General features: G+C 42.8%; 10 protein-coding genes across 28 annotated transcripts; 2 read left to right on the top strand and 8 right to left on the bottom strand.

The window, feature by feature from the left end:
• Positions 1-14,324: 14,324 nt before the first annotated feature.
• On the bottom strand, positions 14,325-32,000 carry socs5b (suppressor of cytokine signaling 5b). The gene is made up of 2 exons (XM_010904888.4): positions 31,531-32,000; positions 14,325-21,972 (listed from the first exon to the last, which is right to left on the bottom strand). Exon 2 carries the CDS (start codon positions 21,953-21,955, stop codon positions 20,252-20,254), a length of 1,704 nt encoding a protein of 567 aa, XP_010903190.1. The 5' UTR covers positions 21,956-21,972; positions 31,531-32,000; the 3' UTR covers positions 14,325-20,251.
• Positions 32,001-41,461: 9,461 nt separating this feature from the next.
• On the bottom strand, positions 41,462-48,754 carry LOC117594595 (extensin-like). Its single transcript, XM_034292836.1, has 5 exons — positions 48,571-48,754; positions 48,322-48,443; positions 46,202-46,211; positions 45,932-46,012; positions 41,462-44,531 (listed from the first exon to the last, which is right to left on the bottom strand). Exons 1-5 carry the CDS (start codon positions 48,752-48,754, stop codon positions 43,903-43,905), a joined length of 1,026 nt encoding a protein of 341 aa, XP_034148727.1. The 3' UTR covers positions 41,462-43,902.
• A 52-nt stretch (positions 48,755-48,806) lies between these two features.
• On the bottom strand, positions 48,807-121,394 carry usp54a (ubiquitin specific peptidase 54a). Of its 10 annotated transcripts, none has more exons than XM_034292702.1 (20): positions 121,294-121,394; positions 110,171-110,263; positions 87,790-88,100; positions 87,327-87,551; positions 71,958-72,050; positions 69,451-69,585; positions 68,190-68,303; positions 67,920-68,002; positions 65,042-65,147; positions 63,303-63,449; positions 62,564-62,713; positions 60,538-60,706; positions 60,081-60,260; positions 59,056-59,232; positions 58,085-58,679; positions 57,672-57,799; positions 56,891-57,052; positions 56,004-56,123; positions 50,582-50,783; positions 48,807-49,521 (listed from the first exon to the last, which is right to left on the bottom strand). In XM_034292702.1, the coding sequence occupies exons 4-20, from the start codon at positions 87,471-87,473 to the stop codon at positions 48,903-48,905; spliced, it is 3,327 nt and encodes a 1,108-aa protein (XP_034148593.1). In that variant the 5' UTR covers positions 87,474-87,551; positions 87,790-88,100; positions 110,171-110,263; positions 121,294-121,394; the 3' UTR covers positions 48,807-48,902. The 10 variants fall into 10 exon arrangements, with proteins under 10 accessions (XP_034148593.1, XP_034148594.1, XP_034148589.1 ...); XM_034292703.1 differs by having other exon boundaries at positions 87,327-87,527; XM_034292698.1 differs by having other exon boundaries at positions 87,327-88,100.
• A 197-nt stretch (positions 121,395-121,591) lies between these two features.
• On the bottom strand, positions 121,592-129,826 carry myoz1a (myozenin 1a). Its single transcript, XM_013134268.4, has 6 exons — positions 129,665-129,826; positions 126,579-126,672; positions 124,299-124,486; positions 123,733-123,940; positions 122,843-123,023; positions 121,592-122,640 (listed from the first exon to the last, which is right to left on the bottom strand). Exons 2-6 carry the CDS (start codon positions 126,661-126,663, stop codon positions 122,403-122,405), a joined length of 900 nt encoding a protein of 299 aa, XP_012989722.2. The 5' UTR covers positions 126,664-126,672; positions 129,665-129,826; the 3' UTR covers positions 121,592-122,402.
• A 5,075-nt stretch (positions 129,827-134,901) lies between these two features.
• Positions 134,902-146,013, bottom strand: synpo2la (synaptopodin 2-like a). Its single transcript, XM_010863909.5, has 4 exons — positions 145,690-146,013; positions 142,859-143,010; positions 141,329-142,071; positions 134,902-139,702 (listed from the first exon to the last, which is right to left on the bottom strand). Exons 1-4 carry the CDS (start codon positions 145,789-145,791, stop codon positions 137,166-137,168), a joined length of 3,534 nt encoding a protein of 1,177 aa, XP_010862211.2. The 5' UTR covers positions 145,792-146,013; the 3' UTR covers positions 134,902-137,165.
• Positions 146,014-149,422: 3,409 nt separating this feature from the next.
• zgc:153169 (uncharacterized protein LOC767799 homolog) lies at positions 149,423-155,323 on the top strand. Of its 4 annotated transcripts, none has more exons than XM_010863912.3 (11): positions 149,423-149,476; positions 150,385-150,521; positions 150,608-150,746; positions 150,857-151,013; positions 151,428-151,473; positions 153,312-153,350; positions 153,546-153,634; positions 154,141-154,156; positions 154,245-154,312; positions 154,508-154,612; positions 154,748-155,323. In XM_010863912.3, exons 2-11 carry the CDS (start codon positions 150,413-150,415, stop codon positions 154,883-154,885), a joined length of 906 nt encoding a protein of 301 aa, XP_010862214.2. In that variant the 5' UTR covers positions 149,423-149,476; positions 150,385-150,412; the 3' UTR covers positions 154,886-155,323. The 4 variants fall into 4 exon arrangements, with proteins under 4 accessions (XP_010862214.2, XP_010862213.2, XP_019902936.2 ...); XM_010863911.3 differs by having other exon boundaries at positions 149,431-149,599; XM_020047377.2 differs by lacking the exon at positions 149,423-149,476 and adding an exon at positions 149,607-149,717.
• A 107-nt stretch (positions 155,324-155,430) lies between these two features.
• rab1ab (RAB1A, member RAS oncogene family b) lies at positions 155,431-171,347 on the top strand. The gene is made up of 6 exons (XM_010863913.5): positions 155,431-155,872; positions 167,037-167,109; positions 167,715-167,810; positions 169,015-169,110; positions 169,747-169,878; positions 170,107-171,347. Exons 1-6 carry the CDS (start codon positions 155,859-155,861, stop codon positions 170,302-170,304), a joined length of 609 nt encoding a protein of 202 aa, XP_010862215.1. The 5' UTR covers positions 155,431-155,858; the 3' UTR covers positions 170,305-171,347.
• A 319-nt stretch (positions 171,348-171,666) lies between these two features.
• On the bottom strand, positions 171,667-183,116 carry cep68 (centrosomal protein 68). Of its 6 annotated transcripts, none has more exons than XM_034292947.1 (9): positions 180,636-181,149; positions 177,302-177,651; positions 176,659-177,033; positions 175,704-176,568; positions 175,410-175,606; positions 174,442-174,564; positions 174,162-174,258; positions 173,193-173,402; positions 171,667-173,107 (listed from the first exon to the last, which is right to left on the bottom strand). In XM_034292947.1, the coding sequence occupies exons 2-9, from the start codon at positions 177,602-177,604 to the stop codon at positions 173,049-173,051; spliced, it is 2,229 nt and encodes a 742-aa protein (XP_034148838.1). In that variant the 5' UTR covers positions 177,605-177,651; positions 180,636-181,149; the 3' UTR covers positions 171,667-173,048. The 6 variants fall into 6 exon arrangements, with proteins under 6 accessions (XP_034148838.1, XP_034148839.1, XP_034148837.1 ...); XM_034292948.1 differs by having other exon boundaries at positions 175,704-176,526; positions 180,636-181,148; XM_034292946.1 differs by lacking the exon at positions 180,636-181,149 and adding an exon at positions 183,029-183,116 and having other exon boundaries at positions 175,704-177,033.
• On the bottom strand, positions 182,563-187,083 carry sdhaf4 (succinate dehydrogenase complex assembly factor 4). The gene is made up of 3 exons (XM_010863922.5): positions 186,879-187,083; positions 184,167-184,280; positions 182,563-184,056 (listed from the first exon to the last, which is right to left on the bottom strand). Exons 1-3 carry the CDS (start codon positions 186,955-186,957, stop codon positions 183,947-183,949), a joined length of 303 nt encoding a protein of 100 aa, XP_010862224.1. The 5' UTR covers positions 186,958-187,083; the 3' UTR covers positions 182,563-183,946.
• A 9,096-nt stretch (positions 187,084-196,179) lies between these two features.
• Positions 196,180-200,141, bottom strand: tlx1 (T cell leukemia homeobox 1). 2 transcript variants are annotated; one of them, XM_010863919.5, is made up of 3 exons: positions 199,378-200,141; positions 198,417-198,654; positions 196,180-197,355 (listed from the first exon to the last, which is right to left on the bottom strand). In XM_010863919.5, the coding sequence occupies exons 1-3, from the start codon at positions 199,808-199,810 to the stop codon at positions 197,145-197,147; spliced, it is 882 nt and encodes a 293-aa protein (XP_010862221.1). In that variant the 5' UTR covers positions 199,811-200,141; the 3' UTR covers positions 196,180-197,144. The 2 variants fall into 2 exon arrangements, with proteins under 2 accessions (XP_010862221.1, XP_010862222.1); XM_010863920.5 differs by having other exon boundaries at positions 198,417-198,618; positions 199,378-200,126.
• Positions 200,142-224,485: the final 24,344 nt, after the last annotated feature.

Raw genomic sequence — 224,485 nt, 5'->3', positions numbered from 1 at the left:
ATTTTGTACCCTTCTCCTGACTGATATCTTTCAACAATTTCAACTAAGAAAATGTCAGGAAAATCCTACTAGAACAGCTGAACTTTATTTGTGATTAATCAGAGTCACTTTAAATGATGGCAGGTGTGTCTATTTAACATGAGTTTGAATGTGATTGGTTCATTCTGAATACAGCCACATCCCCAGTTATAAGAGGTTATTGCACTTATGCAATCAGGTTATTGTGAGGTTTTTATTTTTCATTTTTACCCCTCGAAGATTTCAGTTTGTTTTTCAATTGAATTGTTCACATTATAGGTCACATTAAAAGTGGAAAAGGTTCTGACGTGATTAATCTTTGTCTCATTCTTTTACATCACAAAAACCTGGCATTTTCACAGGGGTATGTAGACTTTATATATCCACTGTACATGAGATATTTTCATTTTCAAATATTTGTCACATATTCCTAAAAATGTGTTTTGCTTAGTCATTATGGGGTATTTTGCTGGAAATTGCATTCCTTCCTCTTACAGAAGCAACAAAGATTCGGAAAAACAGATCTATCAACCTTTCAGAAACTAGCAACAAGGTCTAAATGCTAAGCTACCTGCCACCCTTTCCAGGTAGGCCCTCGACATTTTGAAGCTCATTAACAACTCTTTACATTGCCATTTGTTACACCATATAATTTAAAAACATGAAATGGGACCACGGCTGGGCATTCAACTCCTAGAACATGAAAGGTTTGAACCAGCCAATCAATATACTCATAGCAAATAGCAAATCTCAAAGCATTGTTCTCATACATTACTTTCTGACTCGAAACCCATCAGAAAAAATATTTTTTGCTCTCCACTTGTTGGTGTAGACGGATTCGGTCAGGTATATTCAAGCTTTTTCCGCTAAGGCGAGAGGCATGGTGATCCTCACACAGAAGGGTTTTCCCTTTCAACACAAAATGAGTATTTCAGACAGATGGAACAAACAATAACCCACCAGGTCCTTGCCCTGACAGGGGATACCTCCAAAGTAAATCTGATCACTGGAGAGAATCTTAACTGGACACTGGATCTATTTAGTGCATTTCAATCAGTCAACCTGCTGTCCACAGAATCTTTCAATGCTTAATGGGAGATGGAAATGTGCTCTTAAATACATACTGTTGTGCTCAAAAGTTTGCCTACCCTTGGAGAATTGATAATATATGTTCCATATGTTATGAAGACATGAGTGAGCGGGCAAAACACATGTCTTTTATTTCTTATGGGATTCACATTCAACTCTATGTCATAACAGAATGGCACATTTATAAAACAAAACATGGCAACAAAAAAATTAACTGAACCCTGTTCAAAAGTCTGCATACCCTTAGTTCTTAATACTGTGTATTGCCCCCTTTAGCATCAATGATAGCATGCAGTCTTTTATAATAGTTGTCTATGAGGCCCTGAATTCTTGCAGGTACTATAGCTGCTCATTTGTCTTGGCAAAATGCCTCCAGGTCATGTTTGTGACCATAAAGCTCTATTTTGGTCTCATCACTCCAAATTACAGTGTGTCAGAAGCTGTGAGATGTGTCCAGGTGTTGTTGGGCATATTGTAACTGGTGTTTTTTGTGGCATTAGTGCAGTAAAGGCTTCTTTCTGGAAACTCGACCATGCAGCAATTTTTTGTTCAAGTATCGTCGTATTGTGCTCCTTGAAACAACCACACCATGTTTTTCCAGAGCAGCCTGTATTTCTCCTGAGGTTACCAGTTATTTTCTGCTCCCCATGGCTCAGTTTTTAGCCTGCTCAGTGCATCCACGTGAGAGCTAACAAACTCATTGACTATTATACACAGACACTACTTGCAATTTAAAAGCCACAGGTGTGGGAAATTCACCTTTAATTGCCATTTTCACCTGTGTGTGTCACTTTGTGTGTCTGTAACAAGGCCAAACATTCAAGGGTATGTAAACATTTGATCAGGGACATTTGGATTTCTGTTATCATTATGATTTAAAAAGGAGCCAAACAACTATGTGATAATAAAAGGCTTCATATGATCACTATCCTTAATTTCTTTTTTTTTTGCATGATCATATTTTCAAAATCAGTGCCAAAAGTTTACAACTTCTGCCAGGGTATGCAAACTTATGAGCACAACTGTCAGATTTGAAAGAATGCATTTATACATGCTTAATCAACTGTAGACACTAATACAATTCAAGATCTTACATAAACTATACTACCCTAAGATTAACAAGGTTTAGTTTTTATTATATGTTTTGTCTCTTTACTGAAAATCTGCAGAGCTGAGATGTTTGTATATATAGCGTTCCAAAAATGTGCATAACAATTTAAATTGAAAAGTTCTGAATCCATCATTGTTTTGTGTGGAAATTCCCTTTCCCAGTATGAATGGCTCTTTAGGTAAAAATGCCTAATTTGGTTTCTTGTGATACGCTGTCTCTGTGGGAATAGTTCTAGTTTAGCCTCTTCTCAGCATCATGTCTGTCTCTGCCAACTCCTCTAGAGATCGCGCTTTCATTTCTCCTGTTCCCAATCACCGGGCTAAATCACAGATTCAGACAGAAATCCAGGCACACTGGTATTGTTTTTCAACCTTTTTTTCAATCTGGCTGTGCGAGTGTGCATGTGCACATGTCTGTCTGCCTGTCTTACAACCTGCCTGCCTGACCAAATGCCTGCCTGTCTCTCTCCCTGCCTGCCTGTCTTACCACATCTGCCTACCTGACCGGCTGCCTGACTTTTGGTCGGCCAGCCCGCCCATCTGTTTGTCCGTCTGTTTGTATAGCAATGTAGTGGCAGAGGATGGAATGTATCTCTTTATTTGCGTGGGGATTAAGTCGTTTATCTAACCAGGCTCAGAGATATAGAGTCCCCAGGAGAGACATTGATGCCAAAACACTGCCGAGTCTATCTGGACACCTTAGGCTGGAGAAGGACTCTGCAGATGAATCTAACACACTGTATGTAACAGAAAATAGAGGGAATTGCTGAAATGTGGAGATGGGTGTAAAAAGTGTAAAGTATAGGACACGTTTTTATTTTAATCACATTCTAGCACTTCCAATGTTTTTTGCTGTCTAAAACAGTTATGGTCAAACTAACATCTAGGCAGATGTAGTATTTTTGTAACATAATCTATTTTCTGTCTCTGTTTGATCCCTGTTTACTGATTGTGAGGTTGTCTTGATCAATCATCACATCTAGGGTTGTGACTGGGTGAACAGGTCAGCTGATGTGATGCAGGATTATTTCTGGGGCCTCTCTAGGTCTGGCCAGCTGAATTACCTTCACTAAGAGTGCAAAGTGTTCCCAATTCCCCAAGGAACTCTGGGAATTTCCAATAACTTATGGAATCTTGAGTTGGACCCAATTACCACTGATATGGAGTTGAAACTCTGGACCAAACCCACAAGACCTTGTATGGCTGGGGTCAAATACACACATGCAAAAAACACAAACATGCTTAGTTCACATGCTAAAACAAACATACACTGTCTGGCACACTTTTTGACACAGCAGACACACATGCATGCGCACGAACATACACAGCCAGGCTGTTCTGTTGCTGATGTCCAGTATGGACTCACAGAGGAAATTCTTCCCAGTTTCCTGGGACTGAACTGGGAGTGACCTGGCGGGCAGAATCATAGCCCCAATGGAAGGAATGCAACCCGACCCCCCCCCCCGTCCAGCATACTGTGTGTGTCTGAGTGTTTGTGTGTGTGTCTGTGAGTTTGTGTGTGCGCGCATGTGCATGTGTGTGTGCGTGCGCGACCATAAGTGAGACGAAAGAGCAGTTGATATAATAGTTAAAAGGCCTCTCTTTTCTCACTCATGGTCATGGTGTCATTAGGGATTCAATGTCTTCTGGGGCTCAGTCAAGTATTAGAGGGGACATTCTTACCCAGGGGAGGTTTAAAACCAGGCCTAACCAGGAGATACCATGGGTATGAGTCCTGTAGTAGTGCACCTTCAGTCAGGTGTTAGAGGGGACATTCTTACCCGGGTTATCCAGGGGTGGCTTAAAACCAGGCCTAACCAGGAGATACCATGGGTATGAGCTCCTGTAGTAGTGCACCCTCAGTCAAGTTTGCATGAATATTTGATATGGTGTGGGACAATGTGATACGCATGGCCCAGTTAAAATGACCGGCCGGTGCAGAACATATGACTATTATTGGGCTGTCTGGGTTAATGGCGTTTCACTCCTATGTAACATTTACAGACAGATATAGCCCTACATAACGGCCTGGCCCAGATTCATCGCACATCCCCTATCCCCAAGGCACATCAGCATCTGAAATGATTGATTAGGCGTGTGCAATATGAAATCAGAAGCCAGGTGTGGTAAAAAGCTATTGCTGGACTGTCCGCCCTATAGGTTAACTGCAGTCCAATCTGTTCGGATTGCAGGGCGATGTGAGGGGCATCAGAGTGACTTCAATGAGTGAGTGGGAGGAACGCAGGTGGGGCCTGGGAGCCAATAAAGCGGGCTGCAGAAAGAGGACACCGCCAGGGGAGTCTGGACCAAAGAGGCATCCAGACAACAGCTCTGTAGCCCTCTCCTGGTAGGCTGCCAACAGCCGCGTCCCAGAACCCCAGCACCAACACGCCCCCACATGCCGCTCTCACCCAGCACCTTTGGTTTCCTTTTTTTTTTATTCGTCCTCTTTTCTAATTTCCCACGAATTCGCCAACACCGTTTCATTTTCACGAAAGGGAGGTTTCATTCACGCGTGGCAGAAAACAATGTGAACCGGGTAGTTCTTTGAAGAGCTCAGAGCGTGTCAACACCTCATCACCAGTAGCCATGGTTACCAAACCCCTTCAAACAGTCTAGAGCAGCGTTCCCATTCCCCGTCTCAAAACATCCAATGGCCGCCAAGCATCTTGGGCATCGGTGCTATGTCCAGATCACTCACCACGGTGTGGCTATATGGCGGGTCTGAAAAGAAACCCTGTTTCTCTGAGATGAACATCACGTACAGTGTACTCAAACATGCATCACAACTCATATAACATTTAACAAACATTACAGTGCAGATTATACACTGGCTTATACACCAAGGGCAAACTGCTGTCATCAACAGAGGGACAATTCCACCTGTTATTTTGTGAATATCAATTGACCTGTTAGAATTAAATGTTTTAACAAAGAACAGAGAAGGACTAAGATATGGTAAAGAGTGAAGATTCATGGATTTCAATCAACAGTGAAAATTGTTTCACATAAGTCCAGCCAATACTGTATGTACTTTCTGCAAGTTCCTGTACTAAATTGTAAAGATTTCTGGGTTTGGTTGTTGCGGTTAAATAAAGTCTCTCAACAAAAATAGACCATATATCTTCCTTAATAGCTGACGCATTGGGATCTACAGTATAATTTAGTTATTACTTTAAGAATGTAGCCTAAAGCATGTCTGATGTTCATCCCAGGCAGAAGATCAGTTCACACACAACCAAGGGTTGGAAGAGGTTCAGGAACACATCTGAAAACCGGAAAATAACCAGATTTTTGCAGGCAACAGAAAAAAAAGGGAAATAAAAGTGATCTCTAGTGCTCGGGAGCAGAATTGTTATTGCAATAGCATGCAAACTGGTAATAATGTTATATTAAGTTCTGTGAATTGTTTTCCATTTTATCTGTCAATCCAGCATGTAAATAACTTACTAGCTTGCCCATTATATTACAAGTTCCTCTTTCCACATTCACTGGAAAAATGTATTGAGTTAAATGTAAAAAACATGACAATTTGAAAGACATTAACAAAGGAACAACATTAAGCTTTACTTTTTTGTGTTCAGTACCGAACACGCAAAGTCTTGCTGAGAATTGGTAAGAAGACCAGAGAGTGCAGTCTGTAACCACAACGATGAACTACACCTCCCAACTGTGCATTTCATTACAGATGTTTGATTACTTTAACTGCAAAACACCAATAATGAGTGAAAGTGTGTGTGTGTGTGCGTGCGTGCAAGCACATACTTGCACGCATGAACCGGAATCCATCTGCAGCCAGCATCTCCTCATGCGGCCTCTTGTCAGTCAGTCGATTAATGAGCGAACGCTAGTTTGTGGAGATTTCCCACCATGCCAACCACCACGCCCAAACAGCTGGACTGGGGACAAGAACTCATGGCTGGGAGGGGAAGTGGAGAGCGTCAACACAGCTTAACACCACAGACACAACGCAGTGACCAGAGAACATAAAAACTGAAATAAATTCAAATGAATAGGCCTACAGTTTTTGCCCCGCGGTACAAATTGTATGTGAATCGAGTTTGACGGCAGATTTTGTGTGCATGTTATGGGTATTCCAAGGGGTCATGGTAAAAGGAAAAGCTGTTCTGTATGTGATTTGGAACAATGAAGACATTTATAGAATGAATGCAACCGCCTGGAACAAGACAAGGACCCTTAACATACTGGCCATGTGACCCATTTCAGCTCAGAAAAGCAGCTGCCCTGTCATACGCAGATGACCAGAGGGATCAGACTATAAGCACATCTCCATATCTTACACTTGGTGAACCTTTTTCAGTGTACTCTTACACACAATGACCGGCAAAAATATTCACTCCTTTGGACTTTTTTTTTTGTCAGAACATGAAATCAAAATGAATTTAATTAGGATAGTTTTGCCACTGATCAACAGAAACAAAGTCCATAATTTCAAATAAAAATGTAAAATTATTCTAAATTAATTATAAATACAAAAACTATTAACGGCATATGTATTCACTCTCTTTGCAATGACCCACCTGAATGAGCTGCGGTATGACAAATTATTCAATGAATTGAGTCCCCATGCCTGCAATGAAGGTGTCTCACACGATTTCAGGTTAAATACACCTCTCTCTGAGAGGTCCCACAGCTGGTTAGTACAATTTCTAATAAAAACTACATTGAGAAGACGAAGGAACATTAATAGCAAATCCGGAAAAAGGTTCTTCAAAAGTGCCAATCAGGGGTAGGATCTAATAACATTTCCATGGCATTGAATATCCCATTGGGGAGCAAACTTAAGTCCACAATTAAGAACTGGAGAGAATACAGTATGGCACAACTGTGAATCTACCTAGAACAGGTTGTCTTCAAAAACCGAGCATCCAGGCGAGAAGGGCACTAGTCATGGAGGCCACCAAGAGGTCTATGGCAACTGTAAAGTAGTTAAAGTCTCCCATGGGTGACTTTGAGACACAGCATGCTGCAACAATAGCCTGCATGCTTCACAAAAGCCTTCCTGGGCCAGTGAAAATCTATTGCTGAAAAAAAAAAAAAAAAAGTTTTCCTGAAGGCAAATGTAAGACTCTGACACCAAGTGGAAGTAGATTCTGTGGTCTGGTAAGACTTTCATCGTTGTATTTGGCCATGAAGAATGGTGGTGGGAGCATCATGCTATAAGGACTCTTCTAAGTGCCAGGGACTGGGAGACTGGTCAGGATTGATGGAAGGAGCAAAATTCAAATGTGTCCTTGAAGAAAACCTGATTCAAGAGTGTGTAGAACAACAGACTGGGGTGAAGGTTTTTCCTTACCCAGCCACGACAATACTGGAGTGGCTTTGGGACAAGTCTGTCAGACCTCAGTCCAGTTGAGAATGTGTGGAAATAGTTGAAAATTGGTGTTCACCGAAAGTCCGCATCCAACTTGATGGAGCTTGAGCTATTTTTCAAAGAATGGGTGAAAATTGCTGTGTCCAGATATATTATATATTATACTAAATATTGACTAAAAGGGATGATTTTTTTTTTTCAGCTGACAGATCATTGTCTTCAATTGAGCTCATTCCATTCTTATTTAATGCCTTATCGTGTTAAGCTTGTCTGTCCCTCTCCTCTCCCCTCCTTTTCCTTCTTTCTCTTAACTGATTGGTGAAATAGTCAATATCTCTGTGTCAATTAATACCGTGAAATTGCATTCTATTAGACCCTCTAAAAGTATTCACCAGATCCCTTAAGATATGCTGTCGGTTACTGTTGATTTGAAATGAATAATGAAATAATTCATAATGAATAAATAATGAATGTAGTCAGGTTTGTCTTCGAACCCCCTGCAGTGCAAACCATCCCTGTCTTCCTCTGACTTCCAGGTGACCCTGGTACTGCAGGTCTAGAGCCAGGCCGCTGAGGGCCACACTGTGGCCATGATGTCACCCCAAATGGAGAACAGGCAGTGCTGGAAAAGCAACGTGAATAAACACAGTCCAGTGGAATAATTATATGAGAGAGGGAGTGAATCAGGCAATAGCTTTGGGTTTGGGAAACTCAGCAAGAGCGGGAGATCTGCCATATGCTAAATGAAAACAGGATTAGAAAGAAACACAGAGAAAAAGGTTCTTTTAGGGATTAGAAACCTATATTTCTTTAAGGATTATTTGCAGGGGAACCAATGGTCAAGAAGGAGAGTGTCCTTCTCTTTGCTTCCCCTTTAACATCTACATCCCCTTTTCATCAAGCACCTCTTACCTCTTCACTCTCTGTTTCTGTGAGTGCAGTTGACTGGCAGGCTCACAGCTCTTTCCTCACACTTTTTAATGGGTATCTTCCCAATCAGGTTTTTATTGCAGGAAATTTCAGCACACCACATTGCGTGAGCCGGAGGAGAGCGCCATTCTTAGCTCCACGCCGTTGAGTGCCAGGGTGCCGTTGAGTGCCAGGGGGGAAGAGGGCGGAGGAGAACTAGGAGGAGGTGGGGTTGTTAGATTAGTGCCAACATTACGGTTCGGGAGGATTTTTTCTTCTTACTTTTTTTTTTTAACAATACTGAAATCATTAAAGTAAAACAAAAACGGCAGTCACATTAAGACAGATGGATCAAGTATTGTTTTTTCCCTGTCAGATGATAGGTAATCTCTCGTGGAAAGACATATTTTACATATACAAGCCATAGACTGGATTGCCATGACTAACAAGGAACTTTGTTCCAGTGCTGAGATTTTTCTTAACTGATTATTTGGATAAATCACTGTTTTGTGGGTGTTAGCATCTTTGTAAATTTAAAAGGGGAGGGAACTTTAGAAAATCAGTAGCAGCATGGCCTGCTTTAATGGAATTCCTCACTACTGCTCCCCCACTTACTAGTGTTTTCCAATCCATCTTCTATGTGAGGGCTTTCTACTCACCTCCTCTTTTTTTCTCTTTCCTTTTCAGCAACTTCTCAAGCAAGCCTTTTCTTTAAAATAAGTAGTAGGTCTGTGGTTTAATTGCAATAATATTTGCATTACTATGCAACCTCCTCAGTCCTATTCTCCCTTAACAACAGACATTATTTTTAGCTTCTGCACAGACTTCTGTAATTTCCTGTTGGAGGGTTAGGCCCTGCACACTTGGTTTAGCCCACAAGTAGACACACCGCCTCTGAGCTGAGCCTTTGGCGCTGACGCCATTCTCAACACCAAACATTATTCTTTGCCAACCAGAAATGCCCTCTCGGCCCTTCATTCTTGACCCTTCGCTACCCACAATCCATTGTGAAATTATTAGCAAGACACCACCTCTCTCATTGCATGGCATTTGCAATGAACCATCATTCATGGAGAGCTAAGAGAAAAGCACAGGGAGTGCCTCTTTTCTATCTGTCTCTTCTTTCAGAGTTCCAGGAGCAGCGATATCTGTACAGACACTGCATCAGAGGTCTAGAGTGGCAAAGAAAGTCTGAGCTGGGCAGTAATTCCTCAACTTCTGGCTCTATTCCTAGAATTCTATTTTCCTCAGCAAGGCTGCATGTAAAGCACATAACACCAAACCCCTGTGTGATAAATTACATATATAACGACAGTACGACACATGTAGTAGCGTTTTAGAACAGCTTCTTTAGTACTACAAAAAGAGCAGGGAGCCTAATATAAGACTATTTCCACAAGGCAAGCTGACATGGAGCGTGACATCCTTATGAATGTTTAAGTGATTAGGGTGAGGGCATGTTCACTTTGCTTACACATATGTTTTTATGTCCTAATTTACGGGTGGAGGATGTCCTTATCGCAATGAAACCAACACATTTCACAGACATTTCACAGACAGTAACATTAAACTCCCATGAAATGTGTTGAAATTCTGACCAGCCCTGTAGTGACAGCACTGTGAGTCACAGGACTCCCCTGGGAGGTCGGTTGGGAAGAGGAGAGATGTGGTAAGGCCGTGACCCACCCCTCGCTGCTCTGGGCTGAACAACAGAAGATGAAAAGGCTTAAGACCATAGTGTGGTTTTCCTCTCTGATTCATCCTTCTGGGAACAGACATTGGGAAAGAAAACCGCAGAGACCCTTTTCTCTATCTACCTAGTCTCATCCAGACACTACCTGGTATCCGGTCAGCCAGTAAGGACTGGACAAGCGCTCAGGGCTTCATCTCCTGGTTCCCATTGTTCTATTGAAATGAACTTTGAGTAAGTAAGTTCACAGTCAATCGTCAAACCCACGTACCGCCCCATACTCCCCCACCCCATGCTTCTCCACCTCACAGCCCCATGCTGCGCCATCCCAAAGCCCCATGCTGCGCCATCCCAAAGCCCCATGCTGCGCCATCCCAAAGCCCCATGCTACGCCATCCCAAAGCCCCATGCTGCGCCATCCCAAAGCCCCATGCTGCGCCATCCCAAAGCCCCATGCTGCGCCATCCCAAAGCCCCATGCTGCGCCATCCCAAAGCCCCATGCTGTGCCATCCCAAAGCCCCATACTGCGCCATCCCAAAGCCCCATGCTGCTCCACCGCACAGCCCCATGCTGCTCCACCGCACAGCCCCACGCTGCTCCACCACAGGGCCCTTGCTTTCTTGAGAGAGAGAGATTAAATATAATGCTGGCATGTAAAGCCTGCAACCCAAGCGAGGGAACGAGGAGGAAGGAATTTGTCCATAAACACATATATAGAGTGAGATCCCGATGCCAGCAATCTAAGTGAGCAGAATTTTCCGGAGCCTTCAAGAGGCAGGGAGGCTGGGGGTGAGAGTTAGCAGAGATCCTGAGCTTAGAGTTTATAGGAAGGCCAGCCAAGCAACAATGATACAGTAGGCTACACTTGGAGAGAGGGGGGTAGAAAAAATAAAGCATGAACAAGAGATGGATAGACGCAGCCATCGCTAGGAGCTGGACCCTGAATTAATATGCATTATATTCACATTATATCTTACTGTATTGTGTCCGTAACGGGGGGCTAGTGGACAGCAAGCAGTTAAGGAGAGATACGAAGGTCCAGCAAAGATAGAGGAAGGAAATGCCCGCTAAAGTTTTCCAGTGTTTCTGCCAGGGGGGGAAAAAAGTCCAGATGCTCTCTGTTAACATATGGTCCATTTTTGGAGGGATAAGACACTGGGAGTGGGAGGGGTGTTAATGATGAAGATGTTAGCTGGATATGGGATAGGTGAGGAAGGAGCTGGGTGCTAATTGACTTCAACAGGGCGAGAAAGGGGAGAAAATCCGTTTTGGGCTCCCAGCTGTTGGATAGGTATGAGAGGGAAAGGGGACAATCAAGTTATGAAAGACAGTAGCTCCATTTACTAAAGCAAGGTTGAAAAGATGAAGATCCTTAGGACTCAATAAAGGGGAGAACTGATATATACTAATGACGGTACAAGTCTATGAACCAAAGAAACACCAAGATGTTGAAAATCTTTCACCACACTTTGAAATGAAAGGTGGATGGGTATACTACCATGCAGTCCCTTACACGTCTTCCTTCTTCAGACGGTGCAATTCGATAGGCCTGTTGTTCTTGGCTCAGGCCTCTGGCTTCAGGTTGGCTCAGAGTAGAGGGGCTGCTGGCCCTGCCTTCTCATCCCAGCCACTGGGACGAGGTGATATCTGGAGCGGTGTAAAATACTGTCTGGGGATGTATTTCTGGTATGAAATATGGATGGGAGCCTGTGTGTGCGCGCATGTGTGTGTGTGAGAGAACGAGTGGATGAGGTGAGCGGGAGGTCAAGGCTTGCTTTGCTACCGCAGACTTGGCTATGGTCCACTGCTGGAGACACTGCAACGGTGCTGTCCCTCTTCTCCTTACCGTCCTCTCCTTCCCGGTACTGCAGGTCAGGGTGACTGTAGGCGACACAAGGGTGGCCATGTGGTGTGACTCCGTGTTGAGCACAGGACTTAGCACTGTGCGCGGGGAGAAATGCAGAGCTATGAGGCTGATAAGTGAAGGATGTCAAGCCCATAAGTGGTTCAGGAGCATGTGTGGAGTCGGAGCGCGTTCGATGACGGGAGCACAGTTCATCTCTCAGAATCAGTGACCCCAGTCCCAAAATTTTTTTTAAACACGACTCATAATCATTTGTTTGGCAATGACACCGAGAACAAAGAGTGAAATGGTAAACCGACTAACCAGGAAATACCCATAGTTTAAATAGCCTAGCAGGGATTTCCAACCTATTTGGGATTTTTCTTGGTGTATATAAGCTTAACATAACAGGGCCTATTACAGTACCATTCAAATGTTTGGACCCCCTTACTCAGAATGGGTAAGAGTCAAACCTTTTGACTGGTATTGTATATATACAGCTCCGGGGAAAATTAAGAGACCACTGCACCTTTTTCTTTCCTTTCCAAAAAAGTTGAAAAGGAAGGTTTTGAGTGAGGAACAAAAGCGTTGCATTTAAGAGACCACTGCAAATTGAACGCATTAATTAACATATCTAATTTCTGAATGGTTGTTAATTCAGCTAAGCTAGCACCAGTCTTATTCTTGCAAAGAACTCATAAACACATTTAATAATTAGAATAATGTATTGATTGATTATCTAAAGGAACTAAATACTGAATTAAACAGAAATGGGTGACAATGAAGAAATGAAGGGTTGACTTAACTCCAAGTCAACAAGAGGACAGTTATAACACAGACCTGGTCAATCTCCTGTTGAATTTAGCACATGATTTAACATGAGGTGTCATCGCAGGTTTGGCCTGAGTGCACGGGTGACATCTTTACGACTAGCAATGGGTGTTCTTTATGACTTTGTCTTGGTGCCATGGAACTGACTGACCTAAAATCAGCACATAGAAAAAGAGTAAAATAATATTTTACAACACATTTTGAATTTGTTCAAATACTTTCAGTTTCCTGTAATGGTAGAGGACAACATGTACAGAAAGTGTTCCACCATTAAGGGGCAGAAATACCACCAAATTAAATCAGTCTAAAACTTAACCATCAAATCATTGTATTACTTTAAAACCAAAGTGCTAAAACTGACAAAATAATTTATGTTACTGTAGAAACTTGCGGCTTTCACCATGTCTGCTGTGGAGGCTAATACTCAGAGTTTCAGGATGAGCCGAGGCAAAGCCAAGCAGGTAGACATTTTGTTGGTTTGGGCCCAGAACACAGAACTAGAACCTTCTTTATCTCAACTTCATTCCAGTAGTCTTGGCCCAGCTAAGGATCTTAGCTTATTGAAAATTCCCAGAGTGCTTTGAGATTTTTTTGGCTGAAGGCTAAAGCTTAAAGGCCTGAGGTAAGGTTTACAACTACAAGTGAACTTGATATTGGCATTGGTTGTGTTGCAAAAGCAGAGCTTGAGTCTCAGAAGCACATTAGATAGGGATCTGCCGACAGGTGCTGCCCAGAACAATTGATCTAAAATTCACCTGACTTGCCAAACACCACTCATTATATGATCAACATTAGCAAATCTGTGCAGCATCTTGCACAAGTGAATCCCCTCAAACATGCGGTTGGAGAGGGATTGTGAAAGCTTTGAGCATGTTCAGGTATTACTCATTAAGCTCTGCGGTTTTTCCAACAGGTTCTCGTTTTAAGTCACACCTCGCAAGCCTACAAAGCGCTTCCGTGCCTGCTTGCTTACCCTGCCACTCTCCCTGGATGGGCTTCAATCATTTATAAGGCTCGGGTAGCTAACTTGAAACCGATAACCCACATGCTATTTATACTTTATTTCAAGGAACAAATACTAAAATGTCAGGCCGTGCCTTCGTCTCCAGCCAGCTACTGGTACACCCTAGTGGGGAGGGGCATTCAGGATGGCCCTCAGTGGGCCAGACAAGAGCAGAGCAGCAGCCAGGCCCAACCCTGAGGAAGGGGTGGGATCAGGGAGGGAATGTGGAGGGGTGATACATATGGGCCGGCTCCAAATACTCGCTTCGGATCCAGTACTGACCCAGTGTCCCCAGTTAGCTAGATTAACTCAATTACAACAGTCAAGACTACAAAACCAAATCCTGCGTATTACTTAAACTGTTTTGAAACATTCATCTTGAAATTTGAGTGATTTCTCTCTTTTAGGGAGCGAGAACACCTACTGGTAACAAAATTGGTCACCGTGAGAGATAGAAGAACAACAGGAGTAAAATCAAAAACGGCTGAGGGAGTATTACACTTAACAGTTTTATTTGGAATATTAAGACAATGAAGCATAAGCCAAGCACCAAGAGTGACAGCTACAAGTGTCGCATCATACGGCTCTTTTAAAATGAACAGGTTATACTGGAAAGAAACAACTGTCTGAATGGTGAAGCAGACACACAGAACAAAGACTGAAATGTGAACATGATAACATCATCTACACTCTCCAAATCCTTCCTGACAGCAATAAAAAAAGAAAAGACAGAAAAACAGAAAAGGAGAAAAGAAAACGGTGAAAAATATAACGGCAATATTCGTCTGACCATAGTTTGGAAAGGCCTGGTAACGGCCACGGCCCTAGATTTTAGACTGCTCTTCTGATTGGTCACAACGAATAAGGCAGTCTGGGAACAACATGGTGCTGTAGAATGACAACCATTAGTCCCAATCATTGTCAAGTCCTGTTGCCACGGCACCCACATCCACACAGCAACCAATGTGCACATACAGCATTAAAGTGACAGGATTGTAACCATTGTTACAGTACACTCCATTGCATATTAGGGAGAAGAATTCAAAATTATAATTCCTTAAGTCATTCATGTTTATTTTTTTACTGTTTGCATATAGCATTTAACCCATCTTTCCAAAAAAATAAAATAAAATTGGGGAAAGATGAGAATAAAAGTAATCAATCCTCTAAGAGCTGAAACCTTTGAGCCGTACCAGGGACATCCAGTACTAGATTCAGGCAGGGGTCATGATGTGGTCGAACATGGACGGCTGGTGATATGACCTGCCTGTCTCAGATTAACAACAAGACCCAATGGTTTCTCTCCACTAATGAGGCTTTCATAGTGCAGCTAATAGTGTCTCTACCACTGATATAGTTTTTCAAAATAGTAAGTTCACGGCATCTTCAATCTTTTTTGTACAGAAGTTTTTTTGTTAATTATTATTTATTAATTTCTTACATACATAATATACATGTAAACACCGTTGCTTGTTTTGCCTTTCTGATGGCAGATAGGTGGTGCTGGCAAAATGTGGTCCTTCTTTACACATCCCTAGTCTTGAGCAAGTGTCCGTTTCAACACGGGACTGTGTGTGGATGAGTGCACGATGTGTTCCAGACATTCTATGCACCACAGATTCAAAAGAATCTCTTCAATTCATCCTAACTCAGGCAACAGGGTCCTTTCTACAGGTCAGATGCCAAATGGGCTAGTAGAGTAACGGTCACATATTTCCCATGGGGAAAACTGGGGTGGAGAAAAGGTCCTGGAACATGATGGCAGGCCTGCCTGAGAATAGCGGGACACGAGGCATTGTTCATAGGGCGGCACCCCTCACAGTGGACTCCTCATCCCTTTCTCCGGAACCTTCTACGAGGCTCCACACACACCCCAAGTCCAGCAACACCGCTAACGGTTTGAATGCAAATGAAATACCCCAGGACGACTTTCATCCCGACACAAATTCATATTCACTCATTACCATCCTCAACAAATAACACACCTTTGTTTATATCTTTATGGAGACCTAACCATGACCCAAAAATCCATGTTCCTTATTTATTAGGCCTGAACCTTATCCTAAACGGTCTAATGCCTAAACCTGAAAGAATCCCCAATTCTAAGTGTCCCCAGTTATGTCTGCCCCTAAACCTAACCCCTGAGCTGGATTTCATTTTCCCTATTGGGGACTGGCCAAAAACCTTATGGGAACCCATTTGTCGATCTTTCTGGGGACATCTGGTCCCCACAAGTGCACTGGATTACACACACACACACCTGAAGTGCCGTTACTTCCAAATCCCTAGACCTCCTCCCGGCGCCCACAGCAGGAAACGGGCGTTCAATGGTACACTGTGTGACAGAGGCGCTGCTCTTTTAATGCTAACTTTAGCCTAGCTCCCAAACAGGGCTGGGCTGCAGCAGCATGTGGAGGGGAAGTGGACTGCAGCACAAACAACAGGCCCTAAGTCTCCTCCACGTATCCCTGAAGCATCAGCAGAGGGATGTCGAGGATGTGGTCAGAGGAAGAGAGGCAGGGGAGAAACTCTCCCTCACTAAGAGTCACACTGCACCCATTAGAAACACACAGTGGGCCTTTTAGTGCCTGGTAAATTTAGAACCCCGGCAAAGTAAATTTAGCCAGTGATTAGCGCCCGCGGGTGGGGTGGGGCAGGGCCAGTAGGCCATGGCATGACCGACAGGTGGCTATGAGCTAGGTGTGTGTGTGTGTGTGTGTGTGTGTGTGTGTGGTAGTGTGACTTCTACACCGATATCCTGTACAACATGTCAGTGTTTGAGACACGGACGCCGATATAGAACATAAGTGCACATGCAAGTGACTCATCTTCTTCCATGTATGTGGACCACAGCCATCCTGTAAGGGTCAGAGGTCACGCAGATGGGCCAGGTTCACATGAAGTCTTTGAACTTTCTGAAAACAAAGTGCAGGGAAGCAGTGTTGCTGACTCACCGTAGTACGTTCCAGGAGCCGAGAGCGGGGGCGGATAGGGAGATGTCGTATAAAAGAAATAATGACTTAGTTGATTAAACCATTACACCATCCATCCGTGACAATGAAACACATCCCTGCCCTTCCGCAGTCAAACCAGAACACGACCACACACCACATTAACCTTCAGTAGTGATGGCGACGGCAGCACAATAGGCTTGGCAATGGCCAGAGGGAAGTTAGCCATCAAAAGCTGTTCCAAGATAGAGGTGAGGCGATGGGGGCTGATCTGTATTTACCTAGTAACATCATCCGGGGGGACTGTCCCGAGCTTCGTTTAGCTTCTGTTGAAATGTTTGTTCAGTTTTGAAACACAAATTCAGTATCGTCATCTTAAAAAGAGCCTTAGAGACATAGGCCTAGTGACAAGCAATACTACTAAAACAATACAGGTTGTGTGCAATACTGCTGAATAACACAGATTTGGTCACAGACACTCAGATGCTTACGACAAAGCTAAACATACACATTTTCATTCATGATTCTCTCTCAGATACCCCTCGGAAAGCAAGCACACACATGCGCACACACACCTGGGTGTGATATTACACTCATCATGTGTTAGAGCTATATTAGTAGATACTAGTATTTCCATATACAGGTTAGCTGTAGGCTCATATTTAGTATCTTTTTCAAAGGTTTCCATAGATTTTATAGACTCAAGCCTTTATAGTGTATAGTGCATCTCAACAGCTCAAAAACATGTTCCGTGTCAAAGCCCTCCAGGACCTGACGCCGGCTTACCCCAGCCGTCTATACAACCCAACAGGTTTCAGAAACAAAGAACATTGTTCTTGACAGTGAAGGGGCGTATTCACTGATAGCTAGCTAATAAACAATATGATTCAATGAAAATTGAAATTAAATTGAAAAATATATATTTGAATCTATCAAACATTAGAGGACAAGTTCGGAGATCAAGCATCATCCCCCTGTTTTTCCATCCTTCTTCAACTCATTTAAAGAGCCGCGTGAACGGGAAGTACTGCTGGAGTATTCCATGCACCAGACTCAAGAGGTTCAACGCAGGTTTTACCCTAAAAAGTACTGGATTCAAACTGGAGGCTCTAGGAAAGGCACATAGGTTAGACTTTGTGGTTGTAGTTTTCCTGGTGCAAGCACTCACAATACGCCAGGTTACTATGGGGAAATGGCTAGTAGTGACAATGCGAGTACATAATGTCAAATGGAGCTCCTTTAGGTACTGATAATATGAAGCAGGCCCATGACAGTAATGTTATGAATGATAGTGACCCTGAGAAGCATGGATGCCACACAGAGAAGGAGAGGTGACACCACGAAGGCAGCACGCATGTTGAGGGAAAAACAAGACCCGTGGACATTTAACCAGGGGGAGGGAGGGGGTACGTGTATTCGCCTGCACTACAGTTAAAGTGCCTGTTCTGATGCCCATCTGACCTGGTGCACAGGGCCAACATCACAATTCAGCCATGATTTCAAAGTCACAGACTGAGGGGAACTCCTAAGAACGCTCGACTTAGACCGGGACGTCTGGACGCACAGTGTGAGCAGGTCAATGAGTTACCAATGACAGATTTTTGCGTTTCAACTGGATAGGCCAACACTTTTCTGACGTGTCACATTTTGATCATCACCAGTGTAGTTCGAGGGGGGTCTAAGAGGCGGCCGGTCAAGGATTACTTAGGGCTATACACTGACAAGAATCTTTTTGTTTGTTGTTGTTGTTGTTTTTTTTACATGGAGCACATTGGCATGCAAGCGTAGGTGCATAGAAATAAATCTATGTGCACAAATCCTTAATTAGTCCAAAAAGATTTAGGTGCATTTCAGTAAAACGCAGGGCAGAGCATTGATACTGCCAATAGCCAATGAGCACTCAGCAGTCAGAATGTGAGACCAAAACAATTATCAAATAATATTTTTTTGTTTTACAACAACGCAGGTCAGAATCATCTAGGTAACCATGGTGTAATGTGAGCACCCACGTCCTTGGGTTATGGATGGGCAGAATGAAACATTTGGGAAATTGTCAGCTGAACATGTAGATCAGTTAACAAAAAGATCTCACCATGTTGAATTGAGAAATTGTGAACATCAGCAATGACTTCACTCGGATAAGAACGGTGAATGGAAAAGTGCTAACTGATGGCGTTCTTTTTGACACAAAATACCATACAATTATTGCCTAATGATCTTCCTTGATGTTTTTCTGAACTTCCCAAACCGTATTTCATTCAGATTACAATACAATTACAAACAGCAAAATAAAATGGGAAAGTCTGCCATAGAGCCAATTTAAAACATTTGGTTGTTGATTACACTACCTTTTTTTTTTTTTTACAAGGGGGAGGTAAAAACATTTTCATATAAAAATGAGTTCACAGGCAAAATCATTTTTGGGAACTCCTGACATAGACCATGGCAAATACTGAAAATGTTCCGCCCTATGGCAAGATGTGTAGCGATGAGAGGGAATTAGCTTTAAAAGTGAAATTTTTGTCTCTGTATGCCTCATGGCAAAATGTGTACAATTGCAGGTAATTAGCTTTAAAACTGCAAAAAATAAATCTCAGCCACGTGGCAAAAACTATAGAATTGCAGGAAATGTGCTTTAAATTAGCTCTCGTTAATGCAGCCAACAGAAAGGCCTGTAAAAACGTTCGGTTGGCGACAGCACCATTGGCCACGACCACCACCTGAACCTCATATTTATCCAGGAAAAACCCTCCTTGTGGATGTCGTAGCAGCACCTTTGGAAATGGCCCCGTTCCGCAACCGCCCTTGGACAAAGACCTACTGGATAGCACCCATAAACAGCACCTTTTTTTTTCCTCCAGACGCAGGCCTACTCAACGATGCATGACGACAGCTGGGTGTGTTTGCACGACAATGTCCACCAAACAAGCCCTACCCACCCGCGGTACTCAACCGCACACCTCCAGCCTCACAGGGTCCGCCAGGCAGTCTTCTAGTCGAGCGAAGGGGGACAGGGGTAAAAAGCACGAATGAACTGTACAACGTAGCTAGCTAACCATGTGGACCGAAATCGAGACGTGGGGAGCGGCATGCGGGCAGCTCATGCTGTGGGATCAGGCAGACACTTGACAGAACCAAAAGGGGACTGAGGGGGCGAGGCGAAGCCTGGAGCCTTGTATCCTCCAGTTCAGATCCTTTTTAACACTAAGAACATGTGCTTGCCAGACAGCGTTATACTGAATATAATCATACGTATTCCATGTGATGTAAGTAATAACTAAAAACGATAAAGAGATTAGAATGAATCGTGGATCGCTCACTTCACCCTGACCCCAGCCCTCTCGTCAACCCCTCCCCGCCTGACTGAGCAGTACCATTTTCAGTATGGCCTCTCCTGATTGGCTGGGAGTTTCCGTATTTTTTTCTCCTGACTCCGCCCCTGGCGCACACAGGCCACCGGAGCCACGCCCTCTATTTGACCTTGAGTGGCGGCTCCCTCTCCAGCCAGCGCACACGCACTTTCTGTTTGTAGTGATACTCCTTAAGGAAGTCCTGCAGGGCTGGGGGCAGTGGGAGGGCGCCGATGCCGTCGTACGTCGTTTGGCGGCAGATGGCAGCACGGGCCAGGTGCTGCAGGCCGAATGGGAAGGTCCGGTGGAGCGGCGCCGTGAGGAGCGGCTCAAAGAACATGCAAGCGCTGGGGTCCTTGTAGTGTTCTAGCAGGCCGGTGACCGTGGATGAGTGGAACACGCACGGGTCGTGGGCGTCGAAGCTGAAGTTGTGGTTCCACTGCTCGATGCGGGCATGCAGCGAGCGGTTGTAGCGCCGGAAGCTGACCGAGAACAGGTAGTCCTCCTGGGCCGAGTCGCGGAGCAGGAACGTGCCCTCCGGCCGGCCATCCAGCAGTGATTCTGCCTCGTAGCGGTCCATCACGCCCCAGTAACAGGGCAGCGCCGTGATGTGCAGCAGATCCGGCACCAGGCAGTGGATGTAGTCGATCTGGGTGTGCACCTTCCAGGGCCCGGGCTGGCTCCGGCTCAGGTGGCCGTCTCCGGATGTGTGGCGCTGCTTGGGCCTCCGGGCCTGCAGGCAGAGGGTGGTGGAGTCCTCCTCCGAGTCACAGTCGGCCACCTGGGCCGTCGCCCCGCTGAGCAGCTGCATGGACGACACCGACGAACCGGCCGCAGTTCCTGAGCAGCCAGCCACCGTGCCCCGGGCCTCCCCGGAACCCTCTGTAGCGCCCGGGGCCATCTTTGGTCCCAGTTTGTACAGAGAGCAGCCCTGGGCCAAGGCCTCCAGGGTGTGGATCTGGGCGTTGGGTGGAGGGTCCACCCCCTCCTCGATGCTGAGCCGCCGGCGTTCACGCAGGCGCTCCTCCTCGTCCTCGGGGGACGGGTGGGCCGGGTCGAAGGCGTCCAGCAGGGCCGTGGAGGAATGCGGGCTGACCGGCGCAGTGTGCTGCTTGATCAGGTGCCACTTGTTGGCCAGGTCCGAGCCCTGGGGGAACGGACATGTCTCCAGCATCAGCTCCGTCAGGTGGATCTTTCGCTTGGAGATGGTCGGGGTCTTGGTGGAGATGGAGCGCTGGCGCCGCGGTAGTGGGAGACACAGGCCCACCGTGTCGCTGAGTCGCTGCTGCAGGGAGCGGGCGCTAACGCTACGCCCACCGCTTCCAGAGTCCCCCGTCTCCTGGACGGAGCTGACTCCATAACGGCGCTCCCTCCGGCCGGCTGGGAGGCGCGTACGCCCTGACCGCCTGTCTGTGTCCATGGAGCTCTGGGTCTTGGTAGAACACGAGTGTTTCTTCTTTCCCCCCCAAGGCGCGTGCCGCGTGTACGAGTCTCTCCGGCCCATAGGAACCCCCCCGGGACCCCCCCTGGTGTCCTCACTGTCCTTGCTGTCAATGGTGATCTCCACGATCTGGGGGATGTTGGACACGCAGTTGTGACGTCGCCCCCCGGTAACCATGGGGAGCGGTAAGAGGCTACGAGACGCGCCAGAGGCCCGAGAAGCCTGGGGCTCGCGGGAGGTGCCTCCCCGTCCCGGGTCCACTGCACAGTGCATACGGTCCACCTCCACCGGGCCGTTCTCTGTACTGGGTCCTGCACTGTCGCTGTGGAACAGGGTCTGGCATCGGCTCCTCAGGTTGCTCCACATCTTGGCCACTTTCTCCATGGACAGGAGACCAAGACCTGCCAGACAGAGACACATCAGATTAGCCCAATTAGTGGTCAGGAAGCTCATCTATGACCTTGCTGTCCTTATTAACACAATAGCAGAATACAATATATTTTTAAAAACATTAAGTAGCTGGATCATTCCATGCTATTCATTACAGAACGTTTCCCAATCTATGGTTCTCCTATTTTGAGAATGGGATTGCAAAATAAACTGAAAAACAACGCTTTGTAAACAGAACTGAGGTTACACCAGTAATGTCCAGTAGCAGTGGAATGCAGTTGTAATAACAAAGAGCAGTTCATTTATACTTCCTACAAATGTGGCTTATGACCAAAATGCTGATAAAAAGACAGTTTACAATCATAGGCCACATCTTCTGTACCCTTCAAAACCCCAAAGAATGGAGTGGACAGGACCAGCCGGCACATCAGACCAGGGGAGAAGACACTACCAGTATTATTTTCTGCCTGATGATCTATCTAGAACAATTTCAAACCTTACTTCCCTCAGACTGAAATAAAACTATTTAACAGGCTAGCAGAGCTCCAATTAAGAGTCAAAATACATCACTTGGGAGTCAAATGCATCACTTTTTAAACAGAAAGTGAAAACTGATATAAAAACGGGGTTACATGCCAAAGAAGTTTGGGAACCACGGTCCTAGACACAAAAGGGGAAATTTGGTGGTTCTTGCATGTGTGTGTTTAAGAGAAGAGGTTGGAGCTGTAAGTGAGGAGTTGCCAGGCAGACGTGCAGGGACACAAGGCCATAGCTATAAATGAACCCAGAGATCTGCTGGTATGTACTGTATTACAGAACCAGTCTGGACCTGACCAAGACTTTCACTCATCACAGCAGGGTAGACTAGCAGACAGCCCATACACACACATGCACTAACTAATCGTAACTGGGCTATACTCAGGGCAGGGACCCCAAACTGCCAACAAAAAGGTTAGCCTCTCTGAGACATCACGCCTGATGGAATCTCTTAACCAATGACAACTACGGCGGGCAGTCCTGTTCCCTCCACACGACAGGTATCTTAACAGCGGTTCCTTTCAACTGAACCCAGGGGGTCTTCTGTCAGCCTGCCGTGGTGTACCCCTTCTCCTCCCCTCCCACCACGCTGACAGGCAGAGATAACCGAGCTGCCCCAGTTAGAAGACGAGCAGAGCATGCGCTACCCTGCTGTCACTAAGCAGCCTTCACCAAGCCATGTGAAACACACACACAGAAGAAGCTTGGGTTCGATAGATAGGGGGATTTTGCAGTCGGCTGCAGAGTTAAGATGCCCCGGGCATCAGGCCTAGACTCAAGCACATGACTGATTACGTTGATTCACCAAGGCCTGTCCTCCTTTGGCCTTAAGCAGGTTGTGACTATGTGTAACGCAACTCGTGACTTCCAAACAGAAAAAGAGGATTTCATTTTATTAAACATCAAGCATCTCTTATTTTAAAAAAAGTTTATCTTGGCAAGTCAATGGAAATACATTACATTGCACAATAACCTAGACCAAGCACAACTCGAACAAAAAGGGAATGTTCATACATTCAAGTCTGGCTGCGCTCCTAAGTCGTGATGCACAAGCGATATGCGCTGAAGTAACGGCATCCAAAACAGCACAACGTCGCTATACCCTCTCATACTCTTACATTTATATTGCATTCAACAAATCAAAAACATTTAAGGGCAGACAGAAATGTCCCCTGCTACAGAACTACATACACATAAGCAGGTCGTAGACTGCACTGTGGGCTCTGTCCCACCTCACAGAGTCAAGTGTGTTTCCCTATACGCTCACAGGCCAAACACATGAGGCAAGCAAAACAGTGAGAGGGAGGAGGGTGAGTTCCTAACAGGACGTTCCTCCTCAAACTGTGGCTGTAAACAGTTAAGACTGGAGCGGGCCGGGCCTGACATCACCCACTAGAATCCATCCAGTGTTCCAGTCAGTCAGTCTCCCGTCACACCAGGTCATGGATGAGTGCGAGAGGGTGTATTCTGTGTCGAGTTGGAGGCGTTTCCTCTGTTCTCAAGGGGTGGTACCGCTTCCCCTCTGTCCAAAAGAACGTTCTGAAGTTACAGAGTCCCAGCATTCCATCCTTTTAGACCCATACAACCTCAAAAAGCCCAACTTAGCAGCCAAGGGTTTTAGTTATGATCATATGCATTACAGGAACCTATCCATCATCACTTCACAGGGCTAACTGGAAACCCCGCAGTAGCCTAAATAAACAGTGTAGGAGTCCAGCGTTGACACACTTAAAATGAGAATTTAGGCCAATCTAATTCAAACAGCAAGTCCATTCACATAAGCTACAGGACAGGTTCTGATGTACACTGAAATTCCCTAACAGTAATATCAGACAGGGATGGCCTCTATTGCTGTCACTATAACAGCACAACAACCCAAAACAGCAACTTTAACCTCACTCAACGCAAGACAAACTATTTACATGTATATGTAGAACGTCAGGAGGCTAGTTCAGACCGTCACTGGGAACTTTTGTTTATTTTTAGATTAGACCTTTTAAACACAAGCAATGTGGTGGAAAGAACATAACATCAGCCCACTGGCCAACAGCTTAAAATCCAGAAAATGCCATTAACAGGAGAAAAACAGTATTCGGTACCCTGCTCTTGTCTTTTGCTCCAGATGGACAACAACGTAAAAGAATATCAGAACCATCTAAGCGAGGCCATGTTTTTCCATGTGGGTTGGCAGATTTTATCCTTGCGCACGCTAATCACATCCACAAAAACAAACAAAGAAAAGTGACCATTTACAAGACAAGAGGCATTTGAGGATTCCAAAAACATCTTTCAATTGTGCCCAAGAATAGCTAACTCATGTGGTGTTTTACAAATAAATAAATGTTGTGATTGTGCAACTTTAACAGTGGTTATGCTGGTCTGGTGACAAATCGGAAATTTGCGGAGGGCCTGCACGCAATGCCGGCAACGTTTTCTAAGCTGCATTTTCCAAAACATCCGTAGATGAGGGGCCCGTCCATTCATGCAACATGGCAGAGCAATTCCAGAATAAAACAGATGCTGAGATTTGTCCATTTTACTCAGTGTCAAATAAATACATATGATTGCAAAGTTAAACAACCAATGAATCTATATGCACGGAATACTTGATAAATTTTCCAAAGGAACATTTGACTAAGAAAGCATTGATATAAAACTGTACATGCAGAGTGGGGAAACAGAATGACTGCCTGTGCTTTGGTTGCATTCAGTCTCTTCCCCAAACACAACTGCATCCTAAATGTGTTTTGCACACATTTTCCGTGGAAATTGCTGAATCGCCCTGCATAGGCGAGTCGCGTGTTTGTTTACCTTAGCAAACCTTAGTTTTTGTTTGGCATATATTTAAAGTGAAAAAGTGTCTTTAGTGTGGAACTGCCCACCACCATACCACTGCCAGTCATGAGATGTATAAGGGTGTTTCAAAACCATATGTGCTAAGTAACAACTAGGAAATGGGATGTAGCCAAAGATATGCACTTTCACCATACAATAAGGTTGTAGAAGAGAAGAGAAACAGGGCTCTCGCCTAGACAACTTACTGTGCCTAGGGAACCTATAAGCTGTGGTTAGGCTTATACTGAAGGAGTGGACGAGAATCAACGCAGAGCACGGCAAGTGTATGCTACGGGGTCAGTTTGCTACTCTACACCCTTAATAGCATGATTCAATTCTGAGCCCACTGAACTAAACACCCAAAACAATGGTGCAGAGGTGTGGCTGGAGTAAGTCAAAGACCAACAATAGATTCCCAGTGCAACATCTCAGAGCATTAAACGCAAAGCAAGATACAATGTAGGCATAGCCTAAGTGAAAGAGAGTGGGGGGAAAAGGGAAGAGAAAACCAACCAACACCACAAAAAATGATTTAACAACTAAAATTGCAGGCACCTGCGACTCCAACTATGCCAAAGGACATTGATGATTCCAATCGCACATAATACATGCCAACTGCCCTAACGGTCGTGACGCTTTAGATCACTAAGCAGGCAATTGCCGGCAAATCGGTATCCAGGAAAAGAACCAGAACTACCCACTGAATACCCTAACAATATATTCTAGTAAAATCGCTGACTCATGTTCAACAGCACATCAGTTAACTTAGGCTACTGAATAAATAAATGAGGCAAAAAACAACAACAGTCAAAAAGTGCCTCTAGTAAGTGGGGCCTACTAGACTCCTCAGAGCACTATGCCACTTTTGGCTTTTTACTACAATTCACTAAAGGTGTAATCAACTAGCCTCTACTGACAATGACTGCAACTCTGGCCTATAGAAAACCACGGCTGTGTTGAAAGAGAACTGGGTTACTTCAGCTACTCAACAGCCTAACACACCCATCCTCTGGGGACCCCAGTGATCTAAGAGAGGGTTGGAGAGCAGACCAGACCAGATTAAGCGAGGAAGTCTTCTCTCTGGCCAGACCAGAGTAAATGAGATATTTGTGGTGTCTCGCTTTTAAAAAGATGTGCGGCATGGCCAAGAGCCACGAGAGGATCTGTTCAGTTCAAGGCACAAAAGGTTTCCATCACTTCTATCTATCCAGACAAGAGGATTATAATACAAAGGCAAGTAAGGCCTACTTCTTTCCAGAGTTGTGATAAAGGCTTAAAATCAGACATCCATAGTGGGCGCTGGGCATCCTATGTGGGCAGTTGAACTGTTCATTCATGATGCCATAAGACCATGTTGGCCACCCATCCTGGGCCCACAACAGCTTACTGGGCTTTTGTTCAGACCCAGCTAAAACAGCTTAACCGACACTACCCTCACGCCAAACAGCACAACAACTCCACCTGCACTGATCCTTCGGTTATCTCCCAAAGGGTTATGGGATAGCGCAAAATGTGCACATGCCTAAGTTGTGATGACCAGTATGGCACAGTACCCTGTTCACCAGCACAATATAAATGCTCACTGGTCTTTAATAAGAGCATTACACGACCGGCCTGAAAAACAATTACCATTTTACATTGTTCTTAGCAATGATATAGGAATATATATGACTTGGTCAATAGTTCTATGGCAGGAATATTCAAATCTTACTCTACAAGTAAATGCTGGATTCCTGCTTTAGAAGTAAATGCTGGAGTCCTGGATTAGAGGGTTGAAATTAGTATTACAAAAATGGAGGGGAACGGGCTTCGAGGTCCAAACAACCATCAACAAAAGCAATCTTATACATTAGGGGTATTTTGACTGTTTTTTGGGGGCGAACCTTGTTGGTATCCATCAGGTACTCTTTTTCAAACCAGCAGTCCCAAGCCTGAGAAGTAAGGCGGGGTCTGCCTTTCCATACACGGCGAGTGTGCAAGATATAACTATCGGCATCGTAGTTAATCACTGTGTTATGAATTATAAGTAATAGTGTAATGACAATATTAAAAATATATATAGATATATTTACATATTACATTAAATAACGCATGCAGTAATATTTGAGTCCTCATTGGTTTATAACAGTATTTGTTCCCTACCCCCAAAACACAAATCATTAAATTACTTTCACTTAGGGGAATGCCGAGGGTTCATTAAGTTACTTTCTCACCATAATTCAGGGTTCAGTTAGTAAAATCTAAAAACTGCATAGAAACGCCTCATTGATATACAATCTACTAAGTTTAACACCCTACCATTTTATAACACTTAGAACAATTCCCTGCACTCCAGATTGCCAAATATGCCAGTTGATGGAAAGGGAATACTTAAATAGAACTTGACCATTTAGATATATTGTCATAATAATAAAGTAAATATTTTGTATAGATTTACTCAAAAGCATAAAGTATAGAAAGTTCATACTTTTGCCCAACAGGTAAAAACATAGTGTGTGTTTTTTTCCTCGCTCATAGAACTGGGCTACTCTCCTCGCTCAAAAGAATTGGGCTACTTCAGAAATTTTGCACGTGTATTGAGTGGTCGTTTTGCTAGAAATATCAGAAAAATCTGACAACCATGCCCCGCCTTCAGACGAACACTGAACGTTGCCAGAGCTACCAGTAAAAACTCAGAATTGAGATAAAAATCTGTCTAGAGAGCATTGTGGTGTAAGTTTGGGTGGATTACCCCTTTATGTAAATTTTATGAGAAATGTAATTAAATTACCGTAACCTCCTAAGACCTGAGCTTTGATAATGTATGCATTTGTAATTTCTCTTAGCTATGTGGGATTAGCAGGAACTGATAAGTATAATATCTAAGCATTGTCTTTGAAGTACTTTTCAGAAAAAATTATGTCCTCATATGACAATATTGGGTTTATTTTACTGAAACATTGTCTTCAAATGTGGACACAGTCTCAGGAGGTTAAAGGAGAACAACAGTGAATATCTACAATTTGTCTACATTTATAAATCTCTAAGTAATTGTCAGACTCTCTCTATGCACAGAAGTCTCTAATTTAGGGAGAACAGGCTCAAGCTAGCGTGAGTGCAGCATCATCTGGCTGCATTCCTCTCCCCCCACTAACACGATTTCATAGAACTTAGTGAAATAACGATTATCAGTACAAACAAAAACACAACAATGGGAAAGCACAATGATTTGTGGTACATGCCATAACATTTTATTTGATAAATGCCATGGACCATTTTTCTAACATCAATCAAATGTATTTGATAAAGCCCTTTTCACAATAGCAGTTGTCACAAAAGGCTTGAGCACAAGCCAATGAGCCATCTTTGGAGTAGCTGTTACATAAGTACTTTAAAACATAAAATGTATATTGCATGTATCACAATGGATTAGGTTTCCTCAATTTTGTGTTTCCTCCATAACAAAACATCTGTTTGTTTTTATACATAGATTTCACAAAGTTCTATCAAATCCCTTGGTGGGAGAGCAATATGCACTTGAGCTAGCTCGACCCTGCTCTCTCTGATTGAGATTTGCATGCAGACAGTCTAACGGTTACTTCAAGCAATGTTTGAACATTGACAGTGTTCATCATTATCCCCTTTTAAGATACTCATATTTTAAAAACAAATGTGTATTTAAATGAGTTATTTTCCCAAGCGTTGCTTCAAGAAGCATTTACATCCCTTCCCTTCCTCCACATTTTCTTGTGCTATAAACTGAATTTATAATTGATTACTTGTCTTCTTTTGCTATCAATCTACACACCATGCCCAGTAATTAAAAGTTTGTTGTTTTTTTTATCTAGAAATGTGTGACAATTTACCGAAATAGTAAATCTCACATACTTAGGCATTCAGGCCCTTTATTCAGTACTTTGCAGAAGCACTTTTGGCAACAATCACAGCTTTGAGTCTTCTTGGGTAAGCATCTACCAGCTGTGCACATTTGGATTTGGGCTATTTTTCCTTGTAGATCTTCTCAGTCAGATTCGATGGGGGGCATCAGTGAACTCCAACATTCCGGGCTCCTCACAGATGAGTTCTGTGCTTACCTTGAAGCCACTCCAGCATGGTCTTTGCTATGTTTCAGGTCACAGTCGTGCTGAAAAATGAACATTTACCCCAGTCTGAGGTCCTCCATGCCCTTAATCAGTTTTCGGTTTATGGCTCTGTTCATTCGTCGCTCATTCCGGACTAGTCTCACAGGCCCTGCCACTGAGAAGCATCCCCATAGCACGATGCTCCCACCACCAGGCTTCCCGTTGGGATAGGATTAACCAGGTGATGTGTGAAATCTTGTTTTTGCCAGACGTAGTGCTCGGCATTCAAGGCTAATAGATAATTTTTGGTGTCAATAGACAAGATAATCTTTTTCCTAAACCTCGGAGTAATTTAGGAATATCATGTCTTTTATTCAGCAGGGGCTTCCATATAGCCACACTAACATAAAGGTCTGATTGAGGGAGAACTGTCCTTCTCGCAGTTTCTCCCATTTCTGCAGAGAAACTTTAATGGACACCGGGTTCCCTCTTTCCCAGTTACTAAGTTTGGCCGGATACTTGCCAGCTAAAAGAGTCCTGGTGGCCCCAAATTCCATTTTACAATGATAGGAACTTTCAATCTTTTAACAATTTTTTCCATACCCTTCACAAGATTAATTCCTCAACACAAATCTAGGGTAAAAGAGTTTGTTGGACTTGGCATAGTTTTTGCGCTGACAAGCGCTGTTAAATTAGGGAACTTTAGACACATTAAACTTTCTAAATCACGTTCAATCAACTGAATTTGCCACAGGTGTACTCCAATAACAAACTGAATTTGAAGTGACATGGCAAAGGATCTGAAAAACTACGTGCTTGAGATTTCTATTTATTTTTAATAAACTGGCACATTTTTTTTTTTACTTTTTTGCAATTTCATTGAGTTACTGTGACTGTTGGCTAAAAAATCATCAATTCTAAATTCAGTCTATAAAACAACAAATTTTAACATAGGCCAAAGACAACGTAAATATTTTTGTAGTGTTCTGTGATCATTAGATTTTTAGGGATCTCATGGTCGTTTCAACATTGTGACATTTAAATCGTCAAACCTCATGCCACAAATAAATGCAGCCAGCTTTGAACAATTTGTGAATAAGCAAAGCTCAGACACAAGTTCAACACCTAAAGAAAGTCTTTGGCTCTTCGGCAGTGAAAATCCTTAAAACGAGTCAGACAGATATGTAGAACCTTTTCTGTAAAATACTGCAAGCCACGGCGCCAAAGACATTGCAAATGTATTTTAAATAATATGAACAGACTATTGCTCTCTCACACTTCAGGTAGCTGCATGACAATGAACACGTTGAACTACACTAATTGGCACTAATTATTATATTAGCATGACGTAAATACTTAATGACAGCACGCATTATGATACAGATCGTTTGCACAGAACGACACCCGTTACATCGTTCAGGTGGCCAGTAACGATTGCAGCTAGTTTACTAGAATTTGGACCATTGACTTGCACTGAAATCGGTGAATTCACGTCAGGCAAACTAGATTAACAATATAACTGAGAATATAGCTAAGAACAGACTATTAGCTTGATAAGTATTAATAATCTGTATATTAAGTAAATCTTAAATAAACATTTGAACATTGCAGACGAGAAAGGATGTAACTAAGCTAGCTAACGTATTAGCTAGTGTATCTAGTAGTACTGACAAATCAAGGCCTATTCTTGCTAGTTAGAGTACTGCTATAGCTACTATACTGTCCCGCTGGCAATGAATAGACAATTGTGTCAGTGTAATTACAATTACCTGTAAGGACCTGACTCACACAAAATGTTTAAAACATGATGTATGATAATATACCTCGGTAGATCGATTGTGTAACAGTACAGTACACAAAAACTTAAGCGACAGTTAGTTCAACCCCCTCATCCAAATTTCGCAAATAGCAGTGGCTAGCTAACTGGCATGATGCTAATGTAAGTTAGCCGACTAGCTGCAATGCTACAACATCGAGTCAGTCCGCTAACGTTAGCATGCTAGCTAATTAGTTAGCTAGCATGAAAAAAAATCTAATACGGAATTACGGACGTATACAATACTGGGATCTACCAACACAAACAAGCGAAATAACATGTTCTGCAATAAACCGTGGTTATTAATATTATTAACTTACCCGGTAGTCTTTAATAACCACTACTCAACAGCTCTCTTTGTCTGCAAAAAATGGCTATCAAGAGAAGTCAGGCACATATTTCCCTGGAGATCCACGGTGTCGAACGAAACACGAAAACGGAGGTATAGCAGGGTCGGTTTTCAAATTCATTCCGAATGGTCTTTATAATACATACGATGATGTATATGTTAATTAAACATGCTATTTAAAAGTAGCCATAAAGGTCAGAAAACCCTGTTCTTTCTCTTGGCCGACACTTCTCCTTTGCCGTGGTGGTCGTTCCTGTTCCTGACAGCAAATATGACCGTCGCTAAGCAAAGCCGAGAAAAGAAAGAGGCGTTCAGTGGATTGCAGGCGGGTCGTGAACGGCAACATGGAACTCCAATGAGGAAAGCAGGATGGGAACGAGTTCCGGTGGTGAGTACGGATAGGGGAAGTCTATTCCAGTGGCACTGTGATCGCCAATGACAGCACCAGGCACTGTGAATCGCCAATGACAGCAGAGTAGACAAGTGGCCTATTGGCAACTACTTGGAAACGTGGAGCGGCAGTGATGGGTGCCTCGGTTGATTCGAATCAATTTTTAAAAAAAATGAATCAAACAAATTAGCTAGTTTAGAGGCCCGAAAAGTTATCCTATTTCTAATTACCTGGGCTTGCGAACCAAGAAAATGTGACATTCTCATATGACCCTGTCCTTGTACTGATAAATACATAAATACATTACACTTTAAAACGGCAAACTATCAGCCTGAATGCAAAATGTGTACTTTTGCAAGACATTGGTGTAAAACAGCAGTATTTTCTCTGAGCCCTATGGCATAATGTGAACAATAACTCTGCCACATGGCATTATCTTAAGAACTGCATCAATTGCAATCAAAATAGCAATCAACTAGCAATATTTTCTCTTGCAGAATAACATCATGAATCTGTAACATTTTCTCTCTTCATGACAAAATAGGTTGAAATGCTGGAACTGCCTATGGACCCTAAATAATACTGTGAGGCACTGAATGTGCACTGATACAGTATTTGTGGTATTTTTGGTTCTGAGGGAAAGAAAGTGGAAGACAGTTGTTGCAGGCCTCATTCACCACTGACTTGCAAAAGCAGAGCAATTGCACCAGTCACCACACTTTTAATGTTCCATTAAATATTTTTATTTAAAGGGGCCATATGTAAGATTTTTACTAAACTACAAGCATAAATACATGCATACATGACCAGAAGATGTTAAACGTTAATGTTTCAAATATGTATTTTTTTACAAAGATTGTTCAGAGTGCCTTATAGACATCTGGTATCATTCAGTAAGGACGACTAGAAGACAAGTCATGTTATTGTTTAAAATCAGTTATGTAAACATAAGATGAAGAACAGTGCCCCTTTAACACTATATACATGGCAAAATTGATATATAACATATGTGATGTAATCATGGAATTGATTTGAGCTGGTGTTGTTTATGGTATCGCGGGCAATGGTAACAACACATTGTAGATGACAGTCGTCCTTGTGTTCAAAGGATTTTCGGTGTGGTCGGAGTGAAATGGTCACACTATACCACCATTCAAATAACACAACACCAAACTAAAACTGAAATGGTTTTTAAATAACCCATCTGTATTTTTTGTGTGCGCTGTATACCCTAATGTATTTCTTACTAAAATGTTTTTACTAAGTGTAACTCAAAGAGAAATGTTCCAAATGATTTAAAACCTTTATGTTATACTGACTTTTACTACATTTTTATAAGTTTAAAATGAACATTTCCCCAGCGTGCTCTGCTTCAGGTTGATATTTTGGAATGTTTTTATTATCCTATTTTTGCAAGTACATTGACTGATTAATTGATTTTAGCTGTACAAACATCAAACACATACATTTGTCTAAAGTAATCCAATCATGTAGTAAAACATAGTTTGCACCCGCTACGGAAATTATTGTAACAATTACATAAATTGTTTTCCTGTCAAAACATCAGCTGGAATCTTCACAAGCCAATGCTTTGAGGTCTAAAGAAAAAGAAGACGCTGTTCTGAAAAGCATTAGTGTACTATACAGTAAAGGTCACAACTCGCATCATCTGCTAAAGATGGATGCAGTGGATCAGTTTGGGACAAATGAAAGCCTCTGGGTGAACACAATGAGTTTTGATCAACTATTGGATTGGAGCATGTTTATTGATGAATCACAATGTGAGATTAAGACGAGCCCAGGGTCAGCTATCAGTAGGAATTGATACATCCCATGTTTCTCAAAAGAAGAACCCAAATGAAAAATAAATCTCCATCATCCCAGTCTCAGACACACATGGAGTCCCAAAGATAGAAGGTGGATGTAAAAATATAGCAGATCTCAAAGTAAAGGTGCTGCCTTCTCCAGTCCTGGTCCACGAGCAGTCTGAAGAATGCTCCATTCAGCCAGTAAAAAAAGAGGAAGATAGCATAATTGAAGTGGAGAAGGAAGAGAATGAAGACTGGCTGAACACTGATAATGAGGATGTTGTGAAAGTGACAGTGCCATCATTATGCTCTGATAAAGCATACACTCTGATGGAAAGTGACAATATGCAGGATTGTAAAAACCATGAGGGTGAGATTGAAGATTGCAACATAACATCAGTGGAACCAGAGAAAGCTGCATATACAGATAGGAAAGCTAGTGCTGTTAATAAAAGTAACTCTAAGGGTCGTGGCCTGCAATGAAAATCAGGCAGACAGACATTGAAGCCTTCAGTTACTGTTCAGTTGGACACTAGAATGGGCAAAACGAGTATCCTAAGTGATTTTGAGCGTGGGATGATTATCGGTGCAAGGTATGCCGGTTCCAGCATCTCTGAAGTGGCTGCCCATTTAGGATTTTCATGCACAACAGTGTCTAAGGTTTACAAAGAATGTATTAATGCATCAAAGAAGTCCTAGAAAATAACTCCTGTAAAGGTGCAGACTGTTTGGGGATCTACAGCATTTTTAATTCACTCAGAAAATGTAATGAAAGACGACAGAAAGAATTCCGAAGACAAAACCATTTGGACAAAAATAAATCCATACAAATGCTCTGGGTGTTAAAAAGATACTGAAGACTAGATCATATAATAAATGACCCACTCTGAAGAGAAGATTTTAATGTGACAGCATAATGTATAACTATGTCTCTGTCATTTACAAATAGAGTAATGGGTGGTAACCCTAGAGTTCACTTGAACGGGCAATGCATATTGGGAAATTATATTGTAGTTGTGACTTAGTATATTACTCAATTCCTTTAAGCAAATACAGCTCACATTTGAAACCCTGTTTAAGTTGTTTCAACTGAAAATATTTGTGTGTGCTTTCACAATAATTTCAGTAAAATGGAACGAAAATATAAATGTTTAAATAACCCTAAACATATACGTTCTGCAAACTATTAGTAACTTAAAATTATTGTGGCAACTGAGTGCCTTGATTTTCTTGAGTTCTGGGAACTTATTGATGTTTACAGTGTGAGTAGTACTAATTTATTTTGAGGCAATCAGTTGCCACAAAACATTTAAGTTTAGAAAGTTAGTTAAATCATAACTTTTTAGTTTTATATTAGTTGTCATTACTTCAATTATTTTATTTCTTCTAAATTACAGTACAACATATTGACTTAATTTTATTAAGTAAACTTTATTCAATGAGAATATTTATTTCCGTTTTAAGTTTCAGTAAGGTTTTGTTGCATCAATGTCATGGCCTTCAGCTGCTTTTGTAGTTGGCTATCTCTATAAACACTCATCAGTATTTTTGTCTATTGTTCTAGCCCTTCTTTCTTACATGCCTATCTTGCTAAAAAGGTAAAAGTTATATGATGACTAGGGTTGCCAAAGTTAACACATTAACGAGTGTGATTTACTTAAAATGCTTAACACTATAAATTATTGTGTTGCCAGTAACACATGTTTCTTTTTTGAGCATTATATCCATAGTCAATGAAGAGCTGTCACTGACTGTGTTTTTATTTGCATAAGGCCAACATATAACTTTATTTGACGCTTGACTTGTCCAGAACGCTTCACAAGTCTATGAACCTGCATAACAGCATGTTAAAACACAGGAAGTGCTGTTCCAAGTCATCAGAAATGGTAATATCTCTCCTTACGCCCCACATCCCTGTGTACCTAAAAAAATAAACACTGAACAAGGAGGCCATCGGCCCCGCCTCTGAACCTCTTCTTCAACTGATTCCAAATAGTGATCTGTGAATCAAGAACAATTCATTATTTTTTAAAACTGGGTGTACTGAATCACTGAAGTAGATGATTAATTCAAGTGAATCACTTTTACGCCAGAGAAAATCCCAGAGATGAAGTCTGCTGTGATGTCAGAACAATAACTCTTTGATCACAAACCCTTAACAGTTGTCAGATGTCACAATGTCCTGAAGAATTTCTAAAATAATTGTGGAAGCAAATATTTATGCATCCTCTCAGTTTTTATTATGTTTTTAAAGCATTTAGCTAGATTATGTTAATGATGAAATATTTAGAACAAATAGTTGCTATCATCTTTAAATTATTATTATTTTTTAAATTGCTCTTATTCAAGCATAACTAATGAGCGTAAAACGTGAAGTTCGTAAAAATCTTCTATTTACTTTCAGAAAGCATCTGAGTAAATATTTGTAAGTAAATATAATTAAACATAATTCTGGGTATGACTTAGGTCTATATCAGCACAGTCATTATTTACACTTAGTGAAAACATTTAATTCAGTCAGTGTGTAGATGGCAAGAGAAGTGTCAGTTAAATAAACAGCAAAATTAGTGAACGGCGACAAAGGAACAATAATAGTTGGACCACCTTTGCAAAAATAAATTTAAATATTGTAAAATGTACAAAATTCTGTCAACCTATGGAGGATCAACTAATCTCCACTAACATTTGAGGTCCAAACACTCAACTGTGTGAAGTGGGGGTGACACAACAGATGATAATGATGCTAGGCCTAATTCAGCTCCAGTCACCACTGCATCCTCACTCACATCCACGACCCCAACCACAGCTACAAAAACAACAACCTCAGTAACAGCTTTGACCACAGCTACAACAACAACCTCAGTAACAGCTTTACCACAGCTACAACAACAACCTCAGTAACAGCTTTACCACAGCTACAACAACAACCTCAGTAACAGCTTTACCACAGCTACAAAAACAACAACCTCAGTAACAGCTTTGACCACAGCTACAACAACAACAACCTCAGTAATAGCTTTACCACAGCTACAACAACAACAACCTCAGTAACAGCTTTACCACAGCTACAACAACAACCTCAGTAACAGCTTTGACCACAGCTACAACAACAACAACCTCAGTAACAGCTTTACCACAGCTACAACAACAACAACCTCAGTAACAGCTTCGACCACAGCTACAACAACAACAACCTCAGTAACAGCTTCAACCACAGCTACAACAACAACATAATGCATGGCTTTTTAAACATAATTTTTTTTATTTAGGGCCAAATCTGAAGATCTAAAATTTAATACAGAAGATTACCCATTGATTGTAATAAATTATTTTAATTGTTTCACAGCACTAGTGATTACAAAAACGTTTTGCCATGTTAGTGGGCCCAGCCACCAATCATCTGCCATGTTTATGGGCCTGGTCAATCATCTGCCATGTCTATAGGCCTGGCCAATTCTTTTCCATGTTTATGGGCCTGGCCAATTATCTGCAATGTTAACGGGCCTTGCCAATCAACTCCCATTTTATCAGGAACAGCTCCTTGTCCTGTTAAAAGGCCTGGCCAATCAACTGCCATAACATGGGCTATTATCTTCAATGTTATTTGGCCTGGCCCATTGTCTTCCATTTAAATTTCCTCTGCAGTCATCTGCCATTATAACAGGCATTGTCCATTGACTACTGTGTACTATCAGAGTGACCTTTTTACAGATTTGCAACCATTTTGGAGAATTCTGCTGTTTTAAAATCATCCTTTGGCCATGGAGCCCTGGTTTAGGGAGGGGATGTCATTTAGAAGGATCTCTGACCTTCTTTGCTGTAGTGTGGAGCACATCAAATTTAAAATATTTTTGTCAAAATTGTTAATTGCTAGGTAGAAATCTGTTTTCGACTTCCAATCTGGGTTCATGCTATATCCTTGTCCAAGGATATGGTTTAATTTCTTGCTCTTTTGTTTAATATGGAGTAAGTTAATTGATATTTAGAGATGTTGACTAGTGCAGCATATGTTGAACTGGGTTATGTTTCAGAGTTATCCTGTTACAGTGGATATATTTTTAGCCTCAGCTAGTAAGAGGGTGGTCCTACTTTTTTTGTGAAGTCAGATTTGGGAGAAATTCGATTTTATTGTTGACTTGCTGCTGCACGGAATGGATTTGGGGGAAGATATTGCTCACAATACCTCTACCAACCTCTGGTGGTTGAACTGAGTAAGCACAACTGCTTTTTGCATTTCATATTCATTCATACTGATAAAGCTACTGAGGGAAGCAACATGAACTGGAAACTTCAGCCAAACTTCAGATACCCCTCAAAACCAAGTTCACCATGCAACCAATATTTCTAACAACCAGTGACATATACTATTAAATAAAACAGAACAAGTAGTGGTATTTCCACCAAATGTTGGCCTAAATACACCAATGAGAGTCGTTGATGGTAACTCAATCTGTTGCATCTAAAAAAAATAAACTATTCAGGCCATGTACCAATGTTACCAGTTACAAATAACCCTTCACTGATTAACCTACCTATGTTTTATCAGTTTATTATCATATAATTTCAATAGGAGACTAACTTAAATTGTATATAAAAAGCCTGTCTTCTGTCCTTACTGGGCAGACATTCTGGGGATTATGTCATCATCGAAATATTGGAAGGATATGTTATGTGTAGTGGACAAAATCATTGGCCTAAGTAAAACATTTTTTTAGGATTTCAGGGTGAATTGAGTTATTTCAGATGGAATAACTCACAGAGTAGGTATTTCCTATTTGGGTTAAACATAGAATCAGAATTGTCTGTAAGATCATTTACATATACCCAAAATGTAATTGTGCAGCATTGCTGCTAGTGGTAAACAACATGTAAAGTACATACTGTCAGTTTAAATTAGAGGGTAGTTTCATCCATATCAGATTAACCACTTAGGAAATTACAGCACTCTATTGCAGAACTTTGGATTTGAAATAACACATTGAAGATAGTGTTAACGTGTAGACTGCCAGGTTCAATTTAAGTGAATTTTCATCTGTATGAGATAAACGACTATTTAGACAGATAAATACCAGGGCCTTTTTGCCTCCAGTCTTGTTTTCAGCAAGTAAACATGCCCAATTGGATACAGATTGGGTGATTGACTTAACCAGGCAAGAATGTTTCAGTTTCATGCCTATGAAGACAAGTTAGGTAGTTCCACACTGCAAAAACTTTCTTTAAAAAAAGTAAGAAAATGTAACTATTTTTGAGGAGATATTTGCAAAGACAAATTATTTGATAAAACCAAGCAGCATTGTCTAATACAACTTTAGCTTGTCTAGAAAATGTACCTTATTTTAGGGATGGTTAGATTTTCAACATGAAAAAGATAAATACAGCTCCGGAAAAAATGAAGAGACCACTGCACCTTTTTCTTTGTTCAATTTGTAGTGGTATTTTAATTTTAACCCTTCTTTTCCTCACTCAAAACCTTCCTTTTCAACCTTTTTGGAAAGGAAAGAGAAAGATGCAGTGGTCTCTTAATCTTTTCCGGAGCTCTATACTTGATAAGTCATTTTTTGCAGTGCAGTGGCAGCCATACATGCTCAAAACAGAAAGCACCCTTTCCAAGTATTTAGATTAGATTCAACTTAAGTAATTGAACAGTATGAGTACAGTACAACGAAATGCAGTTAGCATCTAACCAGAGGTGCAAACAGAAGATGGCAGGATATTAAGTATTAAGTACAGTGTACCTTACAAGCAGAACGTATAAATGTGCAATGAAGGCAAATAGGGGAGGCCAGAAAATTAAGTATTATGTATGTAGCCTACAAGTGGGGAATGAATAGTTGTGCGATGAAGCGAATGCATGTACAAATGACAATTCTGGTCACAGAGTTCAGCAAGGTTACGGTAGATGGAAGAAACTGTTCCTGAGCCTGCTGATGTGGGAAAGAAGAGACCTGTACCGCCTGCCTGATGGTAGGAGGGTCAACAGTTGGTGGCATGGATGTGAAGGGTCCCTGGTGATGCCATGTGCCCCCCGCGTGGCACTGCTTGCACTGGAGGTCTACGATGGCTGGGAGCTGGGCACCAGTGATGTGCTGGAGGTCTACGATGGCTGGGAGCTGGGCACCAGTGTTGTGCTGGGCGGTTTTCACCACCCATTGCAGGGCCTATGTGCTATGCCAGTTATTTTTCTCTAGACTTTCCCTTTGCCATAAATTTGGTATATGTCTATATTTGTCTCATCTGTCCACAATACCCTTTTCCAGAGATCTGGAAAATCTCTTTTACGCCACCCTGTTTGCAAGCATCGAAACCTAGTGATTTTGTAGCTTGCAGTCCAGCCTCTGTCGTTCTGCTGGTGAAGTGTTCTCTTTATGGTGAGCATTCTTTGGTCATACACTGCAGAGGCCTACCAAGTAATTTGACATTGCTGAGCACATCATTGCTTCTTAATGTATCAAAATGTTGGTTTTGGCTTGCCAAATGTTTGGGGTATGTCCCTGATTGATTTATCTGCCTCATGTTGGCCAACTTGACTTACATAGACACTTTGGTCCTAATGTTGTCAGACACCAGCAACAGACTCCAAATCCTCAGATCAAGACTGGTCATTTAACAGCTTTCATGTAAATGGACTCACAATGCAAATAAACCAGTCAAATGAAATACAGCCGTGACAAAACCCCTATTTTTCGCAGTTTGTGCACTAATTTGTTTACGTATCGGTTAGTGAGCATTTGTCCTTTGCCAAGATAATTTATCCACCTGACAGGTGTGACATCAAGAAGCTGATTAAACAGCATGATTATTACACAGGTGCACCTTGTGCTAGGGACAATAAAAGGCCACTCTACAATGTGCAGTTTTGACATGCCTCACAATCCCACAGATGTCTCAAGTTCTGTCCGGAGTGTGCAATGGGCCTGCAGACCTAATTAGTGTCCACCAGAATTGTTGCCTAAAAATAAGGTTGTCTCAGTTTAGCTGATCGGCCGCCTTAGTGATCAAGTTAAGGTCCGTTGGGTTCAGCATAACTCCTGCCTATCATCAAAGTGTGTTTGTATCACATTTTGTCCTCATCTGTCCTCTAATCTCATAAATACATCAGCATATAACCAGATTTCAATAAAAGTTAATTCAATTCAAAGCTTATACTCCCATAAAAAGCATTCCCCTGGCTAGATGTCCAAATAGCAGTTTGTGTCTAATTGCAGTTTGAGGCACGATGACCCTAAGGTTCCACAAACTTGGAAAAAACTGTGATCCTGGTAGAATTGTTTTATTTATCTCTTGATAGTGAGAAACTACTTTTTATAGTCATCGTCTGACTTACAAATGTAAACAAGATTGTGTCTCATTTCATGTGTGTTCTCTGAAATTCCCCATGTTGATGGTTGACTAATGGAGACACAGATGACCACTTCAAACTTCCTAATAGTTAAAACTTGCCACTTTCATGTTGAGGTACATTAGAGATTTTTTTTCAAAGGAATAGAGCAGGGTGGAGATGTACAGTAATACTTTCCTTTACTGCGTTTTCTTTAAAACAAGCAGAAGCTACAAATATCTACACTGACCAAGCCTGTAAAGCGCAGCCCAGAGTGCTGTGTGATTTACCTGGTCAAAATCCGGAACAATTAGATTGATTAAGTGCAAGAAATTACAGAAATATTGCTTAGTTACATAGAAAAGACAGTATTTATACTCTGCTCTTATTTGGAGCACTTTGTAAAGACTTTATTGCAAAAATACAAGTTACATCTGCTAGCACAGCATTTACAAACAAAGTCCAAAATGGAAATCTGTCAACCCTTCCTTTATATTACCAAGCCATCCTCTTAACATTTAAGTTTGAAGGCTCTCTGTACACACATTTACACTATTCAGCAGTTGCAGTATCTGTTTATTAGCATGACTTGTGTAAAAGAAAGAAGGAAAAAAATAACTGACACACCCGCTGTTTTACTGTCAAACCACAAGGGGGCAGGGCTGCATAATTTATACACAAATTAAGGATTATTCCTTCCTATTAAATCAGAATTACTCTCACTAGTGGCACTCTTTGGTTAAATGTTTAACATCTGCAACAATCCAGATACATTTTAGTTTTAAAAACTGATTAGGCGGACAACAACCCTCTGCCTGGTAAACTGCCCAGAAGTGTTGTGCATCCTATGCTTTGTGTAGTCGTTAACTAAGAATTTAGCAGGACATACCTTAAGACACTCAGAAACGTGACTCCATTCTATTCATATTCCCTTAGTCATATCTACAGTGTAAAAAAATAAGTGTAAAAATATTCCAAAACAAAATCTGAAATAGTGTTGAAAGCAACGAAACATTTCTTTAATATCTTTCATTTTGAATAGTAAATAACATAAGTGTATTTTCTAAGGCTGTAACTTGATTTTCCTCCAAAGTGAAAAAACTGTAATTGGGATTAATTATCAATAAGTTTACATCATCATGTCTAAAGTCTGCCTCAAAAACGAGGCAATGTTGGCTTTTGTTGTATTCCAGCGCTATAAATCAACATCTTAGTAATATCTCTCTGGGTTGAGATTTCAATTAAGAACATTAAACTAATTTGCCATTTCCAGTGTTAGCGCATCACAAAGATAGAATATTAAGAAAAATGACTAGCATTTAAGATTCAACTAGTAAGATTTGTTAAAAGCCATTAAACTGACAGCTTAATGGTTTCAATCTAGTTAATACATATAATTCAGCCATTAATTTCTCTCTTAGAGTGAACCTCTGTCCATCCTTAAGTCAGGATCACCATCCTTCACTAGTCTTTAAAGTACAAAAATAAGCTAACATTGAGCCTCTCCCGTAACAATGGGAGACATATCAATATAATTAAAACAGCAACAGATAAAACTATCTTAACACTTCTGAAGTGCACTAAACTGTTAACGCAGTTAGGTAAATTCACTGCACTAAGAAAATGTCATATATACTTATTATATGGAAGTTTAGTGATTCTCTCAGTCGTAGGTCTGCTGAGCAACCATGCATAGCTGCAGGGCTGTGAAAAGCCTGAGGAGAAATGTTCAAGGTTGTTGGCCCTGCCTCTCAGATGTTGGCCCATTTTACAAGAGGGCTCCAGTCACCAAACAGTGCTAGCTAGAATGCAAAGTACAGCAGGTCTATGGCATATACTACAGTATACAGGTTAGGCCAATAGATTAGTTTGTTAAGTCATAAACTACTTTCACAGGGCTCCCGTAGCACAGTAAGTAAATAGAATCGGAGCGCTCAGAGGGTCCAGTTTTAGTGACGTCATCCAATGAGTGGAGAGGTTGCTGTGACGCATCCATTTACGGCCATGGAAATGTCAGTGAGACGACAGGGAAAGCGGGGAACGCGGTGAGATGGCGGTGAGTCACCTTCGACGGAGCGCCACCAGTGCTGCTAGCCAACCCCTGGAGGACCAGGCAATCACCCAGTTAACCACGTACACTCTACCTTTACGAAGCCCTGTGGTTCCCTCCTGACCGTCACCCTGTCGGACGCTTTCACAACTACAAATACACATTCCACACCAGCTGAAAACTATTTTGTTTTTAATGGATTTTAGTTTGAATTGTTCAAGCGCTTTGGAGACCCTTTCTGTAACAAAAAGCACTATAGAAGTTGAATAAACTATTGTTGGTCAAACCTGTTGAAAACCTGTAAAAAAAAAAAAAATCTCTTATACAAAATCTCTCACTGTGCTTTGTCCTCAGACCGACTATGTAACTCAACTATCATCTGTAAAAGGCTTCCTCAGGTCAACCTGGCTAAAACACTAAATTCAGGCTGTTCTGGTGGTGACAGGGGAATTATCCTCCCAGAACCACAGTGCCTCCTGCCATCCAATTCAGGGGACCCTTGGTGAGAATAGGGCAAACAAAGGGCCACGTCTACACTGGCTGGACTCTATGACCTTCCAACATCGCGGGCTTCACTCTGGATCCCATCCTCTTTAAATAACATCATACAACAGTGAAAGCTGCCAAACATGAACTCAACACAATTCGACCAGGTTAAGCTATTGGCGGGCCTGTCTGGCTCAAGTGGGTCGGGCTTGGGGATATAGTACAGATATTAACTGATGGGAAGCAAACGGGCCACATTCTGAGTGTGCTGTGTGGGGGTGGGTTGGGCATCAGCTGGCCGGGCGGAAACGGGCCATGTAGGCTCCGCAGGACTGGCAGTAGTGTCGGGAGGGCTCCGTGGGCAGCTGTTGACACAGGGAACAGAGATGGGCCGTAGCGGGGCCCCGGGATGAAGCCCTCATATGGGGATGGTCCTGCCTGTGGGTGGGCTGATGGAGGGGGCGGGCATCCCGCATGGGCGCGGGTGGTGGTACCATCCTGTAGTCAGGGGTCCTCCAGTCAACATCTGGGGGTACGTCTAGGCGGAGAGGCTGGGTCGAGGTCTCGATGGGCAGCCGCTGGTGGGCTGGGTGACGTTGGGGCGGTAGGCATGTGGCTGGGGCTCGGCCTGATGGAGAGGGCTGCTTGTAGCCGTTGGTTGCACCGCTAGGGGTGGCCGAGCGGCGCGGGCGGGAGAGGGTGGCGTAGCTCGCGTCCGGGTGGCTGTAGTACCCGGAGCCGAGGCTGGGGCCGGGCGCTTCCCTGGGCCGGGGTAGGGAGGAGGACCCGGACGGAGGCGCCCTGCGAGGTGCCCGCGGCAGCGTGCCGTAGCTCAGTGCAACACTGTTGTAGCTGTCCCGGGAGAAAGCTTCACCCCGGTCAAACACAGCCAGAAACTCGTCTCCCTTCTGGTGAACTCCTGCGGAGCAGAAAATACGTCAGAACACTGGCACGGAACCTGGACAATTCAAGAGTTCTGCTCATCTCTTCCTGTCACACTGTGGCATATTCTACACCGTTTTATCCCTAAGCGAAAACATCTTCAAATATTATACCACAGTAGGATCCAGACTTTGAGACCATGAAAGGGATAGCAGACAGTGAGTGTAAACTCCAAGCCACTGTGGCCTGGCTGATACGGCCAGTCAGGTGCTCCGGTCTGTTGACTGGAGTCGGTGGAGGCGGAGGGGGCTGATGGTTACCTGAGCGTCCCAGGTAGGGCCCCGCTGAGGGGGGTCTCGCTGCCTGCTGAGGGGGGTGCTGGGGCAATGCTGGGGGGCTGGAGTGGTGGTGGTTGTGAAGGTGTTGGGGTTCGGGTGGACAGAGGTGGGTGGAGGAGGGAGGGTGGTGCTGGGAGGACGTGCTAGGGTGACGTGCGGAGACTCGGGGGTCCGCATGCTTTGGCATCCTGGTAACTGGGGGCTCCTTTTTTCAGCGGAGAGAAAGAAGGAAGTTCAGGGTGGGAGAGACAAGAGAGAGAGAGATCCACCGCAAGGTGATGATACCCAGCGGTTTGAGGAAGGAAGGAGGGAAGGATGAGAGGAGAGGAAGACAGATGAGCAAAAGTAAAACAGTCAGGATTTTAATGGCATCACTAAGGTCACCATCTATTCATATAATGCATCAGTGCCATGTCTAGTTCAGCTATTTGGATCTGTCACCATTCACTAGGATATATGAATAAGCAATATTAGTTAGGTACAAATCAAGCATTTACAGATGTAAGCATCTTTATAATTTCGGAAGGTGAGGAGACGTTTAGCCCAAAAAGTAGCCTGTGAATTACAACACAGGCTACGTTCCTGCTCCAATCCTCAACGAATCTCATCTCTTCAGAACCTACTCCCCCAGTGGACCACCCGATCAATTGAATGAGATTTGAGTTCTGAGTTTTCCCTGGATTGTTCTTCAGGCGAAGAATGTAAGCTTAACATGGTTAAAAGCTTAATGGATTAACAAAATGATTTATTAATCATGTATAGAATTTGCCTCTGGCATTTTAGTGTGGGAGGTTTGTGCCACTAGGGGCTCCATTGCATCTCAGCATGGCAGTTGCATTATGTGAACACCAGATGGCAGTACAACAGCATGAAACAGACCCGTCCGTTGGGGGGGGGGGGGGGGGGGGGCGTGGTGGAGGGTACACAGACAATACGTGATGACGTAACCATGTGCTCACCTAACATAACACAGAAAGCGCTGAGTGGGAGTGACAGCTGTGGCCTTTCCAAGAATGGAGGCTCCGTCTGAGCGGATGATGTGTGCGATCCGTGCGCGCGCGCGCGTGTGTGTGTGTGTGTGTGTGTGTGTGTGACTCACGAAGCTGCGGGAGGGCGCAAGGTGTTCGGGTCGTCCCCCTATGACGGTGCCACTCAGGCTGCGGGCGATGCGGCGAAGGTTCTCAGCGCTGTAGTTCTGGTCGTCTCCCAGCCGTCGATCACACGACATAGGCTACCGGGTAAAGAACGGAGCGTGAGACCAACACACTGCTGACACAAACGCATGCTAGACCACACGCAAGTCAGTTGGATACAGCCCTCGCATATCTGCACCAAATCACACGCAGCCTGAACATGCTTCAACCCTTACGGCCCGGAACCTAAAGAACACATGCAAACACACGAATACACACACACACACACACACACACACACGAATACACACACACACACACACAAAGAGACACACACACACAAAGAGACACACACACACACACACAAAGAGACGCACACACACACACACAAAGAGACGCACACACACACATACACACACACGAACATACACACATGAACATACACACATGAACATACACACATGAACATACACACACACGAAGAGACACACACACACACAAAGAGACACACACACACACAAAGAGACACACACACACACACAAAGAGACACACACACACACAAAGAGACAAACACACACACACACACAGAGACAAACACACACACACACACACAGAGACAAACACACACACACACACACACACACACACACAAAGAGACACACACACACACACACACACACAAAGAGACACACACACACAAAGAGACACACACACACAAAGAGACACACACACACACACACACACACACACAAAGAGACACACACACACACACACACACACACACACACACACACACAAAGAGACACACACACACACAGAGACAAACACACACACACACACACACACACACAAAGAGACACACACACACACACACACACACACACACACACACACACACACACAAAGAGACACACACACACAAAGAGACACACACACACACACACACACACACACACACACAAAGAGACACACACACACAAAGAGACACACACACACACAAAGAGACACACACACACACACACACAAAGAGACACACACACACACACACACACAAAGGGACACACACACACACACACACACAAAGAGACACACACACACAAAGAGACAAACACACACACACACACACACACACACACACACACACACAAAGAGACAAACACACACACACACACACACAGAGACAAACACAAACACACACACACACAAAGAGATACACACACACACACACACAAAGAGACACACACACACAAAGAGACACACACACACACACAGAGACACACACACACACACAGAGACACACACACACAAAGAGACACACACACACAAAGAGACACACACACACACACACACACACACACAAAGGGACACACACACACACACACACACACACAAAGAGACACACACACACACAAAGAGACACACACACACACACAAAGAGACACACACACACAAAGAGACACGCACGCACACACAAAGAGACACGCACACACACACAAAGAGACACGCACACACACACACACAAAGAGACACACGCACGAACATACACACACACACACACACACGCACGAACATACACACACACACACACACGAACATACACACACACACACACACGAACATACACACACACACACACACGAACATACACACACACACACACACGAACATACACACACACACACACACGAACATACACACACACACACACACGAACATACACACACACACACACACGAACATACACACACACACACACACGAACATACACACACACACACACACGAACATACACACACGAACATACACACACACACACGGACATACACACACGAACATACACACACGAACATACACACACGAACATACACACACACACACACACACACGAACATACACACACACACACGGACATACACACACACGGACATACACACACACGGACATACACGGACATACACACACACGGACACACACACACACACGGACATACACACACATGGACACACACACACACGGACATACACACACACACACGGACATACACACACACACACACGGACACACACACACACGGACATACACACACACGGACACACACACACACACGGACATACACACACACACGGACATACACACACACACACGGACATACACACACACACACGGACATACACACACACACACACGGACATACACACGGACATACACACACACACACGGACATACACACACACACGGACATACACACACACACACGGACATACACACACACACACGGACATACACACACACACACGGACATACACACACACACACACACACACGGACATACACACACCGCCTTGGGATGCCAACCTTGGGGTGTTGGATTGGGCTGCTGGTGTAGCCTGGAGTTCTGTAAGCATGTCTCTCAATCTCTGCGGTGGGGGTCTTGGAGCGGCCAGGCGAGGCCAGGTCAGACAGCAGCTTCCTAGCCGCTGTGCGTAGAACACGAAGACACAGCATTAGTCGCGGACTGCTCTCATCCACCCATTCCTCACTTATAAACACTTCAGCATTATGGTTTGTTCTTTTTTCTTTTCACAGGGCGCCGACTGAACTTACGCTGTTTATTGGCACCGGGCTGAGGGCTGATGCCTCGCGTGGCCCGGGGTAGGCTGGCAGCCTGCAGGCTCGCCTGGTACAGAGAGTCCAGCTCTGACAGCTCCTCGCAAGGTGAGCCCACCCCAGGGGCAGGCTGGGAGTTGTAGTAGCGGCTCACATTCTCCGCCCAGCGCTCCACAGGCATGGAGGCACTCGGCCTGTAGTCCCCAGACGCCGGCGAGGGCGTCCGCCCCGGTCTGCTGGGGGCGGGTCGCAGATCGCGGGGGCCCGTCGGCGGGGCGTATAAGGGCGAGTCGACAGCATCAGGTCGGTCCGGGCTCCAGCCAGACCAGTTACGGCTTGGAGGGGGGGGGAGGAGGGCCGAGCCTGGAGGAGGTATTGGAGGGGATAGTGACGGGGGAGGAGCAGTTTTGGCGGGCAGGAGGGGGCTGAGAGGGGCCAGAGGACCTCTGTCTGGGGTGGACCTCCTCCATTTGGCCCCTTTCCTCAGAGGCGTGTCTGACGGGGGAGGGTGTCCTAGAGTGGGGATGTGCGGCGGACAGGGCCGCGGGGTTAGCCTTCCGATGTGGGGGCGCAGCTGGCTGGCGGTGGGGCGGGGCTGGGGACGGATCGCGGCCTCCATTGGGTAGGCTCTCTTCCCAGCCGTCCACACACAGGGCGGGCAGGGACACGGTGGCGTGCTTGACGAGAGGTCTCACGCCGGGGCGGGACTTCTCTAGCACGCCTGACATCTCCGGTCCATCCCAGCGCCCCCTCGCGGGTGACCCAATGTGAGGGCTAGGGGGCAGATTGACAGAGGGGTGGCCCGGGGGCTCAGGGAGGGAGTTTGTACTGGAGAAAAGGGGCTCAACGTGGACAGGAGAAGACGTGCTTCTAGTGGCTTCTGTGGTACATGGTGGTTGGTCCTCCTGGGTGTCTGTCAACAGTATTTGGATCGGGATAGGCTGTTCACTAGGAAGGAGGAGGAAAGAGTGTTACGTTATATGTTAGGTGGATCACGGTCAGGCTTCTCTCACGTTTTGTATTGTTCACTATTGTGTGTCTTATTCTATTGACAAATAAAGTCTTTAAGGTTCTGGCACAGGAGAGCCCAGGGGATGCTGAGGGTTCCTCAGTACCTGTCCTCTGGGAGAGACTTTTCCCAAAACGCTAAGCAGTACCAACCCAGACACTAGCTTCACCGTCGTTCAATACGAGGTGGCATTAACAAATATTTTCAAACATGAGGTAAATGGTGTGTTAGGAACAAATAATAAACGTATCAATGGGTAAGTAACAGCGTAATGTTAAAACTACACAGTGAATACACCTACGCAGAAATCTTCCACACAAACTGCAGGCTTTTTGCATGTTAAAAGAATCAACCAGGACTGTGTTCCCTTGTTCCACACCTTCCCAGAGCCATACGAGCTCAGCCAGGGATGTGGCCTGAAAGAGGCAGGTCTGGGGGGCGGAGGGTTACAGGAGTTAGTGCTGGTACCTGGGATGGGGGGGGGGTACACTCAACTGTGCGGTTACCAGGTGGGTGGGGCCTTAGGGAGGGGAGACTGTGCTGGTACCAGGGAGGTGGGGGGGTACTGGGCACATGAGACAGTGCTGGTAACTGGGAGGTGTGGGGGGGCCTGGGTACAGGAGACAGTGCTGGTACCTGGGAGGTGTGGGGGGGCCTGGGTACAGGAGACAGTGCTGGTACCTGGGAGGTGTGGGGGGGCCTGGGTAAAGGAGACAGTGCTGGTACCTGGGAGGTGTGGGGGGGCCTGGGTACAGGAGACAGTGCTGGTACCTGGGAGGTGATGGGGGGGCCTGGGTACAGGAGACAGTGCTGGTACCTGGGAGGTGTGGGGGGGCCTGGGTACAGGAGACAGTGCTGGTACCTGGGAGGTGTGGGGGGGCCTGGGTACAGGAGACAGTGCTGGTACCTGGGAGGTGATGGGGGGGCCTGGGTACAGGAGACAGTGCTGGTACCTGGGAGGTGATGGGGGGGCCTGGGTACAGGAGACAGTGCTGGTACCTGGGGGGGCCCTGGGGACAGGGACAGGGCTGATCCTGCTCCTCTGTCTGCTCCTGTTGCTGGGTTCTGTCTTCCTGCTGCTGCTGTTGCATGCGCTGCTGCAGACCCCGCGCTCTCCTCATGCACTTTTGCAGCCGGGCCTCAGCCACTGTCCTGCTATGGGTGTTAGCGCCGCCCTCATGCATGGGAAGCCTGAGTTTAGCTACAGTACGAAAAAAAAATAAAACAGGGAAGGAAAGCAGAAAAGAATAGGAAAAAATAAAAAGAAAGAAAATGCAGAAAATAAACAGCCGAGTTATGGGAATGCATGCAAAAACACTTGGCAAGAAATTAAATCATAGGATTAGACTGTTGAAATAATGGGGATGCATTGGGGTCAGGGAGAACGTAAACACTTGGGTACATGGATGTTGTGCGTGTTGCATATGAAAATGGACAAGCTGATGGTATTCACTGAGGAAATTAGATTCTCACAGTGACCCAAAACAAAAGATTGTTCATACGGCAAAATAGTTAAATGATATGAAGTTAAACTAATCAAAGTCAAATTATGGTAAGCCAAAATAAAATGTATGGTTTTAGGCTGAGGCTGAATCACCGACCACCCTTATTCTGCGCCATTCTTCAGTATCTCAGCAAGCTAATGATCTGCTCCTTCTCGAATGATACTGACAATTTAAGCTTATTTTAATAATAGTAGATCAATAGGAATATAATTTATGTAATGGATACTGCTTTTTCGTTTGTTACTTCAAAAGGTGGAATCGATTTCCATGCGCCCAGTTAGCTAGCTGATAGGTGCTTACCATGTGTAACCATAGAAAACTTCATTTAACTAGCTAGATGAAACAGTGATGCAGCTTTGGAACCGTAGCTGGTTGGAGGACACCAGGAGAGATGTGTTAGCCTCTAAACAATTCCAAAATCGATACGACCTACAAATGGTATGTGCAATGACCTAGATATTGATAGTGTTGTAAAGGCACTGTTGTGTATACAAATGTAATCTCTATGTAAGTGCTTGTTGGCATGAAATGTTTGCATGAAAGGTTTGCATATACGCCCTAGGATAACATATTGAGTAGAATATTAAGCTATTGAGTTGCATAAAAAAAAGAGAGAACGGAGTCATAAGTGACTGGGTGACTGACAGCATAGGAAGTGTTACATCACTTCCTATGCTTAAACGTCACACTCATTCAAGAACTACTTTTATCAGTCAGTCCTCTACCAACAGGATTCTCTCTATATAGGTTCAGGGCTCAATAAAAAAATATGCCTATTGGGTGATTTAGTAAGATGCCATCCATGGCATACACGGTTTTCCACAACTTTATGCAGCATAGTCCTTTTCATTCTAAATTATAATGTGAAATACTATAAAAATATCAACATAATGATACTATCCTGTTTGAGGTTGCTTGACTTAATGGCGCTTATTAGACAATCAAGCTCCATCTTGTTCTATTTTCCAATTGCAGTGGTCTCTCTGTCTGTGGAAAGACCCCCACCATTTTAGTCTCATTCTTATGAGCAAGTTAATAAACTCATAGCCAACCGAGCGTTTTCACACTCCGTTGGCTATGAGTCAAAACTTGGGTCAAAACTTTGTCGCATAGTACATAAACTCAGGTGTTCAGCTATCCCAAAAAAATGCGTCGGCTAAATGCCCAGTGCTGGGATTTTATATCAATTGCTTGCCTATGGCCGATGTCTGCACCAATGAGATTCTAGGGAATTCAGCATATGACAAACAGCAGTGTTAATGAACCAATTTGGGGGACTGAAATGAATGACCGGGTTTCTACATATTCATGAAGGTAGCTCGCTGTATCAGGTATAACCTAGATGGCGCCAAAGAGCAAACAATATAGTCACTCAGCCACTATTATCATGATGATACCACAGGTTAGAAAACAAAGATTTCACAAGATTAACAGTACATCTTCATCAAACAAGCTGCAACATCAAAGTACAGAAGAATGAGGAAAGCAATATGCTCATTACTAAAATGGAAGAAAGCATGGCTGTGTGGCTGGACACTTCAGGAATACTTTGCAAAGCTAACTATTAGCAAAGCTATTAGCTATAGCTAACATAGTATACAGCTAGACTGGGCTGGCCAATAATTGATGAAACAAATTGTCTACCATGATCTGGTGATTAGAGAACCAGGACTGTTTTGGGATTTTGGACTTTGTAGTTTGGACAGTAAAATCAATGAAAGACCACTTGAAGTGTAAGCTGGACGGATGTCTTGCCATAATACAATGTAATAACTACTAAGCTAACCCAATTTAGAACGTTCAAAGTGGTTAAAAACATACCGTGTCTTACAGCCTATTTTGACGAGTTGTGTGTGTTTTATGTACTGCAGTCACAATGCAAGAACTTTAGAAATTCCTGTTTCTTGTCTGACCACATGTTTCAACAACAGTATAGTATACATTATAGTAGCCTCATCTGGTGATCAGTTAAAGTAGTTTACTTATACACTGAACAAAATTATAAACGCAGCACTTTTGTTTTTGCCCCCATTTATCATGAGCCGAACTCAAAGATCTAAGACTTTCTCTATGTACACAAAAGGCCTATTTCTCTCAAATATTGTTCACAAATCTGTCTAAATTTGTGTTAGTAAGCACTTCTCCTTTGCTGAGATAGTCCATCCACCTCACAGGTGTGGCATATCAAGATGTTGATTAGACAGCATGATTATTGCACAGGTGTGCCTTAGGCTGGCCACAATAAAAGGCCACTTTAAAATGTGCAGTTCCATCACACAGCACAATGCCACAGATGTCGCAGATTTTGAGGGAGAGTGCAATTGGCATGCTGACTGCAGGAATGTCCACCAGAGCTGTTGCCCGTGAATTGAATGTTCATTTCTCCACCATAAGCCATCTCTGAAGGCGTTTCCAAGAATTTGGCAGTACATCCAACCGGCCTCACAACTGTAAGACCACGTGTAACCACACCAGCCCAGGACCTCCACATCCAGCCACCCGGACAGCTCCTGCAACAATGGGTTTCCGTAACCAAAGAATTTCTGCACAAACTGTCAAAACCGTCTCAGGGAAGCTCATCTGCATGCTCGTCGTCCTCATCAGGGTCTCAACCTGACTGCAGTTCGTTGTCGAAACCGATTTGAGTGGGCAAATGCTCACATTTGATGGCGTCTGGCACTTTGGAGAGGTGTTCTCTTCACGGATGAATCCCAGTATTCACTGTACAGGGCAGATGGCAGACAGCGTGTATGGCGTCGTGTGGGTGAGCGGTTTGCTGATGTCAATATTGTGGATCTAGTGGCCCATGGTGGCAGTGGGGTTATGGAATGGACAGGTGTGTGTTATGGACAACAAACACAGGAGCATTTTATTGATGGCATTTTGAATGCACAGAGATACCGTGTCGAGATCCTGAGGCCCATTGTTGTGCCATTCATCCACGACCATCACCTCATGTTGCAGCATTATAATGCACAACCCCATGTTGCAAGGATCTGTACACAATTCCTGGAAGCTGAAAACATCCCAGTTCTTGCATGGCCAGCATACTCACCGGACATGTCACCTATTGAGCATGTTTGGGATGCTCTGGATCAGCATATATGACTGCGTGTTCCAGGTCCTGCCAATATCCAGAAACTGCGCAAAGCCATTGAAGGCCACAATCAACAACCTGATCAACTCTATACGAAGGAGATGTGTTGCACTGAGTGAGGCAAATGGTGGTCACACTAGCTACTTGTTCAGTGTATTTATCCCAGCTATCAGGCTTCCATTGCCACACCGCCAAACCAGATTTTTGCTAACGGCTTCAAACTATTTTGAGAAATATGAATCACTTTGTTGACGTTACTAGTCACAGCTGAAATGACATCCTGTTTGTAGCTAACTAACAAGACTACTTCGGCAACAATGTTGAACAGGGGATTGTTGGATTATTCCTTTAATCACCTTGTTCTGCATGTTAACAGAGCAAGATATTATTCAGCAGATGCCACTTGGTGCTCCGTTTCTGAAACCGGAAGCGCTGGTTGGAAGAAGAGGATCTATGTAAAACAACCAATCATTATTAGCTGAATCTCCAACTAGTGTGGGGTCCTGTCTTCACGCCTGCCCCTACATAAAAACTTTTGGAGCTGGTAAATCAAAGAACCATTTCCAGATTCTAGTCAACAGGAAAGCTTGTGACTGCCAGAATATTATTTGGGTACCTGGCAAGGAAAAACAGTGGGTGGGTGTGTGCATGTGTGATCGAAAGAGTTGGTTCTGTGTGTGAGCATTCTTCCATGGACAAATCAGTAGTTTCAAACACACACTCAATATCCAAGACACTCACGACAGTGACTCACGTTAATACGAAGAGACACCAGGAAACAAGGAGAAACAGAGGCACACTTTACACTACCAACAGACTCACCGCCATGTTGACATAACAGATTCGGGCCACATTGTCCTAAATTAGCTTTGGGAATGGGTGGCAGGAAGCATAGCAGTTAGAGCACTGGACAAGTATCTGAAAGGTTGGCGGTTGAAATCTTAGAGAAGACAAGGTGACGTGATCCCTTTCCCTTTAGCAAGGCACTTATCCCTAATCGCTCCAGGTTGCTGGCAATAAGGAGTCATTTCTGGCTGTGACCTCAGTCTTTGACGATGGCTAAAAACACATTTCCGTAACATCAACATATGCGTAAACGTGTGTGGAAAGAGACAAATATAACCACCCCATATTTAGCATACTTGATTTGCAAGACTTTGTTGTCATAGCGCTGGGTTGACCCCCCCTTCACCCCCTCCCCCTCCCCCTCTACATTGTCAGGCCTGCAGACTAGTAACCACGGTGATGAGTAAACTCCCTGGTGACTCGCCTCATTTCATTAGCGTCAGACAGACTGTTGTGGACCATGAAGTAGAGGGCTGCTGACCTTATCAGCTCTTCTAATCTTGTGTTTACACACTCCAAATTGCCCCTTCCCCTTGATGACATGTCAAGTTTGACTGGACAGATAAGACACATTTTCCAAATGTTGCTAAAACAACAGCAACAGCTGAGCCACACAGGGTTCCGTGACAAAGTCCCTTCTAAGAGACGATCACATGCACTGCTGCATATATTCCGTCAATATAGTGGAGCAACCTAACTTCTTCTCATATAGCGCCTCACATAACTGGTTAGCAACAAAGTAACGTGGCATAGAAGTAGGTGTTTGTCCTGAAGGAGGCTCCATTTCATGCGGAAGGTCAAATGTAGCATGGATGTCTGTCTTACAATAATGGTAAGGGCTGGAGGTGAAACCAACAGGGGGACACAGACAGATGCACAAACACAGACGGGTAGGTGGTGTTGGTACGGTGTTACAGCTGTGTGACCGGGCTGACAGGGGGCACGGGGCACGGGGGGGGTTACAGCTACTTACACACAGCTTTGTTGACCACAGACAGAGCGGCAGCCACTTCACCAGCCTGCTCCAGCCTCAGAGACTGGTCTAACAGCAGCTCAGCGTCCGACACACACCGCTCAAAGCCATCCCCTTTGCCTAAGGAACACAGACACACACATGCACGCACACACCAAAAGCAAAGCTCTGTAAACGTCTTTGCCAGCCAGGGTTTGAATGTTTTACTTTGAATCGCAGCAAGCTAGCATTACTTAGCTACATCATGGAATAATACTACAAGCCTCACAAGTTTGTCCAGCAACTAATGCAGCAAACAGTCGACATGCTTCCACCCCCTCTATTCACAGGGTGGATGGGCCACACATTCTAACCCCCTCTATTCACAGGGTGGATGGGCCACACATTCTAACCCTCTATATTCACAGGGTGGATGGGCCACACATTCTAACCCTCTATATTCACAGGGTGGATGGGCCACACATTCTAACCCTCTATATTCGCAGGGTGGATGGGCCACACATTCTAACCCTCTATATTCACAGGGTGGATGGGCCACACATTCTAACCCTCTATATTCACAGGGTGGATGGGCCACACATTCTAACCCTCTATATTCACAGGGTGGATGGGCCACACATTCTAACCCTCTATATTCACAGGGTGGATGGGCCACACATTCTAACCCTCTGAATGAGGAAACTTCCTATTGTTTGGGGGAACAATGCTCTTTTCTGTTGGACTACAACATTCCCATCAGGCAGCCCACTCGGGGCGCTTCAAACATGGAGACTTCAGAGACACCTGCTCCGTCAAGAGCACAGACCCAAGCCCAGGGTGGGACAGAGCCTCCTCCCACAGAACCACTCCTAAAGCTCCCTGTTCTGGAGGCTGGGTTGTGGCCTTACCCTGGTTTTGTAGCTCATCCAGGTCCATGAACTTGCTGGGTCTTGGGTTAAAGCCCATGGCGGCCTCCTTCTCCTTGTCCTTCCTCCTCTGCAACTCTTGCTCCTTTGCTCGCCTGGCCACCTCCTCCTGTAACTCATCCAGCTCACTGTGGCCTTCTCCTTCTGTGCCACACACACACACACACACACACACACACACACACACACACACACACACACACACACACACACACACACACACACACACACACACACACGTTTGTATGGCTATCCTCATGGGGACCAGAAAATAGAAATTACATGCTCCCTTGTCCAAACCCTAAACCTAACCCTTACCCTAACCCTAATCCAACCCTAACCTCAATAAAGTAACATTAATGCCTAAACTTTTCCTAGATGTAATGCCTAACCTTAACCGTAAACTTAACCAACAACACCTGGACCTTAAAGAACCCCCATTCTAACTCTAAAATGAATTGTACATTTGACCATAAACGTAAACCCTGAGCCTGAAATTGACTTTAGCCTCATGGGGACCGGTAAAAGGTCCCCATGAGTCCAATTATTTCTGGTTTTACTACATTTGGTCCCCATAAGTATAGTTAGACCTAAAACACACACACACAATAGCTTGTAGCTTTCTAGAACATTCCCCATTCTATATCATTACCAGACAAAGCGGGAGGGGGACAGTGTGTATAATTCATCAAACAGTGAATACACAGACACGGAAGTTATCACCGACCTGTTCTTTGGGAAACACACACAGATTCAGACCTACCCAGGCTTATGTGGCTGTTTCTCCTGCATGAAGCCTTGACGTCCTGCAGGAGAGCACTGCTGCTCTTTGACTTGGGCACGCAGCGCCACGATGGGCCGGATCCAGAGGACGTCTTCACGACAGAGTCCCTGAGAGCCACGGACAGAGAACAGTGTAATGTCACAGACAGTTCCTTATGTAGCCGTCAGTCTATAAGATATACCCCAGTGATCAAAAATAAACTTTCCCAGGGAAATCGCAATGCCCTTGATTACCCTGTTTTCTGGATAATACAGTCAAACTACCATTACGTTTTTTTGGGGAAAAAACAAAAACAGTTAAAGTTAGTTCAAAGTGCCACATGAACCTATGTATGAGTCCATGTATTCTATGCATTGTGCACAGTAGTGTGTGCTGTATATTCTCCACTGTACCTGTGCGCACTGGCAGCACTGGCTCCCTCGCTGAGAGGCATGTCTAGACTGACAGGACTGTTACTGTTCCTCTCGCTGCTCTCGTAGCCACTCTCCATCCTCTGGATGAGCCTAGGAGGCTGCTGATCCATGGTATGACTTCTGGTGGTTGGCAGAGTCCAGGAGGAGGCCATATTACCAAAAGGCCCGTGGCCCTGCTCGGTGACTGATCCTGTGGGGCCCTCGGCTGGGGCCCCACTGTCTTCAGGCAGGGTGGCCCCAAGTGGACTGTACCCAGCCTGTCTTCGTCGCTCCCTGCTGAAGATACTGTCTATATTGAGGGCCTCTCTTCTGGGCCTCCAGGCTGGCCTGTAGCGTCCCCCAGAGGAGCTGGACTTGGACTCACTGCTGGTGCTGTCAGCCTCCCAGTCTCTGGCCTTAGTGGTGGCCCCTGGTTCGGCCCCTAGACCCCCAAGCACCCCAGAGCCCGAACAGGAGGCAGAGAGGGGCCGGCTGTGGATTATGTTGCTCATGGTTTCCTTGAAGTCCCTCAGTCGACTGGAGGAGAAGGACTTGGGCGCCGTGCGAGGGGCTTGCTTCTCCTTCAGAGTCTCACCTAGGACCCGGGGAGAGAGGAGAGCGAGGAGAGAACGTGGAGAGAGTTAAACACAGCGGCGTGATGTCATGTGTTGAGGAGACGGGGGAGAAAGAAAACAGGAAAATGATAGGTGAAAGTGAACTATGAATGGAGACTTGATGGGACCTGCTAACCAGACGATGCAATAGAAGACTACAAGACCTCCACCTGGAACTGTCCCTCAACTGGATCTTCTGGTTACATGTGTAATACTTTGAACTACCGGTGAACTACTCAAGGCACTGATTCTGATGAAGTCTGACTTAGATACAGCATTATGCTCTTTTGAGTCATCATGCCCTGCTGTCTCCCATCTCTTTCCCCTGGCTCTGCCATGTGATTGGTTCCTGCGTACCCTCGCTGTGGTAACCTGCTGATGAGGCCTCGTCAGCCTTAGAGCCCCGACTCCTCTCCTCAAGTCGTCGTGGACGACTAGAGCTCCGTCTCCTGTCACTGGCCCCGCCCTTCCTGTCCACTGTCCCGCCTTTTCTCAGAGAGTTGCACTGCGCTGGCCCAATGTCCATCACTTTGCCTTAGCAACAACAAGAAGCGGGGAGGACATTTTCAATGACTGTTTACATGGTTACAACATGCGAGACAAGATGACATAATCCATGGTCAATAATGGCTGTGGCTTTAACCCTCTGAACAGTTCCAACCAATAGGCCTGAGTAAGTCGGGTTGAGCATCAGATATTTTATTCTAATTAGCTGTATGTGTACATGCAACATGATCTACATACGTTTGTGAATCAGTCGCACAATGTTAATTAGTTTTTTCAACTTAATAAATAAAATATAATTGCATAAATATTCAAACCCTTTACATATGCACATTAAGAATGGCATTGGTATGGAAACAATGCAAGTTAATAACTACGCTGCAGATGCATTGAGGCTCCCAGGCAAATCAAAGATACAATCGAGCCATCTGACAACAAGGAAACTGCCCGAGGATGTCACATAGAAGCCACTGGTGATTTAAATACAGCTACAGAATTTGTTTTGATGGGGAAAAAGCTAAAGACAGATTAACAACAATAATGACCTGCATGACAGTGAACATAAAATAAATATGCAGAATGCTCCAATACATGCAACCAGGCATTAATGTCTGAAAAGACAAACATGAAAAGCTCAGAGATTCACAGGTGTAATGGCTACCAAACGTGTTTCTAATTCATCTGATTAAGGTATACTACTGTTTTATTTTTTAATGAATACATAAAAAAATACATATCTTCCATGTAGATATTATAGAATATTTTTGTATAGAAAAAAGGCAGATGAATAAAGATTATACTGACGATATACAATATATCTACCCTGAGTACGTGTGCATACGTGTGTGCGTACGCCACTCCTGAGTTCCTCCTCATACCTGTGGTGTCCAGGCTGCTGCGAGAGGCCGCGTCGTTGTCTGGGTTACCGATGACGGTTCCCTGGGAGTCGGAGGAGAAGTGGCTGGCCATGGACTCATGGTGGTAGTGGGAGTGCTTGTGGGAGTAGCTGTCTGTGGATGAGTCAGTGCGCGTGTCACTGGATATGGACGGTTCCCGGCCTGATGACCACATGCAAAAACAGAAGAACATCAGCAGGAAACGGTGGACAACCCACCCTGAAACCTAATCAGTCCGGCGGGGTTAGCAGAGGACAACTGGAAAATATAAATCGCACCGATTATTTTATTTCAGCTCTCTGGAAAATTTACAGGGTTTGCACTTTTGGGATTATTCCATTAGTCCCATTTCAAAAATAAGGAATTTCCATTGTGCCCAGGTGTGGTGCGTCACAGCTGCCCTCCGCGGGTATTACAGCGGAAGCGAGGCGTCTCGTACCAGAGTCCTCGCTGTCGTAGTAGGCCTTGTTGAAGTGGTGTAGGTCCAAGCGGGAGGGCACGTCCTGCACTGACACGGGTGTCCCCCGGGGGTCAGCGTAGAGCAGCAGCAGCGGCTGGTAGTGGCCCTTGATGCACCGCGACACCACGTCCTTCCACTTGGGCCCGATCTACCAGCAACAGGAAACTTTGTTACAACTTTCCAGGGAACTCGAACGATGAGAAACATCAACAGATCGACACATACATTGAAGCGAGTGAGCTCCAATAACAGTGAGTTAGTCAAAACCACATCTACAGTACAAAAGCGGACAATAACAGACTCTTTAAGTGCCATAGGGGCAATAATAAAAATACTTTTAGGGACGCTCTCAGGCTAAGTCCTTCCCGCTGTTTTCCAATCCCCATCTTACCCCAACCTGGTTTTTCCAATTGCCCGTTGAGCGATCTGCCCTGGCTCAGCACAGGAATGTGTGGCGGGACATCCCGATAGCTGTACGGTGTCAGTGAAGTGCGTAGGTGTGTTTCTATGGCTGTGTGTGTGTGCTGTGTGTGTGCGCCCGGCTAGGAAAAGGCAAACATGTGTGGTGTGTGTGTGTCTACAGAGGTGGCCGCTGTGCTCTAACCACGCCCTCCCATCCAGCTGGCCAGATAAACAATGGAGGGATATCCTTGTTTTCAGAGCACTTTTGTCCATACCCTAACAAGCTCACGTGCTGGCTTTACAGAGACAGAGAGAAAAAAGCTGCTTTGTTCGCAACTGTCTAGCGGGGAATGTACATGACAACTATTGAGGCAAAAGCCATGTTGGGAGAGACGAGGGAGAGGGCAATGGAACAGAATGAGGGTAAGGATGGGAGAAGATCGAAGATATGGGGACTGTACATTTTAAAAAGTTGGGAGCCAAATCAGCAGTGCAGAGAGACAGACCAGGGGAGAGAGACAGGAGGGAGAAAGAGAGACAGACTGGAAGAGAGATAGGTAATAGGTAGAGAGAGGAGGGAGAATGAGGGAGACAGCCTGGGAGAGGGAGGGAGAGACAGACCAGTGGGAACAGAGGGAGGCGGGCCCAGATCTATGTGTCATCCCCACAGGAGAGAGGCTGAGAGACACACCACAGCTGAGTCAGCAGGCCAGACAAGTAGAACGAACCACTCACACGCCTCGTCACGACCTGAGCTGGAACTGCATAAGCCAATCAGAACCCTTCACTGGTCAGTACACCGCCTGAGTGTGAACCACCAATCAGAGTTCTTGCAGATGACCTCATGTCATGTGACAAGCTTTGGGGTCCTCAAAAACTTGTCATTGTTGTCCATGATGAAGACTGTGGCCGTCCAGTATGTACACTGTTTTTGTGTGTGTGTCGTGGCGTGAGAGTCCCCCGGGGAAAAATGAAGTTTGACTAAACTATTTCTATGACAACCATCCTTGGGCTGTCATGACAACACAGTCTTTGTCGGTTTAAAAATGGAGCAAAAACACCCCCAGCTTGTTAGTGAGTCAACATGCGGGTGAATGAAGTCAACTAACGGTTCTTGGGTAAAATTAGCAACGAATGAATAGACAGGGGGCTTAGTATACAGCCGGCCGACCAGGCAGATGTTCAGCAACTAGATAAAACATCAGCTAATAGATTCATATATCCTCTAGACACAGCCACGAGAGAGACACAATGAAATGAGCCAAGATTCATATCCAAGTGGATTTCAAAAAACTTGAACGGTCTAATTTACAGCCTAACATACGATATTTTGCAAGATTTAAATCAATCCTATAAGGAGAGAACCCCCCCCCCCCCGCCCGCCACCCCCTCCACCCCAAGAAAAGACACTTCAAAGACAAATACACTCACACAAAAGAACTGACCTGAACCACTTATCCAAGGTCAGATCTGTTTTTAATTACATTAACGCTTTTGGTCAGGATGACAGGGGAAGTCATCCCAACGCTGACCTGTGGAGAAGTGTGACTCCGGGAGATATTCACCCAGATTCATTCCATTTGTAACTTTTTATTTTCTTCACCTCTTTGACGTGTGCGTCGTCAAAGTACATCCACTTGCGTATTTTGGTCTGGAAGAAGAAGGTGGAGTAGTGCTTGCCGTAGTAACACACCATGCCCACCAGGTAGAGCTCCGCCCCCTTCGCCTTGTCATCTGTCACTCTGTAGAAGAGCTGTGCAGGATGGGGGAGAGAGTGAGGGAGAGAGTGAGGGAGGACCAGCGCTCTCATGTTCAGCTCCAAAAACAAATCTAAACTACACTGGACTGCAAAGCTGTAACTAAACATTGTTTTCCTGGTCAAATCACAAGGTGAGGAATCATTCCCTAGCAAACATACCGTGTAAATCAAAACATCATACCTTGAGGTCAACCCGAAGCCCAGGACAAACATCAGAAATATTGATAATTTGTTTTTTTATGTCAATAAATAATATTGACAGACTGAAAACACAGCCCTCAATCAGCCCCAACTCTCCATAGTATCACAACATAACCAGCACAAGGTCCGGGAAGGCTCCGGAGGATTCTGAAGGTCAGCTGAGAGAATGATGGGAGATGGCATTGTCTCCCAGTTTACCCCCCATTCAGAGTGGAGACATCACACCGCCTGCCTCATCCACACCAGAGATGGCTACCACAAACACTTCAACATGTGCCTCAACCTGGATAGCCTATCTTTGTAGCAATTCATCTTGAAAAAAACTGCCTGTGTGCACGCGCACGTGCGTGCGTGCGTGCAGGCAGGCAGGAATGTGTCTTACATCCCCGAGGCGTAGGCAGGTTCCCAGGCTGTGGATGACATCCTCCGCCAGGTCCGAGTGGTCAGAGTCCCAGACCAGCCCGATGGTAATGATCTCCGGAGAGTTCATCAGCACCCGCCGGATACGCAGCTTCTCCCCGCAGTTACTCTGACGGAGGGGAGGGCATAATGGAAGGTCAGAGAGATGCGGCGGGGGGGGGGGGGGGGGGGGGGGCAGGTGGTCAATCGGAGAGGTCAGCTGAGAGTAATAAACCACAGATAAATGCACATCGATCCTCATAAACAGTTGTGTGACTCATTAAGTACTGAGATGTCACAGTGATCCTCATCCGTTTATCCAGTTCACTGTTGGCTGTGGTTGGTTGGGGAGCCGCCCCTCAGTAAGCGTTGTCTGAAAAGGTCAGCTGGCTTCAGGCCAAGTCGTGACAATGACATCGCCCAATACAAGTGTCACTTCTATGCCTGTCACGGAGCCAGTCTTCCGTTAAACGCACACACACGCCCCCTACTCACACACACCCTCTACTCACACACGCCCTCTACTCACACACGCCCTCTACTCACACACGCCCTCTACTCACACACGCCCCCTACTCACACATGCCCCATACTCACACACGCCCCATACTCACACACGCCCCCTACTCACACGTTCTGGGGATCCTTAAGGGGGTTGCCACTGGACACATTCCATACAACTGATTTTGGCCAGAAATGTGCACATGTGCGCTTGTGCCCGCACTGTGTGTTTATCGGCGCTGTGTGTATGTATCAGCGTTGTGTGTCTGCGTGGAAGACCGAGGCGTGTCACAGCATGCACCTGCCATCTTGACCCGTTTTGCTGGAAAGAGGCAGAAATCCAGCCCCTCTTTTGTGCATTTCCCAGAAGTGGGGTTGGAAACAGGCGGCAGCAGACCCCCTGAAGGGCAGCAATTGTGTTTGAGCCAAATTTCTCATAAACAGAAGAGACTTTTCACAGCAAAGGCAAGCGCTGGGGTTGCTCACACACAGACCAGCAGGGGGAACGTTCAAAGTCAGCCAATACATAACCAACGCAGTCCCGAAAAACGCCTGTAATTGTATGACACTGGAGAGTGTGTCATAATTATTTAGACTCATGAGATTCTCTTTGGAGACTTTATAAGCTTTAACATTTGATAAGATAAAGCTGGGAGTACCCGAGGTTTAAATGTTCAAAGCTAATACTTTGAGCAGCTCATGTTGAGCCACTCTGGTCCTTTCTGTTCAGAGATATAACAGTGGAAGCTCTGAGGATGACTGGGGAGCTTCACTGGTTGACCTTACAATGTTGTTTACTGCTAAGCTAGAGTCCCGCTGTATCTGTGGCCCTACTCAATACACGCCTTACAGTTCTACTGTGTGTGTGTGTGTGTGTGTGTGTGTTTTTGCATGTGAGTGTGTATGTTTAGAGGAGTGCGAGTCATTTTATATAAATTCTAACCTAAGAATCCTGTTACAACATTCATTTGACCTTGTGCCACCCATGAAAATAACTAAGACTATTTCTGGGATCAGTGTAAAAAAGAAGTTGCACTAAATCTCACCAGCTTGTTTCTAGACAAAACTGTTTCATGTGTGTGTGTTGTTACAGATTGGTAAGACACCTCAAATTGCATCTTTAAAAAAGCCTTTAAATCAAGACAGGTCTCGCTCCAAATTCAGGGCACATCCCCCAGGTTGGGAACCCTGAGCCCATTGATCTGAGGTGCTGGTACTCACAGGACAGTTGCGCAGGTCTCCCATTGTGCTGGCGTTGCGGAGCAGCTCTCCAAACATGTCTGGCGTGGGCTTGTCCTTGCACTCCAGCATCCTCACAGCCTGGTTACTGTAGCACAGAGACACACAGCCGCAGTGTGAAACGACGCTCAGTCGACTATTCGGCACAACACTGGGCCACATACGCAGACGCCGCTAAACGTACTTGACTTTTAGATTAAACGTCCTTCTCTAAAGAGAACTCCACAGCCTTAGCACTGGGGACACTCGTCATGTGACTGCAGGGCACCAGACCAGTCTTTTGTCTCCGAATGTGACTGGTGGCCATTTTCTCCAGGTCCCTGCAGATTTCAGTCTGCCGAGAGAGGTGCACACCTCCAAGACGCCCGAGGACACGCAGAAGCGTCTTCGCTCTAGTAAATGCAAGGTGACTTGGTCTCAGGAGACTGACTGTTATTGTTAGCAAAGAAAGCGTTGTCAGGATGCGAAATGCTCCTCTGAGGGGTTACACGAAACAATAGGATATTGATTCACTGTGCAATGGTAGGCCAACCATAACACTGTGCCGCCTTACTGTGCCAAAAACTGATAATTAAAAATGTTTCTGTTCTTTTCTATTTCTTACAGCGTAGGAGTGCGCGCATGTGTCTCCAAGACAGACGCTGGCTGGTGTTTGGCAATGTCAGGGTCATATTTGGGCCAGAACAGCACTGAAGAATCAAATAGAGCCCACGGAGAACACAGACTCATCTCATGGAATATTCATGAAGACATTTCATCAGTTCTGCATAAGAAATGTGCTCACGACATAATAAGCACTCTGGACTAACTGGCTGCTATGGCAGCAGCAGCTGTACAACCAACGGACTGCGATGGCGCCCGTCTCCCCTCAGGGCTTCAGTGCAGACATCACCACAGCTGGAGACCAAGGGAGGCAGGCCCTGGTTCACTACAGCCAGCCGGCATGAAGGAGGGGATGCAGATGATTCATCCCCTCCTCCCGCTCCTTCTCCCACAGCCCAGAGAGGTGTTGCTGACAGCTCATAACCCAATGATGAAGAGAGCTATTACCAGTTCCTAGGCGACCGGATATCTAACCTAGCGGGTTACCTCTCTTTAGCGGAGAGCGAAAGCATGTTTGGTCACCAAGGTGTCATTTACAGTCACTGGGCCAAGAGAGAGAGCGTTCTTTTTTGGATTTCTCTGCTCAACAGAAAAGAGACCAGAGAGGCTTTTCCGTATTTTTGAATGGAGCATATTTCAATTCTAGAATTCCCATAAATTAAGTAATTTTGAATCAGTGTCACCTGTTTTGGTGCAAATGAAAGTGACAACAGGTGCACTGGAGTGGCACGAGCAAGACAACCCAGAAAAAGGGAATGGTTTTGCAGATAGTGGCCACAGACAATTGCGCTCTCCTTATCCTTCCTGACTGATTATTCTCTAGTAGTGCGTTTTTCTAGCTTCACTACTGGTAGCATGAGTCTGTACCTGCAGCCCATTCAGGTTGCACAGGTAGTCCAGCTCCTCCAGGATGGCACATCCATACGTGCCGTCACAGGAAGGTTTGCTGTATCTCCCAGTACAGTCTCAAGAGCATGGAGGAGATACCAGAACACAGGCCATTACACAAGGAGAGCTGGACAGGGCCGTAAAAGGGCATCAACCCAGCAACAGGTCCATTATCTGCTCCTTTGTGCGAGGAGGAATAGGAGGAGCACTGCCAGAGCCCTACAAAATGACCTCCAGTGGGCTATTGGGGTGCATGTTTCTGACCAACTGTCAGAAACAGACTCCATGAGGGTCGCATGAGGGCTAGATGTCCTTTAGTGGGACCTGCGCTCACAGCTCAGCGCCGTGGAGCTCGATTGGCATTATGAGTTGCCATGATGAAAGTCAAGAAAGTTGGAACAGCCTGTGATTTCAATTGTTTACTTAGATATTCGGTGTGAGTTTGAATCCAGCCCTCAACTGGTTGGTGATTTTGGTTTCCATTGACCGTGGTTATGTCATTTTGTTCTCAAAGAATTACAAAATGTTAAGATTTTAATCTTTAATATATTTCTTCGAGACCTGATGTGTGATTTAAGTATTCCCTTCATTTTTTTGAGCAGTGTAGTTAAACTAAATTTTTTTACATTTTTTTTTTATTCTAGACAATAAGTTACATTGCATGGTTTAATGATTTGCCAGGTAATGTTTGGCAATATAAATGCATAAAAATGCAGGAACTGATCGTAATCAGTAGAAAGTGCTTAACTTGGGCTGGAGCTGTCCGGAGCAGAGGTCTGGGACTTCTAATGTTGGACAATTAATACTCTGGTTTCAGAGCAAAATTGCCCACACTTTTTACACCAATTAGCCAGTAACCTGACAACATTCACACACTGTGGCAAACATTTTGGCAAAGACAGAATAAAATGTGATTTGGATATAAAAGAAAAAAGACATCAGACATTCATATGTCATTCTGATTTGTTCCATGTTTTGGCGGCATAGAATTTGTGGCAATAGAGGTGCAATCAGATTTACACATATCAGCAAAAAGGTTTGATGAAAGCAGAATCAAAGTGGGTTCTGCAATAAATACTGGAGCAATGGAGAGACATTCGTGTGCCAAGATTAGGTTTTGCTGTTCCTCTTAACTGGTGGGTTGTTGACCAAGGAGTGCAAGAGACAAGACTACAATATCAGGTAGGACACCACCATGTAACATAACTGTAGAAAACAGACAACACATTCCTAACACTCAACTTAAGCAATCAAGCACTGCCAGTGGGACCCAGTCGGAGCTCTAGTCAAAAGTGGTCAGGTAGTCGCGGTCAGATCACGGTCAGAGCAGTGGGTCCAATGGGGTTTCCCCAGTCTGAGGGGAACTCACCATAGGGAGGTGGTGGAGATGTAGTGCACCATCTGAATGAAGGGCAGTGGGTCAGACGACGCCCCGCAGCTGCTGCACACACACTAAACACACACACACACACACACACACACACACACACACACACACACAGGCGCGCACACACACAGAGATAAACACACAGTTAATTGACTAAGAGCTGGAAGCTGGCGTTATTAACCATGGAATGTATGGACAGGTCAGTCCTGACATTCATTGAAGGAAGTTACCTGGGCTTGTGTTTGAGCTCACCTGTTCAAAGAGTGTCATGGCAAACTTCTGGTGTGGAATGCAGTGCTTGGCTGTGCAGATGTCCTCTTTGGTCTCGTCTGAGATGTGGAAGTGGATCCGCATTAGAATGTTCTCCTGCAGGAGCAGGAGGTAGAGGTTATCGCCTCCTGTGTTTGCCAACTTACACATGTTTTAAAGTCAAACCACTACTCAAAGACAAAGAAAATGCCCTTTTCAGAAAATCTTGTGTTTTTTTGCAAAGCAAGATTGTAACAAGACCTTTGTAACGTGAGCTTCAGCAAAAAAGAATGTTTTACAGAATGGACAGATCCACTGTGGTTAGATCAAAGCAGAGGTATGAGCATCAGCCCAGTCTACACTTAGCACTTGCCCCAGCCCACCACCTCCAGGCTGGAGCCCCAGCCCACCACCTCCAGGCTGGAGCCCCAGCCCACCACCTCCAGGCTGGAGCCCCAGCCCACCACCTCCAGGCTGGAGCCCCAGCCCACCACCTCCAGGCTGGAGCCCCAGCCCACCACCTCCAGGCTGGAGCCCCAGCCCACCACCTCCAGGCTGGAGCCCCAGCCCACCACCTCCAGGCTGGAGCCCAAGGCAAACACCTTGAATAATACTAATAAAAAACAACCTACGGTGCAGTTTCTGTTTGTTCACGGTTGTCAGCAGAACATAAGGGCCGCAACACAGGCAGAAACGGGAGAGAGGAAAGAGAATGGAGACGTGGAGAGGGAGGTAAGTCAATATGGGAGCGGAAGGAGAGGCTAGAGAGGGAAGGGAGGACGAGACGAGGAGAGGTAAGTGAAGAGGGGAGAGGGCATGGGGAGATTAGGCCTGGTGAGGGAGAGAGGAGAAGGGAAGGAGAGACAAGAGAGGAGAGAACAGGCCTGAAGAAACACACAGGATAAGGAACTATTCCCTGGCTGGCAGCCCAGCAAGGCTGCTTTTAAAATGAGCCAGTCAGGGGGAAATAAATGACTTAACAAACCCAGCTCAACTCAGCCGGGCTGTTCCTATGTGATAGCGTGGCAGAGGCTGGATGGACAGCTTCCTGTCAGGTCTACCAGGGGCCTGTAGGAGGTTAACGGACTGCAGTCTGGGTTTCGACATAAGAGTACATTGCTGAACTCTTAGCTCGCTGCTTTTAGCCAAACATGTGGGCTTACGAGAAGAGAGAACGCAGGTGTCAAAAAAACAGACGAGGGGAGGAAGGGCAGGAAAAGCAAGACGGCGGAAGAGGAAGAAGCGAAGGGTGGTTGTCTCTTACGAAGCACTCTGCAGCGTCGTCCATGATGCCAAGCTGGAAACGTTGTTCGTCCTGGAAGGTCTTAGCCAGGGCGCTGCGCAGGGCATCAGACGGCAGAACCTTCTCACTGCTGTACTGGAACTGAGCAAAGATACTCTGGAAACCATCAGAGACACATCAGGATTCAATACAGCATAACACTCTGGAATAACAGGAATGGAGTAAACAGAAAATACCAAGCAATAGTACAAAGAAATTCTATCCAGAATATTTCTTATCAAGTAAACACACATTTATAGGGTAACTTCCTCAACTACCGATTATATATAAACTGTTAATTCGTGTATACATTGTTATCTTGGCAACCTGGGATGCCTCGGTGATGGTATGAAGGGAGGAAATAACACCTGCATCTCCAAGACAACACATTCTCCCGTGGTTCACCTTCCAACCCAAACACCTCACAACAGCCACAACGTTAAAAATAACAGCCCATTACGGCCTACATACAAGGTAACAAACATGGGAGACAACAGCAGATTTTACACGGACTCAGCGGCCAGTTATTCACTAGGGCCTGATGCCTTCAGTCGAAAGTCGAAATAACCCTTGTAACATCTTTCAATCTCCTCGATTTAAATACACCCGCGATAAGGTGTGTTTCTGGGGCAAATGGAGGTCTGCAGTCACACAGTCTGATTCTGCCACTGCAACCCATCTCTCCTATGGAGAGAGGGAGAGAGACAAGGAGAGAGTGAAGGGATGGAAGAGAAGCAGTGAGCGAAAGGGTGCGAGAGAACAGCAAAAAGAAACAGATTTGGAGATGGAGAGCGAAAAGGAAAGAGTGAAGGAGAGAGAGCGAGAGAAGGGCGCAGCAAATGTACACACCTACCTATTCTGAGGTAGACACGAGTGTGAAATCAGCGGGACTGATCAGACCTGCGTTAGTCACTCAGCAATTGAAAGGTTGGCCTGGCTGAACCCGGAGTGCTCTTACACTGTCCCAGTCCTGCCAGCTGGCCAGATCCAGCCGCACTAAGCCAAGCCCCTCTCCCTGCCTCTCGGACACGTAGGCCGCGTGTGAAACAGAGGAATCAGGCATGCCTTCAAATCAAACCTCTCTGACGGGCTGAACAGACATCAGTCAGTTTCCCGTAAGCCTGTTAAATCTGCATTCGGGGGTACAAATCCCATAAGGCTGAGTGTGGGGAGAGACATACCGCAGCCAGTCAAGTGGCATGTATGAATGCTCAACTAGGGCTGACCCCATTGAATCCAACGGTAGGGCTGACCCCATTGAATCCAACGGTAGGGCTGACCCCATTGAGTCCAACGGTAGGGCTGACCCCATTGAATCCAACGGTAGGGCTGACCCCATTGAATCCAACGGTAGGGCTGACCCCATTGAATCCAACGGTAGGACTGACCCCATTGAGTCCAACGGTAGGGCTAACCCCATTGAGTCCAACGGTAGGGCTGACCCCATTGAATCCAACGGTAGGGCTGACCCCATTGAATCCAACGGTAGGGCTGACCCCATTGAATCCAACGGTAGGGCTGACCCCATTGAATCCAACGGTAGGGCTGAAACATTGTGTCCACTGGTCCATTGTTTGGTCATTAAGGTTCTTCGTCGACTGAGATTTTCATAGTCAAGCAGTTTGATAGTCAACACATTTCCCTTTGCAGAAACCTTTCTGATTCCTGTGTATATCACTGAACTATTCAGTGAGGAGGCATGTCTGTCATGGTCTACCACTCTAGGGCACTGGTTATCAAAGTGGGGGCATTTTAAATCTGATTGAAAAAATCTTTATCTTAAATCAGTCACTCAGAAGTCATTGAAAACATTTAAATTGGCTTGTTCATATTACATGTATAAAATTGATTATACATCTGGCCAATAGGAGCAGTTTGTGTTATAATGGAAGCATGGCTCTGGCTAGCAGCTGTATCTCTGTCAACCAAACTGAGACATGCATTTGGAATGCCAGAGAGACTCAGGAACAGTTCTGAGACAGTAGAACCTTAATAGCACACAGATGGATCAGACAAGCAGTCAGTCTGCAGGTACAGGGGAAAGCTCTCTTTCAACTGAGTTATTGCACTTTTGATGAGAGTGCCAGCGGCCTCCTTCACATTAGATGGAATGTAATAATAAAAGAAACTGCAATGAGAGAGAGAGAGAGATCTTCATCCAGCAGTCTGTCCAGATCAAAGAGAGCTCCACAGTACATCATCCATTACCTATGCCTAGACAACCACTACCTTTCAAATATCATTCAAAATGGATAGCAGGGGGCCCAACAATGCCTAAAAACAAAATCCACTGAGATCAGTCCATAACTAAAGATTTACTGTTGAAAATAAACGCAAGTGATATAAAAAAAATAAAAGTTAAAACAAAAAAAAGGAATCGTCCATCTACATTCTTTGGTAGGCATTACCGGAAGGGATTCGTAAGTCTGCTCCCTCCCTCCCTCCCTCCCTCCCAAGGCCCCTCTCTACTCACAGGTCTAGCTTCTTACCTTCAGGGCACAGAAGATACACGAGTCCTCCATGCACTTGTGTGTGGTCAGCTGCCGGAAGCTCCGGCGAAAGATGTCTAGGTGCCACAGGACCTTAGGGAAATGAGAGAGTGTGAGACAAAACAACACAGAAATGCTTCTCCGCCCTTCTAAATGGAGTCAACGACAAAAAGGTGCCATGTGACCGAGTGTCCATGGAGCCCCCGAGAGACCCAGCCGACCGTCCGCCGCTGGTTGGTCCTCCGCTGCAGACGCCACCCCTCAAATGGACAACATGTTTTCAGAGTTACAAACACTCGCCCCTCCGCTTCGCCTGCTGCCGACTTTCCCACCCCCTGTAAGTGCTGGTGCTTTGCTCCAAATGTCGAAGCTTTTCACAGATCAAAAGCCCTTCGAGAGAGCATGGAATGTCTCCCTGAGGTAATCTAACCCTGAAACCAGTGAAAATCCCTGGCTAACTCGTACCTGATGCTAAGGGATGTTTCACTCTGGTTCTGGGGTCGGACACACACGCACACACACAGTAACCCACTGTTGCCTTGTCCAATCACCTGATGGCTCCATATGCCCACCACGGCGGCCCGTGCCCATCCAATAAGAACAAAGCCCCCCAGGCTTTTAATCCCCACAGCATTGGAGGAATACTGCCTCACCCAGAGTTATGGGGAGATGGAGGAGGAAAGAAACAGGGGGTGCGAGACGGATGGAGTGAGAGAAAGATCGGACGTGCTAGACCGTGGGAGTAGGGGAAAGAAAGTGGAAGGGCGAGAGATTGTGGAGAAAGACAGACTACGTGTGTGTGTCTGTCCTGAGTGTGTGCGCGCAATAGAGCATTAGGCCCCCTCTCAAGCCAATCAGTTTGAGGAATTCGTGCTTGCCCCGGCCGGAGTGAGATGTGGGGTGTCAGCGGAAACCACCGCGGCCATGACCCCATCCTCCCCGGCAAACCCTCTCCCGTCTGGCCCACTGTCTGAGCAGCCCCGGGGGGACAGTGCCCGCGCCCCGGGGCTCTACGCTGGCATTTGTTTTTACAAGGACCTCATGTCACACAATTTGCTGAAAACACACTATATATAAACGTCCATTGCCGGTATGAATGCGTTGAATTAGGCACATTCTTCACTCCCATGCAACATTTCTGTATACACCATTGAATCCAATGGATTAATAAACCAGTCTAAAGGGGGACCTATAAAATCTGTTAGGTTTGTCTCAGAAACCCTATTTAACATTGCTCCAAATTCAGTTTTCTTACTTGTATTTTTTTCTGGTTTAGGATTAGTTTTTAGGATTCTTATCTAACAATATTACAAATGCACAGAGGAGAGAAAAAACAAGTGGAATGTGCGGTCTTTGATTAATTTAGCCCAACGCTGCCGATAGTTAATACGAAGAATAAATACATCAAACTAAGGTTTTAACTACATTTTTATGCTGTAGCAGGCTACACTGAGGTAACATTTAGGGATGGTCAACACTGCACCCACCTGTCCGGTGCCCCTGACCCCACAGCGCCCAGGCTGCCACGTCAACACACCACTGAGCTGAATTATAGAGAGGCCTGTCAGTCTCTGTTAAATTCCAGCGCCCCAAATCTTCCTTCTGCTACCCCTCTGCTCCTCCTGTCCTAGACATCGCCCCCACAATCTTATGCTGTTGCCTGAACGGGTCCACTCACTATCCCAGGAAATGTCAATGCTTGACATTTATCCACAACAACCATGATCCACTGCGAACAGCCGCTAATTATTGTACAGCACGTCAATACTTACTGTTCAGTGGTGGAAAAAACTGAATGTTTCCATTAGAATCCAAACAAACAATCAACTGGAAAATCACCAAGATTTACCACTGTGTGACAACTGCGACCTCTGCTGGTTCACCTCCCCCTGCAGTGGGCGGGCCCCAGCGGTCGACGTCACCGGCCTTCTGACACCACCGTCTCATAATACATTTCACCTGTGTCTCGTTTAGTGCACCTGTTCCTCATCATCGCTGTTTCCCCCGGTATATATGTTCCCTCTGCTCCCCCTGTCTTTGTGTGTGATTGTCTCTACCTGTGTGTAGAGCTGTGCTACGCTTTGTTCAGCTTACGCTGTATATGTTCGAGTGGATACGATTAAATATCCTTCCACCACGCCTTCTCCTGCTCCTCCTTGCTCCTCAAACCCCGAAGCCGTGACAGAATCACACACCCAAGAAAGACAGCAAGGATATGGAGCCTACAGGAGCCACAGGCAAGGTCGGTGTTGCGGAGGCGGTCCGAGTACATTCAACAATGCTGGCCAGCCTAGGCGCGGCAATGGACAACATCTTGAAAGCGGTACAGCGCCTAGAGCTGAGCCAGCAGACCCCCGCAGCACCGGCCGTTTCTCCGCCTGCCCTTTCCTCGCCGCCTAGCATGGGGGCACTGCATCTCCCCTTGCCCAGGGACTTCGACGGGGCGGCGGACCGCTGCCAGGGATTCCTCCTACAACTGGACATCGCGCTCCAGGCGATGCACCCTGCGCCGACCGAGGCTCAGAAGATCACCTCGCTCGTCTCCTGCCTATCCGGAAAAGCCCTGGAGTGGGCCACCGCCGTCTGGAACACCGAGCAGCCCACCCAGGGCAGCTACGCCGATTTCACCCGCCGCTTCCGAACCGTGTTCGACCATCCACACGAAGGGAGAGAGGCGGGTGAACGACTGTTCCACCTACGGCAGGAGACGAGATCGGCGCAGGAATTCGCTCTGGAGTTCCGGACCCTGGCAGCGGGATCGGGGTGGAACGAGCGGGCTCAGATCGACCACTACCGGTGTAGCCTTCGCGAGGACGTCCGGAGGGAGCTGGCTTGTCGAGACGTGTCCCTCTCCTTTGACCAACTGGCGGACATGTCCATCCGTCTCGACAACCTGCTAGCTGCCCGAGGACGTCCCGGAAGAGGCCCGCCCGTTCCACCCTGCCAACCAGACGCCGCCGTCCCCATGGCCCTGGGGGCGGCTGCGCTGTCGGGCAGGTGTAGGGGAGGAGAGGTGCGGAGTGCCTCCAAGAGGAAACGAGGCCGTACAACCGCGCCGCACCGCACCTCCCTCCCCGAGTCAAGAGGTGACAGGCAGGGCACTTCCGCATCACCCCAGGTAGCACATGCACATTCACCACTAACCTCTTCCCTCTCTATGTGCACTGTCCCTGTTAGGTTCCCCGGCTTTCCGCGGCTCTCCCGGTGTAAGGCGCTGGTAGACTCAGGCGCAGCCGGAAATTTCATGGATAAGTCTTTTGCCCTGCGGTCACGCATACCCCTCCAGGCCCTCGACACCCCCCTGCCCGTGAGAGCTCTAGACAGCCGGCCACTAGGGTCAGGTCTGGTCACGAGTTGCACTGTTCCCCTCCTCCTGGTTACCGACAACCGACACAGTGAAACCATATCCTTTCACATAATCGACTCACCCACATTCCCAATAGTTTTAGGTTTCCCCTGGTTATCCCTACACGACCCCGTCATCTCCTGGTCTAGTCGACGTCTGTCGGGGTGGTCGCGGAAGTGCCAGGGTAGGTGTTTGGGTGTTTCCGTTGGCTCGACCTCGGTGGAGAGTCCAGACAGTGCGTCCGCCGTGCCCATTCCCCCCGAATACAGGGACTTGGCTACGGTTTTCTCCAAAGCCAAGGCTGCTGTGTTGCCACCACACCGGCTGGGGGATTGTGCGATAGACCTCGTTGACGGAGCCGCACTCCCGAAGGGTCACGTGTATCCACTGTCTCGCACCGAAACGGAGACTATGAACGCCTACGTTACGGAAGCGTTGGAACAGGGATACATTAGGCCCTCCAAGTCACAGGTCTCCTCGAGTTTCTTTTTTGTGAAAAAGAAGGACGGTGGTTTGCGCCCGTGCATCGATTACCGGGCGCTGAACAAGATCACCATTCCGTTCCGCTACCCTCTCCCTTTGATCTCTGCGGAGGTGGAGAGGATGCACGGGGCCCGCTTTTTCACTAAATTAGACCTCAGGAGTGCCTATAACCTGGTGCGTATCCGGGAAGGAGACGAGTGGAAAACCGCTTTTAGTACCACATCTGGCCATTACGAGTATTTAGTGATGCCGTACGGGTTGATGAATGCTCCTTCAGTCTTCCAGTCCTTCGTCAACGACGTATTCCGGGACTTGTTGTGCGAAGGAGTGGTAGTGTATATTGATGACATCTTGATATTCACTGCTACCCGCGCCAAACATGTCTCGTTAGTGCGCAGAGTGCTGGCTCGACTGCTGGAGCATGACCTGTACGTGAAAGCCGAGAAGTGTCTGTTTTTCCAGTCGTCTGTGTCCTTCCTGGGATATCGCTTTTCCAGCACAGGTGTGGCTATGGAGGAGCCTCACATTGACGCCGTGCGTAATTGGCCGACCCCAACCACGGTCAAGGACGTGCAACGTTTCTTAGGCTTCTCTAATTACTACAGGAGGTTTATCCGGGGCTTTAGCCAGGTCGCGGCTCCGATCACCTCCCTTCTGAAGGGGGGGGCGACCCGGTTGAGGTGGACCGTGGACGCGGAGCGGGCGTTTGTGGAACTGAAACACCGTTTCACCACCGCTCCGGTCCTGGCCCATCCCGACCCGTCGCTCCAGTTCATCGTGGAGGTGGACGCGTCCGATTGTGGGCTCGGTGCCATCCTCTCCCAGCGGACGGGGTGTCGTAACACGCTCCGTCCCTGTGCCTTCTTCTCCCAGAAGCTCAGTGCGGCGGAGCGGAACTACGACATTGGTGATCGTGAGCTGCTGGCCGTGGTTCGAGCTCTGTCGGCGTGGAGGCACTGGTTAGAGGGGGCTAAACACCCTTTCCTCGTCTGGACTGACCACCGGAACCTGGAGTACATGCGGGCAGCGAGGAGGCTGACCCCTCGCCAGGCAAGGTGGGCTATGTTCTTCACCCGGTTTGTGTTCACTCTCACTTACAGGCCGGGGAGTAAGAACGTCGGGGCTGACGCGCTGTCCCGCCAGCATGACACGGAGGAGAGGCCTGTGGATGATGCTCCCGTGCTCCCGGAGTCATGCATCGTGGCACCGGTGGTATGGGAACTGGACGCGGACATCGCCCGAGCGCAGCGCGACGAGCCCTCTCCGCCCACATGCCCTGAGGGCCGTACGTATGTGCCGGCGTCTGTCCGCGACCGCCTCATCTACTGGGCGCATACATCTCCCTCCTCCGGTCATCCTGGCATCGGGCCAACAGTGCGCGCCCTGGCCGGTAAGTACTGGTGGCCCACTTTAGCCAAGGACGTGAGGGTATACGTCTCTTCCTGCTCGGTGTGCGCCCAGAGTAAGGCACCCCGGCACCTACCGGTGGGCAAGTTGCACCCCTTGCCCATTCCACAACGACCATGGTCCCACCTTTCTGTTGATTTTTTGACTGATCTCCCCCCTTCCCAGGGCCATACCACCATCCTGGTCGTTGTGGATCGGTTCTCGAAGTCCTGCCGCCTCTTGCCCCTGCCCGGCCTTCCTACTGCCCTACAGACCGCGGAGGCCCTGTTTACACACGTCTTCCGGCACTATGGGGTGCCCGAGGACATTGTGTCTGACCGGGGTCCCCAATTCACGTCTAGGGTGTGGAAGGCATTTATGCAGCACCTGGGGATCTCGGTCAGCCTGACCTCGGGCTACCATCCCCAGTCCAACGGGCAGGTGGAACGGGTCAATCAAGAAGTGGGTAGGTTCCTCCGGTCCTACTGCCAGGACCGGCCGGGGGAGTGGGCAGAGTTTCTGCCGTGGGCGGAATACGCACTGAATTCTCTGCACCACTCCTCCACGGGAGTGACGCCTTTCCAGTGCGTCCTGGGCTACCAGCCGGTCCTGGCGCCGTGGACGCCGAGCCAGACCGGTACCCCTGCGGTGGACGACTGGTTCCGGCGGGCAGCGGGCACATGGGAGGCAGTACAATCCCGCCTCCGGCTCGCTGTCCGCCGTCAAAAGACCTCTGCAGACCGCCACCGCGGGGAGGCCCCGGTGTATCGGCCGGGCGACCGGGTCTGGCTCTCGTCCAGGGACCTGCCCCTCCGCCTGCCCTGCCGGAAGCTGGCCCCGCGGTTTGTGGGGCCTTTTAAAGTCCTGAGGAGAGTCAACGAGGTAACATATCGGTTACGCCTTCCCCCCGACTACCGTATTAACCCCTCGTTTCATGTGTCTCTCCTCAGGCCGGTGGTGGATGGTCCCCTCCAGGGGTGTGAGGTGCGGGAGGTGCCCCCTCCCCCTCTGGACATCGAGGGGGCCCCGGCGTACTCTGTCCGCTCCATCGTCGACTCGAGGCGCCGGGCGGGGGGCCTCCAGTACCTCGTGGAGTGGGAGGGGTACGGCCCGGAGGAGCGGAGCTGGGTTCCGGTGAAGGACGTCCTGGCTCCCGTCCTTGTCCGCGACTTCCATCAGCGTCGGCCGGACCGCCCTGCTCCGCGCCCCCCGGGTCGGCCCCGAGGCCGGCGTCGTCGCGCGGCTGGGGCCGCGCGTCAGGGGGGGGGTACTGTGACAACTGCGACCTCTGCTGGTTCACCTCCCCCTGCAGTGGGCGGGCCCCAGCGGTCGACGTCACCGGCCTTCTGACACCACCGTCTCATAATACATTTCACCTGTGTCTCGTTTAGTGCACCTGTTCCTCATCATCGCTGTTTCCCCCGGTATATATGTTCCCTCTGCTCCCCCTGTCTTTGTGTGTGATTGTCTCTACCTGTGTGTAGAGCTGTGCTACGCTTTGTTCAGCTTACGCTGTATATGTTCGAGTGGATACGATTAAATATCCTTCCACCACGCCTTCTCCTGCTCCTCCTTGCTCCTCAAACCCCGAAGCCGTGACACACTGCCACCTTTTCCTGTTTGCCAATACATGTCTGCTCTTGTAAAAAAAAAAAAAGAAAAAGAAAAGCCTATCCAAACATTCCTCAAAATGACTGCAATTAAAATAGCTTAGTGTAATTTTAAAAATCTAACAATATTTGGGGAGAAACAGTGAGTCAAGCATGAGTGTTAAGTGTTGCCTGGGTGTCTAGTGTTGCCTCAGAGACCAGCGGGTATGCATCATCTGTTGGCCTTCAACATGGTCAGAACCCAGTGGAGCAGGTTAATAGCAATAGACAGTATTGATCATGACAGACCTCCAAATGTCAATACAGCTGACCTCCAGTGGCCTCTAACAGTTTCAGCAAGGTAAGGGACTCCTCCAGGACAATTCCAGCCCAGTGAGACCAAATAGATCTTTCCAGTGCATGTTGCTTTGATCTTAAATTCAATCATCTTGAACTATAATGCTTTGATTTAGATTCGTTGTTTTAATGACTTACAGTTGTAGAAGGTGCACACTTGTAATGTTCCATTACCCAAATTGGTGTATAAGATGTTTGTCTGGAGCAGTGTTAAATAGAGCTGAGGTGGCTGGAAGACAATGATTCTGCTGACACCAGTTGGGAGAAGAAGCAAAAAAGTGATGTTAAACTATAGAACAAATTAGTGTTCCTTGATTCTCAATAACCAACAAGCATAACCGGGCGGACATTTAATTTAAGCTGTAAAAAGCCATTGTGTCATATTCAATGATTTAAGTGGCCAATAACTTATTTTGCATTTGCTATTAGTTCAAATTGAAAAGTAGGCTATATTTCCAAAATGACAACCTTCCAGAGCTTTGTGGTTACAGACAGAAAAACATTTTGTTTTGTTGGCAAATCCTTCCCTTGTGTAAGTATGTAATTCCAGCAATTTTGACCCTGGGCTGCAAGTTGATTACACATTGAGAACAAAACATCCCAAAGAGAGGGATGAGAGTTGAGATCTTCAGAAACATCTTAAGATGAGAAGTTTCTGTTAATGCTCCTTATGACATTTGTAAGAAGGATGTCAGCCACACGCACAAATTAAAACCTCTAAAAGAGAAAGAAGCCAGGAGGTTTCATAACCAAACAGAACACCACGACAATCTGCACTGAAGCAACTCCAGAGGAACACGACCTGCTTCAACACGTGGAAGAGGCCGAAAAGCTGTAAGTTGGGGTTCAGAGCCAGACGAAGCACATAACCTGGCTTTTATTTTGTCCAAATGACAAAAAGCATACCAGAATATTACTTTGACTCCAAACAATCCACCAACAGGAAACCTAGTTGTTACTGTGTCTGAGAAATTCCTCAGGTCATTAGTGACTTTTCCCAAAGTGAGTAAAGACATTGGGAAATTCCTCTCATACATTGACTGTGGAATTCTTCCATGCCACTATGATCAGTTTGGTTTAAGAGACCTCTCTGCTATGGTGTCACTGATTAGGCCTGTAATGTGCCAATCACACCACCCATCACTTGTGATAAAAAGGGTTTCAGGGAACTGATCCAAGAGCTGAGGGCAGAAAAAAAAGCATGATGAAAGGCAGAGAAAAGCTCACTGGAAGAGATGCAAATCGATGATATAACAAAAAGAGCACAATTCCAGCCTTAACGCTGCTGTGACGACAACACTCAAGGCAGGGTTAGCGGATTAACTTTAAGCAGAGGAAGGGCGGCAGCGGCGGTGGAGGGAAAAAAATAAACGGACACAACTTCTAACCCCACCAGCATGGAGAGGCACGCAAGCACCACCCACACAGCAAACCCACATCCTCACGTCATTAAACGGACTGCGTCCTCGCCACTTTGACCATCTCTAACCTCTCCTCCACATTGCAGGGCTACTGTAGCCAGCCCCCGGATCCAGCCTGCATCCATGCAGCACTCTGCAATCAATTACACCCCGAGGACTGAAGAATGCTGACTGATTTGCTCTACCAATCAGAGAGTGGAAAGTGCCGCAACACCCAGGGAACCATGTCATTCCGGGCCCACCCTTCAGCCAGGATTTAGGACAGAACATGCGGTTCGACAGCTTTGGTACTGAAGGTGGTGTGATGTAAAAACAAAAGAATTGCCCTTAATGGAGATAACATAATTAGTAACAAATATAAAACAAAAAACAGTTGATTTCGTACGTATGCGTATTCACCCCCTTCAATCAATATTTGGCAAAGGAACCTTTGGCAGCAATTACAATCATGATTCTATTTGGATGAATATCTAACAGCTTTGCACAACTGGACAGAGCAATTTCTTCCCATTTCTTCTTCGCAAAATTGTTCAAGCTCCATGAAGTTGAATGGGGACCTTTGCTGAACAACAATTTTCAGCTCTTTACACATATTCTCAGTTGGAATGTGCTTAACTGGGCTATTCCAGGACATTGACCTTTTTGGTTTTAAGCCATTCCAGCGTGGATTTGGCTACATATTTGGGGTCATTGTGCTGTTGGAAGATTAATCTTCTCCCAGGTCTCTTGCAGGTTTCCTTCCTGGATGTCTCTGTACTTTGCATTGATTTTGCCCTATATCTTCACAAGCTTTCCAGGCACTGACACAGAGAAGCATCCCAATAACATGATGCTGCCACCACCATGCTTCACAGCAGGGATGTTGTTCTCAGGATGATGTGTGGTGTTAAATGCGCGCCAAACAGCATTTAGTTTTAATGCCAAAAAGCTCTATTTTGGTCTCATCAGACCATAAAACCTCTCTGAGACTGTCATCTGCAATCTTGCAAAATCTCTATATCCTACCCCACTTTTGAAGAAGCTTAGTCTGGATATGCTTTGAAAGAAAAACACTGATTGCACACAGATGGACTTCATTCAACTTATTACGTGTCTTCTGAAGACAACTGACCACAACTCATTCAGGTGTGTCATAGCTGTTAAATATGTGTATTTCAACACTAGGAAGAGATACAATCAATTATTTATTGAAAATTGCAGCACAGTGGAGATAATCTAAACAAAGATGTTCTCTTGTCATTAACTTATCTAGATGAACTTAATTGAAATTAAACATACAATGAGAATACTACATAGCAAAGAGGGTGAATAGTTATGCAAACAAATACCTTGTTTTATATTTGTAATTTTTTTTTACAGCAGATTTTTAACATTTACATTACTGACATTTTTGTGTTGATCAGTGGCAGACAATTTAATCCCTTTTGATTTCATGCTGTTACACATTTAAATGTGAGAAAGTCCAAAGTGAATACTTTTGAGAGCCATTATAGCATTTCTAATTAGTGAGCAATTGCTTCAGAAACAATCTGCAACTTCCATTTAACTTCACACTCCATGAGGTAATCAGGCTGAATGAGTAGAAAAAAAACAACAACTAATGAATTAAGAATATTTAACAATCACACTTACAACTGCATAACTAGATTCCTGTGTGCATTATTGCAAAATCAGCACAATTCCTGATTTGTGTTTTCCTTCCTGTCCTGTGCCCCCCACCAGCTCCAATATGTTACTTGTTCTCCCGCTGCGTTGCACAGACCGAGACCATGGCATTCGCCCGACAATACAGACACATCGTTTCCAGGTGTATGAACCTTTCTCACTTTGTGGAGGTCAGGTGGTTTTAGAGACAGCTGTCCAGGATGGAACCAGCATCCAGTACAGCTGTGGTCTATTGCACTAAGCGGAAAAGGAAGGTACCGCTCATTTCAAATTGTTCACATGTTAATCATTTAGCATTGGTTCGTATCCAGAACTACTTAGTGAATTCATCTTAACACAGCAACATGGGACAACCATCCAACTCGGAAGCAGTAAGTACGCTCCTCAGTGAAGTAGCAATAACAAAGTTGATACAAGAAGATAGGTAAAAAGACAAGTAATAATACAAATTGGAAAAACTGGTTCAAAAAAGGCACTTTAAATGGGTAAGGTTTCAGAGGTTTATAAAAATGGGCCTGGAATCTGCTGTTCTAGCTTCAAAGGAAAGCTGGTTCCACCTTTGGGGTGCCAGTATGGAAGAGCTTGAACCGGGCTGAGCAAAAGCTGCTCTGCCGTAGGGGTGGGACAACGAAGAGACCGGATTGATAGGAGGGTCAAATGAAGACAGCTGTCTCTCTCTACAGCAACATGGGACACAGCTGCTTGTTATCGTGATGTTTCAGTCCTGTCCCTCATCCAGATCACATCGGAAAACCAGAAAAACACCAATTTAAGCCCAGGTCCAACTACAACAATTCAGAATTGTGACTTTTATGTTGGCCCTGAGGTATTTCCAGCATAAAATATCAATCACTTTGGTCACAATTGTAGAACAAATTGCACACAATCATAAGTCAGGCCAGTGAATCTCATGCTCAACACATTGGTTGCTAGATTTTCATGTCCTTGTTGGACTGCAGAGCGTAGAGGAAAGGATTGTTAAGGAGACGCAAGACACAGATGCTGCTATCCTGTTGGCCTTTGAGGCATTTCCTGGGCCTGTTTCTGTACATGAAATGAGAGAGGCAGAAGGGCATGACAAAGTAATCCTGACTGGACTCTCTGGAGGAAAGTGATAGCCAAGCAGAAAAAAGAGCCATCGTCGACCAGTTTTGTTGTATCATGAAGTACATGAGAATAAGAGAGGGCAGGAAAGAGAGAGGAACTGATGGAAGGAAAGAAGGATGGTGGAGGGAGTATGGGCTCTGTTGATCCGGGACATCTGTTTCCAGAGATGGGATGTCAGGTATTACTCATGCTTTCCTAACACTCCGCTAAATCAGAACTATGGATTTGATCCATCGTTAAAAAAAAGTGAGATATTCAAAGCAATTTTAGAAAAAAAAAAACATTTAGCTGGAAACATGACTGAATCAGTGTACCCATAACACGCAAGTAATTTCTGTAATCAAAACAAACACCACAGGGCAATTCTCAACAGCAGACATGCTCAACTCAAGCTGTTAAATCAAGTCTTTAGGGTTGATTAGGACTCAGGATGTACTGAGACGCCACCAGGAAATAGGCATGCTTTGCTAGTTCCAGTCATGTGTCCTGAGGGGAAAAGGGTTAAGTAATAGTTGTGTTTCCCTTTCGACCATCTCCAGTCCTAGAACCCGTGAAGGACAGACACTCAAATACCAGAGACACAGAAACACTACATTGGACTGATTTCCATGAGACAAGGTTTTTAAACTAGCAAAATCTGTCTTTGGGCTTCTTTTCTGACATGGAATACCAATTAGTATTGTGGAGCTGTCCTATTTGAAATTTAACTGTGTCCTTCAGCACTAAATTGGACAGCTTATAAAAGAGTGGCACGATTTCCCCTTAGGATTTATAGGACAGTAAATTAACCACTCAATGCAGAGTGACTTACATGCTCCATGCTCCTTTCTTTTCCCAAAATGGCTTTAATAGGAACCGCTCAATGGCTTCATATATTAAAAACAGATATGTGCAAACAGTCACAGCACACACCATTTATAATAATGTTAGGTGGAAAGCCAGGGAGAAGAACACAGAAAACTGAGGGGCAAATCTTTCTGCAGAATGATTGTTCTTCTGTAAGAATCCATTATTAAAATGAATAAATAAATTATTGAGAACCGCAGTCCTATCTGTACATAGTTGGCTGTGAATTAAATGGATGCTCAGTGCATGGTAATAGGAAATCAAAATAAGACACCGGAATACAGCTGCCAATGTAAAGACACCTTATGCATGTTACAATTCATTATTTATAAAGATCCTTTTTTATACATATATTCTTTTTTAGAGGCTTGGGCCCCTGGCAGGCACAGAGGTAAGGCCTTTGCAGTGGTGACATCCTGGTACAAGTTTTTATCCCGGCTGTGACATACCGACCGCGCCAGAGTCTCCCACAAAGGACGATGCACAGGGTGGTTGGACCAGGTTGCCTTCCCATGTCCTACTCTAGCGACTCCTTTGTGTTGGGTCTTGCACCTGCATGCTTAACCATGGCCGTTAGCCAGAGGAGTGGTTTCTTCCACACTCGTTTTGGCCTTTTCCTAGTGTGATAAGGAGCAAATGGTTATCTGGGATGTGGTCTGGGGGACACATGCCAATCTTAAATCTCTTCCAAGCCGTGAGTTGCTGATATGCAACAAGGCCATAATCATAATCAGACACCACAAAACAGGGGTGATGAATGGGAATATAACAGGGAAATAAATGATTGAAAATCTTGCGGTCTTGACATTCCTTTTAGATGCCTTTCAGATGACAGTAATACTTAAGAAAAACACTAGAAGGCTATAATCTTAGACTGGGTCATGGGTGTGAGCTACTCTTAGATAGGTGTTTACAATAACATTGGCTGTCTAGACACTACATTTCTGTTACCCCCATGTTCACGTCTCCCCATTACCTGTAACTCGTCTGGTTCTTATAATGCTCCTTGTTAGGAAGGTCTCACCTTCAAACATCAGAGTGCGATATGGCCTTTTGTGTAAAGAGTCCCTAAGACACTCAAACGACCATGAGGAGATAAAACTGGTGATGTTAAAGAGGGGTAAATAGAACTTTTGTTGCCAGGCAGGTATTAACGTTGCCAAAATAAAAAAATAAAATATATATATATATATAGTACCACCTCTTTATCTAGAGAGTATATGGGTCTCACAGAGCTTCTAAGAGATGGAGAACAGGAAACACCACTCATACAACTTAAAGCCATTACAACAGACCCTCTCCATTAAGGCAATATGGGTGATACCTCAGACCCACTCCAAGGCAGTAAGTTAGGCAGACACTTCCACCCAGGGTTTTACATTAAGCCAAGTTTAGATCTGAGGATAACAGGTTCTGGATATCAAAGTATTTTGAGATGTATTGAAATATCACTACAAAGTCTTATATATACAAAGTATAAATTAAATCATACAAATCAACCAAAATAGCTTGGTAATATGCATATTGCTGATTAACCATTAAAATTCAAAGTGGGTGGCACTTCAGTATATATTCCCATATTCAAACATTCCAAAATAATTACTTTTTCAACTAAGTTAATCTTGTTAAGTCATACGCAGGGGAAAAAAGGTACAATACCAGAGAAGCGCTTAATGAAGCCAAGTTAATACACACCATTTAATTTCAGACATAAAATGACTGTTTTCGCCCCCAGGCTCTCGATGTGCTGTCTCGCCATATTGTTATGGCTCCCAGCAGCAGACAATACATTATCAGGTCCCCTCTGTCTTCTGACTCATAACTGACACTAATTTGTAGCTTTGGATGTATTATCAGCCGGCTAAGCCCCTGTTTGACTGATTATATGGTTATCCAAAAACAGAGTGAAAACGAATGACAGGTTGGTTGCCGGGGTAATTACGGTTCATGGCAGCATCCATCTGACAGTTGTTTATGGGGACTAGAAGCTTGGCTAAAGTCACAGGCAACTGCCTGGCAGGCACCATATTAAGTTACGGAAACGCTTTTCCAATTTTCCCTCAAGTACATTGTGATTGGGTCGTCCCAGTCAAGCTGGCGATGCCTGGGCAGCTGTCCCGTGGAAGGCTGTGGAACTAGTGTAATGAGCCACTTGTATGGTTGTTCATTTTGAGTCCTTCTGGATGAAAAAGTAGACAAGTCTTCCACCCACCATGTCAAATATGCAGACTAGGAGCAAACTAATGAGGCTTGTTATGAAGTCCTTAAAGGATGACTTGGAGACTTGTTGGAGACTTGTTGAGGTGACTAGCAGCGGTTGAATTTTAGAACAAATTCATTGCCTTGCTGTTGTGGATTAAGATTGTATGCTGCTGAACGAGAATCTTTATTTACTGAGAATACATTATTGTATCAGCAAAATGATTAATCTGGAACAAAGGCTGATTATAATGAGTTCAAGATATGATAGTTTCATAACACATTACTGACAGCTTAAAATAATTGACAATAACTCCCAAACCACCCTGAGAACATGGGTTTGGAAAGCCAAAAATATGGTAGGCATGCAGACTGCAAGTCGAAACCATTACCATACTGAAATATTTTAAGCTCCACTTGGAGCATGTTCTAAGGACAGGCTGGTTGTGGGCATCATGCTAAATTAAAAAATATTGCTCCCCTGTCTTTATCAGGTCAAATGAGGACACTAAAAACACTGTTAAGGAGTTTTCTACTTAGACTCAAAATTCCAATAAGTTGTTTTCCACTCAAAATCCCAAGAACATCCAAAAACCCCTCCACCTTTGTTTCCAGAAATCCCTGTTGAAAGAATCCTAGAATCAGGATTAAATAAGACTTCCAGAATCTTCCAACTAGGTGCAGAACAAAATCAAACAGGGAATGTTAAACTATATATTTTTTGCAAACCGAACTCCACAGTAGTTTCCTGAGAGTACCACACATGACGCATCTAATAACCATGGATTTTTCTGATCACTGTTCCATGCCTGTCATCTCCTAGAATTCTGTGGCTGGTCAGACGGGATGAGGTCAGCCTCACCACTGCATTCCTGAGGTCAACAGACACATCGCACCCTGCATCCCACAGAACAACACAAAACACTTGGGGAAAACATGAAGGAGAAAATAGAAGTACGCATGTCCCTACCTGTAGCGCACTGTTGAGGAAGCAGCTGTTCTGGCCTGGCTCGTTGCTGAGTCCTTTACTGGGGGCGATGGATGTCATGGTGCGTGGAGTCAAGATCCCCTGCAGCCCACTGCTTCCGGATGCAAAGTAGTTCCTCTTCCAAGACATAATCCAGGCTTGTGAGTCACTTCTCTCCTGGGATCAACACTCAACAGTCCGCCACTGTGACAAAATACACAGGGACATCTTTGCAGAGTGACAGAAAAAACAGTGAAAACCAGTGGGTGTTTAAAAAGGGGTAGATGCACAAAAAGAATGAATACAATGCTGGTTAGCTTTTCCAATGTTTCTGTTTTGTCTGACGGAGTCCAGATACTTGAATGTTCCAATTGCAAAATCAGGCAGAGTGTGTCCTGTCTAGTTCAGTCTTCAGAGAGAGAGAGAGTGAGTGGAATATTGTCAGGGTTTAACACTCATCCTCTACCTTTCACATGCCCTCTCAGTTTCCCTCCAAGACTCCCCCTCAGTTTTGTTGGACTTGTTTGTGGAATCTCACAGGCGTCTGAAACTCTGTGACGGCAGTTGTTTTTGCTGCTGTGGCTAGTGAAGGCGTGTCGACGTTCGCTGGTTGTCCCACACAGCCAAGCACAGCAGGCTTAGCTCCTCAATGGCAGGGGGTCAAGAGAACTCAGTTGAAGTGGAAAGCAGTGAAATATCAGGGCTCAGTAAACGTTCCTTCCTGTTCCTCAGAATGGGTGAATGTTGCGGTGCATCCCAGTTCACACTTAAGCGGATCTGCAGAGGGACAAGAACATAGACATATATAAGCAGGCTTCCCCCACCGCTATTCCCCCCGACACAAGTGACATAGGGAGATGCCGTAACGATCAAGACCCTTTCCTGGTCATGGCCCTATTTGTTCTCCTCTCTTCAGCGCTGCCCTTGGCCCAACTCCTTCATCCTCTCCATTCCAAACACACACAGGGTGTGCAGATGTCTCTACTAACACCAAGGTGAAAGACTTGCTGGCAGTGAGAATAAATGTAGTTCTGTCAAAGCCCACCCCCCACCAGGTCTCCGCACATTCTAATCAGACTGCCACAGACAGGCTAAATAAGGCAGTGGGCTGTCTGTATGGTGGGCAGCCACATGTCAAGGTGTCTGTGAGGATGAGGAGAACTATGTAGGACACACTATCAAACACTTCGGCACACCGCATTAAGAAAAACACTGAAAATGAATAGAAAATGTTATGATAAAGGGATTAAAACTATTCAGCATATCATTGTGAGAACATTTTTTTTTTAATGAAACCCCTAATGCATATTGTAGCCCTCATCGTGCCATGTAACTTTTGATGTTTGTCGGACCACATTTGCCATCTGTGTTTTTATATAGTAGGCTTGATTTTAACAGATCTATATCGATCATTGTCAAATTGTGTTTTTAATAGTCCACCTTGAGGGCAGAGGAGTTTATCTTAATGCCCTTGAGCAAGGCACTTAAGCCAAATTGCTTATGGAAATTGCTCTGGATAAGAGCATCTGAAAAATGACAAGAAAATAGGGGAGGGGCGGGTGAATGAGATAAAATGGACACAGTTGTGTTCATATAGTGGATCAATTCTAATAGAAAACTGATGACAATAAAAAAATATTTTGATATTCACATACTATGTACTTTTTTGGTTCACAGTTGAACCGAACCCAAAACATCAATCATTTACTAAATCTTACCAAAAACCTTTTCATAAAGTAATACTAAAATATTATTCACACCTTCTAGAAGTTGTTTGAAATAATTAGATTTCAAACATGCAATTGTCCTTCGCTTTGGAATTTAACGCATCTGTGGTCAGTTGTACGTGCCTGCCATACAAAAGTCACTGTTTGACTAGAGAAACGGATTCTGTTTTGTTTCAATGTGCACCTCAAAGAGGAGACCTTAATGGTCCTTAATGTTCTTTTCTCAAAGATGGTTAAAAGAAATAAAACCAGAGATTTTAGAAGCAGGTTTACAGTCAAGCATGGACAATCTCAAAGCTATCACCAGAAGCCTTGATATTCCTGTTCCCACTGTACGTATAGTCAATCAAGAAATGTATGGCACTGCAGCCAACCTTTTTGGAGGTGGCCGCAAAAGAAAACTTGATGTAACACGTAGATTGAAACACAGATACAAAGATGCCATACACCCTTCAAAAAGCACCCAGAAAGGGTTAAAGAAAAACAATGGACTGTTCTGAAGTTGCCAGCAGTAAGTCCAGATATAGATCAAAGTGACTGTGGAGAGACCTGAAAACAGCAGTAAGGAGATGACACCCTTCAAATCTGAGAGAAAAAGAGCAGTTTGCACAGGACGAAAGGGCCAAACTACCATAACAGTACAGAAAGATCATCCATGGCAATAAGAATTATCATTGGCCAAAAATAATTACAGATTTTCGGCCAAAGACTGTGGTACCAAATATCTGAGTCTAGGGTGTCAATACTTTTGACAATGACATTTTGACTTTCATCAATTTCAACTTGTGACAATTTTGAGTTATTTGAAGTGCAAGGGCACCAATATTTTAGGGAATGACTGAAAATATAACAAACTCCTCCTCTTTCACTCCTTCCATCCTATTCTTAGAGAGTTTACCTAGCGCTGATGTCATCAGGCTACACCTGTTTACTTTTCACAACCCAGACCCAAGGCACCAAATGACAGGATCAACTGGCCCATGGTGTCCAGTGTGCAGGTGCATTCGTGTTGGCATCAACATTTATGAATTAGTTATTAATTGACCACCATTGGAAAATGTAAGAAGGAAATACTCCTTTTACACGCTTTACAATATTAATTAACATAGAACAAATATTTGAATTGAGCGACATGAGCTCAAGTCAACATAGTCGCCAATGCTTATACAAGAGGACAGAGTCTTGGTGAACCTGAGGCTACCCAGAGGGCAAGACTAAGGCACGCATCTTTTCTCTACACATGCATGTCTGCATGAGAAGTGCTTGTTTACTACAAGGATGATCAACAGCCATCCTGTCCTCTCAATCCCAAGAGTCCCAAACAGCAACTCAGCCAGACCAAAACAACACTTACAGTGCTTACAGTAGTACGAGTAAGTGAAGGCCTTAGCTGAAGGTCAGACAGACACACTCTCTCCACACTGGAACTAAATGGCCGGGCTGAGGGGCATGTGTGGGTGTTCCTATAACTGGGCTGTTGTGCACTGGAGCAGAAAGGAGAGGATTTAAAGAGGGGCTTAGCCGTTTCCTGTAATGAGGTGGCTTATTATCACATGTGCCGGGGGAAGGCACATGTCCTACAGGTAGAGAGTTGTGTTGCCATCTTCCTGTCTGGGTTGCCCACCAGGAGAAGGGTTAAGGTGTTGCGTAGCATGGGCGTTCCTGATACACAGCGAACTAGCGGTTTGTTGTGGTCCGTAGTGTGGGTGGCGGAGGGTCACGCGGGCGGATTAGCCTGATCAGACGCTGCCTAGGATTAGTCTGCCTTGATGCTCAGGGGATCTGTCTGGACCTGGGAAGGAGGCGGACCTGACTAGCTAAGCTACAACATGAATGTATTACCACAGACCTGATTAGCCTAGCCGCTATGCTGCGACAGGAAGCCTCTATTACCACAAATAAAAACCTGACTAGCCACTACACAACACCATGAATCCTGTTACGCCACTAGGCTATGACGTCAGGCCTGATTATTACCACCTGACAAGCCTAGGCGCTATGATATGAAGTTTCTATTAGCTGTACTACAGACACAGACCTCTGTCGGACCGCTGTAGGATGTTCCCTCACTGTGGCCCAGGGCTACTGTGCACTTGCAGTCATAAACAACACCAAATGGCCAGAGACAGCTGCAGGGTGCCAGGAAAGATGCTGATAGTTTAAGACACTCATGGAGATAGGAGAGAGTTGGTATTGTCTTAGCATGTACTCCTCTTGGGGTCCAAAAAAATACATTACATAATATAAAAGTGCCTTTGGGTCTACATTCCTATTGTGGTGTTCGGTAGTGTTACCTGTTTTTTTATCAGATTGTATATTGCTAACCTAAGTTTTCATGGAAGATAGTTCCCATTAGTCAAGGCTGTATTTAATTCTGTGCATCTCCCAGCCTGTCCTGGACTTGGGTACTATGAAGAGATCTCTGGCATGTTTTGCAGGGTATTTATGGGTGTCTGAGCTGCGTTAACTGTTTGAAGACAGTTCATTACTTTACATATGTGCCTAGTAATTTGTCAAAAGACAATTTGTGATTTTAGTCAATCTCTCTTTTGCCTTCCCAAGCCTTATACTTAGTGTATTATTATGGAAACACTTATGTCCAACTTCCAGATACAAAATAGTATTAAAATACTAGTTAAGTACTATTTAAATAATGTATAAAGTATACTTCAGTGTGTTAAAATGGACCCACTTATTTCATATTTAGTATACTTACCACATGATTTAAAATAGCATTTAACATTTATATTAATAAAATGTATATTTGAAAAGTATATATTAAGTGTACTTAAATGCTGTCCTTTCCTATAAAGATTCAGTCTGTGATTTTTGTCCCCTGATTGTGGAAGTGGTGCTGTCGAGCCAAAATGGGTCCCTGAAAATTGTGCTCAAGGTCATGTATGTGCAGTTTTTGGGGCCCATTCCTTTTAAATTTGGAATATGATTTGTTAACAAAAGGTATTACAGTGATTATAAATAATGCACATATAAACAACATATTATACATCTATCCTAAAATGGGAGGTTTAAAATGGGCATTGAGCGGAATCCTGCCTCTAAACATTAACACGACTTGAGACACGTCTAACCTCATCTTCCTTTACCAATTGAGACCGGAATAGTATTAGCTAGTCCAGGGGAGTTTGGGGTGGGAAGGACAGTACTGCGACTGTCTAAAGCAAGTATAATGCAAGTGAATGCAAACTGAAAGAAAAATATTATATGAAACATTAACAGAATTTTTGCTAGTAGCACAGTCAGTGTTACATATTATTTTGTTAATTCCAAAAGTCTCAGATTGCATCTTAAACTATTGTTGTCTTCTCTCCCTGCTGTTTTTACATGAGCTCATAGCGTATAATGTTCTCAAAAAGCGATTGTCATCACAGTAGTGACCACAAAAGCTGTTTTAATTGGGACACTATATTGGGATACCACACTGCCCCAGTGTTCAATGGGGGTTTATTTTCAGAATTAAGCCCCAGAAGCAACAAAACGTAAGCATCTTCAACACTGCCAGACTCTTATTACAGTTGAGTTTAATTGAGCTCAGATGCATGATAACAATGTTCATCCCAAAGGCTTTGTTTCAGGCGTTTGATTTTATAACTCTCTTTCATACATTTAGAATGTCTGTGAAGTGGTCCCAAAACAGATGTAACCTAAAAACTGAATTAAGTCATCAATGGGAGCAGTCAGGAAAACGACCCCCCGAATCATCCTTTTCACACAACAGCATAGCTTTCAATTAGCTTTCATAGGGCAGCGAAAAGCGTGACTACGGGAAAATGGCGCCCATTGCCAGGCAACTGGCTGCCAGATCTGATTAGAGGACTGAGTGCTGATGGACTGGCCCCTCTGACCAGGAGGCATGTTGACATGCCCACATTGATGTGTCACATCACGTCCAGGCCTGCTCGGCTTCTGGTGATTCCTCACCAGGCCGCCACAGACCACTGCCATAATCGTGGGCGCCATCAACATACGACTGTCAGGTAAGGTTAGCCTACACGTTAATGCCATCTATCTGTATGAAAATGAATCAAGGTCCAGCCTTCAGAGAAAAACGTGTACCGACGCCGACCGCAGTGGGCTGACACTGGGCATTTGGGGCAGTGTGACTGTGGGTGCTGCCCATCTTGACGGTTTCAGCTGAACTCTGAAGTTAGGCAGAAAGGCACGGCGGAGCGCCCTGGGAGAGGGAATACACCCTAGCGACGTTAATGGGCCATTCGGCAGTAATTTCACTCGTCTTGTCAGCCATGTATCATACATAAATCGTGAAAAGGGCTTTTTAAAAGATTCTTGTTGAAATTAAAAAAAGCTTTATGTCCCAGAGAAATACCATTTGGGTGCTTGAGTGGTATCAACAATAGCATTACGCTGGATGAAGCTTAAATAGCGTTATACCGCCTCGAACAAGCTAGGATTAAGCAAATGAAGCCTGACAAGACTCTTTGGAGCAATTTGAGTGTAGCGAGCATAAAGACACACACAGCAGCGTATAGCATTCCCCCCAGGCCTTCCCCTTCCATATCATCTGATAATACCTCATTACTAGAGACAGGAAACAGTCTATAACACCTCTACTAAGTCACTCCATGGTGGGTTATGCAACATGACTGTCTACAGCGGAGCACATCCCCTACTCAGCTTGCACCCCTATAATCACCACTAATTCCTCCCATTGGCACCCCTCCACCACCACACTCCCACACTGCCAACCTGGCAAGGTGGCTGTACCAGGGCATGATCTGGCAACCACCAGAACTGCCCCGGTAGAGGGTCATAATGTCCATTTACAGCCATGTTATTCATTAAGAAATGTTCACATATAGATCTTGTTTTATTCATCTCTGGAAAAGAAAGTGATCTAATTGCAGGTAAACAGCAAAAAATAACATTGTTTTACTCATTAAACAAAAGACATCAACATAAATGCATATTCTAACTGAGGAAAAAGTTAGGACACCGTACCCCCTAATACCAAGTGTTACCCCCTTTGGCTGAAATAACTTCAGTGAGACGCTTCTTGTAACCCTCTACCAGTCTCTGACATTGGTCTGAGGAAAGTTTGCCCCACTCCTCAATGCAGAATGCTTTAACCTGGCTTTGACTGGGCCATTCCAGGACTCTCCATTTCTTAATTTTCAGCCAGTCCATGGTGGATTTACTGGTATGTTTAGGGTCATTGTCATGTTGCAGGGTCCAGTTCCGCTTCAGCTTTAATTTTCTTACAGATGTTCTCACATGTTGCTCAATCACACTCTGATACACTGTAGAATTCATGATGGATTCTATGATGGTGAGCTGGCCAGGTCCTGCTGCAGCAAAGCATCCCCAAACCATGACACTTCCACCTCCAACTTCACAGTTGGTATGAGGTTCTTTTCCTGGAACGCTGTATTTGGTGTGCGCCAAACATGTCCTCTGTTCTGGTGTCCAAATCATTCAATTTTAGACTAATATGTCAAAAGAACATTATTCCAGAAGTCCTGTTCCTTGTCTACGTTCTCTCTGGCAAACATCAGTCTGGCCTTAGTGTTTCTCTTGGAGAGTAAAGGTTTCCTCCTTGCACACCTCCCGTGAAGATTAAACCTGTGCAGACTCTTTCTGATTGTAGAGGCATGCACTTTCACATCAACAGTCGCCAGAGCCTGCTGTAGGTCCCGTGATGACATTTTAGGGCTTTGGAGACTTCTTTTAGTATCCTGCGGCCTGCTCTCGGGGTGAACTTACTTGGACGGCCAGACCTGGGCATGTTGGCAGTTGTTTTGAATGTCCAGGTCTTTCGATCCCACCGTGGTGTTTACTCTCACGTCAACAGTCAGGAGCACACAAACTGAATGTCTGAGGTTTAAATAGGGCAAGCCTTCTTCAAAATACTGAGTAACAATGTTCTAATCATGTGCACCTGATGTGATAAACCTGTGTGTGATTTCAGCCATTTTAAGTGGGACAAAATGTGGGGGTGTCCTCATTAATTCCTCACCAGAAATTGCATGTTTATTTTATTACATTTTACATAAGTATTTTCCTCAGTTTTACTTGTTTAGTGATATTACTTGAATCTCTCAGTATTGTTAAAATTGATATTAAATATCCATGTGTAAATATAAAAGAAAAACATTTTCATAGGGTGCCCTAATTTTTTCACATGACTGTATGTAGGGAGGCTACGTAGGGCTTGCTCCCAAAGACATCCCTGCGCTGCTCAGATTAATGCCCACCGCATTGCTGCCATTGAATACTGGAATCAAATGAATGCCACAACGAGCAAAACAGTAGCCTGATCAGCAGAAACTCTCTTTTCCCCTTCCAATGCGCGATTGTTGGCACGTTCATTAGAGACAGGTGAGGAGGAGAGTTTGACCATGCTAGTATTGACATTTCATGATTGATGAAGATAATAGGGAGTCACACCATTGAACAAACTAATAGCCCAGTCTGACAGAAACACTGTCAGCTACTACTGGTGATTTAATTACAGCCTACTACTGCCAAACGGCCCTTTTTTAAGAGCTAACAGTAACACATGAAAACAGGAGTCCTGCTGGTGAGAATCACACCCCCATTAAACTAAAAGCCAAGGCTCTGGGTGATTATGGCTTTGACTAGTGAGAGAATCAGTCCAAATGCAGTTTTCTGAATGAATAGTATAAGGGTACCCCACAATGGTAAAATTGTTCAAATGAGGAAAAAGGTTACTGGAAGAAATAAAAAACACAAATCAACAGACTTGTCTGTATTCCAGCAGCCTAACCTGAATAACTTGTTAAAACACTGGCCTCTGATCTGCCAAATGATAAAACATCTGTCCCCAGCTCTCACTGATGGTAAATCTGGGCTGTTTGGCCATTTAATCTCCCCTCCTAATTGTCTTAATGTGGCATTACTGTATTTATATAATCAGCCCCCGGACCCATTTCAAATTACCTGACCTGGAAGATCATTCCATCATGGGAGGAAAGAGAAAGACACACAAAACATTTTTACTGGTGCCAAAGCAGAATGATAAAAGGGTCTTAATGGGTATTACTTAAGGTAAAAGCATACAGTGACACAAACCTGTGTGGAGACAGACAGCAACTAACAACAACGAATGACTCTTAGATCTTTCCGGAGGCCATTTTCTTATGTCAGACTGCTTAACGGAGACGCCTCTGCGTACCTCCTGACCCCATCTTGACTCGAGACAATGACTTGAGGCCAACTCCTGATACTCTCAGTCATTCAAACGCACTTGTGATTTAGGACTGAGATGACTTGCTAGATGGGTCAGGTGGGTAAAGGGGCAGAGCAACTGGAAAGATTGGAAGCTTGCAGTTGGATGTGGGTTGACGCAAGGACATCCAAACCCACCCCCCCACCCCCATTCTGCCTGCCTGTCTGACTGCTAGTAGAACTCTGGCAGACAGCAGGGACTAGGGGGTTGCCGGTAAAGGCAGGGGAAGAGGGGATTCAGTACATTTCCGCTCCTTAAGAAAGCAGGGCAGATGAAGTCGTAGCGCGTTGCCATGGTAACTCCTGGATTCTGGTTTGTGGTGAGGTGGGGGGGGGGGTGTATGGTCAAATACACCAGACACACGGTGGCATGGCCCGCTGGGGACACACCGGATGGTCCCAATGCCCTCTCATCCTTCCAACCGCTACCCACCATGTTTCCAAAACAGAGAAACGGGCGAGAAGAAAGCTGCGGGAAGTGGTGAGAGAACGATTACTTGTCTCAAGTGACAGAGAACGAGAGAGATGAACAATCCACTGAGATAAAAAGGCTTCGGGAGACAGATGTGAGATCGAAGACATAACAATGCAGCTAGACAGTAGATAAAGGTATGAGAAGGAGAGGGGGAGAGAGAACGACAGATAAAGAGAGAACGACAGAGAGAGAGAGAGAGAGAGAGAGAGAGAAGGGAAGCAGGGCAGAGATGAGTGGGATGAGCAGAGACCATGGCAGCAATCACCCAGGCCAGATCAGTGGAGATGAACTGGGCTTCAGCCAGTCAAAGAGAGAGGCTGAGAGTGGGCACAGAGCTACAGCTCCGGCTTTTAGTCTCTCGCTCTCGGGCATCCAGCACTCAGAGTCACTTTCTCTGGCACCATGGCCCGCTTACTCATCTTACCATCTCTATGATAAAGGGTTACCTGAACCTGGACCAAGTAGCCATGTGAATTCTCAGGGCAGCAAGTGGTGGATGGAGCGATGGACAGAAAAACTTTAGATGAACTTAATGAGAGTGACCACAGTCCACAGTCAACACAGGCAGACCCAGTCACGTTGCATTCCTTATGGCAGCCAGAGGCTGTTTATCTGGACACATTTTGTCTAGGCACTATAATTCACTGAATGCGCAGCAATCTATTTATGAGCATGTGTGACCAAAATGCACACACTGTGTGAGACTTGTCTACAGCATAGACATTTGTCATTGCTAGGGGATCCCAATATAAATAAAAATAAAACATAACTGAAAGTAATTTTCCCTGTGTGTCCAATTTGATTGCTATGACACAATACAAAAACAGGTTCCTATAGACCTCCACCAGTAACATTAATCCTTGGAAAATCCCATATGAACCATGTCCGTCATAAATGCTAGGTCTATTGTGTCCTTCAATGACCAGCATTATATAAAAGGAGAGTGAAAATGTACTGCAGAATAGAAGGGTGGGGAAAAAACAGAGCAAGAGACAGAGCGAGAGACAGAGCGAGAGAAAGTGATGCCATGATGTTGGCACTCTTAACTTTAATCACAAATTGGCACAATATAACAGTACTTGACTGCTTTGGGAATAATAAGGCCAAAATCCCAAGACATGGCTTGCCCCAGAGATACCAATATATTAATTCAAATTTGTCTCCTAGTCCCAACTGGACCTAAATTAAAATACTATTTTAAACATCTCAATTACTATAAAATACAATATGTGGTGTTAGGCCACATGGAAAAACTGTTCAAAGCTATTTATCTGAACAGTGCTTATTTGCTCATAAACATTCTTAAAATAAATCAAAATAAACAAAAATACAATAAAAAGACATATGTAAAAATGTTTGAATTGTGTTGTCCAAAAAGTCGTATCTCTTGAGATGGCTATAATAAATGTCAAAAATATTTGAATAAACTAGGTTAGCTGAAGCAGAAAATAATTACAAACCTGTATTTTAACCCAGATCAGGCCCCTATTCCCCTTGAAACTCCTGATCTAAAATAAGCGTAAATGAGACATTTTGCACCAAAGAAATCCAGTCATCATTTCAGTGGGCGTGAACTGGTGATGTCATCATGGTTCAAGCAAATTCCTTTCATCTTCCTCAAACAATAATCCCGACACTTGATGCAGCAGACAAACAGATTATGAAGTTAATGAAAATTGAGTTGAAGAGGTTTACAGCTTATTAAAGAATTTGCCTTGGATTAATCAAAGGGAACGTTGTACTGTACACATTGTATTTAATTATATCACTATCCATAAGAGAAGTACCACACCACAACTCAGGCGTGGGCATATCGGTCTTGGGGGATCACTTTGGGTTTCTGATGTTCTGATAGTGAAGTGGAAGTATTCATAACAGCTCACCTAATTAAGTGTTTCGAAGAGATTACTGGTCAAGATGAACAGCAATAACTTAAAATGAAAATCATCACGATTTAGGATCACACTTATTTACCAGATCATAGTGACTTAAAAAAATTATGATACGATTATTTATTATTCAACTTCATAAACATGTCAAGCATTAATCTATATTAGAATACTAGTCTACAACACACAAAGAGATCCAGTCAGTTTAAGATCCTATAAAAATAATCTAAAAGGTTTTGGTCTATCCGACGACCAAAGAAAATACAAGAGATGGCACGACAAAAAATACATATGAATCAAAGGATAACTAAACTAAAAGTTCGTAGGGGATCAACGCTCTCTCCTTATTAAAATAAATGTGACGTAGCCTATTAGGAATCTTCATTCATTCATTCAGAGTGAATAACCTACTTTCAACACTTTCTTGTAACTTGAATCGCAATGCACCAATACATTCTGCGATTAGCTACATTCCAATGATGACAGACAGTCTACATGTACCAGTCCTGCAAAATAAATTCTCACGAGTTAAGTTTAAAGCGGCCAACACAACTCCAAGAGAACAATGAAAAGATTCCGAACAACGCAGCAGCATCCCGTGCTCAACTTCAACAGCCATATGGGAATTTACGGACAACGCCAGTGGATAAAACTTCATTTTGTTCCACTGCTTCTTGTAACCACACCGATCAAAATGTGAGAATTATTCTTAAAAACTACAAATAAAGACAGTAATGATGTGTGAAAGTAACGGTTATATGCAATAACTTCTTGCCCCTATGCTGCCTAATTACATTTCTTTACAAAAAGATACACATGAAAGCATATTGTATAAACCACATACCTTCTCATTCAAAAGGAAAATGTGTCCAGATACCTACGATCAGTTGCATTTAGCCACCCATACTAGTACTTGCCTGCTAGCGCTTGATCTGCAGGATTTTCAAACTAAAAATTCTGTCCACCAATTTCAGCAAGCACTGAACTACGGAAGCGTATTAGGGCCACGTCCAGTGCGAAAAAAAGGGAAGGTAAATCCCTGGACGCAGAGGGAGGGGTAATACTCTGAGGAATAAGCTCAGAATTTCTGAGAAAAAAATCTGTATTTCTTAGATGTAAATATCAATTTCTTAGATTAAAATACAATTTGGTAGAAAAGTTGATTTTGTTCTTCTAGCTAAGCTATTAATAGAAACCTTCAGCCAATTCCAGTGCAAGTGCAGGATGTATCTCTGCACCACCAACCAGATTCCAATAAATAAGTGTAACATTTTTTAACATGGGAATGTTACTGTAGTGTTAGATTTACAGTATTTTAGATGTCATTTGTTGCCAATCTGAACAGAAACTGTTCAGCTAGGTGTGGAAAGTACTGACAGCAACATAGTAGATGTGTGTTAACCTGGTGTTGACAGAGTAAAATGTGTAACTATTTGGGCAGAATTTTCACAAATATCTTTTGAAACTATACAAGAACTCTGGAGTGCATTTTAAATGATGCTCGTTATCTCATGATCTCTGTTCTACCATAGTACCGTTCATGTTGACCTCATTTCTACACTTAATATTATAATTGCTCAGACATGTCTCACCTAAAATGTTATGCATATCTGTCCTTCCATCAGTACCATGTCTGTATGTCTTCAACTCAAACCTCGATGTATCACTAATATCCTAAGAATCACAATCCATGCTGTATATCCTGGTTACAACCTGTTTGGATTCTGCATGTTGAAGCTTTGAGTTCTGTGGTGATCGAGATGAACATCTGTGAGTGTGACAAGGAGTGTTCACTATAGAGATCAGTGTGACACGTAGTTCGTGACATCCTCATCATTAAAAAACCAAAAGCTTCTGGAAAAACTCTTGGCCCTGAGAATGAAAATGTAAAACCCGGAGCAACCTTACTTGTTAATAGGAATTTCAAACTCATCTACCTGGGGGGGTTTACACATACAAAGAAGCAACTATTTTAGGCTATGAATACATGTCTTAAAAGGTGTCTTCTGATTATTTGGATTTTTGAACACTTAGGAAAAATTATATCACAAAGTGAAATACACACATTAAAGATAAAAAGGAAATGTGACCAAAATAGTGTATTTCAGACAAAACTGCAAACTTTGAGGTGTGGTGAATTTCAGGAATAGGTCTAATGTGAAGTTGTGAGGTAATTGACCTCTACTTTGCGTGAGCAATCACAAAAGAAGAAATGCACACCTACAACTTTTGCTATGTCATGACTTACCTGAACCACCTATTTAGATGTACATTTTTGTTAGGCAACTCATGTTGAACAAGGTGAAAATGAAACTGGAGAGCAACTCTATATAATCAGATTTGGGTAACGGATTACAAGTAATACGTTACATGTTTAAATGTAAACATGTAATTACAAAAAACAACGTAACTGTAATCCATTATGTTACCAACTGAAATATTGTAATTGGATTACAGATACCTTTGAAAAAAAATATGATTACCTTTGGATTACTTCAATTGAAAATTAATAGGTGCGAGAAATAATTATGACACAGTGAATGCTTGATTTTTTATTTAATGTTTTAAAAACATCGTTATTTGAACCAAAATAATTAAGGGCCTCTAGTTGTTGTGTATATGTGATCATCATGCGCACAAAGGTGGACACGCATAACCAGTTTAGTGACTGATGAAGCGCTAATAAAATTGGTAAAAACAGAGTGTATCTACGATAATATTAGCCGATCTATTTAAATGAGATTTAGTTGTTATCTACTCTACGCATCTTTCTCAGAACAATAATAGGCGATAGGCCTACCTCGTGTTATATATATATATATATATATATATATATATATATATATATATATATATATTTAAAGTTTCAAGGTTTATTTGTCAAATGCACCGAACAAAACAGCCAAGAAGAGTTGCACTGAACAAATGACACAAAATGTTTTTGAAACATTGAAATTAGGCAACTATTTGTTAGACAGCTGTAACATGTGGCTCTCTTCAAGATAAAACATTACATGGAATTTATCACGATATTTAAGGAGAAAAGGTGTGTTGGGAAGCACTGATGATTTGCATTTGACACAACCACCTCAACCCCGTCCATACAGGTAGGCCATGTGATTCTGCTTGCTTTGCATCTCTGAATATTGCGTTCATTGGTTATCATTGGCTGCTGACGACATTGACTGTAAACTAAGAGTGCATGTGTATAATCACAGTTTATTTATTTCATTTGCATTTAGCAAATCTATCGCGGGTGGCCCTATTAAAACGTATTTGTGTGCGGATGTTCACGATTGCAAACGTGCATTCACATGTCTGGGGTTTCTGCAACGTTTTGACAATAATGGTGGTTATGAAGCAAAACTTCTGACTACTGCAGATTTAGTGTTCGCGCAAAAAGCTACGGATATCTTGATTTTTATATTCAACAATGTCAATACCCTTTTTGAAAAATGTCCCTTTATTTTTCATCAATGTTTTGAAGCAATAAAACATGAATAAAACAAATAACAGAAAAGGCTAACACATCCTTTGATTTTGGTTATGTTCAGATAAACAGCCAGATTCTGGAAGATCAATGGTTATTGGATTTATTGGAATAATTGGAACGACTGAATATTGGACAGACCTTTAGTGTGTAATGTAGAGATGTAGCCCAATCATATTGCAGTAGAAAGCAATGGTTTAGAAACCCTTTCCAAAAGCGATGTACAAAACCCATAAGGTAAAATGCTAATTCCATATTTGGCCAGCTATGTAAACTCTAACAGTAATCTCAGAGTAATCAGATTACGTTACTGAATCTGAGTAATCAAAAATGTTATGTTACTATTTACAAATGTGGACAGGTAACTTGTAACTGTAACGGATTACATTTAAATGGTGACCTACCTACCCCTGCATATAATGCATGTAACAGATTGGTTTTCCCTAGCCAGGTTCAGATGAGGTCAGAGAGCAGAGTTCTTTTTTCTAGGCTACCTACATGAGAAGCTGTTAACAGTAGGCTACAATTTATCATTTTGAAGCACAGATTAATTGGTTGAGAAATCATGATGCAAATCAGTCTAAACAACAGTACCACTGTTGCACTTGTCAAAGCGTTTATGCAAAAAATGAATGAATAAAATACACCAAATCAAAAGGGCTGTGGAAAATGCCAGGTTGCCCCAAATGGGCCAGTGACCATGCTGTGATAAAGATGAAAAACAACATTTGTATGATGTATTCTCTCTAAAACTCATCATAATTTTCTTCCGCTTATCCGGGGCCGGGTCGCGGGGCAGCAGTCTAAGCAGAGATGCCCAGACTTCACTCTCCCTAGACACTTCCTCAAGCTCTTCCAGGGGGACACCGAGGCGTTCCCAGGCCAGCCGGGAGACATAGTCCCTCCAGCGTGTCCTAGGTCTTCCCCGGGGTCTCCACCCGGTGGGACAGGACCGGAACACCTTCCCAGGAAGGCGTTCCGGAAGCATCCGAAACAGATGCCCAAGCCACCTCAGCTGACCCCTCTCGATGTGGAGGAGCAGCGGCTCTACTCTGAGCTCCTCCCGGGTGACCGAGCTTCTCACCCTAAGGGATCGCCCAGCCACCCTGCGGAGAAAGCTCATTTCTGCCGCCTGAATCTGGAATCTTGTCCTTTCGGTCATGACCCAAAGCTCATGACCATAGGTGAGAGTAGGAACGTAGATTGACCAGTAAATTGAGAGCTTCGCCTTGCAGCTCAGCTCTTTCTTCACCATGACAGACCGATACATCGACTGCATTACTGCAGAAGCTGCACCGATACGTCTGTCAATCTCCCGTTCCATCCTTCCCTCACTCGTGAACAAGACCCCTAGATACTTTAACTCCTCCACTTGAGGCAGGCACTCTCCACCAACCTGAAGTGGGCAAGCCACCCTTTTCCGACAGGGGACCATGGCCTCGGATTTGGAGGTACTGATTCTCATCCCCACCACTTTACACTCGGCTGCAAACCGTCCCAGTGCATGCTGAAGGTCCTGGTTTGAAGGGGCCAACACGACAACATAATCCGCAAAGAGCAGAGACAAAATCGTGTGGTCCCCAAACCTGACACCCTCCGGCCCCTGGCTGCGCCTAGAAATTCTGTCCATAAAAATTACGAACAAAACCGGCGACAAAGGGCAGCCCTGCCGGAATCCAACATGCACTGGGAACAAGTCTGACTTACTGCCGGCAATGCGGACCAAGCTCCTGCTTTGGTCGTACAGGGACCTGACAGCCCTTAGCAAAGGACCCAGGGCCCCATATTCCCGAAGCACTCTCCACAGGATGCCGCGAGGGACACAGTCGAATGCCTTCTCCAAATCCACAAAACACATGTGGATTGGTTGGGCAAACTCCCATGAACCCTCCGGCACCCCGTAGAGGGTATAGAGCTGGTCCAGTGTTCCACGGCCCGGACAAAAACCACACTGTTCCTCCTGAATCCGAGGTTCTACTATCGGCCGTATTCTCCTCTCCAGTACCCTGGCATAGACTTTCCCGGGGAGGCTGAGAAGTGTGATCCCCCTATAGTTGGAACACACCCTCCGGTCCCCCTTCTTAAAAAGGGGGTCTGCCATCCCAGAGGCACTGTCCCCGACCGCCACGCGATGTTGCACAGGCGTGGCAACCAAGACAGCCCCACAACATCCAGAGACTTGAGGTACTCAGGGTGGATCTCATCCACCCCCGGTGCCTTGCCACCGAGGAGTTTCTTGACTACCTCAGTGACTTCAGCCCGGTTGATGGAGGAGTCCACCTCTGAGCCCTCATCCTCTGCTTCCTCAATGGAAGACGTGACGGCGGGATTGAGGAGATTCTCAAAGTACTCCTTCCACCGCCCAACGACATCCCCAGTTGAGGTCAACAGCTGCCCACCTCTACTATAAACAGCGTTGGTAGGGCACTTTTTCCCTCTCCTGAGGCGCCGGACGGTTTGCCAGAATCTCTTCGAGGCCAGCCGATAGTCCTTCTCCATGGCCTCACCCGAGTTTTTGCCTCCACAACTGGTACCCGTCAGCTGCCTCAGGAGTCCCACAAGCCAACCAGGCCTGATAGGACTCCCTCTTCAGCTTGACGGCATCCCTTTCTTCCGGTATCCACCACCGGGTTCGGGGATTGCCGCCTCGACAGGCACCGGAGACCTTATGGCCACAGCTCCGAGCGGCCGCTTCGACAATGGCGGTGGAGAACATGGTCCACTCTGACTCCATATCTCCAGCCTCCCTCGGGATCCAGTCGAAGCTCTGCTAGAGGTGGGAGTTAAAGATCTCTCTGACAGGAGACTTGGCCAGACGTTCCCAGCAGACCCTTACAGTACGCTTGGGTCTGCCGAGTCTGTCCAGCTTCCTCCCCCGCCATCGGATCCAACTCACCACCAGGTGGTGATCAGTTGCCAGCTCCGCCCCTCTCTTCACCCGAGTGTCCAAGACATACGGCAGGTCAGATGAAACGACAACAAAGTCGATCATCGACCTACGGCCTAGGGTGTCCTGGTGCCACGTGCACTGATGGACACCCTTATGCTTGAACATGGTGTTCGTTATGGACAATCTATGACTAGCACAGAAGTCCAATAACTGAACACCGCTCGGGTTCAGATCAGGGGGGCCGTTCCTCCCAATCATGCCCCTCCAGGTGTCACTGTTGTTGCCCCCGTGGGCGTTGAAGTCCCCCAGTAGAATGATAGAGTCCCCAGTCGGAGCACTTTCCAGCACCCCTCCCAGAGACTCCAAGAAGGTCGGGTACTCTGCACTGCCGTTCGGCCCGTAGGCACAAACAACAGTGAGAGACCTATCCCCGACCCGTAGGCGCAGGGAAACGACCCTCTCGTTCACCGGGGTAAACTCCAACACATGGCGGCAGAGCTGGGGAGCTATAAGTAAACCCACACCAGCCCGCCGCCTCTCACCATGGGCAACTCCAGAGTGGTGAAGAGTCCATCCTCTCTCAAGGAGTGTGGTTCCAGAGCCCAAGCCGTGCGTAGAGGTAATCCCGACTACCTCTAGTCGGAACCCTCTCTAAAACTGCACATAGTATTTCAAATGGTCGACCGTTGTGTTCCGAAATCAAAACCTTCTGGAATAGTTTCTACATATGTTTCTTTTGGAATGGCTAGAGAGCTGACTTTGTTCTAATCCGTCTCTCTCAAGAATAAAGATTCAGAAGGTTCTGTGCAAATGCAATTCTCTATGTAGATTTTGGTTTCTGCTGCACTACCACTCCTTCCTCCCACTCAACTATGCCCACTTTGACATGTTTTAAAACAAACTTGTCTGTTGTAAGTTGGAACAGTAGGCTATTGTAAAAAACACCACAACAGGCGAATTTCGGCAAGCTATTTCAGCACAATATCAAACACATACCATAGGCATACAGGCAGAATAAAAATAGATTTGCTGTGCTTTTTCTCCACAGTCAATGCAAATATTGGCTAAGAAGGCTGACAGGCCAAGGGCATTCAAAAACAAACCACGCTGCTGTCAAACTGGTAACTGGTGGCTACAGTGCGAGGGTTTTCATTCAACAGCTGTCTGTCAAATTGTGTGGTGCTTAATGATCTTTATACTTCTTTGGCATCTGTTTATGTGTTGTCAAAATGAGCAGAGTTAAAAAAAACTAAGCCTATAGTGATTTGAATCAAATAACAATGACATTATTTATGTTTACCTTTAGTTTTAGTCCCAATCATGGCCTTGCAAGAGGCAAAAAAGGCCTCCAGTAGGGAATGGTAATTTGAATTATGTCTTTTTACCCACCTGTGTTGTGACTCTGGTCCAACCCATCAGTTTCTTGGAGTCCTACACGAAATGCTCAGATCTAGAATAACGTCTGTGAGCGTGGTCTAGCGTTTGGTAGGAGCAATGACTGAGTAGCCAGGCAAATATTACCAGCCACAGACCTACTGTATTTAGTGGGTAGTACAGATGGAACTTTTGATTTCTGTAGTACATATGTCAAATTGTCAGGAGATTATAACCAACTTGCCAAAATGAGTATTTCAGAAATCAGCGTTGAGGATGTTATATATGCCATGGGATTCTAATCAAATGGTGGCTAGCCTTTGGCAAATAAAAGGAAAGAAACAAATTACTATTTCAAAATGTGTTACCCATATTTTACCAAGTAAGTGAACTATGAAAACATTCTAACTTCATGTAATGACCAGGGAACAATAAGGGTTAACTGCCTTGCTCGGGGACAGAACATATTTTTCACCGTGCCAGCTTTGGGATTCAAACTAGCAAACTTTAATTAGTTGTAGTTGACATGATATTGAGTTGAACTACCACAATAAACTTCTCAGCAACATGCAATTACATCCTCAAAGTATTTTACACCACTACACATCTATACATATCTATGTTACTGTTTCAACTGGAGCTACAAAAGTTGTCATGTTTTTTTAAAACTCTGGTCGCTTTATTCCAACACTGGTTATTAGCAGTCTTTAATTAGTGTGAAATACACAATACAGACAGAAAGCCTGACGACACAGTGAGTGTTTTGGGAGTTGATCTGATGACAGCGTGGGGTGAATCACACAACATGACTGGAAGAAATTTCCCATGAAACTGTGGATGCCTTGTGGGTGACTTTCAGTAAATTTAACAAAGAGTGGGAGAGGAAGGGTGGAGACACAGTCCAACATTAAACTTCACACTGCCGGACAGATCGCTGTGTAAACCCTCCGCATGTGAGGCTTGACTTGTAAAGTGATAGGGCAAGGGAGGACTGGGGAAGGCAATGGGCAACACAGGGTGAAAAGTTCCACCGCCCCACGCTGGAAACACAAGAGGGAGCGCTTATCGCGAGACGCAAAGTAAACACATAATTAAAGGCGGTCATCTTGTTGAGTCAACAAAAGCCATGTTCTACTGCCTACACGCTATGAGGCCTTGCTACAGTTTCATAGCATCATTTGTTTTGTTTTTTTAACTGTAGCTGTGGTGCCAATAGCGGACAGCATATTTCTCACCCTATTAACAACATGCATGTAGTGCTAGACAAACTGGGAGCATGGTCGCTATTCTTCTATTGACAACATGCATGTAGTGCTAGACAAACATGGTCGCTATTCTTCAACCCGGTCCAAACAATGACAAGTCACATTAGGTTACTGTGTGTCAAATGTTTTTATACCGTGCTCTGTGAACAACACAATTATACTGAAGTAGAAAATAAGTAACTTCAAAGAATCAATAAGACCATAAAAAAGCCTATTCTGCTTTATTCCAAGCTTTCCTCCTTTGTTGGTAACTTGTATTTTGAGAGGACTGGTATGTTTTTGATCTCTTTCCAGCTCATTTGTAGTGCTACAGGTGCCCGCTCTAACTAACTCTGCATTCGTCACTAGTGTCATATAAACACATCTGAAGGCCACAGTACAGCCTCTAATCTGGACACTCATGAAAAAAAAAAAAACTGATAACATTCACAGACATCTCCCCTGGGAACACCACTGTGTGTCTTGTGAGAACTGTTACAAAGAAGACACCCCCTATTCCAAGAAAAGCATAGCCTAATGTAATTAAATATAAAAAGGGGACCTACTCTGAAAGTTGTGCCAAGCCTTGATTCAGAAATGAGAAATATCTCCTACAATAGGCCATTCATTGCAAAGACAAAAGCTGTTATTTGAAAACAAAGCATTATGCCTTATAACAATGCATCCTGCCCAAACATGAGCTTCCTCTTCTCCCAAGGCCCCCAACTTGGCCAGTTAACAAAGGGGGTCCAGATCCAGACCAATTAATACGAGTTGTGTTCAGCATTTTCCATTTGGCTTTGAGGACATTCCATTGGGACAGATATGTGTTTTAGTGTAAGTGTAAGGTGGAGCGGGAGAGTAAGACTGTTGGATGTTAACATGTCCAACACATTTGTTCCACTCAATCCAACATAGCCTGTAACATACATAAATGGCACATACACGCCTTGGTAAAAATAAGAATACATCTTTGTTTTTCGTACTTCGTACAAATGTCTCCTCCCCAATTCTGTGATATCTAGTCACTAAGATACTGCTTCATCACTGCAGCTACCGGCGTATTCTTCACAGTTGACATCGAGATAACGTATGTCTTCCGGAGGCCTTTCTGATTCTTATTACGCTGCTCAATCATTCAGGAAGTCTTCACTAGAATCCTTACACGCTGGAACGAACACACTTTCAGAGGGAGCGCACTTTCTGAAGGAACGTGCTTTCAGAAGGAACACGCTTTCAGAGGGAACGAACCACAAGCCACATTGGAACCATGGTCTCGCAATGATGCAGCGAACTGCGAGACTGTGACTTTATCACTCAGTCATTCAGGGGCTCACCGAATACATAACCTTTTGTGTAATAACAATCCAAGCATAACAGGGGTAGAGCATAATGGGAAACATTTTTAGTATGTGGAAACAAAGATTAGCTGATTTCTACTGCGCAAAATAAGCAATTTAATGGACTTTGTAATTTGACCGTAAAATTTGACAAAATGCAAATCCATCTGGCTCATCCTATTTCTGCTTTTTGCCAAGCAAAGTGAGATTCAGTGAGAAATTGAGATGTATCATTTGACTTTATGACAGGATATTCGATAGACCGTGAATTTCACCATGCGCACTGCCTCCACTTCCTGGATGACATCATGCAATCCAGCTCAAAGTCAGCCACCTTCCCTGAGACACGGTTTACTCCTAGTGTCATATGATGGTACCTAAACAAACGGATACAGCCCGGGGATCTTCTCTGAGTCACTTAATAACACCCTGATCCATAACAATGGCATTCTATGTGACAGACAACACATCCATTAACTAAAACGCTTGGCCTTCTGATACGTACCTACCATTCAGAAAACTACTTTCCTTAACAGCCTTTCATTTGAGTCAGATAAGGCACTTTCTTGGGGGGGAAGTTGTGTAGCGTCCTAGCTTCTTCCCTGTATGTAAATGTCAGGAAAGGATATGACCATATTTACTGGAATAATGGGACAATAGACTGAGCAAGCACCTCTCAACAGAGAGTTTAGAACCTTAAGATCAGGGAATACATTGATTGACTCATACACGAAACACTATGCTAATAGTGAGATGTTGGATGAGGCCCAGTAAACAGAGCTGGGGGTATGGTGTGAATACAGCAGCTGGGATATGCACTGCTCTACTTCAGGTTACTATTTTAAGGGGCATAAAAGACATTCAATCTGAAAAGACTATTTTGAATAAGGTTGCGTCTTCTCATACCAGCATTTACTTACTTATTCAGGAGACAGCTGTATTCATCTCACCTCCTGTATACTTACGACTAAAACGTTATCCCCGAAATACACTATTCATGCCCCACGAGGGGGTACAGGCAAGAGAAACACACTGTCTGTGATGTCTGCTGCTCGGTGATGCTGCCTACACTCCTGTCACACCTGCTATGCGGCCAGATAGGCTACTAGTGACAGGGCCTATCCCAGGTGTAAGACAACCCGCTATCTTGACAAAAGTGTGCGGTTTCAATTGACAAGGCTTTTCTTTACTTACTTACATCGACGTGCTCTCTGGGAGACTCCACCGGGCGACCAGCTGTGAAGGGTGATAGTGGAGCTGCTACAATGTAGGTCTTCCCAGGTGACGCTGAAACAATGACATAATCTATGTCAGCACACACCTGTTTCCTCAGGAAGCTCCTCCCATACCCATACCCCCTCCCCTTCCCCCTCCCCTCTCCCTTTCCCCTCCCTTCCCCCTCCCACCTATTAAAGAGACAGACACTCAGCTGGGCTTCCAGGAAAGAAGGAAGCACACTGAACTTGATACGGTTTCACGTACAATGAGTCTGTTTACAATACAAGCACTGAGATAGATGATATAAGAAGAATTCACGCTGTGCTTCAGAATAAAAGGGTCTGGTTTGAGATTTGGTGCGTCAATCCATTAAAATTGCTCAAAATGAAGGTGGTGCCATATGGAATTTCACTTCACCCATGAAGGTTGCAACATTAAAGAATCGCTAAAAAGGGGCTTCTGGAGGGTTTAATTACCTTCTAACAGTTGTAGTCATCAGGAGGGATCAGCCCATTACCAACCTGGCCATCAGGAGGGATCAACTAAAGTTGCACCCTTTTAGACTAAATTAAATTTGTGGATGCCTTCAGTGGGGATGTTTTCTCCCAGTTATGCCCTATAAGCATCACTACAACTTTCCACTGAGGTTCAGAGTAGTAAACGCTCTGCCAGGTCTGTATTGCAGCCAGTTCCTTCAGTTCATCCTTGAATTAAATCCCCCTCATAGCCACTAAAGCTGCTACTGTACTATCCAGGGAAACTACATTTGGCAGTGTACAAGTTACACTATATACACTATATTAAACTATTAATCTTAAAATGTGATTGTCCATCAGCAGATATTTCTTATGTCAGTCACCAACCAGGCTTCCATTGAATCCTTTTATGCAGATGAATTACATAACGCATGAAAAAGTTGGAAACAAGATATTTTGTTACATTTTTATCAATGACGACAGACAAATTGTTTAATTTGATACAGTGGGATATTTTTGCCTACTCCTAGGCAGGTTCTTGGAGAGTAAAAAATTACAACATCTCCTGGACTGCACATACACGCTTGAGGAGTGCACAATCCCTGGTCAATAACCTTGATTAAGGTGGCATGTGCCTGAACTACCACAAGGAGTCATCAGAGCATGTCAAGACAAGGTAACACTGTCCAACATCCACCTGTCCTCCCCCACGGCACAAAGCCAGTTTGAGCCAATCCCTACAGGACCCCCAGGAACTGTTGGTATGCCAGGAGCAGGATTCTCTTCCTGGCAAGGACATACTGCGAGGCAGTGATTAAGACCACAGCTCCATTTGGGCACCTTATAAGTATTCTAAGGCTGATTAATACGTTGCGTAAACATGATTAGTGCTTTTCTCCGCCAATTTTGGCCTTCATATTTGTTTTCTAAATATAAATGAGAAGGATTGTTGCACAGAGGCAGTCTGCCTGTTCCCCAGACTCTGACGGGTGGAAGCATAAGCCTGGTCAGAATCTGGAAGGAACAAAACACGCTTTCTTAAGCCTACTGCCTGAGATTCAGAGAAAAAGGGTTCCATGTCCAATGCTATAGCTTATTCTATTATTTTTTATTATTTTTAATATAACCATTAGTTAATAATAGCTTCTAAGAAATGACACTTACATGAGAGATGCACATAACTTTGCAATAAAACATTAGAAAATTATTATTTTGTGTTAATTAATCATGTTAATTTTGACAAAATGTGAATATTAAATGTGAGTAGTAAACAGGGGAAGTGAGAGAATAGTTAAGATGTGTCTGCCATTACTTGGGCTTTGTATTAGTGATGGTCAAGAATCAATACAGTTACATATTGTGACACTATGTTTGCTGACATATATTCCAGTTGATCATTTCGACAAAATATCACAGTATTCTTGTGCCACTACTTGGCTGCACCTGCACCAAAAGTCTAGTATGATTGCATCATAGCATGTCTGCACTCTTCTTTGTAAATAGGGTTTCATTTGTTCTTCAGCTTTTATTTTCATGACTATGCTGGGAACATCAAAATACGTTTGAAAGCACATTATTTAAAATCTTGATAATGACACATACAGTACACATCGTATTGGCATCTAGGCATTGTGATAAAAGCATGAAGTACCTGGTAATTCCCAGGGCTACCTTCCAGCAGTTCAATAATCTTAATATCAAACAGCAAAGGACTTGGTCTGATCAATAATGTAAACACTTATTGGACTACTAACACTGTATACAGATATTACAAAGAGCAAATAAGATTTCCCATTAGGAGGTGGGAGATTTTTTTCATTAGTATTCCTATCTATGGTCATACTAAGGTCATGCTTCCAACCTGGACTAAGTTTAAATAGACTCTGGACTCAGCCCACATGCATTTATTAATTATTAAAATTTGTACTCTTAATATGTTCACCCGGCACAGCCAGAAGAAGACAGGTCACCCCACTGAGCCTGGGTCCTCTCTAGGTTTCTTCCTAAATTTCGGCCTTCTTAGGGAGTTTTTCCTAGCCACTGAAATTCAACACTACTGTTGTTTGCTCCTTGGGGTTTAGTTAAAGAAGTTTGTGACAACTGCTGATGTAAAAAAGGCTTTATATATACATTTGATTGATTTGATTGAGCTATCATTCAATTGTTATTATTTCTACTATGCAATGTATATTAGTAGTTTTGTATTATGGCTATTTAATCACTATTTATTTATTATTTCTTTACAATACCGTATACATTGATGTTTTTCCAGCCACAAAGCAATTTGAATTTCACCAGTAGTCTAAATATCGTTAAACCCCTTATCAGTTTCAAACAAAATTCCACTTGATGATGGCCAACAAGAACACAGTCATACAGATCTAAAAAAGGTTCAGAAATATCAGTAATAAGTCTTTGACGAACACAAACATTTCATACAGTACCCTCCAAATTGAATGACTAATTCATAGCTGCTACAAAGGTTAAAGTCGTGACTGATTTGTTGTGTGATTTATTACAAAGTTAAGCTTATATCCGGCCCCACACCATTCTCCATTCATTAGCCAACAGCCTCATTAAAATCTGGGATCTGGGCACAACGCTGCTGTCAGTCATCTGTCACTGGCTATGCTTTTTCAGAGCAGTGGACAGTGATAATAACTATTGCCTAATTCTTAATCTGTTTCCTCCTCTAATCCTGGACCAGAAAACAGGGGACATCATGGTCCAGTGTCCAGGCTACATCAGTGACCAGGGATTGGGACCCCAGGAAACATCAGTGACTAAGGAATGGGACTCCAGGCTACATCAATGACCAGGGAATGGAATCCCAGGCTACATCAGTGACCAGGGAAATGAAAGCCATGCTACATTAGTGACCAGGGAATGGGACACCAGGCTACATCAGTGACCAGGGAATGGGAAGCCATGCTACATCAGTGACCAGGGAATGGGATCCCAGGCTACATCAGTGACCAGGGAATGAGAAGCCATGCTACATCAGTGACCAGGGAATGGGATCCCAGGCTACATCAGTGACCAGGGAATGGGAAGCAATGCTACATCAGTGACCAGGGAATGGGACCCCAGGCTACATCAGTGACCAGGGAATGGGGCCCCAGGCTATATCAGTGACCAGGGAAAGGGACCCCAGGCTACATTAGTGACCAGGGAATGGGACACCAGGCTACATGAGTGACCAGGGAATGGGAAGCCATGCTACATCAGTGACCAGGGAATGGGATCCCAGGCTACATCAGTCACCAGGGAATGGGAAGCCATGCTACATCAGTGACCAGGGAATGGGATCCCAGGCTACATCAGTGACCAGGGAATGGGAAGCCATGCTACATCAGTGACCAGGGAATGGGATCCCAGGCTACATCAGTGACCAGGGAATGGGAAGCCATGCTACATCAGTGACCAGGGAATGGGACCCCAGGCTACATGAGTGACTAGGGAATGGGAAGCCATGCTACATCAGTGACCAGGGAATGGGGCCCCAGGCTATATCAGTGACCAGGGAAAGGGACCCCAGGCTACATGAGTGACCAGGGAATGGGAAGCCATGCTACATCAGTGACCAGGGAATGGGACCCCAGGCTAGATCAGTGACCAGGGAATGGGATCCCAGGCTATATCAGTGACCAGGGAGTGATGGACAATGATGCTTAAAGGGCAACTTGGGGAATGAAAATCTGCCTCTTTCTCAATTTGAAAACAGAAAACGTGTGGTTCATAGAGAACAATAAATGAGTTCCACTGGCAAGATAGTGCTGTGGCATCCAGAATAGGGCATGCTGACTCTGCTACTACTCACTCTGTCAGTGTTTGTACATGGCCTTCTCACAGGATAGATCATGTTTTGGCGACGGAAGCTGAAGAAGCCTGTGAGAAACTGCATTTCTGTAGCCAAATATGTAATGCTCTTTTTGGATCAAGTACTACATTTTGTGCTATGATGGTAAAGTTAAGCAGTAAAAAGCCTTTTTTCCATTTGCCCCAATTTGTCTTTATTGGTTCAGTTTGTTTAAGTTGGGATTTTCCAGCAAAACTGTTCCAGTTGAAAGCCTGCAAAGAGGATGAGGCAGTGAACATACTGTTTAGATACGGCAGGCTACAGATGTTGATTCCCCTTCAGGAGTCTTTACAGGAGCACCTATAGTGCTATTACCCTATTAATCCCAATGAGTCACAGTCTATCCAGGGAAGAAACGCAATCTCACTGTGTTCTGTTTATTCCCTATAAAGCACCAAGCTGCTCTCTGCCAACAGTGTAATAAGCGAGCGCAGGTCCTCAGGCACAATAAACTTTCAGAACATTATCATAAAACCCTACAAGGCAATTCCCAACATTAGCTCCCCTAAATCTCCATTACACAAGACGAAGACAATCAATTATTGAAATATGCAAATGCAGACAATTAAGTCTGGTTTTATTTGAGATTCGATTCATCTCAGCATGTCGCCAGTGGGGGAAGTAAAATCAACACAGCTTCACTAGTACCATCTAATTACCTTCAACATCAAAGAGCAAACTACCTCAAACTACTGTATCTTACATACCCGTGCAGTAGTTAGCATTTTCGCTCTTTCAAACATTTTATTTAGTGACACATTTCAGAAATTGAGACAATGCACCACTCGTTTCTTTTAAACTTAAGCCTTGAGACAAATTAAACACACAGTACAATTTAGCCTTGTCTCTCTCCACCATAGGTGCGTACCTGACCCCACCATTCTCTCACAAAGGCTTTGAATAGCATCCCTATTGTTATCCAGGGAGCAGAGATCAGAAGGAGCAGAGATCAGAAGGAGCAGAGGATTAAGTGCGAACGATGCATCAAGACAGAGAAGCTAGCTGGCCGCCAACACAGACACTGTCAGTTTCTTAGGGTGGCATCTCACACACGCTGGCAACAATGCAGAGGTGTCCAGGTTGTCATTGCTAACATGAATCAGGGATCAAGCTACTGTGGCCAGGACATCGTTCTATGTCATTCCACTGTAACATGCTTTCTGATGCAACACAACGTTTTCAGAATAGCCCATATCTCTCTTTCTCAGACTCCACCAACGTTCTCTGGTGGGATGGAACCTGGAAGCGTACCCAGCTTCCACTTCCCATATGTCTGCCTGGCATACACCTGTGCCAAACGGAGGAAGTGATCCACTGGTCAGCAAATAAACAGCCGCCAACAAACTCTGATGCTCCTCAAATTCACAGTACTTCACTGGTCATGTTTGTTATGAACAAAAATGCATTAGCCCTTTATATTTACAGCCACCACCGACTACAACGTATGACCACAGATCGGATGAGAAAAGAGAACTCCTATTAATTGTTGTTCAACAAAGATCTACGTTAGACTGTTTAAAGTTCAAATAGAGGCTAATCCCTGTCTCAACCCAACGTGCCCTCATTATGACCGACAAGGTAGGATGGCTTGTCACTGCTGGTGTTAGGGGTGGATTTCCTCATAATGGTTGCTGGGAAACTTCTCTGTCCAATCAAAATTGGTTATGTAAAGACTTAGCTTTGGAGCACTCATACTTATCTTATTATGCAATGATTTTTATCTCTAACGGTATACCAAAAATGACAATGGAGAGGGCGATGTTGTAGAGTGCACGAAAATAAGCGAATCATCAGGCTACCCAGAATGGCAAGCCCTCGTGACCCTTTCCATGATCTAAGGCAGAGGGCAATGTTTCACCACTGAGGGAAAGTGAGTTCTAAATACCAGTCCTTCAGAATCCGATGTCATCGTAGCTAAGACAGCACCCCTCCCAAGCTTCACAGCAACAATCCAGCTAGTCTGGTGCAATTCATGAATTCATTGTTCAGATATGGCAGTATCACATTACTGTGCTCTCATTTTTGGAGAGTCTCAGACGGTTATGCGTTACGCTGTAGCTTGCATCCATTGTGCCTGTTCTAGCGCTGAGAGGAAGTCAGATGCAGCTGAGGTCTGAACGCATGAAATGGCAGTGTGATTAACCTTGAGTCATGTCCTCTTAAGGAGAACTGTACGGGCTCAATCAAAACAACCAAGACAGCATCCTTCTAAACAGTGACGCGAGCCAGCCAGACTGACTGGGCCACGCGCCACCCATATTCCACGCACTTCAGGCAGTATGCGTAACTGACATGATTAGTTAACAGATTATATGAGTTGCATATCATCACATGGTCAATATCCCGCTGGACATATTGCGATCTGCTTTGATTTCTGGGGGCACCATTACTGACACATGTAGATAATATAAGTGGATATGGTCAATGGCCCGCTGATTAGGTCTGGTCGGAACTGTGTTGTAGCCTGTGAGGACAGCGTTAGGTGAACTGGAAGTAGACCGAAGCCTGAGAGACAAGCTTGAGTGCCAAAGGGGATCTGCCCCACCATTCCCAGTGCATGGCAGAACATCAAACCCCTCCTCTCTGTCCCTCGATGCTCCCTACGCATTTGATAGAACAACCGTCTTCTGAATCAATTCAACCATGTCAACGCCGACTCCTGGGTTCAAATGGACTGTCCGTTTAAAAATTAAGATAGCGGAATAATTCAACCGGATTCACTTGGGTGTCCCACCCAAAACTAGTTGCGACAACAGCTCAAAAGAGTTGGATGCCCAAGTTAAATGGTAATGGATGAGAGGGTGAGACTAGCTTATTATGTAATGCACAGTCTAGACTGACTCAGCTAGACTGCTTTCACACAGACTCAATGCATTAACCCAGGCATTAGATGGGGAATGAGCCACAGGCTACTGTATAGCACTCTCCATTAGGCTTACCATCTTAAAACCAGCCTCTTGTCCTCCTGCGCTTGCCGTCTACATAACTCCTGTTTATCAACAACTAAAATGTCTATCTCTTACCCTGTCGGCGACCTGATGCAAAATGAGCAGGTGATCAGTAGATTTGCACCAGTACCTATGGAGAGGTCTTTGTAGCCTCATGCTGTTAACTGGATTGAATACGCCCCTGTTTCCAACCATTCTAAGTTCTCTGACAAATTGAGAACGGAGGTCAGGGTCTCCTGAATGATGCAGGTGTGAAGTCATTCCCCTTCAGTGCAGCTGCATTTTGCCACCAAGAGTTTTAATCCTGGTCACGACATACTGACAATGTCCACGAGCCTGGCAAGTGGTGGTGCCAATTGGGTTGCTTAGCCTCGTGGCCCTTAAGCAACTCCTTGTGGGATGTTGGACACCTGCTAGCTCTGACATGGTTGTTGGCCGGAGAATGTGTTCTTCTCCAAGCGCATAGGTACTTGCATAAACAGTACTTCCTAATTGAGCCAGCAGTGAAATAAGAAGCAGAACGGCTTGGTAATATGATTCACATGACAGGTTTGGATCTTCAATTCTCTCAAGCCTGCTGGGAGTTGCAATAATTAGGTCATAAGTGCCAATTGGAATTCACCAAAATTAAGAGTAAATATTTCACAGACTAACGAAGAAGATAAAAGGACAAAATAAAACAAAGACCAAAATGTTCCTATCTGTTAAACAAAATAATTGCAATGTAACACCTTGTGGGATTGTAATGGGACATATTTAACACATCTAATACCAAAGGAAATGCTAAACAGGCTATGAGTTCTTTCTTCAAGAGAGGCTGTACTGTTTTGCACAGGACCGCTACTGAACCACCACCTGAAATCCACGGAGATGATGCCTTTCATCCACTGTTCCCATGGGTGCTTCTATTATAAATAGGTGTGGAAAGCTCGTCACAACATGGGATGGTCTCTTATCTGAGTTTGCACAGGACGCTGGTTGCTAGGGTGGGCCTGTTTGATGATGTGGGCAACTATCCTGGTTAATAAAAGTACAATAAAAATAAGGTGGAGTAGGTAGCTAACCCACTTTTTTATAAGCTCTATTAATAATAACAATTTCAGAAAGAAAACATGAAAGAAATGTCTCCTCAACAACTAGCATGTTTTAAATAATGAATGGCCCATATCCTCTAATAACAAACCTAAAGGAGTGCTTAACTATTTTTAAGTAAATCCCTTTTTTCATATAAATAGCATGTTATTTGGCCTTGGGAGGTACAGTGGTATAACCCACAAACTTTGGTGCACATGTACATCTGTAGCAGTGGTTCAAATCTGACCTGCAAAAACTCTCTCCTCGGTCTTCCATGACTTTCCTGTCCAATAAAGGACTGTGTATCTTGAACTAGCACATTAAAGCAGGATGCATAAATGTTCTTTGCAGTGTCATCTTTTTGGTTTTTGCACATTGTGATGTGTCGAAAAAAACTATAGTGAACTCTCCCTTTTAGAGGCACCTAACTACCCAGAGGGATGTCTAGGCCTTACTTTGTCAAATTATATGCAAAACCTCCTTGAAATGAAAGTTATAGTCTGCCCTGGCTTTGTGTTGACCCCTCCAGAAATACATTTAATAAAAGTTCATATGAAATGGCATTCCCCTGTCCCTTCCTGACTAACATCTTATATAACCTGGATGCACCTGCAACGCACAAGCACGCTATATCAACAACCAAAACATACAACCCCCACCCCCCCACCCCCCACCCTCTCTCTAAAAGAATGCTTGGGAACACTTCATCAGTATGTTTAGTTATTCATCTCCACATTTTACATAACAATCCATGGCCTAATTTAGCATGCAGTCCAGCACTCACATTTACTTTTCACAGCTAATCTCTGCTAAAGAAAGGGAGTGTAAGGGAGGGGGGGGGTGAGAGAGATGTTGGGGGGCTAAGGAAGAGAGAACCAGGCTGAGGGGACTGGTCAGAAACACACTCATTTAATCGGCACCTCTCTCCATGCACCACAGAGCTTGGGTTCTTATTTACCTGTTCATGTAACACACCCACCTACCAGACAATGTTTAATGTCACATTCACTAGTGTCCTCCTGCTGCCCTTCAAAGAAATTGCATTCACAGATCGTTCTGTGAACCAACTTTGGCCAGCTGGGCATTATGATGAGTGTTGAGATGGAGAATATACACAAGTCGGTACAGTTTGGTTCATTATCCTGCATTCATGTGTAAAAATCACTTAGGGGCTAAGGAAGGGGAAAACTCTGCAGTGTTCAACATTTTCGAGGGCACGTAGAATAATTCTCTCTCCTCTAGCTTGGGCCTTTCTGAGTTTTTCTGCAAATCTGGAGATACAACAGATCAGCAGTTTATAATCAGTCAGCCAAGTTATGTTCCTCATATCCCTCTCCAGATAGGTTTCCACCTGTCATAGATGAAATGATAAAGTCCTGTAACTCCCTCGGCAGAAAACACGGCAGAGCAGAGTCTTGTCAGAGTGGGGGCTTAAAATAGATGTACAATCTTGTTATGTAAAACACTGTCTGTGCTGTGCTAAATAATATAGAAAATCCAAAGGTTGATTATAAACGTGCGACACACACACATCATCGTGGGTGATGGGGAACCATATGTTGCTAGGGTGAATGTTCACATCTACATCATACAGCATCTCCCTCAGTCGAAATACATGTAATTGAATGGACATTCAATAATGAACAAAATACTTGAGGTTTTGAAAACGGATGAGACGACACAAAAGATAGAGCTACACGTTTGTACCTATTCAGTGACGTGAGCTCTGTAAGGTCATATAGTTACATAGGGTCAGTATATTTACACAAGTTTAGGCTATAATACCTATATACCTCCACTATGCAATACCTAAGAAAAGTATTTATATGTTTTTTTTTTATGATCCACTTGGTCAAAGTCCATTGCGCTCTTCCGCACTACTCTTTACTACTTTATGTAGGCTACATAAATCCCACTTGTAAAATCGCTGAACTACTAGACCACAGTTTCTCGTAACATTGGGTAACACAGCACGCAATACTGTTCTACGCTGTAAACGTGAAATTGCATTATCAACGTCAATGTTGGAGTCTTTTACACGAATATAATGCGCATTGTTAGGCCCATATGGAACGCGTGAACCCGACTCTTTAAATGGGAAAATATGTCAATGAGATGCATCATGCTTTTTAGTCACTGCATGCATCGTCGTATTTTTTGTCTGCAGCTGTGTCAGCAAGTGCGAGTTGGAAAGACAGGATAAACTATTTTCATGCACCATGATTATTGTGTAAACAAATGCAAGTACTATACTGAATGCATTTGATCCATATTTAAAGTTAAAGTATCAACACTGTTCGTAAGCAATCTAAAAGGTCCGGAGTTGAGATAGGTGCTGCATCGCGCAAGTCGCAAACAATGCAGTCACTGCTGTTCTGGTAAACAACGATGGAGATTTAATATCCGTAGGCTATCGAGGCTAGCATAACGTACATACACGCTTACTATTTGGTAGTAGTAAGTAATCTCGCTATGTACGCGCATTCTAAATATAAACGTAGTCCATATAACGCAGTTGAAATCCTATGTGCTGTGGATACGGTGCAGCGCATCCTCTCTTGCAATGCGCCCTGTGGTGGTCGTTTCTGTCTATTTATCAAAGGACTCGCGTGCACTTGTTCAATTTCAGCCAGTTTCGTCCATGGTCCCTATGTTAAATCGCTATATAAATCGGTAATTTTAGCTAATTCCTTCCCACGTTTCATGTGGACTATTTGTGAAGTTAGTGGGTAGCCGACTTACCTTTTCAGGCCCGATGTGTTCTTGTCTCTTATCCGGAGGGACTCAAACGAATGCACCGCCACTAAACCCTAGTCCAAGTGCGCTTTGCGCAACTGGCACAGGGGGGCAGACTGAGAAGGAAAGCATGATGGTTTTATTTAAGCGTGTTTGTCACGGTTAATACTTATCGTTTTTTTATGTTCAAGTATCTTAAGAGGCACCAAACATTCATTAGACTAACCCCCATTCACTTTATTTATTCCATTTAAGATTATAATAGTCTACACACTTGCCTTTTCCGTACAATTGGAGAGACAAATGACAACAAGGAGAATGTTTATTTAGGAGAAATCTTAGGTGATGCAGAACTGATTAAATTAGAAAACCACACCCAGAACAAAATCTCTATCACTCAACAGATATTAGCACACCTCAACTCACACCTACTGCATGCATTTTAGGCTGGGTTCATGTGCTGGGGATTGACAAAATTGTCCAAAGGTACAGAAACACAGAGAACCTAGAACTGTCAAAGCCATGGCGTTAGAAGGCTAGAAGCTGAAGAAACCACTTTTGGTTGCCCTGATGTGCAATGAGACACTATGCAACTGACAAGGAAGAAAGCTAAACAAAGCCCAAACTCTCAGTTGTGTTTTATTTGTCTCCTCTCATGGACAAGGTATTGTGCTGCTGCTTCGTGAGTATGTTGGAGACTGGTGGTGCAATGACCCAATATGCTAGGCCCCCTAAATGAGACATATTGGAAAACAAGTATAAGCATTCATCACAGTTATGGCAGCCATTGTGTTCACTGGGAAGTTACCTACAATTCTGAGTATTCTCGTGATTGATTTCTTTGATTTTAAGAGACTACATTTTTTTCTCTCCCTGGCTCTCTCTTATTCTCTTTCTCTCTCTGTCTCTCTGTCAGTTTGTCTCTCTTGCTTGCTTTCTTAAACAGCCCAATGTTGAGCATTTGTGGTTCATTTCATACACACTTTCCTATTAAAAGAAACAAACTCAAGGAAAAGCGGACTGGATCACCCTTTTGAAAAGTGTATGTTTATGTTTACGTAGTTTAAGGTATAGATGCTTTGTTTCGCACATCTGGGTCAGCCGGGGCATGCTGTTCACAGGTCATCCGTCTCTCCGTCGAAGGGCATTGCATCCAGCTCCATGTGAATGCTGCTGGGCTCACCACTCCCCACCCAGCCAATGGGAGTGCGGTTAAAGGAGGGTCGAGCACCAATGTCATGCTGGTACAGGGCAGGCGGTTCCGGCTCCTCAGGGGCCACTGCATGGGTGTCGGGCAGCTGGAAGGTCATGAGTTGAGAGGCCTTGTCGAAGCCCCCAAAGGGTGTAGCGCTCCTAAGAGAGTTAAAGTGACGGGCAACAAAAGATAGGGCAAATAAGTGAAACTCATGACCTAAGGCAAATTCCGTATGTGTTTGAATTACCTGGACGGGCATTCAAAGTGTTTGCTTTTCTGAGGAATTTGGCGGGCTGCAATACTTCACGGTCGTTGCGAGAAAATGATATGGAGTAGCAGGCAAGGCACTGAGTGGACTACCTGTTAAAGGACTTGTACTTGGGCAGATCGAGGTGTGCATGAGGGACCGGCATATGACATTTCATGCTTGATGTCAGCTCCTGGTTGCCCTTCATGGCCTTTTCCCATGGTGATACATATGAGGAAATGTTTTCTTTCTTTTTCTTGGCCTGTTCTAAGGCAGCGTCTACCCCATTACTACCTGTATTGAGGGGAAGTAAAGTAAAGCCATATTTGTGTATATTGATATACATTTTTTAATCCCAGTACAAAAAACACAACAATAATACACGTAAAAAACAAAAAAAAAGTGATTTCAACGTACAATTAGCTGATTAGATTTTGAGTTTGCTAAACTTTCACTCATGTGGGGCCCACTTACAGTCCTATCTCAGCTGGTTGCCATATAACTTTACGTGGAAACAAACTCCATGCCATTTAGTTGAGCAAAGACAATTCTATTGTAGCTGGTGGCCTTATAATTGAACATTGACTTAATATAAATTACATTTAGTTGATCAAACACAATGATATAAAATCATATTACAACTGTATGTTGAATCAGCCTCAAAGCTGGCTTACAAGCTGATATATAATTCCTATTGTTAAGAGTGAGGATATCAACAATTAAACATTTTCATTAACCTCTGCAACCTGCATTGAGAATGAATGCCAACAAGAGAACAGTTGATCACTAGCTAGATCCCATTCATTGACTTAAACAATCAGGTGCTGATACAGTCAGCTCACCGTGAGTAAACTTAGTTAAGTGAACAAATGTTGACACACTAGCTCAGTTTCTTCTCCTTCTGACATTCACCTAACTCACTTAATAACACTGTTTAAGCAACTGGTTACAATGGCCTTGTTAGTTGCCCTAAGAACATGAGTTAATTTGGAGGGATACTCACCCTGACCATGTTCTCCTGAAGCACCATGATGTGCACCCCCATAATGTCCATGCACTTGACTGTAACCGTGTCCATGACCATGACCATGACCATCTTTGCCTGGTTTTGGAGGGGGCACTGGTGGACCTCCCTGCTTCTGCACCATGTTGCCACTAGCGTCCAAAATCATTGTGCCCCCCAAGCTAGGGACCAGCTTCTGAAAGTTCTCCTAAAAGGAAAATGGTTGCGTTCATAACATAATTTTCCAACCTGTGTGTTAGCCTACCGGTTGAATTTCCTTCAATAATCCGTTGTCACTGTTAACTGTTCACTCTCATAGTCTTATGTTTGATGTTAACGTTCTGTAAAGCGTGAATCAGCAGTTGAAACAGTTAGAAACATTCTCCCTGTTCCTTTTTCTGTAAGAAATGGGTCTGGAAATGTAACCACTGTGAAATATAAAAAAAGAGCTATGGAAGAAATAGATAAATAGTTAGAATGGTTTAAGGTCATCTTTGACATGTATTATATCAAGTTAATATCAAGTTCATGATTTTGACTTGAATAATTGACTTCCATTGTCTCACCATAGATTCAGTGCCGAAGAGGTCAGGGTTGTTCTCATATATGAATTTCTCCACACGCTTCTGCCTCCTCTTGAACATCTTGGAGCCCTTGTTGTTGAGCAGGCTCAGCTCCTCCAGCATGGTGTCCTTGGGGGTCTTGATCTTCGTCCCCAGGTCAAACTCTGACGCCTCAGGCTCAGACTCATATTCTGCAGATCGGGGGTTCATACAGTTTCTATTCATTTCTGTGGTTGTTTCAATACAGCATACTCAATGAACATACTTACATACAGCAGATATACAGCAATTAATTTAAACATTTTGTTAATCAGGTAAAAATCAGATTTTTTGATGCAGCAATTGTGGAGGCTCATGTACTCAACCATGTTTGCAGTGTGATACAAAAAGACACTAGACTAACAAGAAATGCAGAAACTATCCTTGAAACCCTGGTTATAATACCTGTTTGGATAAAATGTGTCCCTGAGTTGGCTTAGGGAATTCATGTTAAAATACAATGAAAAAGTGCTGTCAGTGTTCACGTTAAAGTATTTTATTGGGCATAATTTATCTTCCACCCAGAAAATATGTCTGTGTGGGTGTAATTTGATCTCTACATAGCGGCAGAAATTACGCTCAGCACAGATGGTTGCCTTGGAGGAGGATGCTATCAGATTCTTGGTATCATTACGATGGAAAATTCATAAATCTTTCTGCCCAAAGATGAACTGGCTGCTCTTCAACAATGTTGCTGTTGAAGGAGACAGAGTTGAGAATCACTTCTCCCTGAGTCTGGGCCCAGGCTGGAAATGACTAGCTTCTGACGGTGGCTTCATAAGGTAAGGCCTGAGTCATTTCCAGATCCCCGTTATCTCCATTTGTTCTCCTCTCAGTGCTTATGATTCCTGTCAGAAGAGAGAGTCTAAATTGCATTACACTTCACAGGGATGAGTCGTCACAGCCACTCTGAAGCCATGGTAGCAGAATACAGTGGTAATGCAACACCTGACGAACAGAAGGCTTGCATACGGCATATTCAGATGTTTTTAAGAAGTAACCTAATCTGTCTTTGCTTTGTTATTTTTCTGTCTGTTGTATCTGTCTTAGAAACCGGTTGTTGAGGTAGCAGCTGGGTTTATACACAAATCACCTGGTCCTGGAACTTCCTGGTACTTTCATTCCACAAAGTTTTGATTAAACACACTTCCTCAAAATATTACATCATTTCAGTTCCCGCGAAGAATCTCCGGACACTGTTTTCCGGCATTGGGATTGTCACTGGATAAACAGCCAGTTACTCTGAAAGCCTTAAGAAGTGTTTTCCCAGGAAATAACTTACACATTTCCAATGGTCAATGTTAGTGTCTCAGGGACTACCATAGAATTAAGCTGTTATGTAATACATTTCCATTTTTACAATTACACTGGACGTCAGCACTGATTATGTGATAAGAGAATCATTCAATCTATGTTTATTTGAAGTTACAGCAGCCATAGCTTCTCTTGTAGAAGGGAAGGAGTTTGAACTCTGATCAGCTTGGAGCAGCATGCAGTAACACATTGTGTTTAACACAACTTTCTGCTTGGGCCTTGTCGCTGAATCCGTCGGGACACTTGACAGAAAAAGTGTAAAGTGTCCTGCACAGCTGAAGTGAACGTGAAGCAGACATTTACTCTTCACTGATGTCATAGGAAGCCTTCTATATTTACTTGTGCGAGGATCTGGTGCACTTAGTGGTTGTATGGGGAAAATACCAGTCACTACTTTCCCAAAAACAAACGATTACGTATGGATCCTGTGATTCAACAACCAATAGGGTGGGGATGGTAAACCATTATTTGCAATCACTGTAAAGGATGTTATTTATGCTGTGAAATATAGGAGACACATGTTTTTGTGTGACAAGGAGGTCATCATTAGCCCATGTTAAGTGCAGTCACGTGGAAGAACCTTTTTGACAAGCTCACACTGGGACTTGACAGTCTCTGTGAATGAAATAATGAGAAATAATAATCACTTTTTTCAGTGATTGGAGCCCATCAAACAGTCCCATCATACAGTGGATCCTGACTCATGGACCAGCGTCTGGCTTGTCGGGAAAAGTGGCTTCCCTAAACGTCCCCAACTTGTCTTTCCTTTACCTGCTGCTAGAGTATGTCGCTCCCTTCATACTATCAACTATTGGACAATGTGTCTTAGCTCTAACATTTTTCATTCTTTTTTTCAAGACATCCCTATGAACCTGTTACTAATGTGTTGAATAACGTACATCTCTAGACGTAATGCTGTGTGTGCCTTACCATCCTGAGTGATGTGTGACAGGTCCGTGATGATCTTAGTGGGCTTTTTTCGCTTGTTAGGCGGGGCAGGTGTTCCACGTGGCATGACTGCGGCCTGAGAACACATGTAAACAGGAAGTTTGAAAAGGTCACAACATACCAAGCTCCTGTATAGTATGAATTGTTTCTATATACTGTATAAATATATATATATTTGACATACACAACCCCGTTTCCAAAAAAGTTGTGCAAATAATTTATTCCTGAATTAATTTGAAAATAGTACAAAGACAACATACCAAATGTTGAAACAGAAACATTTTAGTTTTGCGAAAAAAATACATGTCCGTTTTTAATTTGATGACAGGGGCATGTTAACCATTGTGTTGCACAATACTCTGTAAGCGTTAGGGAACTGAGGAGACCAATTGCTGTAGTTTTGAAAGTGAAATGTTTTCCTGTTCTTGCTTGATATAGGATGTCAGCTGCTCAACAGTTCAAGGTCTCCTTTGTCGTATTTTACATTTCATAATGTGCCAATATTTGCAATGGTTGACAGGTCTGGACTGCAGGCAGGCCAGTTTAGCACCCCAATTATTTTACTATGGAGCCATGATGATGTTGTAATACGTGCAGAATGTGGTTTGGCATTGTCTTGCTGAAATAAGCAAGGCCTTCCCTGAAAAAGACTTCGTCTGGATGGTAGCATATGTTGCTCCAAAACCTGTATATATTGTTCAGCATTAATGGTGCCTGAACAGATATGCATGTCACCCATGCCATGTGCACTAATGCACCCCCATACCATTACAGATGGTGGCTTTTAAACTGTGCACTGATAACAAGCCAGATGGTCCTTCTCCTCTTTAGTCCAGAGGACGCGGAGTCCATGATTCCCAAAAATAATGTCCTGTGGTCTGACAAATCTTTAGTTGTCAGACCACAGTGCAGTTTTCCAATTCGCCTCAGTCCATCTTAGATGAACTCAGGCCCAGAGAAGGCAGCAGTGTTTCTGGATCTTGTTTATATATGTTTTTTTTTGCATGGTAGAGTTTTAACTTGCATTTGTGGATGCAGCGACATACTGTGTTCACAGACAATGGTTTTCGGAAGTGTTTCTGAGTCCATGAGGTGATTTCCTCTACATAATTGTATCTGTTTAAATGTAGTGCTGCCTGAGGGCCTGAAGATCATGGCCATCTGTCAGATCTTGGCTGTAGTTCCTCTAGGCATCTCTATGCACCTGGGGGCCACAGAAAGGGCCTCACCACAGAGGTGCCTCTAGTCATCTCTGCACTGTTGTTTTGATTGTTCCCAATTAGAGGCAGCTGCCCCACGTTCCCTCTAATTGGAGACCCTATTTAAGTTGCCCTTTTGGACCTTTCAATTGTGGATCATTGTTTGTGTTGTGTTTGCATGCATGTTGTGGTTTGCTGGTCCGTTTAGCAATTTTGTGCATTAAAATAAATGGATGTTTCCCTTGTTCTGTGCCTTGTGCCCTTCCTGCTTACAAATGTGACACCATCCAATATTGGTTTTTGCCCTTGCCCCTTGTGTACAAAGATTTCTCCAGATTCTCTGAATTTTGAATGATATTATGTACCATCGATGAGATTCCCACTGTCTTTGCAATTTTACGTTGAGAAAGGTTATTCTTATTTTTGAAGAAACAATATTTCTCAGTTTCATCATTTGATATTTTGTCTTTTTACTATCTTCTATTGAACATATGGTTAAAATGATTTTCACATCATTGAATTATATTTTGCTTTAAACTTTACACAGCATCCCAACCTTTTTGGAAAATGGTTGTAATATTGTTGTAGAACTCAGTAATAGAAAAATAGTGTGGAGGGAGAAGTATTTATTTATAAGGGGGATAGTCTCTAGGCATTACACCATTTGCGGACCCCCAACCACCCATAGAACATCTTCTGAGGCAAAATAGAATACAGGCAGCCTGCACCCTGTTCATTTTTAAAGCTTGGACTGTGTGTCAATGGTTTCAAATGACTAACATTTCTTGGGTCAACAGTCTGTCTGTTCGAAGTTTTTGACAACTCAAGACATTAAATGGGATCAACACATACAGTACTGTTCCCACCCTAGGTCCAATAAACACATCCCTGTTGATGAGCCCATGAACACAAATGACACAGACTTTCTGATCAATCCAATTTGTACTAAACAGACTCATCCAATATGTCGGATACAAAGAACTTGGCTGTAATTAAAGATGATTGCATTATGTAAAACCCTGCCAGAGGAATTCTGTATTATCAGTTACTAAGTTCAGCATAAAGATACACATCTTAGTAAGCAAACAATAATATGTCACACAGAGCCCTTCTCACAGCACTTCTTTGAGGCGTACTGTCAATGGCAAACTTTGCATCTCATCGACTGACCGTAACCCAATCCACCAGAGCTATTTTTAAGCGCCATTTTCAGCCAAGGCCTTTTAGCGACGAGGCAGTGGCGTCAGTGGACTGAGATGTGTGAGACACAATGGACACACACAATGATAAAATGTTCCCAAAAGTCGAATGAAGCCGGGTGAGAGGTGGGGCGAGGTGGGGCGAGGTGGGGCGAGGTGGGGCGAGGTGGGGCGAGGTGGGGCGAGGGAGGCAGGATGGCGGAGGAGGGCTTTGTAAGTCCTCTGTAAAATTAGCACCAGCAGAGGACATCACTGCTCAGCCCACCTGCCTTCCCTCCCACCCCCAGCTGGGAATTCCAGGCTTTGCACACCACATAAAATGTGCAGTTGGATTGGGGGGGGGGGGGGGTGGTCAGCACATTCCCTCAGAGCCTGCCTGCGTCTTTAAGACAAGAAGCAAACGCTAAAAAACAATCAAGGAAACTCCTATATCACTTCACCATCCCTTTTTTAAGCTCTTTACGTCCCTTAAATTAATAAAAGAGGCATTGCTCACTGAGCCAATGTCTCCCACTCTTAGTTCAGTTGTCAAGTGCAGTTATTTATATCCCAAGCGAATGCTCCATGGTGAAGCTATTGCACAACTTTATGTCAGTTTAGTTTGCCATAGTCAGTCATGTCATGCATGCAATATGTCATTCAATTCAAGCTGATGGGATGATGGACTCACCCAGTGTTGTATTCTTCTGTTGAGAGGTGGTCTTCTAAAACAAGTTGGAGATCAAGGCTTCAGGTTAATCTCAATCAGAAGTTTACAAATCCCAGGGTGTCCGTGACCTGTGACTGGACTCAGATCCCAGGGAGTGCGAAATCCATCCAGAGCTTGGACGGCAGATCTTTGAGCGGGAGGGGGGCCGCGAGGGGGGGGGGGGGGGTTGCGGTAAAAGTTAGAGTGGGGGTGGGGGCCGAAACGTCTTTGCACAGCACAAAGTGCTGATGAGGATATTAAGAGAGCAATATCATTCTCGCAGATGGTCGAGGGGGGGGCTATATATAGAATGGGAGCGGGGGGTAACTTTTAAGATAGCCTGAAAGGACTGAGACTCTCTTTTGGGGGTGAGGTTGTATTTTCCCCCTTTTCCCCTTCATTAATTATCTCCAACCTTCAAATAAGCTGTCACTTATTTCTCAGGCAGGGTGACCTGTGTGGTATTCCACCTAAACCAAAGGGGGTGCTGATGTGTTGGCTCAGACAAATCTACAGCTCTCTTCGTGGCTTCTGGCTGGACATTCTTTAATGTATGGGCCTGTAAAACATTTTTGGATTCATATATCACAGTAGAAGCCGGGGTAAAGCCTAATGTAGGAACAATCAAAGGAGACAAAGCCAAAAGGGAGAGTCAAACAGAATAGAAACAAATGAACACGCCAAAAGAGAATCACCACATCCACATTCATGTTCTTCATTAGGAATTATAATTTTTTGTGGTCAAAAGTGCATCCATTGGCTGCTGTAGCAAGATTTGGTTGGTTGGTTGATTGCAGTTGTAAACATTTTACCCTGATCGAGCTATGTTCATCTGATATCTGAGTGTAGTTACTAACAAATTAGTGGGGGCCCCCTGGAGGTCTGCGTTCCCGGTTGGTAATTTGGTAATGATTACGACAAGGTTTAGATAGCTGACAAGAGTGCCTTACCTATTATGAAAAGGATCTCTAATATTTTGAATTCAATGTTTATCACTGAGATTTCTTGTTTGAAAGCATAAAAAAACAGCACTTGTGTTAAAATATAAGGGGAAAATAAGTGACCATTACATTTCCAAATGTATTTTTGGGGCAGAGCTTTACTTCAGTGTTAGTGCCAGGTCTTTGCCTTGGATTTAATACTACATCATAGTATCATTTTTTAAAGGATTGCTATAGGATCATAACAGGGATTGTTATAGGATTGTAATATGGATTATTATAGGATTGTTGTAGGGATTGTTCTAGGATTGTAATAGGGATTATTATATGATTGTTATAGGATTGTTATAGGATTGTAACAGGGATTGTTATAGGATTCTTATAGGATTCTTATAGGGATTGTTCTAGGATTGTAATAGGGGTTGTTATATGATTGTAATAGGGATTGTTATAGGATTGTAAAAGGATTATTATATGATTGTAATAGGGATTGTTATAGGATTGTAAAAGGATTATTATAGGGATTCTTATAGGATTTGTATAGGAATTGTTATAGGATTCTTATAGGAATTGTAATAGGATTGTTATAGGATTCTTATAGGGATTGTAATAGGGATTGTTTTAGGATTGTTATAGTTAATGTTATAGGAATTTAATTGGGATTGTTTTAGGGATTGTAATAGGGATTGTTTTAGGATTGTTATAGGTAATGTTATAGGAATTTAATTGGGATTGTTTTAGGGATTGTAATAGGTATTTTTATAGGGTTGTAATAGATATTGTTATAGGATTGTTATAGGTATTGTTATAGGATTGTTATAGAGATTTTTATAGGGTTTTAATAGGTATTGTTATAGAATTGTTATATTTATTGTTATAGGATTGTTATAGGTATTGTTATGGTATTGTTATAGGATTGTTATAGAGATTTTTATAGGGTTTTAATAGGTATTGTTATAGAATTGTTATATTTATTGTTATAGGATTGTTATAGGTATTGTTATAGGATTGTTATAGGTATTATTATAGGATTGTTATAGGTATTGTTATAGGGTTGTAATAGGTATTGTTATAGGATTGTTATAGGTATTCTTATAGGATTGTTATAGAGATTTTTATAGGGTTTTAATAGGTATTGTTATAGAATTGTTATATTTATTGTTATAGGATTGTTATAGGTATTGTTATAGGATTGTTATAGAGATTATTATAGGGTTGTAATAGGTATTGTTATAGGGTTGTAATAGGTATTGTTATAGGATTGTTATAGGTATTGTTATAGGGTTGTAATAGGCATTGTTATAGGATTGTTATAGGTATTGTTATAGGATTGTTATAGGTATTGTTATAGTGTTGTGATAGGTATTGTTATAGGATTGTTATAGGTATTGTTATAGGGTTGTAATATATATTGTTATAGGATTGTTATAGGTATTGTTATAGGATTGTTATAGGTATTGTTATAGGGTTGTAATAGGTATTGTTATAGGATTGTTATAGGTATTGTTATAGGGTTGTAATATATATTGTTATAGGATTGTTATAGGTATTGTTATAGGATTGTTATAGAGATTTTTATAGGGTTGTAATAGGTATTGTGTCGATGCAAGGCTCCTCCTCAAAAGAAACCATTGGCATGACCTCCACTGCTAAAATAATGGTTAAATACAACATTTTGTGTTAAAGGGAATATATCATATATCAAACATCTTTAGACATATATCATTATGTCTAAAGAGGATATATTATAATACACATTGCCTGTGATTTTCTAAGTTAAGCATGTCCGGTCCTCATCTATTACGCACTTTTATCTTCAAACCTCAACCTCTGAATTGGACTCAACATGTCAGCCTTAGTATATCAGTCACGGATATAGGTTACTACTGCAATGCTACAGTTAGATCATTTCTTAATGTCATCGTATTCCGACCTCAATGTAAAAATAGGTGTGTTGAGTGGCCATAAATACTTTATGGATATTAACATCCCTAATAGGTGGAAGGATGGCAGAGAAAAAAAGATAATATCAAGCCAGACCGACTGTAGTGTACCCTCCTTCAACGACGGGTTGTGCCCTGGGACCACTGGAGTCAGAATGAGTTGTTTAATACAGCCCACAGCACCATCATGTGGGAAGTGTTGGTAAGGACTGCAATGTTAAGTGGATGCGCATTCACCAACGTGTGTTGGCGAAATAGGGTTACCTAATTTGTTAATCTGCTGATGGACTTTTATAAGATTTATGGGCTAGTTTTCCAGACACAGATTAAGCCTAATCTTCATGAAACACATGCTCAACAAGCCCCCAGGTTGCACAGGGATTTAGAACATTATCTACTGGTGTCAAGGTGCCATTACATTGAGGGTTTGATCTCAGCATGTGTCACAGCCAGTTAAGTACAATGAGCAATGCTTTTTCTGTGATACAGAAAAGAGAATTGTAATATATGACTGTAGGCATTTATTTTAGAAATTACACCTGACAGCTTACTATTTTCAGGAAACATTATCATTTAGTCTGCATGTTATCCCTTTTAAAAGTAGTGATGCTGAACAAAGAATTGGTTCAAAATACCCTCCTCTACCCTACAACCATTTGTCAAAGCATGTGTGAACAATGCATTGGTCCTACCCTCTGATGTCGCAGAAATACATTCTAGGACCTTATCCTTTTTTTTCCCGACTAGAGAAAATCATTGACACTGGTAATAAAAAGAAAATATATGGAAATGGCAGAATAAACCTGAAGGAATTGTTTTTCATATGTTATTTAAAAGGGTTACAACATATAAGGTAGTATGGGGTAACTTGCCCCCTCACGTAATTCACAATTATTTTTGCCCCACACTTTCCCTGGGTGCCACCGATCTTGCTTAACTAAAAATGTTTTCTGTGTCATCACAATTTTTGGACATTTTTCCACAAAAGTTGATCTAAAAGTTGATCTAATATTTTGAAATGTTTCAAGATTTCCAGATATGTTTCAATTAACTTAGATCTATGAATGTTTTATAAACAAGTGGTAAAGCCTTCAGATCAATAATACATGTGGTTATAGTGTAAAAATGTGTAAAACTCTATTGGGTTAACTAGCCTCCCTGGACCAGTTACCCCATGGGGGGCCAGTTTTTCAAAAATGCCTTTCTTTAGCTTCCACAATATTTGAGGATTTTCAAATTGAAGTGCAGGGATTTTTAAGGAAACAATTACTATTTTGAGGAAACAATGGGATTGTGTTTGCTTGTTATCCCGGTTCAAATAGATGTAATTTATCTGAGAATTGCATTGTCACACAGAATACAGCAGGGGGCGATGTGAAATCAGAGGCTGCAGACAACTGAAGAAACATTGAAGTATTTTTATTCCACTAAAAGGGCTTTGCTCTGTAAAAAGCTTTAATTGCCCTCCTTTATTAACAGACATACTCACACTCATGCTTTAATCTAGCTATATCCAGAATACATTTAGGTAAATTAATTAGTTTTTACACTCAACTCCACTATGCACATTGTATAACAAACTTTAAAACCCATAAATACAGTTTGCCTAAATTAGGTTAAATTAGATCAATAAATTGGACAAAACAACAAAAATAACAACCATTCACCATGGTCAGATGTCACACTGTCAGTGAATGGGGATCATACCCAAGGACCTTTCAAAGTACAGGCTAACAAATATGGGCTTTCATATCTTTCATTCATTTTTATTTGGTGTTACTTTTTGAATAAACCTGACCATGGTCACATCAACATTAAAAAGCTGTGTATATATTTACAGTCCAATACCATCTGCTGATTTCAGAGTTAGAATTATATGAACGTTATAATGGAGTTCATTCATAAGTCTTCTATTTTGTACATTGCCTAATCATCTCCATTTCTCAGAGAGGCACTGGTGGTGTCTGTTGTCCCTTCTTTATCTCTCTCTCTCTCTACTCTCCTCCCTCAGAATCCAGACCAGTCACATTCTTTTCATTTCTATAGGCTGTGGGAAATCCTTGACAAATATCCAAACTAAAGTTTCACTCTAATGGCTCACTGGGACATTCTCCTCTAATGAGAGGCTAACATGCCAGTGAGGTCCTTGACTCTGGGTTCATATCAGACACCCCTTTAAATCATTTGGCAGGGACCATATGTCCCTGCTGCTTCCATGTACACAGCCTGTCTCATGTCATTAAACACTAAGGTAACCAGTGCCTCCCTTTTTCTACACCTTTACCAGACAACAAATCTGATTCATTCACAATAAAGAAAAAAATACACATCCATCATCAGTGTCATTTGTTTTAATACAATATGAGTGGTGACATAGAAATGTGACATCCAGAAAGGGCACACTTGTCTGGCTTGGGCTAGGTTGATGTGCTCGTACAATTCAGTTGGCTGTGTAATCAGCTCCACAAATAGGCAGGAGCAGGATAGCAAGACACCTGTTGACTACGAGCTCGGCCAAAACAGATAGCATTTCCTGCTGACCACTTGATGTCAGGGATCTGACCACCAACACAAATATTCAGGACGGAGAAAGGTCTGATAGAACTTTTTCCCTAGATAAGCTATTTAATATTAGAGCTAATCTAGTTGTCCAGATTTAATGAGAAACAATCATTTCAGGGGTTTTGTTTGAGTGAAGGGTCAGGGTGCCTGGGACTCATCTAATTCACATTGAATCAGTGCTGCTGTGACCACCTTTTGATCTCCACTCCTTACATTAGCCTCAACTCTCCCTCCTCTGCGTTCTCATCAGAAAGGGAAGACAGGGCTAAAGAGATTTTTTCTGAGAGCAGTCGGTTTCTCTACGAACGGACATCCACCCATCATTTTCAGTTCAACATTTCATTTTCAACACTTCAAGTTTCAAAGAATAATTCAGACTGTACTTCAGACTCTATCTCTTCCATTTGTTTTAAACCTTATTTAGAGTGTGTAGAAAGAGTATACTGACAAAAAAAAAACTGATGTAGAATGGGTATGCATACCCATGCGTATGTGTTAGTTGAACATTCCACTATTGAAATGCCCCCAACAGACAAACACATTTTAGCAACAGCATGTGAGTGAAGAAAGCTAAGCTTCAAATGTAATTACCTATATGAATGTGATTAAAGTAGAATTAGATAGTACTTAGTGACAGTAATAGTTAATTTTCGCTCTGGCACAAACAAAAGGATTGAAAATAATATGGGAGTTTTCCCATATGGAATAAAAATTCACCAAGTTGCCACATTATTAGGTACACCTATCAGGAATCATGCAGAACCCCCTTTCCCTCTAAAACGGCCTGAATTGTTAACGGATTCCATCAGGTGCTGGAACAATGTTGGTCCATACTAACTCACGAGCATCACACAGTCCCTGCAGATCTTTTCACCATTTATTCATATGCTGAAATCTCCCATTCTACCTAATCCCAAAGGGGTTTTGGATTGAGATCTGGGGATGGTTCCACTAACATGACGGTAGACTGAAGTCACAGTCATGTTAGTGGAACCATCTTGAGATGATGTGGGCTTTCAGACTTGGCACACTGACCTGATGGAAGTATCCATTTCAAAACGAATAGACTGTGGACATAAACAGATCAGGAGTAATGCTTAGGTATGCTATGGCATTCAAATCAGAAAACATTCCCCACACCATTACACCACCAGCCTTCCTTGTGTAAAATATTGCCACAAGGAAGAATGGATCTATCCATGGATTCATGCACTTTAAGCCAAATTATGACCATATCATTTGAATGTTTGAACAGACTTCGAGATTTGTTAGACCAGGCAACGTCGTTCCATTTTTCAAATGTCCAGTTTTGGTGGTCGCGTGCCCACCTTAGCCTCATCATTCTGTTCTTAATTGACAAGATTGGAACTCAGTGTGAGTGCTGTAACCCATCCGCTTTAGCCCATCTGCTTCTCTGTAAACTCTAGTGTCTGAAGTGTATAAGATACTGGAACCACCACGTCTGGCACCAACAATTACAGCAAAGTTCCTTTAATCACCTGTATTACCCATTCTAATGTGTGGTCGAACAACAACTGAACCTTATGACAACATCTGCATGCTTAACATATTGAGCTGCGGCCACATGATTCGCTGATTAGCTATTTTCCTTAACAAGCATGTGTACCTAAAAAAGTGGCCACTAATTGTAGATTTAAAATACATTCTAGGGTGCATTTTAGGATGTGAAACACATAACAACAAATAATTTGTCCAAATTATATTTTGCTTTGATTGTCAGTGTATTCTTTTTTAAAGTGTATTTTTTTTAAAAATGTATTTGGAAATCAAATATTTGGCCATATTTTTCCACATACCCTTTATATTTATTCCGTGTATGAGTCGGCCATCAACCATTCATTTAGTGAGTGTTTATAAAATCAAACAATATACATTTGGGGAATTATTATATTAGTTGCTGAACAAGCAATTATCAAGCTTATTAATTAATGGTTTAGTTGAAGAAAATTTTGTGTAGGTCTGGGGTGTGTCCATTTCTCTCACAGACAGACGGACAGACAAGTCTCCCGTGACATTTCACATGGCACCTGGTCTCCATACTCGTGGCTGAACACCCACTTTGGTGGCAATGAAGCGTGGTTTGGGAGCCTGAAAGGCATTCACCTTCAGGGGTGGGGGGAGATTAGCAAGGAAACTGAGCTCAGGGGCACTCTGAAACTGCTTGGCTCCTCGGAGCCCACTGTAAGACACTCCGGGATAGGGTGCTGGGTGAGGGATGGGGATTGGGTGGGAGACAGGGGTGGCATTTATTCTGGGCAGCTCGGGCAGGACCCCTGAATAGGTAGGGGCAGGGGTGGGATGAGGGGCTGGGGCGGGTGGCGGCGTGAGAGGACCAGGGGTCGGGGAGGTCATATCGCAGTGGGTCAGGCGTTCTCCCAGCGTTGTGGCTGAGCGAGGAGCGATCACGGTGGGGGCCAGGCTGGGCGCCGACATGGGAGTGGGGGTGGAGAAGCGTTTGATCTCATAAACACGAGCTGACTTGACTGGAATCTGCCTGGGAGGGGTCATTGTGCTGCCCATCAGAGTCCCGTAGCCTCCCTGCTGCTGCCTTTGCTCCTGATAGGATGGCATCGCTGACAGGTTGGCAACACTTCCCCTGAACATGGCTGAGTTGAGCTGGTAAGGCTGCCTTCTCATGAAATCCAGAGCTTTGATTCCCTCCCTCTTAGAAGCTGGCCCTCCTCTGATCCCCTTATCAGACTTGCCCGTATCTCTCTGTGGCCCCACAGGACAGGAGGGGGACAGCAGCGGGTTGTAGCCAATGGGTGGGGGGGCGCGGATGTTGGGGGATAACTTCCACTGTGAGGTGATGGGGTTGGGAGCATCCTGGGCCTCGACCCCATGATGAGTGACCTCCTGTTGGTAGGCGGTCTCCAGTGGGGTGTCTACCACGTAGCGGTCCATGCGGCTCTGCCTGCGGGCAAACAGCTGAGCCCCCTTCCCCTCAGCCTGAGGGATCTGGGGGGCCTCGTGAATTACCCTGGGTTTGGGGGCCACTGGTGGAGGCATCTTCCCTCTGCCGTCTTCAGCGCCCTGGTCCTCCTCTTCTGCGCCTGCCTCATAGCCTGTTATACCCTCTGAATAATTTCTATGGCGCGGCCTGTCGTCCAAGTTTTGCACCATGTTCAGCAGGTCAGGATTGGGAGAGTTTTTCTTGTCATCAGGGACCCGGAACATGGGCCTTCTGCCACTGCGCCGACGAGCCTCTAGCAGGATGCCAGTCCGACCACCAGTGGAAGGTGGGACTTTGGACACGGGGGATAAGGGAACAGGTGCAGGGGCAGCGGGGGAAGATTGGGGCATGTGGGCAACAGAAATCTGAGGTTGAGGTACGGGGTCAAAGGGCGCTGGGGCTGACTGGGTCACTATGAAGGGGGCTTGGCCTGTGGGTGCATTTGAGTGCGGGGTTGGAGGTGGAACTGAGGGCACGTTGGCAAACGAGACCGGAGGTGGAGGTATGGGCGTGAAGGAAGCCTGTGGGGCAGAGGGCATGGGTGGCTCTGCCAGGCTTTCCACGGAGAAGGCGGGACGGGCATGATTGGCCGAGGTGGAAAGCCCTCCTCCAGACACAGACGACGGAGGAGAGAAGGGAGGATTACCGCTGGGAGGCATAGAAGAGGCAGGGAAGGGATGTCCTACGATCGAGACGGAGGTCGCCGGGCGCTGCGGCCTTTTGGCGACAACTGGGCGGAACACAACCGGAGCGGTGGCGGCTCGGTTAGTCACAAACGCTGGGTTGAACGGCCGGGCCGTCCTGTTGAGCACAGAGCTGGCGGAGGGTTCCGGCAACGGCGTTTGGGGCGGGGGCATGTGAGTGGTCATGGTGGACACTTTAGGTGCCACGGCTGGAGGTGTGCTTACCGCAGAGTAGGCTACGTCTCCATTAGCCATGCTGTAGGCGGCGGAAGCAGCATTGACTGGCGCTGTAGGCCTTGCCGCTGCAGACATAGCCTCTTCCGTGTTGTCCCCGGAGGTCACAGGCTGCTGGGACTGACACGTCTGCTGTCGTGCCTCTGGCTGTGGATGGCTCTGTGGGTACGGCTGGGGATGCTCCTGGATCTGTGTTTGAGTTTGGGTCTGAGGCGGCAGTGGCGTCGGAGACTGGGTGGCCGCCACCTTCTTGGCATGTTCAGCTGCCCTCTTTCTCTGCTGCTCGAACAGCTGGGCTCCCTTCCCAGAGATGTCACTCAGGCCAGGACTGGGGGCGTCTTCAGCTCCATCCCCTCGATCTCCCCCCGCCCTCTTCTCCAGCGCGTCCAGGTAGTCACTGTCCCAAGTGGTGTCAGGAGCGGCCGAGAAGCCGTCCTCGTCAAACTCTGACTCACTTCCTGGGAAGAGACCGTCTTCTTCCTGGGAGTCTTGCTGCATGTCTTCATCCACACTGCCGAAGCTGGTCAGCGTGTATTTCTTGGAGCGCTGCCGGCGCTTCTTGAACATCAGCACACCCTTGGAGTGCGGATTTGGGGCGTCTGTCAAGAGTGAGGCAATAGAGCGGCACTTGGTTTTGGCCTCCTTAACTTGTTTGTCTTGAATTGTATCACCTCGATTCAATTCTGGATGGGGATGAGAGAATGTTTTAGGGTGGGTATGAAACAACATTTGGCTATTGTTTCCGTAACATTAATTACGGTAAATGCCATTTAGATCCAGTTTCAAAAATATATATTTTTGAAATGTTATACATTGTTCTTGAATAGGAATTACATTTCATCTGAACTTAAAATGAAATCCAGAAATTCGCCTGACTTTGGGGAAGTAAATTTGGGCCTTATGATAAAAGGTCAAAGTATCTGAATTCAGAACTCAACATCAGGTTAGGTTCTATAAACAGCTAAGTCACATTTCACAGGATAACTTTAAGCAGCAGTTGTACATTTCTAAACATTTGTCATGGAGTGTCCAACTAAGTAGATGTCATTTAACATGTCCTTTAACATGATATGTAAATATGAAACTCTTATTAAGGACACTTAGGGATTAATGTCAGTTTATTTCTTTATGTTCCTAAAACAGCAACATCTTTGAATAGCCACAGCCCTCCCTTTCCTGGATGCTAAGACTGACAAGTGGAAAGGTTGTTAATCTTTGGTATACATGTATTTTGTCAGTGGTTTATTATTGGCATACAGCATTAAGTGGTCACACTCTAATGTAGATAACAGATTCCCTGTTGTTGTAAAAAACTAGATTTTCCATCCATCTTTCCAGGGATGTTATTTATTGACGAACTCAAAGGTATCAGTTCAAACATGAGAAACAACTTCTATCATAATGAGTTAAAATTTGAAATTATTTATTTATTTTTGACGTTTAAGTTGTAGTTGCTTTTCTACACCAACATAATGGATTGATTGCATTTGTCTATTGCAGGCCTTAAAACCAAACATTGCTTTGTTACCTTGGAATAAGCTGATTATTTGAAACATCCCTGATGGATCATCTAACCACTCATCTCTTCATCGCTGGTACACAAACATGCATTCTTCAGCTGTTAGCCCGGGTCACTGGTCAGTACATCAGCTAAATCTTTGCTCTGACAGGCTGGTCAGAGCAGAGGGCACTCTTCTTCAGTATTATTAGCTACTGGTCCCTAACTATCTGACCAAAGACAGCATGTGTGTATAGGAATGAAACTGTATTTTGTTTACTTTAAATACAGTTCTCTTACTTGGTTATTGTATGAAAATTGTTATTGCATGTAATTGGAGAACTGGAGAAGGACCGAGTGATTCTATGTACAAATGGTCCTATATAAAAGACAGTGAGATGGTATATAAAGCATGGAGTAATACCACTTAAAGTACAAAGTGATACTGTGAATAAATAGTGGTACTGTATAAAGGATAGAGTGACAATGTATATAGAGGAAAGCGTGATACCTCCGCAAAAAAAGTGGTCAGAAAAGGAAAGTGAGAGTGGTTAGAAGGTCTTGATGACTTGATTTCAGGGAGCAGCTGTGCGGAGATGCCTTTCTCAGTTCATACGTTCCCTGCTCAGGTTATAGGACCGCTGACTCAAGGGACAAATATAGCCTGTGTTCTACGTAGACGGGACCTCCTCTCTTTTCTTAAAGGAAAAGACTGCCGTATCATGAGGAACACTCTGCCTTTACCTGAGACAGACCAAAATGTTTGCACAGAAACAGGTCCCATCCTCTGGGCCATGATTCGGATACTCACTGGCTTGCTTGGCCTTATCCATGTAGGTGACACTGAGCTCCTCGTCCACTGGGGTGTCTATGGGTCCCACCATGGGCACCAGCTGACTACGGGATCTCAGTTGCAAGGCCTCCTTGGCCCTCTCAGGGGACACCAATGGGACCACATTGGAGGGCTCCTGAAAGCCACTGTCTTCCTCCACTACTCCGTTCCGCCCTGGGCCCTGGTCCTCGACCGAGGAGATGATGGATGATGTCTCCGTGGAGGTCTGGGAGGACCACATCCCTGGAGGAGGTTGGTAGATCACTTCCCTGCGCGCCACGCCTGGCAGGCCCTCCCCCTCTCCTCTGCTGTCTGTTAGCCCATGGCCCTGGGGACCAGGGTAGACCCGGGCATCTGGAGCGCTGTCATAGCCACTGAACTCAGACGTCTCCCCCCCCTCCGGGGAGCCTCTGCCGGAGGCTTTTCCAGGTAAGTTGCTGGGGCTTCTGCGCTTCTGCCGTCTCTGCCTCTCATGAGCCGCCACGTCTGCGTCGCTGTCCGTCTCCCCGTAGTAGGCCTCGCTGCCCTGGGGGGAGGTCAGGCCACTGCGCCCCAGGGGGGACAAGAGGGAAGACCTGCTATGTCCCACCTCCCTGACAGTGGTTGTGTGGTGGGGTCTGGAGGGGGGGGACATGGCGCGCAGGGCAGCTCGATACTCTTTGTCGATGCGAGGGGAAGGGGCACGGGTCAACAGCACCACTGACTGGAAGCCGGCTGGGGCCCTGTGGAACACAACATGGTTACTCTGCTAGGGTGGATCAAACTACCCTGGTGGTGGCTCCTTATGGAGCCTTAACTAATGATGGAGTCTTAACTAATGATGGAGACTTAACTAATGATGGAGTCTTAACTAATGATGGAGTCTTAACTAATGATGGAGTCTTAACTAATGATGGAGTCTTAACTAATGAAGGAGTCTTAACTAATGATGGAGTCTTAACTAATGATGGACTCTATCCTAATGATGGAGTCTTAACTAATGATGGAGTCTTAACTAATGATGGAGTCTATCCTAATGATGGAGTCTTAACTAATGATGGAGACTTAACTAATGATGGAGTCTTAACTAATGATGGAGACTTAACTAATGATGGAGTCTTAACTAATGATGGAGTCTTAACTAATGATGGAGTCTATCCTAATGATGGAGACTTAACTAATGATGGAGTCTTAACTAATGATGGAGTCTTAAAGATGGAGTCTATCCTAATGATGGAGTTTTACTTAAAGATGGAGTCTATACGATTGATAAGTACCATCGAATGAATTCTGTCTAAATGATGGGGTCTATCCTAATGATGAAGTATTATCTAGTGATGGAGTCTATCCTGATGATGGAATCTTCCCTAATGATGGAGTCTTCCAGAAAAATAGAGTCTTAACTAATGATGGACACTTCACTAACAACGGAGTAGCATTTAATTCTAACGTTACAGGTAAACATGTTAACCTCAGGGTCTTTCTACTGACAGGTAAACACAACAATGGCAGTTGTGATTGCTCTCTGACCTCTTAACCCGGATGTGTAGTATTCCCGGCGAGCTGTCGATTATGGCCATTGCCTGGGCGTGGGACAGTGACCCACACAGCTGCTCGTTGATGGACAACAGCTCATCCCCCTCCCTCAGTCCGGCCCTACACGCCTTACTGCGCTTACGTACCTGCAACACAAGAGACCACACATCATCCACAGTCATAGGTACTAGAGTAGGTAGGTTCGCCAGCAGCAACCTCTATCTCTCTGTCATATCTTCTTTGTCCTGAGAAGTGATGCTGGATGGAGAACATGACACAGCAGCTCTTAGTGTCTTGTCTGGGTGACTTGTCCTGACAGATTGGACATGCTGCAGACATTGCTCACAAGCTGTGCCTGGAATGAAGCCCTTATACCCACTTCAACAGGGAAATGCCAGCCATGTGCCCCCATGCACCTCCCTCTGTGCCCAGGGTCTTACTATAAGCAGACCAGGGGAATGGCATCCTGCCAGGCAATTGTGAGTACACATAGTCTGGATATATTCATTGTTGGACCTGAGACAGGGAATACAGGGTCAAACCCAATCACTGTACAATATTCAGGCCTAACATTAGTGGTTTCCTGTTGGGCTTGTGATAAATAGGGAGGACCCGGTAGCAGGCAACCTTACATACTTTATGCTTACAACTAGCTGCCAGTAACATTATATGTTTAGTTCACAAGTTTGACATTCGTTGACAACTAGGTATTCTTTCTGGAGATAACATTTGGGACTAGCCTCACCTAGCCTCACCTAGCCTCACCTAGCCTCACCTAGCCTCACCTAGCCTCACCTAGCCCCAACCTCTTGATGACTTGTTGACTTCTAACTGAACTCCCTGCAACACCATCAGTCATCTATGATCATTTTGTTCCCAGACACAATTCGCTCAATTTTGGTCTAGTGGAAAACTTCAACCAACACGACCTTCATGAGCCAATAAGAAAGCAGAGATAAATGTGCTATGTTGGGACAACTGTGTGAGCATACAGCACAGATGAGCTTTCTCACCAGCACTGAGGCATAGCAAAAACTGACCTTCCTGCAACACCATCAAGTCAGTAAACAGCCTGAAGCTCTTATTTGACAAATAACGGACCTTCCTGCCACACTATCCGGCTATAGAGCATAACAGCCAATCTTAGTGTGAATTTTATAATATTTACTATACAGCAGTTACTAGGAAAATGGACTGTAAGCTTTTTATAATGAAAATGTTCACTGGCATAAGCTCTTAAAATGATTGTAGAGCAAGGAGTGAATAAATTAGGTGCTCAACCTTCATCAACACAACAATGACATCAACTACTAGAACACTTCCACAGTTCATGAGAGGCTTCTACAGTTAACTGTGTTCAATTTTGGGCCCTGTATTAAAGGGCTCTTTAACCATAGGGTTCTTCTGTAAAGTATGCAGCAGAACCCAAATTGGACATATTAACATTACCAGTGTTCCTTGAGAGAGGCTTATAAAAAAAATCAAATGGTTTTCGTGTGGTGCCCAAAAGTGTTCTCCAAAATCCAAAACACGATCAAACGTGTTAATATGTGCTAATATGCTAATATTGCTAATATTTGCTAATATTTGAAGGATCTCTATTGTGTCTACAGACCTGATGATTGTCAGTTCAAATCCCAAGTGTAGTGGAGTTCACCAGAAAACAGAAGCATAAAGTCCTATTTACTGTAGTGGTACTTTAATCCAGCTCTATAAAAATGTCAGCATCATGTATACAGTATTGTCTGAAAATATGGTCAACATGCCCCTGTCCCAAATTTTTTGAAACATGTTGCTGGTCTCACATTCAAAATGGGCATGTATTTTTTCAAAAACAGCGCAGCGTCCCAACGTTTTTGGAAATGGGGTTGTATAACCTGTTACTCCTGTAGAAACTTCCTATCAGGTTACGTTTATGTGGACAGTTTTAAACCTCTGGATATACAAAGCACAGGCAAATAATATAACCATCACAATTTCTTTACAGTGCTGTAACACACACCTCTGTGAGCCACACCTCAACCCAGAATAGTCACTTTGAAAGCATTTATGCTCAGTCAACACTCAGTAAATGTGGTTTCAGTTGTGTGTGTGTCTGTGTGTGTGAAAGCAAATACTGTATGCACTAAAATACCCAATCTAGGAAAATGACTTATGTTCAGATTGGTCAAAAATAGATCCAAGAGAAATACTTTGGTAGTGGTGTAAAGTTACTTAACAGGAGATGTGACAAGGTGAAGGGATGTCTATAATCGTATTTTAGGTAGCTTTGCGGAACTGAATTTCCTCTTATAAATTTGTGCAGTGACTGAATGAGAACCAGCCAAATGAAAGCCAATGATCCCAAAGATTCAAATAATGAGCCTAATCTGTCAAACTTCTTAATAATTACCAAATTCTTTATAGAAATCTGCTTGATGTGTATTTTATAGCTACTGTTAAGACTTGACCTGTTTTTTGTGCCTGAAAACACACAAGTTCTTCCAGATCTATATAACAGCTAATATAAAAGGTCATTAAAGTAGAAACTATAGCAGTGAATGAGTGAGGGGACGCTACGTACATTGCAAGCAGTAAAGTTCAACTGCTCTATCAATCATACCCGTGTCTCCTGACGAGATCCATTCCAGAACAGACACATGACTCATTCTCAGGCCTCTCGGCCCTGGAGCGTAATAGTGGTCATATTCTATCTGAACCACTCAACAACACGTAACATCCCACTAACATCCTGCAAATATCACAGAATACGATGAATACCTGGCATTTTGTTTCAACAATTTAGAACGTCCCTCCTAGCATATCCCTGACCTCTGAAGCCATACCTTGGCCACCTGAAGGGGTTTCTGGTGCTCCGCGCCCCCCTGGAGACGAAAGCCCCATGGTGGTCCGCCGGACAAGGTGATTATAACCTCTTCTGCCACCATAATTGTGTGATCCCTCTTTAGTGTTTCTGTCTGTTAATCAATCTTTCTGGGGGGCCCTCAATGCGTTTACTCCATAGTTGTCAGGGCCCCCTCAGAGAGCTCTGCATGCTCTCCTTCATCTATACTATCCTGGAGCTCTCTCAGCCCACAAGTCTAGCACCTTGACACACACACACACACTCTTCTCTCTCTCACGGACAAACACACAGACGTCAACCCAGACCCTAAGCACGGGCTCCGCTGATAGGGTGGCTGGCTGGGGGAACTGAAATAAAGGGTGGGGGTTGGTGGGAAGGAGAGGAGGGATTGAGAGACCTGTGTCTGCTTACCCAGTAGAATGGCGGCTTGAGAGGAGGGTCTAAACGCACACTTGTCCTGTCACTCAGAATGCAGAGTTGTCAGGGCGTTGTTGATAGCCCCTCCAAAAATAAGCCCCCTGCTTTGTTAATGCACCTCTGAACCTGTGTTAAACTAGAATCTGGGGCATGTCAATGATTATGTGTTTCCCCAAACGGTGGATGGGATCGGGATTCACATGGGCTGTGTTGGATTCCTATGGGCCCAGGACTTAAATTGGTCGATCACCGAATTAGCCTGCTTTTTGCCAAGTGACAAAATGTGTCATATTTGTGTTCAACGTTCTTAGCCGGGAGTTGTACATGTTTGACTTCATCACAATACTTAACCACCCTAGTCCCTGAGAGTACAGTGCTTAGTTTGCGAGCCCTTCGTGGTGGGGCAGATCGCTTTCCAAAAGCATGTTTTCCGAAGTATCATAGCAACCATTTGACACGCCATGAATCTCACTGTACATGATTGAGAAGACAATGTGGATTCAATTTTGGGATTAACCTGCAATCCTCTTCATTAATGTTCCAGCACAGCTGAAAATCAGTCACCCCATTCTGACATAATAACTGCCCTCTAAGCTGTGATACTAGGATGGTAAGGCCAGAATGGACAGAATCATGGCTGTCAGCCCATCAGCCCTCACAGACACCCAAGATACCCCATCCCAAAAGAGAACTGAACTTAACTTAGAACAAAGTACCATGGTGTCTCCAGACACGCGACGTATGCGGCTATGTGGCAAGGCTGACTTACTGTATGTGTTACAGTCAATGTAAACTGTAACGTGTGTTTTGATGCTGTGCATGTGCATGTAACTCAAAGAGGCCAGCAATGTTTTATTAATACCTGATCTGGTGTAAAGTAAAATGCAATGGGACACTGAAAAGCTTTAAGTCTAGTTGGTGGTGATTGAATGATCTTTATCCCCCAGGGTAACCTCTGTCCATCCAGTGCTGTTTTTATCAACAGTGCTTGTGTTTGTGTTACTCATGATATCTTCTTCTGTGACTGTTGTGTTCAGCAGCTGTCCCTCTGGATCAGATCACTGACAGAAGCCTGGCAGAGGACAGATTTTCTGGCAAAGGATAAGCTAATAGATTCGGCCACTGGCCAATTGATTTGTTAGGGAAGATGATAGGAGGTCCGAACACATTTGTAATGATTACAAAAAGTATTTGTAGACTGCAAATTGTCAGAAACTTGGTCTAAATAAATGTATTATATGAGAAAAAAATATTATTTCATACCTTGATTAACTTAGTACACAATCACACAATCATCACGTGTCTTATTTTATGCGTGGAAATAACTGGGACCAGATTTCCTATATTAAACTAATTATTGTCTTTATTCCTGAATATTCTTGTGTTTTATGAGCAATGAAAAGGTATTTTTTGAGGAACCCTGTTGCTGATCTCCTTTTGATGTAGTGTGTTGGATACTTCCCTCTGCTGATTGGGGCTGGGATTACAGTCTCAATTGCTTAGTTTACTCTGTTTTTAGGCAGGGGTTTCTGATGAAGGTAGCAGGTATACTAGGAGCAGGAGAAAGGTGGAGAACACCATTTGCCATCCAGGAATATAGCCAGCAGCATAGCACCCTGCATCCCACTGCAGGTTTAACTCTGAAGCTAAGCAGGGTCTGGGCTGGTTGGTGCCTAGAGTGGAGACCAGATGCTGCTGGAAGTGGTATTAGAGTGGGACAGACTGTCGCTTCGACAAAAAACAAGTTTCCAGACCGGGCCCCTTGGAGAAATGTATTTTCTCATTCCATAAATGTTCCTTCCAAATTTTAAACCCTATCCTCTGTTTCCCCCGTTTCTCCCGTTTCCCCTGTATCCCGTTTCCCCTGTTTCCCCTGTTTCTCGTTTCCCCTGTTTCCCCTGTATCCCGTGTTTCCTCTGTTTCCCCTGTTTCCCGTTTCCCCTGTTTCCCCTGTTTCTCGTTTCCCCTGTTTCCCCTGTATCCCGTGTTTCCTCTGTTTCCCCTGTTTCCCGTTTCCCCTGTTCCCCTGTTTCCCCTGTTTCCCGTTTCCCCTGTTCCCCTGTTTCCCCTGTTTCCCCTGTTTCCCCTGTTTCCTGTGTTTCCCCCGTTTCCCCCGTTTCCCCCGTTTCCCCTGTATCCCGTGTATCCTCTGTTTCCCCTGTTTCCCGTTTCCCCTGTTCCCCTGTTTCCCCTGTTTCCCCTGTTTCCCCTGTTTCCTGTGTTTCCCCCGTTTCCACTGTATCCCGTGTTTCCTCTGTTTCTCCTGTTTCCCGTTTCCCCTGTTCCCCTGTTTCCTGTGTTTCCCCAGTTTCCCCGGTTTCCCCTGTTTCCTGTGTTTCCTCTGTATCCCGTGTTTCCTCTGTTTCCTGTGTTTCCCCTGTTTCCTGTGTTTCCTGTTTCCCGTGATTCCCCTGTTTCATGTGTGATCCCGTAATGTAATTTGATCAAGTGATGGAGGAGATGTCCATGTAGGCCACTGTAGGAAGAAAAATGACCTGATGCTTCATATGTCTACATCTGGTTTGGGTTATCTGGCAGCATGTCACCCTTTGACAAAGGTACATACATCGTTTTGTAGAATTACCTCCTAAATGGATGGCATCCTGGTTAAAGAGGGGTGCAAATAAGGCTTTGAAAAACAAACACCACAGGTAGGGAGATATTGTAACTGTCCTACATGTATAAAATATTTTCCTTAATTAATGATTAAAGGGAATCATTATTTATGAGGAATAAAATTAATAAAGGTATTTCCAAAATCATTATAGGCACCCTTGTTTTCAGGGCTTTGTGTACTCTCCCATTGCAAGGAGAACAGTCCTGAGCTGTGTCCTATAATTTTCTAGGAGTTTGGGAAACAAATTGGAAGGAATCTTCCGACATACATAATCTTTACAGATCCTTCGGTTTGTGCTTGTTGGCTGTCCTATTCAAGTCATACCGCAGGTTTAAATAGGCTCTTCTCCTCAATTCAAACCACAGACTTCCAGTATGATACAAATTTGGAGACTGAGACTGAAACATGATTTTGTGCAAAAAAATCACGTTTGCTTGGGGAAAATGTGTCTTCTCAAACACATATTTCCAACATGGCAGGTTCGCCTTTTAAATTCATGAAACCCAAATATTGACCTTGACCAGAATGTGGTTGGGCGTTGTTGTGATGAGTATGTAGTTATACTGAGCCTGTGGGTGGCACCAACACACCATGTTCCTGTCTAGTCTACCAAAAACTGAAATGAAGAAGAAGATGAAGCGGCTCACTTCATTGGCTATTACTTGAAGTCGTCATCCATAGGGAAGTGATAGTAAACGTTCTGCGGTGGCATCAGTAAAAGGCTGCATATAAAGTGATTACAGATTGTGTTTCTCTTGTTCTTTTTTGGGATATTAGCAACTTGGTTTAACATAAGTTAGCATAAGCATAAAAAGCTGTGGGCTGTACCGCATAGGGGAATTGAAGGAGAGTTAAGGTAGGCATAGCATGGGTAGGCATGAATAAGGAACTGTCTCCATTAAGTGATTCGAATTTTTCTTGAACCTACTGAAAGGCGGGTGGGCTCGACAAAAACACGTTTTCCGTCAACAGAGGCATGTGTATTTTCTGTATGGACTCACTTTCCAGCCGGTGAATTTTGTGTCTCTCGCTATCAACAAACTTCATAAATGACATTTTTCCATAGGTAGTCCAACTAAAATGAGTTGAACTAATTACATATATTCCCGGACTTTACAATGATTTAAGGGCGACTAGGGATTTTTGTTGTTGCTATAGGGACATTAAATTATATGGAAAAATTAGTGTTTGTTGAGGTCAATAGGTGAATATCATAGCTCGAAAAATCGACACTAAGTATTTATGTGAAAAAAAGTTAAATATTATAGGAAATTATTTAACCCTGTAATGTGAATATATATATATATATATATATATATATATATATATATATATATATATATATATATATATATATATATTATAACTGTTTAAAACTGGTAAATGAAACTGAAAGTAAAAATACAAGCATAAGCCTCATGGCTTATGAACGTACAAGCATACGTTCATGTAGCAACATTTTCTTGCAATTCACCTGTTACACACCAGGGGAAAATGCCAGTTCAGCACTTTTTAAATTCAGACTTCTAAAGATCATTACGTTGGACTGTTGTGAAATAATTAATCCAAGGTAATTTTCTTTCTCCAACTGTAACGCCTCACGGTGATCTGTGGGATAACCCAATGTTTTGTCCCCGAAAGACCATCAGAGCTATTCAAAATCAAATCCATGGCAGCTGTAGGGACGTGGGGTTTCTCTCAGCCTGCAGTGGAGAGAATACGGTCCCTAATTACTGCAGGACAGCATGCTACTGACGCCGTAGAGGAGGCCATGGCAGGTTGGCATGAATTGGTGTGGGTGACCAACATAACAGAACAGCATGGCATATCTATGTCCATTATGATCCTCTTGTGTTTCTTCCAGAGGTTGAAGATGACCCAGAGACGGGCCGTCACATTGTGGGGAGGGGTGGGTTTCCTAACAGCGGGGGAGTGGTGGAGTGTGATGCTGCCATCATGGAGGGCACAGCCGGCAGGTTCGGGGCAGTGGCGGCCTTACGAGGGTGAGAGAGCAATGAAGCGGATCCACTGCCATGGGAAAGATATGTAGTAAAAATGAAGACCCATATAGAAATCTGTTGACAAATGTACTGAATGGAACAATGTTTTTCAGGGTTGGGGCTCCGGTGCGTGTGGCTCGTAGAGTGATGGACAGAAGCCCCCACAGTTTACTGGTTGGAGAGGGAGCAGTAGCTTTTGCCAGGGAGCAAGGCTTTACCATAGAGCCCAATGGCAACATGCTGAGTGAACACTCAGCAAAAGCTTACCAGGTACCAACACTGAATGTCTAAACCATTTTTGAAATTATGTACAAATATTTTTAAACTTGTATTCATTCATTTATAACATAACATGCTTGATTGTCAGTATCCTATTTTTAAACGTGCCCCTTAGCCTAACAGTAATTCTAAACCTTACCCTAGTTTTAACCTTATCAAGCATGAACTTTTTTGATAAGTTGTTGATATACCTTGAATACCTGCAGAGCATCTACAGATGGCATTCTTTACTATCCAAATAAATTGTAACACTTTTCTGTTTATGTACTGTATACATGTGTACATGTATCATGTAATGTACATTCAAACTCAATCTGAGTGGTTTCACATTTCGGGTAAAATTATAAATGTACATTTTACTTGTCATTGTAGTGATACTTAAATAAAATATTTTAACTCTTGTAGGAATTTCTGGAACAGAAGCAAGGTGTCAGTGGACATGACACACTTGGTGAGACACACTGTTTTTTATCACAATCTATGTTCTCTTAAATTACAGCAAAGTTTTATGTAACTAGAAACCAGGCAAGCCTAGTTCACATGGCCCGCAATAGAAAGTGTTGATCATGGCTGCCTTCTCAAGATTCTAACCTAGGTCACCCACGTGAAAGGCTGTGTCTTTAACCACAACACCACAGAGCTGACCATTTGCCGGGTGTCAGTGTAGCATATTGACATTATATGATGTTGTCATGCATTAACATCATGTCAAGTTTGAATATTTCATTAGACACCATTAACCATTGTGTTAAACTGAGTAACGTTTCTTATGAAGTTTACATCCACCACAAATAGTATCTATGGCTTTTGCCACTGGCCGTTTTAACCGTTTATTTGCCATTCGTGTATGACAGTGATACAATAACTACTGTATCAATATAGGTGACTTTTACGTCAAGTGAAAAGAAGAGAGAATCGTGTAGCCAGCGAAGTATTTGACTATCCTGAAGAAATCCTTAGACATAATTCGAAAATCCACCAGAAATAGTCACAATAAAACAGTAAACAAGTGATGGCCGTTCTTCTAGCAGCAGGATATTATGCTAGCAGCGCTAACGCAGATTTTCATTTTCAAAATAAAAGCCATCATTTAATTATATATGGCGATATAGTTAATCTAGTCTGTCAATCAAGTCTGTCATTTTATTTTTAATGTCCGTTCCAATGTTGTTCTTATCTGTTCTTTTTTTACATATTAGATTGTTAACTATATGGCCTTATAAATGTCAAAATGTTATTGTGATAAGGAAAATCTGAGAGCTGCCAGCATTATATCCTGCTGCTAAAATAACGCTAATGAAGACTCGTTTGGCCATCACTACACTAAACAGTTTTATTTTAGGCTTCCCGTGGCTACAGAAGGTTATAGCCAGCAAAGCTTTTGTCTATTCAGAACAAATCCTCTTATACCACTAGCCGTTTTAACAGCTAATTAGCAATTTGTGAATGACATTGAGTATCTAACAACATAGGTGACGATAACTAACTTTTTTTGTCAAGTGAAAAGACGAGAGATTTGTGTAGGCAGCAAAGAGTTTGTCTATCCTGAAAAAATCCTAATATCCACCAGAAGTGTTTTATTTTAGGCTTCCTATTACGTAGCTACATAAAGTTATAACCAGCTATGTTTTTGTCCTGAACCTCAGACATAATCTGTGTTGTTGTTTGGTTTATTATGTGTACTGTATATTGCATTCTGTGACTCTTTTTGAGTGTCCTTTGTTTAAGTTTTCATGAGTAAGCACATCGTGAGCCTGTATAATCCAGAGTCAAATACCTCCTATGTGTACACATACCTGGTGAATAAAGCTGATTCTGACTGTTACAGAAGTCAAACGTGGGACCTGTTGTTCTGTAGCTCGCGTCTCTAACCACTACGCTATTTATCAAGAGGTAGTCAGTCAGTCAGGGACGGACAGACGGACTCAGTTAGAGACATTCACTCTTCTAGGCCAGCTCCGATTACATGGTCCGGCAAAAACTGAAAATGACCGATACATGCAGTTCATTGTTTTGTACGCTAGAGGGAGACATAAGCAGAATAATTCAAATAAACCCCATTGAAACAAATGGTCAAGATTGTTTGTTCTACTCACAGAAGGGTTAAAATTAAGAGAACACTGCGAATTGAACGCTTCTGTTCCTCACTCAAAACTTTCCTTTTCCACTTTTTTGGAAAGGAAAGAAAAAGGTTTAGTCATCTCTTAATTTATTCCAGAGCTGTATATGAAGCACATGTTACATGTTTATTAGCATGACAAATACCTTCTCATCTTCCCTTTTTAACAGGACTTATAGCTTTAGACAGCATGGGGAACATAACTGTCGGTGAGAAATTTATTTGTTTCATTTCTTCTGTTTATTTCGTCTTCTCACTTCCTTTTCTTGTAAAAGACAGGCTTCAAACTCCATTAATTTAGTATTTATTGTACAAATCTAAAGATAGTACCATAGGAGTTACAGTATTAAATCAGGTTGTGGTTTTATGAATCAGCTGGTTTTTCTCATATCCTTTTTGTTAAGGAGTGTCTTCTTCAGGGGCTCCCTTCAAATCACCAGGGAGGGTAGGAGACTCACCTTTACCGGGCTGTGGGCTATATGCGGAACACAAGGCACGTTTACTGTTCTAACTTACATATATATTAAATCACAATACTGCATACACTGACAAATCTTTTACCCTTAATGTTTTAGATGATTTTTTTATGAATGTTTATGAATGTGTTATATAACATACTTCAGTTTTTGTAGGATTAATTTAGTAGTATCCTAATATACACTAAATGTATTGTAAATGTTCATGTAAATAGTCTGTTTAAGGCTGTACAATACTGAACTGTGAATTGAGAGAGGTGAATGTTGTCGGGCATAGTCCAAGTTACGCATGAGCAGCACGCAGAACAACTGTTTCTGTTTTAGTATGCTCAAGAGAATTTTATTCATAGCATCTTATGATCACTGAAAGAACACTAGAGCAATATAATGCTTGTTGAATGAAAAAAGGTGTGAAACTTCAAACTGAAGGAACAGGCAGATAAGAAATGTTTTTTCCCCCCCTTATGTTTCCATATGTCCATCATCTCTGTCATTGTAATACCTGGCACACTCGTTTTTTCAGGTTGGGGCTGCTGCAGGTATGTAAACCATGTTGTTACAGAATTTTTTCTTTGCTTGCGCAAATGTTTGAGATTATATTTTCTTAATAGTTTCTTCTCTTATCAGCCACAGGTGATGGTGATAAAATAATGTGCCATTGCCCAAGCTTCCATGCTGTTCAGCTGATGAAAAAGGTAGTGTTATCAGATTCAGATTCCAATTCCATGATTCATTTATTATTGTTATATTTGTCTAACTTTAAACTGAGTCGGGTGTATCTGCACTGTAGTTGAAATGTTTGGACAGACACAGTAACCTACTTGGCCAGCTATAATTCACAAAACATTAGCTTGTCTGGGCCTCCCCTTATTTTTCTGTTTCTCCCCCAGGGATTATCACCCCAAGATGCCTGTCACAACGTACTGGATGGCACAATCAGGAGGACTGCGCCTGATAGATTCTTTGAGATTGGACTCATCGCCCTGAATGTGAAGGTACGTAGTCTACTCTTAGTTCTATATGATAGTGATATTAGTCATTGCTATGTTAATTAAGTTGCATACAAACCAGTTTGGGTCTTAATGTTTCTTTGACTAATAGTAGATTGAAACTTTCCCTCTGTCCTCTAGGGTGAAGTAGGTGCTGCCTCTTCTGTTGAGTTTCCCTACACATTCTGGAGCCAAGGGAAGGTTGTGGAAACAAGTACTCAGCCTCCACATTCCATATTAACCAACGCCACAGAAAAATGTCACACACATGTAGAGTAAAAGAGAGTGTGTTCTTTTCATGTAATTTATTGTATTGATTGTAAAATAGAATACAACCTTTTCATGTTTTTATGAGGGTCTAAATGTGCTGACTGAAAATCTAAAGTACACACAAGCATGAACATTATTTGGTACAGTGTGTAGCAGTCTTTTCCCCCCTAATCTGAGTAATGAAAGTCTCTAATGATCCTATTGCAATGTTGAACACATGCACAGTTTATGGGACTGACTGACTCATACCTGTGCAGGTGCTGACAGATCTTATAGGTGACCATCCCTGCTGTCACCACTTAGGTGACTCAGAAACTCAGTATGAATGATGCATGGCTGAGTTGTTCACAGACTTCAAAGACCCCCTGCCGTTGTACATCTGTGTTGTAGCTTTGAACAAGATAAATATTACTTTTGATCTAATGTAATAAATGATGACAGACTTGATTTCAATTTGATTCGGCCAAATCAAACCAGATAGTGTGTAATTCATTTCACCAGTGCAGAATGAAATTCACGCAAACATTTTGCCACGTTTCACTAATGACGTAATCGTTACACATTAGCTTTGACAGCAAATTGAAGGAGCAAGTGAGCTGTTGGCGTTGACCAGACTAGTTTCCTACGTTGTCAGCAGGGTACTGTAGTCATATTTTGTACGTCAGAACATACTCGACATTTTTGACGACCATAAGGAACAAACTACGATTTCAGAGAATCGATGAACTCCCTCAATTCGCTGTAAAACGTTATCGGTTTCCTGGTTGGTACTAGCGCAGCCATTTTGGGTTTCAAGACAACCACAGTCAGTATCCCTGGTTGTGAGCAATAGCTACGATTAGATTAAGTAGTACTTACTTTTCCCAGCTAGCTAGTTACATTTCATCTGAAGGCGTTCAATAGTTAAGTGATTAGATACATTTAGAGAGTGTAAGGGAGTGTCGTTTTAAAAGAAGAGGGGATTTACGGTGACGAATCCACGATGAATCCCGAATAGTAAGTAACGTGACTTGCTAGCCTTTATGTTAGCAAGCTAACCTGCTACTGTGTTGTGTCTGTGTTCTTTTATATCAATGCAAGCTAGCTACTGTAACGTCTGTTGAACTTGAGGGTATTCAGTAGTGTATTAACGTATCACCAATGTCATTACCTAACGTTTATATATTGGTAATATTAACAACTGTAGTTGGGTAGTTATCCAACCTTTACTGTAGTTGTGAGTTACTGTTCACTGGGTGTTAATTAACCTTGCTTCAACGTAAATTGAAGTAACAACGTCAGCTGAATAGCTGTTTTTTCGGGTAACGTCTTACTGTAACTGCTGTTGTCAAGTGGGAGTGATTGGTTGCCTGACAATACCACTAATTTAATAAGTTTGGTAGATACAGTAACGACCGTAACATGTCATTGTATATGGCTAACGTTAGCTACGTTGCTAGTGTGGTTGACTGTCAAGATTGTTAAGCAAGCTAGTAGTACAGTACTGTAATAGTTAACGTTAAAATCACCCGAACGTGTTTTTACGACCTTAGTTAATGTGGTATTTACCCTAAAAGCGATTAACTTGGTAGTTTGATTGCTAACTACTTTCTAGCCATACAAAATGGTAACTGTCTGTGTAGCTATTTAGGCAATTGAAAAATTCCAGCTAGCTAACTAGTGAATGTAGCATTGTGATTGACTGTTACTGAAGCTGGCTACTGAAGTACTGTACTGTAAGCAGCTAGCTAGTAAATAGGATCTGTGTTGGAGGATGTGCCAGGAATAGACATGTTCGGTAAAATAACGAATCAACTAACATATGTTGACAGCTGGGACGTTTTATTATTCTACGTATTGTATTCCCAAATGAGATGCGGCAGGTTTTAGTGATAATTATATTGACATGTAGATAACAACACATTTCAGATCAGTTTAATTGATTTGTTTACAAGCGATTATCTGTTTTAGGGTATTACATGTTTTCATGGTAGCGAGGGAGTTCTTCAAGAGAAGCCTAACTAAGAAAAAGCACAGGATAACTTGGAATCTGTGTCATCCCCTTTCTAGCTACATCTAGAGTCAGTCATGTGTAGGTCACATGCCATAATGACATGACTCTTTCAACACAGGGCTGTTGAGCAATTTACTGGTTTCTGGCAATTACCTTTCCGACTAATCTGTAGGCTATTCCGTCCTTTTAGAGTCAGGATGAAATTGTACTTTTTAAATGGGATTTCTTTCTTTGAGACAGTGCTGGTATGTATTGTAACAGTTGTCTCCAGGGTGTCTTGAAAGCTAACAGTGTTGTATGAGTACATTGCATAATATACATACATACCTGGAAAGTGGACTTTACAGCAACCTATTTTATGTATTAGCTAACCTCTTAATCACTTCATCTCACAGTTTTTATGTTATTGTAGTTTAGCCTGATTGCCCCTTGCTCTCCAAATTCGCTTTGGGTTGATGTGCTAAGGGGGGAGATCATTGTTTATCAGAGGGAGATGTCATTTCATTTCCATTCCCTCCCATTATTGTCCCTAAAACTAAGGCCTACCTCGCCTCAGCATTTTTTGTTGCACTATAAAGTCCTTACATTAATTAGTCATGTCATCCATCCAACCCTAACATGCTTATGCACTCAATGCACCAGGTAACCTAGACAAATGGCTCTTTGGGCTTCTGAGTTCCCAGTTTCTGTACTCAAGTTAGGTTTATAAAATACATTCACAAACAGTAAGATATAATGGTCAAGGTAGTAAAGTGCTTGTGTTCCTTGTTCCAAAATCTAATACTGCAGTAATAAAGAATATAAAAGACCAATATCAACAGTTTCAATAGGTAACATACAAGAGAATGAAGGGATTGGAGGTTATTTTCTAAATACACTGTGTGTACTTTCTTATTCACACCTGCTCATTAATGCAAACAGCGAATCATGTGGCTGCAACTCAATAAATAAAGCATGCAGACATGGTGAAGACATTTAGTGCTGGACATTTGACCGGCAGGATCATCATTTAACAGACATCTGACACATTTGCTGGTCATCCATGTGTTTGGGTTATTAGTGTGTCCCTATGATTCTTAGAATGGGTGTAAAATAATCACAATTATTCCATGGTAATTCATTTTAACCCAAGAGGAATTAGCCTGCGTAGTTGTAATAAAGTTAAATAAAAATGTGTACCCGAAACCTTGTGCCTCTTTAGTATTTCAAGTTATCCCACCACTCACAAGATTCTGTATGGCCGCATGAGTGCTTTTCTGTGAATTCATTCTGCATTTAGACATCATTGTCTCTTTTCTGGAGTGTTTTTTAAAACAATTTGCGAATGACATCATGTCTAGACAAAGGCGTAGTTATTTTTATCAACCCACTTTTCTGATTTGTTTTCATGTTAATAATTAGCTTGACCCGTAGGCCACAATTAATTGTACAGCATTGTTAATATGCATTTTTCACTCACTAGACCAGCACATTTTCTCTATACTCTTGTTTGCAGAATTAAATTGAATGTTAGAATGTTTTCTAATAAATTAGGATCTGTGGGTGTTTGTACATGTGTATGGTCGAATGTGTACTGTGTATGTGACTTCAAGGCGTCAACTGTTAAGTGCGTGCGTGCGTGTGGTTACACCCATTTGAGAAGCGTTTAGGTAGTTTGTTTGTGGGAGAGGACATCCTGCCTAACCCAAGTTGTATCTCCTCTGCTTGAGCTGGCCATCCACAGATGTTAGGGCTGGTCGGACACTGACACACCCCTGGACCTCTAGTAGAGATGAAGGCATCTCATCCACAGATGTTAGGGCTGGTCTGACACTGACACACCCCTGGACCTCTAGTAGAGATGAAGGCATCTCATCCACAGATGTTAGGGCTGGTCTGACACTGACACACCCCTGGACCTCTAGTAGAGATGAAGGCATCTCATCCACAGATGTTAGGGCTGGTCTGACACTGACACACCCCTGGACCTCTAGTAGAGATGAAGGCATCTCATCCACAGATGTTAGGGCTGGTCTGACCCTGACACACCCCTGGACCTCTAGTAGAGATGAAGGCATCTCATCCACAGATGTTAGGGCTGGTCTGACCCTGACACACCCCTGGACCTCTAGTAGAGATGAAGGCATCTCATCCACAGATGTTAGGGCTGGTCGGACACTGACACACCCCTGGACCTCTAGTAGAGATGAAGGCATCTCATCCACAGATGTTAGGGCTGGTCTGACACTGACACTCGTTGACCTCTAGTAGAGATGAAGGCATCTCATCCACAGATGTTAGGGCTGGTCTGACACTGACACTCGTTGACCTCTAGTAGGGATGATCGTGCAGTGTGAAGGGTAGGCTATGTCATGAAGCTTGTGCCTCGAGCAGTGATGGTCCACAAACCACTGGTAACCGACATATCTTTAGATGTCAATAACTGATGTAGTGACCCACTTTATTGCCAGATATATGGTTCCCCTGTATTCAGTGGAAAGCCTCATGTAAAAAACCTGCTTAATAAAATCGATGACAAATATCAGTTACCTAACTGCAAGCATTTTGCAAAGGAAGCAGTGCAACAACTATTGTGTTGCTTAACCTGATAGTCACCAATATGCTTGCAAATGTTTCATACTTTACAACTACATACTGATATGGTTAAATTAATAACACAAATGCAGAAATTGCTGCGTTTTCATTGTGTGAAATTGGCAGTATTGATAGATTGAATGCCATGGAGTGTGTTTTTGTATGTCATGTTTTAGTTTCATTGAAAAATGTTGGACAGAAACAAAGTATGATTCAATCCAACCTATAACATAAATCACTGACTGGGTGAGATGTCGGGTCCTGTAGGTGTTTGCTGTAGACTGCTGTGGTCTTGCATGGCCAGTAAGTTGTACTTCTAGCCTGTCTCAAAGCCTCATTGTTGTCCTAATGAAGAGGGCCTGACTGAATTCTATTACAATGGGAGAGAAGAGGGATGGAAAAGGACTGGGAGGAAGGAAGTAAGCTTGCCTCAGAACCTTTTAAGCTCAGGTTAGACCAGACTAGGTTATTTCAAGACTGCTGTCTTAACTTTGCCTGAGTTAGAGGGAGTGGAGGGTCCGAGCTGGGGTTCTCGATGAATTTCCCTCTGCTGTGGAATTTCTTAATCATCTTACTGGAGTTTCCTTACCCCTCTGTATGTAGCCTAGGTGTGAGGCCCAGTGCATGGCCTGTTAAATGAACAACCTACAGAAAATAGGGGTTTGAGAGGTTGTGTGTCTGCCAGACTGCCTCAGTTAGAGCTTTACATTAGAATACACAATAGCAGCCGCTGATTAGGGTTTGTCTTTAGCTTGTCTGACCTATCGTGATAGAAGCATTAACATAGCCTTATCAGATGATTGAGTGTGGGACAGAATATACTCAGCATATACTGTCAATGTGCAGCATTTTGTTGTTCTACCTCCATTGTAGTGGTGTTCCCATTGGGCATAACGTGGTGTGTATTTTAGTAGCCATTAATGGAGCAAGGGGTTGTTTTAATAGTTAGACCTGTAGTTTCTTGTGGTAAGATCAATGTTTGGCAAGGTCACATGCTTCACTGTTTTGGTGCTGGGTTACAAAAGCCTATATTTCACAGGAGGTCTAACAGTAGGGGGGTCAGCTGTGTTTAGCATGAACAGTAGACAGTTTCCTGACTATTTCCAAATGTAGAATCAGATTGAAAGTCCACACCCAACAACTTGTCTGAGGGTAGCTGAAAGGACCATGCATAAGTTTAGTCCTTTGAGAAGTTATCTCTCTGACAAAACACTGCTATTAGCAGCCTCCCTTCAATGCGAAGCATAAATGCCCTTTTAGCAGATTCTTTAGAATATGATGGTTACTGTGAAATGGCAAAATGCAACAATACAGTAAAAGCTGTGTACAGTATAAATGATGACACACTAACGCATCAATCAACTCCAGGGGGCTAATTAGCCAAGCGCTAGCGGCCTCGGGTGGTCCAGCAGTTTAAGATGATGCGTATATAGGGTTCTGTTTGTTCTAGATGTAGTGCACTGGTACTGCATGCCGTGTGAACGGGTCATTTACTATTTTTAGGTAATTCCCTAAAGGTCATTTCATTGCCTTATGTAAAGGTCCTTGTGCATTTGCCATACCAAACCAAGCAGTGATGCAGCTGATTGTGTATTAAGTATGTAGAATAATTCCAAAAGATTCAAAATTCAAAAAGATTTCACATCCATAATTACATACCTGTATACACTCACCTAAAGAATTATTAGGAACACCTGTTCAATTTCTCATTAATGCAATTATCTAATCAACCGATCACATGGCAGTTGCTTCAATGCATTTAGGGGTGTGGTCCTGGTCAAGACAATTTCCTGAACTCCAAACTGAATGTCAGAATGGGAAAGAAAGGTGATTTAAGCTATTTTGAGCGTGGCATGGTTGTTGGTGCCAGACGGGCCGGTCTGAGTATTTCACAATCTGCTCAGTTACTGGGATTTTCACGGTAGTCCTGTGGGCGAAAATGCCTTGTTGATGCTAGAGGTCAGAGGAGAATGGGCCGACTGATTCAAGCTGATAGAAGAGCAACTTTGACTGGAATAACCACTTGTTACAACCAAGGTATGCAGCAAAGCGTTTGTGAAGCACCAACACGCACAACCTTGAGGCGGATGGGCTACAACAGCAGAAGACCCCACCGGGTACCACTCATCCCCACTACAAATAGGAAAAAGAGGCTACAATTTGCACGAGCTCACCAAAATTGGAAAGTTGAAGACTGGAAGAATGTTGCCTGGTCTGATGAGTCTCGATTTCTTTTGAGACATTCAGATGGTAGAGTCAGAATTTGGCGTAAACAGAATGAGAACATGGATCCATCATGCCTTGTTTCCACTGTGCAGGCTGCTGCTGGTGGTGGTGTAATGGTGTGGGGGATGTTTTCTTGGCACACTTTAGGCCCCTTAGTGCCAATGGGGCATTGTTTAAATGCCACGGCCTAACTGAGCATTGTTTCTGACCATGTCCATCCCTTTATGACCACCATGTACCCATACTCTGATGTCTGATGGCTACTTCCAGCAGGATAATGCACCATGTCACAAAACTCGAATCATTTCAAATTGGTTTCTTGAACATGACAATGAGTTCACTGTACTGAAATGTCCCCCACAGTCACCAGACCTCAACCCAATATAGGATCTTTGGGATGTGGTGGAACGGGAGCTTCGTGCCCTGGATGTGCATCCCACAAATCTCCATCAACTGCAAGATGCTATCCTATCAATAACATTTCTAAAGAATGCTTTCAGCACCTTGTTGAATCAATGCCACGTAGAATTAAGGCAGTTCTCAAAGCGAAAGGGGGTCAAACACAGTATTAGTATGGTGTTCCTAATAATCCTTTAGGTGAGTGTAGTATCTGTATACTAACGATCAGGGACCCCTGATTCCCATGCTTATTTATACTACATACAATTTGAAAAAACATTACCATAATATATCAATAACATTTTTGATTCATACCAGCAATGGAAAATGTCTTGCTGTGTGCTTTGTGATTTGGCCAGACCACTGACTGGCCCATGGTCGTATGTCATAGCTGACATTTAGTTGTAGTTTTAATCATAATTAAGCATTGTTCATTTTGGCATGAAGTTGTCCAAAAACTGAGGAAAATTTTATATTTACATTCTCATGTTCAACTTTATCTGCACTGTTTAATTACATGTATTTTTTTAACACTACCTGCATGAGGCAAATATAACATCATATCTAAATAGTTGCAATGGAGAACGGGCAGCGCTCAATTAAACTAAGCTTCTTAGAGAAGACAGACAGGCCTAGTGAGTTGGTAGTGTATTCAGTTTAACATAGAGTAGTAAGCTTGTGTCAGTCACAGTGTAGTCCTTACCTCTTTATATTCCATTCATTCAGACTGAGAGAGTATCACATGAGCACTGAAACATTAACCTCCCCCACTGACGTCTTTCCTGTGATGGTTTTGCTGATCCTGCACAGCTCAGCGTGAATGCAGTACGGGAGAGTACAGTTGTCCTCATAAGTTTGCATACCCTGGCAGAAATTATGAAATTCTGGTATAGATTTAGAAAATATGACTGATCATGCAATAAACTGTCTTTTATTTAAGGATAGTGATCATATGAAGCCATTTATCACATAGTTGTTTGGCTCCTTATTAAATCATAATGATAATAGAAATCACCCAAATGGCCCTGATCAAAAGTTTACATACCCTTGAATGTTTGGCCTTGTTACAGACACAAGGTGACACACAAAGGTGAAAATGGCAATTAAAGGTGAATTTCCCACAACTGTGGCTTTTTATTGCAATTAATGTCTGTGTATAGTCAATGAGTATGTTAGCACCCGTGGCTGCACTGAGCAGGCTAGATACTGAGCCATGGGGAGCAGAAAATAACTGTCAACAAACCTGCATAGCAAAGTAATGGAACGTTATAAAGATGGAAAAGGATATAAATAGAGATCCAATGCCTTGCAAATGCCAGTCAGTACTGTTCAATCCCTTATTAAAAAGTGGAAAATTCAGGGATCTCTTGACACCAAGCCAAGGTCAGGTAGACCAAGAAAGATTTCAGCCAAAACTGAATCCCTTAGGGTGAGAAGCTCGGTCACCCGGGAGGAGCTCAGAGTAGAGCCGCTGCTCCTCCACATCGAGAGGGGTCAGCTGAGGTGGCTTGGGCATCTGTTTTCGGATGCCTCCGGAACGCCTTCCTGGGAAGGTGTTCCAGTCCCGTCCCACCGGGAGGAGACCCCGGGGAAGACCTAGGACACGCTGGAGGGACTATGTCTCCCGGCTGGCATGGGAACGCCTCGTTGTCCCCCCGGAAGAGCTGGAGGAAGTGTCTGGGGAGAGGGAAGTCTGGGCATCTCTGCTTAGACTGCTGCCCCCGCGACCCGGCCCCGGATGAAGCGGAAGAAGATGTATGTATGGATGGATGGATGGATGGTTACAGCAGAAACAGGTGAAGGTTCTGGAGTGGCCATCACAGTCTCCTGACCTTAATATCATCGAGCCACTCTGGGGAGATCTCAAACGTGCAGTTCATGCAAGACAACCAAAGACTTTGCATGACCTGGAGGCATTTTGCCATGATGAATGGGCAGCTATACTACCTGCAAGAATTTGGGGCCTCATAGACAACTATTACAAAAGACTGCACACTGTCATTGATGCTAAAGGGGGCAATATACAGTATTAAGAACTAAGGGTATGTAGACTTTTGAACAGGGGTCTGTTCATTTTTTTCTTTGTTGCAATTTTGTTATAGGGTTGCACGAAATTGGAAATAACTTTGTGATATTTTGTTTTTCTGCGATACATATTGCGATATGAAATACAGGATGTCTTCAGAAAGAGCTTTGGCTATCATCCTGATGTTCTCACTTGTATGATCCTCTGGGAAAATGCTGTTTGCAAACAGCGACTTTTCAGGTGGAAGTCCTCATTAAATATAGGGCTCCGTTGTCCGGCTGGACCACAAATCTGTTGTTGCTCTATAAAATTCCACTTGTGACAGCTCCTTTTCAACTTGTGCCTTGCATTTCTCGTACAGCTCTGGGATGGCAACTTGAGAAAAATTGTTGCGTGTTGGCATTACATACCGCTTGTCAAGCAACTGGATCATGTTTTTAAAACCCTCTTTGATAACCGTGTTTATTGGTACCATGTCTTTGGCGACGTGAAATGTTATTGAGTCTGGGATTTCTCTCTGCCGTTTGGAACCTTTCTCGTATGGTGTAATACTGGCAAATAAATCCGAAATAGATTTTTGCTTTAGATGGCATTGAGATGCTTTGCAATCATCATACGAAGATTTGTGGTGCCGCCTTAAAAGATCGAACAAATTGGTCGTGTTGTGGCAACAGTTGCAAGGCACTCTCAACAAAGTACCTGTTTTTGGTCACCATTATCCTGTGTGTAGCAGCAACGAACCATGTTTAAAATAATAATAATAAATAATATACCGTGTATCCAATAACCCATAAATCAGAGTAAATTACCTTATATCAGACAGATATAATGCTGGTTTTCCATTTGAAAAAAATCTATATTGTGGACTGATATATGTATACCTTACTAAATCACACGTCCTGCGATGTGACTTTCGGATGAATACATCAATGTCAATGCTGAAACGGTATATTGTGCAGCCCGGGTCTGTTATATGATGGTGCCATTCTCTTATGACCTACAGTTGAATGTGAATCCCATAAGAAATAAGACATGTTTTGCCTGCTCAGTCATGTTATCTTTACAAATGGTACATATATTACCAATTCTCCAAGGGTATGCAAACTTTTGAGCACAACTGTATACGCTTATAACTATTTTGGTTGGACACAGTCGTGAGTTAGCCTGGTTTCAACTAGATTTTTGTGTCAAGTGGAGTCATTGCTAGAGGACAACGAACCGGAAGTTACATAACGATTAGGGCATTCGTACCTGGTAATCCCCCCAAAAAAGTATTCAAATATATGAAATGCATATTTTTCATCAAGATAAAATTAAAGATCAATCTTTCATTGGAAGGTTTGTGAATTAACTTGCACCATTTGTGGGATCAAAGTGGGATCTCAGTGGTAAGATGTATCCCTCGCCCAAGTTTTGTTAAATTCAGGCCTGTGATGAGATTTGTTGTTGTTAATGTACAGACAGATACAGTGCTTCTTGAAAGTATTCAGATCCTTTCACTTTCTCATTTTGTTGTGTTAGAGAATTCATTTATCATTGATTAAATGTTCTTTTTATGTCTACACACAGTATCCCATAATGGCAAAGCAATAAAAATAACATAATAGCTTGAATGCCAAGGGCTACTTCTGGTGACAAATGTGCTGCCGCTCATCCCCTGGCTAACCCTATCCCTGCCAAACCATCCCATGGTGGTGGGATCATCATGCAGTGTGGATGCTTCTCTGCAGTAGGGACTGGAAGACTAGTTGAGTTTAAATAAAGAATGAACAGTGCAAAATATATAGAGTTCCTTATATATAACTGGAGTAGAAATTCATTCTTCAGTATGACAGCAACCGAAATTGCACATCTAAGACAACCCTGGATGGGCTTCGGGACAGGTCTGTGAATGGCTTGAGAGGCCGAGTCAATGCTGAACTCTTATTGAACATCTATGAGGAGACCTGAAAAATGTACTCCCACTGACGCTCTCCAACCAATCAGACAGAGTTTGAGAGGACCTACAAGAAAGCGTGAGAATCTGCTTAAATCCAAGAGGGAAAAGCACCTGGAGGCATTCCCAATAAGATTTGACTGTGGTTGCTGCCACAGCATGTTTAGAAAGTACTGAATAAAAAGGTTTTAATTAACAGTAAATTAATAAAAACAATTCAAACCTGTTTTCATGTACTGTGTATAGAGGTGCAATAAGCAGTACCAATTATAAATTCTGTTTATAACAAAACAAAATGACTTCTAACAAAAAAGACTTCATTTCCTACTTGCTGTGGCTTTCATTTTTTTATTTGAGAGAAATATTTACTTGCAACTGTTGTCACAATAAGAACATTCTTGGCTGATACTGATTGGCAGATTGTGGTATATGAATACTGTCTATGTGATTTCTGTAGCTATGTATCCTGGCATGAATTAAAAATGTTGCCTCTAATGATGCTTCTAATTTCAGTAAATGCAAATTCAGTCATACAAAAGGTATATCATACAATGCCTGGATATAAATGTAGAGAATTAAGTTTTAGACTGTAATAGAGAAATAATTATAACAATAGGACACTCAAAATTGGACACTTCAGATGAAAGCGCAATCAGTTTTTTTTTATCACAATATTTAAAATGTAAATGATACTCACTACAAACTACACCAAACATTTTCACCTGTACAAAGATTTTTCAGGTCTTTCTGAAAGTCTGTTTTTAGGGTATGCCTAGATTTTGTCTTAGAAAAAAAATAAAGAAACACTAGACAGTTGGTGCATTAGTCTAAAAGTAGTCAAACTTTAATACATTTTGGATTAGGTTATCTTCTGAATCTGTAAAAATGTGTATATATACTGTTAGTCTTGTTTGGATGAAAGCATCTGCTAAATGGCTTTTGCTACTACTTTTTGTGGGTAATCTGGAATACTGTTGTTTAATACATCCGTCTTTTTTCTTCACAGTGACTATTTATTCAAGCTGCTTCTGATCGGTGATTCTGGTGTCGGAAAGTCTTGCCTTCTGCTCCGATTCGCAGTACGTGTCCTGTTGATTTTCTTCATTTTCATGTGCCTGAAATACATGTTTAAATGTGATGGTTTTTCTTTATTTCAAACAGAATTTTAGAATCACTTTAAATAAGGTCTGTGTTTTGTTTGGATTTACCATGGCTTGGTGTTTTGACAGGTGTTAATCTCTTCAGGATATGGTAACATTTGTAAACATATCTGCTTCAATTAACTACAGAAAATACCTCCTTATATATAGCCAAAAATTATCAAACCTGTCATATGGATATTTACACGGTTATCACAATGGTGAGGTGATCAAAGCCTACACGGAATACAGACCTTATTTGAAGTGGATCTAAATAAACATCTGTGGAAGAAATGACTGGTGTAAGAACCGAAAGAGAGACTTTTCCAGTTGTGCCACAATGTTTTATGGGGATTATGACTCAATATTTCAGTCAATAAATAATAATTATCATGTCATTATTAGTGCCCAGAATGTGGGCCTCAATTCAGCAGGTAAAGGCTGTCTGAGATGTTAAATGACTTGATCAATCAGTTAGTGAGCAGGGTATGACTGCTTGTTCATGGACATCCATGCCCTCACCAACTCCTCTCCTCAACCCCCAGGATGACACATACACAGAAAGCTACATCAGCACAATCGGAGTGGACTTCAAAATACGAACTATAGAATTAGACGGAAAGACCATTAAACTTCAAATCGTAAGTGCTTCCTGCTACATTACTTTATTTTCCTGTCTCTTTGGGAAAAGTAATGTATGGTATGTTTTATGGAGTGCACCAGTCCCATTCCTCCGGGATTTTCATTGGTGTTTTTAAAATTTCGTTGAAAAGAACATATTGTTTGAATGATTTGAGTGGAGGTTGAGTCAGATGGCAGTGTGTCGAGGTCTTAGGCCATGCATCTTTTATTATGTAGTATGAAATGTGAAACTCCAATCTGTACTAAAAATGATCAAGTTACAGTCCTATGAGAAGAGCTCTGTTTGATGTCTAAATGTTTCAATGTTTATTTGTCAATTGCACTGAACAACACTGCGTCATCCTGCACAATTACATTATTTTGACATGGCCCCCCGACAACTACGTAGTGAGAGTTAAGAAGAATATATAAGCAAAATATAGCCAGAATTTTTTTTTTTTATTATAATAAAATAAAGCTACAATATACAAAACCCTGTACGCTAGCAGCAGTGAAGAAAAAGACTACTGTAAACTAGTAGCAATCTGGGTAGCATTATTGAACATATGTGAAAATATGCTTTACTGTAGCCAGCACAAAATTTCAAATGTAGAGTTCTTTGAATGCCAGGATTTGTCTTTAATCGAGTAGTATTGGCTGCACATTGTTGAAGAGTTTTTTTTGGGGGGCCCATGTGTATTTGACCAGTGATCAGATGTGGTGACATGTTGCTCCAAAATGAATACATGGCCTGAATTAATGCTATTGAACATTAGATGACACATTGTCTGTGTGGATGACAGTATGTTCATTTGTTGCTCATACCATTTCATTGAATTCAACTATACTTTCTAAATTGTGTATATAAAGTTAATGGGTGTATATAAAGTGAATGGGTTTATATAAAGTGAATGGGTGTGTTCAAACTATTGAATGGTAATTTAATACAGTTCAGATACAACCCAATTGGAAATCTGCTTTTATACTGTTCACCAAATATCCCAAGGCACTTCTACATCAAGACTAACATGATTGTCTATAAAACTTTCCATTACTAATACCCTTCACTTATCTGTTGGTGAGAGTTGTAATTGTCTGGTTTGTCACAGTTGCTGAATGTGCAATGAAAGCACATCCATTGGGCATAAAGGGTGCTTGTGTGCTTGGCTGTCCCATGTTTGGTACTGATGCCTGAGGATCTATGCTTTGTTTTTGCCCTGACAGTGGGACACGGCGGGGCAGGAGAGGTTTCGCACCATCACATCCAGCTACTACAGGGGAGCCCATGGAATCATTGTAGTCTACGACGTCACAGACCAGGTCAGTCTGCTTCTTTAGGGCCCTTCTGTTCACCGTGGCCCTGCTTTTGGGATTTCTATCTTTTCTACAAACTCTCTTTTAAAAGGAGAATTTCAGCTTGTTAGATCTCATTTTCCCGTTATGCTGTACCATCGCCCTTTTTATTTTTTTTGGGGTCAGAGTTCCATTTCTGAGCTTCTTTGCTAGGATTAGTGAGCCTTGCTGGGGTGGTTCATGGACTTATCAAAAGCCCCACAGCACTGTGCTTTAAAACATTCCTGCAAGAAACAACAGTCATCTCATGTCATCTAGAGACTACACGCATCGATATCAAAATATTATTTTCACTGTTAATAGCATAAATATGTTTAAGTTAAACTGCATACTTCCTACTTTAAACTTTATTTGGTCTTTTGGTGTTATACAGTTTGAATTTATACTTTACGATTGTAATATTGGAAATGGACAAATCAGAACTTTGATCAGAAACATTTCTTGGTGGTGCTTGAACTTTAAAAGTAAGGGGGAAATGATATCTAGCATGAAATATCCCTTTTAATTGAAAGCGAAGTGGGTAGGTGAATTAGTTTTTTTGACAGACTAGCCTCAGAAGTATAATGCCTGTTAAGATGTTGAACTTGGTTTACTTTCTTCTAGGAGTCTTTCAACAATGTCAAACAGTGGCTACAGGAGATTGACCGCTATGCCAGTGAAAATGTCAACAAGCTGTTGGTAGGGAACAAGTGTGACTTGACAACAAAGAAAGTAGTGGATTACACAACAGCAAAGGTGAGGGCTCCAACAACAACTGGCCAACTGGCCGGAGCAGCAGAAATGCATGTTTCCTTTAACATAATCATCTAGAGCCTGTGATGACCCCAAACAATGTAATGTCTTTTAACAAGTTTGTTTGCAGTCCAATAAAAAAAGCCCTCCCAGCCCATTTGAGCTGTAAAGCTTGACAGTCCTATGAAGAATGCAGCAGCCAACCCAGTCTCTGTGTTCCTTTGTCTGCAGGAGTTTGCAGACTCCCTGGGCATCCCGTTTTTGGAAACCAGTGCCAAGAATGCCACTAACGTGGAGCAGGCCTTCATGACTATGGCTGCTGAGATCAAGAAAAGAATGGGCCCTGGGGCCACGACCGGAGGCAATGAGAAGTCCAACGTCAAGATCCAAAGTACGCCTGTCAAACCTGCCTCAGGGGGCTGCTGCTGAGAGAGAATCCCACCACTCACAAACACCTCTGGTCCCAACTCTGGCCTGTCAGTCCCTCCACCTGGTCCCATTGTCCACCATACCCAGCCTAACCGTACTAGAGAGAGAGGGGGTAGAGTCAGAGAGATTGTGTGTGTGTCTGTGTGTGTGTTAGAGTTATAACAATATCAAGTTGCCTGAATTTGTACTCTTAAGTACTGTAGCCGCACTACCAAAACAATACAATTTGCCCTGGTAAATAATAAGTAGTAGCAGTCAGATGGTCAGCCCCTCACTGGACCTTACAGATCCCACCCTGGAGTGGATTTACCCCCCGGAACCCCACAGAAACCACAAAAGTTGTTTGCCCAGTTAATACCCTCTGCGTGCATGTTCATAAAATAGTATATAAGTGTACGTGTGTGCGTGCGTGTGTGTGACTCTAACTTACTCTGTCTCACTGCATTCCTATTACAGGGTTGGTCTGTGGTCAAATTCATAGATTTCTTCTTTTTTTTTTTACTCTCTTCCCTGCTTCCTTTTCTTCTGTGTTGATGATTTTTCTGTTTGTATTGGCATGTGTAGATCTGTCCCTTTCAAAGGTGTTTATTCGCCAATTTGCGTGTCAGCCAACTGCACAAGTGTCTCACTGTCTTGCGAAAAATATATGTATATACATTATGTATATACTGTATATGTAAGATCTGATTTCCTAAATCTGTAGACTTCAGTTCATCCTCAGAGTAGTCTTGACTTAATCTCTGCATTACATGTCTGGCTGCAGACAACTGTCATTTTGTTGCACAACATGTAACATTTCAACTGAAAAATAAATATTGTACTTCCAGACTGTATGATACTGAAAGTATTATTCTTGGTGGAATATGTAGAAACATTTTGTTTTATTTGTTCTACATTTTATGGCAAATTATATTGTACCAGTAACTTAGGATCTGTTTGCAAATTGGCCATTATCTGTGGAATATCTCAGTAGAGAATTGCAAATATAAAACACTATGTTCTTTTTTTTTTTCATAATAAAGGCAACTGAAGTTTTAAAAAACGTAATTTCTCTAGCACTGTTTACTGTTTAGTTCAGTGTTTCTTAAATCCAGATATTCACACTTCTTTGGATCCAAACCATTGTAGCTTGGTGTTTTATGATAACCGTATTTTCACTGTAACTCCTGACTTCAATATCCGCTTAATCAGCAGCTAAAAAATGGCCTGATTTCCAGGAGACAACTCCCCACAATGTTAAGTGTACAGGAAATCCTGTGAATCTTTGGCCCATGGACAGCTTCACATTTCATTAGTCTTTTAGAGAAACATTAGAAAGCACATTATTCCACTATTTATACATGAAACCAAGTGACCACATGATGTTTACTAAGCAGGAACAAGTAGTATAGTTTAATGTGACTTACAACAATGTGAAGAACATTTTCTGTGGTGTTTTAAAAGTTGTGCACATTATCCAAGTGGTAATTCACAATTGACACTGGTTAAAAAGATAAAACATTTAAGGCTGTAGGTAGGACTTATTAATGCACCTTTCCACATGTACAAAACAAACTGACATGAAACTTCCAAAATATGTTCCACGCTGGTGATTATCAATGCCACATATTTAGCTGCCATTAGATTAAGGAACAGGAAGTAAGTCTAAGTTTTCAAATAATTCCCCAGGGCAAACATTCCATTTTAACAGTCTACACTGCTGTCTCTAAACAACAGACCTTTCCTCCAGGAGGAAGTCTTAACACTATGTACAAGAGACCGGTAGAAGACTTCAACTTCCTATAAGACTTTCTAGAAAATAACTGCAGTTCACGAAATACACAGGACATTTGAAGACACTTCAAGATGACATAAAGCATGTAACAGTTGTGTAAGGAATTGAAACAGTTCCTTATAGTTTCTCAATTTTGTACAACCATTTCTTGAAACAATGTGGATTTTTTTTAAACTGGTCTTGACACAAGAGGCATTTAGCATAACGGCATGTTTTTAAAATGTCAAGGCCTTCTCAAAACATTCATGAATTAATCAAAAATATATCATACAATCAAAATTAAAACCAAAGGTTACAGGGACAAAGCTTTCACTGACAGGGTCTAGTATGAACATTCATGGACTCATTACTGTAAATCCCTCTGGATAAGAGCTTCTGCTAAAATGTTATTTCAGTCTCTCATGAATATCTATGTATGGATATAGAACTATCAGAAGGTTGAAAATAAGAGGGGGGAAGGACAAATGGAAAAATAATGGATACTCAAAAAAATACTTTACAATTAGTGAAACATTCACTGATACCAATTGCATTTAAAGTTGAGCAAAATCTGTCCAGAATAAGCAATCAGGTACAAAGGCAACAGAATTCTGACATTTCAAAAGATGGTTCTCCTTAGGCCAATGTTCTACTATATTTAACAAAGTTTCCAAAATGACTTTTGATTGAGAAATCCTTAATAACTGGAACTAATGGAACAATTATTATAACACCAGGAAACATAACTCTGAGCTTGCTGATGGTTAAATAATGAAACAAAAGCAAGACAACCTTCAAATGGTTGTCTTTACAACACAGTGGGGTCATTTTGGTCCTGTGTAGCTTGGTGGTTGGTAGAGCATGGTGCTTACAATGCCAAAGATGCCGATGAAAAGTGTGCACTCACTGTAAAGCGTCTTCTAATCAACTAATGTAAATGTAAAAGTGTAATTAAGGCATAACAAAATGAAGACGTTCCAACTAATCATCATCAAACCTGCTCCACCGATCCACTGTCATTCTTCAACACTGAAACAGAGATAAAAAAGACTTCTTGAGGGTAACACTGATCTCCTGACACTGGGAGGTGCTATAGAGTAATCATGGAACTATCTATGTAACTGTACAAACATACTATGATTGTTTTGCAGGGAAGCCTTCACTGAGCTGTTCCCTGAACCACAACCATGTCGTGGCGATGCTTCTCTGGTCTCCTCTCCTTGGCTGGGCTCAGTGGGCTGGGTTAGACTGTCCATGGCCGAAAGGATAGAGGAAAACAGGTGCTCCGAGTGGGTTTCCAATGCCCTGGACTGCCTTTCAATGAGGCTGAGGGTTTCTTTCAGAACTGCGGGACATATGAAGATGAACAGAGTGAGGCAGTGAGAAAGTAATATTAAGACATATTACTTCTAACCTCAGGACAGCTCTTAAAGGCCGGGACTCGAACCTATTGCAAGTTAAAGGCATTGAGCCGTTTATAACCAATGTTCCGACATTCAGAAAAGATCACATTCATATAAAATGTCAGCTCAAAAATGACCTTGATAAGCTGCAATGCCTTTAGCCCAAAACCAGACTGATTGCTGTCTTTAGTCATGCATCCAGGCTACATTCTCCTTGTACAGCATTTCTGGTTCCTGTCAGAGGAGAGGACTGTGGCTATATAATTACCTCTGACTGTCAGAATACATCTACATGATGCCAGTGTTAACTGACAAAAATTACCAGCATGTTTATGTATACACATGAGACCAATTTAAATAGACAACTTTGCCACTGTTAGCTAACCAGAAATTCTACACATCAATGTAACTTTCACAGAAACACACAATACTAATCACGTTACGCTACTTAGAACTTATTACCACGGGCCATGCCCACTGTAATGGCCTAAGATGTTACATTTGTGTCTCACTGTCTTCTTTCAATAAAACACTGCTGCGCCCAGAAGTCTGGTATGACAGGCTTATCTACTTCTGGTGAGATCTGGGTCATTCCAGTGTGAAGGCAGTCTCATTTTGAAACCGGTCTTAATAATCAGGGCAACACCTGACACACAGCAGGTAGCAACACTACGGCCGCTGACAAAGAGAACCAAGCTCACCAGGAGAAGTGGAGGTCAGACAACCCAGTAGAAGCTCCCCAGTCTGCAGAACAGCGCTGGTCAGGGGCTGGTGGGCATTTACTTCTCTCCGAAACCTCTGAAGAAAAACAAGTTAGGAAGAACAATCATATAGGGAGGGAGAACAAAAAGGAGGAAGGTTCATTACAAAGTACTTCCAGTCCTCTCGAGACAAAGCCGAGAAGCATCACCTTTCAACAAGGACGTGTGGAGTTACACCCATCATTGATTTATAGAACCTCTGTATGTGTACACCACTGACCTTATAATTCACCAGGGACGACTTGACGCTCTCAATGTCCACAGTGGGCGGAGCCAGCACCTCAACCCTCTCGACCACGGTGTACAGCCACTGGATGAGCTCCTCCAGGTTACCACAGAAGGTCTGATTGGTAAACAGGCAGTCAGTCACGAAGTAAAACTCAAACTGACCCGCAACCGTGTGTCTGTGGACTTGGATTAAGATGTTTTATAAAAAGTAGAATTTAAGACAGATGACCCCTAAGGGGTATTCCAGAAACATTTCTAAACTCATTCAGGGTACCATATATGGTTTCTCTTAACCAGATGAGAGGTTCCCGGAGTTTCTGGTTCTACTTTAGCTCATTATGTTAAGTCAAGCACTGATCTGACAACACGCGTGGCGCACAACATGACAATGACAGAAAGCTTGATGGACATCATGCAGTGTAAGATAGAGCACAATATTTAAGTAATAAAAATGTAGCAGAATGACAAACTGTTGTAACCTACAGTACTTCACAATTGCAATGGTAGGCCCACTGCACAGCCAATACAGGCATGGTTATTTATTCAATTCTTAAAGAGTCTTTCATTTGTACAACACGTAGCAGATAAAAAGTAAATACAATAAACATCATAATAATAATTAAATTGCGAAGAGATCACTTTTTTTATTGAAGTAAAACTGCTTTGGGTTACTTTGGACATGTACATGTTATGGAAATCAGCCTGTTAAATGATTGACTGATTTGGAAATTCTATATTGGCTCAAGTTCTCACTAGCTTACTAACGTAGCTTTTTGGAATTCCCCACTATACAGGTACATGCATTAAGCTATATACCCTTATAAACACCTAACATTTATTGTAATATTGCTCATTTTAGATAATGTACTGTTCCATATTTCACAGGGCTGTATTGTACTGGCAGCAGTGGCAAAGCCATGTCATTATGTTCCACTAAAAGTAATTGTCACATGTCCTTACCTGGATGTGCTGCAAGAGGGACTGTCTGTGTTCTGGCTGCTCCCCGGGCTGGAATCCAGGCAGGGTTAGACCACTCAGCTGGTCCACCACGGCCTCCACCTCCCTCAGAATGGCCCTGTCCACTCCACTGCCTGCTACCTCAGCCACCATCCCAGAACCAGAGCGTCGGCCTGCCTGGTAGGATCCCCCACTATGGACTGATTCACAGACAACCAGTTTGAGGTCAAACATGCCGACTTGAAAAACATTAGGCATACATCTCAAGGCAACTGAAATGTGGCCGCCAACACATACCTTTATTAAAGTATTGAAGTGTATCACATACTGGCGCCTCCTCCTCCTCTTCATCCTCATTCTCCTCCTGTTCTTGTTTCTCCTCTGCCTCCTGTTTCTCCATGAATTCGGTGCCCTTATCCAGGGACCCCCAGCTGGCAGTGACCGGCTGGCTGAGCTGGGCCGTCACCATCCGGACCTGCCGGGACAAACCATGGAGCTCCTCCAGCTGCTCCGGCAGAGGCCAGAACTCCTCGTCTTGGTCCCTCCCTCCCAGGCACCCGGGCCGGGGAAGGATACTGGTCGTGCGGATGAACGTGGCGGAGGACGTGGAGGAGACGCTGAGTTGACGGTAGTCGCCTCCCCCGCGGCGCAGGGACTGGCTCAGACCGCCAGCCCCACCGCTACCCTCCAGACTCTCCACGTACAGACCGATAGGGTCGGCAGAGGAAAAGGCGCTACCGGAGAGGCAACCGGAGGACTTGGAGTGCGAGAGCCCATGTAGATCAGATGACCTCTGACCTATACCCAGGGCACCTCTCTCCCTAGCCGTACCATTTTGCACTAAGCCACTACGGGCCGGTCTGAAGTCCAAACCCGACAGATTGGTAGAGCTGCAGACACGGTCCAATTCTATCCCTGAGTCCTGGAGGCCAGGGTCAGTCTGGAGAACAGGCCCACACCCGATATCTGAGCTATCCCATTCACCCACAACCCCACCTGGCCTCAGAGGGTAGGTGTAGTCCAGAAGAGCCTGGTACTCCTTGTCAGGGTCCCAGCTGGAGGAGTGTCGGTCTGGGGAGGGGGGAAGGGAGCTGGGAATGGCACAGGCCCAGTAGTTGGTCTGGTGGGGAGACATGGTATGGAGCACAGGGTTGAAGCGGCCCTTGGAGAAACCCACAGAAGAACCTACATTTAGATAAGTCTCCCCACCAACCCCACGTGGTCGATAAACATCCCCTGAGGTCACTCTCACCTCCGTCCGACTCTGTCTGGTGGGGCGCAAGGGCGGAACGCAGGAGGGCGATGGGGGCGATAGCAGAGTGGAGGTCCACTTGGGGCTGAGTGGAGCAGAAAAGGTATGGAGGTCAGGGGCTGGGCTCGAGAGGCTGCGCCGGCCAGGCCCACTGTCCACGCATGGTGATCGGAACGTGGGTTCTTCGTGTGACTGCCAGGTCCTGAGGTCTGACAACTCCAAGGAGGTGCTGAGGTCCTCTCTGGAGGCCGAGCGGGGCGAGATGACTTGCGAGAGGCTACGGCTGTCTGGAGACTTCTGTTCAGGCCGTCTGGTCTGGAAGTCAATATCTCTACGACGGTGTGCTGTGTAACTGCTGCCTTCCCATGGCTGTGCCTATGTTGAGGTACGAGTGGAACATTAGCCAACATAACATTCGGCCTTCATCTGAGTCATTTGACATCAGGCAAAGAGACTGAACTGTAGCGTTGGGTTATTTATTTTTTTACCACAGTTTTGGCCTTGGGTTAAATCACACACACCTGCTCAGAGCTGTTACTTCCACTTCCCCTCTTTTTACGACAAACTGATTTAAATAAGCAAGTTTGTTTTACACAGAGTTCATACAACAGCATCAGTCAACGCTTGTTACAGAGCATCTCACCTTTTTGGGATTGTCCCGTTGGTGTGATTTCTTTAGGATGGAGGTCTGCTGCTCTGATGTGGCGACCAGCGGTTTCCTGACGGAGTACTGCCTCCTGTCACTCATATACCTGGAGGTGGGGGCCATGGTAACACTCCTCCTCGGACTACGCCGGTCCTCGTCTTCTGGATGCTGCGGTGTCCTTGGCCCGGTCCCGCTGAGGCTACATGCCGTCGTCCAGGTCTTCCATCGCCGACCGCTGCAGCCCTTGGACTCAGTTGGGGAGACAGATGCTGTGAAGGCCCTGTCCACTCCCAGAGCCATGGTTACGGGGAGAGGCCAGGAGATTCGTCATGTGTCTAAGGCCACCGCTGAAATTTACGACGAGAACCGTTTAAAAAAAATTAAAATGGATCCATGTAATGAATTAGAAACCAGGGACACGTGTTCTCACACCGTGGTATCGCTGGCTGTTGTGAAGTCAGGACAAGCAGCACAGAGTGAGGGTACTAAGCGGAATCGTGCATTTTCTCCTGGCTGTCCATCTCGCTGATTTGATTATGTCTGCATGCTCAGGCTTGCCCTGCCAGTGTTCACTGGACCAGGAGGAAGAACACTTGATCCACTTCTGCTTTGTACCCTGCGGTAGCATGGCTATAACCAGACAGACCAGTAAAGGCTTAAACATCTAGCATCCATCTAACTACAGCTGCCAGTCAAGTCATACTGAGAAATCATCATATTATCCGCAATGACAAAACGGAACAGGTCTGCTAAGCCCCTCTGCCGTTCTCGCCGAAGATTCAAGTATGTGGTTGTTGCCATGGTGAAGGACTCAGGAGTTGCTCTCTAGAACACTGATCACGAGGGCAGTGTCAATCAACTCTGACTACAGAACAAAGGCTGACATAGAACACTGGCAGCCCTGTAACTTTCTTTGTTACCTTAAAGCCTAAAAGATTAAACCAACATCATACAGAACATACAGTGGCTCACACTGTGTTATAGCTGAAATCCAAATCAATAAAGTTCATTTCTGTTTGTTCACTTCTATATTCCTCTCATTACGGAGAGAAAACTGTGGTGTATACTCAGTGTTTAATGCAATGTACAGTGGATATAAAAAGTATACACACCCCTGTTTAAATGCCAAGTTTTTGTTATGTAAAAGAATGAGACAAAGACAAATCATGTCAGAACTTTTTCTACTTTTAATGTGACCTATAAGGTGAACAATTCAATTGAAAAACAAACTGAAATCTTCGGGGGAAAAAATGAAAAATAGGGTGTACATAAGTGTGCACACCCTCTTATAACTGGGGATGTGGCTGTGTTCAGAATTAACCAATCACATTCAAACTCATGTCATTACACACCTGCCATAATTTAAAGTGACTGATTAATCACAAATAAAGTTCAGCTGTTCTAGTCGGTTTTTCCAGACATTTTCTTAGTTGCATCTCAGAACCAAAGCCATGGTCCGCAGAGAGCTTCCAAAGCATCAGAGGGATCTCATTGTTGAAAGATATCAGTCAGGAGAAGGGTACAACATTTCCAAAGCATTAGATATATCATGGAACACAGTCATCATCGAGTGGAGAAAATATGGCACAACAGAGATTTAACCAAGAACTGGACATCCCTCCAAAATGTATGAAAAGACAAGAAGAAAACTGGTCAGGGAGGCTTCCAAGAGGCCTACAGCAACATTAAAGAAACTGCAGGAATTTCTGGCAAGTGTGGCGCAAAAACAACACTGCACATCACCCAAAGAACACCATACCCACAGTGAAGCATGGTGGTGGCAGCATCATGCATTGGGGCTGTTTTTCTTCTGCTGGAACCAGGGCCTTAGTCAGGGTGGTGGGAATTATGAACAGTTCCAAATACCAGGCAATTTTGGCACAAAACTTTCAGGCGTCCATTAGAAAGCTGAAGATGAAGTTCACCTTTCAGCACGACAACAACCCAAAGCACACATCGAAATCCACAAAAGCATGGCTTCACTAGAAGCAGATAAACGTTTTGGAATGGCCCAGCCAGAGCCCAGACCTGAATCCAATTCAACATCTGCGGGGTGATCTAAAGAGGCCTGTGCACAGGAGATGTCCTCGCAATCTAACAGATTTGGAACACTTTCTGCAAGGAAGAGTACCTAAATATTGCCACGTCAAGATGTGCCATGCTAATAGACTCCTCCCCAAAAAGAGTGCTGTAATAAAATCAAAAGGTGCTTCAACAAAGTATTAGTTCAAAGGTGTGCACACTTATGCAACCATATTGAGAGTTTTTTATCTTTCCCCCTCAAATATTTCCGTTTGTTTTTCAATTGCAATGACTCATTGAAGGCAGAATGTTTATCTATCAATGTCTAGGGCACTACCTCCGTTCATGAGAGCCCTACCTCTTAGAGGCAGCAGGAAATTTGACAATACCTACACTAGAGTCATAACCTAATATGGCCTAAACACACAACACTTAAAAAAAAAAGATGACCGGTTTAAAACTGCAGTAAATGCAGTGGACTGAGATTTTGGACACAGTGATTTAATAAAAAGTACAGTGTTTTGCAGCTGAATTGCAATAAAAAAAGTGTAAAATGAATACAGAAAGAATCTTTGACTCTTTAAATACATAAAGAAATGTGTTTGGCTGTCAAAATGATTAACGATGCTGCCGATTTTACTTTTGACAGCCAATGTATTTTTTTTAGGGGTCTGAAAAAAAGCACACTGTTCATTGTAACTACAGATATCCCAACATCACACTGACCAGTCACTCACTGGTCATTTGCTTGGTCTCACTGGGCCCCATAGCAACAGGTGATTCCAAAAAAATTACCAAAACAAGCTCACTAGCAAAATGGTCCCACTGTTATAGACAACCTTTACTCTATTAATTAGCTTGTCCTGCTTTAAAATAACGCACTTAAATGATTTATTAAATTTGCGATGATTCCTAAGGACTTCAGAATATCCCCTTTTACTGCAACAACTATGCTTAAAATAATTTCTGGTTCCTAGTAACATTAACTCCTTACATGGATACATTTAACTATGGGTCTACACACAGTAAAGGTCACAGTTCAATCATTTGAGAAAGGGGGCGCTTGCCCAACATCTACTAAATGCAATTTTAAATTGATTAGCTATCATCAGCAAGAATTAATTATGAGGGAATATCCCTTCGGAAAAAACTGTGACATCACATTTACTTTAGCAGTGTAAGCGAATGACCACAAAGGCTGCTGTACATTAAAGAGAAAATTTTTGTCTCGACAAGTCACCCTAAAATGACTGTGGTATCCCAGCCCTAGCAACTTAGTGATTCAAAGAGACGCTCAAACAGAACATACCTTCTGTCTTTAGTTCGCACGTGTCTGTTGGAGGAATATGCTAACTAAAATGTTTGCAAAGGAAGCATCCTTACTGCTACATTTGTTTCACAGCATTCTTCTAACAAAGATAACATGATCGATAAAGGAAGTTGTTCAGGCTTAAACGGAAGAGACTGCTGCTACCGTCAACCAATGAGACAGCTTCCAGACCTACAATACCCCCTAGTGGAGAGCACATAGCCAAATCTGAGACAATTATTTATTAAATATTTTGTGCCGACTGATTTCAGTATTTTATAATATATTACCTGGACATATGTGATGGTGTCCCTCATAAGGAAAGACGAGGCGGTCAGGTCTGACGTTAAATGACCGGTTGCCAGTTCAACGTGGGTAAGTAGCAAAGGCATGAGCTAGTACGCATAGAATAATCTACTGAAAGATAGCGAAAAGAAAGTAAAGTGACAAGACACAAGGTCGTTCTTCTAAGGTTAAAATACACTCACCTAAAGGATTATTAGGAACACCATACTAATACTGTGTTTGACCCCCTTTCGCCTTCAGAACTGCCTTAATTCTACGTGGCGTTGATTCAGCAAGGTGCTGAAAGCATTCTTTAAAAATGTTGGCCCATATTGATAGGATAACATCTTGCAGTTGATGGAGATTTGTGGGATGCACATCCAGGGCACGAAGCTCCCGTTCCACCACATCCCAAAGATGCTCTATTGGGTTGAGATCTGGTGACTGTGGGGGCCATTATAGTACAGTGAACTCATTGTCATGTTCAAGAAACCAATTTGAAATGATTCAAGCTTTGTGACATGGTGCGTTATCCTGCTGGAAATAGCCATCAGAGGATGGGTACATGGTGGTCATAAAGGGATGGACATGGTCAGAAACAATGCTCAGGTAGGCCGTGGCATTTAAACGATGCCCAATTGGCACTAAGGGGCCTAAAGTGTGAGAAATCGAGACTCATCAGACCAGGCAACATTCTTCCAGTCTTCAACTGTCCAATTCTGGTGAGCTTGTGCAAATTGTAGCCTCTTTTTCCTATTTGTAGTGGAGATGAGTGGTACCCAGTGGGGTCTTCTGCTGTTGTAGCCCATCCGCCTCAAGGTTGTGCGTGTTGTTGCTTAATAAATGCTTTGCTGCATACCTCAGTTGTAACAAGTGGTTATTCCAGTCAAAGTTGCTCTTCTATCAGCTTGAATCAGTCGGCCCATTCTCCTCTGACCTCTGGCATCAACAAGGCATTTTCGCCCACAGGACTACCGCATACTGGATGTTTTTCCCTTTTCACACCATTCTTTGTAAACCCTAGAAATGGTTGTGCGTGAAAATCCCAGTAACTGAGCAGATTGTGAAATACTCAGGCCGGCCCGTCTGGCACCAACAACCATGCCACACTCAAAATTGCTTAAATCACCTTTCTTTCCCATTTTGACATTCAGTTTGAGGTTCAGGAAATTGTCTTGACCAGGACCACACCCTTAAAAGCATTAAAGCAACTGCCATGTGATTGGTTGATTAGATAATTGCATTAATGAGAAATTGAACAGGTGTTCCTAATAATCCTTTAGGTGAGTGTACAATAGCAATTGTTAGGGCATAGCACAGGAAAATGCATATTGCTAAAAATCTGTTATATTAACGTGTTTGTGGAATGTGGGCAATAAACTGCGTTATAGACAATTCGTGCACATTATAAGTTGTTACGTAGCTAGTTTGTAAATAAAATGGCATGAATATTCCTTACAAAACAAGTCCGCATTCTAAAGTTAGAATTGATGTATATTCATTTATAGTATGTTTCAAAATACTTTTCTTTACTGCAAAGGTACCCATTGTGAAGCGGGGTTAAGGTAGAAATTTAAATCTTAATTTAAAAACACACCAAAAACAAACAAACAAAAATGCCACATTCTCCAGACCATATATGTTGATTTTAAAAAGTAATCTCTTTATAGGACGCCATAACCTTGCATGACAACCATTCACTATGTAATAATTTCTCTTCAAAATAATTGTAATATATTTCAAAGAATAAAGTGCAAACAGAGTAATGAACCATAACACACAAGAGACTGTCCAACAGACTCCATGATTATGAATTTCACATGCAATCATTATCACATTGTTGTTCAAGACGAAATAACTCGGCAAAAAAAGAAAAGTCCCCGTTTCAGAACATTGTATTTTAAAGAAAAATTTTCTAAAAATCCAAATAACTTTACAGATCATTATTGTAAAGGGTTTAAACAATGTTTTCCATGCTTTTTCAATGAACTGTAAACAATTATTGAACATGCACCTGCAGAACGGTCGTTAAGACACTAACAGCTTACAGACGGTAAGCAATTAAGGTTGCAGTTATACAAATTAAAAAGACCTCTCTACTGACTCACCAAAAGAAAGATGCAGTGAGGCATGAGGACTGCGGATGGGGCCAGGGCAATAAATTGCAATGTCCGTACTGTGAGACGCCGAAGATAGCGCTGCAGGGACACCGGACGGACAGCTGATCGTCCTCGCAATGGCAGACCACGTGTAACAACACCTGCACAGGATTGGTACATCCGAATATAACACCTGTAAGACAGGTACAGGATGGCAACAATAACTGCCTGATTTACACCAGGAAGGCACAATCCCTCCATCACTGCTCAGATGGTCGGCAACAGACAGAGAGGCTGGACTGAGGGCTTGTAGGCCTGTTGTAAGGCAGGTCCTTAGCAGACATCACAGGCAAAAACCATCACCTACGTGCACAGACATGACCCTCCAGCATGACAATGCCACCAGCCATACTGCTCGTTCTGTGGGTGATTTCCTGCAAGAATGGAAAGTCAGTGTTTTGCCATGGCCAGCGAATGAGCCCAGATCTCAATCCCATTGGATCATTGGATCGGGAGGGAGAGGGCTATAGCCATTCCCCACAGAAATGTCCAGGAACGTGCAAGCACCACGGTCTCACAGCAAGAACTGGCAAATCTGGTGCAGTCCATGAGGAGATGCAGTACTTAACGCAGCTTGTGGCCACAGCAGATAATGACTGTTATTGTTGATTTTGACCCCCACCTTTGTTCAGGGACACATTATTCATTTTCTGTTGTCTGTGAAACTTGTTCAGTGTATGTCTTAGTTGTTGAATTTTTTTATGTTTACACAAATATTTCCGCATTTGCTGGAAATAAAAGCAGTTGAAAATGAGAGGACGTTTCTTTTTTTGCTGAGTTTTTGTTCAATAGATCAATAAATGGAAGTCTAGATACATGAACATAACTCATCTGTAATTTAATTCACAACTGTAAAATTGTACAAAACTAGAAATCGACACAGCGGCCCTTCCTCTCCCAGTCTCCGTACCGCGTAGGCTCTGGGCCCCGAGGCCCCCCCTGCTCCTTAGTGGCTGGGTTTACATCATCAGGGAACTCTGGGAAATCAATACAGAATGATCACACAGAGTAAAAAGGCAACAAAACATTGTAGAAGATAACTGCAACATTTGGCCTCTTCTGTGACATTGAATATTGTTTTTACTACTTTGAAGAGGATCTTTAGGCTTCTCATCATCCATGTCAAAACGTCCCTGGGGAGTTTTGGCCTTGCGCAGTGGCTCCTTGTCCTTCGCTGCACCACTGGCTGTCCGCAAGCATCCTTCACAAGAGAGAACATCACAAATTATGCAATAAATTCTTACCCAAACTAGCAAGTGTTTTTATATCAAAAATATAATTGTTTTGCGTATCCTAACAAGATTATTGTTGTTCAACAGTTGATTTGGGGACAGATTATTATCTTGGTATTGAAAACCCATTTTGTGTTTTTGACAGGACAGGAACCATAACTGTGGCTCATGTTTCCCATGTGATATGAAAACAAAATGAATGAAAAAGCCACACACTCTAAACTCAAATGCATATAATTTTTTTTATAAGACCAACGTTTCGACAGACACCTTGCACCCTGATGAAGACAGCGTGTCTGTTGAAACATTGGTCTTATAAAAAAAATTATATGCATTTGAGTTTAGAGTGTGTGGCTTTTTCATTCATTTTGTTTCCATTCCGTACCCTTTACCCAGCACCTCATCAACTAAGGTGTGCGTTTCTTCTACTTTTATCCCATGTGATATGAAGCATATAAACCAGCACTTTTTTTGATAAAACAGCCTCTTTTACTGGGGCTTGTGTAGCTCGAGCCACAAAAGCTGTATTATGAAACAGTCAGAATTTGGTGACTTCCAACAGGCAATATGGAACCATTTATAGCCACCACACACCGCTTCTATTATTTCGCAATGTCATCAGCAGCTAGCAAATACTACTAGCATAGGCTACTTAACATGGGAGAATATATTGCTCAAGGGTAAAGAAAGTTTGCCTACAGTAACTAGCCTACTGGCAACTGCGGAAATGCCTTCACATTTAATGAGTGTATAGGCTACCACGTACTTGACCGGCTGTATCTCGAAATCGACAGCGTAGATTAGCTAGCACATTATGTTGTCTACTCTTTCTATGATCTCATTTTAAGTTATTTACGCTCCAATGATGATCAAAATTGTGCAGCCCTACTACTGATTTCAAATTAAATAATATTTAAACACATTTGATACATACAAATTAATATTGGAGGAGTTTAAGTATCTAGGGGTCTTGTTCACGAGTGAGGGAAGGATGGAACGGGAGATTGACAGACGGATCGGTGCAGCTTCTGCAGTAATGCGGTCGATGTATCGGTCTGTTGTGGTGAAGAAAGAGCTGAGCCGTAAGGCGAAGCTCTCGATTTACCGGTCAATCTACGTTCCTACTCTCACCTATGGTCATGAGCTTTGGGTCATGACCGAAAGGACAAGATCCCGGATACAGGTGGCCGAAATGAGCTTTCTCCGCAGGGTGGCTGGGCGATCCCTTAGAGATAGGGTGAGAGTAGGAACGATCACCCGGGGGAGCTCAGAGTAGAGCCGCTGCTCCTCCACATCGAGAGGGGTCAGCTGAGGTGTCTTGGGCATCTGTTTCGGATGCCTCCGGAACGCCTTCCTGGGAAGGTGTTCCGGTCCCGTCCCACCGGGAGGAGACCCCGGGGAAGACCTAGGACACGCTGGAGGGACTATGTCTCCCGGCTGGCCTGGGAACGCCTCGGTGTCCTCCCGGAAGAGCTGGAGGAAGTGTCTAGGGAGAGGGAAGTCTGGGCATCTCTGCTTAGACTGCTGCCCCCGCGACCCGGCCCCGGATAAGCGGAAGATGATGATGATGAAATTAATATTATTTCAGTACAGTCACATAAGCTTTAGAAAGAGAATGGGCGCGGAACTAGCTTTTTCTCAGTAACCTTTGTAGCACAACATTCCATGCTGACGTTGCTTAATACATCACTGACGCATTAAATCTGACGTTGTTTAATACTTCAAGGACGCATTAAATGTTGCTGGTTTGGGTCCAGTGAAGAAACCCACTGCAGCATCTGGTGGGGTATTTATCCTAGTTTGAATAACAGTACCAGTCAAAAGTTTGGACACACTGACTGGGTAACATTTGGCTGGTAGTCTATATATATTGCTAAACATATTACGCTGAATCTTAATACACAAATGTAAAAAAATAAGTAGTCAATCTCTCAAATATGTACTCAACATATGTTCTGGGGAAATGAAAGAAAATAATTAGACATATTAGAAAATTGAGGGAATGGACAAAAAATGTTAAGAACAAATTAGCCTGCCATTTTTGGGCCTCCAAAAAAAGAAGCACATGCTTCGACAGGTCAATTCCGGGTTCCACCGCCAAGTAATGCAATTATCAGACACTGCAGTCTCCCAGCTACTAAAATCTCTTCTATGCAACATTGACATCACCCCACAACCACTTACTCGTTATTCACTTATAAAACCAAACCTAACCATCTCTGGCAGATCATTTACGTTGTTGCCCGTCTGTCTGTGCATTGCGCCAGTTGGATCAGTCTATAAATAGCCATCGGTAGCCTTGAGGTTATTTCAAAATCATGTTGATTACGTTTATTATGCATGCATCACGTCTATGACATTCCGTCTTCAGGCCTTGCCTTGGCGTATCGTCACGAATAGTTATAGTTATACAGATTATTTGACTACACTTAGTGTATTGTTTTGGCATTAAGAGACAAGTTTGCGCACAGAAATCCGTGTTTTCAAGTCCGTTATGTGAAGCGAGGACAATGTTTACCATGCTACCTAACCCAAGAACAAACGAACAACACTGTTAAAACACTCACCTGCAAAAGACAAATCCACAAATAACAATTGGGTATTAAGACGTTTTGATGTAAAAGCACATACACGTAGTAGCGACATGTTGCTTGAGTTTAGTTACACTGACAGGTGTGTTTAGAGAGACTTATAAACAAGTTCTTCTATGGTGTTTAATCAAATAACACCGATATTTAGTGTTTATGGCAAGTTATAATGACGTTTGAAACGTCATCAACTTGCGACAAAATGGACATTGCGGTGGTTAAATATGGCCACCAGGGTGAGCCAAAGTACTTGGTGTGTGTCAACCAGGAGTCATTCTCCACTAGTTAAAGGGATAGTCCAACCTAGATTCCTATTTGGGTGAAATTCTGCTTACCGTGAGTGTTCCATGGAGCCATTTTCCACAATAAGCCATTATTTACCTCTGTCCCAGCCTGGAATTAGCATTATAAGCATCGCCAAAATTAAAGAGTTGAAACTTTAAATTCATGAATCTGTCACGATAGCATATCTTTTTTGACTGCTTACTGATCTGCATACTGACCAAAATTGGTGACTTCAAACTGGCACTATGCAAATTATTTTCTGTAGCCACCACAGACAACCTCTGTTATTCAGCAATGATGTCATCAGTGTCTAGCGAATGCTAAGTGAGCTCAATATAGCTGCTTTGAAACTTCACCTTCCTGAAATATGCATATTGATACTATTTGTGAACAAAGCTGAGCGGTATATATAGTGAACAAAGCTGAGCGGTGTATATAGGAATGATCAGTTTATTTGAAAATGTGATTTACATAGAAAAAAAATAAACATAATTTGGAGGAATATAACAATGAAAAGTTCTTTGAGGTGAAAAACACCACTAAGTCTTAGACTGAAGTATTTTGAAATATATACAATCTGGGACATATGCAAATAAAAAACTTCCAAACCATAAAATTCCAAGTTTGAAAGAGAGAATTTGATGACTTTGGCCACATATCAGTACATTAATGACAAATTAAATACATTTTGGGGATGCCTATTGGCTCGACAGCACCACTTTTGCAACCAGTGGCCCGAAAATCACAGAATACATTTTTAAACATACAGTGTCTATTTCTGGTTCAGATTTGGTTTTAGTTTCTGATGCAGCCTGTAGAAAACACAACCTTCCACCCCTGGTATCATGTGCCAATGTTAAAGTACTTGATCATCATGACTTTTGTATGCAGAACGTGAAATAACATTGTAATAAAGAGATACATTTTTAGAGGCACGGGGAAGCAAGTGTTCATCTGAAAGGCTATTTCACATTGTTTCAGCTGTCTCAGCCTTTTCCTTAGACCCTTTATCACCCAGAACAGTGAAGAGTGGAAGCTGTTGTTGTATAACTTAATTCACTTATCATAGGTCCTAAAGGAGGTGGTGATGATATTAATGCCTTATTAAAAAGTTGTGATACAACTTTAGTATTCCTTTTGTGGAATTTTTTTGTCTCATGTTAAGCAAAGTAACTAATTGGTCAGAAAACCCAAACAAGTGATTTAGAAGATCTAAACATTTATTGAATTCAAACAGAATATGTTTGTATCATAGAAATTGCCACATTCTGTTAGTGAATAAGTTTAAATGATATTTTCAGGATAATCTGCAATAAACACTTTTTTATATGCGGTTCCAACACATTTCAAATTCAGAGACGTCTGCTTCATGGTGTTACAAGGTGCAATGGTTCATCTTGGTCTAGTAGCCAACAAGAGATTATACTGTGGCTAATTTCACTCATAGATTCCTATTCATAAGATTGATTGCAAATTCATTTTAGCAATGTTCATGGAGAACATGACAGGTTGATTTATTGCAAATTAGTTTTCTGTGAACTTCTTAATTGATGCTGCTCAGAATATACATATTTTTCCCCTGGTGGTGAATAAAAAATGCATGTGCTTCTGTAACTGGAAGAGCTATAGATTAAAGTGTTATAAACAGGGAATGTTCATAGTAATGCTCAGTGGGAGTTTGTGTACTCATGAATGTGTGGCAATGTTACAGATTCCAGGGTAGTAAGCCCTTTAAGATGCATTCTAGGACCTGTTTGTGGACATTTACGTACTTGATACATTACCAAAGAAGGTTTAAGATAACAGCAGTGCCATAACAAAATGAGGAATGTGTGGTTGTGTCAAGATGAAAAACTAATTGTAGAATTACAACAAGTGGAAATCATGGCAGACAAAACAAGCTGCTAATGCTGACTCGGTTGAAATGCAAAAGTATGTTACTTATGTGAAAGGCACACAGGATCTGTATCTGATTACATAAATCAACCCTAAATAATTGGAATTTTATGAAACTGTGAATCAAAAATATTCTAACACTAAGAACGCAAAGATATTATGCGGACACTAAAAGAAAGTTAAGTTGTTGTGCCAACATGGTAAACCCTCACAAAATAGTTCCTGCCAGTCACTCTGCAGATCCACTTCCTTTAACTCATCAGCCATTTTGACCACATTTTCCTCTTGACTGTTTTGAAAGACTAAAAACCATCATCCTAGATTGGTTTAGGAATTTCAAGAGTTTTGAAAAAGGCACTCAAGTGACAAGGCAGTGGGGATATTTCCAAGTTGATTCTGAAACTCTACCCTACATTCCATTTTGACCATGGGGAGAAAGGCACTGCACTAACTCACACACACTGTCTTACAGCTGCATGAGATCAGTAACACACACACACACAGACCACTCTTCACAGTTACAGTGAGTGTTAAACTAACAGACAAATACACAGCTGCATATTTCATAATGTAGACTCACATGACATTCATCATGATCATGCAACCATTATTCATCACTGGCTGGAAATGACCATTATAAAGATCTGGCAATGACTAATAGAGGGAAAATACAGTAAATATAATACCTATTGACCACCATTTGAGTCTTTCCTTTGCAAAGTTGAATTCAAATGGGTTTAAATATGGATACAAAATAATTCACTAGTGTACATTAATTAGATAATTATTCACCCCCCATGACTCAATTAATGTTAGATATTCATTTTGTAGCAATTAAAGCTATGAGACTTCTTGGGCAAAAGCTTAGCACATCCATGGCTTCCCATACTATACTTATAATTTTAGGGTCTGTCAAGGCGTTGGACCATGAGGTGTGGGACCATAAGGTGTGCTTGTGCTTCGGAAGCAACTCCAGTGTATTTGGCCTTTTGTTGTTATTGTCTTGCTGAAAGGTGAAATCCTCTTTCTGGTGTAAAGCAGGCCAAAGCAAGGATTATTTCACCTATGCTTAGCTGCACTGTTTCAGTTTAGACCCCTGGTAGAACTCCCCTTCTTGTCAAACTTTTTTCAGTATTATGCTAGTACCTGGTTGCATACAATTTCTTTCCGTTTATTTCATTCCGTATATCTGTATTCTTGTTTTCATCCATCTCATCTCATCAGCAATTGAACTCTAGCTACGTTGAGATCACCACTGGCCTCCTAGTGACATCTCTGAGCAGATTTCTTCCTGTCCTGGCGTAGGTTGGTTGCCTGCAAGATCAAGCTCAATCACCCTTGTCCCTTTGGGTCCCATCCAAGCACGCACATACCAACAAATAGTTTTAGGTTTGGAGAAGTGTGATTAGAAGGTCTTGGCGTGCTGCACATTGAAGGGCAAAGGTCTTTGACTCTCCTGCACATGCTGCAAAGTTGTTGCAATGAGGCTAAGCCATAATAATGAATTGGCTATCATTAATTTGGGAGAGGAGGTAAATTGAGTAAAATATGGCATTATACAAAATGTGTAAATATACATATAATTATACATTACACAGTGTAAGGTATATACAGTACCAGTCAAACGTTTGGACACCTACTAATTCAAATGTATATCTTTATTTTTAAAATGTTCCACATTGTACGATAATAGTAAAGACATCATAACTATGAAATAAAACATATTGAATCATGTAGTAACCAAAAAAGCATTAAACAAATTCAAAGTAGCCACCCTTTGCCTTGATGACAGCTATGCACACTGTTGGTATTCTCTAAACCAGCTATCTACAATATGAAATGTATTCTGATCTGTTTAACCCCTTTTTTGGTTACTACATGAGTCCATTTGTGTACTTTCAAAGTTTAGAATTCTATATACTCTATACACACATTTTCTCATACATACTCTTTTGTGTGGTACTTATCTCTGGGCTGTTGGTTACGTCCACACACGTCACATATAAAAGGTAATGTATTCAATTAATATTCAAAACATTTTATTTTTCCTTAGAGGATAGTTTGTGTAGATCAACCACAATTAATCAGAATTAAATCAATTTAAATCCTACTATGTAACATAACAAATTATGGGAAAAGGCAGAGAGTGGAGAATAGTTGAATATCATGATATCCACCTTAAAAATGATTGGCACCTGTAATAAAGATGAGCAAAAAAGACTGTATGAAATAAATAATTCAAATACTGAGTCAGTGTTTCTCGTATTCATTGCCCTCCGCTAAATAGTGGCTGCAAAAATGATACAAAATATTGTTGCAGTAAAGCATTTCATTTTTAAGTTAACCAACTAAAACCAGATATGATGTAACTAATGCAGAAAATATAATAAAGCTATGTATTTTTGAAGGGTAACTCTACCCAATTTCAGTCTATGGCCCACTGCTTCCTATACAAAGGTGCATTCAGGCCAAATGTAGGGAGAGTTGATCATAACTATACATTTTTGGGGGGTAAATTTTTTTGAGTAATACAGTGTTAAACCCTTTGCTGAGGTTAAAACCTTGCCTAAAAATGGCTGGATGAAGGAATTACTGGTAGCTGGTTGTGTTTTTCAGAACATTGCATTTATTCGTAAAAGAGGATTGCACAAATTCAGCTACTTTTTAAGGCTGGCCCAATAGATTTTGGTTCCCTGTTTCTTTGTGTGGTACTTATCTCTGGGCTGTTGATTATGTGCACAAACGTCACTGTGATTGCCCTCACTAGCTGCTATAGACAGAATTAAAAACTTCTTGAACGATTGTTTCCAATCACAGAGTGCTCTTGCAACAGGTTCATAAGCATATCCTCAAATATATATTTTTTGTTGAAAACTGATTTGGAATAACTAACTAACGCAAGCACTAAAAGTGCTCCTAGTGAAATGTTTGCAATGTCTCCTGCTTTGTAGTGATACACTACAAAGGTTAGTCAAAAGTTTTAGAACACCTCAATGTTTCCAGTTTTTACTGAAATTCACACAGTTAATGTCTTAATGTGTTTAGAAATGAAAGAATTTCCTTTGTAGAAAGAATCTAACAAATAAACAATTGGGGACAGAAATAATGGAATTATTTTGTTTAACAAAGTTTTGTAAATTTTTTATCCAAAGTAGCCACCTTTTGCAGACATAACATTCTTTCTACAAAGGAAATCAAACATTGTTTGGAATGTTTTTCCCAACACTGTTGCAGAAATTCAACAAATGTATTGCACTTTGCTTTGCTTTCACCCTCCTGCCTAGTCTATTTTCTGCAAAGGTAGTTCTGACATAACCTGAAGATAGGATGAACCCCTGACCAACAAGGCATACACCAGAGGGTATTGCATGGCGCTGCAAAATGCTACGGTACCGTCTTGGTTCAGGGTACCACTCACTCTGTCCAAGTCGCCAACTCAGGATCCAGCAAAAGAGCCCCAGACCATCACACTTCCTACTCCATGTATGACAGTTAGTGTCACATAGTGAGGATATATTGCCTACACAATGGCATTCGAAAACCTTATGTGATGAACCGAAGGTTTGATTATTTGGTTCGTAAGACCTTCCTCCAGTTTTCAGTAGTCAACTGGCAGTGCATTACGGCCCAGACAAGCCTCTTTTTCTTATTTTGCCATATTAGCAATGGCTTTCTTACTGCCACTCAACCTGTCAAACCTGCATATCGAAGTCTTCTTTTCACAGTTGGAACTGAGACTTGCTTACTTCGACCAGTGTTTTAGGCTGTGCTTGAAGCATGTCCTGTGAGCCGCCTATCATGCAAGCTGTTGACTCTCGGAAATGTGTCTTCAGATTCTGTTGTGGCTTTCGGTCTCTTTGCAATTTGTCTTTCTTTGCAATTTCTAAACTTTTAAGGGTTATAATGGTCTGTCTGCATTCCTTTGTTAATTGCCTGTTTCTCGCCATTATGATAGCAATATAATATGTCCTGCTGTACAATACTACATTATTATACAGATTGTGTAACAACAAAATCTGTTCCAACACTGCTTTTATACAGAAGATTTGAAAGTAATCAACAAAACTTTGTACATCTGTAGGAATTGTTAGCATCGACTTTCAAGCCTTAATTTACATAAGTTGCTCACCCATTACTTGTTCCTTAAAAAAGGCTTTTTTGGTAACCTATATATATATATTTTTTACTAGTGGCAGTTAACCACTTACCATTTCAGGTTATTCTCAACAGAACTACTTCAATGTTAAAAAAAAAACTGGAAAAAATTGGGTTGTTCTAAAGCTTTTGACCAGTAGTGTATTTATAAATTAGCTCCTAAATGGGAGCTGATGAGGATTTGTCGCATTACTAAAGCCTTCAACCCTGGTACCATCTCTAAAGAATGCAAACAATTAGTTACAAAAACGTTCTTCATCATTTCTATGTCACCAAATAGATTTAGATGCAGTATAATGTTAAACAAGCTAGTTCCATAACATTTAGCTAGGTCACCTTAACATCACTAGCTATTTTAGACTGACTTTGCTGTCTAATGACAACATTCCGATTTTAAAAAGTGCTTTTGATGATATGAGTATGAAAGCCTATGTTTTTGCACAATATTAGCCGGCATTATCAATGTTGTATTACCAAGCCCCTACACTGTAATTTAGACAAAACGGTAATTAGCCAAGTTCAGTCATTTGCCCCTGTTCAAATTCTAGGCATCAATATAACTGTAATTTTTATAATGTTTCTGTCCATGGCAATTTACGTGACAGAGTGACAAATGTCCAATCCATGAATGGATGCAATACTGTAGTACAAACTCTTATCATATGAAGTCTGTCGCCTGCTGGTTTTCTGTTCTTCCTCATCATTAATTGCACCAAACTGGTGTCCCAGGTCTAAATAAGATTAGAGGGATCCAATAAAGAAATTAAGTGGAACTGGCTTTCGTGGTCCAGAGTTGAATACCCCTCCAGAAGAAGATCAACCTCTTTTGTCACTGGCTGTTAACAATGCACTAGAACTTGTGCATCCTGCCTACCAACACATTTACATTTAAAGATAGATGTGCATACTGTGGATAGCTATTAACGTTATTCACATTTCTTCCTATCTGACCAAATGTCACCTACAGTACTGCACCTTTAGCTGTACAAGAATGTATGTGATGAGTAGTCCACGCTACTCGTCCAATAACATATCATGTTGCCTGTTTGTAGTAGCTAACTAGCAGTGCTTTTTAATGTTTTAAATAAATAGCTAGCTACATTCTTTATTGGCTATGTTATGTGTTAGGTGTGATCATTTTCCTCACTTGTGTTATTTTATTGACATTTGTAGTTTGTGCAGAGACCTTGGTTTAGTTGTAACACACCTCACCAGAAACATTGCCTGTCTTTCTTTATATACATTTTGCCACTATAACTTTTGTCTGTTTTCATGCAAATTATTAGGTAATTTGAAACAATGTCTTTGATTTACAACCTGATAGCAATATGTATTGGTCTAGCAAACAATATATTGGTGAATTATATACATGTATAAATAATGCATGGGGATGCAATCTTGGCAGTTGTTATGGAGTTTTGAGCAAAATATCGCCAATTTTACAACCTCTCATAAAGTTGACATAACTGTTAAATTGCCAATGTCATACATAAATGAAGATGGTGTGTTTGTTTCATATCTTGTTTCTTGTCTGCAAAGAAGTTAAAACCCTCCCATTTCCAATGGTCGACCATTATTCAAAAACATGCAATAGGGTCAAATACTGTAAATAAATACTGAAATATTTTATATGGTATTTTAGACATTTCTCCAGACCGAATAAGAACATGTTTTTGTTATAAGTGAAATTTGTCCTCTTAGCCCAATGACATATTGTGCACAATTGCAGGAAACAAGTGTTAAAATAGGAATAGATTCAACTGTTTCCCTGGTCTAAATATTTGGTTGGAGACGTGCTATCCACGAAGGCCAAATTTGGGACGTTGGAATCCAAACAAAAGCCAAAGTACCCCAGTTTGAGAATCACATAACTTGGTTGCTTGGGGTTCTCATTAAAGTCACTTGGGGTCTGTACAATGCTAATCAGCAGCCTCCATGCAAATCTTGTTCACAGACACAACCTGGGGACTAGATTACCAGGTAAATTGAGAAGGATGGCCATAAAAAGTATTTATTGAAAGCAACCGACAAATGTAAACACCTGGAGTACTTGGATTGTAATTGGTTGCTACAGTCAGGTAACAAAAAAATGAAGCTTTTTGGCCATGCACACCATTAGGGGATTTCACATTGAAAGAAGTATGCATATGCCTAAAAAAAACATTGTCTACTGTAAAATATATATTTAAAAAATATATATAGATCTTTGATGCTACTGGGGCTGTTTAACCTTTACTGGCATCATGAACTCTACAAAGTTCCAAGGCATTTTTGGTTAAAAAAGTTGTTTGTTATTCCAGTGAGACAATGAACCCCAAAAATGTCACAGCTAACTATGAAATGGGTAATTTACCATAACATTTTAACATCCCTGGATTTGAGACCCATTGACAGCCTGTTGTTTACATTTTATAAGGCAGTCAATAAGCAAAGCGATACAAAGGATCAGGAAAAATGTTGTATGTTGTAAGATCTCTCCCTATTCGGTCTCCAGTTTCATGAAACATTTTAGAAAAAGGCTGTAACGTTGGCTTTGCAAGCACAGTATGCACGAAGTATTAGTATAGAAAACTGTATGAGTCTTTTTTGATTGCATATAATAGACCTTTGTAGTTGTCATTTATTTGATACAGTATTTTCCTGATAATTATCAAGGTTGGCAATCATTTTAGAGGTGACTGTATATCAGTGAGAGTTCCTATAGTCTAGTCAAAGAAGGCTTTTGCCATCTATTGTCTAAAATACATTAATTTATGTTAAGCATGCCCTTCAAGATGCAGGTCGTTGTTTTAAACAAAATATAACGAATACAGAAATTACAAAACTGCTATATTAATTTGTAAAAAAAAAATTCCTATGGCCTTTGCCTGTCATCATTTCTGTAAATGGATCGGCGTACCCAAAATGATTATTGGACTATAAAATAGAATAAATACAAATAATACCTTTTTACAGTGATAATTCAACTGTTTCCCTGGTATTTATTAAGAAATTACATAATGTTCAAACAATGGATTGGATTGTTAACAGAAAAGAATTACCTAATGTTCACGTTTTTCAACTCAAGACAATATAAATATGATCATAATCTGCCCATGCACAGAAGTTTCTGGAAGCTCTTGATCTTTTAGTGGGGTGGAGAAAAGATCCTGCAAAATAAAATTCTGAAGCCACTCTTTATTCTGCTACCATTGTGCTTGTTTTAAAGACAAAGACAACAAGTACTATGGGATAATTTTTTGCCAAATAGCTACCCTAATTTCTTATCGAATACCAGGTAAATAGCAGAGTGCAATAAAGTATAATCTAAGTATGTAAGTGCTTGTGTAATGTGGTAAAAATTACAAGATAATTATTAATTTACATCAGAGAAACTTAATGAGGTGGGAAATTGAAACCAATATTCACTGCTTCTTCCTTGCAGAGAAGGGGTTGTCTAACCCAACTCCATTAAACATGTTGATAAATCTTGTTATCAATATTAACTGTTATCGAAACGTAATTGTTTTGAGAAACAGACATACTACTGAATCACTATTCCTCACATGATTATGATAGCCTATATATTTTCCTGGAAGAGAGAAGTGCTAAAAGAAGTGAGTCGATTATTTGAATCAATTGGGCTAGGTCTATATAGGCTAAGTACAAAAACTGGAGATTTTACTGAAAAATCTGGGGAAAATAGCTAATAAATCAAAACCGACAGGTACACGGAAACCGAAAATTGCACAGTCAAAAAGCACGTTGATTTTGGGCTCAGGCCCTGTTTTGGTTTCCACCTAATCTTTTTAGAGGCAGTGTCAGATAAATCCTGGTCCTTGTGAATCGTTTTTGTCAACTCCTGTTCATGATATGAACAAGTTGTTTCTCATGAATCTTGAGAAGAAGAGAAATTAACCAGTCACTTTGTCATTCGCATGCTGACACGCTGCTCATTTTTGCGGTGTTCTCAGTCCACGGCTGGAGATTCTGAAGCGCGAACAAGGAGCTGTTATGCAGGCAGAGTGGGTCTGGGTTTGCTGGTTGGTTTATCGTTTTCTGAAAAGCCTCCTGTTGAAGTTGCATTAGGATCCGGTTGGCCTGCTGTCTCTCTGCTTCTCTTTCCTCGGCAGTCTGCCGCCTTCAACCCATGACACAAGAGAGACACGTCCGCGTCAGATAAAAAAAAATGCAATCCAAAACAGGCATGTTTGACCTACATCCCATTATGGCACAATGTGCGTATTATGAATACAGCCTAATACTTTTAATAAAGCTTGATTAATGTTTATAACAAATTGCTAGAAAAGGTTTTGACTGAATTGCTGGTTTAAACTAAATAGGCGCAAATATCAAAATGCACCCTTTCGACAGATAGTTGGACATGTTTTATAACCCACTAATGAAGTGTTTACTTCATCTTATTAATTTTGCTTCAAATTTTCTCATTATGTTCTCCCGCTGGCTACACTTATTTTCTTATTACAGGCAATTAATTTAATTATATAGTTATTATTTATTACTTATATCCTCCAGATATATTCTATTAATTTCTGTAAATATACTAAGAAAATAATTTCAATCTCAGTGCGTAAAAGACGTTGCAAATAGGCCTTCCATGTTCACGCACGTTATTTGGTTTAGCATAAAAAAAAGCTTTAAATAGGCTACGTAGTATTATAATTACAATATATCATAAGATAGAACCAATTCACTTTAACAAGTGTTTGCAGCCTATATTGATTTAGGCCTAGACTAAGGGAAACAATTTGTGAGATAGTAGTAGCCTGTATAGTAAATTGACATAGACTTTAGAAAATTGTTAATCACTGTTCTCTTTGTATGTCTTAGACTGTTGCAAGACAATTGAGAAAATATGCACTCGGTGAATTACCTAGATTTAGAATCGAAACTTCAATTACAGAAATAATTACAGTTACAGTTTTATGTAGGCTATATATATATATATATATATATATATATATATATATATATGATATATATAGACCATTCTTTACACATTGTTATAGCCTACTGTACTATTTGCTAACTATAGTGTTGATATTGTCGTTGGGATTTGTGCATAAATGCTCCAAGCTATAGCTAAAACCATTACTGGGCCAGAACACACAGAAACAAATAATTACATTCCGCTGAGATGACAGCGCCTAGCTTACATTTTACAGATAATAATAATCTCACCTCCATTTTGTTCTTCTGTTTTGAAACCATGTTTTGACTTGAGCGTCAGTCATCTTGAGGGCCTTAGCCAAAGCCGCGCGCTCTGCGGAAGCCAGGTACTTCTGTCGATGAAATCGTTTCTCCAGCTCGCAGATCTGCAGTCGAGTAAAAGACGTTCGGGGCTTTTTCTTCTTGGGTGGCGTCCGGTTCTGGTAAGGGTGACCTACACGGCGTGTTACAGTGAGGGGTGAGAGGGCCACTGGATTGGGAGACGGAGAGATAAGGGCGAAAGCAAGCGGCATAATCAGCAAGAGAGCAGCAACAGAGAAGCGAAGCTCTAGCAAGTTCTAGCAACGTCTGTATGGGAGATCTATTGCTCGCAGGGAAAATGAAAGGGTGCCCGAATGCGACACAAATAATTACAAATGTATCATGTCAAATGTCAAGCTAGACCAAACATGCGTGTTAATAGTATACACATCCTGAATTATATTGGTTTGTACTATCAAAAGAACATGGAGCGAGTGTGAGGAAAAAACGTTCGTGTAAAAATAACAATTCAAATGGCAAAATATTAGGGCTACAGGCTATTAGTTTGTGGAAGCCAGTTAGTTTCTGGAAGACAGTTGGTAAATTTAATTTCGATAACATGCAAACGTGACATGACAAAGTATGCGATTATAGGCCAAGACAAATAGTACAAGCAATGGATGTTCATCAACTAAAATGGTCTAATTAAATTACGCAGTAGTTAGGTGTTGGCAGTAGGCCATAGGCTCGACTAATTTATTATTTTCAGAGCTGAGTGTGTATCAAAATATAACTAAGGAAACTTGACATCAGAATTTTTTTTGATGATTGTGTTTTTCATTACATGGCACAACATGCATATTGGCATTTTGATCTCTCTCACACAAACACACACAGACAGACACACACGTATACAATCATCACATTTCGTGTCTACATGAAAGTGGTCTACCTGTGAACCTGTCTTTTGTGTATCTTCTGTTGCTCTCCATCCAGGGGAAGGTAAATCCCGTCAGGTTGTTAATCGAGCCTGTCATCGTGGACATGTTGCCCTGGATGGAATGTCCATTGTTCAGAGGCCGGTGCGCCGGCACACGGATGACTCCGGCTGCATTGACGTTATTCCCATTCACACTCATCCCCATGTTCATGTTATAAGTACCGCTCAGATTTGCGACCCCACATGCGTTGCTGTTATATCCAGAGTTGTTGCTGGTGAACGTACCGGACATGGTGTTGTATCCGACGCAGCTGAGGCCATAGTCCGAATCAGGCATCCGACCGCCAAGCATGTAGCTCTGGTCCACATTGTTCAGGATTTGGTCGATCCCAAAGCTGATGGGCTCCACGTGAGTATGCTGGAGATGCGTTCCAATATGGTCCATGGCCTTCGCGAGCCCCCCGCGAGGTACAGAGGTGCTGCACGCCCCGCGCCTTATCTTGGAGCTTAAAACGTATTCTGCTCTTGCTCCAGTCGTTATCTAATAGGTGTGGATGCATGTGTGTATGTGTGTGTGTGTGTGTGTGTGTGTGCGCACGCGGGCGTGTGTGCGTGCGTGCGTGAGAGAAAAGTAAATGTCTGTGATAGTGAGTGAGACTAAACTGAAAGGGATTGTCTGTTTATGTTCTTCTTTCCTTTCGGCTCAGGCAGCCTTGTCGGCTGGAGTGCGAGAGCATCAATCAAAGTGCCAAATAGGCAGCTCGAAATTAAGCCTCAATTTTAGGCCTCCGGACTCAATTGGCTAAAGACTCTATCACGAGGCCACAAGCCATTCAGTGAAAGCTGCACGCCTGCTCACTTCGTGGCTCAACTCATAATAGCCACACAGCTGGCAGTCTTGTCACTATAGCCTACTAAATTCCCCTCATGGTAAATGTTTACTACATTAATTATGGTCTAGATGTTTTTTTTTTTTTTTTTTTACATAATTCGCAATAGCCTTACTAAAGTAAATAGATGCGTGATTAGTTCCGTGCAAAATTATCTGTTTTTGTTGAGTAGAGACTCGAGAGCTTTGTCCATTCTCCACCCATCATAAATAATTGGGTAGGTCTAATAGGTCTTTGTGTTCCACGTATTTGTTTTTCACATTTGCCACATGTAGGCCTACCTTTTCATTTGGCTCCATGTTCAATATATTTTATTTAAACACACACATACACATTTGGCAGTGTTTCTTAGTAACAATTGATAAAGAATTAATCTTTACTACCATTAGCTATCCATTAACTTTGGATTTGGATGTACAAGTTTCGGTATCTGTTGATGTTTTTGAGCAATCAATTGTCGATTTTTGTCAGTGGAATGAATTTCGATTAGTGTGTGAAAGTGAAGTTTGCCATCTTTGGCTTTGATGCGACTTTAATAAAGATAATTTACTCGTCTGGATGTTCAAAATGGCATCGCACCACAATCGGATCGTTTTTAACAATGCAGTAATATCGGTTATTGATTTAAAGAAATTTTGAACAAATAGGTCCCTTCAATAAATAGCAAACTGATACAATTTGTATTGATACATTTGGATTTTGGCAAAGAAATCTATAACTAATTACTAAACATTGTATTAACCGCATATCATAATAAAACAATGGCACATTTGCAATGTAGGCTACTTATCTTTCAAATGCCCAGTACTGGCACTGTAAAGGCGTCAATAACAATATGAAATGGTACAAGTATGTTTTTATTTTTTATTTTGTAATAGCTGTTTGAATAAATAACACACAGAATTACAGCCAATGTGGGTGTGATGATATCCAAAGTTGGCCATATACTAGCTTTGTTAATGATATCAAAAGTCTCATTTCATTACTATCCGGTGGCTGTTTAACTTGATAAGGGGCGGGCATTAGGCCTCCCTATCAGCCAATCAGGTCAGTGTAAGTAAATACCTTAAAATGTGCTTCCTAACGTCCACACAATCACACTGAGCATTTCAAGGGCCAAAAGAGGCTCCGGAAAATGCATTATTAATCAACTACGTTAAAGTTATATTCAAATAAACACATACAGTGATTTATTAGACATTTAAAATTACTATAACCTAATACAATGGGGACTTCAATGAAACGAAAATGAGTCTCCAAGAGATTATGTTTTGCAATATCTGGATAAAAATGTTTGATTTTGCAGCATCAATTATTACATAATTTTTGCATTGCAATATGCTCTAGTTTTGTCAAGTTTTATAATAAAAACACATGCCCCTGCGTGACTTTTGAATTATGGGCTAATCTCTTGTATAGGCCTTTTCTAAACAGCCTGTATAGGCAACCAACGGAATTAAAATCACATGGTTCCAAACAGATCCATGTGAGGGTAAGTTTGTTTGACTTTCCGGTAATAAGGGAGATCGACCAGACCAATTAATTATATACATAACTACTATTATCATCTCCTTAAACGCAAAAACTCGTATGTCAGTCTTTGAAACATTTCGTTAATGTAAATTTAAATATAAACCATTGGAGTTACAAACTCCAATTACTATTTATGAATGCAAGCTTTTTAATTTTAGCCTACGTTCTTATTTTTCCAACGCAAAGGACGACATTAATTATAAAAAGCTTAGAATTATGTGTTAAAAATTATTTACATTTAAATAAATTAATATTATCTACCTGTACGCCTAAATAAAAGTCCAATAAATTATCAAATACATTTTTGGGTGTTGGTCAAGCCAAATAATTATAAAATTTCAACAGAGAAAAATGAAAACTTTAACAATTAGGACAAAATGAAAATGAAACCATAGGCAAAAATATTGATATTTAGACTTGATTATTTTACGGAGACAGTAAAACATTAATATTTTATCACTGACCAATTGACCGACATTATGTCTTTCGAGGAGGAAATGAAATGTAATAATCTACTAATGCAGGCAGGGAGAACACGCATGCAATTCTGAAAAAGTATAATTTTGATATGCACGATAAGAATGGTAGTTTCTATTAATCTGAGTAGGGGATACAATTATTGGCTATTCTCATGCGAAAATCATACACCTATATCCCAATCAAACCCGGTGTAAACCTGGCAGAGGCATCTTATCAAATTTGATTATTGTTCGGCCACCTTCAATAGCAGCTCGGTTGTCAATGGGATTTGGTAAACGTGATCATTTAGCCTACCGACTTTACAACTTTAAATATAATGCCGGCGTATTAGGCTACCCATAATAAAAAAATAGATCACATATAGGCTCAAGTCCTATTTACTAGATTTGTTTTCGTTCTGCCGCCTTATCGTGCTGAAGACCGTCTGGTGGTGGTATGTGGGCGTCTATATCCGCCTGTTGTTTCATTTCCCAGTGGTTGTATTAGAGTGTATAGTCTTTCTGAGTCTACCTGCAAAGTCCTTGACCCCTGACCCCGACACTCTGGCGCCAACTCCATCAGCTCGTGCCCTAGCGCATGCACTTAACAAGCAGAAGATGTGCGCGGGAGTCAAGCGCGCTTGGGAGACCGTATGGAAGAGCGTTCTTTTTCCGCGTCCACGGAAACAAATCTCACTCCATACTCCCCTTCTCCCAAATCTCTCCAATTGTATAGACATAGAACTGCCACCAAACACAACCAAGGCATTGAGCCAAATTGATGTCAGCGGCTACATGCTTGTGCACTTGGATATCAAGCCGTCTGCGCACGTGACATAACGTAGGCGAAACAAGCCTCGGACAATTATTTTATTCCCAGATCACATAATCAAGCAGAGCTTATATATCATATAACGTGTTTTGTATCATACTTAACTAGCCTACACAGAAATTGTTTAATAAAAGTGTAAGGCAATTCAAAATTAATCTAACTTCACTTGGGTGAATTATGCCTAATGGCTTCTTGGTAAGCTATAGGTCTATATTGACTTTTGTAAACTGATATGAGCTCCGTACCTAAAAACTACTGCTACCTCTTTTGTTGCCTTCTTTAACTAACTTTTGGTATGTATATTTTGTTATTTATTTGTATTGTCTTCTTCCCAAAGGCTTTGCAGATAACTAATTAATTGAGTAAATTGTACTTGCCAGAGCCTAATGACTACTGTGCTTCAACTAGCTTCATAAAATATATTTACTGTAAGTACCTCTGGACATGAGTGTCTGCCAAATGACTAAACTATGAACAAATCTGCAAAATGTGTGTTTCTGTTATCATAGCCCATTGTGCACATTTCATACAGTTTAAAATGACTAAGGCTGATGTACTCAGCTCTTACCCAAATGGTAGTGGAGGCCATCCTAGGTCTGAAATAACATATATTGCTGAAGTCTATTATCCTGTTGGTTTAGTAACACAGGGAAATGGCTACCACCACAGGGGATCTAACATGCCACAGACACACTTATCCCTCTACTTCCTTCAAATACACACACACATACACACACACACACACACACACAATATTTGAACAAAACAATATGAAACACACAGGATTTACACATTGGAAAAACATTGGCATGTTTCAGTTCACACTGCTGTAGGCACACGGGCTCAGAGTTGGATACACTTAAAGATAGAAGGCTGCCAGAGGCAAGAGCACATAGTTGGATTCACACTGTATTGGATATGTATGTACTGTAGGCTATATGGTGTTTGGGATGGGAGTGTATGGTGGAAATATAGGTGTTGGTACATTCCATCTTATAGATATAGTCACATGAAAGGGGTGACAGATGCAATGATCTCATAGTGTTTCAACACACTCACACACACACACAGATTTTCATATTCCTTAATCTCCAGACGGAGGCAACAATCATATTCCCTTGCAATGCCAACTTTTTTCAAACAGGACCAGAGATTCATGGCTGGAAAACAGTTACTTTAATCCTATTTTCCGAGTCTTGCGTGATGTAAGGTTGACTGCTTTCTCTGCCTTGTGTGAGTGATAGGTCCCTGTCAGCATGCTTATCTTTTGAATGTCAGCGACTTCCAGAAAAGCCCATTTTCAAGTGATGGATAGGACACAGTTGCAAAGAGAGAGAGAGGAGCAGGAGAGGCAAACAGGCAGACAGAAAGCTACCATGGACACCAAGCATGGACCCTAGTGAGTTGCCTTCGGGCTATAGTTTGACACAGATGCACTTTATTTTAATGACAGCCGACTCCCTGCCTTTCCCATATAAGGCATCCTGTTCACTCAGGTTCAGTGTGTTTAACCCCTCTGGGGGATTGATGGTCAGGGTGAGTGGAGTGACTCAGGAATAGAAGGCTAAGATCAGGAAAGGACAGGGAATGTTTGGCGTGAATGCTTGAAACGGAAACAGGGACTCATTGATTTGATGGTGACACTATAAAATCTGACAAAAGAGCTTATTCTGTCATTTTATGGTGGATGCTAGTTTATTCTGTAATTTTATGGCGGATGCTAGTTTATTCTGGCATTTTATGGCGGATGCTAGCTTATTCTGGCATTTTATGGCGAATGCTAGCTTATTCTGTCATTTTATGGCGGATGCTAGCTATGCTTTGCTCTGTTAATGAATGCTGAGGATAATCCAAAGGAATGGATCCTTTGACCAATCTGTTAAATGAATTGCTATCAGGCAGATGTATTCCTTCATTTTGAAACAACATTTAATCAGATTTGATATACCCACGGTTTTGAACAGGCCTGTCCTGCATGTTAGTAGGCTTCAGAAGTGCACATTCAGTTCCAGATCAGGGAACCATGGCAGTACGCTGTTGTGTCTTCCTGGCTAATTGCTCAATTCAACTCATATGAAGGATTTGTGCAAAGTGAACTAAATGATGAATCAGCCTTCATTCTTTCCGTCTTCTGACATTCCGGAGAGCAGTCAGCTCCAGCGGCCCTGACAACCCTCAGCTCTGATGATGTTACACTTGTCTAAAGTGGTAAAGACGTAAGGCAAAATGCCATTAGAGTGTCAGAGATCGACGCAACAACTCAGCCATATAACTTTGAACACCACCATCCAACAGAAAGCACAATCTGTCACTGTCCTCGGCGTTGAAATCGTCATTAGGAATTACAGAGTCCTTTAGCTAGTGAAAATGTGAACACTATAAGCTCCCTAAATGTAATGCTGAGGCGTGGTTTGGTAGAGGCAGAGCTGTTTGAGGACATACATAGCCCCTGTGCCTTGTTTATGGGGTTTGGAGGGCAAGGCAAGTGTGTGGACGCCCAGGAAAGCTGCTGGTATAGCTCAAGAAAAAATTGGCTTTAGATTTATAACCCCCCCAACTCCCACCCCCCTTGACACACACACATATACACACGCACACACACATTGTTCCAGGCCAGCAGATGGACCCTGTCCGGCCAAACGGTAGCCCCTGTCAGCATGGACAGTCCAGGCCCTCCCTCCATGGCGTTGCGGGAAGCCTCCCCTCCTGTCCCAATGCATGGTGGGTCGAGTGTGAGCTTCCTGTCGTCTGTGTTTGATTTTAGAAGATGAGTGGGGCATTCCTGCTTTCCTTTCCCATCCCACACGGCCAGCTGGGAGACATTGAATCCTCAGAGACAGATCACCTCACTGGCTAACAGCATCCCCTCCCAGACACTTACACATTAGTAGCACATGCCTGTGGTCCTTCTATAGCCAGTATGTAGAAATGGCCTCTCTATTCAGCATAATAAGCAGTGTTATTATTTTGCAGAGGGCTAACCACTATGGAAATATGTTCCTCTGTACAACTCGACATAACTCTATGGAAGTAGTAATGCACCGATCGATTAGCCCGTAACCAGAATCGGACAATATTTTCTTTAAATAGGTGATCAGCCATTGGCTTCTATTCTAATTGCCATCTCTGATGTAAATTATGTGAACATTTGAATTGTTGAACATAGGTTTTTTATTTTATTTAAATGACTTCAATAAGTGCACAACAGTTATAGTTTGTTATGGGTGCATATATAGTGCATATTTAAGATCTCAATATTCAACAATAAAACACTTATTTTGTCAAAAGAATAGTACTGTTTCATCACAAAATAGGAACTTTTCAAGCCCCCAAAAACAATAGAAAAACAAACTAAATAGACCAGTATTGGCCAGAGATTGGCTAATTCTGCAGAAGAACGATATGCAATCAGTACTGGCCTCCAAAACGCAGATTGGTGCATCTGTGTATACAGCAGAAGCCTCTGGAACCCCTTTTCTTTTTGTCCTTAAGTGCACCAGTAAAGAAAACATTAGTCAAAGGGCCACACTATTAAGGTCCTGATTCTTCTATGGTAATTAGTTGCATTGTAAACCTTCTCAGAATGTTTAAGCAGAGTTTCATACATATATTTATGACCCTAGTGAGGCAATAATCTTTCATTAGCTGTGACTAGTGGACCAGCACATATTGTATAGCAGATAGCAGGGCCATATTACAAAGTAGCCAGAACCTCTATAAGAAACAGAGGACTATTTAATGAAAACAGCATCATGGAATTTAAAAATTCTAACATTCTTCACTGCTTGATTCTGTTTTAGATTTTCATTGTAAACATTATTTTCTTGCATACATAAATCTTTGTGCTCTTTCTGTCCCCAGGAAAATAAACATTTGTATTTTAGTGTAAAATAGTGAAGCAACCGAAGTTTTTATGTAAGCAGGCAAGTGTTCTTAATCTTATAAATACAAAAAAGACATTAAAAGGGGAGTTATATACATATTGAACAGTCTTTCTGAGTGAATCTAAGTGATTTTGCCATGCCCCAAGGATTTTCTCTTTGACTTCTATTTTGTAGTCCCAGTAAAAATCACTGTTATTATACATGAATATTGTATTTAATTTCATTATATTTGACACGTGTTGTGTATCCCTAAAATCCCTTTCCACCCTGTTAGGTTGTAGTAGTTTTAATTAAAAAGTCTCTTGCTGCAGTGACATCACATTCAGGGAGTATACTCATTCTGTTTTTCAGTGATTCATGATGTCTGTTGGTCTCATACATTTCCACCCTGTTAGGCAGTATTATACAGAAAATGTATAATGTTTCATGGTTCTAAAATATGGTTGATAGAGAAATTCCTATATTATGGGCAAGTGTTCATCCCCATTCTAAATTAATATTGCTCACTCACAGAGCTATGGTCAACTTAACCTGCACATTTTCACAATGTTAGATTAAACCCTGTTATGTTCAATCCTGTTATTCAGTGGGAATAGTTTATTTTTTATGTTTAGAACAAAAAGATAAGATAGAAAAAGGGACATTTGATGGCAGTTTCACCTTTTTCAAACTGTATGTCCTTAACACTGGAAAAATCTCATGATTTTGTGTGATCAGCCATCCTACATTCATTACGTGTTTGAGTTTAACATATATGTTTTTCAGACAGTCAATCATTACCCTTTTCAAAGCATTTAAGAAACATTTACAATTTAAAAAAGAAATTGGAAGAATTTTGAGGACCGAATGGCATCATATTGTATGAATGACCCATGTATCACTATTTAGCATCGTGGCTTTGTTGTCCAGTCCTCCCAATTACCTAGCACCTTACACCAAAACAAACAGGCCTCCAGCCCAAACACACACTCACAGATACAGACATAGACACACACACAAACACAGACTAACTGGTGCCTATACTGCCCCAGGGGCCTATGGCTAGCTTAATACACTGCTCTGATAGGGCTGCAGTGTCTCTCTAGTCACACTTAGTGGGAGTATGAGCTGAAACAACTGATCCATGCCTGAGCCCACAACCTCCCTTATCCAAAACATTACATGAGCTCAGATCCACTCCCTCACTTCATTAAAACACTTTCTGCAATATCTGTCTGTCATTGCAATAGTTTATTTTAATTGTCTTTCACAAGGTTAGTATGACTAAGATACATTCTTATTTTCAGGAACAACCTGGGAGAAATGTCTTTGGGTTAACTGTGTAGCTCAAGGACAAAACGGCAGATTTTTCAGCTTTTACGTGTGTTGTGAGAGTGTGAAACAGGAGCAGAAGAAAACAAGAAAAAGACAGAGAGAAAGAGAAGGTTGACGGTGTGTGCTGTGGTCCCTTCTGGCAGTGTGGAAGCATGACATGACAGACAGCTCTCTCTGTGGGGTCAGAGGTCAGCTCTAATTGGGTTAATGGACCTGGAAAACCAAAACAAACAGATCTCAGGTCAGCTCAGATCAGAGGCCAGGCAACGTCGCCGAAAACCAGAGAGGAGCAACAAACGAGCAAACAGGAGCTTCTAGACACAACACCGCCACACAACAACAGGATATGGTTACGCCGCAACACTTAATACTGTCTATGTAGTTGCACTAATGACATGTTGTTACTTTGATACTACTTTTCATTTAATTTAATACTTTTAAAATAATTTGCATTTGACACAACAAAAGAAGAGAGCAATCAGTCAGGTTTATAAAAAATGCATATAAAGATTTGCACTAGTTTAACACTGTAAAATACAAATAACCCAAGGTGTATACAAATTCACTGAGACGTAATTTAATTGATGACATTTTTGCCAAAACTGAGAGTGTAGTCAGTTAGTTGATTGAACAGGTATGCATGTTTCCCTTCCAGTTTACTATATTAATTTAAGTGCCTAGTTTCTGCTCCCATTTTGCCTTCTTCTGAGGTTGGGTTGACAGATTAAGACATATTATATAGTAGAGATATATTTTGAGGCACGAGTCAAACAAATAAGGTCAAGCTTATTCAAATGAAGGAAGTTGTGATGCAACTTTTTGCCTATAGGATTTATACTTTACATAGGATTCTAAAAACGAGTCTGAAATTAGTTAATGGTATTTACACCTGGAAAGGTATATACTCTCAAAACCTCCACCCAAAAGATTACACTGGGCTGACTATTTGCATTGCAGAAGTACACACAATTATTATTTATATTCTGTAGTTACACAATCCTTCATATCAGAATCATGACATAAATAAGATTTAAGATTGGGGAGATGTCAACCCAATTGTGGGATGCCCATCCCAATGACCTATTTCTGTATGTGAACTCTAATTTACTGTAAAATACTTCTCATACTCTGAACTTGAGCCTGTATCACCACTAAGCCCATGAATTGGCCAATAAATATCCCTGATCATTGTGGGAACCCTAGGCTAGCAAGCCCATAAATATCCCTGACAGAGGGGGTGACAGCAGCTTCCGATCCACAGGAAGCAGGAGGTACACACTTACTGAGGCATGATGGGTCTTAACCCAAACCCTAACCTGACACTTGCACCCGAAACATGACAAAAACACTGATTACCAAAGCTTACAAGGCCTGCTAGGATTTCTACTGCGTCGGATATATTTGATTGAATGTGATTTTAAGTGATATCCAAACATGGCCATCCATGTAGGATGGTCTAAAGTACTCTAGAAAGAAATCACTCATATCATGCCACAGCACCAAAGCCTGTGTGGATCTAATGGTTTCCGTAAAAGTCTCTCCAGCTGGTAAGCAGGTGCATCCATCTCTCTCTTACACACTCTGTTTACACGATTTGACACTTAAATGTGTTGGTGTATGTGTATCTCTGTGAGTTAACGGAAGCCTGGAGTGTGTGATTTTATGTGTGTGTGTTAGATTATCGAGAGGGGGGTATTTGTGTGTGTTTGTGTGAATGTGTTAAGGGTGTGTTGTGAAAGAGTTATGATCTGTTTGGCTTAATAATGAGTGAAGGCAGCACGGCATCACTCAGCAAGATAAACAGTGTCAGCGTTTAAAACAGCCCAGACGTCTCTGTCCACACACGCAGACACACGCTTACTTTAACATCCTCTGTTGTCCAGGCAATCTTCTCTGTCTTTCTCTACATATGTCCTTAATATGCCCAGGGCTCTACATTTAATTTGTAGCAATGGTGCTTATTTAAGAAAAATTAAATGGTACCTATATTTAACCTATATGAATGCCATACCTACTAATGAAGTACATGTTGTACCTAGAAACAAATATTTAACAATTTAAAGACATCTTTTTATTTTCATAGCTAATCTGTAGATACACATACTATCTGCTATTGAAATTGTGTAATGGCTAAATCAGTAGGCATTACATTGAAAAGTGTTGTACACTGTCTCTTTAAGAACATCAGCTTAAAAATGTTAGATATCATTCAGAAACAAAGAGGCCGATAGTCATTGATTTCACAAGGAAATTATCTTTTGTCCTTTATTTCTGTGCCCCCAAATGAATATGGTGAAGTTACCAGGTTGTTAGCTGGCTACTGTGGATGGCATAATTTACCAGGTTGTTAGCTAGCTACTGTGGATGGCATAAGTTACCAGGTTGTTAGCTTGCTACTGTGGATGGCATAAGTTACCAGGTTGTTAGCTAGCTACTGTGGATGGCATAAGTTACCAGGTTGTTAGCTAGCTACGGTGGATGGCGTAAATATTTACTACCCTTTGACATACACCACATTTTGTTGCATTGCATTTAAAATTGCCAAAACACCTTTATTAATGTTCTGTATGTCTCTTGAAGCATTGTACCCCTGGATTGAACAATATTTTTTCATTAAATATCTCCAAGCTTCTTGCAGGATTTGCCATTTACTCCTTTTGATCCCACACAGTTTCAAACATTTTGGTTTTGGGGCTCTGTGTTGGCCAATCTAACACTGCAGAGTGTTTGAGGTCATTATTGTGTGGTGAAAGATAACATTTTTGCCAGCCAGTAAAAGATGGGAATTTCTTGTTAAATTTGATGATCGAAGAAACTTTGGTGCCAGTTGACTCGGCCAGATGATGAGCAAGCACCTCACTTGATTTCCTTCGATCCCTCAGGGAAGTGGACTTTAGCTACGATTAATTGGAAGCTGACAGCGTTTTGGTTCTCTGACCGCCATTTACCTTCAATGTTAGATAGAGTTTTTGCAAGTAAATAAATAATCAACATTGGCCCAGAAAATGGCTTTAAAACAATCAATTTGTCAGGTGGTCTAAGACTTCTGGACAGCAATTTTTTTTTTTCTTTTACTATACAGAGACGTTCACTGTCTTTCTGGTACAGTAAGAAACTCCATTGTAGATTTGGCCTTGTGTTGTCACACCCTTACAATGATCTAGACACCACCATGCTTTAGAATCAGGATGCAGTTGCTCAGTAATGTAATATTTTAAAAGCAATGTCTTAAACATAAGTATTTGCATTTGAACCATAATTGTTCCTTTGAAATGTTTGTTTTTGCAGTACTAAGTTAAATCCTTTTACATAGGATGTATTTAAGAAAAAAATATTTTATTATTATTTTTCTTCTTTTCACTTAGTTTTTGTTATTGTGGGGTTACAACAATGTTGTCAATCCATCTTTAGTTGTCTCCTATCACAACCACTAAACACTGTTGCTGATTTAAATCATTTTAGATCCTGTTGTGATCCCTGAGCAGTTTTTTTCCTGTCCTGCAGCTCAGTTTAGAAGAATGCTTGTATCTTTGTGTGTGTGTGTGGGGGGGGGGGGGGGGGGGGTATCGTAATTGACATGACCAGTTAACTCTGTCCTTCTTCAAGACCTTTTCTTTATAGTTGAATCTGTGCTTGACTGAGGGACCTTGGTGTTGTTGTATGGATGGATGACAGAGGGTCACTTCAAATGAAATCCCAATTCTAATTTATTATCATGGAGTGAGTGCATATTATTTATTCTGTGAATTCCACTATGATTCTCAAACCAATTAATGCTTGTCTAAACCACATGGGTGAATGCTTGCGGTCCTGATGATAAAAGAAATATGTTCTAAATATGTTCCTGTAATGTGGCTCTGCGTTTTTGACCTGGTTGGGCTAGAAGCAAGACATTATGCTGTGGAAATGGTGCACCCATGCGCTAATACATTTGTCCTCTAGGGCCCTCGTAAACAACAGTTCTGCAAAGTCTCATCATTATACCAGTGTGTTCGACAACACCTCAAGCAAGAAAGAGTCATGTCTGGAGCAAATCAAGTCATGACCAAGACCAGAGACCACATTTTATTTATTTCAGATTGCCACTGCTCAAAATCATGTTATATCTGAACATATGGATTTTTTTACAGTGAGAATGGGGAGGAAATGCATGCTGAGAGATAGAACTACTCTACATAATAATACTAAATAATAGATAAAAAAAGTAACCCCCCCCCCCCCCAAAAAAACCCCCAAAAACATTTCACTCTCAAAAACAGACACCATTTTGATTTGGGCTGTAGTTGCCCTTTAATCCAAGTGCACACCATAAAATAAATAAATAATTCCATTAAATTGCATTTGGTTGTATTGACACAAACGGATTAATGTACAATACAGTTCAGTACAGCATAGTTTACCATAGCATAGCACAGTATACTTCAGAATAGTACTGTGCAGTACAATGTAGTACTGAACAGTACAGTGCAGCAAAGAAAGTAGTACAGTGTAATTGACTGTATTGCACACTACACGGAAAAAACTGTACTGTACTCTATTGAATCTCTACTGTACTACATTCATAATATACATACACTCACCTAAAGGATTATTAGGAAGACCATACTAATACTGTGTTTGACCCCCTTTCGCCTTCAGAACTGCCTTAATTCTATGTGGCATTGATTCAACAAGGTGCTGAAAGCATTCTTTAGAAATGTTGGCCCATATTGATAGGATAGCATCTTGCAGTTGATGGAGATTTGTGGGATGCACATCCAGGGCACGAAGCTCCCGTTCCACCACATCCCAAAGATGCTCTATTGGGTTGAGATCTGGTGACTGTGGGGGCCATTTCACTACAGTGAACTCATTGTCATGTTCAAGAAACCAATTTGAAATGATTCGAGCTTTGTGACATGGTGCATTATCCTGCTGGAAGTAGCCATCAGAGGATGGGTACATGGTGGTCATAAAGGGATGGACATGGTCAGAAACAATGCTCAGGTAGACCGTGGCATTTAAACGATGCCCAAGTGGCACTAAGGGGCCTAAAGTGTGCCAAGAAAACATCCCCAACACCATTACACCACCACCACCAGCCTGCACAGTGGTAACAAGGTATGATGGATCCATGTTCTCATTCTGTTTACGCCAAATTCTTACTCTACCATCTGAATGTCTCAACAGAAATCGTGACTCATCAGACCAGGCAACATTCTTCCAGTCTTCAACTGTCCAATTTTGGTGAGCTCGTGCAAATTGTAGCCTCTTTTTCCTATTTGTAGTGGAGATGAGTGGTACCCGGTGGGGTCTTCTGCTGTTGTAGCCCATCCGCCTCAAGGTTGTGCGTGTTGTGGCTTCACAAATGCTTTGCTGCATACCTCGGTTGTAACGAGTGGTTATTTCAGTCAAAGTTGCTCTTCTATCAGCTTGAATCAGTCGGCCCATTCTCCTCTGACCTCTAGCATCAACAAGGCATTTTCGCCCACAGGACTGCCGCATACTGGATGTTTTTCCCTTTTCACACCATTCTTTGTAAACCCTAGAAATGGGCAGATTGTGAAATACTCAGACCGGTCCGTCTGGCACCAATAACCATGCCACGCTCTAAATTGCTTAAATCACCTTTCTTTCCCATTCTGGCATTCAGTTTGGAGTTCAGGAGATTGTCCTGACCAGGACCACACCCCTAAATGCATTGAAGCAACTGCCATGTGATTGGTTGATTAGAAAATTGCATTAATGAGAAATTGAAGAGGTGTTCCTAATAATCCTTTAGGTGAGTGTATACTTAATACTTGTACATTTTCTGCCTTCCTCTTTTTGCACTTCTGGTTAGACGCTAACTGCATTTTGTTGTACTGTACTTGTACTGTTAAATGACAATAAAGTTGAATCTAATCCCCCCAAAATTATAATAATTCTACTGTACTCTACTTTCGTCTATGAACATGTGCCTTACTGTACATTGTGGATCTTGTGATTTTTGCATTCAGCTAAGACAAACAAAAACATATCACAATCATATCATATAAATATAAAAATATATGTATTTTACTCTGAGAACGTTATTGTAGTGATCATCTTGTGGAAAATATATATTTTTAACATCCATGGAAGACTTACTGAATTTCTAATGTCAGAAAAATTCTAATTTTCAGAATACAGAAAATATAGATTTTTGACATCCAAGAAGATGTATTTCAACATGGGTAAATTATGTTTTGGAATCACAAAAAAACATACTTTCAGCATCCATACAAGACTTTCTGACAAAAAGTCAAAGGTTTGCTCAATGGGATCTCTTTCCTACAATATTCCTATTTCTTCCCCACCAACTGCAGGCAGAGCCACCAGCCAAGTGTTTACTTGTCCTGTTGTTGTCATCCTGCCACCCAGTGACAGTATAAACATCTCAAAACAATCCTGGTGTGTGGGGGGCAGGGCTTCAGGGGGCCCACCACTTTAACTGCCTTTAATTGACCAAACTTTTGTTTGACATCACATGAAAACATCCCGGCATCAATCTAGAGCCAATTACAGTGAGCTCACGCCGGGCAGGTGGAGTCAACGCCTATCGGGCCTCTGTCGCCGTGACACCCAGATGATTGATCACCGCGCCGCGGCAATGCCTCTCTAACCTGATCAGCCACATTACCGTGGCGACCGTAGGGGCCATCTGAGCCTCTGAGCCATGCGGGCAAATTAAATCCACTACAATATTCGCACGCCAGCAAGCAAGCACGCGCACACTCACTCACGCTCTTTCGCTCTCAGTTTTTTTCTCTCTATCACACCCTCTTCATTTAAACGTTTACTCGCTCGCCGACTCTGCCTCGCACACACCCACAGACGCTCCACACCCAAGGCAGACAGCATCCTCTTGTCCTTTCACTCAGAGAGAGAAGGATGGAGACGGCCACTGTTGTCTCAGGGGACCACAGCACCAGGTGACGGGAATGGCCGGAGGATGTGAAGACATATTCATGCACTAAAGACTTAATGAAGTTCAGTCCTGGACTCCCAGAGAGGACAGAGGCTACTGCGGTTGGAGGGGGGGGGGGGGGGGGGGGTGTCGTGTTTACTTTATTAGTTTACCCCAGATTAATGGGGCTAATCATTTAAGTGATGGAGATGGATTACCCACTCAAAGCTGGCCCAATATCATTCCCCTTCCTTCTTTAGCAATTTACACACACCCTCCCCCACCATCAGTAATCCTCAACCATCTCTATGCATTGCCCTGCTCTTTTCCTGCCCAGCCAATGTTAAAGCAATGTGAACCTGAAAGACCTGTCCAATCACACTGTACACAAAGTGTTCTTCTTTTGAGCCAACAGAAAAACACAGTGCAGAATGCCTGGCAACAAATGTGTGTCCTACACTATATACAGATGCCGTATCTTAATTTGTTGTTGTTTTTATTTCCGTTCTTAATCATTAACTGAGGAAAACGCAATCACTGCCTGTCAAATGGTAATGTGTTATTTCTCTGATATAGCGAGAGGCTGTGAGGTGAGATGAAATGGACTGAGTGCAATAACTCATCAGCCTACTGTGAAACCTCTGTTGGTTACAAAGATGTAAACCAAGCTGGAGTCATAAATGTATGTATACTGAAGCAGAAACCTGTCCGATGTTGCCTGATTGTGTTAGGACTGTGTTTGCGGTTGATGCCACAGCAGAGAGCTTCGACTCACGGTAAATCAGGACACCATTGTCACTCTGGCCCAGCCCCTTAGACAGGATATTGCATCGCTCTGCTGTTAATGAAAGTGTCACACACACCCCTTACATCCTTCTCCTCCAACCCCTTCTCCTTCCCCCAGCTTGCTCCTGGCAACATCTGAGTAAAACATTTTCCACAAAGAGGTTTAATTACTGTCTTCTCTTTCTTTTTCCGTCTCCCTCTTCCCCCTCTCCTACCAACTGAAAGATAGATATCAGTGTCAGATGTCCTGACAGATGAAGACAGAGCACAGGTACCCCCACGTATGCATGTGTTTGCGCACATACACACACACAAACCAGCAATTTAGTAACATTAACAAAAACTATTTTCCGTAACCCTTAAACTAACCCTAATCCTTAACCTAACCTTAACTTTAACACATAAATCTAACCCAAATTCCTAAACCTAAAACGTAATGCCTAAACTTAACCCTAAAGCTAATTCAAAGCTCATTTTACTATTGGTTGATCCTTATTCCTCAATTTGATGGTAAAACCTGCCCCAAACACACACACTTTTTGTGTCACTTCAAATTCCCTCTTTTTGATTATCATGCCACAGTGGACTACAGGTCTGACTCCAGGCTGGATGGAGTGGAGTGGTGTGTGGACTGAGATATAAATCAGTCTGGGTTAAGTAAAGTTTAGATTAGAAAGTACACATGGGAAAAGAGGTTGTTCTAAACAGCACTTAGCCTGTAAGAGGTTAGCATAGATCTCACCACAGCTCCATTTAAAGTGTTATATACAGTGATGCATCAATGTATAAAACAGAAATTCAGTTACACAGGCTAGTACTTTACAGATACATGCACGATGATAACGTTAACCAAAATCAAAACAACAAACAGTATAATAACCAGCCATCAGTTCACAATGAGGCCTACTGTGAACAGTGGAATTCTGTGTAGAACACTGGGATAATTTTATATTGCTTTCTTCTAGTTTATTTTGACAAATCTGATAGATACCTGGTTTCACTGTCCCTCATCACAAAAAATACTAAAAATTAAAAATGTAATATGTTTGTGTGTTACTGACATAATGAAAGATGTGCATTGTTGTTCATGTAAACATCCATATAAATTATTTATCATGCTGCAAAATGCAATGTGATAGAGTAATATGTTTTCATAAAGCATGCATTAATTCCATTGCTGTTTATTTATGTGAATATAAATGACACATTAGAACTATGGGGGTTTTTTGCATTCGATTTTTGGTGCTTTATTTCTTGTTGTTTTTACAATAGTTTTGTGTCATGACTGAGAATATGTCCTGTACTTCCCTCTGGTGGTAAAAAGAAGGTGATTACAAACATTGTTTGATATGAGAAATTTGAACAACTTCCCCATGCAAAGGCACAGATATATTGTAGGTCACATTGCATAATTGATCATTAAGCACAGCAATATTGTGTTGCATGTAAGCTTAATGAAAAGTTAAGTTGCTGGGGATTTTCTGGTGGTGCATATAAAGTAAAACAAAGAGTAATTAAAAAACAATACACACTGTCACAGACAAGCATGTAAAGTGGTGTGTGTGTGTGTGTGTGTTTGTGTGAGCAAGAGAGAGGTAGAGAGAGTGATAGAGAGAGTGATAGAGACCGAATGAGAGCAAGGGAGAAAGTATGACAGGCCATTTCTGCAGACAGGTCCATAACTCAGTGAGATAAGAGCTGCTGCTGAAATGGCTTGTGTCAGTTGCCTTTGAAACGTGTGTCTTTGTGCGAGCGCGCCTACTTGTGCATGGTCATTGTCCTGCAGCGAAGCAGGAGCACAACAGGCAGTTAGCAGGTCTCCCCTCTCAGACCCTCCGTGCATCTCTGAGTGTCTCTCTATGCCAAGTGAGTCTGTATGTTATCAGCATGTGTCCCTGAAAGGCCGACCTTAGTATATTCTGTCTATGTGTGTGTAAAGCACCGTGTGTGACCGCATTAATGAGCGTCTCAGAACACGGGTCCGTCTCTCTGTTTGTGTAGGGTCTCCAGAGCTTCATCTGTTCACCTAGTGAGCTTCCCCAGACCTTCCGACAGTCAGCCAGCCTGAACACCCGGCAGCCCTCCCCCACAGACCACACAACTCACCCGCTCACAACACATAGATCTCCGGTTTTACTGTTTTGGTACCTTTCTATGTGCGAATGTGTGTGTGCCGGATGTAAAATCAACCTAACATGCTTTTTCATCGTGGGTTTTTATGATTAGATGTAACAGAAACATTAGTCACAAAATCTTGATATTGAATATCTAAATGTCAAAATATCATGTAATTCAAGACCTGTTCTATGTCAATGCTGTAATTGTTTTTTATGCATTTAATTTAGTTCAAGATATAAATATTTACATTTAGACTTCTCTAGTTCTGTCCTTGAGCAAGACAGCACCTTAAATTAAACAATCTGCAAATTGACTGAAATGTAAACAGAATGTTGTAATGTCCATAACTGACAACAAGGTGGCAGTAGAGGTCCATAGATTGATGGCAGTGTATGTGAGCACATTAAGTAACATTACCGTCTCTGGTCACACAGGGGCATCAGTAACTCTAGATTGGGTCAAACACTTTGCACCAATGAGCAAGAACAAGATGTCAATGTAAAACACTCACTGGAAGGACAGTTTTATCATTAGATAACTGTGGTGGGAAGGCAGTTATTGAAATTCCTATGAAAAGTCCACTGAAATCCCCTCTGAGGCTGTGACATACATCTGTCACAAGCACAGCATGTGAAAGCATACGAGTGCAAACACACCCTACCTAAATTGAGTTGCCAAGTAGGCCACAGCTCTCATATTTCAAAGTCAAACCAAAGAACTAAACATTGGAAACATGCTGTGCGTTCATAAATAATGATTTTTCCTGATTCAATAACTTATCCTCTAGTTTGAGAGGATGAGCACGGGAGTGTATTGAATCGACATCTCGGTTGGTTCTATAATTAATGCACTTTGTCCTCCTAATATATCTAATGACTTTGTGTCTTGATGATCAGGGCATATCTCTGCTGTTTCTATGAAGTCAATAACTAAGCATTGTTCTAACTGCTCTGATGAAAACAAGAGGGACTTTGGTTAATGATCCCAACGCACACGGTTGCAGGTGATGTAAAGTCAGTTTTGGATTGTCTGTCTATGGAATGTTTGGCAATGCTAAGCAGATCATGACAGTCATATGTCATCTAGTCTTGGAGTTGCAGTGCACGGAAGTTTTCATGATTTCCCTTCAAAATGTGACTTTTGTCCAATGTGGAATGAACATTTACATGTGAAATGGTAATAAACTAGCTTAGGGTTTGACGCTCATTATATGACATCGCTTGCCAGTGGCATAACTACATCCTCATGTGCCCCTGAGCAGAAAGTGTCACTGTGAAATGCCTAAATGTGAATTTTAACTTTTGGTCAAGAGTTTACAATGATGAGACACAGACAATGCCTTCACAATCTGCAATGTGAACATTTGCAGACTAGACTGGTATTAAACAGCTTGCAGGATTGGCAAGCACAGTTGGCAAATATTTAAGCAGCCCAACATGCAGGACCCTATCTGCAAATATCTGAGGGGCCCAACATGCAGGGTCCTGCCTAAGGGGCCCAAGCACATATTTATGTCTCTGTGGGCCCACCTATTGTCATGGAAACCAGTGTACTGCTTGCAATACCTAACCATACAAATTGTAAAGCACAAACATTACTTTGCTAAACTGGTAGCCTGACTGTGGTGCATTCTTATGCAAACTAGAATTTATGGGTGTAATGGGCAAAATCAAATGTTTATGCAATTTTAGTTGACGCATACCCAGCTTGCCTAAAGATCGATAGGGATGCTTGTGGGTGTCTAGAGGCAATGCCAAGAATGTCATAGTGTTCCGGATACTTCACTGAGTCAAGAGATTGTAGTGGCTCTCAAAAGTACAAGTATAACATCCATAGACCTTCCCACATTATATTAAGTTACAACAGCCACTTGGTCAACAGGTTGAGCTACACAAATAGGTTATATTTTCTGAAAAGAAAAACCCTTGGGAACACACTGGTCGCCTCAGTTTTCGGCTGTGAAATTCACAGCCAGAATGTCATGTGAATTTGTTCAGATTCCTCTCCAGCTGTGTCTGGAAAAGTAGTAGATACAAAAATGAACACTGACACATTTTATTCTGTTACCACATAAACTCAAAATGTATTTGATTATGGGTTTTTGTCACTGATAAACAAAAGAAAATCCTTAATGTGAAAGTAAAAATTTGTATCTACAAATTGTTCTAAATTAAATACAAATATAATCAGTATAGCCATGAATCTCTTCTAGTTTTTTACATCTAGACACAACAGTTTATGCCCATTCTTCTGTGCAATATCGCTCAAGCTCTGTCAAGTTAAATCGGGACCTTTGCTGAACAGCAATTTTCAACTCTTTCCACATATTCTCAATTGGATTGAGGTGCAGGCATTGACTGAGCCAGTCAAATCAAAGCTGTATGCTTGGGGTCATGTAAAAATCAATTTAAAAAAAATCCATAATGACATTTTTTATTTACAGTAACAGACAAGAGCATAGGCAAAATTGAACTGTTCTGTATCAATCAGGTTGGTTGGTGGGACAGTTTACATTTAAATATGTTTGCATTAGTTTCTTAATTAGTTTCTTGTGTACTTTTGCTTTTGATATAATTTTTTTGCTTCTGATTTCAACATCCAATTAAAAGAATTAAATAAAAATATACATTTTCTTAATTTTTCATGTTTTGACATTTTATTTTGAATTCAATACATTTGTTGTAAATTGATCCCATTAAAACCCCATCATACAAACTATATGGGTTTCTTTGGGTTCTTGATAGCAGGGAAACCCTCATTCCCTGCTTCTAATCAAGGGCCTATTTATACACCAACAATTGTTGAGACAACATTTCAATTTAAACAACATTAACATAAAATGCAAATACAATTATGTGTTTATGCTTGCAATGGGAAAGTGTCTCACTCACAAAGCCTGGCCAATAGATTGTCTACAGGCCCATGCACCAACTTGCCATGTCTAAATACTATCTGCTGCTTTTGGACATTAGGGCTGGATAGTAGCCTAGTTTAGTTTCTTATATGTTTAGTTACTTTCATGAACTTAGGTTTGATTTCAAAAGAACAAGTCTCTATAGTGACATAGACTCAAAAAATGTACATCTGCTTTGTTGTTTTCTGGCTGAAACCAAGCTAAACCTAGCACTAGCTATCCCTACAATGACGCAGATCTTGAAAGGACCTTTGATCAATTGTACAGATGAAAGATTATGTGTGTAAACAAACAGCATATTATAAAATGCAAGACCCTTTATTACCCTTTTCATATATATATATATATATATATATATATATATATATATATATATATATATACACTCACCAAGGATTATTAGGAACACCTGTTCAATTTCTCATTAATGCAATTATCTAATCAACCAATCACATGGCAGATGCTTCAATGCATTTAGGGGTGTGGTCCTGGTCAAGACAATCTCCTGAACCTCAAACTGAATGTCAGAATGGGAAAGAAAGGTGATTTAAGCAATTTTGAGCGTGGCATGGTTTTTTGGTGCCAGACTGGCCGGTCTGAGTATTTCACAATCTGCTCAGTTACTGGGATTTTCACATACAACCATTTCTAGGGTTTACAAAGAATGGTGTGAAAAGGGAAAAACATCCAGTATGCGGCAGTCCTGTGGGCGAAAATGCCTTGTTGATGCTAGAGGTCAGAGGAGAATGGGCCGACTGATTCAAGCTGATAGAAGAGCAACTTTGACTGAAATAACCACTCGTTACAACCGAGGTATGCAGCAAAGCATTTGTGAAGCCACAACACGCACAACCTTGAGGCGGATGGGCTACAACAGCAGAAGACCCCACCGGGTACCACTCATCTCCACTACAAATAGGAAAAAGAGGCTACAATTTGCACGAGCTCACCAAAATTGGACAGTTGAAGACTGGAAGAATGTTGCCTGGTCTGATGAGTCACGATTTCTGTTGAGACATTCAGATGGTAGAGTAAGAATTTGGCGTAAACAGAATGAGAACATGGATCCATCATACCTTGTTACCACTGTGCAGGCTGGTGGTGGTGGTGTAATGGTGTTGGGGATGTTTTCTTGGCACACTTTAGGCCCCTTAGTGCCAATTGGGCATCGTTTAAATGCCACGGCCTACCTCAGCATTGTTTCTGACCATGTCCATCCCTTTATGACCACCATGTACCCATCCTCTGATGGCTACTTCCAGCAGGATAATGCACCATGTCACAAAGCTTGAATCATTTCAAATTGGTTTCTTGAACATGACAATGAGTTCACTGTAGTGAAATGGCCCCCACAGTCACCAGATCTCAATCCAATAGAGCATCTTTGGGATGTGGTGGAACGGGAGCTTCGTGCCCTGGTTGTGCATCCCACAAATCTCCATCAACTGCAAGATGCTATCCTATCAATATGGGCCAACATTTCTAAAGAATGCTTTCAGCACCTTGTTGAATCAATGCCACATAGAATTAAGGCAGTTCTGAAGGCGAAAGGGGGTCAAACACAGCATTAGTATGGTGTTCCTAATAATCCTTTAGGTGAGTGTATATATATTACCGCTCCAGTAATATTTTAAAAAGCACCTCCTCAAATGGGCCTGTACCTTTTCAGACAATTGAATTCTCCTCTGGCAAGAATGTTCAGTATTGTTTCCCTGACAACTATGTACATTGTGGATTGATGTGCTGCATATTGTTTTTATTATTTTCATGGTTGAGTAGCAATATGCGTTATATTTCTATTAAATTCAGTGCAGTCCAGAAGTATTTAGACATTGACACAAGTTTTGTTGTTTTGGCTCTGTATTCCAGCATAATGCATTTGAAATTAAACTAAGTTTAAGTACAGACTCTCAGCCTGTTTTCTTACACTGTCCCTCCCATTTTAGAGGACCAAATGTATTACAACAAATGAACATAATCTTCAATAAAGTTGTCATATTTAGCGCTTCGTTGCAAATCCTTTGCATTGATGATTACCGAAGACATCACCAGACACTGTTTATTTTCCCTGGTGATGCTCTGCCTGGCCTGAACTGTAGCCATAATCAGTTCTTGTTTGTTTTTGTGCCATTTTTCCATTCAGTCTTGTCTTCAGCAAATAAAACACATGCTCAAGTGGATTCAGTTTGGAAGATTGACTTGGCCAGTCAACCACATTCAATGTTTGGTCTTTACTTTAGCAGTATGTTTGGGGTCATTGTCCCGCTGCTATGTGAAGTGCCTTCTAATCTGTTTTGAGGCATTTTGTTGTATCTAGTCAGGCAATATGTTTCTTCAGAATTCAGCATTCTGTTGCTATCAGCTGTAACATCAATGAAGACAAGTGAGCCAGTTCAGGTGGCAGCCACACAGGCCCAAAACATAAAACCCTGTCCATCTTATTTCACAGAAAGTTTGGTATGCCAGTTCACTTTTTTCTTTAACATGCCATCATTCTGGTACTTTTTCCGGAAATCTTCTGGATCTTTTTTGTATTAATGCTAACTAATGTTTTTGGACCTTGCAGTTTATTCACTTCATAGCAACGACTTTGGCAGCGATTATAGACTACTTGGGTATGGTTCTACCAGCTTTGCACACCTGGATTTGAGCAGTTTCTCCCAGTCTTCCTTGTTGATCCTCTCAAGATCTATCAGATTGGATGGGAAGCATCAGTGAACTGCATACATCAGGTTTCCATCCAGGTATTCAGTGGGTTACAAATCTGGTCTTGAACATTCAAAGACTTGTCCCGAAACCACTCCCACATTGTCATGGGGATATTGTCGTGCTGAAACATGAATCCTTTCTCCAGTCTGAGGTCCTGTGCACTGTGGACAGCATGTCTGTTGAAATGTTTGTAGTAAATTACTGGATTTGAATATCTAGAGAATATTTATAATTTCTGCTGCTGAAAAGCAAGCCAATAGCAGGGGAATCATAGTTATCGTGTTAGCTAGGTGATTAGTGTTTCCTTGTTTTCCTTGTTTTCCTTGTTTTCCTCACTAATAGTTGGATATTGGTCTCATCAGAACTGAGAAACTTTTTTCTCATGTTCTCAGAATCCTTCATGTGTCATGCCAAATGTCTTTCACCCAGGAGTGGCTTTTTTCTAGCCTCTCTACCAAAAAAGCCTGATTGATGGTGTGTTGCTGAGATGGTCATCCTTCTGGAAGGTTTGCCCATCTGAGCAGAAAAACTCTGAAGCTCTGTTTGAGTGGCCTTTGGGTTCTTGATCACTTCCCTGACCAAGGCCCTTCTTGCCTAGTTGCCTAGTTTGGCCAGACTGCAGTTCTAGGAAGAGCGCTTAAGATTCCAAACTTCTCCCAGTTTACAATTACAAAGACCATTTACCATTCAATTTTTCCCAAGATGAAGACTACAGTGAGTTCTTTGGAAATTATGACTTGCTATTTGCTTGACATGCTCTGTGAAGTGTGAAAAA

Source organism: Esox lucius, chromosome 6, assembly GCF_011004845.1.
Source record: "Esox lucius isolate fEsoLuc1 chromosome 6, fEsoLuc1.pri, whole genome shotgun sequence".
In the NCBI taxonomy this organism is placed as follows: domain Eukaryota; kingdom Metazoa; phylum Chordata; class Actinopteri; order Esociformes; family Esocidae; genus Esox; species Esox lucius.
Note: the sequence above shows the minus strand (reverse complement) of the source record. Positions and strands in the feature narration are given on the sequence as shown.

What these genes read in the sequence shown, in the direction of transcription:
- socs5b (XM_010904888.4), bottom strand. Translation starts at nt 21,955, where the DNA reads ATGGAGAAAGTGGCCAAGATGTGGAGCAACCTGAGGAGCCGATGCCAG.
- cep68 (XM_034292946.1), bottom strand. Translation starts at nt 177,604, where the DNA reads ATGGCTCTGGGAGTGGACAGGGCCTTCACAGCATCTGTCTCCCCAACT. An exon ending in TCTGACCTCCACTTCTCCTG is followed by an intron (nt 173,403 to 174,161) that starts GTGAGCTTGGTT and finishes TATGTCCCGCAG; the next exon opens with TTCTGAAAGAAACCCTCAGC. An exon ending in TTCCCTGCAAAACAATCATA is followed by an intron (nt 173,108 to 173,192) that starts GTATGTTTGTAC and finishes ACCCTCAAGAAG; the next exon opens with TCTTTTTTATCTCTGTTTCA.
- tlx1 (XM_010863919.5), bottom strand. Translation starts at nt 199,810, where the DNA reads ATGGACCATATTGGAACGCATCTCCAGCATACTCACGTGGAGCCCATC. An exon ending in CACAAAAGACAGGTTCACAG is followed by an intron (nt 198,655 to 199,377) that starts GTAGACCACTTT and finishes CTCCCAATCCAG; the next exon opens with TGGCCCTCTCACCCCTCACT. An exon ending in AACAGAAGAACAAAATGGAG is followed by an intron (nt 197,356 to 198,416) that starts GTGAGATTATTA and finishes CATGGGTTGAAG; the next exon opens with GCGGCAGACTGCCGAGGAAA.
- zgc:153169 (XM_010863910.3), top strand. An exon ending in GCAGTGGCGGCCTTACGAGG is followed by an intron (nt 150,747 to 150,856) that starts GTGAGAGAGCAA and finishes AATGTTTTTCAG; the next exon opens with GGTTGGGGCTCCGGTGCGTG. An exon ending in ACTCAGCAAAAGCTTACCAG is followed by an intron (nt 151,014 to 151,427) that starts GTACCAACACTG and finishes TAACTCTTGTAG; the next exon opens with GAATTTCTGGAACAGAAGCA.
- sdhaf4 (XM_010863922.5), bottom strand. Translation starts at nt 186,957, where the DNA reads ATGTCGCTACTACGTGTATGTGCTTTTACATCAAAACGTCTTAATACC. An exon ending in TGTGGATTTGTCTTTTGCAG is followed by an intron (nt 184,281 to 186,878) that starts GTGAGTGTTTTA and finishes TCTCTTGTGAAG; the next exon opens with GATGCTTGCGGACAGCCAGT. An exon ending in GCCTAAAGATCCTCTTCAAA is followed by an intron (nt 184,057 to 184,166) that starts GTAGTAAAAACA and finishes TTGATTTCCCAG; the next exon opens with AGTTCCCTGATGATGTAAAC.
- myoz1a (XM_013134268.4), bottom strand. Translation starts at nt 126,663, where the DNA reads ATGCCACGTGGAACACCTGCCCCGCCTAACAAGCGAAAAAAGCCCACT. An exon ending in TTCAGGAGAACATGGTCAGG is followed by an intron (nt 123,024 to 123,732) that starts GTGAGTATCCCT and finishes CCCTCAATACAG; the next exon opens with GTAGTAATGGGGTAGACGCT. An exon ending in AAGTACAAGTCCTTTAACAG is followed by an intron (nt 122,641 to 122,842) that starts GTAGTCCACTCA and finishes TAACTCTCTTAG; the next exon opens with GAGCGCTACACCCTTTGGGG.
- LOC117594595 (XM_034292836.1), bottom strand. Translation starts at nt 48,754, where the DNA reads ATGCCTGTGGAGCGCTGGGCGGAGAATGTGAGCCGCTACTACAACTCC. An exon ending in GCCCGGTGCCAATAAACAGC is followed by an intron (nt 48,444 to 48,570) that starts GTAAGTTCAGTC and finishes TTCTACGCACAG; the next exon opens with CGGCTAGGAAGCTGCTGTCT. An exon ending in TTGCGCCCTCCCGCAGCTTC is followed by an intron (nt 44,532 to 45,931) that starts GTGAGTCACACA and finishes TCTGCTCCGCAG; the next exon opens with GAGTTCACCAGAAGGGAGAC.
- usp54a (XM_034292698.1), bottom strand. Translation starts at nt 87,473, where the DNA reads ATGTCTTGGAAGAGGAACTACTTTGCATCCGGAAGCAGTGGGCTGCAG. An exon ending in ACGACGCTGCAGAGTGCTTC is followed by an intron (nt 68,304 to 69,450) that starts GTAAGAGACAAC and finishes CTGCTCCTGCAG; the next exon opens with GAGAACATTCTAATGCGGAT. An exon ending in ATCTCCACCACCTCCCTATG is followed by an intron (nt 65,148 to 67,919) that starts GTGAGTTCCCCT and finishes TCTGTGCTACAG; the next exon opens with TAACCAGGCTGTGAGGATGC.
- synpo2la (XM_010863909.5), bottom strand. Translation starts at nt 145,791, where the DNA reads ATGGTGGCAGAAGAGGTTATAATCACCTTGTCCGGCGGACCACCATGG. An exon ending in CTACACATCCGGGTTAAGAG is followed by an intron (nt 142,072 to 142,858) that starts GTCAGAGAGCAA and finishes TGTGTTCCACAG; the next exon opens with GGCCCCAGCCGGCTTCCAGT. An exon ending in GGATAAGGCCAAGCAAGCCA is followed by an intron (nt 139,703 to 141,328) that starts GTGAGTATCCGA and finishes ATCCCCATCCAG; the next exon opens with AATTGAATCGAGGTGATACA.
- rab1ab (XM_010863913.5), top strand. An exon ending in AGACCATTAAACTTCAAATC is followed by an intron (nt 167,811 to 169,014) that starts GTAAGTGCTTCC and finishes TTGCCCTGACAG; the next exon opens with TGGGACACGGCGGGGCAGGA. An exon ending in TCTACGACGTCACAGACCAG is followed by an intron (nt 169,111 to 169,746) that starts GTCAGTCTGCTT and finishes ACTTTCTTCTAG; the next exon opens with GAGTCTTTCAACAATGTCAA.